At 39.4% G+C, this 288358-nt stretch overlaps 2 protein-coding genes, 1 long non-coding RNA gene and 1 pseudogene across 7 annotated transcripts; 2 read left to right on the top strand and 2 right to left on the bottom strand.

The window, feature by feature from the left end:
* Window positions 1-13924: 13924 nt before the first annotated feature.
* Window positions 13925-43595, top strand: LOC141409562 (uncharacterized). The gene is made up of 4 exons (XM_074030633.1): window positions 13925-17526; window positions 19135-20945; window positions 33664-33854; window positions 43514-43595. The coding sequence occupies exons 1-4, from the start codon at window positions 16578-16580 to the stop codon at window positions 43593-43595; spliced, it is 3033 nt and encodes a 1010-aa protein (XP_073886734.1). The 5' UTR covers window positions 13925-16577.
* Window positions 43596-60773: 17178 nt separating this feature from the next.
* On the bottom strand, window positions 60774-61917 carry LOC141409536 (nucleosome assembly protein 1-like 1; annotated as a pseudogene).
* A 4472-nt stretch (window positions 61918-66389) lies between these two features.
* On the top strand, window positions 66390-114924 carry ZFY (zinc finger protein Y-linked). Of its 5 annotated transcripts, none has more exons than XM_074030427.1 (8): window positions 66390-66871; window positions 85257-85345; window positions 92616-93188; window positions 107883-108032; window positions 108298-108441; window positions 109458-109610; window positions 110396-110536; window positions 111257-114924. In XM_074030427.1, the coding sequence occupies exons 2-8, from the start codon at window positions 85285-85287 to the stop codon at window positions 112438-112440; spliced, it is 2406 nt and encodes an 801-aa protein (XP_073886528.1). In that variant the 5' UTR covers window positions 66390-66871; window positions 85257-85284; the 3' UTR covers window positions 112441-114924. The 5 variants fall into 5 exon arrangements, with proteins under 5 accessions (XP_073886528.1, XP_073886527.1, XP_073886529.1 ...); XM_074030426.1 differs by having other exon boundaries at window positions 66390-66538; XM_074030425.1 differs by having other exon boundaries at window positions 66457-66727.
* On the bottom strand, window positions 98080-134917 carry LOC141409505 (uncharacterized). The gene is made up of 4 exons (XR_012430461.1): window positions 134449-134917; window positions 131913-132018; window positions 114250-114339; window positions 98080-98994 (listed from the first exon to the last, which is right to left on the bottom strand). It is a non-coding gene; the product is annotated as an uncharacterized lncRNA (long non-coding RNA).
* Between the last annotated feature and the right edge of the window lie 153441 nt (window positions 134918-288358).

Below are 288358 nucleotides of genomic sequence, written 5' to 3' on the forward strand. Positions count from 1 at the left end.
GCAGAACCCTCTTAGGCTCTCTCTAATTAGATGTCCTGGGTCCTCCCAATTCTTAGTCCTTTAATACCTGTTTTTTCTCTTTCTCTTATTCAGACTTTGGTCTTCCATTTAGTTTCTGAATTCATACAAAACTGCATCCAGGTCATCACCAATCATTGTATACGACAAATGTTCCTTCTAACAACTCCACAATATCACCTCTTACCACAAAATTTTCCTTCAGCTTAATCTCTCCCACTCTAGGTTCCCATGCCACCCCTAATCCCCCTTGAAGCAGCCCGGAGAAACATCACCCATTATCTCTCCATGCCACCCCCCAAAAATTTTCGCCATCCCAACACTTCAACACTATTTTATTTTTCTTATTAATATAAAAAGGCAGGAATGTTAGGCCTCTGAGCCCAAGCCAAGCCATTGCATCCCCTGTGACTTGCGTGTATACACCCAGATGGCCTGAAGTACCTGAAGAATCACAGAAGTGAAAATGCCCTGCCCCTGCCATAACTGATGAAATTCCATCACAAAAGAAGTGAAAATTTCCGGTCCTTGCCATAAGCGATGACATTACCTTGTGAAATTTCCTTTCCTGGCTCATCCTGGCTCAAAAAACTCCCCCACTGAGCACCTTGTGACCCCCACACCTGCCTGGCAGAGAACAACCCCCCTTTGACTATAATTTTCCTTTACCTACCCAAATCGTAAAAAACAGCCCCCCCCCCACCTCCCTTAGCTGACTCTTTTTCGGACTCAGCCCACCTGCACCCAGGTGATTAAAAGGCTTTACTGCTCACACAAAGCCTGTTTGGTGGCCTCTTCACACAAACGCACATGACATTGACAATTCTGAATTAGCCATTGCTTGCGCTAACATTGCAGATGGATGGAGCTCAGTTTCTATATCCCGACAAGCTCTGAGAAAATTTCCCAAGTTTTTTGTACACCTTCCTGGTGCTAGTGCATGTTTATAATCCTTGTTTGCATTCTCAAAATCTAGAGTTAAGGTTAGCACTTCTGCAGCTGCAGTATGAGGAATCTGATGCTTCATTGCCTCTTGTAATCTTGTAAGAAATTGTGAATAGGACTTCTGTGACCCTTGCATGATATGTAAAAAGGATTGTACTGGGACTTCTTCTTCAGGAATTGTGGCTCAGCACATTTGGTGGCCTATGCACACTGCTGATAAGCAGAGTGTGGGAGTGCCATTTGTCACTCCAGGTCTGAATAATGGCCATTACCTAACAGCATATCCTCTGTAAAGTCTCCGTGTCCAGCAACATTATTTTATCTAGCCTGTGTCTGCACACATGTCTTGCCAATTTAAATTCCATGTAAGATATGCGCTAGCAGACAGATAAGTTTGTGCCAAGTGTTTTACATCAAAGGGTAAAAGATGCATAGCACCAAACACAGATTCTAGCAATCCTAAAGTGAATGGACTCTGTTTGCCATTATTTACCACACTCACTTTTTAATTCCTTCAACAACTTAAACTCTAGTGGAGTGTGTTCATGAATAACCTGCTGTGGATCAGGCCTTATGGAAATAGGAAAAGCACAAGGTCCTAAGGGCTCTCCACCTATGGCAGCAGAGCATAAAATTCTTTGTATTGGGGTTTCTAATTCTGCTACTGAAGGAGGCCGTACAGATGTTTCTGCAATTGGAGGAGGTGGTATAGGCCAATTTTTATCCTCCCTGTCATGTTTTTTATTTTCAATCGATGCTGTGGGCGGGACAACAGATTCTTTCAGATTTTTAGACTCAGCATACTGTCCTGTAGCATAATAAAGAGATAATGATAGAATTACAGTATGAATTAAACTCCAAGTGGAAAAAACAGAAGAATCAACTTTAAGACTTTTTTGATGAGCCCATTTTAATTCTTTTCCTGGTCTGTCCCAATTTTCCATATCAAGAGTGCCTGCCTGTGGAAACCATGAATTACGCTTAGTAACCTCCTGCAGCATCTTAGTTAATGTCTGAGAACTAATCTGAGCATCAGTTTGTTTCAACAGAACTTTAAGCAACTGCACATAATGTTTTTCTTCAGTAGACAAATTCTGCCCTATGTTACCCTGATTCAGAAAACTTCCCATTCCCAGTATTTCTTTAAAGCTCCCGGTACCTCTTTAGGGCACTGACCTTATATCCACTGCTGGCAGACTTGTCCTGGGTCCCCCTTCACCTTGTCAATTTCAGTTCCTCTGCTCCAGCAGATCTTTTTCATTCACATCCTTGAAGTCCTGTGTCTGGATGCCACTTGTAACCTGCACAGACCTTGCAGGACTGAACAAAGGAGGATGAATGTGGGGATGAAAGACAAAGACAAAAGAGTATATTTGGAAGAAGGGGTTGGGGGAACCTTGCCTCTAGTGGAGATGGGCCCAGAGCTTTTTCAGCCCTCTGAATTTATTAAGTTAGCAAGAAAGTGGCGGGGCGGGGGGCGGGGGTTGGGTAGTGATTGTTGGGTAATTGTCAGTCAGCCATTTGGTTCACAGCAGGCTTGCAAGACGGCATCCTTGAAACAATAGGTGATAGATTTCCCAGCAGATAACTTCCAGGAGCCTGGTGCCAGGGAGTGTCTGCCCTCAGCAAACCTTTTGGTAGCAGGCGCAGTGTGAGTTTGCCCATATCCTGCATTCATGATAAACAGTTTGCTATTTGATCATATATCCTCCAGTGGAATGCTGATTTGGTGAGCATTCCTTTGCTGGCTCTCTACAGAAGCTACTTTAATGATTTTCTGCATAGGACCCATGCTGTATTACACAAGAAAATAAGACATTTCTATTTGAGGGTTTGGGAGTCAAAGTTGTCTCAATGCTTTAGAATATTGCCAAGAGGTGAGTATGAAGGAATAGACGGGCTTTGTCCCATGATGGGACTGGAAAACACACTGCTCAGGAGCTTTCATGAATTGCACTTTTCTTGAGTTTGCTGCCAAGATGAAAAGTGTTTCACTTGTGTCTGCTCAGAGACTTGGGTACATTTTCTAAAAGGGCATTCCACCTATTAGAAAATACCTCTTGGCTGCTCAGGAGGCTTATGCTGGGTAATTGGTGAGGAAAATGGGTACACAGAATAGTCAGTCTGCGCTAGGTCTGCAGATGGAGTGGGTGAGGGAAGACTCATTGTTTGGAGGTTGTCTGACATCACCTGATTTAGTAGCGTCCACAGCAGGATGGCTGAACAACTCAAGAAGATAATTCAGAATGAGAAAGAGAGTCTGAGTTACCTAAAACAACTCTGAATGAGCTTCTGCTGTCAGTCACATCCATTGTGGGGATTAGGGACCTTCTACTACAAAAGATAGAATAGAGTTTTAGTTCTTTTTAGGCAGGGCAGTCAGCCCTGTTCACACTTCGGCCTTCATGCAACAACAGAACACAGGGCAGTTACCAGAGTTGCCAGAGGGATACTGGAAGTGAGCTGTTGCAAAACTTAAAAAGAAAATAAACTTAGGTCCTTCACCTGCATGCATGGTCATTGGTGGTCAGATGCTTCCACATGAACATTTTTCAGTACTACTGGAATGTAGTTTCAGCCAGAGATGTTCACTTGTCTCTGTGCTTAGGTGCTGTTCACTGAGGATCCTGAGTTGGGAAAGAGAAAGGCAAGTGGGTTCCCCATAAGGAGAGTCCCTGTATGGACTCCCAAAATGTCATTGCTTATCAGCTACTGTCTATGGCTGGTATCACACAGGTAGTAAGAAGAATTTACCAGAATAGTTTTAAAGAAAGGCAGATTTATTAGGAAAGTACGGAGCTATGTTTCAAGGATGCAACAAGCAGGGCAGCAAAAAGGATCTTACTGTAAGGAAACAAAGGCTTGCTGAGAATTTCATGGAAGAGTGTTTATGTTGTGTACTGAAGAGGGCTTTGTGCAGTATTGATAACACCACAACCAAAGTTGCACTGAGCTAACTTGCATTTTCCTATCAGCTGAGGGTTTGGTCATAGCTGCAGAAAGCTGCAGAAAGACTTATTTGTCCAGGAGGGCTGTGTATCCTGAAACAATGAAGAAAGGTAGACTTATAGCTTATTTGCCTTCTTTTTTTTGCCTTTCTTCTGTCCCACTGGCTAGAATCATCCTTCCTTATTAGGGCTTGGCAATTTCTTCATACTATGCTCAATAATTTATAATAGTTCCTCACCTCCTCCATAGTATTTCAGGCCCTTATAAAAGAAGTCTGATTCAACCTAACCTTTTTTTTTTTCGTGTTTTTTTCCCCCCAATATAAGCCCCTCGTTGAACTTTTCTGTTTTCATTATTCCAGAATCATTCAGGTTACACTTGGCTCTCTACCTGTTCTTTCTTCCTTCCCACCCCTCTTCTCCCCGCACCCTCCCTCCCTCCCTCCCTTTTCTTTCTCCCTTCCTTCTCTTCCTTCCTTCTTTCTTTCTTTTTTCTTCCTTTCTTTCTTTTCTTCATTTTAATAGGGATGGAATCTTTGTCACCTAGGCTGTGATAACAGTTGTGCCATCACAGTTTGCTGCAGACTTGATTTTCCAAGCTCAAGCAATCTTCCCACCTTGGCCTCCCAAGTAGATTGGACCACAGGTAGGAACCAGCATGCTAGGCTAAAATTATTTTTTGTAGACACAGGGTCTCACTCTATTACCCAGGCTGGCCTCAGACAGACTCCAGGCAGTCCTCCCACCTCCACCTCCCAAAATGCTAGGATTACAGGCATGAACCACTGTGCTTGGCCTCTGTTCTTTTCTTACTGTCTGCCTCCTTATGAAGCCTTCCATGAATACTTTGCCCCAAGATCTGTCATCATTTGTCATCAGCTACATTAGTATAAGTATCTAATTTATACTAATAATTAAAAGGTTAAGTTTCATTGCCTTTTGAGAAAATAATCTGGCTTTGTGGTGGTTTTATACCTACTTGATTTTATTATTTCCTCTTTTATGATCTTAGTGTTTCCAGTGTGTTTAAAAATAAGTATAAATAGGCCAGGCGTGGTGGCTCACACCTGTAATCCAAGATTTTGGGAGGCTGAGGCAGGCGGATCAGGAGATCAGGAGGTCAGGAGTTCAAGACCAGCCTGGCCAACATGGTGAAACCCCATGTCTACTAAAAATAAAAAAAATAGCCAGGCATGATGGTGGGTGCCTGTAATCCCAGCTACTGGGGAGGCTGAAGCAGGGAATTGCTTGAACCCAGGAGGTGGAGGTTGCAGTCCATAGAGATCATGCCACTGCACTCCAACCTGGGTGACAGAGTGATATTTCATTTCAAAAAGAAAAACAAAAAGTAGATTATGCGCAGTGGCTGACACCTGTAATCCTACACTTTGGGAGGCTGAGTGGGGCGGATCACTTGAGCCTAGGAGTTTGAGATCAGCCTGGCCAACATGGAGAAATCCCATTTCTACAAAAAATTTAAAAATTAGCAAGACGTGATGGGGCATACCTGTAATTCCAGCCACTTGGGAGGCTGAGGTGGAAAGATTGCTTGGGCCTAGTAGGTTAAGGCTACAGTGAGCAGTCATCAGGCCACTGTACTGCAGCTTGGGCAACAGTGTGAGACCCTGCCTCAAAAAATAATAAGTCTCTTTGGGAGGCTGAGGAGAGTGGATCTCTTGAGGTCAGGTGTTCGAGACCAGCCTGTGCAACACGGCAAAACTCTGTACAAAAAGTACAAAAATTAGTTGGGTGTGGTGGCATGTGCCTGTAGTCCCAGGTACTTGCAAGGCTAGGGTGAGAGGATTACTTGAGCCCAGGAGGTGAAGGTTGCAGTGATCTGAGATTGTGCCACTGCACCATAGCCTGGGTGACAGAGCCAGACCTTTTCTCAAAAAAAAAAAAAAAAAAAAAAAAAAAAGAAGAAGAAGGAAGAAAAAGGAGAAAGGGGAAGAGGATGGAAGAAGGAAGAGGGAGGAAAAGCGAGAAGCAGCAGGAGAAGAAAGAAGAAGGAGGAGGAAGAGGAGGAGGAGCAAGAAGAAAAAGAAGAGGGGAAAGCAGCATAAATAATATCAAGCCTTCAAAGACCTTTCAATGGAATATATTACTCAGCATGAATGGACATTTTCTGCATTAGAACCCATTTTTAAAACAAAGGATCTTTAGGCCAGGCATGGTGGCTCATGTCTGTAATCTCAGCAATTTGAGAGGCCTGGGTAGAAGGATCACTTGAGTCTAGGAGTTTGAGACCAGCCGAAGCAACACAGCAAGAACTCATCTTAATTTTTTAAACATAGTAATAATAAGAAAATAAGGATTTTTTGTCTTCTCACTATTATGAGAGAATTCTTTTCAAATGAAATTTTAGACCTTGAACATTTTTAAATGTTACATAGGCCAGGCGTGATGGCTTGTGCCTATAATCCCAGTCCTTTGGGAGACTGAGGTGGGAGGATCACCAGGTCAGGAGTTCCCGACAAGCCAGGCCAACATGGTGAAACCCTGTGTCTACTGAAAATACAAAAATTAGCCAGGCCTGGTGGCACCTGCTTATAATCCCAGCTACTCAGGAGGCTGAAGCAGGAGAATTGCGCCACTGCACTCCAGCCTGAGTGACAAAGTGAGATTCTATCTTAAAAAAAATAATAATAAAATAAAATAAAAATGTTACATAAAGGAATATCTGAATTATTGATTTATAGTCTTAAAAAATTATATATATATAATGTGTGTGTGTGTGTGTGTGTGTGTGTATATATATATATATATATTTTGAGACAGAATCTGGCTCTGTTGCCCAGGCTGGAGTGCAGTGGCGTCATCTTGGCTCACTGCAAGCTCCGCCTCCCTGGTTCATGCCATTGTCCTGCCTCAGCCTCCCAAGTAGCTGGGACTACAGGTGTGCATCACCACACCTGGCTAATTTTTTGTATTTTTTTTTTTTTTTTTTTTTTTTTGAGACGGAGTCTCGCTGTGTCACCCAGGCTGGAGTGCAGTGGCGCGATCTCGGCTCACTGCAAGCTCCGCCTCCCGGGTTTACGCCATTCTCCTCCCTCAGCCTCCGAGTAGCTGGGACTACAGGCGCCCGCCACCACGCCCGGCTAGTTTTTTGTATTTTTAGTAGAGACGGGGTTTCACCATGTTAGCCAGGATGGTCTCGATCTCCTGACTTCGTGATCCACCCGCCTCGGCCTCCCAAAGTACTGGGATTACAGGCTTGAGCCACCGCGCCCGGCCTAATTTTTTGTATTTTTAGTAGAGATGGGGTTTCATCATATTAGCCAGGATGATCTGGATCGCCTGACCTCGTGATCCATCCGCCTTGGCCTCCCAAAGTGCTGGGATTACAGGTCAAGAGCCACCACACAGGTGCAAAAGTTATATTGTATTGCTATACGAACTATTACTTTGTAGTTGTTGTTAAAATTATGCTAAAATACAAATAACATAAACTTGGTCATCTTAATCTCTGTACAGTTCAGTAGTGTTGAATGCAATCACATTGTTGTACCATCACCACCATCCATCTTCAGAGCTTTTCGAAAAATCTCGTCAAAGTGAAAATTTACCCATTAAACGATAAGTCTACCTGCTTTTAACCCTGGCAGTCACTGGTTTCTGTGTCCTGTTTATGAATTTTACTACATTCAGCACCTGTTACAAGTAGAGTTATACTTTTGTCTTTTTGTTACTGGATTGTCATACTTAGCACAATGTGCTCAAGGTTCATGTTGCAACATGTAAAAAAATTCCCTTCCTTTCTTGGGAGGGTGAGGCAGGAGAATTGCTTGAACCTGGGAGGCAGAGGTTGCAGTGAGCTGAGATCACACCACTGCATTCCAGCCTGGGTGACCGAGTAAAATGATATATCAGAAAAACAAACAAAAAAATTTCCTTCTTTTTAAAAACTGAATAATATTAATATTCTATGTATATAACATATTTTGCTTATCCAGGTATCTGTCAGTGGACATGTGGGTTGCTTCTACCTTTCAACTTTTGTGAATAAAACTATTATAAATGTGGGTATACAGGTATCTCTTGAAGACCCTGCTTTCAATGCTTTTGATGTATACCCTGGAATAGAATTGCTGGATTGTATGGGAATTGTATTAGCTGCTTCAGTATTATCTGCCCACAAATTTGGTAGGTTGTGTTTCCATTTTCTTTTTGTCTCAAGATATTGTGTAATTTCTCATGATTTCTTCTATGATTTATTGATTGGTTAAGTGTATTGTTTAATTTTCACATATGTGTAGATTTTCTAATAGTTGTCCTATTGATTTTTTTGTGATCAGAAATAAAATTGTAAATTGTGCAATTTCCATCATTTTAAATTTATGAAAGTGATTTGTGGTCTGATTCATGGTGTGTACTGGAAAACGCTTAATTGACACTTGGAAAAATGCACATATAGATGTTGTTGGGTGGAGACTTATATAAGTCTTAGATCCATTTGGTGTGGAGTGTTTTACATGATCCTATTTCCTTATTGATCTTTTGTCTGAACGTTGTACCTGTTATTGAAAGTTAGTTATAGAAGTCTCTTATTATAGAGCCATTTATCCCTTTGATTCTGTCAATATTTGCTTTGTGTATTTGATACCTCGGATGTTCGGTGTGTGTACTTCTTATATCTTTGTGGCAAATTGATCTCTTTATCATAATATAGTATCTTTCTTTGTGTCTTATAAGAGTTTTTATGCTAACATCCATGTTAGCATGTGATATCAGAATAGTTGTCCTATTCTGTTTTGGTTACTGTTTGAATGAAATGCCTTTTTCTGTTCTTTCATTTTCAACCTTTGTGTGTTTTTGCATCTAAAGTGAGTCTCTTTTAGACAGTATGCAGTTTTTTTCTTGATTTTTAATCTCTTTAGTAAATTCTTTTCATTAGCAAGTTACACAATTAATTACTATTATGAAGAACATATGATTGATGTTTTATTATTTGTTTTGTGTAAACAGATGGAATATTAATATTCAAAATGCTTGGGTTCAGAATGGTATTGGATTTCAAAATTTTTTTTGGTATTAGAATATTTCTGTTACACTTAATGCTTGATCATCCTAATTCAAAATTTGAAATACTCCAGTGAGCATATTTGAGCATCACGTCAGCACTCAAAAAGTTGTAGATTGTACAGATTTTGAATTTTGGATTTTTTTATTAGGGATATGCAATGTGTACTGTACACATTTTTTGCTCCTCTTTTTTCTCCCCTCACTCTGGTTTAGCTCATTTTTTTGTAGTGACTTTCAATTTTTCTATCACTTCCTTTTATATATATTCTATAGATACTTTCTAGTTATCATGAACTTTACATACAACATCTTAAAAGTTAACAGCTTATTTTTTTCAAGTTTTACTTAATGTTTAGTACAAGTTTGCTTTTAGTGTTTAGTTTTTCTGCTTTTTACTTATTTTATTTTATTTTTTAATCTTTAAAAACGAGGTCTCACTTGATCAGGTCTTACTCAGTGCCCAGGCAGGAGTGCAGCTGTGCAATCGTGGCTTACTGTAACTTCTACTTTGCAGGCTGAAGAGATCCTCCCACCTTGGCCTGCCAAGTGCTGAGTTTATAAGATGTGTCACTGCGCCCAGCCCTAACAACTTATTTTAAACTAAAACCTTTAATTACACACAAAAAACTTTTTTATAGCTTGCTGCTCCCCCTTATTATTAAAGTCGCAAATTTTATATCCTTATCTATTATACACCAGTTAATATAGATTTATAATTTATACTCTGTCTTTTAAATACTATAGAAAATCAAAAGTGGGCTGGGTGCGGTGGCTCACGCCTGCAATCCCAGCACTTTGGGAGGCCGAGATGGGGGGAGCACTAGGTCAGGAGATCGAGACCATTCTGGCTAATGCAGTGAAACCCCGTCTCTACTAAAAATACAAAAAAATTAGCTGGGTATGGTAGCGTGGGTCTGTAGTCCCAGCAACTCAGGAGGCTGAGGCAGGAGAATGGCGTGAACCTGGGAGGTGGAGCCTGCAGTGACAGAGCACTCCAGCCTGGGCCACAAAGGGAGACTCCATCTCAAAAGAAAAAAAAAAGAAAAGTGGAGTTATGAATCAAAATTCCAATAGTACTGTTTCTGATGTTTATGCACTTACTTTTACCAAAGAACTTCTAATTTTCATATGGCTCCAGGTTATTATCTAGCATCCTTTTGTTTTAACTTGAAGACTCCCTTTTCAGATTTCTTCTAGGACAGCTCTAGTGGGAATGAACCTTCCTCAGTTTTTATCTCTGAAAGTTGTTATCTTTCATTTTTGAGAATAACTTTGCTACGTACTGAACTCTCAGGTTTTTTTTTTTTCTTTCAGCACTTAAAATAGTTTACCCTACTGCCTTCTGGCTTGCAAAGTTTCTCCTGAGAAATATCTGCTGATAATCCCTGTTTTGTTTCTGGTGTTCATAATCTTATTGAGAATTCTTTGTACATGATGAATCACTTTTCTTCTGACGCTTTGAAGATTTTCTGTGTCTGTGATTTTTCCCCTCCCTCTCCCTTCCCTTTCCTTCCCCTCCCCTCCTCTCCTTTCCTTTCTTCTTCTTCTTCTTTTTTTTTTTTTTTTTTTTTTTTTTTTTGACAGGGTGTCTCTCTGTTGCCCAGTCTGGACTGAAACTTTTGGCTCAACTAATCCTCCTGTCTCAGCCTATTGAGTAGCTGGGAATACAGTCATGTGCCATCACAGTCAATTCCTTGTTTATAACTTTAGATGTGATTATAATATGTCTCTGAATGGGTCTCTGGGTTTTTCATACTTCCATTTCTTTGATGCTTGTATTTGTATATCTTTGTCTTCATATTTGGGAAGTTTGTGGGTATTATTTATTCAAAGAAGTTCTGTAATCCTTATTTTGTATCTTCTCCTTTAGGGACTTTCATAATGTATATATTGGATTGCTTGATGCTATCCATAAATCTCATAGGCTTTGTTCACTTATCTTCATTCTTTTCTCTTTTGATTCGTCAGCCTGATAATTTCAAATGATCTTTCTTTAGGTTTGCTGAATCTTTTTCTTCAGGTTTGTTTAACCTTTCTAATAAATTTTTCAATGCAGTCATTATATTTTCAGCTTCAGAATATCTTTTTAGTTCTTTTTTTATAATTTGTCTCTTTTTGTTTTTTGGATTTCACTTCTGTTTCTGTTCATATTCTCCCTTAGGTCTTTGAGAATATTAAAGACAATGTCATACCAAGTAAGTCTGAGGTTTACTTTTTCTTCAGGGTTGATTTCTGGAGATTTATTTGCTTCATGTGAATGAGCCATGTTTCTCTGATTCTTTGTATCCTTTGAGATCTTTTGTTATAAATTGAGCATTTGAAAAAACAGCTGCCTCTCTATTTATGCAAACTAGCACTATGTAGGGAATGACTTTCAGTAATCAGCCCAGAATGAAGGCTTTGTGGTTGACCTGAGCTTGTGTGTTTGCCTTATTCCCCGATTTTCTCATAATTGTGGCTACTTTTAAATGTCTTTATTTCCCCCAGAGTCATACCCTTGCCACCTCTCTAAAGCTTGCTGTTCTATTATGTTCCTGTTCCTGTAATTGAGGCCCCAAGATGCAGGATTTACTGTAGCTCTCAGGCTCTCAGTCCCAGGATTGTTGAGAGTAGCTTCCAACTGATACCCAAACTATGCTGCAGTTTTTCTCCAGGGCTTTAAAAAATCAGGCAAAGCACAAACTATTAAGAGCACTTTGGCAGCCCTCAGACAAGCTAACACGTTGAAAATGAGTTTCATTCTCTCTCTCTCTCTTTTGGGTAGGGGAAACAGAGTCTCGGTCTGTCACCCAGGCTGGAGTGCAGTGGCCCTATCTCGGCTCACTGCAAGCTCCGCTTCCCAGGTTCAGACCATTCTCCTGCCTCAGCCTCCCAAGTAGCTGGGACTATAGGCGTCCGCCACCACGCCCGGCTAATATTTTTTTTGTATTTTTAGTAGAGAAGAGGTTTCACCGTGTTAGCCAGGATAGTCTAGATCTTCTGACCTCGTGATGCGCCCGTCTCGACCTCCCAAAGTGCTGGGATTACAGGTGTGAGCCACCACGCCTGGCTGAGTTTCACTCTTTTTCTTATGTCTTGAGGAGAGCAGCTGGGAAAAGGTGTCATCACTGCACCAGACTGCATGTTGTAGATGATAGGGCAAAAGCAAGCAAAAATGCCTTTCATGATTCCGGTGTTAGTATTTCCAGGCTCGAAGAACTGTGGTACCAGGAGAAATTTCCTGCCATTTCCTGTGTGCTTTTTCTTGAGTGAACACCTTGTTAGTTGCAGAAGATCCCTAATTACTTTCTAAATTTCCCACAGAGTACTTTGGTCAGTATATTGTTGTTTACTTTGTATTTCTTTTGGGAGAACAAGGACTTACAGACTTCAAGTCTCCAACTCTTCTGATTTTTCTCCTTCTCTTATATTTTTACAGTTGTAACTTTTACCCATGTTAAAGTGAGTGTTGTTTTTCCTAAATGATTGGCCTGGTTATTGGACAGAACAAACTTGAAGAACACAGCATAATTTGCTCTGCTATTAAGACTAATCTGCTTATGAAAAATATGATTTTCCAGTTGTTTACTTGTTTTCATTTAAAGCTATTCTAATCTTTTCAGCTCCTGATGAGCTTAAGAAAATATTTTTGCATTTTTAAAGGAGAAAAGAATATATAATGAGATTTTTAAAAAATTAGGCTGAAGTATTTTGTGTATTGTCAGGGTTTCTTAAAGGGACTTAAAGTGCTCTTTATTTGCTGGTTTCTAATATCATAGGAATATCATAATATTCCTAATGTGTAGGAATATTGTGATAGAGGAAGATGAGCATATATATAGCAGCAACATCTTGCTCGCTTGCTGTCTTATATATGCTGACCAGAACTTATCTGAAGAGATAATACAGACCTTTATGTATACAAGGGCATATAATGAGAACAAGTTTAAATGTAGAATTATGTAGGTAAAACCAGTTATGTCATGATTATGTGGCAATGCTGACTAAATGGATTTAAAATTTATGTCTTCATTTACTTTCATTTTGCAATTTAATTGGATGGGGTCAGAACAGAAGAGGAACGACCATTAAGCCAAAAGTAGATGGTGACTGAAGAATCAAAATTAAATAATATATTTTGATGAAGTCAGAATTTCTCTTAGCAGCTTCAGGTTATATATTTAAAGCAAAATTAGTTTTTTTGTGTGTGACAGAAATTCAACTTCTATTACTTAAATAGTAGAATCTAAAATAAATGTCAAACTCAGCATATTGGTGATTTTAATCTACATTTGAGCATACTTTGATAATTGCTAAACATTTCCAGATTTGTAAAAACACAGTTTTGAAATGAAACTGTTTATTACAACTGGCCTTTGCCTTATCACAAATACCACTGGACCTAGTTGAAATGAAGTTTTTCTTTTTATTTTTTCATGATTCAGTTTTTAGTATGTCCAGGCTCAAAGGACTGTGGCACCAGTAGAAACTGGAAGACAAAAACTGTCTTTCAGAACTGGCTCCTGTTTTGCCCATATATGCTACCTTTCCAAATTATCTTTAAAATTTATGGTGAAAATGAAATTAATAGGGTCCAATTAATTTTTTAAAATTTTGATTTGGAGTGTAAGCACTAATATGCATAAACAGACTTCCAGAACTCACTTGACTCTGTTCTTAGATTGCAAAATTGGAAGATCAAGACAATTCTAGTCACCTTCTCCTTGATGCCCTGCACTTATTTCTTGTTGGTTACTCCTAAAATTCAGCAGACTTTTCTTATTGAAAAATATGGTTACAAACACCAAATGCTTCTACATAAGTAATGAGGGTCTTTCCAGTTCTTTTATATCTTATCTTAACTTATTAACTGATAATCTTAGAAAACAGATTCTAATCCTAGCAATTTTTTCTGCTATGAAATAGCAAGAATTTGTCTTTTTTCTTAAAATAATCATGTGAAGTTAATGCTTGAAAAAAATCAGAGCTTGTAGATCCTGATACTTCTTTTTTTTTTCTTTTTTTTTTTTTTTTTTTTGAGACGGAGTCTCGCTCTGTCGCCCAGGCTGGAGTGCAGTGGCGCGATCTCGGCTCACTGCAAGCTCCGCCTCCCGGGTTCACGCCATTCTCCTGCCTCAGCCTCCCGAGTAGCTGGGACTACAGGCGCCCACAACCGTGCCCGGCTAATTTTTTTGTATTTTTAGTAGAGACGGGGTTTCACCGTGGTCTCGATCTCCTGACCTTGTGATCCGCCCGCCTCGGCCTTCCAAAGTGCTGGGATTACAGGCGTGAGCCACCGCGCCCGGCCGCTTCTTTTTTTTTTTTGAGACGGAGTCTGGCTTTGTCGCCCGGCCTGGAGTGCAGTGGCCGGATCTCAGCTCACTGCAAGCTCCGCCCCCCAGGTTTACGCCATTCTCCTGCCTCAGCCTCCCGAGTAGCTGGGACCACAGACGCCCGCCACCTCGCCCGGCTAGTTTATTGTATTTTTTTAGTAGAGACGGGGTTTCACCGTGTTCGCCAGGATGGTCTCGATCTCCTGACCTCGGGATCCGCCCGTCTCGGCCTCTCAAAGTGCTGGGATTACAGGCTTGAGCCACCGCGCCCGGCCAATCCTGATACTTCGTTTTAAACAATACCCCAAGATAAGCAAATTATAGTTTTATTTAATGATTCACTTTTATTAGGCAACAAATAGTGAATGATTGTGAGTCCACTTATAATTGACTTTTTGATTAGCTACTCAATAACTAGTGTTTAGAAAATTGGTAGTTTGTGATATTATAGACTGGGCGGCTCAAAAGGATCTTTTGAATTGTTGATTATAGTGTGAAAAGAAGCTTGAAGATGGCATTAACATTTAAGGTCTTGGAGGCACAGGGACCATAAATTTAAATTTCTTTTAAGAGCAAGTAGGTGTGGTTTCCCCCCCGGATAAATACATTAAGCCAAGCAGTTTTGCATATGATTTTACTGGTTTCATAGAGCCTTAGGAGTCATTCCATAAATGTCACATTAATTAGGATTCATATAATTTAAGCATTTCACAATGTACACCTATATCAGAACACGACATTTTACAATGCTTGTAAACTATCTTAATTTATTTATTTTTAATTTTTTTTTGAGACAGAGTCTCACTCTGTCTCCATGGCTGGAGTGCAGTGGCATGATCTTGGTTCACTGCAACCTACTACTGGGTTCAAGCAATTCTCCTGCCTCAGCCTCCTGAGTAGTTGGGATTACAGGCACACACCACCACACCCAGCTAACTTTTGTATTTTTAGTGGAGAGGAGGTTTCACCATGTTGGCCAGGTTGATCTCAAACCCTGGACCTCAGGTGATCTGCCCGCCTCGGCCTCCCCAAGTGCTGGAATTACAGGAGAGAGCCACCGCACCCAGCCTCTTGTATCTTAGTTTTTAAAAAATGAATGCCTGTAATGCAACCTGACCCTGAAAATATGACTACTAAAGCATTTATGGAACACTTACTTTATGCTTGCCACGAGGTATAGCTACTCATTCTATGAATTCTCTTTTGAAAACAGAGTGAGGTGACAGGTAATGATAAAAAAAAATGCAAATCACTTTTTCTTTAGTATATTTTCTTGTTTGAAAATATGCAAATGGTGAAAATAGTGCTTTGGAAGATATTTTGTCATTGGTAGTTCATTCTGGTATTGAAAGGACATAAAGATAGATGTGTACCCGCCCCCCACCCGCTACACCCTTGTTCTGCTCTCTAATCTTTGCACATACCAGAGATTTCGTAAGTTCTGTGAGTACCTGGTTTTCTGCACGTACCAGAGATTTTGTTTTGCACATACCAGAGATTTTGTAAGTTCTGAGGCAAGGTCACAAGACGTGTTTAAGTAAGATAAACTCTTGCTGCCATAAACCTGCTCTCCCACCTCAAAGTTTGAACCAAAATATCAGAAATGGCAGGAACCAATCATAGTTAGCCAAATCGCCTTGTTCAAACACTAGCCAATCATATATCTGATTTGTATAATAACTCTATGCCCACTTTTCTTAGACTATATAACATTGTTCGGAGCTGAGTGGGGGAGCTCTCCTGCCCGTCTCGTTTCACGAGCGAGGGAGAGTTCCAGGTTCGAACCTGTAATAAAGATCCTTGCTGCTTAGCTTTGACTCTGGACTCTGGTGGTCTTCTTCGGGGAATAAACGGTCTGGGCATAACAAATGGGGGCTCGTCCGGGATTTTCCCCAAGCCCACCAGACCCCCAAGTCAACGGATCTTAATCTGTAGGTAAGCCGGCTTTGTCACTGTCTCTGTCTTTGTCTCTGTCTCCCTGAAATTTCACGAAATCCGTAATCTGTAATCTGTATTGGTCTGTTCTGTAAGTGGCACGGTCTTGGCGGACGCGCTAGAAGACAGCCACTCGGGACTGGTGGGAGATGTTCCCCAGTGCCCATCTGGGGGCCTCCATCCTTGGTTGCCCCGTCTGACTCAGGTCGGAAGTCCGACACGCGCTCGCGAATGCTCATTGTTATTACTGTCTGTCCGTTATTGTTAAGTGTTAAGTGTAAGCCCAAAACGAAACATAAAACCTTTTCTTCCCCTTCCAGGACCGGACCTGTCGGATACTCCCCTCTGCTTCACACTCATTTTCGTCCCCCCTTCTCTTTGTAGGAGCAGTCCAAAGATGGGCAACAACCAGAGTACGCCGCTCTCACTCCTTGTTACCAATTTTAAGGATGTGAAGGCTCGGGGGCGTAACTTAAGCTTAGAACTAAAGAAGGGAAAGCTAGTTACTTTCTGCCGTTCGGAGTGGCCCTCTTTCGGCGTAGGGTGGCCCTCCGAAGGAACTTTCTGTCTCTCTATTATTACTAAGGTAAAAACTAAGATTTTCCTGCCAGGGCAGTCAGGACATCCTGATCAAATTCCTTATATTCTAGTGTGGCAGGATCTTGTGGAAAACCCACCACCCTGGATAACTCCATTCATCCCTGAGCCCTGCAAAGTCCTAGTAACGCGACCTACAAGACAAAAGACTCCCTCTGCTCCCTCGGCCCCTGTGCTGCCGGACAGCCAGGACCCCCTAACGTTAGAACCCACATTTCCCCCACCATATCCGCACCTTATCCCGCAGGACCCAGTCCCCCAGGGTGGTGCTTCCATAGAGGGAAACCGAGAAGCGGAAGCAGCCGAGAGCGAAAGTAACCTGGGGGGGCCGGCCGGCCGAACACGAGGCCGCGTACAGCGGGACCAAGCTTCCCGACTCCCTGACTCCACTGTAGCCCTGCCTCTCAGAGAAATAGGATCGCTCGATGATACCGGGCTCTCCCGTCTCATGTATTGGCCTTTTTCCACCAGTGATTTATACAATTGGAAGTCCCAAAATGCTCGGTTCTCAGATAATCCCAAAGATCTAACCTCGTTGTTAGACAGTGTCATGTTTACTCACCAGCCGACCTGGGATGACTGTCAACAGCTCCTCCGAATCCTGTTCACAACGGAGGAGCGGGAAAGAATCCAAGTTGAGGCCAGAAAACTGGTTCCAGGAGATGACGGCCAGCCAACTGCAAATCCTGACCTCATTAATGCGGCTTTCCCTTTGACCCGGCCCAGATGGGACTACAACACGGCAGAAGGTAGGGGACGACTGCTCATTTATCGCCAGACTCTAATGGCGGGTCTCCGGGCTGCAGCTCGCAAGCCCACCAATTTGGCTAAAGTATATTCTGTGTTACAAGGTAAGACAGAAAGCCCCGCTGTGTATTTAGAGAGATTAATGGAAGCCTTCAGACAGTTTACCCCTATGGACCCGGAAGCACCGGAAAATCAGGCAGTGGTAGTAATGTCCTTTGTAAACCAGGCAACACCAGATATTAAAAGAAAACTCCAGAAATTAGAAGGTTTAGAGGGAAAGCAGATTCAGGACCTCCTTCAGATGGCCCAGCGAGTTTATAATAATAGGGATACTCCAGAAGAAAAACAGTTCAAGGCAACCAAAGAAATGACCAAAGTCTTAGTAGCAGCTTTCCCCCAGGCAGGAAATGGCCAAAACAGAAAGCAGAAAAAGCAAGGCCCTAGGCAAGGATTAGAAAAAGATCAGTGTGCTTATTGCAAGGAACGTGGCCACTGGATTAAGGACTGCCCAAAGAAACGGAGACCAGCTAACCCTACCTCCGTACTCGTTACCCAGGACTCTGACTAGGGAGGACGGGGTTCGGACCCCCTCCCCGAACCCAGGGTAACTTTGCAAGTGGAGGGGTCCCCAGTTCGCTTCTTGGTCGATACTGGGGCGGAACGCTCAGTCCTAACCAAACCAATTGGAAAAATGTCTAAGAAAACATCCTGGGTGCACGGGGCCACAGGCATCAAAAAATGCCCCTGGACAACCCAGAGGACTGTAGACTTAGGAACGGGAAAAGTCTCCCATTCCTTCCTAGTCATCCCAGAGAGCCCCTGCCCTCTACTAGGGAGGGACTTGCTGACAAAGATGGGGGCCCAAATCCACTTTGAGCCAGAAGGGCCCAAGATAACTGATTCCCAAAACAGGCCAATATCTATCCTGACTGTCACCTTAGAAGATGAGTACCGACTCCATCAAGAGCAAAAGCCCACCGATCAGGGAATTGACTCTTGGCTCCAGCGTTTCCCTGAAGCGTGGGCAGAAACTGGGGGCTTGGGTCTAGCTAAACATCGACCTGCCATATTTGTGGAAGTTAAGCCAGGGACGCACCCGGTTCGGGTTCGGCAATATCCTATGCCCCTGGAGGTAAGAGAAGGAATTACGCCCCATATCCGCCGACTCCTAGACCAGGGAGTCCTACAGGCTTGCCACTCATCCTGGAATACTCCACTGTTACCTGTTCGTAAACCCAACAGTACGGACTACAGGCCAGTACAGGATTTAAGAGAAGTTAATAAAAGGGTCATGGACATACATCCTACTGTGCCCAATCCATACACCCTTCTGAGTGCCTTACATCCCAAAAAACAGTGGTATACCGTTCTTGATCTAAAAGACGCTTTCTTCAGCCTTCCTCTGGCTCCCAAAAGTCAAGAACTCTTTGCATTTCAATGGACGGATCCTGAGAGGGGCATCAACGGTCAGCTAACATGGACCAGACTGCCACAAGGGTTCAAGAACTCGCCAACCCTGTTCGATGAAGCCCTTCATGAAGATCTGGGTGAGTACCGGCGGCAACACCCTGAAATAACTCTTTTGCAATATGTTGATGATCTCTTAATAGTGGCCAGGTCCCCAGAAACTTGTGTTCAAGGGACTGAGGACCTCCTGAAGACTCTGGGGGAGCTAGGCTACCGAGCCTCAGCAACAAAGGCTCAGATCTGCAAGTCGGAGGTAACTTATCTGGGGTACCTATTAAAAGGGGGGCAACGCTGGCTAACCAAAGCCCGAAAGGAAACAGTCCTACGCATCCCTAGACCCCAGTCAACACGGCAAGTGAGAGAATTCCTGGGGTCAGCAGGGTTCTGTAGGTTATGGATACCCGGATTTGCTGAGTTAGCCAAGCCCCTATACCAGGCAACAAAGGAACGGCAGCCCTTCAATTGGACGGAAGAGGCTGAGCTGGCCTTTCAGCAAATCAAAACTGCCTTGTTATCAGCCCCCGCGCTGGGGCTCCCTGATGTCTCCAAGCCCTTCCACTTATACGTGGATGAAAGTAAGGGTGTTGCAAAAGCCGTGTTAACACAGTACCTAGGCCCCTGGCAGAAGCCAGTTGCCTATTTGTCAAAAAAATTAGATTCAGTGGCTGCTGGCTGGCCACCCTGCCTCTGGATAATCGCGGCGACCGCCCTAATGGTCCGAGACACTGATAAACTTATCATGGGGCAAGAGTTGCGCGTTATAACCCCGCATGCCATTGAAGGCGTCCTCCGGCAGCCGCCGGACCGATGGATGAGTAACGCCCGGCTCACCCACTATCAAGGACTGCTGTTAAACCCCCTCAGAATAACTTTTCTGCCCCCAACCTCTTTAAACCCTGCTTCACTGCTGCCAAATCCAGACTTGGACGCCCCGTCCCATGAGTGCACTGAGATACTGGCTCAGGTGCATGGGGTGCGGGAGGACCTGCAAGATCGTCCGCTCCCCGACACAGAACTCACCTGGTTCACTGATGGCAGCAGCTATGTCCACCAAGGCCAGCGGTATGCAGGAGCGGCTGTAACGTCAGAGACTGAGGTAATCTGGGCGGAACCCTTGCCTCCAGGGACATCGGCCCAAAGAGCCGAACTGATAGCCCTTACACAGGCCCTCACCCTAGGGGCAGAGAAAAAACTAACAGTATACACGGATAGCCGCTATGCTTTCGCTACTGCGCACATACATGGGGCCATCTACAGAGAAAGGGGACTATTAACAGCCGAAGGCAAAGAAATAAAAAACAAGCAAGAGATCCTAGCTCTATTAACTGCTTTGTGGAAACCAAAGAAATTGGCTATCGTACATTGCCCTGGGCATCAGAAACCAACTACGCCAATTGCTCGAGGCAACTTCTTAGCCGACCAAACTGCAAGGAGCATAGCAAAAGCTCCCAGTCAGCTCCTCGTGCTCCAGCTCCCCGATCCTGGCCCGCGAAATTTGCCATGTTTTCCCGACTATACCGAACAGGATCGCAAATGGATGAACACGCTTCCCCTAAAACAGGTTAAAAATGGGTGGTGGACTGATATAAATGACCAAACCATCCTACCAGAAAAATTAGGACGGCAGGTGTTGGAACACATCCACCGGACAACCCACCTGGGTGCCCGGCGAATGATGGACTTAATCAGGCACGCCAAGTTTAGAATCAGGCGCATAGCTGAACTGGCCAGCGATGTCACAACAAATTGCAAAGCCTGCCAACTAAACAACGCTTGCCCCCAAACCCAGACCACCGCAGGAATTAGGTGTAGAGGAACTAGGCCTGGTATCTATTGGGAAATAGACTTTACTGAGATAAAGCCTGGAAAATATGGGTATCAGTACTTACTTGTCTTTGTAGATACTTTTTCAGGATGGACAGAAGCGTTCCCAACTAAGAGAGAAACTGCTCAGGTTGTAGCAAAGAAAATTTTGGAAGAAATCCTCCCCAGGTATGGCTTTCCCATCCAAATAGGGTCAGACAATGGACCAGCCTTCGTTGCTAAGGTAAGTCAGGATTTGGCTTCCATTCTGGGGGCAAATTGGAAATTACATTGTGCTTATAGGCCCCAAAGCTCAGGACAGGTAGAAAGGATGAATCGGACTCTGAAGGAGACCTTAACTAAATTGACCATGGAGACTGGCGCTAATTGGGTAGTACTTCTCCCCTACGCTCTGTTCCGGGCCCGAAATACCCCTTACAGACTAGGCCTCACACCATATGAAATCATGTATGGCAGACCCCCACCCCTCGTCCCCAGTCTAAAAGATGACTTACTCAAACCTGAAACTGAAAATGTCTCTGAGCTCCTGTTCTCCTTACAAGCCTTACAGAAAATTCACCAGGAAATTTGGCCCAGACTACGAGAACTGTACGAGGCAGGACCTCCGCCGACGCCTCATCCGTTCCAGCCGGGAGACTGGGTCCTAGTCAAGCGCCACCGGCAAGAAACTCTTCAACCCAGGTGGAAAGGACCACTGCAAGTACTCCTGACTACTCCCACCACTCTCAAAGTAGAAGGCATCGCTTCGTGGATCCACTACACACACGTCAAACCAGTGGACCCAACATCCGACCTTCTCGAGCCGTCTGGAGCACCGGTTACATGGACTGTAGACAAAGCTAAGAACAATCCCTTAAAGCTAACCCTGCGCCGTCATCCCCATAGCCGTAACCATGTCTAGCTTACCTATGCTTTTATGCCTTATGCATCTGACTCTCCTCACTGCTGCGCCGTCTAATCCCTATGTCTGGAGGTTCTGGCTCTATGAGAACAAAACTCACCCCGGGGAAACCCCCCAAGCAGGTAAACTGCTAGCTAGCGCAGACTGCCCCCCCTCAGGGTGTAATACTATAGTTTACCTCAATTTCACTAGGTTCCAGATTGCCCAACCAGCAATACCCATGATCTGTTTTGAATATGATCAAACTGAATATAATTGTAAAAATTATTGGTGGCACCAGAGTGCAGGTTGCCCATATAGCTACTGTAAGACGCACTCTGTCCGATACTGGAGAGAACAACAAGGGTGGTATTTTTACAAAACTGAGTCTCCCGTCACTTACACTTGGATAATTAGAGACCCATGGGACTCTCGGTGGACAACTCCACAACATGGGGGAGTATATTACTCATCAACTAGTACCTGGCCCAGTAGCCATTTATATCTGTGGAGAAGTCTAGTCCAGATTCAACCCTTAATCCACACACAAATCCACAGGCAAGAAACCAAGCTATCACAAGACTTGCAGCCCTTCTCCTGGCTAACTCTATTACGGGAAGGGCTAGCATTCGCCAACCTCACTGGTTTAGGCGACCTGTCCTCTTGCTTTATGTGTGCAACCCTAGGAAGACCACCATTAACGGCTGTTCCTCTATCCTCCCCTCCCACAAACTATACAGGTTTTAACTCATCGATAGTCACGATACCCGATGTGGCCCTGTACCGTGACCCATACCAAGAGAAATACCCCTATTGTTATTCGGCATTTAGCAACAGCCTCTGTAACCAATCGGCTACATACCCTAATAGTCCCATATATGCTCCCCCTAGTGTGTTCTTCTGGTGTAATATGACTCTGTTAAAAACTCTGTCCAAAAGCATCTCTGACAGACAGTTGTGTATCCCTGTTACCCTAGTTCCCCGACTGACACTGCTAACCCCGGCAGAGTTCATAGGCTGGGCAGGGACTGCCCCAACTAAAACTGCGCGACATAGACGAGCAGTTTTTCTACCACTAATTGCCGGAATATCCTTAACCACCTCTGTCGTCGCAGCGGGGTTAGCAGGAGGGGCCCTACAACACTCCATGATAGAAAACGACAAGCTGTTACAACAATTCTCTGTTGCTATGGAAGACTCCGCCTATTCCCTAGCCTCCCTTCAGCGGCAGCTTACCTCCCTAGCACAGGTCACCCTTCAAAACCGCAGAGCCTTAGACTTACTCACGGCTGAGAAAGGAGGTACCTGTATGTTCCTCAAAGAAGAATGCTGTTTCTATATAAATGAGTCAGGGTTAGTTGAGGAAAGAGTCCAACGCCTACACGAACTAAGCTTAGAAATGAAAAAGCAACAATTCACTACAGCCGCTAACAATTGGTGGAGCTCTTCAATGTTTTCCCTTCTGGCACCCCTTTTAGGCCCCCTAATGTCTTTACTACTTCTATTCACTATAGGCCCCTGTGTGGTAAATAAAATTTTACAATTTGTCAGAGAAAGGTTTGATACCATCCAACTAATGGTCCTCCGTAGCCATCACCAGCCTCTCCTGCACCCAGAAAGTGAGGCTATATTATAAGACTCTGGAAATCCAAGATTGGACATCCAGTTGCTTATGAGAAGGGGGAAATGAAAGGACATAAAGATAGATGTGTACCCGCCCCCCACCCGCTACACCCTTGTTCTGCTCTCTAATCTTTGCACATACCAGAGATTTCGTAAGTTCTGTGAGTACCTGGTTTCCTGCACGTACCAGAGATTTTGTTTTGCACATACCAGAGATTTTGTAAGTTCTGAGGCAAGGTCACAAGACGTGTTTAAGTAAGATAAACTCTTGCTGCCATAAACCTGCTCTCCCGCCTCAAAGTTTGAACCAAAATATCAGAAATGGCAGGAACCAATCATAGTTAGCCAAATCGCCTTGTTCAAACACTAGCCAATCATATATCTGATTTGTATAATAACTCTATGCCCACTTTTCTTAGACTATATAACATTGTTCGGAGCTGAGTGGGGGAGCTCTCCTGCCCGTCTCGTTTCACGAGCGAGGGAGAGTTCCAGGTTCGAACCTGTAATAAAGATCCTTGCTGCTTAGCTTTGACTCTGGACTCTGGTGGTCTTCTTCGGGGAATAAACGGTCTGGGCATAACAGTATAGGTACAACCAACCTTTGGGCTCTTACCAGTGACATGTAGAAGTGAGCCAAAGGGCCCAAACCCAAACTGTTACTGCATTTTAAGTAAGAAGGGAAAAAGAGGCCACGGATGGTGGCTCAAGCCTGTAATACCAGCAGTTTGAGAGGCTGAGGTAAGAGAATTGCTTGAGGCCGGGAGTTCAAGACCGCCATAGCCAACATATCTAGACCGCATTTCAATTTGAAAAAAAAAAAGCAGCTTTGTTTTTTGTTTTGAAATTGGTCTCACTTGGTCACCCAGGCTGGAGTGCAATGTTGCCATCTCAGCTCTCTGCATCCTTGACCTGCTGGGCATGTAGTTGGGATTATGGGCATGTGCCACCATGCTAATTTCTGTATTTTTTGTAGAGAAAGGTTTTTCCCATGTTGCCCTGGGTGGTCTTGAAATCCTGAGCTTGTGGATTTCAGGATCATGGTGGACAGGAAGCAGGACTAGATTGCAGATCCAGATAGAGCAGCATGCAGAGGCTTGCATTGTAAATTTTAGCTCCAGATTGACTCCAAGAACAAACCAGCAATCCTGAGAGGAACCACAGATGCTGTGAAGGAAGCAGATGGCCCCTGCAGGACCCAGGAGACACCCCAAATACTGTGAGTGTCCCAACAGTGGAAGTGGGAAAGAGATACCCTCCTCTCCTGAACACATGCCCCTACTGGAGAACCTGAAAGTGTTTGTGGGAGAGCAGTTTCTGACTTTACCTAGAGCTAAGTCAAGTTAGAGAGCCAACCCAAGCAAAATACAGGGATAGAGGCAGCAGAAAGTCCATAGGAGCTCGCTGGGTCCCCAAGCAACAAGTAGAAGAAAGAAATTCAGAGCTTGAAGACGTGGACTTCAAATTAACCCAGTCCAACAAAGACAAAGAAAAAATAAGAAAATATGAGCAAAGCCTCCAAGAAGTCTGGGATTATATTAAACGGCCTAAGAACAATCAGTGTTCTTGAGGAAGAGGATAATTCTAAAAGCTTGGAAAACACATTTCAGGGAATAATTGAGGAAAACTTCCCCAGCCTTGCTAGAGACCTACACATGCAAATACAAGAAGCACAAAGAACACTTGGAAAATTCATCACAAAATAGTCTTCACCTAAGCACACTGTCATCGGGTTATCCAAAGTTAAAAGCAACTAAAGAATCTTAAAAGCTGTGAGATAGAAGCACCAGCTAACCTACAAAGGGAAAAACTGTCAAATTAACAGCAGAATTCTCCACAGAAACCTGTTAGTTAGAAGGGCTTGTAGGGTTTCTTCTTCCAATCTTCAGCCTCTTCAAACAAAACAATTATCTGCCAAGAACTTTGTATCCAGTGAAACTAAGCAATGTATATGAAGGAAAGATACAATCTTTTTCAGACAACAAATGCCAAGAGAATTAGCCATTACCAAGCCACCACTACAGGAACTGATAAAAGGAGCTCTAAATCTTGAAACAAATCCTGGAAACACATTAAAACAGAACCTCTTTAAAGCACAAGTCACGCAGGCCCTATAAAACAAAAACACAAGTTTAAAAGCAAAAACAAAAAAACCCCAAAGTGCAAAGGAAACACACAGCATGATGAATGCAGCAGCACTTCACATTTCAATAATAACATTGAATGTAAATGGCCTAAATGCACCACTTAAAAGATATAGAACCGCAGAATGGATAGAACTCATCAGTCATCTGCTGCCTTCAGGAGACTCACTTAACACATATAAGGACTCACATAAACTTAAAGGGGTGGAAAAAGTAATTTCATGCAAATAGACACCAAAAGTGACCGAGGGTAGCTATTCTTACATTAGACAAAACAAACTTTAAAGCAACAGTGGGGCCGGGCGCGGTGGCTCAAGCCTGTAATCCCAGCACTTTGGGAGGCCGAGACGGGTGGATCACGAGGTCAGGAGATTGAGACCATCCTGGCTAACACGGTGAAACCCCATCTCTACTAAAAAATACAAAAAACTAGCCGGGCGAGGTGGCGGGCGCCTGTAGTCCCAGCTACTCAGGAGGCTGAGGCAGGAGAATGGCGTAAACCCGGGAGGTGGAGCTTGCAGTGAGCTGAGATCCGGCCACTGCACCCCAGCCTGGGCGACAGAGCAAGACTCCGTCTCCAAAAAATAAAAAATAAAAAAAAAAGTAAAGCAACAGTGGTTAAAAGAGACAAAGAAGGACCGGGCATGGTGGCTCATGCCTATAATCCCAGCACTTTGGGAGGCCAAGGCAGGTAGATCACGAGGTCAGGAGTTTGAGACCACCCTGGCCAACACAGGGAAACCCCGTCTCACTAAAAATACAAAAAAAATTTAGCTGGGCGTGGTGGTGGGCACCTGTAATTCCAGCTATTCAAGAGGCTGAGGCAGGAGAATCGCTTGAACCTGGGAGGTGGAGGCTGCAGTGAGCTGCAATCACACCACTGTACTCCAGCCTAGGCAACAGTGCAAGACTCCATCTCAAAAAAAATAAAATAAAATAAAACAAACAAAGAGGGACATTATGTAATGGTAAAAAGCCTTGTCCAACAAGAAAATGTCACAGTCCTAAACATATATGCACCTAACACTGGAGCTCCCAGATTTATAAAACAATTACTAGTAAATCTAAGAAATGAGATAGACAGCAACACAATAGTAGTGGCTAACTTCAGTACTCCACTGACAGCACTAGACAGGTCATCAAGACAGAAAATCAACAAAGAAACAATGGATTTAACTATGCTTTGGAATAAATGGACCTAATATATTTCATCCAACAGCTACAGAATACACATTCTATTCAAAAGCACATGGAACTTTCTCCAAGATTAGACCATACAATAGACCATAAAATGAGCCTTAATAAATTTAAGAAAATTGGCTGGGCGTGGTGGCTCAAGCCTGTAATCCCAGCACTTTAGGAGGCCGAAATGGGCAAATCACGAGGTCAGGAGATTGAGACCATCCTGGCTAACACAGTGAAACCCCGTCTCTACTAAAAAATACAAAAAACTAGCTGGGCGAGGTGGCGGGCGCCTGTAGTCCCAGCTACTCGGGAGGCTGAGGGAGAAGAATGGCGTAAACCCGGCAGGCAGAACTGGCAGTGAGTTGAGATCCGGCCACTGCACTCCAACCTGGGTGACAGAGTGAGACTCTGTCTCAAAAAATAAATAAATAAATAAATAAATAAATAAATTTAAGAAAATTGAAGGCCGGGCGCGGTGGCTCACGCCTGTAATCCCAGCACTTTGGGAGGCCGAGGCGGGCGGATCACAAGGTCAGGAGATCGAGACCACGGTGAAACCCCGTCTCTACTAAAAATACAAAAAATTAGCCGGGCGCGGCTGTGGGCGCCTGTAGTCCCAGCTACTCGGGAGGCTGAGGCAGGAGAATGGCGTGAACCCGGGAGGCGGAGCTTGCAGTGAGCCGAGATCGCGCCACTGCACTCCAGCCTGGGCGACAGAGCGAGACTCCGTCTCAAAAAAAAAAAAAAAAAAAAAAAAAAAAAAAAAAAAAAAAAAAAAAAAAAAAGAAAATTGAAATTATATCAAGCACTCTTTCAGACTACGGTGGAATAAATATTGGAAATCAGCTCCAAAAGGAAACTTCAAAACCATGCAAAAACATGGAAACCAAATAACCTGCTCCTGAATGAGCATGGGGTCAAAAACAAAATGAAGGTGGAAATTAAAAAATTCTTCAAACTGAATGACAGTAATGACACAATCTATCAAAACCTCTGGGATAAAACCAAGGTAGTGTTAAGAGGAAAGTTCGTAGTTCTAAATGCTGACATCAAAAAGTCTGAAAGAGCACAAATTGACATTCTAAGGTCACATCCCAAGGAACTAGAGAAACAAGAACAAACCAAACCCAAACTCACCAGAATAAAGGAAATAACCAAGATAAGAGCAGAAATAAATGAAACTGAAACAAAGAAAAAATGATACAAAAGATGAATAAAACAGGCCAGGCGTGGTGGCTCACGCCTGTAATCCCAGCACTTTGGGAGGCCGAGACGGGCGGATCACGAGGTCAGGAGATCGAGACCATCCTGGCTAACACAGTGAAACCCCGTCTCTACTAAAAATACAAAAATTTAGCCGGGCGAGGTGGCAGGCGCCTGTAGTCCCAGCTACTCGGGAGGCTGAGGCAGGAGAATGGCGTGAACCCAGGAGGTGGAACTTGCAGTGAGCCGAGATCACGCCACTGCGCTCCAGCCTGGGTGACAGAGCAAAGACTTCGTCTCAAAAAAAAAAAAAAAAAAAAAAAAAGATGAATAAAACAAAAAGCAGGATCTTTGAAAAGGGAAGTAGAATTGATAGACCATAAGCAAGATTAACCAAGAAAAGAATAGAGACAATCCAAATAACCTCACTGAGAAATAAAACAGGAGCTGTTACAACTGACACCACTGAAATACAAAAGATCATTCAAGGCTACTATGAACACCTTTACACACAAACTAGAAAACCTAAAAGAGATGCATAAATTTCTACAAAAATATAACCCTCCTTGCTTAAAGCAGGATGAATTTGATACCCTGAACAGACCAATAACAACCAGCAAGATTGAAACAATAATTAAAAAATTACCAACCAAAAAAAGTCCAAGACCAGACAAATTCATCCAGAATTCTACCAGACATTCAAAGAAGAATCAGTACCATTCCTTTTGACACTACGATACAAGATAGAGAAAGAAGAAACCCTCTGTAATTCATTATTTGAAGCCAGCATCATCCTAATAGCAAAATCAGAAAAGGATACAACCAAAAAAGAAAACTACAGACTGATACCCTTGGTGAACATAGATGCCAAAATCCTTAACAAAATACTAGCTAACTGAATACAACAACATATAAAAAAGATAATCCACCATGATCAAGTGGGCTTCATACCAGTGACGCAGGGATGGTTTAATGTACGCAAGTAAGTGTGATACTGAGGTGAGAAATTAAAAATAAAATTAAAAAGAAAGAGAAATAAGTTTTACTGCATTAGGCTGATTTGTCCCAGAGGCAGCAACAGGCACAGCCCAGACCCAGGAAAAGTCTTGATAAAATGTTTGTAATGGCAAAATTCACAATTGCAAAATCGTGGTACCAATCCAAATATGCCCATTAATCAACGAGTGTATAAAGAAACTGTGATATAGGCTGGGTGCAGTGACTCATGTCTGTAATCCTAGCACTTTGGGAGGGCGAGGCAGGCAGATTGCCTGAGCTCAGTAGTTTGAGATGAGCCTGCACACCATGGTCAAACCCCATCTCTACTTAAAAAAAAAAAAAAAAATTGCTGGGCATGATGGTGGGCACCTGTGGTCCCAGCTATTTGGGAGGCTGAGGCAGGAGAATTGCTTGAACCTGGGAGGTGGAAGTTACAGTAAGCAGAGATCGAGCCACTGCACTCCAGGCTGGGTGACAGAGTGAGACTCCATCTCCAAAAAAAAAAAAAAAAAAAAAAAAGGGAAACTGTGGTATATATGTTTACACATAAAAAGGAATTAATTAACAGCATTTACAGTGACCCTGATGAGATTGGAGACTATTATTCTAAGTGAAGTAACTCAGGAATGGAAAACCAAATATTGTATGTTCTCACTGGTATGTGGAAGCTAAGTTATGAGGACACAAAGGCGTAAGAATGATAAAATGGACTTTGGATGCTTGCGGGGAAGAGTGGGAGGGGAGTGAAGGATAAACCCTACAAATAGGGTGGAGTCTGTACTGCTCAGGTGATGGGTGCACCAAAATCTCACAAATCACCACTAAAGAACTTGCTCATGTAACCAAATACTACCTATACCCCAATAACTTATGGAAAAATAAAACATTGAAACACAATCATCATAGCTCCTTATAGCTCCTTTGTGCCAGTGTGAATCAGTGCAATCAATTATTACATTGATTCTAACTTGTCCTAGAAAGCCAGAGCAACATGAAGATGTCCATTGGGTCCCTTATGGCTTATGGAAGGGGACATTTGTGAGCTATTTTACAGATTCACAGATGAATTGCCAGGTACTTCCTAGATGACCAAAATAGTGTACAGGAAACTAGGCCAGCATTACCTGAGTTTGTGGAGTCAGTGCTTGTTCTAAGCACTATGACAAATATTCATAGATGAACAAAGTTACTAGAAACAATAATGATACCAATTTGTGATAGGGATCTGATCCAGAAACTTATGTTTTCTGGTAACTAACTAAGCAAACTCTTTTCCTTTTTTCTCCTCCCCTCTCCTCTTCCTTATTTTTTGTCTTTCTTTTTTCTTTTCTTTTCTTTTTTTTTTTTTGAGACAGTGTCTCACTCTGTTGCCCAGGCTAGGGTTCAGTGGCGCGATCTTGGCTCACTGCCAGCTCCACCTTCCGGGTTCATGCCATTTTCCTGTGTCAGCCTCCTGAGTAGCTGGGACTACAGGCACCCGCCACCATGCCTGGCTAATTTTTTGTATTTTTAGTAGAGACGGGGTTTCACCGTGTTAACCAGGATGGTCTCAATCTCCTGACCTCATGATCCGCCTGCCTTAGCCTCCCAAAATGCTAGGATTACAGGCATGAGCCACCACGCCCAGTCTCCTCCTTATTTTTCTTGACGTGGTCTCACTCCATTGCCCAGGCTGAAATGTAGTGATGCCATCATGGCTCACTGCAGCCTCAACCTCCTGGGCTCAAGCAATCTTCCCACCTCAGCCTCCTGACTAACTGGGCCTGCAGGCAGGTATGCTACCATGCCTAGGTGATTTTTTTTTTTCTTCGAGATGGAATTTCGCTTTTCTTGCCCAGGCTGGAGTGCAATGGCGCGATCTCGGCTGACTGCAACCTCCACTTCCCAGGGTCAAGCAGTTCTCCTGCCTCAGCCTCCCAAGTAGCTGGAATTATAGGCATGCACCACCATGCAAGGCTAATTTTGTATTTTTAGTAGAGATGGGGTTTCACCATGTTGGCCAGGCTGGTCTTGAACTCCTGACTTCAGGTGATCTGCCCACCTCAGCCTCCTAAAGTGCTGGGATTATAGGCATGAGCTATAGTTTTTTCTAGTTTTTAGGAGGCAGTCACCTTGGCAAACTTTTTGGCTATTGCATGCAACTCAGTGGGACCAGAGAGTGTAAGAAGCCACTAATAGATTCTGTTTATTATGAGTGGTGTTGAAATGAGTATGTAGGAATTGGGGAAGGCTAGGAAAGGCTTCTGCAGTGGTTACCTGTTTAGGGGCTTGTAGAGCCAGTTTAGGTTCAGCTGTTTCGGGTGATTGTAAAGGAGAGAGAATTGTAATTTTAGAATTTACAAATGTTGGAGATGGACATTCCTGTTAAGATTTTTACTTTATTTTCTCATTTTTTAAAGAGATAAAGTCTTACTCTATCACCCAGGCTGGAGTGCAGTGGTGTGGTCATGGCTCACTGCAGCCTGCAACTCCTGGGCTCAAGAGATTCTCTTGTCTTAGGTTCACAAATAGCTAGGACTATAGGTACATGCCACCATGCCTAGCTAATGTTTTTATTTATTTTTTTTTTTGAGACGGAGTCTCGCTCTGTCGCCCTGGCTGGAGTGCAGTGGCCGGATCTGAGCTCGCTGCAAGCTCCGCCTCCTGGGTTTACGGCATTCTCCTGCCTTAGCCTCCCGAGTAGCAAGGACTACAGGCGCCCACGGCCTCGCCTGGCTAGTGTGTTTTTCTTTGATTTTTTGGTAGAGACAGGGTTTCACCGTGTTAGCCAGGATAGTTCGAGCTCCTGACCTCCTGATCCGCCCGTCTGGGCCTCCCAAAATGCTGGGATTACAGGCTTGAGCCACCACGCCCAGCAATGTTTTTATTCTTTTGTGGAGATGACGTGTCACTGTCTTAGGCATACTGGTCTTGATCTCTTGGCCTCAGACAATTCTTCCAACTCTGCCTCCCAAAGCACTGGGATTACATGCATGAACCACCCATGGCCTAAATTTTTATTCTAATTTGTTTTCTTTCTTTTTTTTTTTTACTCTAGAAGGTTAGAGATACATTGTCTTGTAGAGAAGGTATATTTGATTTAGTGGACTTTTTAAGGCTTCTGAGTGCTAATTAAATTACACCTCCATACCTCTTACTCATTCCCGTTCTGAGAGGTGCAATCCTTTTTATTTTTAAGGTGTTGTCTTCAAAAAATAGTTTGAAAAGGCCAAATGAGCCCCATAGGGACTACTGCAACTGCAAACTGTTGTTAGTCAAACAGAACCTTTTAGATAAAAACACATAATTTAGATAAAAACCCGTAACACCTAAACCTATAACAACCGAGATTCCCGCTGGAGAGGGAGGAATTTTCAGTTTGCTTAAAACAAACGCTTTTATCCTTTCCTTGTCTGAACTTAAAATGGAAACAAGCAAAAAGACTGACAAGGATGTCAACAAATCCTAAACAAAAGAGAGATCTCAATCAGTATGAAAGTTGTTTGGCATGCAAGAGAGCTTATCACTCCTGGTACCAAAGGACACTAAAATCCCAAAGTGCAACAAGGTTTTAGTAGGTACCTCATGGATGACGAAGACTCCTGGAACCATAAAGGATAAAGTCACTTTGCATCCATGCTCCTGACACCAACAGTGAACCCTAAGAAAAAAGGCAGAATCAACCAATCAAACACAAATCAGCATTTACTCTGAAATGGATGTTGCAACCTGGGTAGCAGTTAGAGACTGTACCACCGAGAGGGTGTGGGGGCTTACCTTTTAAAGGAACTTATTTAGATTATGTAAATTGTCTCATTATTTTATTGGTGGATTTAACAATTAAGTCTGTAATCATTAGTAGAGTAGTGCAGTTGTGTTAATCCAAAGAAAAGCACATACAGAATGTTTGTCAGTATTATGACCAGTTTCTTTATATTGTATATGGTTGAAAACATGGTTGTTGTGAAAGAAGTGTGTTTCAGCGCTCCTTTCTGTTTTTCAGTATTCAGGAGCAGTTCAATATGGCATTGGTAGACTAAGATGGAGTCACTGATGCCAAGTTGGAAACGTTTGTAAGCTCACAATAGCATGCCAAGACTGGGCATGAAAGTCGAATGTATCTTTTGTAATAAGGCAGCAAACATGGGTATTTTTCTGGCTTCTCTTTTAGTCATTCTAGGGAATTATTGCACTTGAGGAGAGAATTATGGGAAACTAATATGTAGCCAGTCTGTCAGAAGAACAGATTTCTTGGGACTAAGAACTCATATGTGAAGTAGGCATAACTCTATTTAAATCTGTGGAGTCTTCTGAAACTCCAGTTATTTAGTGCTGGGAATAATTGAGAGTTCACAATGGGTAGCTCCAGGAGTTTAAAAAAAAAAAGAGAGAGAGAGAGAGACAGATATGAATTGAATGGTTGGACAATAGTTGGTGTTCAGAAAATTGAATAATTGGTTATTAATGCATTCAGATTAATTTCTCTTAATTTTATTCCAATCATTTGTGTCTTTCAAAGTATTTGTTTCATTTAATTTTTCTAATTTGTTGTTTCTTTAGGGTTGATAGTAGTGTCCCTTTTGATATTTCTGATTTTAATGTTACCGGCGATTCTTTGTTTTTAGAGCTACCAAGATGGTGGCTGGCTGCTCCCAAGATGGCGGCAAGCCTGTTGTTCTCTGACCTGGGGTTCTTGGCCTCATGGATTCCAAGGAATGGAACCTTGGGGCAGGTGGTGAATGTTATAGCTTTGTTAGAAGCCATGGGTCACAGAAGAGAACTCTGGAACCCAGCAACGAGTGTTCAGCTCGATTAGGATGAACCTGGGCACTTAGTCGCTCAGGAACAGTGAAAAGCCTCTAGCCCGATTGGGAGTGGCAATGGGTGCCTCGCTGGATCAGAAGCACAGTGGACACCCTGCCGGATCTGGAGGGATGGAAATCAGCGGGTCTGTGATGACAGCGAGCAGCTGTGGTGGACAGCGAGTGAAAGCTCAGCTGGTGCTGGACAAACACACACCAGAAGAGTGTGCAGTTGCAAGAGTTAATACAGTGAAAACAGAGCTCTCATACAATTGGAGGCGACCCAAAGGGGGTTGCCCTGTCTGGCTCCAATGCCTGTGTGTATATCCCAATCAATGTCCCTCCCACTGTACTCTCAGGTGATAGATGATTTGACTGTTTCTTTACTTCCTGCTTTTAGCCTAATTGGTATTTTAGTGAGCTCTCTTTACAATCTGATTGGTTGGGTGTGAGCTGAGTTACAAGCACCGTGTTTATAGGTGGGTGCAGTCACCTTCCCCAGATAGGCTTAGGAATTCTTAGTTGGCCTAGGAAATCCAGCTAGTCCTGTTTCTCACTAGTAATATGAAACGTTTCATGTAAAATTTGTCAATTTTGTTCTTTTTAAACAGCCAGCATTTTGTTTTATTGATTGTCTCTATTTTCCTATTCTCAGTTTCACTGAATCCACACTAATCTTTATTATTTTCTATCTTATACTTGTTTGTGATTTGGTTTTACTTTTCTTTTTGCAGTGTCACTAGATAGAAGGTTAGGTTATTGATATGAAGTCTTCTCATTTAATGTAGGCATTTACGGCCTTACTTTTTCTCTAAGTCATATTTTAGTTGCATTTTGTACATTTTGGTATGTCAATTTTTTTCATTTATTTTTAAAGTATTTTCTGACTTCCCTTTTGATTTTTTTCTCATAATGTCAAGCAAAAATTGTAGGATATTATTGAACTATGCTTCTGCAGTAGGTCCCAAAAGACCAGACTAAAAATTAAACTGGGGTCACACATGCTAATGTTCCACATCCCCAAATGTGAATTAAATTGTCTGATCTTAACAACAAATAAAAAGAGAAATGACAGGCAGTTTCCCAAACAAGCCAGTTTTAAATTTTCAGTGTCTAGCTCGAAAACAGTGGTGTAAAATCGAGCTGGCTTACAGACATACAGCACCAAGATGATCATCAGCAACATCCCAGAACTCAAATGTGAGGAGGACAAGACAGATGCAAGGACCACAGAAAAGTGAAAGACAAGGGAGACATATCCATGAAGATAGGCAGAAACAAAGAGGAGCAGTGATACTACCATCACTATCCCTGGAAAAATGTACTCTATAACTTGGCCAAAATTGACTGTCATTTCTCTTTTTATTTGTTGTAAGGTCAGACAATTTAATTCACATTTGGGGATGTGGAACATTAGCATGTGTGACCCCAGTTTAATTTTTAGTCTGGTCTTTTGGGACCTACTGCAGAAGCATAGTTCAATAACATCCTACAATTTTTGCTTGACATTATGAGAAAAAAATCATAAGGGAAATCAGAAAATACTTTAAAAATAAATCAGAGTGGTTTGTCAGGAGCACTATGATGCAGGAAGTGCATTTCATAGGTACCCTGGCCAAAAATGCCTAGGTAGCATTCCCACTCTGCTGGGATATCCCTTTTGGAACCTCCCTCATTCAAACTGGGCAGTACTGGAATTATTTAATACACCCAAAGCAAACCAGGGTTTAAGACACAAACTGGAGTTAAAAAGAGGCAGCAACTTAGCAGTAAAGAATTTAAACAAATATATCCAATAAAAAGCAAAACAAGCCAGACAGGTAAGGCTGCAATACATAACCTATCCTTCAATGCAAAGACAAGCATAAGAGGCAGCAGCAAAGAGGAAACTATGACCTTTCAAAACAGACAAAACAAGAAAAAAGTGACTGACTCTAAGAAGATGTCAATATGTGAGCTCTCTAACCAATAATTCAATGTAGAAATTTAAGGAAACTCAGTGATCTTCAACACAATTCAGAAAAGCCATCAAAAACGTATCAGAGAAATTTAACAGACATTCAAATATGTAACTTAAAAAGCATACAAGTCTTGAAACAAATACTTTTGATAAACTGAAAAATTTGTTAGAAGTTTTTAACAGCAGGATGGATTCAGGAGAATAAGGAATTAGCTTGTAAACAGGCTATTTGAAAACACAAAGGAAAATTAAAAAAATAAAAATAAAAAGGAATAGAAAATTACCTCAAAGAAAAAACAAACTTCAGAATTATTGGCGTTCATGAAAGAGTTGAGCAACAGCAAGGGTTAGGGTACTTATTGAAATAAATAGTAACAAAAAAGTTTCCAAAATTTAACAAGATGCATTCATGTACAGGAAGTTCAGAAAACAACAAACAGATTCAATTCAAAGAAGTCTACCCCAAGGAATATAACAATAAAACTCTAAAAGATCAAAGACAAAGAGGGGACCCTAAAAGCAGCAAGAGAAAAGCAAATAACATATTAAGGAGCTCAGTATCTTCTGGGAACAGACTTCTCAACAGAGACCATACAGGCCAGGAGAGAGCAGACAATATTTTCAAAGTGCTAAAAACAGGGGAAAATACATACATACTCACATACACACACACACACACACACACACACACGTACCATCCAAGAATACTGTGTTCAAAAAGCTAGTCTTTAAATATGAAGGAGAGAGAAATTCTTTTTCAGAGTGACAAATAAGACAATTCAATACCATCAGAACTACTTTACAAGACATGCTAAAAATAACTCTTCTTCTTTGGCCAGGGTACCTGTGAAATAATAAAGCACCATGCAAAAAGAAAGAATTTGACTGTATAAAAGCCACTGGTTAAATTTAGTTCACAGACAAACCGAGAAATGTAATTGTAATATGCAATTCACTTCTAATTGTAGTAGGAAGTCCAAATATTGATAGCTACGACAACATGTTGAGATTGGTAATATAAAAATACATAAATTGAGACCAAAAAAACTCAAAATGTAGAGGTGATTGCATTAAAGTGCAGAATTTTTCTTTATGCCTTTGTTTCTGTGTAATCTAAAATTAGTCGTCTTCACTTAAAATGACTTACAAGCTTTTTTTTTTTGTAAGCCTTCTGGTAACCACAATGCAAACACCTATAAGAGACAATCTGAAAAGCAATGAATTAAGCTGTAGTACCAGAGATAATCACTTAACCACAAAGAAAGTGAGAAAGGGAAAACAGTTTAAAAAGAACGTGAAAACTTGCCACAAAATGGCACTAGTAAGTGCTTTTTTAAAAAATATATTTTTTGGAGACAAGATCTTCTTCTGCCACCCAGCAGAGGGCAGTGGCAAAATCATGATGCACTGCAGCTTCACCAAACGCAGTGTAATTCCTTCCTAACAGTGGATGTAATTGGAATCAATTGACCAGTTAAAAGGCATGGAGTGGCTGAATGGATTCAGAAATTAGATCCAATTCTATGCTACCTACAAGAAACCCACTTTACCTATAGAGACACGGAGACTGAAAACAAACAAGTGGAAGAAAATATTCCATGCAAATGGAAAGCAAAAGTAAGTAGAAGTAGTTATGATTATGTCAGATTAAATAAATTACTAATCAAACATAAAAAGAAACAAAAAAGGTCACTATATAATGATTCAGCAAGAGGATATAAGTTATACATACATCTGCACCCAACACCAGAGCTTCTAAGTATATAAAGCGAATAATGGATCTGAAGGGAGAGACAGAATGCAGATAATAATAGTAGGTGACTATGAATCCATTCTCAGTAATGATGGATTCATACAGAAAATCAACAAAGAAATATCAAGGTTAAACAATGTACTAGATATAATAGGCTTAAATGACATTTACAGAACATTTTATCCAATGGCTGCACAGAATTTTTTCAGCACATGAAATATTCTGCAAAAGAGATTATATCTTAGGCCACTTAACAAGTCTGAAAAAGCTGAAAAAAATAAAAACAATATCAGGTATCTTGTCTGACCACAGTAAAATATTCCTAGAAATCAGTAACAAGAAGAATCTTGGGAAACACACAAATACATGGAAGCTAAACACTATGTTCCTGAATGACCTGTTTGTCAATTTAGAAATTAAGGAAATGTTTATTTCTTTTTTCTTTTATTGAAGTCAAAAGACAGTGAAGAAATTTAATTTTTTTGAAGCAAAGGAATATGGAACTGCAACACACCAAATTCTGTGTATAGCAAAAACAGTACCAAACTGTACTACATGGGAAGTTTATAGCAATGAACAACGATATCGAAAAAGTAAAAAGACATCAAAATAACAACCTAATGGTTCACGTCAAGGAATTAGGAAAGCAAGAATAAACCAAACCCAAATAGAAGAGAAGAAATTAATAAAGATCACAGCATATATAAATAAAATTGAGGAAAACACAAAATATTAATGAAATAATTATCTTTAAAGATAAATTGACAAAACCTTATGAGACTAAGAAGAGAGGAGACTGAATAAAATCAGAAATAAAAAAGATGTAGCAACTGAGACCAAAGAATACATACTCTGGATATGTACAAGTTCCAAGGTGAACCATGATGAGATGGAAAACCTCAACACACCAGTAATGAGTAATGTTATTAAAGCCATAAGGAAAAGTCATCCATGAAAGAAAAGCATAAGACCTGATGGCTTCACTGCTAAATTCTACGAAACATCTAAGGAAGAAAAAATATCAGTTCTACTCAAACTCTTCAAAAATAAATGGAAGATGAGGGAATACTTCCAAACTTATTCTATAGGGTCAGCATAACCCTGATACCAAAACCAGACAGGGACACAACAAAAAGAGAAAAACTACATGCCAGTAGCGCTGATAACCTTAGATGCAAAAAATCCTCATTAAATTACTAACAAACCAAATTTCACATTAAAAATATTATTTAGTATGAACAAATGTCCTATATCCCAGGGATGAAATAATGGTTCAACATACACAAATCTGTAAATGTGACACATTAACAGAAGCAAGAACAAAAACCACGATTATTTCAACAGATGCGGAATAAAAGCTCTTAAATAAAATTTAACAACACTTTATGACAAAAAAATTAAACTGGCTGTAGAAGTAATAATATACCTGAAGATAATACAGGCCATGTTTACAACTAAACAGTAATTTTATGGACAAATTTACAGCTAAAATAATATTTTATAAAAAAAAATTGGAGGTCTTATTTGTAAAATCTGTAACAAGAGAAGATGCTCCCTTTTACCACTTTACTATAATACTAGAAGTCCTGGCCAGAGGAGTGAAAGACTTGAAAAAGAAATAAAGGGGCTGGGTGTGGTGGCTCACGCCTGTTATCCCAGCACTTTGGGAGGCCGAGACGGGCGGATCACGAGGTCAGGAGATCGAGACCATCCTGGCTAACACGGTGAAACCCCATCTCTACTAAAAATACAAAAAATGAGCCGGGTGTGGTGGCAGGAGCCTGTAGTCCCAGCTACTGGGGAGGCTGAGGCAGGAAAATGGCGTGAACCTGGGAGGCGGAGCTTGCAGTGATCGCACCACTGCACTCCAGCCTGGGCCACAGAGAGAGACTCTGAGAAAGACAGACGGAGAAAGAAAGAAAGACAGGGAGAGGGAGGGAAGGAAGGAAGGAAAGGAAGAAGGAAAGAAAAGAACATTGAAATTGGAAAGAAAGTCAAGTTAGCCTTGTTTACAAATGATACGATTTTATACTTAGATAAATCTAAAGACCCGCCTAAAAGAACAGACCAGGCAGGGTGCGGTAGCTCATACCTGTAATCCTAGCACTGTGGGAGGCTGAGGCAGGTGGATCACCTGAGGTCAGGAGTTTCAGACCAGCCTGGCCAACATGGCGAAACCTCATCTCTACTAAAAATACAAAAATAAATAAATAAATAAATAAAATAGCCTGTGGTTGTAGTGCACAACTGTAGTCCCAGCTACTTGGGAGGCTGAGGCAGCAGAATCACTAGAACCTGGGAGATGGAGGATGCAGTGAGCTGAGATTGAGCCACCACACTCCAGCCTGGGCAACAGAGCAAGATTCTGTCACAAACAAACCAACCGACCTGATAAATTCAGTGAAGCTGCAGGATACAAAATAAACGTAACTTAAATCAGTAGTGTTTACACCAACACTGAACAATCTGATAAAGAAATCAAGAAAGTAATTTTATGTATAAGGGCTATAAAGAATAGAAAATAGCTGTGAATTAATTTAGCCAAAAAAGTGAAAGATCTATATTAAGAAAATATAAAACACTGATGAAAATATTTGAAGACAAAAAAAAGGAGTTTTATGCTTATACAATGAAAGAATTAATGTTATTAAAATGGCAATATTACCTAAAGCAATTGCAGATTCAATGGCATTCCCATAATACTACCAATTATATATTTCATGGAAATAGAAAAAAATACTAAAATTTATATAGAACCACAAAAGATCCTGAAACACCAAAGCAATCTGAGCCAAAAAAGAAAAAAACTCAAGCTGAAGGCATCACACTACCTGACTTCAAAATTTACTACAAAGTTATAGTAACTATATCATTGTGGTGTTGGCATAAAAGCAGATACACTGACCAAGGGAACAAAATAGAGGACCCAGAAATAAACCTGTGCATTTATAGACAATTCGTCTCTGACAAGTGCACCAATAACATACAATGTAAAAAAGACAGTCTTTACAAAAAACGATGTTGACAAAACTAGATAACTATATGCATAAGAATTAAAATAGACCCCTATTATCTCACTGCACATAAAAAATGAACTCAAAGTGTACCCAAAGACCTACATCCAAGATCTGAAACAACCAGAAGAAAAACACACTGGGGGAAAAACTCCAGAACATGTTCTTGGGAAAAGTTTTTTGTGTAAGACCTCAAAAGCACAGGTAATTGGAGCAAAAATAAACAAATGACATTACATCAAGCTAAAAACGCATCTGCACAGCAAAGAAGACAACAAAGTCTTTACTTTGTTTCTTTAAACAATTTACAGAATGAGACAAAATATTTGCAAATGATTCATCTGACATGGAATTAATAGCCACAAAATCTAAAGGTCTTATACAGTTCAATAGCATAAAAGGAAATAATTTGATTTTTAAATGGGCAACAGATCTGAATAGACATTTCCCAAAAGAAGACATGCAAATGGCCAACAGGTTTATAAAAAATACTCAGTATCACTACTCATCAGAGGAATGCAAATCCAAAACTGCAATGAGGGCCAAGTGTGGTGGCTCATGCCTGTAATCGCAGCACATTGGGAGGCCTAGGCAGGTGGATCACTTGATCTCAGGAGTTTGAGACCAGCCTGACTAACATGGTGAAACACGTTCCTACTAAAAATACAAATATTAGCAGGGTGCGGTGGTGCATGACTGTAGTTCCTGCTACTGGGGAGGCTGAGACAAGAGAATCACTTGAACCAGGAAGGCAGAGACCGCACTGAGCCAAGATATTGCCACTGCATTCCAGCCTGGGTGACAGAGTGAGATACCATCTCAAAAAATAAAAACAAAAAATAAAAAATAACTGCAAGGAGATATCATCTTTCTCCTGTTAACATAATTTTTATCAAAAAGATAGGTCATAGGCTGGGTGCAGTGATGCATGCCTGTAATGCCCACATTTTGGGAAGCCACAGCAGATCCCTTGAAGTGGAGAATGTGAAACCATCCTGGCCAACATGGTGAAACCCCCTCTCTACTAAAAATACAAAAGAGCAACCCCCTCGGGTCCCCTTCCACGCTGTGGAAGAATTGTTCTTTCGCTCTTTACAATAAATCTTGCTAAGATTCACTCTTTGGGTCCGTAAAAATAACTAACTAACTAAATAAATAATAATAAATAAATAAAAATAAAAACATTAGCCAGGCATAGTAGTGAGCCTCTGTAATCCCAGCCTTTCAGATGGCTGAGGCATGAGAATCACTTGAACCTGGGAGGTGGAGGTTACAGTGAACCAAGATTGTGCCAGCCTACACAACAGTGCAAGACTGTCCAAAAAAAAAAAAAACAAAAAAAAAAACAAAAAACAAACAAACAAAAAACAGGTAATAATGCATTCTGGCAAGGATATGGAGAAAGCAGAATCCTCATACACTGGTGCTGGTAATGTAAATTAGCACAGCTCTTAATGAGAAGTGTGAGATTTCTTTAAAAAAAAAACCTGAAAAATGGAAACACCATGAAATAAAATAATTTCACTACTAGTGATAGATTTCCTTCCAAATGAAAGGAAATCAATGTATCAAAGAGATATTTGTACTCCTGTATTTATTACAGTATTATTTACATTAGCTAAAATACTGAGTCAGTGTAATTGTCCATCAGTGGATAAAGAAAATGTGGTAAATATACCATATACTGTGAAATATTCTGTCATTTAAAAAAACTTGCAATTTACAACAACAATGGATAATCCTAGAGAACATTATGTTAAGTTATATAACAAAGGCACAGAAAGACAAATAGGACATGTTCTCACTCATGTGGGAACTAAAAAAATAGCTCCCATGAAAAGAGAATAGATTTATGGTTTCCAGATGCCAGAAAGTATAGAGGGGAGGGAAGATAAAGACTCATTGGCTAGTTGGTACAAATGTATAGTTTGATAGAAGAAATGAAAACTAGAGACATCAGTAGTGTGACTGTAGGTTACACAATCTATTTTACATTTCTTTTTTCTTTTTTTTTTTTTTTTTGAGATGGAGTCTTGCTCTGTTACCCAGGCTGGAGTGCAGTGAACAGATCTCAGCTCACTGCAAGCTCCTCCTCTCGGGTTCATGCCATTCTCCTGCCTCAGCCTCCCGACTAGCTGGGACTACAGGCACCTGCCACTTCGCCTGGCTAGTTTTTTGTATTTTTTAGTAGAGACGGGGTTTCACCGTGTTAGCCAGGATGATCTCGATCTCCCGACCTCGTGATCCACCCGTCTCGGCCTCCCAAAGTGCTGGGATTACAGGCTTGAGCCACTGTGCCCAGCCTATTGTACATTTCAAAATAACTAGGAGATAATAATTTACATGTTCTACCATAAAGAACAGTCAAATATTTAAGGTGATGGATGTACCAAGTAAACTGATTTGATCTGTACAAATTATTTGAATGTACTAAATTATTACATGTACTCCTCCAAAATGTATATCCATTAAGCATCAGTAAAAATTAAATTTTAAATGGGCAGGATAATGAAGTTCTCTCTGTTTTAATACTTATATAACAGAAGTAGCCTAAAGAAACCAACATTAACTAATCAATTATTTTTCTGTTTTTTCTATTCCTGTGTTGTGAGACAAGTAGGTTTGGAAATGACTAATATGCTCATTTTTCTTTCATTCTGCTTTCTTCAGAACTTGTCTCTTTATAAAGCCAATCTCTTTTGTTCAGCTCCTTGGAACACTTATTGTAATTTACGGAAGAAAATGTTGTTCAATTCTAGCATATCAACAAAGGCAATTGGGAGCTTTATACTAAATATGTTGTAATTTTGTCTTTTTTTTCTTTTCTTTTCTTTCCTTTTTTTTTTTTTTTAACTTTGAGACAAAGTCTCACTTTATCATCCAGGCTGGAGTGTAGTGGTACAATCTTGGCTTACTGCAACTTCCTCCTCTGAGGCTCAAGCAGTTCTCTCACTTGACCCTCCCAAGTATTTGGGACTACAGGTATATGCCACCGTGCCTGACTGGTTTTTATATTTTTAGTAGAGATGGGTTTCATTATGTTACCTAGGCTGGTCTCAAATTCCTGGACTCAAGTGATCCACACGACTCAGCCTCCCAAAGTGCAGGATTACAGGCCTGTGCCGCTGTGCACAACCTAATTTTGTCTTTTGACAGATCTGGTGACCAATATAGGAACCTGAAGGGAATTGTTGATGACCCTGAGGCCCGTAGAGGAACACAGAGAAAGCACCACTAACCCCTTTGGAAGCGGGTATTCTGTCTTCATCATTGAGCCTTGAGCATTGTGCATAAGTCTCTGTTATGTCTGAGTTCTTCTCTTTTTGCATTTCAGCGCCCCGAACTTCAGCTTTTAGGATTACAATTCTAGTTAATACTGTGAGCAAGCATTTGGCTTTGGTTAAAACCTACGGTTAATTTATGCTGCAGCACAGCACATGACTTTGACATGGCTGACAAGTCAGTGGCATATTTCCCCTCTAATTTTGTAGACATCTTGTGCATGGTTGCAGAGACTGAACAGTCTGTCAGGATCCAAGATGAAATGGAAAAATATGATCCCTAATTTCTAAAGATCTGAACACTCTGCCTTCCAATACACCTACTTTTTCTGGGTGTACAATTTCTGGCTCCAGAAGTTAGGAATATTTACTGAAGAGGCAAAGTCTTCCTATAGGTAATTCAGAATTATTATGGTCATTATGTGAAATATTCCACATGTACAAGATAATCGATAATCCAGATGTTCAAGTTGCCTCACAAGTGCAACTGAACTTGAAGCCTCCCAAATTAGGCAGAGAGAATGGAATTTTTATTGGGTTTCAAAAACCCCAGTGAGACAACAGGATTCTAAAACAGCTTTTTAAAAAATTTATTATGAATGGTTAATGAAAGCTAAACATACAAAATATTATGCATAGCAAGGACATTAGAAATAGCGTGTCTCTTACTGCTCCCCTTTATTTTACTTTGTCTGAATATTCAGTCTACTCCAGAATATTCAACCAACTATGTCTTGTCTTGTTGACCTAAAGAGAGAAACTATGGCAAAATTAGAATAAGTAGAGAATTTATTTGGGGAAAACTTGAGTTCCCCAACCTGGAAGACATAAATTCAAATTGTCCTGAGTGTGTGCTCTGAATAAAGGGAAGAAGAAAGGAAAGTTTATAAGTTGAACATAAGCCATTGATTCGCTATATATTCTTTATATTACAAATTCCAGGAACCCGATGGCAATGGGAGAGGGATTACATTGTACAGCTTATGATAGCAATTTAAATAATTTATCAGCTAATCTGCAAACTATAGGGAAGAAAAGAAACAACAAAATGCCTTTAAAATGTTGTCTCAGGCACGTATGAGGTCATAATCGAAATCTCATACTTTCTTTGGGACTGATAAATTTTATATATCAGCCATTCTTTTAGAATGTTCTGAGCTACTTTTCTTTCTGTGCGAATTGCCTTCTCTGATAAAAACAGTTAAACAGCTTTCTATTTTTTTTTTTTTTGCGATGGAGTTTTGCTCTTGTTGCCCGGGCTGGAATGCAATGATGCGATCTTGGCTCACGGCAACCTCTGCCTCCTAGGTTTAAGTGATTCTCCTGCCTCAGCCTCCCTAGTAGCTGGGATTACAAGCATGTGACACCATGCCTGGCTAATTTTGTATTTTTAGTAGAGATGGGGTTTCTTCATGTTGGTCAGGCTGGTCTTGAGCTCCTGACCTCAGGTGATCTGCCTGCCTTAGCCTCCCAAAGTGCTGGAATTACAGGCACTGCGTCTGGCCTAAACAGGTTTCTTACCTGAAAATTGAGGTGATAACCTCAAAGAGACTAGAGAGATTTACATTCTCTGAAGGAAAGTGGAGCTCAGGGCCCTAGTTAATTATTTTTTTTTTTTTTTGAGACAGGGTCTCTGTCTCCCAGGCTGAAGTGTAGTGGCGCTATCTCGGCTCACTGCAACCTGTGCCCCCCAGGTTCATGCCATTCTCCTGCCTCAGCCTCCTGAGTAGCTGGGACTACAGGCACCTGCCACCACACCTGGATAATTTTTTGTGTTTTTAGTAGAGATGGGGTTTCACCATATTAGCCAGGATGTTCTCAATCTCCTGACCTCATGATCTGCCTGCCTCGGCCTCCCAAAGTGCTGGAATTACAGGTGTGAGCCACCATGCCCAGCCCCTAGTTAATATTTTTAAACCTAGAAAGGTCCTTTACACATTTTCTGAAGATTTCTGGGCCTTAACTGGAGCTTGGAACTCTGGAATACCGGACCTCTACTGAAACACATGTGGATGGGAAATGGGGTAACCCAAAAATGTGAAAAAGAGGCAGAGTGATGTTCTCCTCAGAATATCACTGATCTAACAAGCCCCATGTGGTCTACTTATGGGCTAGATAAAGCCAGAAATATCACAATTGACCTTTTGAAACCCAGTCAACTAGACAAGGCCTGTTGGAACAGCTGCCACTGACAGACCAAGATGACTTGCACACCCCTAATAGGTCTTCACAGGGGAGGCACTTAGAGTGGATGGAGGGAAGAAACAGTAGCTGGGCTGAAGTGGGAGGAAGCTTGGAACCCTGAATTGGGCAACTGCACACCTCGACTCACTCCTGGCCACCAACAACGACAGGGGAATATGTGAACTGGACAGGCAAGGGGCAACCTGCTCTTACCATGCGCCTGCAGAACCACAGCAGGAAGAGACCCCTCAACGAACAGGGACACTTGAGTTGGCAGGGAGAGCTGCTTAGAGAACTGGTCAGGGCAGAAATCCAGCTGGCATGGATCTCAGTGTTTGGTGCAGGAGCATCTGTAGCAGAGCATGGCCAGGTACATTCATTCCCTTAGGCTTGACTTGCTCCCATAAGAGACTTTAGCTTTAGGGGAACTGTGGGACTTAAACTCTGCAGGAAAGTCTTGCCCATCAGATGGGCTGGTCCAACTTGAGCACCCCTTGGTTTGCTGGCATCTCTCAGGGCCCCAGCCTGGCTGGGCCTGCTTACAGGGCAGCCTTGGGATGCCCTGGGAGACCACACTAATGGGCCAGGCCTGACCAGCAGAGAGCTCCAGCACAGCAGCCCCTATGATTACACCCCAGCCCACGCAGTCACTCTTTATAGCATAGCCTCCTAAGAACCATGGCGACTTCCCACATCATTTTGTTTGTGGGTGTTTGTGCAGGCAGGTTTTGCTTTTCTTGCTCTGCCAGTGCGTAGGAGTGCAGTCACTCACCCCCTGCCCAGCCAACCACTGTTGCACACAGAGCCAGCCAGCTCTGCCCGCACAGGTACCCTGCCCTTTTGCTAACACTGTCCAGAGAGCAGCAGATTCTTTCTCACCCTGAGTGACTACCCCTGTTTGTGAGAAGTAGAAAGCAGACAAGGCACACAGGTGTGTGCTCACCAGTGTACTGGTCTTGAGCGAACACCACCTCCAATGTGACCCAGCTGCCAGCAGGGATCTCCACCCACCTCCCAGCTGCGTTGCCTCTGCTATAGCAGTGAATGCCCACAGGGAGGAAGGTACCCCAGCACCGGGTAGTACTCTGCCACAGCTGCTGCTAGCACTGCTATTGGCATGTGCAAATGAAAACAAATCCTGCTCTCACCGTGCTTTGAAAAACTTTGACTGACACCACCCATGGGACTGTAGTGACCAGTAGTCTGGGAACATCTCAGCACCTGCAATGTAAGGATTCCTCACCTTGAGGACACAGATAACTAGGTTGGGGTACAAGTCCCCCAGAGTTAGAACATGCAGTCCAGGTACTGGGAGCCTAACCTTAATCCCCTAAAATCTTCCACAAATGAGTCTGTTGGTTCCATCCACCTTCAACCAAAATTAAACCCTCAAGGTCACCAAGTAGTATAAAAAAAAAAAAATCCAAAGGTAGCAACCTCAAACATTAAAGCTAGATAAGCCCACAAAGATGAGAAAGAAAAATGCAAGAACCCTGACAACTAAAAAAGCCATAGTGCCTTCTTTCTTCCAGATGTTCACACTACCTCTCCAACAAAGGTTGTGTACCTGCCTGGAATGGCTGAAATGACAGAAATAGAATTTATTTTTGCTTTCTTTTTTTTGAGAGAGAGTCTTGCTCTGTTGCCCAGGCTGGAGTACAGTGGTGCGATCTTGGCTCACTGCAACCTCTGCCTTTTGGGTTCAAGTGATTGCCCTGCCTCAGCCTCCAGAATAGTTGGACTACAGGCATGTGCCACCACGCCCAGCTAATTTTTGTATTTTTAGTAGAAATGAGGTTTCTCCATGTTGGCCTGACTAGTCTTGAATTGACCTCAGTGATCTGCCCATCCCACCTTCCCCAAGTGTTGGAATTACAGGCATTAGCCACTACACAGGGCCTAGAAATACAATTTAGAATGTGTACAGGAACAAAGATAATTAAACTATAGTAGTGCATTGAAACCCAATCCAAGGAATCTAAAAATTGTGATAAAACAATGCAGGAGCTGATAGACAAAATAGATAGCATAGAAAGGAACATCACCAACCTGCTAAAGCTGAAAAACCCACTCCCACTTCAGCCTGCCAAGAAGCTCGGACTACAGGTAGTGCCATCATGCTCAACTTATTTTTATATTTTATTTTTTGTTTTTTTTGAAATGGAGTCTTGCTCTGTCACCCAGGCTGGAGTGCAGTGGCGCAATCTCGGCTCACTGCAAGCTCCACCTCCTGGGTTCACGCCATTCTCCTGCCTTAACCTCCCGAGAAGCTAGGACTACAGGTGCCCGCCACCGTGCCTGGCTAATTTTTGCTTTGTCTTTTTAATAAGGGTTTCACCTTGTTAGCCAGGATGGTCTCATCTCCTGACTTCATGATCCACCCTCCTCAGCCTCCCAAAGTGCTGGGATTACAGGCATGCCACTGCACCCCATCTCTGTATATTTTTTAATGAAGTGTCTGTTCAAAGCATTTGCCCATTTTTAAATTTGAATGTGTGCTTTTTTGTTGTTGAGAATTTTTGTTTGTTTGTTTGTTTTTTGCCTTTTGCCTTTTGTCTGCTTGCTAGGGAAGAATTTTAAAAACTGGTGGTGTATTTTGGATAAAAGTCCTTCACCAGAAGGGCATTTTGCAAATAATTTTTCTCCTAGTCTATGACTTGGCTTTTTCTTTTAACATTATCTTTTGCAGAGCAGAATTTTTAATTTTAATGTAGTCTGGCCTATCAGTTCTCTTTTTCATGGATCATGCTTTTAATGTCATAAATAAAAGTCATTTCCAAACTTAAGATTGTCTAGATTTTTTCCTATGGTTATTTTCTGGGTGTTTTATAGCTTTATGTTTTACGATTACATATGTGATTAGTTTGAGATCATTTTTGTGAAGGATGTAATGTCTGTATCTAGATTCTTTTTTTTCCATTTGGATATCCGATTGTTCAAGCACCGTTTGCTCAAAAGACCATCTTTTCTTTTTACTATTACCTTTGCCTTTGTGTCAAAGATAAGTTGATATATTTTTCTTTTCTTTTTCCTTCCTTTCATTCTTTTTTTTTTTTTTGTAGAGACAGGGTCTCACAATGATGCCCAGGCTAGTCTCAAACTCCTGGCCTAAGGTATCTTGTGTTGGTCTCCAAAACTGCTGAGATTATAGGCATGAGCCACTAGTGGCTCTGTTTTCTTTTATTGATTTATTAATTAGTCTATATTTTAATCTGTACTACAGTGTCTTGACTACTGTAGCTTTATAGTATCATTTAAGGTCTGGTAGTACCCTTCTTCACACTTCATTAGTTAACATACATTTCAGTTCTGGAATTCTTATTATTTTTTATTTTACTGATATTTTCTTTTTTCATTTTGCTTAGTTTTATTTTTGTTTTTCAGACTGAGTCTTGCTCTGTCCCCAGGCTGGAGTGCAGTGGCATGATATTAGCTCACTGCAACCTCCACCTCCGGAGTTCAAGGGATTCCCCTGCCTCAGTCTCCCAAGTAGCTTACAGGCACGCACTACCATGCCTGGCTCATTTTTTGTATTTTAGTAGAGACAGGGATTAACCATGTTGGCCAAGATAGTTTACTGATTTCAACTTAATGAGACACTATACTTCTTGTGGTTTTTATTCATGATTTCCCATAATTCTTTGAGACCAATATAGTGAGTTGATTTAAAATCTCTGTCCAGTAAGCCTAATGTGTGCTTCCTTAGAGACAGTTTTTGTTCATTTTTCTTTTTTATTCTTTTTTTTTCTGCTTTGTAGCCCATGAAAATTTTTAATTTTCCTTTTAGTCTGTGAATAAACCACATATTTTTGCTTCTTAGCTTGGCTTTACATTTTTGTTGAAAACTAGACATTTTGACATTGTAATCTGATATCTCTGTAATCCAGATTCTTTTGTCTCATTACAGTTGACTTTGTTGTTTGTTGTGGGTTATAACTGTTTAGTAACTTTTTAATACTCTTTTTTATAAGATTGCATTTCTATTGTTTTATGTGATTCCTGAATCTTTTAAAAAAAACGTTGTGTTTATATGGTGGCTTGACATAATTTTTTCTAATACCTGGAATCCACAACAATCAAATGACAGAAAAGAAAAAAAGTCTCCCAGTTTTATAAACTGACTATTTTGGGCGGTGTTTCAAAACTCAGAAAGTCATTTATAGCTCTGCTTTAGCCTTGCCTTCCTGCTTCAGCTCAGTCTGAATATCAACCAGAGGTGAACTTATGATTTCCTCATGTATTGTCTGAGTGTTTATTCTGCACTTCGCATGGATATGGGTTCTTTTTTATTTCTAGGACCTCTCCAAAGCTTTTTTTCCCAAAGGTAACTCTCCCAGATTGGTGTCTTCATGCTTTTCATCAATTTATTATTTGCTGTAACTTTACTTTTTTGTTCCTGGTAGCATTGCCTATTCATTTGACTTTCCATGTCATTGTAGGAATGAATGCCCCTGCTTTTCTATCTTTCCACGCTGAGAAATCCAAGTTATGTGAAGCAAAAGGAAATGCCTTGTAAGTTGTGCAGAGAATCCTCAGACAAATTAAAATGGGTAAAATACACAGAATTTCCTGGAAACAAGGTCTTCTCTGTGTTTCTGGAACCAAGTATTTGTATGGGAACTTGGGATGCAATTTTCATGACATCTATGCTAAGAAGGGAGTTGATCAAAGGAAAGTTAAAATGTCACAATTCTCTTTACTATGTTTAAGTTCCTTTTCCTCCATTTGACATTCACAGTATTGATGTCAACTATTTTTCAGAATTCTGACAATATATTGACACTTTTTTTTGCCTTTTCTTTTGTTTCTGCTTCTTTTGTTTTGTGTTTGGTGTTTCTGTAGAGAGACAGGGTTTTGAAAAATCTCTGCAGAGCCATTTTTGCTGATTTCACTTACAAGGTAAAACTTCCTATAGGACCTATTAATTGAAGTATTGTGGGATAAAAAATACTGTTATAATTAAGAGTCATAGTCTTCAAAAGAGATTACTAGTGGAAGATTCATGGGAGACAAGGCTGCATTATATCATATGATTTTTGCATTATATAGGCTGGTACTACTGAAATATGGTAGCACAGTAGCTTCATGTCAGTTGAATCTACTCATAAAGGTGAGTGGAAGGATTGACTAAGCCCTGGATTTGGAAACTGCAGTGAAATATGATTCCATGACTGCACTCTAGAGTGGGTAATAGAGTAAGGCCTTGTTTCTAAAAAAGTTAAATTAGCAAATAAATAAAATTGAGATGGGAACACAAATAACCTAACAAAATTAAAAACATAATAAAGCTTTAGTAATAAAAAAGTATTATTTTTATGCAGTAATATATTTATATATTAGGGCATAGAACTATTTTCATGCAAATATAAAAACATAATACATAATAAGGTTGGCAATACTAACAGAGAAAAGAAGCGGTATTCAACAAACAATGGTAAGACAGTGACTTTTGTATACAAAGAAGTGGTAAATCTAAATAAATTTTTACTTTATAGAAACAATTCAGGATATATTACATAACTAAGTGACCAAAAACAATCAAATTTGGTATTTCAAGAAGTCAAAATTTAGGGTCCTGGGAAAATTTTGGATTTTAAACAAGATACAAAAGAAAACACTAAGTATAATTGGAAAGTAATTAATTCAATTGCATGAAATTTGAAGACACAGCTGGATGCAATGTCTCACCCCTGTAATCCCAGCACTTTGGGAGGCTGAGGCAGGTGGATCACCTGAGGTCAGGAGTTTGAGATCAGCCTGGCCAACATAGTGAAACCCTGTCTCTGCTAAAAATACAAAAATTAGCCAGGCATGGTGGCAGGCACCTGTAATCTCAGCGACTTGGGAGGCTGAGGCAGGAGAATTGCTTGACCCTGGGAGCCAGAGGTTACAGTGGGCCGAGATGGCGCCATTGCACTCCAGCCTGGGCAATAGAGCAAGACTCCGTCTCAAAAAAATAAAAAGAAAAAGAAAGAAATTTGAAGACACACAAGTACCTACCAGTAACTTTCAAAATTTGACCCCCTATCCATGGTAAGATAAATTTTGAATATATTATAATTCATTAGTTATCTTCATAAATATGAAATCAAACCATAACTTATTCATGACATACTCTGACATGTTTTATTATAGTTAAACATTTGTAATTACAACACACTAGATTAATAGTTCTGAACTTTGCTCTACAATGAAATTAAAAAATATATAACTAGACTGAAGCTTCACTCAGAAAAATGAACTTAAAATTTCTGGAAGTTAGATCTGCACAGTGAATTTTTATTTGAACTTAATTTTATTTATTATTATTATTAATTTTTGAGACAGGGTCTTGTCCTGTGACCCAAACTGGAATGTAGTGGTGTGATCATGGCTCACTGTAGCCTTGACCTTCCAGGCCCAAGGGATCCTCCCACCTCAGCATCCTGAGTAGCTGAGGCTACAGGAGAAAAATACCACATGTGGCTAATTGTTTAAATTTTTGTAGAGATGGGGTCTCACTATGTTGCTCAGGCTGGTCTTGAATTCCAGGACTCAAACAGTCCTTCCACCTTGGGCTCTCAAAGTGCTGGGATTACAGGAGTTAGCTATCATGCCCAACTTACAGTGTATTTTTAGTTATCTAGTGATTGTGATTTCATGTTAGACCTGGGAAGGTCCTGAGAAAAACTGGAGGACTTTGCCAAATGGGAGAAAGGTACTTTTAAAATTTTATGACAAGAAAAGATTAATATTCAGGCCGGGCATGGTGGCAGCACTTTGGGAGGCCGAGGTGGGTGGATCACGAGGTCAGGAGATCGAGACCATCCTGGCTAACACGGTGAAACCGCGTCTCTACTAAAAATAAAAAAAAATTAGACGTGGCAGTGTGGGCCTGTTGTCCTAGCTACTTGGGAGGCTCAGGCAGGAGAATGGCGTGAACCTGGGAGGCGGAGCTTGCAGTGAGCCGAGATCAACGCCACTGCACTCCAGCCTGGGCGACTGAGTGAGACTCTGTCTCAAAAAAAAAAAAAGATTAATATTCATAATGTGTAAAATATGTCTACAAAAAAAAAGTAAGGAAGAGCAACTAAAAAAAAAAAAAAGCAACAGGTTTCTCCAACGAAATTTTCAGAGAAGAAAAATTGTATAGCTAATATACCATAAAGAAAAATTATAAAATTAAAACAGTGTTACCTTTTCACAGTTCCTGGGTTGACAGACATAAATAGTATCAAGAGTTGGCTAAGGAGTAGGGAATGGAGTCTTGGTTGAGGGAATGAGTCTTGGTATACTGAGCATAATATGGTAAAATAATATAAAAACCATTTATAAATGGTTTTTACTAATGTAAACCCATTAGTTTTATGGCTTAATGAAACAGGACAAATTTTTTTTATAAAACTGGTATATACATATTTATGTATATATATTTTTAATAAACATAGACATAGACACTGCCAGCTTTGAAAGTTGAGAACGTTTAATTTGTCTTATCTCAATTCCTTTCTCAGAAAACAAACCATCTGGCCTCCCAGTTTTCAGACGCATAGTTTGTGAAGATTTTTCTCCCACTCTGTGTGTTGTCTGTTTTCTCTGTTGATTGTTTCTTTTACATTGCAGAAAAGCTTTTTAGTGTAATTAGGTTCCATCTGTTTATTTATTTTTTAAAAAATTATTTGTATTGCATTTGCTTTTAGGCTCTTGATCATGAACTCTTTGGCTAAGCCAATGTCTAGAAGGGTTTTTCCAATGTTATCTTCTAGAATTTTTATGGTTTTATGTTTTAGATTTAAGACTTTGATTCATCTTGAGATGATTTTTGTAGAAGGTGAGAGATGAGGATCCGGTTTCATTCTTCCACATGTAGCTTACCAGTTATCCCAGCACTATTAGTTTAATACGGCATCTTTTTCCCTCCTGTGTTTTTGTTTTCTTTGTGGTAGATCGATTGGCTGAAAATATTTGGCTTTATTTCTGGGTTCTCTATTTGTTCCATTGGTCTTTGTGCCTGTATTTATACCAATACCGAGACAGCCAGGGGGTAGGGAGTCCCTGCAGAAACTCCAAACAGCCTCCCCAGTGAAGTGGAGGCTCGGGGAGCTCACCACGTTCACAGCCAGGAGGAACCTGGCTCCTCCTCTTCTAGCAGGGAAATCTGGCCTTCTGAAAGATCCCTGTTTCCCTTTATTTTCCCCTTTCACCCAAGAAAACCCGGCGTTACTCACCCTTTAAACCATCTGTGAACCTAAATTTTGATGGCTGTGGAACGGACAGGAACCCAGTATTTAGCTGAACCAATGAAAAGTCCTGCAACAATACCATAGCTGTTTTGCCTTGTAGTATAGTTTGAAGTTGGGTACTGTGGCACCTCCAGATTTGTTCCTTTTGCTTAGTGTTGCTTTAGCTATGAGGGCTCTTTTTTGTTTCCATATGAATTTTAGGATTGTTTTTTCTAGTTCTGTGAGGAAAGATAGTGGTATTTTGATGGGAATTGCGTCAAATTTGTACATTGCTTTGATACTATACTCATTTTCACAATATTGATTCTACCCATCCATGAGCATGGGATGTGTTTCCATTTGTTTGTGTTATCATCTGTGATTTCTTTCAGCAGCGTTTTGTAGTTTTCCTTGTAGAGATCTTTCACCTACTTGGTTAGGTATATTTCTAAGTATTTTAACTTATTTTTTGGCAGCTGTCATAAAAGTGATTGAGTTCTTGATTTGAATCTCAGCTTGGTCATTTTTGGTGTGTGCATTGTGTGCATTGATTTTGTATCATGAAACTTTACTGAATCCATTTATTGGATCTAGGAGCTTTTTGGATGAGTCTTTAGGGTTTTCTAGGTATACAATCATATCATCACTGAACAGTGACAGTTTGACTTTCTATATACTGATTTGGATGCCCTTTGTTTCTTTCTGTTGTTTGATTGGCTAGTACCTATTCACTATACTACAATGGTTTGAAATGCTGTAGACAGCAACTACTAAACACCAAATTACAGTATTTTTACTTGTTAAATGCTAGAGAGAACTGCAATAGACATTCTGCATTGTAAATATTCTATTAACTAATCTTTGTGCTGCCAAGTTTCAGAGTTTTGACTTACGGGTCTGAAAAAGGCAGCTACTTCTCTTAAATCTTGAATGGTGAAACCAATCAAAGCCTCATCTTCAGACCCAGGAGAAGGTGACAATCAAAATGAACTGTTTTTGTGAAACACAGGGCCAGAAATTAAAACTATTCAATCCATATAGGCTCAGGGACTATTGTGGAAGATGGATGATTCTGGTTATTTATCTGAAAATTAGTTGAGAGATTTTCTATAAATTAAACATTAATATCAAAAGCACACTGATGTAAGGCCAGGACCTGGTTCTCTGTGTCAGAATAACAGGGTTTTCTTGGAGGATTAATCTTCTCTTTAATAAAAAATTGTAAATGGTTCTGGTACATTGTGTCTTTGTTCTATTGGTTTCAAAGAACATCTTTATTTGTGCTTTCATTTAGTTATTTACCCAGTCATTCAGGGTTCAGTTTCCACATAGTTATGTGGTTTTGAGTGAGTTTCTTAATTCTGAGTTCTAATTTGATTGCACTGTGATCTGACAGACTATTTGATATGATTTCCACTCTTTTGCATTTGCTGAGGAGTGTTTTACTTACAATTATGTGGTCAGTTTTAGAATAAGTATGATGTGGTGCTGAGGAGAATGTAATTCTATTGACTTGGGGTGGAGAGTTCTGTAGATGTCTGTTAGGTCTGCTTGGTCCAGAGTGAGTTCAAGTCCTTGTTAATTTTAACAAGGATATCCTTGTTAATTTTCTGTCTCATTGATATGTCTAATATTGACAGTGGGGTGTTAAAGTCTCCCACTATTATTGTGTGGGAGACTTAAGTCTCTTTGTAGGTCTTAAGAACTTGCTTTTGAATCTGGGTGTTCCTATATCGGGTGCATAAATATTTAGAATACTTAGCTCTTCTTGTAGCATTGATCCCTTTACCGTGATGTAATGACCTCCTTTGTCTTTTTTGATGTTTGTTGGCTTAAAGTCTGTTTTATCAGAGACTAGGATTGGAACGCCTGCTTTTTTTTTTTTTTTTTTTGGCTTTCCATTTGTTTAGTAAATATTCCTCCATCCCTTTAGTTTAGTGCTATGTGTGTCTTTGCACGTGAGATTGGTCTCCTGAATACAGCACACTGGTGGGTCTTGAATCTTTATCCAGTTTGCCAGTCTGTGTCTTTTAATTGGGGCATTTAGCCCATTTACATTCAAGGTTAATATTGTTATGTGTGAATTTGATGCTGTCATTATGATGCCAGCTGGCTATTTTGCCTGTTTGCCTGTTAGTTGATGCAGTTTCTTCATAGTGTCAATGGTCTTTACAGTTTGGTATGACTTTGTAGTGGCTGGTACCATTGTTCCTTTCCATGTTTAGTGTTTCCTTCAGGAGCTCTTTTAAGGCAGGCCAGGTGGTGACAAAATCTCTCAGCATTTGCTTGTCTGTAAAGGATTTTATTTCTCCTTCACTTATGAAGTTTAGTTTAGCTGGATATGAAATTCTGAGTTGAAAATTCTTTTCTTCAGGAATATTCAATATTGACCCCTACTGTCTTTTGGCTTGTAGGGTTTTTGCCAAGAGATCTGCCGTTAGCCTGATAGGCTTCTCTTTGTGGGTAACCCGACCTTTCTCTCTAACTGCCCTTAACATTTTTTCCTTCATTTCAACCTTGGTAAATCCGACAATTATGTGTCTTGGGATTGCTCTTCTCAAGGAATATCTTTGTGATGTTCTCTCTATTTCCTGAAGTTGAATGTTGGCCTGCCTTGCTAGGTGGGGGAAGTTCTCCTGGATCATATTATGAAGAGTGTTTCCCAGCTTGGTTCCATTCGCCATGTCACTTTCAGGTACAACAATCAAATGTAGGTTTGGTCTTTTCACATAGTCCCATATTTCTCGGAGGCTTTGTGCATTCCTTTTCACTCTTTTTTCTCTAATCTTGTCCTCTCACTTTATTTCATTAAGTTGATCTACAATTTCTGATATCCATTCTTCTGCTAGATCAGTTCAGCTATTGATATTTGTGTATGCTTCATGAAGTTCTCGTGCTGTGTTTTTCAGCTCCATCAGGTCATTTGTGTTCTCTAAACTGGTTATTCTAAAGCTAACAGAAGACAAGAAATAACTAAGATCAGAGCAGAACTGAAGGAGATAGAGACATGAAAAACCCTTCAAAAAAATCAGTGAATCCAGGAGCTTTTTTTTTTTTTTTAAAAGATCAACAAATTAGATAGACCACTGGCCAGCCTAATAAAATAAAGGGAGAAGAATCAAATAGATGCAATAAAAAATGATAAAGGGGATACCACCATCAATCCCACAGAAATACAAACTACCATCAGAGAATACCGTAAACACCTCTACGCAAATAAACTAGAAAATCTAGAAGAAATAGATAAATTCCTAGACACATATGCCCCCCAAGATTATGTCAGGAAGAAGTCGAATCTCTGACTGGACCAAAAATAAGTTCTGAAATTGAAGCAGTATTTAATAGTCTACCAACTAAAGAAACTCCAGGTCCAGACAAATTCACAGACGAATTCTACCAGAGGTACAAAGAGCTGGTACCGTTCCTTTTTTTTTTTTTTTTTTTTTTTGAGACAGTCTCACTCTGTCACCAGGCTAGAGCACAGTGGTGTGATCTTAGCTCACTGTAACCTCCACCTAAGCGATTCTCCTGCCTCAGCCTCTGGAGTAGCTGGGAATTGCAACCTCTACCTAAGCAATTCTCCTGCCTCAGCCTCTGGAGTAGCTGGGAATACAGGTGCATGCCATCATGCCCAGCTAATTTTTTTTTTTTTTTTTTAGTAGAGGTGGGGTTTCACCATGTTGACCAGGATGGTCTCAATCTCCTGACCTGGTGATCCACTCGCCTCTGCCTCCCAAAGTGCTGCGATTACAAGTATGAGCCACTGGGTCCGGCCAGTACCATTCTTTTACAAACTGTTTCCGACAATAGAAAAAGAGGGAATTCTCTCTGACTCATTTTATGAGGCCAGCATTATCCTGATACCAAAACCTGGCAGAGACACAACAAAAAAAGAAAATTGCAGGCCAATATCGCTGATGAACATTGATGCGAAAATCCTCAGTAAAATATTGGCAAACCAAATCCAGCAGCACATTAGAAAGCTTATCCACCAGAATCAAGTCAGCTTCATCCCTGAAATGCAAGGCTGGTTCAACATGTCCAAATCAATAAATGTAATTCATCACATAAACAGAACCAATGGCAAAATCCACATGATTATCTCAATAGATGTAGAAAAGGCCTTTGACAAAATTCAATAGCCCTTCATGCTAAAAACACTCAATAAACTAGGGACTGATGGAATGTATCTCAAAATAATTAGAGTTATTTATGACAAACCCATAGCCAGTATCATAATGAATGGGGAAAAACTGGAAGCATTCCCTTTGAAAACCAGCACAAGACAAAGATGCCCTCTCTCACCACTCCTATTCAGTATAGTATTGGAACTCCTGGTCAGGGCAATCAGGCAAGAGAGAGAAATAAAGTGTATTCAGTTAGGAAAAGAGGAAGTCAAATTGTCTCTGTTTGCAGATGACATAATCTCAGCCCAAAACTCCTTAAGCTGATAAGCAACTTCAGCAAAGTCTCAGGATACAAAGTCAAAGGACAAAAATCACAAGTATTCCCATACATCAATAACAGACAAAAAGAGAGCCAAATCACAAGTGAACTCCCAATCACAATTGCTACAAAGAGAATAAAATACCTAGGAATCCAACTTACAAGGGATGTGAAGGACCTTTTTAAGGAGAACTACAAACCACTGCTCAAAGAAATAAGAGAGGACACAAACAAATGGAAAAACATTCCATACTCATGAATAGAAAGAATCAATACTATTCCCATCAAGCTACCATTGACTTTCTTCACAGAATTGGAAAAAAGCTAATTTAAATTGCATATGGAACCAAAAAAGAGCTTGCATAACCAAGACAATCCTAAGCAAAAAAACAAAGCTGGAGGCATCACACTACCTGACTTCAAATTATACTACAAGGCTGCAGTAACCAAAACAGCATGGTACTGGTACCAAAACAGATATATAGACCAATGGAACAGAACAGAGGCCTCAGAAATAACACCACACATCTACAACCATCTGATTTTTGACAAACCGGAAAAAAACAAGCAATGGGGAAAGGAGTCTCTATTTAATAAATGATGCTGGGAAAACTGGCTAGCCATATGCATAAAGCATATGGCTAGGATCCCTTCCTTACACCTCATACAAAAATTAACTCAAGATGGATTAAATACTTAAATGTAAGACCTAGAACCATAAAAGCCCTAGAGGAAAACATAGGCAATACCATTCAGGATGTAGGCATGGGCAAATACTTCATGACTAAAACACCAAAATCAATGGCAACGAAAGCCAGAATTGACAAATGGGATCTAACTAAACTAAAAAGCTTCTGTGCAGCAAAAGAAACTATTATCAGAATGAACAGGCAACCTACAGAATGGGAGAAAACTTTTGCAATCTATCCATCTAACAAAGGGCTAGTATCCGGAAACTACAAAGAAAAACAAATCTACAAGAAAAAAACAACCCCATCAAAAAGAGGGCAAAGGATATGAATGGACACTTCTCAAAAGAATACATTTATGCAGCCAACAAACATGTGAAAAAAGGCTCATCAACACTGTTGATTAGAGAAATGCAAATCAAAACCACAATAAGATACCATCTCACAGCAGTTACTATGGTGATCATTGTATGTGTATCTGTATATACAGGCACATTAAGGGTTTATATATTTCAAAGTGACACTTTTTATAGTTATTTTTCTGAATCATGATTAAAATAAATCCTATTCATAATTGTTTAAAATGCCTTTTAAGCCTTTTCTAATTTATTGATTTTCCCCTCCACTTTTATCTCATACTTTTTATTTGATAAAAAAGTCATTTGTCCAGTAGAGTTTCTTGCCCTCTGGATTGTGTTCATCTATTCCTGTAAAACACTCTCTACCATCATGGCTTTATATGTTTCTCTAAGCCCCTAAATTTATTGCAAATAAGTGGTTAAATCTAGAGGATTGATTGTGTACAAGACTGCTTTGGGGGAGTTAGGAAGCAGATTACTTTATAGGTCTTATTGTGCATATCCTTCATAGGGCATATTATCTAATTGTCTTCTAGTAGTCATTGGTAATCATTGCTTTAGATTTATTTATGTATTAGGGATTACAAAATGGTGGTATTTTCCTATTGTCTATCCTTAATTAATTAGTTGGAGTACACTTGTTTTCTGTATTTGACATTTTTATTTTAGGCTGTAAAACAAAAACAAGCCAGCAAGCAAACAACAACAAGAAAACACCACTACAAACCCTTGAAATAGACTTGTCAGATGTAAATATTTCTTTTCTAGGGAAGCAGAAGGTAGGCCATCCTACTTTACTGCTGCTTGCTCTCCACGAGGTTTTGATTCTGCTTTGGATAGGTTTTTTTTTTTGAGACAGGATCTTACTCTGTCAGACAAAGCAGAGTGCAGTGGCATAATCATGGTTTACTGCAGCCTTGACCTCCTAGGCTCAGGTGATTGTCCTCAGCCTCCCAAGTAGCTGAGACTTCAGGTGTCCACCACCACATCTGGCTAATTTTTGTAGTTTTTGGTAAAGATGGGATTTCACCAGGGTAATCTTTGGTCAGGGTGGTCTCTAACTCCTGGCCTCAAGTGATATGCCTGTTTCACCCTCTTAAAGTGCTGGATTACAGATGTGACCCACCATACCCAGCCTGGATAATTTTTCTCATTCTCCGTTTGTTTCCTCTTTATCATGCATTTCTTCACTTTCTTCATCATAATCATCATCTTCTTCAACAGCTGCTGCAGTAAATATAACACTGATTTTGGGATTATAAACCATTTTCACAGTGTACAGCAAATACAGCTTCAGAAGCATCATCCAGAACTGCATTCTCAGAACTTCAAGCAGGGCAGAAAAAAATTAAAGAAAGAGTTCTCAGAAGCTGTTTTATTCCCATCAGAAACTGTCCCACATTCCTTGTGTTTCTGTTTCTTAAAGGTTTTTATTCCTTTTTTCCCAGTCCATCTGGCCGCCTGTAGAACCCATAATTTCTGGCCTATCAAAAGAAAAATGATCAGAGTCATCTGGTTTTGACCTCATACTATTTGTCTTTGTCAACACTTCATTTGTGAAATATTCAGGGTTCAAAGTGAAATTCTAAGACAAAACTCATAGGTTGGCTAGCATCTGAGAACTTCACTTTAATATCTTTGAAGTGCTTCAAAATAGGTTCGTGATGTTCCCAAACCATATCATTAAGCAAGTCCAAAATTTAGGAATTCCTTTGGGGTCTTTGTTTTCTTCATTCACTTTTTTCATCTTCAACCTTGGCCTTTCTTTCAGCTTTGAATTTCAGCTGAAATTCTGTTTTCTTTATCTGCTTTCAATTCACATATTTCTTCCATAGGTTCATGAATTGCATTAATAATATCAAATCACATATCAAATAGAGGTTGAGAGGGAGTAGCATACTTCCTTTCAGGATCATAAACTTCCTCATAGAATTTGGCCTCTGTGCACATTGAAGTTGCAGGTTTTTGAGAGTATTGACTCATCTTTTAACTACTCTAGGCAAGCTTTCAGTGTATCCTGTTGATCTTTCTACCAGACCATAAAGTCTTTCTCTAAAGCCTGTAAGAATCTGAGGATTTTCCATCATCTGAACAAATCTGCTTTGATTTTTGTCTCTTCACCAGTTTCTTTTCTTTCTTTCTTTCTTTTTTTTTTTTTTTTGGGACGGAGTCTTGCTCTGTCACCCAGGCTGGAGTGCAGTGGCCGGATCTCAGCTCACTGCAAGCTCCGCCTCCCGGGTTTACGCCATTCTCCTGCCTCAGCCTCCCGAGTAGCTGGGACTACAGGCGCCCGACACCTCGCCCGGCTATTTTTTTGTATTTTTTTAGTAGAGACGGGGTTTCACCGTGTTAGCCGGGATCGTCTCTCGATCTCCTGACCTCGTGATCCGCCCATCTCGGCCTCCCAAAGTGCTGGGATTACAGGCTTGAGCCACCGCGCCCGGCCAACCAGTTTCTTTTCTTTTCTTTTTTCTTGAAAAGGCGTCTCACTCTGTTGCCCAGGCTGGAATGCAATGGCACAATCTCAGCTCACTGCAACCTCTGCCTCCTGGGTTATAGCAATTCTCTGCCTCAGCCCCCCGACTAGCTGGGACTACAGACATGCACCATCACACCTAATTTTTATATTTTTAGTAGAGACAGGGTTTCACCATGTTGGCCAGGCTAGTCTTGAATTTGTGATCCACCCTCTTTGTCCCAAAGAGCTGGGATTACAGGCATGAAGCACCACAGCCAGCCCCAAATCTTGTCCAAGATGAGACTCTTCTTTGTTGTCAATGTCTGCCATGTAAGAACTCTGACATGAAATCCCTCATTTCTGTTTTAGTTATTTTGGTGGATGAAAATGGCATATTTGTGCATTCTCTGGAAATGTTATAACAAAGACACTCCGTGTAACTATTATTACATTTTAACTCACAAATTCTTTCTCAAGAGTCTGGTCTGAGGGTCCCCATACTGTTTCAAGGGGAATTTCAAAACTATTTCCAGGCTGAGTGCGGTGGCTCAGGCCTGTAATCCCAGCACTTCGGTAGGCAGAGGTGGGCAGATCACAAGGAGATTGAGGCCATCTTGGCTAACACAGTGAAACCTTGTCTCTGCTAAAACTACAAAAAAAATTGGCTGGGCGTGGTGGCGGGCACCTGTAGTTCCAGCTACTCGGGAGGCTGAGGCAGCAGAATGGAGTGAACCTGGGAAGTGGAGCTGGCAGTGAGCCGAGATCGCGCCACTGCACTCCAGCTTGGGCGACAAAGTGAGACTCCTCAAAACAACAACAACAAAAAACTATTTCCATATAACTATAAATACTGCCTTTTGCATTCTTATTTTTCCGCAGGTGTACAGTGGAATTTTCTGGAGGCTACATGACGTGATAAGAAAACAGACTGAAAAAGGGAATACATCTATAAAGAGAAAATTGCTATCACTGTTTTTGGTTGGGAAAATTTGTATGAGCTAAACATGTTATTCTTTTCATAATCAAACATTCTTCTCATAAGTGTTGGTTCTGTACCATTCCTCAAAGGTGGTAATTTTTTGAAATATGTTATTGTAGATTCATGATTTTGGATACATTGAATGGTTAAGTGCATTTCTATAACGTGTTATTATGATACTCATTATTAGTCAGTACAAGCCTCTTCAAACTGGATCACAACATTTTTTGACACACCCTAGTAATGATGTATTTTGCATGTGAGAAATAAGATGCATTTGAGCCACCAGAGGGTATTCTGGGCTGAAATGGGTCCTTCCCCAAATTATAACTCCAAGTACCTCCAACTGTGCCTGCATTTGCAGAGAGGTAATTAAGGTAAAATGAAGTAATATGGGTGATCTCTAATTCAATACTAGTGTCCTTACAAGAGAGTCAGACATAGACACAGGGTGAAGATCAGGTGAAGACAATGATATGGCTGCCATCACTAAAAGTCAACTAGAAAGGCCTTGGAATAAATCAAACCTATCAATACTTTGACCTTGGACTTGGGGCTTCTGACATTGTGAGAAAATGAATTTCTGTTGATTAAACCACTCAGTGTGGGATTTCCTCATGGCCGCCATAGCAGCCGAATACACTTAGTTCTATAAAACTTTTTGAGATTTTTTAAGATACGATGTCTTTAAATTTTGGTTCCATAAAGCTTTTTGAGACATTTTAGATAACATGCTTTTAAATTTTGGTATATGAATGAATGCTGTACTATTGAAGTGTCTCTGCTTTCTCAAAAACTACTATAATCTTTCTTTTGTAAATTCCTTCTTAGTAATGGAAAGAAAAATTCAGTTTTTTTTTTTCTTCATCTTCTTTTGGAAAAAGACATAAAGACATTGTACTGTCTCTTGCTTATGCAATTGTAGCTACTTTATTGAAACCATGATCTTTGTGAGCTGGTTACTTTCAAAGCTGAGACACATTAGCAACTCTGAACAACAGGTACATTTTATCAGTAATAAAAGCTTATTTGCTTTGCAGCCAGTTATTTTGTATTCACAATATACTTTTGAAATATTATCTCATCATTGTCCTTGTATAAATTTTCCCTCTGTTGTGTCTGAGAAAATAAAAAGATGTAATATAGTCGACTTCATCTGTGGAGTCATTTATAATCTTTCTTGGACTGTAATAAAGACTCTTCTTATATGACAACTACAATTAGACCATCCTTTCCTTGTCTCTTAAGAAAAGTTAACATTATGAATGAAAAGTAGTGTCAAAAGCTGTTTAAACTTTCATTATCTAAACTACCTCTGATCTTTTAGATTAGGAAACATCTTTTTTTCCTTTATATTCCTTAGCTGTTCTTTCTGAAGTGCTTTATATATTGGTAATTTTTGATAATAATGGGATTTTTGATTAGCATAGAAGTATTAACAATGTTTACCTTTTTTGTGTTCTGACCATGCTGCTTACAGTTGAGTGGATGATATGAGATCCCATTCTTGACATATCATAGCATTAAATGAAGGCCTTTGGGAAATATTTGATTTACAGCTGTAATCCCAGTGCTTTGGGAGACCATGGCTGTTACACTGAACTGGAGAGTTCAAAGCCGAGTGAACTATGAAGGGGCTACTGCACTCCAGCCTGGGTGGCAAGAGCCAGGTACTCTCTCTAAAAACTTTAACTTTATCAGTATTTTGAAGTTATGTTAATTATGTATGAAATTAGGCTAGTTCTTCACTGAAAGACATTGTAAAAATACTTCTTTCCACAAAATACATTGTCTTAACTTGATGAAATTTTCTCAAACAAGATTTACATTTATTTATTTATTTAAATATAGGATCTTGCTCTGTCATAAAGGCTGGAGTGTGGTGTCACAATCATAGCCCAACTGGGCTTAAGCCTCCCCACAGCTGGGACTACAGGCGTGTACCAACACACTCAGCTCTTTTCAGTTTTTTTTGTACAGATGTATCTCCCTGTTTTCCAGGCTTGTCTCCAACTCTCAGTTGAGCACAAGCTGATTTTATCTCAGCCTTCCAAAGTGTTTTGGAATTACAGGGGTGAGCTGCCTCTCATTTATCATGTTTGAAACAAAATGTAACCACTTGAGAAAAAAAGGTCAAACCAATGGTTTGAAAAGAGAATTGCTATCCAGCCACTAATCTCATTATACCAACTATGTACCATTGGTTTTTCTTTTGTAAAGCATTTTATGACTTTTAGGTGTCTCAGGTAAGGACAAGATGATTTCTGTGAGTTTTAAAAATCGGTATGCTAGAAAACTGAAATACTTAGCCTCTACATTTAGAGGTTACTGGCTCTGGCCTGCAGGCTGCAGTGCAGTGGCTTGATCACAGCTGTCGGCCTGTATCTTCTGGCCTCAAGCGATACTCCAGCCTTGGCCTCCCAAAGCGCTCGGAGGTGAGCCACGGCGATAGGCATATTTAACTTTTTAGTAGCAGCTTTCAAACACAGTCCGAGTCCCAAGTTTAATAGGAAGTTAGCGCGCATAAAACCGTAATGAAAACACATACACGTTTTTGTAGTTTATCAGTACAAGCTGTTTAATCAAATGCATTTTAAAGGTTTTTTAAACTTTAAGAGGATAATTTTGTAAGAAAACAATCCCCAAACCAATTGTTAGTTTACACTTATTAACGAATGTGCATAATTCATTGTTTATGAGAAAATTACACAAAACTGACCTTTCAAGGATGCCAAAAGATGAAACATTGCAATAGAGAACGTATACTAAACATTACAGACCTTGGTCAAAATACCTACGTTAACATAAAAAACTCAAATGGCTTAGTAATTGATTTAGGATAACCCTCCCCTCCTCTTGCCTGCACACTGGTAAGTCCATTTACTTTTTTCTTTTAATTTTTAAATCGAACGTAGGAGCCAGTGGGGGATGCTGTCTGTATCTGTATCTCTGCATCTGCTTTTCTCCTCAACCCTAGGAATAAAGAAAACACATTTACTGCGTGCGGGGGGTCTAAGGACAAGCAAACAATGAGAGCTGTTGCCTTGGCTAGGACTGGCGCGGAGAGGCAATAGGTCTCGGGGAGGCCTGGGGCAGGGTGTGGGAGATTAGGAATCCGAGGTCCACCGGAGATGGCAGGGGGTGGCCTGGCCGGTGCGGGGCCGCTTGCCTGTACGCCACCGACTGAGGCGGTGGCGCGCGAGTAGTGGTGACGGCGGGCGGGAGCGCGGAAGAAAAGAACGTTGTGACGGAAACTCCGGCTGCCGGAGACCCCACCGCAGTGAGGTCACTGGACTCCCCAGTCTCGGGGCGTGACCGGCGGCGACCCGGGGCGCCGGGAGGCCCACCGGGCGGAGGGGGCCCAACTACCATCCCGCATATTCCTGGGTCTCTCTCCCGGGCGGTGACGTGACGTGCTGACGGCGGGCCTGTGCCGGGGAGCTGGGCCGCTTTTTGTCAGCTCCGAGCTCGGCCCCTCCTCCCTCCCTCCGCCCGCCCTACCAGCCGGAGCCCGGCCCAGTGCTCCAGAGAAAGGCCGGCCTGCAGCACCCGCCGCTGTCGCCGGCGGCCCGCAAGTCCGTCGGGTGAGTCCCGCGTGCCCCCGCGGCCGCGGGGCCTAGTGCGCGCGCAGTAACTTGCTCGTGGCCTGGTCGGCGTCCCGTAGGGCGCCCTCCCGCGCTAGGCCGGCCGGCGTGGCGCTCGGCGCCGAACAGGCCCCGAGGAGGCCGCAGTTAGGCCTGGGAATAATTCGGCCGCCCTGAGAGGATGCGGAGGTGCGCTCCGTAAGCGGGCAGGGGTGGGAAAAGGTCGCCTGTTTGTTCGGAAGGCGGTTGGTGGACCCGGGGTCGAACCACTGCAGACCCAGGGCGCGGCACGGGGGCGAGGCCTGGCGAGGAGGCGAAGGCTGCAGGCGTGAGGTGAAGGCCGGAGGCCTGCTGGGCCTATTTTCGCTATGTAAATGTCCGCGAAGGGGAGGAGGGACCGGGGGCAAGATGGCGGATAGTAGGCGCCTGCTGCTGGGGAGTATTGAAAGTGTTGTCGGGAGGCGGAGCCGCCATTTTGAAGGCGGTATCTGGAAAAGAATTCCGTTATGATCCTTGAGCCGGGGATGGGGAAAAGGGCGGCCGCGGCGGCGGCTGCGGCCGCCCAGATTCCGGCGCGACGGCGTGTCTGCGCGACGGGGCGTGCTCGTTCCCTTGGCGGCCTTTGCCTTTGTCGCCATGCGCGCGCTTACATTCCAGACTCCTGCAGCAGCGCCACCTCTCGGCCTTCCCCTCACAGCCGGTCCCTGGCTGGAGGCTGTGTCGGCTACGCTTTAGCTGACATGCTGCAGACGTCTGTTCGGGTGCCGGAGTCGCAGCGCTCCCTGCTCTGTGTCTTTCCCAGAGTCTATAGCACCCTACTGGGCAGGTGGCACTTAGGGCACCTGGGCTCACGAGAGCACATAAATTCCAGAAAATTTTATTTTCTCCTAATTAAAGTCATTATGTGGCTGTTCGGGGACCTTCCATGCGCTTATTTTGCAACCATCATTGCCTCCTCGAGGATCTGAAAAATATCAATGGGATTTATTATAAAAAAAGTTATTAGACATCATTCGATAGACAGTACAGTACAAATTATATAGCACGAGGGCAGAGGAATAAAATTTTAAGGCGACTTCTCTCATTTATGTGGAAAAACTTTTGATGAGCTGTATTTAAACGAGCTTTTTAGTCTGGATACTTTTTTTTGAGTAAGAGATGGAAAATAGGCAGAAGAGGTATTTTTCTCTTTGAAGGACAATACATTACTTGTAGGTTCATATACCCATGATGACATTGAGATTTTATTTGAAATTTCTTATACAGTTTCATCTTCAAAAGACTTGTTAGCATTTTGTGCAACTTTGCTGGCAAATTGGAGCACAGTAGCGTGAGCGTTGGACAGTGCTAGGTACTAAGAAAGATTTAAAAGGCGCTTAATGCAGAACGTGACTGCAAAAAGTTTGCTGTGGGCATTTCACAGGAAGGCGAGGTTTCAGGTTGCAAAATTGGGAAAGGATTCCTGAAGTAGATAATGGGGTTTAGCTAGGGTTACTGAGGGATGAGTAGGATTTTCTTAGGTAGGGTGGGAGTAGGAGAGGTCATTACAAGAATGAAATGTCTGTAGAAAATGGCAAATATTTACGGTTTGGCTGGAGTGTGTAATATAGATAGGAAAGGGATACAAATTTAGGCTGTAAAAGATAGATTCTGAAATGCGTTCGTGGCACACCTGAGATTATGCTGAGCTCTGGCTGCAGCTGTTAGAACAGTTTCAAGGCTGAGAAGCATTGAGGGCTAGTAGTAAATTGGTGTTTCCGTTACCGGATAGATGATCAAGAATGTAGCTATTTTTTGGCCGGATGTGGTGACTCATGCCTGTAATCCCAGCACTTTGGGAGGCCGAGGCGACGAGGTCAGGAGATCGAAACCATCCTAGCTAAGACGGTGAAACCCCCTCTCTACTAAAAATACAAAAAATTAGCAGGGCGTGGTGGCGGGGCGCCTGTAGTCCCAGCTACTTGGGAGGCTGAGGCAGGAGAATGGCGTGAACGCGGGAGGCGGAGCTTGTAGTGAGCCTGGATCGCGCCACTGCACTCCAGCCTGGGCGACAGAGCGAGACTCTGTCTCAAAAAAAAAAAAACAAAAACAAAAAACAAAACAAAAAAAAAACCAGTTGTCAGAAATGCAGTAGCCTTCAGATGGCTGTATGCAAACATTGCCCTTCTTGGTGAAGGTAATCCTCTGATGAAAATAGTCTTCAGGTGAGCAAGCTTTAAAATTGGCAGTTCACTTTATATGTGAGGGTCCTAGATGCAGTAGTTTCAGAGAACATGTACAGCACTTGTTTCCTAGACTTTTACAATTTATAAAAGGCAGGTTTTCAGTTTTCCCAGACTTTAGCATATCAGAGCTCTGATGATTCAAAGAAGTCTGAAGGAAACTAGAGATTGATGGTTTACAAAAGTGTGGCAGTGTATTGCAGGAGGTAGTCAAAGGAAAAAAAAAATTTTTTTTTTGTTTTGTTTTGAGAGAGAGACTGGCTCTGTCGCCCAGACTGGAGTGCAGTGGCGCGATCTCGGCTCACTGCAAGCTCTGCCTCCAGATTCACACCATTCTCCTGCCTCAGCCTCCCCAGGAGGTGGAACCACAGGAGCCCGCCACCACACCCGGCTAATTTTTTTGTATATTTAGTAGAAACGGGGTTTCACCATGTTAGCCAGGATGGTCTCGATCTGCTGACGTCGCGATCCACCCATCTCGGCCTCCCGAAGTAGTGGGATTACAGGCGTGAGCCACCGCGCCCGGCCATCAAAGCAAATTTTTAATGCAATCTAGTTGTTGACTTGCTAAGGGCCAACATAAACTGTAGAGGTAGTTGATTTATATCTTGACAACTGAAGAGCTGTAAAGAAGATAGAATTGTATCTTGTACAGTACAGCAGTTGTAGATGTTCCAGTACATCAGCAATGGATGTGCAAAAAGAAGACAGGCAAGTGCATAGTTTTAAAGGATTTATAAGGAAATTGTTAAGTAAAAAGTACTTTTTTGCCTGATGGGATAGACCTTGACGATCTGTTAGTCTTTTTTTTTTTTTTTTTTTTTTTTTGAGACAGTCTCGTTCTGTCACCCGGCCTAGAGTGCATTGTTGCTATCTCAGCTCACTGCAACCTCTGCCTCCTGGGTTCAAGCGATTCTCCTGCCTTAGCCTTCGAAGTAGCTGGAACTACAGGTGTGTGCCACCATACCCAGCTAATTTTTAATTTTTGTAGTTTTAGTAGAAATGGAGTTTCACCATGTTGGCCAGGCTGGTCTCAACCTCCAAACCTCAGATGATCCACCTGCCTTGGCTTCCTAAAGTGGTAGGATTACAGGCGTGAACCACTGTGCCGGACTTCTGCTAGCCAATTATCTTGGATAAATGAGTTGTTAGTTTTTAATTTATGTGTATTTTTTAAATAGATGCCCCCCTTTTTTTTTTAAAGCATACAGTGCTTATATATATATATATATATATAAAAAAATAACTCTGACTCTGTTTACATTTGTATTGTCACTAATTGCTACCTTTGAATTGTTGCATTTATGCGTTCTGGCAATTGCAAACTTTTTTTAGATTCTTAAGTTCTTCAATGCCAGCATATTATTTTGTTACTGAATTGAGAAAGATAGATGACCATATGATGCAAATGTTTGATCTCATTCATTTCATACTTTTGCTTTAGTTCTTCCTTCACTTTACTTTCTTTTGTTGGGAGAAGTGTTGCTTTCAAAGTTCATTTTCTCTGTTTACCCTTTCCTTACTCTCTGCCTGCCCCTTTCTATAAATATTCATAGATATGCTTATTTTACAAAAAGCGTATCTGTCTTCTCTTTAGTTTCACTAGTACTTTTATTTCTATTCTTCCCACTTCTAAATCTGGTATTTCTCAACATGTGAAACTGTTCCACAGCAGGTAATTGGTGTGTCACCTGAAAGTGTACTGCATTTCAGAAACTCTCTGTCCTTTCTTTGTCTGCTCTGGTCATTTTCCTAACCTAAATGTGGAATTTAACTTGAGATTAATTACTCGTTTTCTCCAAACTTCTTCCCTGGCATCCCTGTCTCTTATTCTCACTCATCAAATTTCTCATCTAGCATTTACAGTTACTTACTGAACACCTCCATCCTGACCTTTTATTAACAGTCCATATTCAATATTGCTGAAACCAAATTTATCTGGCACAGAGTAGGTGCCCAGTAATGTGCATTGAACCTCTTTTGCCCTAGAGTCCCTAAAATAATTCCTGCTTTTTGCTATCTTCCTTTTCCAGACACTACCGTTTTACCAGGCTTTCTTTCATCCTTGTCACTTAGAGCAGTGTAGATATCTTTAATTAACATTTAATCTATTGTATTCTAAATGTAGGTTTATACTTTTGTTTTCATCCCTAACTTTTGAAGCCCTTAATTATAGTAGATAGTTTCTTACCTTGATTTGTTCCGCTAACAGAATGATCTGGCAGATAAACATTATTTCAAAAAAATCATTTGAAATAATTTAATGCAGAGATTTATATGGAGTTGAATGGCCCTCCAATTGAAGTTAAGGAGCCAAATAGTGTTCTTGAATTGTGTAAGTATTGAGTGTTCATTTTTTGAAGGCAGCAGATGAAAACAGGATTCTCAGGAACATGTTTCCACCATTGCTTTAACCATCTACCTTGGCTGACAGCCCATTCTTTTTCTTACTAAATTGTTTTAAACATAGTATTTTAATAAATATGGCGCTCTTATTTAGCTGTAAAATGTAATAAAGGAGAGTAACTAGATTTTAACCAAATTTTGCTTAATTGAAAGAGGAATTTTAATCTAGGAAAGGCACAAAGGAATCTAGGAGAGACACAAAGGAATCTACGTCAATGACTTTAAAAAATTAACAGTTAATATATTAAACATGTAAATTATAAAATCTTTTGTCCTTAGTAGGCAAGTATAAATCTGTTGTAACAGATTGTAACAAATGTTACAGTCTTTCACACTTGTTTCATTTTTTTTTTTAAATTTAAAGAAATGGAATTGTGCAGGTCATTTTAAAGAGTTGCCTTCAGTGCTTCTCAATCCTGCTTCTTTTTCCCCAGACTGGTTTCCTTGTATGTGTTATAACTTCAGGAAGTTATCATAGAGTATGTGTCATTTTGTGTATTTTTTATCACTCAACAGTGAGTTTTTGAGTTTCTTTCATGTTATCTGTGGATCTAATGTTTTAGTTAGCAAAAGTTGGTCTAGGAACCCATGGGGATCTTTGGCACCTTTTCAGATGTCTGTGAGAGAAAAACAATTTTTAAAAAAATACCAAGAAGTAATTTACCTTTTTTACTCTTATTAGCCCATGAATGTAGTGTACAGTAGAGTTTTCAAGAGTTTCACATGTTTCAGAAAGTTGAATGCAGAAGCAGATAGAGGAATCCATCTGTTTTATTTTAAGCCAGGTATTAAAAAGATTAACATAAAAATTTATAATTTGGAAAGTACTTTTAATAGTGTTATTTATCTTAATATTAATGGTTTATTAGTTTTAAGTGAACAAACATAAATAAACTTTTCCTAAAATTAGTAGGCACTACCTTTTAAAATGGTATATGTTGATAATAAAACCTGCTTAAACAAAAGCTCTTTTAGGACTCTCAAATTTTTTAATTGTGAAGGAGTCCTAAGGTGAAAAAGTTTGGGAAATCATTAATCTGAATTTATATTCTATTATAGTTTATACATATGCTGTGGCCTGTTTATTCATTACTGGGAACCAATTAGGTTTTCAGTCTTTTCCAATTTTGAAACAATGTAGCTTTGAACATCTTTGTACATGATTAACTTCTCTTGGGTTTAAGTGGAAGTGGTAATCTGAAGTGCATGTGCATTTGTCAGCTGTACTGGAATTGCCAAATTCTTTCCACATTGGTTGTATCTAGTTGATACTAAGTTTTCTGTCAGAGTGTTTCTCCATATCATTACCTTTTTTTTTTTGAGAGGGAGTCTTATGCTGTTGCCCAGGCTGGCGTGCAGTGGTGCAATCGTGGCTCACTGCAACCTTTGCCTCCTGGATTCAAGCAATTCTTGTATGTCAGCCTCCAGAATAGCTGGGACTACAGGCATGTGCCACCACACTTGGCTTATTTATTTATTTAGTAGAAGCAGGGTTTTGTCATGCAGGCCAGTCTGGTCTTGAATTCTTGACTTCCGGTCATCTGTCCGTCTTGGCCTCACAAAGTGCTGGGATTACAGGCGTGAGCCACCATACCTGGCACCAAAGGTTTGACAGTTTAATTTCTTTCAGGGTTTTGGAGATGAAATAATATCCAGTTGTTTTAATTTTGCATTTGTCATATTTCTAATGAGGTTGAGCTTCCCCACTTGCCCACCCTCCCCCAATATAAACTCTGTGTGTGTGTGTGCGCGCGTGCGCGCGTGTGTGTGCGCGTATCTCTGTTTCCTATGCTGGAGTGTGGTGGAGTGGTCACAACTCATTGTAGCCTTGACCTCTTGTGTTCAAGCAAACCCTTTGCCTCAGCCTCCTGAATAGCTGGGCCCAGGTGCACCCCACCACACTGGTTAACTTTTTGTTTTTTATTTTTCATAGACACAGAGTCTTGCCATGTTGTCCAGCGTGGTCTTGAACTCCTGGGCTGAAGCAGTCTTCCTGCCTTGGCCTCCCAAACTGTTGGAACTACATGTGTGAGCCACCATGCCTAGCCTGGGGCTTCTTTTAACGTTCTTTTGGGTATATTTTGTTGAGTAGGATGCAGTTTTGAGGTAATCTTTTTAGTGTTTTCATATATAGGTTGTAATTTTTGTGTCTGCAATAATTTTCCTACTAAATAGGGCATAAAAATGCTGTCTTCTATTTGTTTTTTAAAACTGATTTAAAATTTTGTGTTTTACAAAAATATATAGGGCATGAATCCTTCTGGACATCTTTTGTATTTTTTACTGGATTGCAATTTATCTTTTTTTGTATGGATTTATTTCATTTAGCTTTTCTCTCCATTGATATGTAATGCAGTTTGTGTGGTATATCAGATTCCTTTAAGTATTTAGGCATTTTTAGTTTCCCTATTTTGTTTTCAGTGTTTTATTTGCTTCTCTGTTTGCTGTGTTTTAAAACTGACTTTATGATCAAATGTTAATATGTATATTTTATTTAGAATTGTTTTAGCTTTTTTTTCTTTTTTAAAAATTGAGACGGAGTCTTGCTCTGTCACTAGGCTGTAGTGTAGTAGCACTATCTAAACTCACTTCAGTCTCCACTTCCCAGGCTCAAGTGATCCTCCCACCTCAGCCTCCTGATTGTTTTAGTTGTTTTTCTTCTACTCATTTTAGGGTTTTTCAGTTTTCATAGGCCGGGCACAGTGGCTCACGCCTGTAATCCCAGCAGTTTGGGAGGCTGAGGCTGGCAGGTCCCCAGAGGTCTGGATTTTGAGACCAGCCTAACCAACATGGTAAAACACAGTCTCTACTAAAAATACAAAAATTAGCCAGATGTGGTGGCACGTGCCTATAATCTCAGCTATGGGAGAGGCTGAGGCACAAGAATGGTTTGAACCTGGTATGCAGAGAGGTTTCAGTGAGCCGAAATCGTGTCACTGCACTCCAGTCTTGGTGACAGGGAGACTCCATCTCAAAAAAAAAAAAAAATTCATGGTAAAACTTTAAGTTTGTATATATATCACATTTGTAGAATACATACATACACAAAGAAACACACATGGTGAATTTAGTACATAATCATAAGTACTTCTTGTGTGCCACCACTGTTCTTTTCTTTCTTTTTCTTTTTCTTTTTTTTTTGAGATAGAATCTCACTCTGTCACCCAGGCTGGAGTGCAGTGGCCCGATTTCAGGTCATTGCAGCCTCCTGGGTTCAAACGATTCTTCTGCCCCGGTCTCTGAAGTAGCTGGGATTACAGGCACCTGCCATCATGCCCAGCTAATTTCTGTATTTTTAGTAGAGACGGGATTTTACCGCGTTGGCCAGGCTGGTCTTGAATTCCTGACCTCAGGTGATCCGCCTGCGTTGGTCTCCGAAAGTGCTGGGATTACAGGCGTGAGCCACCGCGCCCGGCCACTAGCACTGTTTTTGAGGTTTCTAAATAGCCCATTTAATCTATTTATCACTCCCTGAGGTCAAATATTTTATACCTTTTTTTTTTTTTTTTTTTTAAATTTGAGACAGGGTCTTCTCTGTTAGCAGGCTGGAGTGCACTGATGGATGATTAGGGCTTACCCTTGGACTTCTGGGCTCAAGTGATCCTCTTAACTTCAGCCTCCCAAGTAGTTGGAGCTACAGGTGCAAACCACCATGCATACCCAGTTAGTTTTTTATTTTTTATAGAAATGGGGACTCACTGTGTTGCCCAGGCAGGCTTTGAATTCCTAGGTTCCAGTGATCCTCCCATCTCTGCCTTCCAAAGTGCTAGGATTACAAGTGTGAGTGAGCCACCTTCCCCAGCTTTGTACCGTATTTCTGATAAGAAAGTCTATAGGCCATGACATTTTATATATTATATGATTAAGTGCTGGAGTAGGTTTTGAATTTGGCCATCTAAGTCCACTGTCCATATATACACAAAATGTGTGTGTGTGTGTAAATTTATGGGGTACAACTACATACGTAGATTGCATGGTGTATACATGGATGCATTTGTTACATACATGGAGATGGTAGAGTAGCCATCTCCTAAGTAACATACATTATACCCATTAAGTTATTTCTCATTATCCAACTCCCTTCCACACCTTTACCCTTCTGAGTCTCTAGTGTCAAGTCCATGTGTAGACATTAGTTAGATCCCATTTATGAGATAATATGGCATTTGTCTTTCTGTACCTGTTGTATTTCACTTAAGATAATAGCCTTCAGTTCCACCCATGTTGCCACAAAAGACATGATTTCTTTTTCTTTTTATAGCTGAGTAGTATTCTGTTGTGTGTATATACCACTATATACATATGTTTTTTTGAGACAGAGTCCCACTGTGTTGCACAGGCTGGAGTCCTGTGGCATGATCATAGCTCACTGCAGCCTCGAATTCCTGGGTTCAAGTGATCCTCCCACTTCAGCCTCATGTGTAGCTTAGAGTACAAGTGCACACCACCATGTCCAGATAATTTTCATATATTTTTGTAGAGATGGGGTTTCACTATGTTGCTCAGGCTGGTCTTGAATTCCTGAACTTAAGTGATCCTCCCACCTCAGCCTCCTTTGTAGCAGGGAGTATAGGACACTCATCATGACTGGCTAATTTTTTTTTTTTTTTCTTTTTTGAGACGGGGTCTCACTCTCACCCAGGCTGGAGTACAGTGTCACAATCTCAGCTCATTGCATCCTCTACCTTTTAGGTTCAAGCAATTCTCATGCCTCAGCCTCCCAAGTAGCTGGGACTACAGGTGCCCCTCAACATGCCCAGCTAATTTTTGTATTTTTGGTAGAGACCAGTTTTCACCATGTTGGCAAGGCTGGTCTTGAACTCTTGGCCTCAAATGACCAGGCCGTGTTAGCCTCCCAAAGTGCTGGAATTACAGGCATGAGCCACTGTGCCTGGCCGAAGGAAACAGCCGGAAGCAGGTTTGATTGGCCCTTGGTTCAGTCAGAGGTTAATTGTCTTATGTTGAGTATAAATATGTTGTAATATATTTATTACATATTTTCTAATTTTGGAGACAGCTTCTTACCATATATTGGTGTGGTTCAGTTCAAGGAAAAAGATAAAGCAGACTTTTGTCAAATAGTAAAATGCAGGCATCAGAGCTTGCAAAGTAGATGTCTTTGACTTGAAAGATTATTCCAGAGATGATAATTTAGTACGCTTCATCATTAGCACTGTTGTTATCAAGATGACTCTATTAGTTAGAAAGATAAGGACTTTGAACAGCAGTGAATAGACAAGTGAGTGAGAGTAGCACTGAATTCAAAGAAACTTTATCAATACCCTGAGCCAATTTCCTTTGGATGTTACTGTTCTTTCTGTGTATGCATAAGAGTGGTGTATGATTTTTAAAAACTGTGAATAAATCTAAACGAACTCCAGTGTATCAATTTACTTGGCAATGTTTTTCATTAGTGGTATATAAAGGCTCATCCTACAATTTTGAGCATGTAGACATAGTAAGATTCAGCAGTAATAATGATTTTTTTGCATTTTTTGTATATTTATGTTATCTGTGAATAGTGATGTTAGATTTCTTTTCCAGTGGTCTAGATTCTTTTTTTTTTGAAACAGAGTCTCCTCTGTCGCCCAGGCTGGGGTGCAGTGGCCGGATCTCAGCTCACTGCAAGCTCCGCCTCCCGGGTTCCGGCCATTCTCCTGCCTCAGCCTCCCGAGTAGCTGGGACTGTAGGCGCCTGCCACCTCGCCCGGCTAGTTTTTTGTATTTTTTAGTAGAGACGGGGTTTCACCGGGTTAGCCAGGATGGTCTCGATCACCTGATCTCGTGATCCACCCGTCTCGGCCTCCCAAAGTGCTGGGATTACAGGCTTGAGCCACCACGCCCGGCCTAGATTCTTTAAAAGAAGTGCTTCCAGTGTTTTATCCTTAAATACTGATGTTGGAATGTTTTCTTGGGAAGATATTCTTTAAGCTTCCTTCCATTCACAATTTGAGAGGTTTTTTTTTTTTTTAATAAAAAGGAGAAGTTGAATTTTTAAGATGTTTGGTTACATCTGTTGATTTTCCTCTTTAGTTTTTTAATGTGCTTAATTGCATTAATAGCGTTTCTAACTTTAAACATTTTGAATCACCTGGATGTTTAATATTTACATAGCCTTATTGTAGTCCTATCTTCGTATCTGCACAGTCTCATAGATGCTAATAGAATAGAAACAAAATTACGTTCCTGTAATTTTTTTTTTCACAGTTTGATAAAGTTGTGTTAAACTCAGGTAATGAGAGTTTCTCTCTTTCTGGACACAGGTTGCCTATTAAAAAGGGATTCGTTGTTTCTTTGAAGTTAGATAGAATTTCTTTGTATATTTACTTGTACTTGGAGTCTTTTTATGAATTTTTTTTTTTTTTTTTTTTTGGTGAGACAGAGTCTCACTCTGTCGCCCAGGCTGCAGTCTATGGTGCAATCTTGGCTTGCTGCAACCTCCGCCTCTCAGATTCAAGTGATTCTCCTGCCTCAGCCTCCTGAGTAGCCAGGATTACAGGCATGCGCCACAATGCCCAGCTAATTTTGTATTTTTAGTAGACACGGGGTTTTTCCATGTTTGTCACGCTGGTCTCGACCTCCTTAACCTCAGGTGATCTGTCAACCTTGGCCTCCTGAAATGATGGATTACAGGTGTGAGCCACTGTGCCCGGCCATTAATATTTTTTTGACATTGGATTTATTGAAAGTTTCTTTCATGGTGATAAGTCTTTGGCTTTTCTTGAGTATAGGCTTGTTGCTTACACAGAATTTGTAATGTCCTATAAATATGTTTATAAATAGGATATAAATATTTATAGTTTTATCTTATGACTTACAAAATGTGTATAATTCTGTCAGTTTGCTTCTTTTTTTCTGATAAGCTTTTTACATTTTGCCGTTTTTCCTTGCCAGATAGGAATTCGATTATATTTTTTAATGAATTTTTTTGTTGATGCTTTCTGTCCGTATCTTTCGTTCCCTTTTGCTTGAATTTACTATGCCTTTTTTTTCTTTCAGTTTAGTGTGTATGCATATGTAGGAAGCTTAGCACATTTATATTTGATTTCACTTTTTACAGTATATGCAATTAAAGTTGCTCCCCTGTCCTCCCCTCTTTTGACTCAGCATTTCACTCAACAGCCCAGGCTGGAGTGGAGTAGTACGATGTCTGCTTACTGCAACCTGTGCTTCCCAGGTCCAAGGAGTTCTCGTGCCTGAGCCTCCCAAGTAGCTGCATGCCGTCACACCTGGCTAATTTTTTGTGTGTGTGTTTTTAATAGATACAAGATTTAACCATATTGGCCAGGACCATGTTGGGTAGGCTGGTCTCGAACACCTGACCTCAAGTGATCCTCCCATGTTAGTTTCCGAAAGTGCTGGGATTAGAGGCGTGAGCCACAGGACCTGGCCTCTATAGATATTTTTCTCATTACCCCTGAATTATTTAAGTTTTTCCCTGCATTTTCAAATGTATGTATTTATTTATTGGGCTGTATTGTAAGGTGCCTGTGTTTAGGACTATTACATATTATGTCACTATTTTCTTTTTTTTTTTTTTTTTTTTTTTTTTGAGACGGAGTCTCGCTTTGTCGCCCAGGCTGGTGTGCAGTGGCCGGATCTCAGCTCACTGCAAGCTCCGCCTCCCGGGTTTACGCCATTCTCCTGCCTCAGCCTCCCGAGTAGCTGGGACTACAGGCGCCCACCACCTTGCCGGGCTAGTTTTTTGTATTTTTAGTAGAGACGGGGTTTCACCATATTAGCCAGGATGGTCTCGATCTCCTGACCTCGTGATCCGCCCGTCTCGGCCTCCCAAAGTGCTGGGATTACAGGCTTGAGCCACCGCGCCCGGCCTTATGTCACTATTTTCGTTTTAACATTAAGACATGATGTATTTCAACGCTGATGATGATTCTGGTCTTAAATTTTGTTTAATTTCTGGCTTTTTTTGTTTTTTGTTAATGTGCCTTTTTAAAACAATATTTTTCTCCCTCTTATAAAAATCATATAATTTTTTAAAAACTAAAGAGTTTGCAGTGGTTTTAATTTTAATTTCCTATTAACAAGGGTATGCAAGGAGGATTTTTTTTTTAAGAGATGGGATCTCACTACATTGCCCAGGCTGGTCTTGAACTCTTGGGCTCAAGCAGTCCAACCACCTTGGCCTCCCAAAGTGCTGGTATTATAGACATGAGCCACCCTGGCTGACCACAAGGAGTATTTTAAACATAACCCATTGAGTGAGTTTAATCTCTTATTTAGGACATCTTTTTAAATCTCTTTCCATTGTATTTTATGTTGTCTGTTTGCCAGTATTTCATATGAGTTCCCATCTCCTTTCTGGCTTTTTATTGTACTGAATGATTTCATCTCACCATCTTTTTAAACAACAGCTTATAAATAAATAGTTTCTACTTATGTCTTTTCAGTTACTTTGTTTTAATGTTAAACCCAATTACTTGATTTCAGGCAGTAGAAAGATAGTGTGTTTATTTTGTATTTAAACTTCTATTTGAAGATAGGGTTTGGTGGCCAGGAAAAAAAGGGAAGTTTAAAATTTGCTTTATCATAAAAAGATTGGTTGAGTGGAGTGGCAGATAAGAAAAAAAAAAAAGATGAATTTTTAAGATAAATAGGGTGTGTTAAATTAAAAATATTTGGGCTGGGCACGGTGGCTCATGCCTGTAATCCCAACACTTTGGGAGGCTGAGATAGGTGGATCACCTGAAACCTGAGTTCGAAACCAGCATGGCCAAACATGGTGAAACGCCGTCTCTACTGAAAAAAAAATAAACAAAAAAACAAAAAAATTAGCTGGTCTTGGTGGCAGGCTTATGTAATCCCAGCTACTCGGGAGGCGGAGGCAAGAGAAGTGTTTGGAACCTGGGAAGCCAAGATTGCGCTGCACCAGTGCACTCCAGCCTGGGCAAAAAGAGTGAAACTCTGTCTCAAAAAAAAAAAAAAAAAAAATTGAGGAAAGCTAAATAGAAGTTAAAATCGTTACAATGATATCAAAGAAATGTGTATAACACACCATATTTATGTTTTCTGAGTATGTAGATACAGAAGAAAGTTGGACTATGGAAAATCAGGATAAATGTTTTATAATATGGTGCAAAATAGCTTGAGATTTTATTTTTATAGATGAAATAAAAATTATGAATTTGTTTCATCTTTCAAAAATTAGATTTAATTGTAATCCTGTGTACTAATTATTTGAACAGAATGAATTAAACAGTGGATTCAGTTTTGGATGACAGAACTGTGTGGCAGTACAGTAACGGTATTTTCATTGTTGTGCACTGCGTGATAATAAAGATAATATATTCAAGGGCTTTTTCAGTTTTCTAAGAGCTGTTGCAAATCTTGATATTCACATAATTCTCCTTTGGAAAAAAATTACTTCCGTGCTTACAGTTGTGTTTTTCTTTCTACAGTTATGATTTCTTTCTATAGTTATAAAAGAGAGATCTATATTTAAGCCAATGGCCGTGACTGTAATTGAACTTTTTTTTTCACTTTCACCAATTTTTTTATACATATAATTGTAGGATTTTACATTTTTCATCTTACAACATAATTGTATTTATTTTGTATTGTTGTCATGTTACTATATTTGTCATTCAGACTGATTAACAAAGACAATGTGTGTTCAGTAGGAAGCAGTTACAGTTTATAAAGGGAGGAGTGTTTGCATTTTTTAGTTGAGTAATCTCCAGTTTTTCTTATTCACCTATTTTGTTAAACTATTATTTTTAAACATACAATGTACACATTTAAAGGATGAGATTTTAAAATATATAAAAACAAAAGTTTTGATTTTTGTCTTTTTACATCCATTTCCTAAATGTGTGCAAATACTACTTTAGAGAATACTGATATGCTAAATATGTTCATTCTTAGAACTTTTGTTTTCCTCTCCAACCATAAAACTCTTGAGACTTAAGATAATGAACATTCAGATAGCTTAAAGTAGACTAAATGAAGATATTATGAAACAACTGAAACTAGAGAATGGGGAATTAAAAGATTAAAAAATAAGTAGTTGAAATTTATATAAGGAATAAAATGGAATGAAGTCCCAGATTATGATACAGAGTAATGAGACAAACAATAGACGTGGTGGTTTGACACCTTAGGTGAAAGATCTTCTTTTGCTACAATGTGTCCTTGAGCAGGCTTCTTAGCATTTTAAGCTTCAATTTCCTTAACTGGAAAATAGGCTTGGTCATAGCTACTACTTACGGTGAATTAAATGAGACAGTTTATACAAACGTTTATACAAACGGCTTAACAGATTTTTGCATCTAACAAATTATGACACCTTTTAAAAATGGATGAAGTTAGAATAAATTAAAGCAAACATGGATACAATTAAAAAGGCTAACATTCAACTTTTATTTCTGACTTTATCAAAGAAGGTTGTAGCAGGCTAACATCCAGTGCTTTGAAGTAAATGTAATGAAATAATCTAAGATCTTTCTCATAAATTCTTATATTAAATCTAAGAGGACCTAAATTAAAGAGTAGATATGGAGTAGAAGAGTTAATATTTTAAATATACTATTTCTTTTCAAATTGATTAGTATAGACTGATGCAGTTCCAATCAAAATCTGATGGGGTTGCTTAAAAAATTTAAACATATGACAGATAAAAGTATAACAATAGATCACATAACAATATAAACACACATAACATTACATCAGTGAGATAAAACTTGATAGAAAGATGTATGAAATGTGCAAGCATTTTTCTTTCCAGAAAAAACACATTGGATATAAATTTTTTTTTTTTCAGTAAGGGGGTCAGAAGTTATTCCTTTTTTTATTTGAGACAGGGTCTTAGTCATAGGCTGAAGTACAGCAACCAAGTCATAGCTTACTGAAAGCTCAAACTGCTAGGCTCAAGCAGTCCAGCTAATTTAAGTAGAGAAAGAGTTTCACTGTGTTGCCCAAGTTGGTCTTGAACTCCTGGCCTTGAACTCCTGGCCTCAAGCAATCCTCTTGCCTTTGCTATTTCAAGTGTGAGCCACCATACGCAGCCACATTTTTTTTTTTTCCTTTTTTTGAGACAATCTATTTCTGTTGCCCAGGCTAGAGTACAGTGACAAGAATATGGCTCATTGCAGCCTCAACCTCCTGGGCTCAAGTAGTTCTCCCACCTCAGCCCTCCAGGTAACTGACCACAGGTACCCACTATCATGATTGGCTAATTTTTATATCTTTTGTAAAGATATAAAAGATTTAAAAGATATAAAGATTTCACCATATTGTCCAGGCTGGTTTTAAATTCCTGGGTTCAAGCATCCACCTGCCTCAGCCTCCCAGAATGCTCGGATTACTGGGGTGAGCCACGGCACCCAAGCTGGCCAAAAAATTTAAGTCTGTGGTGCTTATTAGGTTTTGGGAAATAGTCACTCTCTCACATTACTTGTGAAAGCTAATAAATTTTTAAGAGCCTTTGTCAAGATTATTTTAGCAATATTGCTAGCTGTGATGGCTTACACTTACAATCCCAGCACTTTGGAGGCAGAGGCAGGCAGTTACCTTGAGTCCAGGAGTGGAAGACCAGCCTGGTCAATCTACTGAGACCCCCATGTCTACAAAAAAAGAAAAAGAAAAAAAAATTAGCCAGGCATGTTGGTAAGTGCCTGTAGTCTCAGCTTCTCTGGAGACTGAGATGGGAGGATCGGTTTTACATGGGAGGTCGAGGCAGCAGTGAGTCACGATCACATCACTGCACTCCATCCTGGGCGACAGAGCAAGACCCTGTTTCAAAACAAAAAAACAAAACAAAAAACCCCATATGTTTGTGTGTGTGTGCGTATATATATACACACACATATACATATGCTTATACATACACACATGCATACACATATGTTTCTAGAATGCTTTTCTACTTTACACTGGTTTATTTCTCCTTTTTTGGTTTACTAGCTGTTAGTAGTTTTCTCATCTTCATACTACTGTAGCTAGGTACTGAAGGCATGCACCACCACATCTGGCTAATTTTGGAGTTTTTTATAGAGATAGTGTCTTGCTCTGTCACCCAGGCTGGAGTGCAGTGGTGTGATTATAGCTCACTGTAGCCATGACCTCTCAGGCTCAAATGATCTTCCCCTGCCTCAGCCTCCCAAGTAGCTGGGACCACAGGTGAACCACCACATCCAGCTAATTTTTAAATTTTTTTGTAGAGAAGGGATCCAACTATTTGCCCAGACTTGTCTAGAACTCCTGGGCTCCAGTAATCCCCCTCCCGTGATCTCTCAAAATACTGGGATTACAAGATTAAGCTACCACACCTGGCCTAAATTATTTTTTAGAGTGGATCCTCTGGATCATTCTGTTTATTTGTTTTCCAGTTCAGCTGATCTCTAAGCTTGGTTCTTACTGCAAAGGCATTAGAAATTACTGTTAAATCATGGGAGCTTATCTTTCACCTTTACTTATCAAAATTGTGGTGATATTATTACCATTAAGAGCATGGTTTTGTTCTGGTTGTAGGAAGAAACTGGCAGTTCTAACCCAAGAAAGCTTACTAATGTAAAGGTGTGGTCATATTTACAGTGAAGTGCAAAAAAGCCTCTTTTGTCTCTGTCAGTTTTCGCCATGATAAAATAGGACAATAATCAGTCAAATGTGTTGCTGAAGAATGATTGCTCACTATAGTAAAGATTGGATTGGTGGGCAGCCATTATCATGGGCTCAAGTATATAGTAGGAATAAGTATATGACATAAAATTATAGCTAACCCCCTTTCATTTAGGATTTTGAGTTAGTAGCTGTTGTGCTGAGTAAAGTCCTAGAATGTAGCAGTTAGTGGTTTCTCACTTGTTTGAGCTCTTTTCTTTATTGCCTGTTTCAGAATGATTAAACCAGGATTTAGCTATTTGTGGCACAGATATCTGTTTACATACATGAGACGCTAGTACCACATCCCTAAGGGGTCGCTGATATTGACATTTCCCTGCATTTATAAATATTTGTAAATATTAGCAGTTACTGACTCTGCTAATGACAATTGAACAGGTATAGCTCCACTTTTTCAAGACTTCACCTCCTAGAAAATTCTAGGATGTTGAGTGCCAGGGTAAACACATAAAGATTGTTTAAAGAATGATATGCTGTCCAACTAGGTTGCAAAGTTGAGTAATAACAGTAAATAAGTCATGTGGTAGCTTGGGTTAATAATGTGGAGCTCACTGAATATTGGAGAACTGCTTGTTCGTAAGGGAGTGATCAAAGTAGTGCTTCAAGAAGATTCATCTGGTGTGTAAGAAATGTTCTGTATCTTAATATAAATAATGCAAATACCAGTTAACACTTAAGTAATTAATATAAATAATGCAAATTCCAGTTAACACTTACGAAAGTTTGTCATGCTAAATACTTAAGCATTGTGAATTTTATGTAAGATGATAATTGAACTTTTAAAAAAATACAAAAAGGCCAAGCATGGTGGCCTGTAGTCCCACCCGGTCAGGCTGAGCGGGGAAGAATTACTTGAGCCCTGGAATACTAGGCTAGTGTGAGGAACAAGACTGAGTATCTTTTTCTTTTTCTTTTTTTTTTTTTTTTTTTTTTGGAATCAGAGTCTCACTCTGTCGCCCAGGCTGTAGTGCAGTGGCATGATCTCGGCTCCCTGCAAACTCTGCCTCCCGGGTTCACGCCATTCTCCCACCTCAGCCTTCTGAGTAGCTGGGACTACAGGCGCCCACCACCACACCCAGCTAATTTTTTTGTGTGTTTTTAGTAGAGATGGGGTTTCACCGTGTTAGCCAGGCTGGTCTTGATCTCCTGACCTTGTGATCCTCCCGCCTTGGCCTCCCAGAGTGCTGGGATTACAGGCATGAGCCACCGTGCCTGGCCAAGACCCAGTATCTTTAAAAAACAAAAAAACAGAAACACTGTCAATCTGTTTGATTTAATCTACCTGCCCTTTCCTGTCTTGTTGCAGCCCATGTATCACTGGAAATCAGTTTGTTCCCTTTAATTTTACATTGATAGGTTATTGAAAAATAATTTTAGCATTTCAGAAATGTGAATATCATGACATTTTAATATGTGATATAAAAATTAATGTTTGGTATACTTTATTCCCTGGTTTAGGAGCTGTGACTAATGAGAATTAAAGGCCATGGATGAAGATGAATTTGAATTGCAGCCACAAGAGCCAAACTCATTTTTTGATGGAATAGGTATTACTATTTCTTGGGTTGTTTCACTTCCCATCTGCTGGATTTGGAATTACTTATCAAAATTGCAGAATCTGATGTTAATTCATATTTAAGTACTTAGGTCCATACTTATGTCCTGTCAGAATCTTATAGCCAACTCATAATCTTGTTAATTAAGCCATCAATACCAAAATCTTACTGTTACCCTTCAGTTGTTCCAGTTTTTCCAGTTATGCAATTAAATCCTTCTAGTTCTCCCTTTGAAATGTTTTCTGTTTGTGTTAGTTTTCTATTTTTCCATTGGTACATTTCAAAAAATTTACTAATCTAAAACAGGACAAATTTATCTCAAGAGTTCTATAGGTCAGAAATGTGGCTCAACTGAGTTCTGTGTATAGAATTTTACAAGGTTAAAATTAAGATGTTGGCCAGGTGTGGTGGCTCACATCTGTAATTTCATTGCTTTGGAAGGTGGAATTGTGATGATTGCTTGAGATCAGGAATTGAAGAACATCCTGGGTGCTGGGCAACACAATGGAAACCCTGTCTCTGCAAAAAAAAAATTTTTTTTTTAAATTAGCTGAGCATGGTGGTGCATAGCTCTAGTTCTAGATGCTCTGGAGGCTGAGGTAGGAGGATTGCTAAACCAGAAATTAAGGCTGTGGTGAGCTATAATGGCACAGCTGTACCCCAGCCTGGGTAACAGAGCAAGAAAAAAAAAATCAAGCTATCAACAGGGCTGGAGGCTCTTGACTTCGAAGAATATCCATACTTTTAGGTAAATTTAGTTTCTTTTTGTTGTACCATGGAGATACTGTTTGTTGTTCCCTACAGTTCATCATCCAGGAACATTTTTTGCTTCCAGAACCTGCCCACATTTCTTCTCATGCTTTGCATGGTGGTTTCCTCAAGCAGCAGTGAGTGGAGTCCATCTCATGCTTTTAATCTTTCTGATCTTCCCTTCTATCACATACATCTTCTTGAATCTAGCCAGAAAACTATTCATTTTTAGAGCTCACATGACTAGATTTGATGCACCAGGGTAATCCGGGATAATTGCCCAATTTTAAATTCATAATCTTAATTACACCTGAAAAATTTCTTTCGCCATGTCATGTAACATATTTACAAGATTTACAGGGATTAGGGTATGGACATCTTTGTGGGACCGTTCTTCCTGCCACCATCTGCACCCTGGTTCTCATGTGTCTCTGGCAAATGTAAAATAACATCCACCCTCTCTCAAGTTTCCCAGTTAAAAAAAAAATAAAAATCTTATATGAAATTAATCAGCTCAGAAGTGCTAAGTATCATTTAAATCAGATGCTAATAATTCTCTGGGTATCAGTCATTAAGTGCAAGTCCTGGGACACAATTCCTCTTTATCTACTTCCCAGTGTACAGTGGTAGGACAGTTTGGGATATTCTGGTTCAAACAGGGTGACATGAAAGGTAAGAAAGAAATTTTGTGTGAAGAAATTCTGAAATGCAACCAGACAAACTCCCATTAATTTTCAAGACCTGGGAATAATCCTTTTTGGCCTGTGGCTCCACCCTTTGAGTCTTCCTTGCTATTTTCTTCAAAGACAGCAGGTATTTGCAGCTGAATAGTTTTATTTCCTGCTTCCTGCCTCTGGAATTCTGGTAGTCCAACAGTTCATTGTATTAATTCTGTGTCCCTTTCAGTTTAAGCTAGCAGTGCTTCTTTTGAAAAAACAATTTGTGTGTGTCTTGGGGATTTATTGTAGTAGACAAGAGGCTCATATAATTTTTTCTGAGATTATCTTATGTCTGTTTTTGACTTCTGCTAAAATGGTTGAAGTCCAATATCGTTAGATTTCTTAGAAGTGCTGAGTATTTGTAGGTCACACTTTTACTTGCTTGAAAAAGACTTAATTCTCTGGTTTTTGATCTTTCCCTTTCCCTTTCCCTTTCCTTTCCCTCCACTTCCTTTCCTTTTTCTTTTTACCTTGCCTTACCTTACCTTACCTCACTCCTTGCCTTTTCTTTTCCTTCCCTCTTTCTTTTTCTTTTACCTTGGCCTTTCCCTTTCTTTCCTTTTTCCTTACATTTTACTTTCCTTGTGTAATGATCAGGTGCCTGAAGGAACCTTTTGTTCTTTCTGTTTCATGGAATAGTTGAGAATCCCATACTGTTTTTTTCTCTCTCTTAAATCAGCAGTCCTCACTCTTTTGGGCACCAGGGACTGGTTTTGTGGAAGACAGTTTTTCCAGGGACCTGGGAATAGGGGGGTTTGGGGATAGTTACTAGATGAATCAAGCACATTACATTTATTCTGCACTTCATCTGTATTATTATTACATGTAATATATAATGAAACAATTATACTGTTCACCATAATTTAGAATCAGTGGGAGCCCTGAGCTTGTTTTCCTGCAACCATACCATCCCATCTGAGGGTGATGGGAGACAGTTACAGATCATCAGGCATTAGATTCTTACAAGGAACATGCAACCTAGATCCCTCACATGTGCACTTTACAGTACGGTTCGCATTCCTATGAGAATGTAATGTTGCTACTGACCTGACAGGAGGCGAGAGTTCAGGCAGTGATGCCTGTGATGGGAAGTGGCTGTAAATAAAGATGAGGCTTTGCTCTGACAAGGAGTCTCTTTAATTTAACCTCCCCTTTCACCCCCCAGATGGACAGAAAACTTCTCATTTGTCGTGTTTTACTATCTCTTTGCTTAATCTTCCAACTATTCATTTTTCACACTGAATTTTACTCTGAGCAGTAAGAAGAAATGAGACCACATCTCCAACACTTTCCTAAAATCTTCTGAATTGAAGAGTTCATTTTTACAAGTTGTGCTTTCCATATAACCCAGGGAGACAATTTTGCTAAGTGGTCTATCAAGTTGTGCTTTCCACATAACCCAGGGAGACAATTTTGCTAAGTAGTCTGTCTTTTTATGTAACAGAGCTCTTCCTTCCTTCTGTTGGAAACTCACTTTTAAGCCCTTACAAGCAGTGTTACAAAACTCTAGATTTCTACTAGCAGTCATACATGACTTAGGTATTCTCTGAGTCCATGTAGGATTTCTCTGCCTTGATCTTTTCTCCCTCTGGATTCTCACTGGCAGAGTTTGTTACTTTTTGTTGTTGTTGGTTTTGAGATAGGGTCTCACTGTGTCACCAGGGCTGAAGGGCAGTGACATGATGATGGCTCCTCACTGCAGCCTCAACCTCCTGGGCTCAAGTGATCCACCCACCTCAGCCTCCTGAGTAGCTGGAACTACAGGCAGGCACCACAATGCCTGGGGAATTTTTTTTTTTTTTTTTTTTTTTTTTTGGAGACAGAGTCTTGCTGTGTCCCGCAGGCTGGAGTGCAGTGGCACGATCTTGTCTCACTGCAAGCTCCGCCTCCCGGGTTCACAACATTCTCCTGCCTCAGCCTCCCGAGTAGCTGGGATTACAGGCGCCCGCCACCACACCTGGCTAATTTTTTTGTGTGTTTTTAGTAGAGATGGGGTTTCACCGTGTTAGCCAGGCTGGTCTCGGTCTCCTGACCTCGTGATCTACCTACCTCGGCCTCCCAAAGTGCTGGGATTACAGGCTTGAGCCACCGCTCCTGGCCAGGAATTTTTTTAGTAGAAATGAGGTTTTGCTGTGCTGCTTAGGCTGATGTTGAATTCCTGAGCTCAGGCCATCCTCCCACCTCAGCCTCCCAAAGTGTTGTGATTACAGACATGAGCCACTGTGCCCAGCCTGTTATTTTTAACATTCATATTTTTAGTATTGGTTTTTTAAAGGAAATTTAGTTTTTTTTTTCTACTCAACAGAATCTAAGCTTTTCATTCTTTAAATTTTTTTTTTTTCATTTCCCTAAGAGCTAGAATTTCTCTTCATTCTTGTAAGAAATTTTACAGTCTGCACCTATCCAACAGCAAAGCCACTTTACATTTTTAGGTATCACCTATCCATAACTACAAAGTCACTTTATGTTTTTAGGTGTTTGTATAAGCAGTTCTCCACTTCTTGGCACCAAAATCTGAAATTATTTTTGTTAATGCAAAGAAAATTACCACAAACTCAAGCAGTTCAAAACAAATTTTATTGTCTCAGTTTCCGTAGGTCAGAATTCTGTCATGGCGTGGCTAGTTTCATAAGGTGTTGCCAGAGTTTTATTCCTTTCTGGTGAATCCAGTTTCATTGTTCTTTAGATGCATCCAATTTCAGTTTATTCAGGTCCTTGGTTGAAGGCAGTTCATGCAGCTATAGGACTGGAGTCCCCATTGCTGTACTGGTTGTGAGCTAAGAGGCTAATCTTTGCTTCTTATGACAAACTCCATGTTGTTTCTCATGCTTTCCATGTGGCCACTGTAGGCGTGGCTAATTCGATCCCTCTCATATGTAAAATCTCTCCAATTTATCATTCTGCTTCAGCTCCCCAACTCCAGACATAAAAAGCTCTCTGCTTTATCTAAGCAGATTGGTCTCAACAAATTATTTTTAAAGTTCATGACCTTAATTTTACCTGCACTGCCCATGTGGTATAAGTCATAACATAATATATTGTAAGTTCCAGTGATCAGAGAATAAACATCTTGGGGATTTGGTTGGTGGGGGATACAGTGGGATGTAGATTGTCTGGGATGCTGAGAGAAGTCTTCTTATGACACTGCTTTTTAGGCCCTATTACCTCATTCTTCATTGATAGTATTAAGACTGTTTTCTCACTCTTGGTTTCTTTCCTTCATCTACCACAGTAGTAGAATATTCAACCCTAAAAAACGTGGATTATTCCTTTCCATTGCCCAGGAAATAAACTATAAATCCCAGGTCCTCTGGAATTGATCCTGTCCTAACTTTTGTAACCTTTTCACATATTCACAAAAGGAGCCTCTATATCAGGCAGATGCATCCTTACCTCATTTCCAGAACTGCAAAAAAAATTACACTTAAACAAGAGGGGGAAAAAAGTATTCTCAATTTCAGATTGCTCAGGGTTCTAAATACGTAATACTATAATTAGACTAGATTTTATTTTTCTGTTTCATACTCTTGTAAATTAAAATTTTAATGATTTTATTAACTGAATTTTAAATGAATATTGCCATATATTAGCAATAGTAATTAACTTTACCGAGAAACATAAGGAGTTTTAAATATACCTTCTAAATTTTGTGTGTGTGCATGTATTTGTTAAGCAATTTAGGATATTCTTTTGACTCACTGTTAGGTGCTTTCAGGTTGTTAATGGTAAATGCAAACCTATAATTCTTTCCTTCTCTGGAACATAGTGAAGTATAATTATTTTGGGAGGTCACAGCAAGAGGATTGCTTGTGGCCAGGTTTTTAACACCAGTCTGCACCACCCTTTCAAATTTTTTCTTTGAAAGAGAGAGACTAAGTTCTTTGCGAAAAAACTCAGTACTTTTTTTAGTGTACTCTTGCCACAATCATGCCTAAGTCATGGGCTAAATGGTGGATTGAAGGGCTGTTGCATTTTCGCCTTGATAACACTTGAAATGGTGTTTTCTTTAAATTTGAGGAAGTCATGTAATCTACCCAAGCTTCCATTTTCATATGCATAACAATAATGAAACATCTCCCTGATTACATTTTTTCAGGACCCGTACCATGCATTCCCATTTATCATGATAGTCCTGTGAGGTGTGCATGACAGTTACTACTGACCTCATTTTACTCTTGAGGAAACTGAACTCAGAGGCTAGATGACTTGGTCCAAGGTTACAAAACTAATAAGTATCTAAACTTTGCCCTCTGATTTAGACCATTATCACCAGTGCTGTTGCCACTAAGTGCTGTCAAATTTATGTCTGTGCAATGGGGATTACACTGTTCTATTGCTATTATGAACATAGAAGACAAATGAGTAGAAATCATTTTGTAGAAGATGTATAGAAATAAAAGCAAACATTCTTTCAACGTGTAATTTAAGTGGGTATTAACTACTTGAAAGACTCCTGCAACATCTGTTGTTGCTTTGCCCTCGTTGATCACTTTTGTTGAAGAAGCTGTGTGTTTGAGGACTTTGCCACAGGTACACAATCATTGAGTTGTGTACCTGCTTGGACTCAGCTTCCTCTGAGTTACAATCAGAAATACTAATCAGATAAATAGCTTTTTTTTCCTTTTTCTTTTTTTTTAAGGATAATCCAGTGAGGTAGTGGGAGTGGAGAAGGAAAAAAAGAAATCTTAACTGCTTGTGATATGTGAATAGCTTTTCATATGTCATCCATGTTTGCTTTTCTCTATGCACTAGTAGCCATAATGCCTGATTTGTTTCATATTAGGTTATATTTGTGTTAAAGATATATGAATTCTCTTCATATTTGTGGTGTTCATTTAGAATAATATTTACCGAGCATCATGTGCTGTGCAAGTTGTGTGATCTTGGTTCAGTCATTTGATCTCAGTGGGCTTTAACTGGCTCTCCCTTCTGCCTTCATTGCTTAACTGCACCCAGCACTAGAAAAATGCTTTTATATATATATTCCCAAGGAACTACCTTGGGATTTGGGGTTAGTGGGAACAGGAGGAGGAGAGATGGAGGTGGAATATCCTGGCAAAATTAGGGCAGGCCCTACGCTAACCACCCCCACCCTTCACCACCTAGCCCAGCTGCATTTTTATTCATTTTATCTATCCATAGAAACCTCTCAACCTAATGTCTTTCCTCTCTTTAGTCCTCTTAATTTCTACCCTGATTCTTTTGTCTTAGATTCAAAGAATGACTTTCTAATTAGCGCAGTTATAGTGGATATTGATGGGATATTGCACCAGGACAAAGTGGGAAGATTATAAAGGCCGAAAGAGAAAGAAGGAAGGGTAAAAAAGAAATATGTAGGTATAATGAATAAAAGAAAAGTAATGTGTTGAGAAAGGAGACGGTGAAAAAAGGAAGAGAAATGAATGAAACATGTAGCGAATAAATGGTATATTTGTTTTCTGAATTTGTTGCCTAACATATAAAAATCTCTTAAGATTTTATTTCAGTGAGATGGGAAATTTTTTATGTTGATGTTTTAAAAGTATTTCATGAATGGTTTTCTTCTGTAATTGCCCCAAAGGTTTTTTATTTTTCTTTTATTTCTTGTTAGTTGATTAGGGTTGAGTAAAGTAAGTTTTCATGTTAAAAATTTCTGTTTGTTAAATGAATCAAAAATAGATTCATTCTCTATTGTCTCAATGTTTGAGGAACACCAAGGACATAGTCTGTTTTCCCAGTAGAAATAAAATAAAAACTGTATTTAGTCATGTATACTTACCTGAGATTTGTCATTTTAATTTTTATTTTTTAAGGAGCTGATGCTACACACATGGATGGTGATCAGATTGTTGTGGAAGTACAAGAAGCAGTTTTTGTTTCTAATATTGTGGATTCAGACATAACTGTGCATAACTTTGTTCCTGATGACCCAGACTCAGTTGTAATCCAAGATGTTATTGAAGATGTTGTCATAGAGGAGGATGTTCAGTGCTCAGATATCTTAGAAGAGGCAGATGTATCTGAAAATGTCATCATTCCTGAGCAAGTGCTGGACTCAGATGTAACTGAAGAAGTTTCTTTACCACACTGCACAGTCCCAGATGATGTTTTAGCTTCTGACATTACTTCAGCCTCAATGTCTATGCCAGAACATGTTTTAACGAGTGAATCCATGCATGTGTGTGACATTGGACATGTTGAACATGTGGTCCATGATAGTGTAGTGGAAGCAGAAATCATTACTGATCCTCTGACCAGTGACGTAGTTTCAGAAGAAGTGTTGGTAGCAGACTGTGCCCCTGAAGCAATCATAGATGCCAGCGGGATCTCAGTGGACCAGCAAGATAATGACAAAGCCAACTGTGAGGACTACCTAATGATTTCGTGTAAGTCATGTGGTACAGTGATTTTAAGCAATGTTTTTGAAACGTATTTTATAACATAAATAATGGTGAAATTTTATTGACTTTAACTTCTGTAAAATTAAAGTACAAATCATAAATCTACATGCATTGTTGCTTAGTTTGCATCCTAGAAGATAAATCATAATTAAGTGACATGGTACAGAATAGAGTTATTTCTATATTAGCGTAGAATAGAAAGATGAGAAAAATAAGGAATGAAAATAACAGAATTGAGCCTTATGAAATCATACAAAGTATGATTGGTCTGTTACCTTCAGATTTATCCCTGAGACTTGTAGTCAGTTTTTTTAAGTCTTTTTATTATGTAGTCGTTTCACTTTCTCCCTTTTTTCTACCGTAGTGTCCCTTTTCTCTTTAAAGTCATGATTTTGTTGTTGGTGTTTAATTCATTAGTGGCTTTGGAGTTAAATCTGGTGAATGCCCTGAAATACAGTGGTTGCACCAAGGCCATCAACAACTAATTTATTTAGGTTTCAAATTGATTTCAAATTTTACATCATACTAGTTTTATGTTCTGCTCACTGATCCTCATGGGATGCTGGCTTTCTTGATTGTGTTTATAACTTTGTCAACCAGAACATGGTTGGACATACTTTTGCTTATGCAGCAGCTGCTATAGTCGTTCTGTTGCTAGAATCTCTGACTATGTTTCTCTAATATTTTTAACTTCAATATCTAGGTATATTTTCTACATTAATATGGTTACGACTTATAGAATCATTGTGTCATTTATCTGCTGATTTAAATAGTTATCCTAATTGATCAGTTCATTACTATGGTCTTTGAAAAGAAGTTTTATAGTGTAGATTTAGTTTAGAGCATTCCCATTAATATTAAATACCACCTACACTCTTTGTCCTGTGTCTTTGAGCGTAGCACAGCAAAAGATTTGTGCAGGCATTTGCATGGGCACAGGGAGAGTAGGCATTTACCTCTTATATGATCAAGTATACCATTATGGCCTAGTTTTCTAATAATGATAATTTTCTACCTCCCTCTGAACCTGCTTCATGATTTTAAAGAGCCTCATTCAACTGATTTAATAAACATTTATTCTGTGTGTAAAAACTTATTCTATGAAGTGTTTAAATATTTAAGATTAATAATTTACAGTTTTGACCTTCATAACCTTTATAACCTGGTGTGCCAGGAAAAGGGGGAGTAAGGGGTGTTTAGCTCTTTGAAAATGTCATAATAAATATTTTTATATGCCAAATTTATCTAGCTATTTCAATTTTTTTTTTTTTTTTTGTTTTGCTAGCTCTTACTTCCTCCAGAAAAAATATCTCCTAATGCAGCATTTTAAATTAAAACTCTAGGCCGGGCGCGGTGGCTCAAGCCTGTAATCCCAGCACTTTGGGAGGCCGAGACGGGCGGATCACGAGGTCAGGAGATCGAGACCATCCTGGCTAACACGGTGAAACCCCGTCTCTACTAAAAAAATACAAAAAATTAGCCGGGCGAGGTGGCGGGTGCCTGTAGTCCCAGCTACTTGGGAGGCTGAGGCAGGAGAATGGCGTGAACCCGGGAGGCGGAGCTTGCAGTGAGCCGAGATCGCACCACTGCACTCCAGCCTGGGGCACAGAGCAAGACTCCATCTCAAAAAAAAAAAATAAATAAATAAATAAATAAATAAATAAATAAATAAAAACTCTATAGGGCTTAGGGTTGACAGGTTTTTCATAAAGTGTATAGAGGAAGTGTGGTCTGATTTTATATTAATATAGTGAATACTGAGATGCTGTCATTGACAGTAAGCTTTAATGTTTTCCATAATATGAGAGATGGTAATATCTTTTAAATTCTTTAATATATTTAATACATAGATTGAAGGTTGTAAAACAGTCTTTAAGTACACTTTACATTTAAAAGTATGTTATTAGATTTAAGAGCTTATTAATTTTTATGTCTTTAGTGGCAGGTTTTTTCTCCTCTGAAAATCTCATTTAAAATGATCAGAGTCCTCTATGTTAGCACAGTAGTATATCTGCACAAAAGTGCTCACTGTTACACCCTAAATGCTATGGAGATCAACATAACCTCTTTATATAGTCTTTACTGTATAGATGTTACCATTGACTTTTAAGTTGATTACATCATCCTCAAATACAGGTCCCCCTCAAACCTGTGCATATGTGGTATAAAATATTTGTGGAGTGAACACTTACATGAACTTTATAGCTGAACGTTTGTGCATATCATGTCTCATCCAAAGGGCATCTAGTTTAGTTGTTTTGGCAATCCACGTAGTGTTTCTAATAAATTATGACTTTGGTCATAGTGAACATTCAGTAAAAATGTTCAGTGAATAAATGAATAAATGAAACCCAATCCTCATATCTAAATCTGAAAGCCTATGGATCAATACAGTTTGATGATTTGTTTAATGATTCTAGTGGCTACTAGAGCAGAGTAGGACTGGTAAAATAGTTGTTTATTGTACTTATTTTATATTTTTTGTATATTTATACACATTACATATATTAATTTTGCTTATCCTTCTGTAACTCATTAGATATATATACCTAAAAATACATATATTTTGGATATATATTACATATATAATTAGTAAGTGTATATACATATATTTTAAGCTATCTATTAATTTTGTTTTGTTTTGTAAAACCATTTGGCAAAATGATACCAAATGCAAGAATTTTAAAAGTGTGTATCTACAAGGGATGATTTCTGAAAAGTGAATAAAGATATTTTAGGGAGATAGGTTGTTTTAAGTTTTGATACATTGCTGAAACAGGTGTGTTTTCATAAGACTAAAACTAATGATTTTTATGTAGAAACTCTAAAATACATTAAGAAAATCTTAAAGCACATGTGCAGTGTTTCAAAAGGAGATAAGCTAATCAAAGGAGATAGAAATCAAACTGTTGGAATTTAGGAAAGAAGCTGAACGGAGAAATAACGTTACCCGTAAAAGAGACTATAAAAGCGGCAATAAAATAAATGTGGATTAGTGTTAATATGACTGGAGACCTTCTGACTGGGCTTTAGAAAATTGCCAAAATGAAATGGTGAAAAAACAGACATAAAAATGATTATGGACAAGATTAGCAGACATGAGAAACAGAAGGCAAAACTTACATACAGAAAAGAAGAAAACAATTAATATGACAGAAAGTTATGGAAGAAAGCTTTCCTGAAATTAGGAATGATTTGAGTACAGCAATGAAAATGGCAGAGTAAAGAACACTGAAAAACTTCTCTTTTCTGAAAATAATGAGAACAATGGTTTAAAAAAATTATCAGAGTAACATTTTTCAGCTCTCTGAAAACTAAATGATTGTAGCAATAGAGTGAGTACTGGATATTGGCAAGACTGTGCCCTTTTAATTTGCTGTGTTTACATCCACTTCTCCCAAGCTGTATGTTGGCCTTAAAAACTGGCATCTGACATATAAAAAAAAGGAGCAGTCAGGGAAGATATAGCAGCTCATGCCTATAATCCTAGTGCTTTGAGAGGATTGGCCAGGAGGATCATTTGGGGCCAGGAGTTTGAGACCATCCTAGTCAACATAGTGAGACCCTCTCTCTACAGAAAAACTAAAAAATTACCTGAGCATGGTGGAGGATCCTTTTAACTCAGGAGATCAAGATTGCAGTGAGTTATGATTAAGCCACTGCACTTCAACCTAGGTTACAGAGCAACACCCTGAGTCAAAAAAAAATTTTTTTTCTTTTAAACAGCAGTTTGGCAGCTACTGGAGGAGGAAGAAAGGCCCATTTTCAGAGAACTGATATTATTTGACTTGGTGGTGGTGACCTGCAAGACCCACCCATTTTTTTTTTTTTTTGAGACAGAGTCTTGCCCTTTTACCCAGGCTGGACCCCAGTGCTGTGATCTCAGCTCATCTTAGCCTCCAACTCCTGGGTTCAAGCTATTCTTGTGCCTCAGCCTCCTGAGTAGCTGGGACTACATGTGCTGTGCCACCACACCCCGGCTAATTTTTTTTTTTTTTTTTTTTGGTAGAAATGGGGTTTCTCCATGTTGATTTGTCTGGTCTCTAACTTCCAGCCTGAAGTGATCCACCCACCTTGGCCTCCCAAAGTGCTGGAATTACAGATGTAAGCCACTGCACCCAATACTACACTTAGACTATTTTAATTGACTTAGACTCTGAACTTCTGTAGTATGAGCCTTCTCCTTTGGGTTGTTGCTTGAAAATTTTAGAGACAACTGTTGAACATCACTGGTTTTTGAGGCAGTTGATACAGTTAGGGCAAGCAGTAGATATACTAAAACTTAAAAGGAATGAAAAGTCCAGTAGTGGAATGAAAAGTCCAGAGGGCTTTGAAAAGCTGGGACGTATTCCTGATTATCTTGAATGTGATAATGCCAGGTCTGTGGCCCTGGTAAGGAAAAGCTTGGCAAGGCCTTAGACTCACACTTTGGGTAATCTTCAAGGGCTGCCCAAATAAAACCCAGTATAGAACTATAAACAGCCTGCATGAATGTTTCAACATGCGTGTAAGAGCCAAAAACTGCTGGTTCTACACATCTGTCAAGTCATAAGCTGAATATGTATTTTATATAGCTAGATATAATTAGACTTTTAAATTGCTACATGTGAAAAAATACACTTTAAAGGATTAGTTTAGAAAAATCACAGTACTGTTGTTTGCTAAGCAATAGTAACCAGTCATAACAACACACATTAGGGAAACAAAGAATCTGATTTTCACAGTTGCCAAATAGTATTATTTTAAATGTTCAGTTTTCAACAGCAACAAAAAATGAGACAGGCACAAAACCAAAAAAAGCACAGCCTATGCGCAAGAAAAAGTACAGCCCACAGAAATTCATTCCAAGGAAGTCCAGACACAGTACTTACTAGAGTAGCTTATGAATCAGTTTTATTACATTGTTCAAAGGGCTAATTAGGAAGTCATGTGTAAAGAAATAAAGGAAAGTAGGATAATGATGTCTCATTAAATGGAGAATATCAATAATCAGAATTTAAAAAGTAAATAGAGTCTCTGGGGTTGAAATGAAGATTTCACCAGAGGAACTCAAAAGTAGGTTTAAACAGGCAGAAGAAAGAATCAGAACACTTACAGGAACTTCAATTAAGATCATCTAGTCTGAGGAGAAATAAAAAATAATGAAGAAAAATGAATATGGCCATATATAATCTATGGGATGCCATGAAGTAAGCATACCAACATATACTGTACCACAAGTGGGAGGGAAGAAAGAAATTGGCTTAAAGAATAGTTTAATAATAGCTGAAAACTTCACAAACTTGATGAAAAACTGTAATCTTCACTTGTAAGAAGTTGCGTGAATTACAAGGGATCCATTTCTAGACACAAGACATTTATGTTGTCAAAAGACATTTTTTTAAAGCAGTAAGGTAGAACTCACTTCTCACATACAAGTCCTCCTTCCCTCGCTCCCTCCCTCCTTCCCTCCTTCCTTTCCTTCCATTTCATCCATCCTTTTTTTTTTCTTCTTTTTTGAGATGGAGTCTTTCTCTGTTGCCTGGGCTGTAATGCAGTGGTACGACTTCGGCTCACTGCAACCTCCGCCTCCCTAGTTCAAGCAGTTCTCCTGCCTCAGCCGCCTGAGTAGCTGGGACTACTGGCGTGTGCCACAATGCCTGGCTAATTTTTTATATTTTTAGTAGAGAGGGGGTTTCACTGTGTTAGCCAGGATGGTCTTGATCTCCTGACCTCGAGATCTGCTGCCTTGGCCTCCCAAAATGCTGGGATTACAGACATGAGCCACCGCGCCCAGCTCAAGTTATCCTCTCTGAAAAAGAATAATAGCGATTTTCTCATTACAAAACATGGAGGATAGAAGGCAGTGGCATGATATCAGTCAAGAACTTGAAATTCAACAAAACTATACTTTAAAAATGAAGGTGAAATTAAAATATTTACAGATAATCAGAACAGCAGCAGTAATCCAGATTGTGTAATATTGCCATAAGAAGAGATGTATAGATCAGTGGAACAGAATGCAGAGTACAAAATAAAACCACATGTCTGTAGGGCCCATTGATTTTTCTTTCCTTTTTTTTTTTTTTTTTTTTTTTAAGATGGAGTCTGGCTCTGTCACCCAGCTGATTTTTCACATAGGTGCCAAGACAGTTCAGTATAACAACAAATAGTTTTTTCGGCAGATGGTAGTGGAGTAGCTAGATGTTTGCATGCAGAAGATTGAAATTGTGTCCCTACTTCAAAGTGTATACAAAAATGACTCAAAACAGATCATTGATAGCTCTGTAAGATCATAGAGAGCTATATGATTATCTCTATGATCATAGACAGCTATCTATGATCGTAGAGAGCTGTCGCCTGTCTAAATAAGACAGCTAAAACTATAAAAGGAATCCCTGAATGAGATACCACCCTATATCTGCTATGGATGGGTATTAAAGGAAAGGAAAACAAGTATTTGGAATAAGCATAAATTGCTGATGTTTTGCAGCCACTGTGACAAAGTTTGGCAGTTCCTGGAAAAGTTAAATTTACGTAGGACTACCATATGACCTAGCAGCTCCTTTCCGGATATACCGAAGAGAACTGAAAACATATGCCCAGAAAACAGGTTACATATTATACAAATGTTCATAGCATCATTAGTCATAGTAGCCAAAGAGCAGCAATAACTTTAATATCTATCAGTTGATGAATTGATAAAATATGGTGTATCTAATGAAATATTATTTGATCATAAAAAGTAATGAAGCACTGATGAATGCCATAGCATGGATGAACTTCAAAAACATTGTGTTAAAATGCAAGAAGTGTGTGCAGTATCTAGAATAGGTATATATGTAAAGTCAAAAAGTATATTGTTGCCTAGTGTTCATGGATAGTGTTGTGTGGAATAGGGAGTAGTAGCTAAATGGTACAGCGATTTCTTGTGAGGGTGATAGAAATTATCTGCAATTAGTGATGATGCTTGCACAGCTCTGTGAATTTTCACAGCTCTCTGAAAACCCACTGGATTGTATGCTTTACCTACTATGCCACAGTAACTCATATGTGAATTTCCTCTTAGTGCCAAAAAAGAAAAATTGTAATCTTTTAAGGCAGTTCATTTTCTTCTAAGAAATTGAGAGACTAATAAAACTTTTTTTTTGAGGCAGAGTCTTGCTCTGTCACCCAGGCTGGAGTACAGTGTCACAATCTCAGCTCACGGCAACCTCTGCCTCCTGGGTTCGAGCAATTATCCCGTCTGAGCCTCGCAAGTAGCTGGGATTACAGGCACCTGCCACCATGCCTGGCTAATTTTTGTATTTTCAGTAGAAATGGGGTTTCACCTGGTTGCTCAGGCTGGTCTTGAACTCCTGACCTCAGGTGATCTGCCTGCCTCAGCCTCCTAAAATGCTGGGATGACAAGCGTGAGCCACTGTACCCAGCGAAAACTAATAATAATCATCATTATATTAGTGAACTTAAGGATCAAGAATTATATAGTCATCCACCTCAAAATACTCAATGCTATACACAGTGCAACAAAGCTTAAAGTTTCTGAGGAAAGTATAGCATAAGAATTTTATACACAGCTTATTCAAGTCAAAATCACAGTTAGACATTTTAAAACATCCAGGATTTCAGAAATTTTAGCACCCATGTGTGATAGAGTTGCTACTTGATACCATAAACCAAAAGATGAATTAGTAGAAAAAGACTCAAGAGTGGAGAACTGATAAAATAATGAGTAGTGATTTTTGAATTAATGTAAAATTGGAGTTAACGTGCAAATTAAGGTTATGTAATATGGTAAATGTCTACAAAATATTAACTAAAATATTTGCCATGTCACGATGTGCAAATATATTCATGTTTTCACCTTTTACAGCAGGTGACAGTAGATAATATCTTTACAGTATGGTTCCTACCTATTATTTTTATCATATTTTTCTTTTTTTTTGAGAGGGAGTCTCGCTCTGTTGCCCAGGCTGGAGTGCAGTGGTGCCATCTCAGCTGCTGCAAACTCTGCCTCCTGGGTTCACGCCATTCTCCTGCCTCAGCCTCCCGAGTAGCTGGGACTACAGGCGCCCGCCACCACACCTAGCTGTTTTGTATTTTTAATAGCAACGGGGTTTCACCGTGTTAGCCAGGATGGTCTTGATCTCCTGACCTCGTGATCCACCCGCCTCAGCCTCCCAAAGTGCTGGGATTACAGGCTTGAGGCACCTCTCCCAGCCCATATTTTTCTTAGAAGAGTATTTTAAAATCTTCTGTTTTGAATTAATAGACATTTAATTGATCTTCTTTCATATATATAACAAACTGAATGTTAGATATTTACTAAGGCTAGACAGTATTGTCAAGTCTTGGAATACATTAGTGCACAAAATAGAGATTCCTTTCCCTCATCGTGATGGACTTCTAGTATGACTGTATATACGTAAAATTATTTAAATGTGTATTATAATGTGTCTTGGGAAAGTAAAAGAGCTTAATCAAAAGGATTGTGAGTTTCAGAGATGGTCAGGGATGCCTTGCTGGAAGGATGACATTTTGTCATAGACCTCAGTTTGAGTTGTATCATAGACTTCAAAAAGGAAATGCATGTATTGATCTTAGTTCAGTAGAGAGGACAGTGACAGTTTGCATCAAATGCGGCAACTTAGGCAAGTCAGATGAGGACTCAGAGTTGGTCATGTATTTCTTTGGTGAACAGATTCAGTGAAATCATGGACAAAAGCTTGATGGAAGTATAAGTTTAGAGAAAGAATGTGCAATGAGAATCACTGGAGATACGAAACAGTTGCTTGCAGGAGAAGTGAGATCAAGAGAAGATGGAATTTTTGTTTGTTTTAGTGTTGTTTCAAAGAAAAAGCTTATTTCCTGGTGGGAATATTCCTTTAGAGGGTGATAGATAAATTGGTGGTATAGGGGATAACTGAAAAAAAAAAAAAGCAAAAAAACAGAAAAGAGAAGGTATAATTTAGTGCTTATGTGGGGGCATTGGTTTTAAGTGGAAAGGAATACTGCTTGTCTGTGGCAATGTGAAGGAAATACAAAGTTGAGTTGTTGGCAGTAGGACAGATGGTGCAGGCAGTGGATCATCCTTTCTGCTTTGGGTTCTCGGTAAGGTGGGAAATAAGATAACAGGCAGGTAGTATTGGAATTTTAAGAAAAATACGGCAAATAGCATCTACTCAAGGTTCATATTTATATATTTAAAGATGACACTATCTACATCATGCTGTTTTTTTTTTCTGTCTAGACTTAGCTGCATAGATGTAGATGCTGACATAAAATTATATCAGCTAGGTTTGCGGTTTTGCCAGTCAAGTATTATCAAATCAGACAGGGGCATAGGAGTTGAAAAAATATGCAAGAGAACAGTTAGAATGACCAGCCATGGAATTAAGCTGTTTTACTTGTTCAAATTGCTATAAAATTTTTGTTTAAAAGTAACATTTCAATTTTAATTTTAAACTTATATTTGTCCTTCTTTCTGTTCTTTTAGTTGTATATATGCATTGAGAAATATCTGAATAATATTTTTGTAAATTCTATTGGTATTTCAGATGGTGTTGTTTTTGAGAACTCTAATTTTTTTTAAAATACTTTCTTAAATATTAAAGTGGATCATCTCAAGAAAAAGCTGTCTTTTAGAGCAAAGTTGAAGAAGTATAAGGGAATAAATAATAAAATAGTATTTCTTAAATTTGGGGCCCATGAGATATTGGGGGCAATAATACTGTAAAGATCAAAGCAGTTTAGGCAGATTTGGGTTGCTAGACTGTGCAATTTGTATTTTACTTGGTAGGAAAAGGAGTACTAGAGTCTAGGGCAGGAGGGTAAAGTGACTGGATCTTTCTTTTAAGAAGACAGATTGATACCATTGTCAAGGTGTCTGGTTGGAAACCTTAGGAGAGAGAAATCAGGTAAACTGTTTTGTTTCTGAGGTTAGTTGTAAATGAAGTTTTAACAACCTGGTTTTGAAAGATGAGACAATTTAAATGAATGGAGAGGCACAAGCCATGTGCTTGCATTTTAAGACTGCAAAGCAAAAAACTAGCACCATTTTTATGATATTAATTTAGACAAAATGCAGTCCAGTGGAAATCCAGTAACCAATTTTTTTCCTCAGCAGAACTATAATTCATTTTCTGAGGAAGCAAAGAAAAGTGAGATAACGTGACCAGCTAAAAATTAAGCTATGAGTTATAAAGACAGACATCCTTCTCATTTCCTCACCTCTCCCTTTTGTAGCTCATTGGCTTGTGTTATTACATCAGGTTTTACTAGGATACTTGGAACCTTTAACTCCCTAGCTTCTTTCATGCCCTTCTACTTACCTCTCCAGCTTTTTCTACTTGGGTTACTGTGTGAATTCTTTCTTGCCACTGCCTTAAATTGTAATCTCACTGGGACTGTGTCTTTAGCTCATGATTTTCTTTACACTGCAGATGCTCACTGCATGATCTCAAGTGTTTTTTAGTTAACATTTTGCTGATGGCTTCCAAATTGGTGTTGATCTTCAACTTTCAGAGTTGAATATTCTGTAGGTGGCTTCACATGTCATTCATTCCGTCTTCTCGGTTTATTCTTAAATATGACTCAACTCCAGCCTTTATCCCCATTTGTACTACCTTTGTCCTCATTCAAGGCCTCATTATCTGTCACCTAAATGTACTGAAGCTGTAGTTCTCTGCGTCATTTCTTGATCTCTTCAAATATGCTTTTTTATAAGGTCAGCAGGATGCTTTAGCAAAAATACTGATCTGACTTAGTGACTGCTCTTTTTAAAAGCAGAAATTATCAGATCTCTGATAAGAATCCCCAGGAGTAGGATACCTTGGAGTCTATTTGTGTATACAAGTTCATTCCATACCTGCAGATTCTGATTTTAATCAGATCGAGAAACTTGCAGTCTACCAGAATTAAGTTTGAGCCCCTCTGCCTGGTGCATAAAGTCCTCCAGTAAACCTGGTTTTGGTTTACCAGTTGGTCACATTTCCCACTATGGCCTGATCTGCAGCAGTATTGAAGAACGTACTCTCTTACTGTCCTGTCCCCCTACCTGCTGTATTCTTTGCATAGAATAAGTGCTGTTCTCTTTCAGTCTACATGAGATACCTTCACTTTTTTGGGGGGCAGCTGTTATTGCACTTTGCAACATTTGCCAAAACATTTCTGACTCCCCAGCCTGTTTTATACGAATACTATCTTGTGGACACCTTGAAAATTTATAAAATATTATTTCATTGTATGGGAAAACAAATCAGTTTTAATAAAAATAATGTACACCAGTGTTAACATTAAAGATTGCACTAGAGAGTTCAAAATTAGTATAATTTTATGTTTAAAGAAATTTTAGGTCAAGTGCAGTGGCCCAAGCCTGTAATCCCAGCAATTTGGGAGGCCAAGGCAACTGGATCACTTGAGGTCAGGAAGTTCAAGACCAGCCTGGCCAATATGGCAAAACCACATCTGTACTAAAAATACAAAAATTGACAACACGTGTTGGCACATGCCTGTAATCCCAGCTACTTAGGAGGCTAAGGCAAGAAAGTCACTTGAACTTGGGAGTTGCTGTGAGCTGAGATAGCACCAATGCACTCCAGCCTGGGTAATTGAGTGAGACTCCTATCTCAAGAAAAAAAAGAAAATTTAATTTTTTCTTCTAAGTAATCAAGGAATCAGCTAGTGTCTTTCTAAGTGACATTTTGTTTTGAAGACAAATGTATATTAAAACGTGATTTGAAAACATGTTACTGTGTCCAAATTAGACAAAACTTTTTTCCCCATTGTTTTGGGTTCTTACATCTTGTGTTTAAATAGTTAAGTTTTAGTAGCTTTTAGTAGCCCAGTGTTTCAAGTTCTGATATCCTGGGTTAAGTAGTTAGATTTTATAATATCCATGTTTGTAACAAGGAGATGCTATTTGAAAGTAGTCTGTAATTCCTAGTAAGAAACCAAATTATATTGTCATTGTATTTTTGTTTCTTTAACATTGGCTTTAGAGAATTTTGATTAGACAAATATAGTTTTGGATCTTTTGAAGAACAAGATGGGGAATTTGAAAAGTATGCAAAGATTTCAAAATCTAAATTCTGTGTTATAAGCCACTGTTAAAAGTTAAGACTAAGAATTTAAAACCTAAAGTAGTCAAAACTATCACCATTGCCTTTTCTAGTAATACTCATTGTAGTTGAATTGTGAGTGCATTTATCTGCTCTGCACTAATGGAAACCATCTTTTGTTATATTGTTTTTTATTTTTAGAAAAAATTATTATTGCCTCTAACAGCTTAAACTTACAGCATTTTTCAAACACCAGAGGTTGATGATTGTTTCTTGTGAATTACATGGATCAAGATTTGAATTCTGGTTTTGCCAGTTACTAGATGTGTGACCTTAGATAAATCATTCAAGTTTGCTTTACTGTAAAATGTCGACAGTATTATAGCACTTCCTCATGGAGTTATTATGAGTATTAAGTAATGCTTTCAGTAATCACTTAATAAAAAGTAACTACATTATTATGATCACATTTTAAAATAATCATCTGTTCATCTGTCTGCTTTTTCACTTAATTATAAATTTCTTGGGTCCATTACCTTTTTTTTTTTTTTTTTCCAGAGATAGTCTTTCTCTGTTGCCCAGGCTTGCGTGCAGTGGTGAGATCTTAGCTCACTGCAGCCTCTGGCCTGGGTTCAAATGATTCTTGTGCCTCAGCCTCAGCCTCAGCCTCCTGGGTTCAAATGATTATTGTGCCTCAGCCTCAGCCTCCTGGGTCCAAATGATTCTTGTGCCTCAGCTTCCCGAGAAGCTGGGAGTACAGGCATGTGCCTTTATGCCCAGCTTTTGTATTTTCAGTAGAAAACATGTTTTGCCATGTTGACCAGGCTGGCTTGAAGCAGTCCACTCACGTCCACCTCCCAAAGCCCTGGGATTGCAGGTGCGAATCACCATGCCTGGCCTTGGGTCAATTTCTTTTAAAGTTTACACCTCTAATACTTGCCCAGAGTCTGATTTATAGTTGTGAATCATTGTTTAATTGAATTAAACATAAATATCTAGCCAAAAGGATAATGAAATATAGTCAGCAGAGGAATACAAAAAGAAAACTAAAATGGGAAAGGGGAAATGAAAAAGCTTCTTGGGGTCCTGCTCCTCTGTGGTTGGTCTCTTGCTGTGTCATACAGGCCAGGTGGGCCCAGAACAGAGAGAACATTACTCAGTGTTTCTGTAATGGACTGAATATTGAAAAATCTGACTTTTGTGATAAATTAAATTGTTCTGTTGGGCTATTGTTCGTGCCACACTTTCTGTTGTGCTAAAGATAGTAGTCAGTGCCCACAGTGGTGTGTAATGTAAGGTTACATTATATGGGGGTCATATTTTTGGTATTTACTGCAATCCAGAGTGTATTTTTTTAGATACTATGTTTTACTTTTGTTAAAATTTTGAAGTCCCAAGCATAACAGCACACTTGATTCCCTTACTGTATAACACTTAAAAGTTTGTTGTAGATACCCTGAGCCCACTGTTGGAAATCATATATTCACTTTATTGGTAAGTAAGGATTCTTTTTTTTTTTTTTAATACATAAACATGAAACAGTCTGCCTTAAGTCATTTAAGAAGATACTTAAGCCCTACATCTTACTTATTTGCCAGCAGTAGACCCAGACTCATTACTTCTATGAACTCATGTATATGTTTTTTGTGTGTGTGTGTGTGTATTTTTAAATGCATATGTGTGTAGTATTAGGTTTAAACAGATTAATATTAGAATTTACAACTATTTTTATGTTTATTTATTTTTTGAGAGTTTCACTCTGTCATCCAGACTGGAGTACAGTGGTGCAATCTTGACTCACTGCAACCTCTGCCTTCCAAGTTCAAGCGATTCTCCTGCCTCAGCTTCCTGAGTAGCTGGGATTACAGGCGCCTGCCACCATGCCCAACTCATTTTTTTTTGTATTTTTAGTAGAGACAGGGGTTTCACTATGTTGACCAGGCTGGTCTCAAACTCCAGACCTCAGGTGATCTGCCTGCCTCTGACTCCCAAAGTGCTGGGATTACAGACATGTGCCACCACGGCCAGCCAGAATTTATGTTTCTGGCAACCATATTTTGATTTTTAAAAAGTTTATGATTCTCATAGAAACAGATAAGACAATTGTATTCAGAAGTACTGAATGTTAGGTAATGCTCATAAAATATATTAGGACTAGTGTGTACTGAATTTACTAGTAGGGCATTATTTCTCAGATCTTCAGGAACATTGGTAAACTGGGTTCTGTGGCTCAAGCTTGTAATCCCAGCATTTTGTGAGGCTGAGGTGGGAGAATTGCTTGAGCCTAAGAATTGGAAATAAGCCAGAGAAAAATAGTGAGACCTTGTCTGTACAAAAAAATAAAAAAATTAGCTGAGCATGGTGGCATACGCCTGTTGTTGCAGCTACTGAAGTAGGCTGAGGCGGAAGGATTGCTTGAATTCTGGAGTCAAAGGTGCAGTGAACTGTAATTGTGCCACTGTACTCTAGCCTGAGTGACAGAACAAGAAAAGACCCCATCTCAAAAAATAAAGCAGAATACTTGTAATATTGTATGCTTTTACTTTATGACAAGCAAAGATGATGTATGTCCTTTTATTAGTTTTCTTAAGTTTTAAAGCATCTGCTGTTATTGTTGATGATATGTTTTCTGCCTTTTCAGTGGATGATGCTGGCAAAATAGAACATGATGGTTCCACTGGAGTGACCATCGATGCAGAATCAGAAATGGATCCTTGTAAAGTGGATGGCACTTGTCCTGAAGTCATCAAGGTATACATTTTTAAAGCTGACCCTGGAGAAGATGACTTAGGTAAGAGGAAGCCGTCAGCATTTTATACATCATCATCCAAATGTTTCAACCAAATGGTGTCAAAAAAATAAACAGGTTCCTTTTTTTCATTGATATTTAGCATTTAGTTTAGATTATTTAGGTTGGAAAATTTGAACTCTTTTCCAAAGACAACTTTCAAGACATATTTTTGATTTAGTAATATAAAAATATATGAAAACATGTAAGCAAAATATGTGAAAATGAACTCTCTAATAATTTTTGGAGCTTTCATCTTCTCTGATAGGTGGAACTGTAGACATTGTGGAGAGTGAGCCTGAAAATGATCATGGAGTTGAACTACTTGATCAGAACAGCAGTATTCGTGTTCCCAGGGAAAAGATGGTTTATATGACTGTCAATGACTCTCAACAAGAAGATGAAGATTTAAGTATGTGGTTTTTTTAAAAAAAAATTTTACTTTAAGTTCTGGGATACATGTGCTGAATGTGCAGGTTTGTTACATAGGTATGCATGTGCCATGGTGGTTTGCTGCACCTATCAACCCATCATCTAGGTTTTTAAGCCCACCATCCATTAGGTATTTGTCTTAATGCTCTCCCTTCCCTTGCACCCCACCCCACAACAGGCCCCAGTGTGTGATGTTCCCCTCCCTGTGTCCATGTGTCCTCATTGTTCAACTCCCACTTATGAGTGAAAACATGTGGTGTTTGGTTTTCTACTCCTGTGTTAATTTGCTGAGGATGGTGGTTTCCAGCTTCATCCATGTCCCTGCAAAGGACATGATCTCATTATTTTTTATGACTGCATAGTATTCCGTGATGTATATGTGCCAGTATGTGGCTTTTTTTGTGGGAGAGGGTTTTATCTTTCTATAAGCTGTGTTTTTTGTTTTTTGTTTTTTTGAGACAGAGTCTTACTTTGTCGCCAGGCTGGAATGCAGTGGTGAAATCTCAGCTCACTGCAACTTCCACCTCCCATGTTCCCGCCTCAGCCTCTCAAGTAGCTGAGACTACAGGCATGCACCACCACACTCAGCTAATTTTTGTATTTTTAGTAGAGATGAGGGTTTCACCATGTTGGCCAGGATGGTCTGGATCTCTTGACCTCATGATCCGCCCACCTTGGTCTCCCAAAGTGCTGGGATTATAGGCGTGAGCCACTGTGCCCTGCCCAAGTTGGGTTTTGTTTTTGTTTTTTTTTTAATGCAACCAATATTTGAAAAAAATAAGCAACACTGTTGTAGAGATTACTATATTGCCATATTCCAAGGAAACATATCAGTGACTATGTATGTTTTCATTGTTGCTTTATAAACTTAATTATGGTGAAAGCCAAGAAACGAATGATTAATTCAACCAGTTTATTTTTTCCTACTAATGTATTTTTTCTGTGTGATCTCTGTAAACCTAGTCACAAAAATTTTTTTATTTATTTTGTGCTTAGATGTTGCTGAAATTGCTGATGAAGTTTATATGGAAGTGATCGTAGGAGAGGAGGATGCTGCTGTTGCAGCAGCAGCAGCTGCTGTGCATGAGCAGCAAATTGATGAGGATGAAATGAAAACCTTCGTGCCAATTGCATGGGCAGCAGCTTATGGTAACTTACATAGTAGCTAGAAGGATTGAGTGGTTTTTGAACATTAATTCGCCGTTGAAAGTGATTTCTGTGGTCTTAGGGTTTCATGACTTAAGCAAAAGTAGAGGAAGATTACATAGTCTCCCTGTTGCCTTTAATTTTAACATGAACTTTCATGCCTTTATTACGTAAGTGTGGGAGCTTTTAGTCTAACATTTTAAATCTTGGTTTATAGGTAACTCATAACTTTACAATTTTGGGAGGTAATAAGGGAGTCCAGTAGAGCAACATGCTGCTAGATATGGAAGCTAGGCACTGCCCATGGTCTTGCCATAAATATGCCCATAAAACACATTATCTGCAGTTGGGGGCCAGGGGTAGTGGCTCACGCCTGTAATCCCAGCACTTTGGTAGTCTGAGGTAGGTGGATGACCTGAGGTCAGGAGTTCAAGATCAACCTGGCCAATATGGTGAAACCTCCTCTCTACTAAAAATACAAAAAAATGAGATGGGTATGATGGTGTGTTCCTGTAATCCCAGCTATTCAAGATGCTGAGGCAGGATAATTGCTTAAACCTGAGAGGAGGAGGTTGGAGTGAGCCAAGATTATACCTCTGCACTCTAGCCTGGGTGACAGAGCAAGACTCTGTCTCAAAGATACATTAAAAAAAAAAAAAGAATAAAAATAAAAAATAAGGACTTTCTGTCATTCGTGAATGTCAGGACTTCTTGTTGTTAATAAAGAATTCCTGATTCTTTAGAATTTATAATGTTGTGTAATTTTGTGTTTTAATGCACGTCGTTAGGTAATAATTCTGATGGAATTGAAAACCGGAATGGCACTGCAAGTGCTCTCTTGCACGTAGATGAGTCTACTGGCCTTGGCAGACTGGCTAAACAAAAACCAAAGAAAAAGAGAAGACCTGATTCCAGGCAGTACCAAACAGGTGAGTTCCACAGGAGTATTATGATGGAGTTTTAGCTGCTAGGCCCCGTGTATTTTTGTGTATTGAATTTGAAAGAAAACATTTCAAAATTCAGTGATATTCATGAATGATTTTCTTGGATAAAAAGAAACAGTTGTGCCTCAAACATTCAGGAAAAAGAATTAAAATCCTCTGGTGATTTAGTGAAAAGGAAAATAAATTTCTAAAATGTTACCTAACTTTAAGTGAACAAAATTACATGGATCTACGTATACCACCATAAAGCAGGTATTATTTACAGAGAAGTGGAAGAAGTACTTAGGTTATTTACAGGACAGATTACTATCCTGTGTTGTTTTGAATACTTCTTTGCATATTAAAATTTATTTATAGGTGCAGTTAAGCTTTACTGTTAGCATATATTTGGCTTGGAGTCAGTCACCAAAGAAGAAATGCTGGCCTTGATTTCTATGGGTTATTTGCTATACATTTCTAAATTCATGTTATTTTATCACTGCTTGATTGATTTATTTTTTTAAGCTGGAGGGGGTGAGATTGATTCATACTGAACCAAACCACTTCTCTTGATTAGGACATTACTATAACTCTTAACATTGAAAAGCAGTAAAAGGAATGTTAATAAAAGTATTTGCCCGGTAATGTTCAGAACACAAGCTTTAAATTCATGAGGAAACCAGAAGTTTGATTAAGCACTCATACTGCTTTCTTTTCCCTTCTTAGCAATAATTATTGGCCCTGATGGTCATCCTTTGACTGTCTATCCTTGCATGATTTGTGGGAAGAAGTTTAAGTCGAGAGGTTTTTTGAAAAGACACATGAAAAACCATCCCGAACACCTTGCCAAGAAGAAGTACCACTGTACTGACTGTGATTACACTACCAACAAGAAGATAAGTTTACATAACCACCTGGAGAGCCACAAGCTGACCAGCAAGGCAGAGAAGGCCATTCAATGTGATGAGTGTGGGAAGCATTTTTCTCATGCGGGGGCTTTGTTTACTCACAAAATGGTGCACAAGGAAAAAGGGGCCAACAAAATACACAAGTGTAAATTCTGTGAATATGAGACAGCTGAACAGGGGTTATTGAATCGCCACCTCTTGGCAGTCCACAGCAAGAACTTTCCTCATATTTGTGTGGAGTGTGGTAAAGGTTTCCGACACCCATCGGAACTCAAAAAGCACATGCGAATCCATACAGGGGAGAAGCCATACCAATGCCAGTACTGCGAATATAGGTCTGCAGACTCTTCCAACTTGAAAACACATATAAAAACAAAGCATAGTAAAGAGATGCCATTCAAGTGTGATATTTGTCTTCTGACTTTCTCAGATACCAAAGAAGTGCAGCAGCATACTCTTGTCCACCAAGAAAACAAAACACACCAGTGTTTGCATTGTGACCACAAGAGTTCAAACTCAAGTGATTTGAAACGACACGTAATTTCAGTTCATACAAAAGACTATCCTCATAAGTGTGAGATGTGCGAGAAAGGCTTTCACAGGCCTTCAGAACTCAAGAAGCATGTGGCTGTCCACAAAGGTAAAAAAATGCACCAATGTAGACATTGTGACTTTAAGATTGCAGACCCATTTGTTCTAAGTCGCCATATTCTCTCAGTTCACACAAAGGATCTTCCATTTAGGTGTAAGAGATGTAGAAAGGGATTTAGGCAACAAAATGAGCTTAAAAAGCATATGAAGACACACAGTGGCAGGAAAGTATATCAGTGTGAGTACTGTGAGTATAGCACTACGGATGCCTCAGGCTTTAAACGGCACGTCATTTCCATTCATACAAAAGACTATCCTCATCGGTGTGAGTACTGCAAGAAAGGCTTCCGAAGACCTTCAGAGAAGAACCAGCACATAATGCGACATCATAAAGAAGTTGGCCTGCCCTAACATTGTGTCTACAAGCTTGTAAAGATGTTGGCCTTGAAGCAGAAAATTCGTTTTTTAAAGCCAGTCTTGTTCACATCCATTACTATACATTGAATTATGCTGTGTAAAAATAGAATTATCGCTTCTAGTCCACTTTTCTTTACATTTTATTCAATAGGGTGTCCTGAATCCTATTCAGTTTCTTTAATAGATGAGAAAAATAGCAACAAGCAAGTTGCTTATAATTTGTGATTCTATACTGAATTTTCAGTCTTAAAAGCTTTACTATTTATTTACATATTTATTCATGTTGATGGTACTCTTCTAAGACAAAATCAGATTGATAACTACAAAAGTAACATTTTTGACCCATTTCTTCCTACACAAACGTTTCACATTGGAGACATCTGCTAACATAAATGGGAGATTTTACTGTCAAGTCCAGTTAGCAAAACATAATAATTTTTTTGTCTTGCTTAATATTACATGATGATGAAATTTTACATTTGAGCTTCTAGCATTGATTAATATAGGATATTGACTACATTTATGTTTAAATTTCATTTTGTTCAGCAGACAAAATGTACTTCCTTTAATTTTCATTAATAGTGTTTACATCTTTTGTCAGCACAGCAAACTTTTAAAAAGTATTATTGAAAAGTTTTACTTATTTTTGTCTTTTGTTTTCTCTTTGTACTGCTTTGTCTTGCATTGTATTCCAACACCCGAGACTTACTGCATACTGACTTTTAGTCTTTTAGAGGTAAATTGTGGACTCAGGATTTTTTGAAACTTGGTGTGTAACTCTAAATCTTGTATATGCATCTTTGTTGCTTATTACATATTTACACACACAAGCACAAATTTTAAACTTATGAAAATTTACAGTAACCTGGAAGATCCAGGGATGCATGAGAGCATTTCATAACTTACTATTCAGAGTTACTAAATTTGAGGTGAAGAATTGAAAAGAAGGACATTAGGAAGAGTGAAAATCTTCTAATACTCTTTGATAGATAAAAATGGAAGGTAAGATGTTTCTAGATAGAATGTTTTCTTACAATTTCAGCTTCATATCATAAATTTTTCCTGGAAAGCTATTTCAGACATAGGTTTCTTAGTTTTTGAGAATCCTGTGAAGGAACTCTTGTCTCACTGCAAAGTAAAGAGGACTAAGGGAAAGTGGTGGTACCATGTAACAGAATGAGAGCTAATTCCAAATTAGCAACTTTATCCTGCTTTTTATTTTACACTGAGTAAAGTTTTAAAAAGACAACAGTTAAGTTGATTTTGATTAGAAGATAAACATACGTAATGAAAATCCGTGGCCTTATTTGGAACATATATCACTTTCCAAATTTTATTGTTTGAGAGTTAATAAGTTATTAAGCAGTTAATAACATGTATGGATATAATATAAAATGAATTCATATAATTAAAAAGAATTTGGTTAATAAGAATTTTGGAGAATGGAAAATGCATTTTTAGGTTCCTTAATTTGGCTGTTGGTACCTATGTATTTGGAATATTTTCGGGGATTAGAATTTTTTTTAAACCACATTACAGCTACCTTCTGGCTTTAGTATGGTGGTGCTTCATTCAACTTACGCTGTCAGGTTTTTATTTTCTCCTTCTGGACCACCAATTCAAAAGTTACAGGATTAGGAAATATAAATATTTGGTGATTGACAGCCTCTGACATGTTAGATTAATTTGATCTAGTTCTGAAGTGGTTTAGTAATACATGAATTTAAACCTAGTACCAACCAAAACCATATAATGGATTTTGAAAATCTGTTAGGACTTCTTAGCCCTCATACATGTTTCTACCTGATTGTTACTGTCCTTCATTATCTTGTTCTTGATAACTTCAGTTTGTATTTGAGAATCCTTTAAATCTCCTTCCAATTTGTTTTCTCCCTGAAGTAATATAAAAGGAAGTATTTAAGTGAAAGTTTAAGAGTTTTAAAGCACTCCTTAAAATTAATAGTTAGCTATTTATATTTTAAAAATAAACAGAAAGGTAAAGAACAACACTTTACATACTTCATGTTTTTCATATAGTCTGGAGTTATACACAGTTGTTTTGTTTTTAACCACAGTATTGAAACCTTTAAAAGGTAATTAAGCATTTGGTCAAGTAAATATGATAGAACGTTTGTATAAAGACAGAAACGAAATTGTGCTTAATGTTATATACTGTTATTATTTGCAGGCTGGTTTTAATTCTTAATTTGATTAGCAAAGCTAAAAAAGTGGATGTTGAAGTTGAAAGTTTTAAAGAGGTACAAAATCTTACAATGACATAAATTATTGTTTGGTTGAAAAATAGTGTATTAAATATCGTATGTCCCTTCCACTGTACAAATTGTAAAATACTTAAAATACTATGGAGAATTCATGTAGGAAGTGTGATACTGTTGTAAATGTGTACTTGAGAATAATATGCAAAAATAAAAATAATATTTTGCTGTTAATAAATGTTTACTTGTATATGATACCAATACTAAGTTAACTCTTTTTCTTTAAAACATGCAGTTTTAAGTCTTAATAAACATAAAACATAGTGGACTATTTTTATTTCCCCACTTAGTTCATTCTGTACATAAGTGGAACACAAAATGCTTTTTATGTAAATATTGGTAACCTTATGAATTTACAAGTAGTATTTCAGAGTACTTGTGCTAATTGAAGAGTCCTTTGCTCAATGTGTTTTTGAAAATCAATTTTTTGTTTTATCTTAATGAAAGATTGTTTGGTTAGCATCTCCACTTGCTGAAATAAATTTTCCTTGCATAGAGCTTTTTTTTTCTTTTTTTTCTTTTGGTTTTTTGTTTTTGTTTTAACAACAAAGCCTCACTCATTTGCCCAGGCTCAAGTGCAGTGGTTTGTGATCTCAACTCACTGCAACCTTGAACTCTCGGGCTCAAGCAGTCCTCCCACCTCAGCCTACATAGTAGCTGGGACTATAGGCATCTACTGTCGTGCCTGGCTAATTTTTTATTTTTTATAGAGATGGGGTTGGGTCTCATTATGTTGCCCACGGTGGTCTCAAACCCCTGGGCTCAAGGAGTCCTCCTGCCTCAGCCTCCCAAAATGGTGCAGTTATAGGCATAGGCCAGTGCACTAGGCCTTAAGTGATTTTTGAGGGCAGTAAGTCCATAGCAGAAGAACCTGCCCTAGTTACACATTTGTGTGTTACTCCTTTGTATTCAGTTTGGAGATCTTTAGTGTACACATATACTGTGGGATGGGTATTACAACAAAAATTAGAAGCTTGGTAGAAGTTAACGAGGAGTCAAACATTACAGCAAAGAAGACCGAGACTCGTAAATTTTTTGTGGAGGTAAAATTCACATGATAAAAGTCACTATCTTAAAATGTGTAAGTGGCATTTAACACATTCATATGTTTCCATCACCTCTCTTCAGTTGCAAAACACCTTTGATAAAGATTCTGCAGTTCTTCAACTCTAGGAACATGTGTTTGTTTAGTGGTTCAAACAGTAAATAATTAAAGCCACTAAAATGTTTAAAAAATATATATGGTGAATGTCACTGGCCAGAGTCGTAAGCCAGGTAAGATCATGAATAACTTAGTTGTCTTAGAAAACCTAAAAATATACCCAATCAGGCCTGTGATTTCACCTAAGATAATTTACTGACTGGTTTTCTGGCAATGTCAATGTCAATTTTATTATTTTTTATTTTTATTATTTTTTAACTCCTCAGGAATTCTAGGATTTTTGTAAAGAAAAGCATTATGACCAATATCTTAAAGGTACGATATTTTGAAGCTGGGCCAGGTCAGCATCAGCATTACTTGAATCTTTTTAGATACATAAAATCTTGGGCTCACCCTAGACCTACTACATAAAAAAATTGTACATAGGCACCAGCAGTCAGATTGGCTTTACTGTGAAAAGAAAAAAAAAAAAATTCCCATTTTAATCATTTTATTTATTTATTTTGAGACAGTCTTGCTCTGTCGCCCAGGCTGGAGTGCAGTGGCCAGATCTCAGCTCACTGCAAGCACCACCTCCCAGGTTTATACCATTCTCCTGCCTCAGTCTCCCAAGTAGCTGGGACTACAGGCGCCCGCCACCGCGCCCGGCTAGTTTTTTGTAGTTTTTAGTAGAGAGGGGGTTTCACCATGTTAGCCAGGATGGTCTCGATCTCCTGACCTCGGGATCCGCCTGTCTTGGCCTCCCAAAGTGCTGGGATTACAGGCTTGAGCCACCGCGCCCGGCCCATTTTAATCATTTTAAGTGTATACAATTAATAGTACTAAGAATATTTACATGGTTGTGAATGTTTCTTAAGTTTCATATTTGAAACTCAATGTTCATTAAACAACTCTCTCCACTGCCGCCCAGGCCCTGGTAACCATTATTCTAGTTTGTTTCCATGAATTTGACTACTTTATTAGAATCATACAGTTTGTGTGTGTGTGTGTGTGTGTGTGTGTGTGTGTGTGACTGGCTTATATCACTTAGCAGCCTTTCCTCAATTTTAGAGAAAAAGTTTTCAGCCTTTCACCATCAAATAAGGTGTTAGCTGTGGGCTTTTAAAAATAATTGCTGGCTGTGCATGGTGGCTCACACCTGTAATCCCAGCACTTTGGGAGTTTGGGTAGATCACCTGAGGTCAGGAGTTTGAAACCAGCCTGGCCAACATGGTGACACGCCGTCTGTACTAAAAATACAAAAATAACTGGGCGTGGTGGCAGATGGCTGTAACTCCAGCTACTCGGGAGGCTGAGGCAGGAGAATTGCTTGAACCCAGGTATCAGAGGTGGCAGTGAGCCGAGATCGTGCCACTTCCCTCCAGCCTGAGCAAAAGAGCGAGACTCCATCTCAAAAATAAATAAAATTGCCCTGGGTAGTCATGGTGGTTTATACCTATAATCCCGGCACTTTAAGAGGCTGAGGCAGGTAGATGACTTAAGGTCAGGAGTTTGAGACCAGCCTGGCCAACATCATGAAACTAGGTCTCTACTAAAAATACAGAAATGAGCTGGGCATCTGGCACATTTCTGTAATCCTAGCTACTCAAGAAGCTGAAGAATGAGAATCACTTGAACATGGGAGGAGGTTGTTGCAGTAAGGTGAGATTGCACCACTGCACTCCAGCCTGGGTGACAGAGCAAGACTCCATCTCAAAATAAATAAATAAAAATAATTGCCCTCATTATGTTGAGGGTTCCCCCTTCTTGCCTAAGTGTATTTTATAACGAAAAGGTGTGGAATCTTGTCACATGCTTTTTAATGTAAATTGAAATGATCATGTAGCTTTTGTCCTTTGTTTTTGTTAATGTGATGTATTAAAAGGCATTGTTGAACCATTCTTAAAATCCAGTAAAATCTTACTGGTCATGGTATATAATCAGTTTTTTGTTTTTTTTTTGTTGTTGTTGTTTTGAGAGCGATTTTTTTCTGTGTTGCCCAGGCTGGAGTGCAATGGCGTGATCTTAGCTCACTGCAACCTCCGCCTCTTGGGTTGGAGAGATTCTCCTGCCTCACTCAGCCTGCCAAGTAGCTGGGCTTACAGACATCTGCTACCACTCCCAGCTAATTTTTGTATTTTTAATAGAGATAAGATTTCACCATGTTGTCCAGGCTGGTCTTGAACTCTTGACTTCAGGTGATCCATCTGCTTTGACCTTCCAAAGTGCTAGGATTATAGGATTATAAGCCATGGCACCTGGCCTATGTAATTTTTTTTTTTTTTTTTTGGAGACAGAGTCTTGCTGTCACCCAGGCTGGAGTGCAATGATGTGATCTTGGCTCACTGCAACCTCCGCCTCCCAAGGTCAAGTGATTCTCCTTACTCAGCCTCTCAAGTAGCTGGATTACAGGCACATGCCACTGCATCTTGGCCACCACACTTGGCTAATTTTTGTATTTTTAGTAGAGGCAGGGTTTCACCATGGTGGGCAGGCTGGTCTCGAACTCCTGACCTCAAATGATCCACCCACCTTGGCCTCCCAAAATGCTGGGATTACAAGCATGTAATCCCAGCCTATAATCCTTATAATGTGCTGTTAAATTCAACCTGTTTGTATTTTACTGATAATTTTTGCATAGATTTTCATTAGTGATATTGATCTGTGATTTTCTTTTTGTCTTTATGTGTTTTTTTTAAATTAATGTTTTTTGGATGCAGGGTCTTGCTGTGTTGCCCAGGCTGTAGTGCAGTTGTACGATCGCAGCTGACTGTAACCTTGAACCGCTGGGTTCAAACTGTCGTGCCATCTGAATAGCTAGGACTGCTAGTGCACACTACCATGCCTAACTAACTTTTTACAATTTTTTTGTAGAGACATGGTTTCCCTAAGTTGCCCAGACTTGTCACGAACTTCTGGACTCAAGCAATTCCTGTCTTAATCTCCCAAGATGCTGGGAATATAGGCATAAGCCACCATACCTAGCCTTGTGTATGTCTTTATCTGGTTTTGACAGCAATGTAATACTGGCATCTTTATATGAATTTCAGAGTGCTTCCTTCTTTAGGATTATTAATTTTTTTATTTTAAAAAATTTTCATTTTTATCTTAGATTCAGATGTACTAGTACAGGTTTGCTATAAGGGTGTATGTGTAGTGTTGAGGTTTGGGCTTCTTTTGATCCCATCAGCCACATAGTTAAGATAATACCCAATAGGAAGTTTCTCAACGCTTGCCCCACTCCTTTACTCCCTTCTTTTGGAGACTTTAGTATGTGTTGTTTCCATCTTTATGTTCATATTAACCCAAGATTTAGTTCCCACTTACATGTGACAATTGGTTTTCTGTTTCTGCATTAGTTTCCTTATGATAATGGCCTCCAGCTGCAACCATGTTGCTACAAAGGACATTATTTCATTCTTTATTGTGCCTGCATAAAATTATTTTTAAACTTTGATAGACTTCTCCAGTGAAGCCATCTTACTGTGGGCTGTTCTTTGCTCAGATTTTTATTTCTGATTCAATCTTACTAGTTACTGGTTTGTTCAGATTTTCTACTTCTTCCTTATATACTCATGGTAGGTTGTGTGTTTCTAGCAATGTATTATTATTATTATTATTATTTTATTTTATTTTATTTTTTTAAAGACAGAATCTCACTCGGTCATCCAGGCTAGAGTACAGTGGCACTATCTCTGCTTACTGCAACCTCTGGCTCCCAGACTCAAGTGATTCTTCTGCCTCAGCCTCCCGAGTAACTGGGATTACAGGTGTGCGTCACCACACCTGGGTAATTTTTTATATTTTTAGTAGAGATGTGGTTTTACCATGTTGGCCAGGCTGGTCTCAAACCTACCTGAGGTGATCCACCCACTTTGGCCTCCCAGATCGCTGGGATTACAGGTGTGAGCAACTACACCCAGCCTATTCCTTCTGATTTATCCAACTCCTTGGTGTACATTTTATTCATTGTATTCTCTTTACTCCTTTTCATTTCTGTGGCATCACTTGTAATTACTGTTCTTTCATTTCTAAATTCAGTTGAGTCTTTTTCTTAATGTAGGCAAAATTTGCCAACGTTATTCATCTTTTCAAAATATGAATTCAGTTTTGTTGATTTTTCTACTATTAAGCTTCTTTTTTCTTGAGATGGAGTCTCGCTCTGTCACTTGGGTTGGAGTGCAGTGGCGTGATCTCGGCTCACTGCAAGCTCTACGTTTCAGGCTTACATCATTCTCCTGCCTAAGCCTCAGAGTAGGGGGACTACAGGTGCCCACCACCACACCCAGCTATTTTTTTTGTTGTTGTATTTTTAGTAGAGACAGGGTTTCACCATATTAGCCAGGATGGTCTCGATCTCCTGACCTCATGATCTACCCACCTCGGCCTCCCAAAGTGCTGGGATTACAGGCGTGAGCCATTGTGCCTGGCCACATATTTTTAAATAACATATAATAGTTACACATATTTTCGAGTACATGTGATATTGTTGGGTAGTTGGTTTGAGGTCTTTCTTCTTTTTTGATACATGTATTTACAGCTGTAAATTTACCTGTCTGTGACTACTTTGATTGTATCTCATGTTGTGTGTACCATACGTCGTGCTTTCATTTTAGTGTGTGTCAAGGTAATTTTCCTTGTAGCTTCTTTTGATTCATTGGTTGTGTGGTTTTGTTTTTGACACTGCCTTTTGGTCTGTTGCCTAGGCTGGCCTTCAACTCCAGGGCTCAAGAGCTCTTACTTTCAACTCAGCCTCCCAAGTAGCTGGAACTACAAGTGAGTGCTATTGTGCCGGGTTTTCCATTGGTTAACAGTTTGTTGCTTAGTTTCCATACATTTGTAATTTTCCAGTTTTCCCATTTCTCTTGATTTTTAGTGCATCATATTGTGCTCAGAAAATGCACTTTGTATAATCTGTGTGTGTGTGTGTGTGTGTGTGATTTTTTTTTTCGAGACAGAGTCTGGCTCTGTCGCCCAGGCTGGAGTGCAGTGGCTGGATCTCTGCTCACTGCAAGCTCCGCCTCCCGGGTTTACAGCCATTCTCCTGCTTCAGCCTCCGGAGTAGCTGGGACTACAGGCGGCCGCCACCATGCCTGGCTAGTTTTTTGTATTTTTTTGGTAGAGACGGGGTTTCACCGTGTTAGCCAGATGGTTTTGATCTCCTGACCTCATGATTCGCCCGCCTCAGTATATTCTGCTGTGGTTGTGTGGAATGTTCTCTATGTGTCTGGTATGTCCAATTCATGTACAGCATTTTACTAGTCCTGTTTCTCCATTGGTTTTCTATTTGATTTCTCTACCCATTATTTAAAGTGGGCGAATGATGCCTCCTATATTATTGTCCTTGTTTCTTGTTTTTATTTCTGTCAATATTTTTATCACATAGTTAAGAGCTCTGATATTTAGTGTAGATATATTTATAATTGTTATTATCTTTTCTTTTAATTTTTATTTTAAGTTCACGTGCAGGTTTATTACATAGGTAGACTTGTTTCACAGCGGTTTGTTGTACAGATTATTTCATCACCCAGACATTAAGTCTAGTACCTATTACTTGTTTTTCCTGATGCTTTCCCTATTTCCACTCTCCATCCTCTGGTAGGCCCCAGTGTGTATTGTTCTCCTCTATGTGCCCGTGCGCTCTCATCATTTAGCTCCCACTTATAAGTGAGGACATACAGTATTCGGTTTTCTGTTGCTGTGTTAGTTAAGAATGATGGCCTCCAACTCCATCCATGGTCCTGCAAAGGACATGATCCTGTTGTTGTTTTTTGTTTGTTTGTTTTTGTTTTTCTTTTGAGATGGAGTCTCGCTCTGTTGCCCAGGCTGGAGTGCAGTGACACAGCCTCAGCTCACCATAACCTCCACCTCCTGGATTCCCGTAATTCTCCTGCCTCAGCCTCCCGAGTAGCTGGGACTACAGGCGCCCACCACCACACCCGCCTAATTTTTTGTATTTTTAGTAGAGACGGGGTTTTACCATGTTGTACAGGCTGGTCTTGAACTCCTGACTTTGTGATCCACCCGCCTTGGCCTCCCAAAGTGCTGGGATTACAGGCATGAGCCACTGCACCCAGCCTGATCCCGTTCTTTTTTTATGGCTGTATAGTATTCCATGGTGTGTATGTGCCACATTTTCTTTATTCAGTCTACTATTGGTGGACATTTAGGTTGATTGCACGTGTTTGCTATTGTGAAAAGTGCTGCAGTGAACATACACATGCTTGTGTCTTTATGACAGAAGGATTTACATTTCTTTGGGTACATACCCAGTAATGAGATTGCTGGGTCGAATGGTAGTTGTGCTTTTCCTTTTATAAGAAATCACCACACTGTTTTTCACAATGGCTGACTTAATTTACACTCACACCAACAGTGTATGGGTGTGTCATTTTCTCCACAACCTTGCCAACATCTATTGACTTCTTAATCATAGCCATTCTGACTGGTGTGACTGGTATCTCACTGTGGTTTTGATTTGCATTTCTCTAATGATTAGTGATGTTGAATTTTTTCCCACATGTTTGTTGACTGAATACATGTTTTCTTTAGAAAAATATCTGTTCATGTCCTTTGCTTGCTTTATTTATTTATTTATCTTTTTGAGACAGAGTCTTGCCCTGTCAGCCAGGCTTGAGTGCAGTGGCGGGATCTCGCATGCAGGCACCCGCCAACAGGCCCGGCTAATTTTTTTGTATTTTTAGTAGAGACAGGGTTTCACTGTGTTAGTCAGGATGGTCTCGATCTCCTGACCTCGTGATCCACCCGCCTCGGCCTCCCAAAGTGCTGGGATTACAGGCGTGAGCCACTGTGCCCGGCTCTTTGCTTACTTTTTAATGGGGTTGTTTTCTTGTTTAAAGTTTCTTATAGAGCTGGATATTACACCTTTGTCAGATATATAGTTTGCAAAAATTTTCTCCCATTTTGTAGGTTGTCTGCTTACTTGATAGTTTATTTTGCTGTGAAGAAACTGTTTAATTAGTTCCCATTTGTCAATTTTTGCTTTTGCTGCATTTGCTTTTGTTGTCTTTTTCACGAAACCTTTGCCCATTCCTACATCCAGAATGGTATTGCCTAGGCTGTCTTCTAGGGTTTTTAACGTTTTGGGTTTTATATGTAAACCTTTAATTCATCTTGACTTGAGTTTTGTGTATGGTGTAAAGGAAGGGTTTCCATCTTCTACATATGGCTAATCAGTTATCCCAGCACCATATATTGCATAGAGAGTACTTTTTCCATGCCTTGTTTTTGTCAGCTTAGTTGGAGATCAGATAGTTGTAGGTGTGTGGCCTTATTTCTGGGATATCTATTCTGTTCCATTGATCTATGTATCTGTTTTTGTAGAATTACCATGCTGTTTTAGTTACTGTAGTCCTGTAGTATGGTTTGAAGTCAGGTAATGTGATGCCTCCAGCTTTGTTCTTTTTGCTTAGGATTGCCTTGGCTATTCAGGCTCTCTTGTGGTTTCATATGAATTTAATTTTTTTTTTCAAGTCTGTAAAGAATGTCATCGGTAGTTTGATAGGAATAGCATTGAATCTATAAATTGCTTTGGACATTATGGCCATTTTAACAATATTCATCTTTATCCATGAGCATGGATTATTCTTCCACTTATGTCATCTCTGATTTCGTTGAGCACTGGTTTGTAATTATCCTTGTAGAGATCTTTCACTTCCATGGTTAGCTGTATTCCTAGGTATTTCATTCTTTCATGGCAGTTGTGAATGGAATCATGTTCCTGATTTGGATGTTGTTGGTGTACAGAAATGCTAGCAGTTTCTGTACATTGACCCTGTATCCTAAGATTTTGCTAAAGCTGTTTATCAGCTTTTGGGCCAAGAGTATGAGGTTTTCTAGATTTAGGATTATGCTGTCCGCAAACAGGGATAGTTTGACTTCCTCTCTTCCTATTTGGATGCCCTTTATTTCTTTCTCTTGGCCGTCTGCCCTGGCCAGAACTTCCAATACTATGTTGAATAAGAGTGATGAGAGAGGGCCTCCTTGTCTTGTGCCAGTTTTCAAGGGAAATTCTTTTAACTTTTGTCCATTCGGTATGATGTTGGCTGTGGGCTGGTCATAGATGGCTCTTGTTATTTTGGGTTGTGTTTCTTTAATACCTAGTTCATTAGGAGCTTTTAACATGAAGTGGTATTGAATTTTATAGAAGCCTTTTCTGCATCTATTGAGATGATCTTGTAGTTTTTGTCTCTATTTCTGTTTATAGGATAATCCACATTTTTAAAATTTGTATCTGTTCAACCAACGTTGCTTCCCAGAGGATAAACCCTACTTGATTATAGTTTACTAATTAGCTTTTTTATCTACTGCTGGATTCAGTTTGCCAGTATTTTGCTACGGATTTTTGCATTGACATTCATCAAGAATGATATCAGCCTGAAATTTTTTTTGTTAGTTGTGTCTCTGCCAGGTTTTGGTATCAGGATGATGATGGTCTCATAGAATGAGCTAGGGAGGATTCCCTCTTCCTCAATTTTTTTGGAATAGTTTCAGCAGGAATGGTACCAGCTCTTCTTTCTTACATCCACTAGAATTCAGCTGTGAATCCATCTTGTCCTGGGCTCTTTTTGGTTGGTGGGCTATTTATTACTGATTCAATTTTAAACATTTTAAATATCTTCTTGTTGAATTGACCCTTTTATTATTATATAACATTTTTTGCCTCTTTGAATGGTTTTTTTGCATGAAGTCTGTTTTATCTGTTATTGTAGTCATTCCTGCTCTTTTTGGTTACTATTGCCTGATTATCTTTTTTCATCATTTCACCTTCAGCCTACGTATGTCATTAGATCTAAGATAGACAACATATAGTTAGATTCTGTTTTGTTTTGTTCTTTTATAGCCAATTTATAGTCTCCAATGTTACGGTGTTATTTTATTTCTTCTGAGAAATTATTTTGAGACAGAGTCTCTCAATCTCTCTCTCTCTCTTTTTTTTTTTTTTTTTTTTTTTTTGGTGGGATGGAGTCTTGTTCTATCACCCAAGCTAGAGTGCAGTGGCGTGATCTTGGCTCACTGCAATCTCCTACTCCTGGGTTCAAGTGATTCTTGTGCCTCAGCCTCCTGAGGGGCTGGGATTACAGTTGTGTGCCACCACACGCAGCTAATTTTTACATTTTTAGTAGAGATTGGGTTTTGCTACAATGGCCAGGCTAGTCTCCTGGCCTCAAATGATCCATCTGCCTTGACCTCTTCAGGTGCTAGGATTACAGGCCTGAGCACCTGCACCCAAACACTCCAATGTTATTTTTAGATTTCAATCTATTTACATTTAAATTAGATTATAATAGGGGAAGGATTTACTATTGCCATTTTGTTAATTATTTTCTGTTTAGCTTTTTTGTTCCTGCTTAAGTCTTAGTGCCTTCCTTTGTGTTTAGTTTTTTTTTTTGGTAGGGATTCCCTGCTCATTTCTTTTGTGCATATTGTGGATATATTATGTTTGCAATATTATCATGGCAATTAAATATCTTAAAGTTTATAACATTCTATTTTAAATTGATATAACTTAACTTCAGTCACATATATGTGCCTCTTTAGCTGTAACCTCCCTACTTGGTTATGTTTATTCATTAACATAAATTTATAGTTACTTTTTCTTTTTTTAATTTAACTTCCATACAAGAATTAAAAGTGAATCAATGCACTAAAATTATAACAAACCAGATGACTGTATTTTTCTACATATTTACCTTTACTAGAATCCTTATATTTTCATATTGCTCTTTAGCATCCTTTTTTTTCAAATTTGGACTTTCTTTAGCAATTATTGAAGAGCAGTTCTTACAGTAATTAACTCTTGCAGCTTTTATATGGGAAACTTTTATTTTTTACTCATTTTTGAAGAATAGTTTGCGAGATACAGTTAATTTGGTTGGCAGTTTTAAAATTTCAGCACTTTAAATGTGTCATCCCACTCCCTTCTGGCCTGCAATGTTTCTGTTGAGAAATTACTCATAGTCCAGTAACTCTTCCTGTCCCTTCTTGATTTTACTTGGCATGGCTTGCTATAGTTTCTCAGCTGGTCTTGAGAGCTCTTACAAAGGTATTGTAGTCTGCAGTTTCTTCTTAACTTGGTGTCTCTGGTGGAATGAGGGCCTGGAAAGTTCTAGTATACCATCTTATGGACGTCATTCTTTGCTGTTAGGCAGGCATAATTCATTTGCCAACATTTTTCCTACCAATAAGCCCAGCGATCTGATTTAACAAGTCCTTTGTTAAGGACGTTATTCTTATGCACTCACAAGTTTGTGAATCTTTACTAAAAAGAGCACTTTAAGGAAGTTACAAAATAATTATGCAACATATTGTGTTTTATGTGAAAAATCATAGAACTAAACCAAACCAGAAACTCACAGGTTGGATGCAGTGGCTCATACTGATAATCCCAGCACTTTGGGAGGCCAAGGAGGGCGGATTACCTGAGGTCAGGAGTTTCAGACCAGCCTGGCCAACATAATGAAACCCTGTCTCTACCAAAAATACATAAAAAGTAGCCAGGTATAGTGATGTGCACCTGTAGTCCCAGCTACTCCGGAGGCTGAGACAGGAGAGTCTCTTGAACCCAGGAGGTGGAGGTTGCAGTGAGCAGAGATTGAGCCACTGTACTCCAGCCTGGGACACAAAGTGAGACTGTATCTCAAAAAAAAAAAAAAAAAAAAAAAAAAAAAAAGCAGTGCAAGTAAAGCAGGGCCTAAATAGTTCACATTCATACTTTTATGTAAGCTTTTTACAGGGCGGGTGTTCATTCAATAAGTATACTTTTTAATGCACCTGTAAATAATGTGCATTTCATAAATCTTGTGTGGTCTCCCATGAGTTAAATTCTTCAAAGGTAAATAAAATTCAGAAGCAGAGTCAACAAGTAAAACTTGAAAGGCTGGCAAAGGTGTGGTGTGAGTAACTGAATGAGTATTTTGTTTTTTAGAATTAACTGCCCCAGGGGTAGTTGATGTAAGTCATGTTAGAAATACAATTTTTCCACACTTAGTAGCTACTAGATAGTCAAACTTAAGTTGGTCTCATGGATTTTGTTTTATTACACATATATGGTTTTGCTCATAAAATTTTGTTTAATATAGTATTCCTGTTATGTTTTGATATCTGCTCTTATTTCTAAATAAATTTCTACCCTATTTTAACATATGTGTTTGAATATTGGTAAATGATAGATGACATGACATGTATATATATATGTTTCTGTGTATGTATGTGTCCATATATATATGTTTGGGGATTCAGGTATTCATGCATGGATATACACAAGAAATACATACAGACAAAGCTGCTTAAACTAAATCCCCAACATACTACCAGCTGGAAGTGTTGCAGCTCTTTGAGCAGGTTGGCATTTCTGCTACCAATGAAGTATTATCTATGTTGCCTGGAGGTATGACATCTATACTTATTCAGATTTTAAAACCATTTTTGCATCTTATGAGGTTAAAATACTTTGTAAATTATTGAAGTTTTAGGTCACATCAATAACAACTTTTTAGTTTTGTTTTGTTTTGAGATAGGACCTTGGTCTGTTATGGAGGCTGGAGTGCAGTGGAGTGATCACGGCTCACTGCAGCTTTGACCTCCCAGGCTTGAGAGATCCTCTCACCTCAGCATCCTGAGTAGCTGGTTATGTTGGCTAATTTATTATTATTTTTAAGAAGTTTTTTTTGTAGAAATGGGGGTCTCACTATGTTTCTCAGGCTGATCTCAAGTGATCCTCATAACTCGGCCTTTCAAAGTGCTGGGATTACAGACGTGAGCCGCCATGAAATGTGTTTTTCCTTGTTTGTGTTTATTTTTCCCTGTCAACTGAAAGTCAGCTTATGGTATGGTAAATACATAGGTTTCTATTCTGTTCCCTTGGTCAGTGTATCTGTTTATATGCTGTGTCATGCTGCTTTGATTAATAGAGCGTTGTAACATATTTTGGGTTCTTTTCTTGGTTTCTCATTAAACTTTGTTTTAATGGTTCTTAAAATGCTGTGACAGATTTTTATTCAAGTTGTTTTAATTAAATAGTATTGGTTTTTAAACCCAGTAACTGAAAACTGCCATATACAAAAAAGAAAAAAAAAATCAACAACAAACAACACTCCCCCTACCAGTGGCCCATAAGACACTCTACTTTCCTTCTAAAGTTTTATGATGCATTATTTTCATTAATGATTCTTTTATTATTAAACTTAAATGGCCAATTGAAACAAACAGTTCTGAGACTATTCTTCCACCACTGATTAAAACTGGGGTAGCAAATATTAAGGATAACATTCATTTAGCCTTCTGAGATTTTGGGGAAGAATTGGTGACCTTGCTAGCTCCAGCAGCCCTCTTGTCCACTGCTTTGATGATACACATAGCAACTGTCTGTCTCATATCATGAACAGCAAAATGACCCAGAGGATAGCTAGAGAAAGTCCACATTCACAGGGGCTTGTCAGCAACCTTATCAAGAATGGCAGCATTGCCACACTTCAATATATATAAGTTCATGTCATCAGTGAATAGAGACAGTTTCACTTCTTTCCTTCTAGTTTAGATGAGATGTATTTGCTTTTTACTTGACTGCTCTGGCTATCACATCCAGTACTGTAGTGAATAAGAGGTGTGAGAGTAGACATCCTTGTCTCATTCCTGATCTTAGGGGAAAAGCTTCTGAGTATAATGTGGCTGCAAGTTGGTAATATATATGGCTTTTATTGTGTTGAGTTACACACCTAATTTGTGGAGATCTTTATTATAAAAAGATGTGGAATATTGTCGAAGCCTGTCTGCATCTATTGAGCTGATCATATGGTTTTGTCCTTCATTCTGTTAATGTTATATATAACATATATTCGTGTGTATATATTAAACCATTCTTGCATCCCAGGGATAAATCTCGATTGATCATGGCAAATGATTCTTTTAATGTGCTGTCTTTTAGTCTGCTAGCATTTGGTTGACAGTTTGCATCCATGTTTATCAGGAGTATTGGCCTGTATTTTCTTTCCTTGTGATATTCTTATCTGGCTTGGATATTAGGGTAATTCTAGACTTAAAAAATAAGTTTGGAAGTATTCTGTCTTCTTTAACTTTTTGGAAGGGGTTGACAAGGGATTGGCATTAGTTTTTCTTAAATTATGTGGTAGAATTCACCAAGAAGCCATCAAATCTTGTGATTTGCTATGATGAAAGACTTTTTTGTTTTTGAGACAGGGTCTTGCTCTGTCACCCACACTGGAGTGAAGTGGTGAGATCACTCCTCACCACAACCTTGATGATGGGAGAGTTTTATTACTGATTCAGTTTGCTTACTCATAATTTGGTTTGTTCATTTTTTATTTCTTCATGATCATCTTTGATAGGTTTTATATTTCTATAAATTTGTTCATTTCTTCTATGTTACCTCATTGTTTGGTATAAAATTTGTTGGTTTGTAATAGTTTGATAATCTTTGTACCTTTGTGATATCAGCTGTAATATCTCCTCTCTTGTTTCTGATTTGATTTGAGTCTTTAATTTTTTTCTTAGTGTAAAGATTTATCAATTTTTCTTATTTTTCAGTAAGTTAAATCTCAGTTTTGTTAATCTTTTAAAATGTTTTTGTAGTCCTACTTTATTTCTCTTCTGATCTTTCTGCTCTTCTTTCTGCTAACTTTTGGCTTATATTGTTCTTACTTTTCTAATTTATTGAGGTATAACAGTAGGTTCTTATTTGAGATCTTCCTTCTTTTATGATGTAGGTTATCCTTCCTTACACATGATCTAACAATTCCAGTTCTGGGTATTTATCCAAGGAAATTGAAATCAGCATGTAGAAGAATTATCTGCACTTCCATGTTCACTGCAATCATTATTCACAATAGCTAAGATATAAAATCAACTTAAATGTCCATTAACAAATAAAGGAGTACAGAAAATGTGGTATATCTACACAAGGAAATACTATTAAGCCTTTAACAAAAGGAACTTCTGGCATTTATGACAGCATAAATAAACCTACTAGCTATTATATTAAAAGAAAGAAGTTAGGTACAAAAAGACATACTGCATATATTCACTTATATGTGCAAATATTAAAAATTGAACCTATCAAAGCAGAGAATATAATTGGCTTGCGGTAGGAGCATATAAGCAATGGGCAGACATTGGTCAAGGGCACAAAGTATTTATTTAGATAAGAGAAATAAGTGTAAGTAATAAATTTTATAGTATGATAACTGTTGTTAATAATGATGTATACTTTAAAATTGCTAAAAGTAGATTTTAAATGTTCTCATAAAAAGAGTAAGTATGGGCCGGGCGCGGTGGCTCAAGCCTGTAATCCCAGCACTTTGGGAGGCCGAGATGGGCGGATCACGAGGTCAGGAGATCGAGACCATCCTGGCTAACACAGTGAAACCCCGTCTCTACTAAAAATACAAAAACTTAGCCGAGCGAGGTGGCAGGTGCCTGTAGTCCCAGCTACTCGGGAGGCTGAGGCAGGAGAATGGCATGAACCCGGGAGGCGGAGCTTGCAGTGAGCTGAGATCCGGCCACTGCACTCCAGCCTGGGTGACAGAGCGAGACTCTGTCTCAAAAAAAAAAAAAAAAAAAAAAAGAGTAAGTATGTGAGGTGATGGATATGTTAATAAGCTTAATTTTTCTACAACATGCACATATATGAAAGCATCATTTTATACTCCATTAATATGTATATTTATTTTTAACTTGTCAAGTAAGAAAAGTTTTATAGATCTACTGCACAATAGTGTGAATACAGTTAACACTAGTGAACTGTACACTTAGAAATTAGTAAAATGTTAAATTTTTGTTTCCCACAATTAAAAATACTACAAAGAATTTAATTTTTCGTTAACCATTCAGTAAGTGAAAACTTTCCTCTATTGGACTAGAAAGTTGGAAGTATTTCTATGAAGTACTTTTAGGTCCAGTAATCTTTAAATCCTGGCACACAGGATTCTGCCGAGGTAGTTTAAACAGGGTTCAGTACAATGAAACAGTAAGGTGGTCGCAGATAGTTATAGTATGATAGGAGAAAATAATCCTACATGTGCACACTAGCCATATCGGTTGCTTTTTTTTTCTTGGTTTATTATTTTTTCTTACTCTTTTTTTTTTTTTAACTAGCAGCAGGCTTTTGATCACTTTGGCATATTAGATTTGTGGATAGTATTCATTTTAAAATGTATAATGTGGGAAAAATGTATAAACATTAATACTTTTCAGTATGTTGTTTTATAAATATGAAAATTGAGGCTGCCAGTTAAAGTCATATAGTTAGTGGTTGATATTGTGGTAAAGCCACATTCTTTATTTCCCCCAACTTTAGACCTCCTATTTTTATCTGACACTTAGAAGCAAATTACTTTGTGTGACAATATTACACATGTACACTGTGAAAGTTGTCAGATTAAAAATGTATAATCCCAGCACTTTGGGAGGCCCAGACGGGCGGATCACAAGGTCAGGAGATTCAGACCATCCTGGCTAACACAGTGAAACCCCGTCTCTACTAAAAAAAATACAAAAAACTAGCCGGGCGAGGTGGTGGGCGCCTGTAGTCCCAGCTACTCGGGAGGCTGAGGCAGGAGAATGGCATGAACCCAGGAGGTGGAGCTTGCAGTGAGCTGAGATCCGGCCACTGCACTCCAGCCTGGGTGACGAGCGAGACACCCTCTCAAAAAAAGAAAAGAAAATAAAAATAAAAATGGAGTCCCTAATGTTAAAAAAGAAAATCCTAACAAATGGAGCCAGGAAAGGCCAGGAATACAGCGTTCTCATACTGGTATGCCTGACAGCAAAGAAGACTCTACAAAACTCTACAACCTTGCAGACAGGCATCACAAACTTTTAGCCCATTTAAGTGGTCTTATTTAAACTAATTTCAAGCCTGTTTAAACTACTATGCAGAATCCTGGGTATGAGGATTTAAAGGTTACTGGACCAAGTGATTGTTAGTATCACTATTAGTCTGTTCTCACGCTGCTATAAAGAAATATCTGAAACTGGGTAATTTATAAAGAAAAGAGGTTTGATTGACTTACAGTTCTGCAGGCTCTACAGGAAGCATGGGCGTATGTGCTTCTGGGGAGGCTGCAGGGAGCTTTCATTCATGGCAGGAGGCAAAGCAGATACAAGTGTCTCACATAGCTGGAGCAGGATCCAGAGAGAGGGGAAAGTGGCATACACTTTTAAACAACCATATCTCAGGAGAGCTCACTATCACAATGACAGCACCCAAGGGGGATTGTGAGCAACTGCCCCCATGATCCAATCACCCCCAACCAGGCCCCTGCTTCAATACTGAAGATTTCAATTCAGTGTGAGATTTGGGTAGGAACACAGATTGCAACCATACCACAAACTTATAAAAAATATTTCCACAAGACATCTGCCCAGCAACTGCCTATTCAACCTCAGACTGGCATTATGTTTGTTACTTTTCTTTTTGACTTACCCACACATCTGTTTTATTGATCTTTGTAGCCAGGGATAGTTATTTCAAAACAACTATGGAATCCTCCCCATTTAGTACTTTAAAATTCCTTTGTCTTCCTTTACTGCTCTGAACGTGCACCTAGTTTACTACAGCTTGTGCATACTTTGTAATGTTCCTTTTCCAAATAAACACCTAAGAGTCTCTCTATTTGTTTTTAAGGTTTACAATACAATACGTTGCATTTTAGAACATTGGTAAATAGTACGCAGAAATTTTGCAAAAAGGAAAAGTTGAATTTGAACTCCTGGCCTCAAGTGATCCATCTGCCTTGGCTTCCAAAAGTTCTGGGATTACAGCATGTGCCACTGTGCCAGAGGTGCCCATCTAAATCACTGCTATTTAACAGTGTACTGGAAATTTAAGGCAGGTCAATTAGGCAAGGGAAAAAAAAACCACACATCCAAATTGTAAAAGATTAATGAAATTATCTTAATTTGCTGATGACATGAACCTTTATGTTGAAAACAAAGATTATACAAATACACAAACTATTACATTCAATACATACAAAAAAGTCATATTTTCATATATTGTCACTGAATAATATGAAAAGGAAATTGAGAAAATAATCCCATTTAAAATAGAATCCAAAAGAATAAAATACTTCAGAATACCTTTTTTTTTTTTTAAACGGAGTTTTGCTCTTGTTGCCCAAGCTGGAGTGCATGGTGCAATCTTGGCTCACTGCAACCTCCGCCTCCTAGATTCAAGAGATTCTCCTGCCTCAGGAGAATCTGGGAGTAGCTGGGATTATAGGCTTGCGCCACCATGCCCAGCTAATTTTGTTTTTTTAGTAGAGACTGAGTTTCTGCATATTGGTCATGCCAGTCTCAAGCTCCCGACCTCAGGTCATCTGCCTGCCTCGGCCTCCCAAAGTGCTGGGATTACAGGTGTGAGCCACCACACCCTGCAAAATAAAAACTAAGTAAACTGGACAAAATTAGAAACCTCTGAGTACCTAAAAACACTACCAACAGAGTGAAAAGGCAACACACAAATAGGGAAAATATCTGTCAATCATACGTCTGATAAACTAATATCCAGAATATATAAATAACTCCTACAACTCAACAAGAAAAACCAGTTAAAAATAGGTTAAGGATTTGAGTGGACATTTCTCACCAAAGAAGATATACAAATCATCAATAAAAACATGAAAAGATTCTCAACATCATTGTCCATTAGGAAAATGCAAATTAAAACTACAAGCAGATACCATTTCATACAAATTAATACTTACTTTCAAGAGAAAGTAAGTGTTGGGAAAAATGTGGAGAAAACGGACATTATGAATTGCTAGTGAAAATACAAAATAGTGCAACTGATGTGGAAAATGATTCTGTAATTCCAACATTACATATATACCCCAAATAATTGAAAGCCTGGCTCACAGATATTTGGACATAAATATTTATGGCAATAGTATGCACAACTGCAAAAGGTGGAAACAATTCACATTTCAATTAAGAGATGAATAGAGAAACAAAATATGAAATATACTTATAATGGAATATTATTCAGCCTTAAAATAGAATAAAATTCTGACATGGTACAACTGCACTTACAGGAAAAACACTGTGTTAAGTAAAATAAGCCAGACATAAAAGAACAAATACAGTATGATTCCATCTATATGAAGTCCTTGGAATAGTCAAATTCAGGGTGACAGTAAGTAGGTGATGGTTGCCAGGACTGTGGGGAGGGGAGAATAGGGAGAAGTTGTTTTAATAGGTATAGAGTTTCTGTTTTACAAGATAAAGTTCTAGAGACAGGTTACATCAACAATGTGAAGGCATTTAAGTACTGAATTGTACACTTAAAAATGATTATGGTGGAAAATTTTGTTATGAGCACTTTATCACAATAATAATTTTAAAAGGCCCAATTTTCTTTCTAAGTAGACTAACGACGAGAAATACCATCCAATGGAATTATTTAGAAGAACTCTGCTGCTGTAAGAGTTTCTTGTTACTTTGTTTCTGTTTCCTAGTACTGGCTGTTAGCTTTGAGACTGACTTTTGCACTCCCTCTAACAGTCAGAATTAGTCATAATGACTGTCTAGTATCAGCTAGATACTCACCTTTCGCCTCTCTTAGGGTTTCCAAGATGAATGTGTCCATAGATTTAGATTCACCCACTCTGCTTCCATCTTGGTTCTGCTGGACTTCTCTATTGTGAAGGTAAATAGCTTGTTGTTTCTTGCTGATGAACCAGGAAATGTAAGAAAAACAAGTAAAGAGAAAAACAAGTCCTTCTTCTCTGACCGGGCTGACTCACTCAAAAGTCCAGCTGGAGCTATGATAACATTACCTGCAAGGCCAGGCAGCGGCCCTGAAGAAATGGGTTCCAAAAGCAGGGACAAGAAAAACAAGTTCTTATCAGTCTCCTCCTGAAATTCTGTGCCCATGCCATCATTCTTTGTGCTGCTCCTGTAACAATTTTTGTAACTATTTCTGCAAGTTTGCAAGGATTTTGTAAGGTCCTGTTTTTCCCATCTGTGCAGGATGCTAGAGGTCACAAGACATGCCTGAGTTCCAACACCTGTCACAGTTTGATTAACTGCATTTGTTCTGCTTCTGTAAGCTTGCTTTCCCTGCCTCACAAGTTTGGCGCCACTGGCTAGCCAACCCCCTTTGGTTGCATGAATAAAATTCAAGCCCTGTCTTTGTTCACTGCTCAGCCTCTGGATATTAATCTGCTGAGCTAGTGGCCACCTAAATAAAATCCTCCTGTTCCCCTCATTGGTCTCTCTGGTCTCCAGATTCCAGCCACAGTTTGGTGAGCCAGCCAGGATTGAAGATGGCAGGTTTGCTGTATCCTTTGCCTGTGGGTCTAGGGCCCCAGCAAAGGAGACAGGGGTAGGGGAGACCCATGACTCCAGGCATGCTATCCGGCGAACTTCAACCCAGAAGGGAGATCAGCTCTCCCACAACCTGCTGCTGCTCTCTGACAGCACAACGGAATTTAAGGACAATTCCAGTGACAACGTGCTACAGGACCATGATAAGGTTTGGGCCTGAGGCAAGACCTGTCCCATAAGGACAGAAGACGAGCCTCATCACTTCCTGGGGTGTACCTATTAATCTGACCTAGGACACAAGAGAGGTTCACAAAGTCGGGAGAAACCTACACCCCAAATGACCCAGGACGCAAGAGTGGCTCACTAAATTGGTTAAAAAAGGAAACCAGGAGTGGGGAGGTATGTGAATGCATGTGAACAGACGGTTCCAAAAGGAATCAATGTGTGGAGTGATGTGTATGGAGCCACAGGTCTCTCATCATAGACTGTATGCTAGGGAGGTGCCCCACAGTTTAGTGATTGTGGTGGTCTGGGCTTGGGACTGAAACCTTCCATTAAAGCTAAGCAGTGTCTGAAATACTCCTGCGAGGGAGACGGTCTCATCCGTCCGAAGTGAAAGTAAAAGAGTGAGTGAATTGTGCCATAACTGGGAGGAAATGGGAGGGAAGTTGTTGAAACCTACCCCATTAGAATGCATGTTAAAGAACTTTAAGAAACATTATATGGGGGATTATGGGATCAAGTTGACCCCCAGAGATTGAAGAACTGTCTGTGAAATAGAGTGGTCTTCTTTCAATGTTGGATGGCCAGCTGAAGGAACCATAGATAGGGAAAAAATTGGCTGTGTATTGGCCGGGCGCGGTGGCTCAAGCCTGTAATCCCAGCACTTTGGGAGGCCGAGGCGGGCGGATCACAAGGTCAGGAGATCGAGACCACAGTGAAACCCCGTCTCTACTAAAAATACAAAAAATTAGCCGGGCGCGGTGGCGGGCGCCTGTAGTCCCAGCTACTCAGGAGGCTGAGGCAGGAGAATGGCGGGAACCCGGGAGGTGGAGCTTGCAGTGAGCCGAGATCGCGCCACTGCACTCCAGCCTGGGTGACAGCGTGAGACTCCGTCTCAAAAAAAAAAAAAAAAAAAAAAATTGGCTGTGTATTAAGGTGGTGACTGAAGTCAGAGGACAGCCTGGACAATCAGGTCAATTTCCTTATGTTGACTCATGGCTGAATATAATTCAAACCCAACCTGCGTGGCTGCAGCCCTGCCTGGCAGCTTATTGCAGAACACAGGTAGCTCGAGCTGAGCCAAAAGTGAAAGAGAATTCAGCTTCACTGTCAGCTACAGAGAGAAAGGAAAAAACACAAGAAAAACCAGTTTTGCAGGAACCACCAGAGGAAATAGAAACCCCTCTTCCCTATGCACCAATCTACCCACCTTTACTAAGGCTGGCCCCATAGCAGCCAGACTTAGATGGTGACATGCCCCAGGCTAACCCCAAAGGGAGAAATCTGAGCCCTCAACCCAGGAGGTCAAGGAGGAAAGTCAGGATGATCAAGCAAGCTGCCTCCAATCTGGCTGCAACAGAGCTTTGCAGATGCCTCTTTGAGAAACCAGGGGACCCATCTATTATGATGAACAGGGCCAGGTCCAAGAGGGGGCAACCAACTTTCATTTACTAGCCTTTTTCAACTACTGATCTCCTAAACTGGAAACACCATACTCCCTCCTACATGGAGAATCCCCAGGCCCTCACAGATCTGATACAGTCTATTTTTCAGACACACAATCCAACTTGGCCAGATTGCAAACAGCTTGTCCTGACGCTGTTCAACACCAAGGAATGCTGAAGGGTGACCCAGGTAACCCTCCACTGACTAGAAAACAATGCACTTGAAGGCGTCCTTAATGTCCTAGAATATGCACAGGGCCAGTTCCCAGAAGCAGACCCGCACTGGGACCCAAATGACGCAGCCCAACTACAGCAACTGCAGAGGTACCAAGAGGCACTCCTGCAAGATTTGAGAGAAGGAGGGAAAAAGACATTCAATATGGGAAAGATTTCAGAGGTGCTTCAGAGTGCAAATGAAAGCTGTAGCCAGTTTTATGAGAGACTCTGTAAGGCCTTCTGGCTTTACACTCCGTTTGATCCTAAGGCTGCTGAGAACCAGTCCATGGTAAATGCGGTGTTTGTAGGGCAAGCCCAGGGAGACATCAGGTGAAAACTGCAAAAAGCTAGAGGGTTTCACTGGCATGAATATCACTCAGCTTTTAGAAGTGGCCACCAAGGTGTACACTAACTGTGGTGAGGAGACAAAAAGAGCAGCTGATCAGAGACTCAGGAAAAAGGCCAATTTGCTGGTGGCAGCACTTATGGAAAGGGGGCGAATGTCACAAGAGGATGTGGATGTAGGTGTGGACAAGGAAAAGGTTAAATCAAGCCAAGACCTGAGAATCAGGAAGGACTGAATAGGGACCAGTGTGCAGGGTGCAAGAAGAAAGGACACTGGAAGAATGAATGTCCAGAGGGCGATGAGGGAGAGGACGAAAGTCAAGGAGCTAGAAGGCTGCCAGCAAAGGGCTATCACACTGAGAAGGAGCCAGATGCCGACCTTACCAGACTGGCAGGGACTGAAGGGTATGAAGACTAGGCCAAACAAGGCTACATCTCCTTAGGCCCCCAGGACCCCATGGTCATGGTGGAAGTAAGGGGCTTTATGGTAGACACTGAGGCTGAACACTCGGCAATGATATGACCCATAACTTTAAGTCTGCCACCATCCTGAAGAAATGGTGTTAAATCTTGATGTCCTGCAGGCAGAAGAATGGAGGCTGTATGCAGAAGGGTTGTCAAAACTGGGGCTAGATGAGCTGTATGGGTTGCCTAGTAAAATTCCTAGAGTGTGGGCTGAAGGTAACGCCCCTAGCCTGGCTGTGAGCCAGATACCAAAGATAGTAGAACTAAAACCAGGGGAAATACTAGTTCAGTTTAGTTATTACCCACTTCCCTGATAAGCCATACATGGCATCCAAGGGCATTTGAAGTGGCATTTAGAACACAGGATCTTAGCCTGATGCTGGTCACTGCAGAATACTCTTGCTTTTACCAGTGCAGAAACTGGGGACTAATGAATATAAACTGGTGCAGGACCTTCTTGTTGCAAACCAGGCCCTTGAGGATTCAGGAAATGGAAGTTACACATAGCCTACCAGCTGCAAAACTCAGGAAAAGTGGAGCACATGAACTGAACACTCAAGCAGCTATTAAAGAAATATTGCCAAGAAGCTCATCTCTGATGGGATCAGGTCCTGCCCATGGTCCTCCTCTGAATCAGGTGCACTTGCACCAAACAAATTGGGTATTTGTCCTATGAGATCTTGTTCGGCCAGCCCCTTGCAATCATAGGTCAAATTAAGGGTGATCTCTGTGAGCTAAGGGAATTGTCCTTAAGAAGACAAATGCAGGCCTAAGGGAAAGCCATGTAAGAGGTCCATGGCTGGCTACGGGAAAGAACGGCCATAGGACTAACAAGATCAGGGACAAGAAAAACAAGTTACTTTCAGTCTCTGCCTGAAATTCTTTCCCGATGCCATCATTCTTTGTTCTGCTTGTATAACTATTTTTGTAACTCTTTCTGCAAGTTTGCAAGGATTTTGCAAGTTCCTGTTTTTCCCTCCTGTGCAGCATAGCAAAGGTCACAAGACATGCCTGAGTTACAAGATCTGTAACCGTTTGATTAACTGTGTTTGTTCTGCTTCTGTAAGTTTGCTTTCCCCTCCTGGCAAGTTTTGTACCATTGGCGAGCCAACCTGCTTTGGTTGCATGAATAAAAGTCAAGCCCTGTCTTTGCTCATTGTTCAACTTCTGGATATTAATCTGCTGAGCTGGTGGCCACCTAAGTAAAATCCTCCTGTTCCCCTCATTGGTCTCTCCAGTGTCCTGATTCCTGCAACACTGACAATCAAGGTAACATAATGCTGTTGACTGAAGGTATGTCCTCATTATGAACCTTTATTGTCAGGGTATCCAACTATAAACCTTTATTTTTAGGGTATTCAACTGTTAAAACACTTAAAAAATCCCAGGCAAACCAGGAAGAGCTGGCTTTACCAGCTAGCTTGCACCATCTTATCCAAGTATCTATTGCAATATGCTAGAAATTAACAAAATTTTTCTTGAAGAATTTCTACATCTACTTGGTCTGATATAAGATATCCCATTGATCCCTATTTCCCTTGGAATCATGGCTCTTTTCTAATTTGCCACTCATTGGGGTGGGCAAGTAGTGGCCATTGGTCACTTAGTTTGGCTGCTCAGAATCTAATATTACTTATATTTCAGGAATTCCTCAAGTTATATGGCAGAGTGTGTCACCTTTCATTGTAGAACCTCAACATACTAGCTTCCCTTGCAATCAGAGTGGTGGTACCTACCCAGGCTCTGCCAATCAGTGCTTGTACTGGAGGCTGAATTGAAAATAAGGAATACAGAGTCTGGAATTTTGACAAAGTTGTGCTGGTGAGGATGCAGACAGCCAGCAGGCCTATCAGAGTTAGAGCAAACAGTGTGCCCAAAAGTTCTAGGAGCAGCATCAGAACTCGGTGTCAGTATTTGTAACATTGTGTGTCTGTAATGGGAATAGGGACCACTAAATTAACTCTCCATGTTCTGGACAGTGTTCCTGGTTGCTTCACTTCCAATCTTCATTCCTTCATCCTTCCCAAAGCTTATATTTTGTTACAGCCCCTCTGCTAAATCAAATAGAGTTGTTTTTTGTTATTTAGAAATGTTTTTAATATATGTCCTTGGCTAAGATATTGTCTCTACATGCAACAATGAGACATGCAGAAACTGGGTAATTTAAGAATTTAAAGATGGACTATTTACAAAAATGAGCAGATTTGTGAGAAACTAATGAGATATAATGCAACACCCAATGTTAGCAACACTGGGGAGTACTCATCAGTTCAGACTAGGGTGAAAGTGTTGGGAGGATTTTTTGCTTCATTTCTCAGCATTTCCACATGGTCCACCAAAAATCCACCTTGACAGCTGGAGACTAATGATAGGAAATGTCATTCTCCCCTAAGAAGCATTCCAACATCCTAAAGCCTTCCCCTTTCTGTCACAGGAAACCTTGTCCTATTTTCCAGTGTTACCTACCTGGAGACCCTTTCCCCTCAACACTTAAGGAGTTTTGCTAGCATTTCATTGAATGAGTTATCTCTCTGGAGGGGAGAATGGGAAGATCATTAGCAGTCTTGATAAAAGATCAGTCGTTTAGCTGAGGGTTTCTCTCCTATAAAGCAACCCACTACAAGCTCGGTGAATAGTTAGGTCTCAGCATGATCTGTGTGAACTGAGATGTTGTGTATGAACTCAAGAGATTGCTCAGGCTGCTGCTTTTTTCTATGAATAGTAAACAGTCATTGTCTTTGACCAGGACTCTAGTCTCTTTGGTAAGGATATGAATATAATCACCCTATCTGTTGTCAGGAAGGCAAAATCTCAGGTCTTCCACAGTTCCTGACTTCTCAGGATAAGCATAGCCGAGGAAGAAAACTGTACTGACAAGAGCTAAACTCCCTTCACAAGAGAGGAGCCAAGGCAATAAATACCACCTGCCTTTTATCACCCTTCTAAACTGCCCATTGGCTGAATCCACCTGGAAACCAAAGTGAATGGGAGCACCTTACACAGTCCAAAGTTCAGTTTCTCAGGCACACAGCAAGGTAGAGATAGGAGGAGAACTGACGAGGAGAAACAGAGTAAAGGCACTGAACACAATGAATAGTTTTATGGTTGGTACATTGCTTCTTTTGAACTGCGGCTCATGTTTCCTTTCATGAATATGGTCCGTTAGATATTAATGTTTTTGTGTTTGTTGAGATTTTCTTTGCGTACTTTACCTGGTCCATTATTTGCCAGTGTTCTATAAATGTATTGACTAATGGTACATTGGTTTGTTTATATGTCTCAAAACAAGAGCCATAACAGTGGGTAATGAGAGCAGGTTGGGGGTACTGAGTAAAAGCATGATGGGACCAAAATACTACACAATAACAATATACAGAAGAATTGGCATTGCTATTGCCACAGGATTCTTAGGGTGTTGCTTTACCAGCCAGAAACCTCTGTGGCTGATGAGGCCTCTGCTTGGGTTTTTCTTGGGCCTGCTGGGCTTGTTCTGCCCACTTGGTGAAGCAACCAGCCTGGATTCCATACCTGCCAAGGGCAAGCCAGATATGGAGTAATGAGAGGTGTGTGAGTCAGGTCTGGCCACTGTGCACTGCCAGGCATGCCAGCTGCAGTGAGGCAGGCAACTCCAGGTGCCAGCACAGGTGCTAGCTCTGTGTGATGCTGCAGCTGAACCAGGCGTATTGGAAGTGGCTTTTTCCACTGTGGGCACCGGGTAATGCAGTGGTGCCCAGAAACTTGGAGATGCTAGGAACCATAGAGCCTCAAAGATGGTGTCATAGCCTTGGCTTGGGGAGCTCCTAGGTGTGGGCTCCCTGAAGGTCAACAACTCTTTTCTCCTTCTTGTCACTCACAAGGTATCAAGCAGAGGGTATGTTTTAGCCCTTTTTGTGTTACAGCTCTTTCAGTCCACCATTCTGTGGTCCTGAGTTCTGGTTCTGCATCCAGGAAGAATGACATACACGGAAAACTGGAGCACGAGCAAGGCAAAGACGGGGTTCATTGAGCAACAGAACAGCTTTCAGGAAACCCAGAGTGGATAGCTCCTTTCCGCAGGCTGGTTGTCCCAGTGAGTGTCCAGCTCTCAGCAGAATGGAGACCTGCAATGGGTAGCTCCTTTCTGCAAGCAGGTTGTCCTGACAAGTCAAGGAGACCCGAATTGGGTCAGTGCTTCCCACAGCTGGTAGTCCCACAGTCTGTGTAAGTCTGGCTGTCTGAGGTTTTTATGGACTTCAGAAGGCAAGAAGTCCATACGCAGCCATGTGCAGGCCTGGAAAAAGCACCATAAGTTTTCACTGAGGGCCAAAGACTTCACCTGGAACTGACAGCCTTCAGGATGGCTTGAAGCAGTGCCTCACCAGCAACCCAACTCTTTATTCCCAGGAGCCCATCTGCCTAATGTTGCCGTCAACTTGCCATCCACAGTGCCCAGACTGTTCATGCCAAGGAGTGCCAGCAGGCCTGTGCCAAATGACCCTCAATACCTCCTCAGCTCCACTCCTGTGCTCATGGGCACCCAAAGTCTGGAAGGGGATTTGGTGGCAGGGGGCTGGTGTGTCAACACCACCCTGAGCATGGACACCCTCCCGGCTGGGTTGTGATAGCACCTGGGCTTGGCCATAATGTTGCTCCACACTCGGAGCAAACAAGAGTTGGGAAAGGCCAGGCAGCAGGACCAAGCACTTTCAAGCTTGCAGGGGCAAAGGGGGTTCCTGGGCCCCCAAAAGCATAGGGATACCTGAGTCTGCAGCCGCTGTTGGGCAGCTGCAGCTAAGCACGGGACTCCCACCCCACCAACTTGGAAGGGGACAGGGCTCCTGCCTGTTCCCAGCTCTTCACAGCTCCATGGAACATGTAGCCCTGGCCATGCCTCCCCTGCTGTAGCTGGCATCGCCACAGTGGCTGCTCCAAACAGGTTGCCATCATCATTGTGAGTTAGAACGCTCTTGGCTGCAAGTATTACAGTTCATAACTTGGCTGGGCATGGTGCCCCACGTCTATAATCTGCTTTGGGAGGCCAATGCAAGAGGATTGCTTGAGGCCAGGAGCTTGAAACCAGCCTGGGTAACATATAATAGTAATACTTTGAGCCTATACACATATGGAAAATAAAAGCACACTCACACACTCAAAATGCAAGACATGACTCAACAGACTGAACAATAAGAAAACTTTTAATAGGAACTCCAGATGTAGTTATCTTCAAGGTTAGTTGCATATTTGGTATTTGTTAAATCAATATATTGGGAAAAAGACATTTATAGCAGTTCCATATGTCTCATCCAAATTTGGCAATTGAGAGAAAAAAAGATAAATAACATTTTCCTATGGCTTTCTCTTAAAGAAGAAGAAACTTTTTCTTAAAGTCCTTCTGTAAGGCTGCTCATCACGTATCAATGGCTAGTGTTGGACCACAAAGCTTTTCCTGGAAATACTGTTAACATAACTAACCATTAGCAACCCCAACAAGTGAATAACATTATGCATAACTAGGTTGACTCCCACAACAAGAGATGGAGTTAGCTTTTCCTTCAAAAAAGCAAAGCAGAACAAAACCTACACACATGATATGCAGTGAAAGATACTTCAACAGATTTGAAGTATATTTGGTACAAAGGATAAGTATGTATTGGGTAGGCAACCACTATCCTTCATTACAGAAGTTACTAGATTAAAACAGTGCTATAGTATTACAATTAAAAAGGTTTGATTGCTTCTTTGTCTTTAAATTACATATAGGTGTTAAAGTATTAAGGGTAATCACTACAGGAATAGAAAGAATGCAAAGTGTCCAAACAAGTAGAAGGGAAATATGGTGCCAAAAAAACAAAAAACAAAATAAATGAACCTTCAAAACAAATTAAATAGCTGTCAGTAAAGCTGTCATAAAGGAAGTGAAGAAAGAGCAGGATGAAAAGAAAATGTAAAATAAAATATATAACAGATACTTTAATTATTTTAGCCAAATATTTTAATAATTGCAATGAATATAAGTACACTCTATCTATTAAAGGCCAAAAATTATAAAATTAGATAAAATTCTAGCTATACAATATTGGCAAGAAAAATACATAAATTAATGATACAAAAAAAAAACAGAAAGTAAAAGGATAGAAAATATACAGTAAAAATACATCATTTTGTTCAAATTTCTCAAATTTCTCTTTTTGCACTTGACTGCCAGGCCAAGAGATGTGTTGAACAGGCAGTTTATTCGGCAAGAACCTCGGTTGAATTATCTGACCACTGATCCAGTGCTTTTGCAGAATGCTACCCAACTGCGAAAACCGTATCCATTTTTCCCTGTTTTTTTTTTTTTTTTTTGAGGAGTCTTGCTCTGTCACCCAGGCTAGAGTGCAGTGGCGCAACTCAGCTCACTGCAAGCTCCTCCTCCTGGGTTCAGGCCATTCTCCTGAGTCAGCCTCCCCAACAGCTGGGACTACAGGGGCCCACCACTAGGCCTGGCTCATTTTTTTGTATTTTCAATAGAGACAGGGTTTCACTGTGTTAGCTAGGATGGTCTCGATCTCCTGACTTCGTAATCCGCCTGCCTTGGCCTCCCAAAGTGCTGGGATTACAGGCGTGAGCCACTGTGCTGGGCCAAAGCCATCTATTTTTAAGCACCTTGCCTTTGGTCATTTGCTCATTCATTCCTCCATTCATTCCTTTGTTCATTTATTCAATACCTATCAGTTTGTTGACATTTTCTGGGTCTGGTAGTTTAGAGAACACTTGCTTTTCCTCAGCTAAAAGTTTTTTTTTTTTCTTCTTCATTTTTCTCTTTTAGTCAGAACATTTTTTCCTTGATAGCATTGATGATAAAAATCTGCATGTCAGAGTTTCTCAAAAAGACTTTTAATCCAAAAACTATCTGAGAAAAGTCTCAATTTAGAAGTTTATATTGCCAAGGTTAAGGACATGCCTTCCAAGGTCCTGATGACATGTGCCTAAGGTAGTTGGGATACAATTTGCTTTTATCCATTTAGGAAGAAACAAGACATTAATCGATATGTGTAATATAAATAGTGGTTTGGTCCAGAAAAGTAGGACCACTAGAAATGTGGGTTCCAGATCTTAGGTGAATTGAAACATTTTCTTATTGTCAAGCATTTAAATAAATATCTGAAATCAATAGAAAGAAATGTCTGGGTGATAATAAGGGATTGTGGATACCAAGGTTTTGTCTTGCTAATAGCCTCTAGGTATCAGAGAGGCTTTAGAGAGAATAGATTGTAAAGGTTTCCTGTCAGACTTAAAGGATCTGTTCTATCAGTACCATGGTCTGTGTTGATGTTAATGGTAATGAGGCATGTCTGACTCCCCCTTCCCATTACGGCCCAAACTAGTTTTTCAGGTTATCTTTGGAATGTTTTTGGCTGAGAGGAGGTGTATATTCAGATGGTTTGAGGCTTTAAATTTTATTTTGGCTAATAAGCTCATTGCTGGATAGTCCTGTTCCATGTGTAGGTAGTGGTGCATGTGTGTGCAGGGGACGGAGGCTATTGCTGGAGGGTCAAAGAGAAGTTGTCTCAGTGAGGAATTTTAAGAGCACCAAAAAGCCATTTGGGATGAAAATGTTACAAATTGGTTAAATGAAACCCTGTCAAGTCATTGATTTACATACCTGCTGTCACTTTTTAATCATTTGTAGCTTTAGTTATTGTACATTAGACTTTTAACTACTACTAACCTTACCCCATAGAGAAAACCTAAGAAACACAGTTTTTAACTATGTGAACCCTGAATATCTGGAGATAGGGCTTCAGTTAACTTAGAAAACTTACTTTGCCAAGATTGTTCTGTTCCATTTGTCTATGTATCTGTTTTGGTACTAGTACCATGATGTTTTGGTTACTGCAGCCTTCTAGTATAGTTTGAAGTCAGGTAGTGTGATACCTCCAGCTTTGTTCTTTTTGCTTAGGATTTTCTTGGCTATGCGAGCTCTTTTTTGGTTCCATATAAAATTTAAAGTGGTTTTTTCTAATTCTGTGAAGAAAGTCAATGGTGGTTTGATGAGTATAGCATTGAATCTATAAACTACTTTGGGCAGTAGGACCATTTTCTGCATCTATTGAGATAATCATGTGTTTTCTGTCATTGGTTCTGTTTATGTGATGGATGATGTTTATTGATTTGCATATGTTGAACCAGCCTTGCATCCCAGGGATGAAGCCGACTTGATTGTAGTGCATAAGTTTTTGATGTGCTGCTGAATTTGGTTTGCCAGTATTTTATTGAGAATTTTTGCATCAATGTTCATCATTCCATGGTCATAAATATTGGCCTGAAATTTTCCTTTTCTGTTGTGTTTCTGCCAGATTTTGGTGTCAGGATGATGTTGACCTCATAAAATATTTTTCCATTGTTTGTGTCCTCTCTTATTTTCTTGAGCAGTGGTTTGTAGTTTTCCTTGAAGAGATTCTTCACATCCCTTGTAAGTTGAATTCCCAGGTATTTTATTCTCTTTGTAGCAATTGTGAATGGGAGTTCACTCATGATTTGGCTCTCTTTTTGTGTACACATGCACCACTACCTACACATGCTAGACAAGAGCTGCGAAAAATCTTCCAAGGACCCCGTTTTTTCCTCTCTATCTGCCTAAAATAATTTCTTAATAACTCCTACCACAATTTTAGACAGGAACATTTTTGTTTTCTTCACAGGCATTTCCCTAAATTAAGGGTAATGTAAATTTCAACTCAGGCTTCCTCAGCAGTTGTCATTAATTTCTTCACTTAGGCTTGGTATAGATATACAGATTTTCTCATTAATTTGCCTTATTGGAAGGCAGTTTTTTTTCCACAGACCGTCATTTTATAGAAAATGTTGCTCCTAACTATGACGAGCATTGGTTCCAGGTGTTAGGTTCAGTCCTTTCCCATTGCAAAAAAGCAAGGCCAACTCTCTCATTTATTTATTTTTTCTGGTTTTAAAACAAACTTCTTCCAGTTGTGCATGCAAATAAATTACTTTGAGCATTTCAAAAGACCTTCATTTAGGCCATTGCCGCTTATGACCATTCCAGGTTACATGGGCTTATTTTTCCAGATATTTTTGAGGACACTCCATTTTTGTTGTACATGAAACCAGCTGCTTTTATAAAAGAAGACTGCCCAACAAAAGAATATTTCCCATAATTTAGGAACTTTTTGAAAGTGACAGAAATGTGTCTGTGGTTGAATTGTGCTGCCTATGCATGTCGCTCAGCCAAGGTGTTACCGAAGACAAATTAATTTGTCTTAAACATCTTGGAATTTCTGATCCCCTTGTAGTGGCAGAGTGCTCAAGTTGCCAGGTGGCCAACACTAATATGCACCTTCTGGTTATGCTGAAACTCTCTGAAGGTCCTTTTCTTGCAAGGTCTGTGAGACTGCTGCATATCATGGACAGCTGTCCAAACAGCTCTGTAATGCCTCTAGTCACTTACAGCACCCAGTTGGATTTGGAGGGAGCAAGTGTCTCTTAACTTTGGAATGAGAGAACTCATCTTCATGTACCTTTTGATTTGAAACTACCGGTAATTGGTTACAGAAGAAAATGCAAGTTCAAATTACAAACAGTAGGTAGCAACTGCAATTTTAAATGCACACAATGTAATTTTGGGCCAAAAGAAGTGAAACCATTGGTGCTACACTGCCAAAAGCCTGACACAGATTTCTTCCTGAAGACAATGGCAGAGAGGGTAGAAGTTCTCTGTAGAGTTGTTTTCCTGCTGTGACCTGTGCTTCTGTTCTTGAGGCAGAGAAGGCTGTTTTTGTTTTTGTTTTTTTCTCCTGAAACCTGAAACTCCTATCCATCGCTGGAGATGGCTAAATGACTTCTGCAAAGGGGGAGTTTGAAAGAACAGCTCAAACAGTCTGATCTCAACCAAGGGGTACAGAGATTCAAATTCTGGAGGACTAACCCCTTACTTTCCTAGAAGAATGTTAAGGTCTTCTGCCTGCCTAGATGTTGGGCTCATAGTGCTGACTCCTGGAAGAGTGTTAGATGGTCAGAGGAGTGGACTCTGAACCCTGCTTACTGTACTCTAAATATCAAACTAAAGGAAAAAGCTGAGGGATGAAACATGGTTTTAAAATGTTTATTTGATGCATGATGCGGAAAAGTGCCTGGAAAACACAGAACCAAGTAAACTTAGATAGGCACACCAATGTTTTGTTAACGTGGATATGTGATAAGCACATTTGTAAAGGCAAAAAGTAGTGAGCAAGTGGCCTATAACAAAGTTGTTTGTTAGGAATTGCCAAATGGATTACAGAAATAGCATTGATTAGCAATTGGCTACATATCGTTAAGTTGTAGGTTGTTGGTTGTAGTGTCCAATATGTGGCATTGGTTGATGGTTTTATAGCTAACTTTTGGCATAATAATTGTAGCATCTATACAGCAAGCAACTTCAAGAGATGACTACTTACCTTAAGTGGGGAAGTGGGATGTGGGTGCTACCTATGGGAGACTTGCATTCCTTAGTTAAAAGTTTATTTTCTGAGTTTGTTGCATAGCTTCTCAGTCTAAGGTGGTCTTCCAGAGTTTGGGACTCCAATGTTAAACACCACCAGATACCCCTGCCACGGATCTTACCTGATGCTTGTTTCCTCTCCTTGAGGCCTTACCATGTTGTTTTTGCCTGTGGGTTTCTCCCTACTGGTGTCCATTGACTCTGTGATTGAGGTGTACAAGTACTGAGTGCTCTAAGTGTTTATGTATGTTTATGTAGATGTTTCATTGAGAGCCTACAAAGGCTGCACTAGCTGTACAGTGTCACATGATGAAACTGATGCCAAGGGAGGCTAACTTAGTTGCCTCATTTCCCATAGTCAATGAGGGACAACATGTCTTTGACTCCAGTGTTGAGCACTGGTTCCCTGCCTGTTCTTGATTCCCTGTTGGCTTCGTTTTCCAAGTTGCTTACACTCTACCTGACTCTTTCAGAGACACCAATGTGTCTTACATTTGGTCTCTTTACATAATCCCATATTTCTCAGAGGTTTTGTTAATTTTTTTCTTTCTTTTTTTTCTCTTTTATTCTCTGTCTTATTTCAGAACAACACATTTCAAGCACTGAGGTTCTTTTCTCAGCTTGGCCAGTTCTGCTGTTAATACATGCAATTGAATGATGAAATTCTTATAGAGTGTTTTTCAGCCCTATCAGGTTGCTTAAGGTTTTCCTATGGTAAGTACTTTGTCAGCTCTTGTGGTTCAGATCCCTTGCTGGTTCCCTACTTCAGCTCAGCTTCTGTGTTTTCCCTCCTTCCACTCTTAGTGCCTCCCCTCTGAAGACCTGTTAGGAGTGTGCCAGCCATCCTGGTCCCAGACCAAACTAAGTGTTGGGCTTCTTATTCTCACAGCCCAATAATAAAATACAGATGAACTGGGAAAGGAGGGAGTTTATTTCTGTAATTGGGTACAGAGAGGAGGCCTGGAAAATACTGCCAGACCCACTCAAAATTAAGTTTTCCAGAGCTTATGTACCTTCTCAGCTCTATGTGTATGTGTAAGTGTGCATTCATCTAAAGGCATAAGTGATTAACTTCCTCTAACCTGTAACTAAAGTCCAAACTTTGAAGACCTTTCTCCAGAGCTTCAGTAAATTTATTGAATCTAGATGGATCCAGGTGCTGGGGTGATTACTCTTATCTTGTCTCTTGCTCAATCGTGGAGGTTTGGGGAGTTCTTTCAGACCTCCAATAAAACTTGTTTATGGAGGCCTGGGGAGTTTCTTCACGCGAACAATAAAACGTGCTTAATTCTAAACAGGTCCCATTAAGAATTCCTTTGTTACCTTGTCATGCTTCAAGACCTAGGAAAAGCCTTGGCAAAACTCTTGGTGGGCTTTTGTTACATTCTAGCCTTTGTATAAGAGCACTTGCTCTTAATATTTAGCTTAACCATTCAGTGCTGAAACAGTTGTTACAGGGGCCTGTCTGTTCAAATGTTAGTGAGACCTGCTCTGCTACAGTCCTGTTCTCTCAGTGGCAGCTGTTTCACTTGACTGCATCTGTTTGTCCATGTTGCTTGAATCCTGTAGTAACTTTTGAAATCTAGAATTGTGAGTCTTCTTTCTTCTCCCTCCTGTAGTGTTACATGTAATTTCACATCAGTTATGAAATCAGATTACCAATTAATTGAAAGTAACTCTTGAAGTCTAGAATTGTGAGTCCATTAACAATGTTTGGTAATTTTCATACATTTTAAAAATTTTGTTTGATGTATTTCTAAATATTTTATTCTGTTTAATGGCATTATAAGTTGGATTGTTTCAGTATCACTTTAGGATCTTTCACTGCACGTATATAGAAATACAATTGCTTTTTATTTTTGAATTTGTATCCTACAATGTTGATGAACTCATTAATTTGCTCTAGTGATTGAGTACTTAGGATTTTCCATACGCAATATAATGTTATTTGTAAAGAGAAGTAGTTTTGCTGTTTTCTTCTTCTTTTTTTTTTTTTGAGATGGAGTCTCGCTCTGTCGCCCAGGCTGGAGTGCAGTGGCCAGATCTCAGCTCACTGCAAGCTCCGCCTCCCAGGTTCACGCCATTCTCCGGCCTCAGCCTCCGGAGTAGCTGGGACTACAGGCGCTGGCCACCTCGCCCGGCTAGTTTTTTGTATTTCTTAGTAGAGACGGGGTTTCACCGTGTTAGCCAGGATGGTCTCGATCTCCTGACCTCGTGATCCGCCCGTCTCGGCCTCCCAAAGTGCTGGGATTACAGGCTTGAGCCACCGCACCCGGCCAGTTTTGCTGTTTTCTTTGCTGTCTGAAAGCCTTTTACTTCTCTTCTTGCCTTTTCCCTCTGCCTAGAACCTGTAGTATACAATGTTGAATAGAAGCAGTGTAAACAGTATTCTTGTCTTGTTCCGTATCTTTTGCAAAAGCATGCAGCCTTTCACTGTTAAGTGTGATGATGTTACCTGTGAGTTTTTGCAGATGTCCTTTATCGAGTTGAAGAAGTTTACTTCCATTCATATTTTTATCACAAATATTATTGGACTTTATCAGATCCTTTTTCTCTCCTATCCTTGAGATAATCATGTGATTTTTGTGTTTTGTTCTATTGATATGATGTGTAACATTAATATTTTTTGAATGTTGAGCCAAACTTGCTTTCCCAAGATAAATCCCTGTTTGTCATGGTACTTAATATGTATGTTGCTGCATTCAGTTTGCTGATAATTTGTTGAATTTTTTTGTTTTTCATTTCATAGTTAACACAGTGTACTGTAGTTTTCTTATGATTTTTTTTTTCCTTTTTTTTTCTTTTTGGGAGACGGAATCTCGCTCTGTCACCAGAATGGAGTGCAGTGGCTCAATCTCGGCTCAGTGCAACCTCTACCTCCTAGGTTCAAGTGGTTTTCCTGCCTGAGCCTCCCGAATATCTGGGACTACAGGCATGTGCCACCTTGCCTGGCAAATTTTTTGTATTTTTCAAATATACAAATATTTCAAAAATATATTTCAAAAATACAATTTTGTTTTGTATTTTTCACCGTGTTAGCCAGGATGATCTTGATCTCATGACCTCATGATCTGCCCACCTTGGCCTCCCAAAGTGCTGGGATTACAGGCGTGAGGCACTGTGCCCGGACCCTCTTATATTTTTATATAGTTTTGACATCAAGGTAAATAAAAGGAATTGGAAAATGTTTTTTTTTTTTTTTTTTTTGCAGAGTTTATGAATAATTTGTTATTATTATTATTATCATCATTATTATTTACAGAGTTTTGTTCTGTTGCCCATGCTGGAGTGCAGTGGCATGATCTCAGCTCCCTGCAACCTCTGCCTCCCAGATTCAAGTAATTCTGCCTTAGCCTCTTGAATAGCTGGAATTAGAAGTGCCTGCGACCACGCCTGGAAAATTTTTAATAGAGATGGGGTTTTACCATGTTGGCAGGTGAGTCTCAAACCGCTGGCCTCAAGTGATCTGCTGCCTAGGCCTCTCAAGAGTGCCGGAATTACAGGCATGAGCCACTGCACTCAGCCGAATTCATATTAGTTCTTCGTTGAAGATTCAGTAACATTCATGGATAAAACATTCTGACCTTAGGATATTTCTTGTGGGCATTGAATCACTATCTTCACTTATTATAGGTCTAGTGACATTCCTGTTTATTCTTGAATTAGTTTCAGTAGTTTGTTTCTAAGAATTCATCCACTTAATCTAAATAATCTACATTTTTGACACACTCACAGTGTTCATTTTATTCATTTATGTAAGGTTAGTAGTAATTATTTTTCTTTTATTTCAGATTCTAGCAATTTTAGTGTTCTCTCTTTTTTAGTCAAACTAGCTAATGGTTTATCAATTTTGTTCCTCTTTTGAAAGAACCAGCTTTTGGTTTCATTAGGTTTCTTTATTGCTTTTCATTATCTATTTCCTCAATTTCCACTCTAATTTTTATTACTTCCTTTCTTCTGCATGCTTTAGTTTAGTTTGTTCCTTCTGCCCCGCATATCTTATAGTAGCAAATTCAATTGAATTGCTTTTTTTCTTCTTTTTTAACAAAAGCAGTTACAAGTATAAATTTATATCTTTTATCGCTGCTTTTGCTGCATCACATAAATCTGTGGTATGTTTTGTTGTTTGTTTTAATTTATTTCAAAGTACTTTCTGATTTCTCTTTTGACTTCTTTTTGACCAACAAACGTCTGGATTGTGTTTTAAATTTCTATATATTTGTGAGTTTCCCCCAAGTTTTCCTGTTACTGATTTCATTTCGTTGTATTTGGAGAACTCATGTTGTGTTATTTCCATTTAACCTTACTTATGATTGCTTTGTGGCTTAGCTGTCATCTATCCCAGAGAATATTGAAGGTATACAAGTGAAGGATATATATTTAGTTGTTTTTTAGGATGGCATATGTGTCAATATAGTACAATTGACTTACAGTGTTGTACCAGTCTTCTGTTTTCTTGTGGGTCCTACCCGTTACTGAAAGAGTGGTTTTGAAGTCTCCAGTTTTTATTGTTGAATTGCATAGTTCTGTCTTAAATTTTGCATTTTTACCTTATTTTGGTACTATGTTAAGTGCATATGTGTTTATAATTATTGTATTTTATGTTGGGCTTCTCTAATTTCTTAACAGTCTCCCGTGTTATATATAATGACTTTTTTGTTTTAGACTTTTTTTTTTTGGTCCGATATTAGTTACAGCCAGTCCATCTTTATTGTGGTTGCTATTTGCATGACACATATTTTTTTCATTATTTTACTTGAAGTATATATGTTTTTGAATTTAAATTATGTCTCCTCTCTTATGTCTTTTGTTCATCTATTTTTGCTACTTTATTTTGTATTGAAATAATATTTTCTAATAAAGCATTTTAATTGTATTATTTTTCTTTCTTTTTTTGATTGCTTTGAAAGGCAGCATTTATTTATGTGGCTATGTCCTGAGAAGTATGAAACAATATAATTTTATTATGTTGTATCACAATTCATGCCATTTGTCCTATATTTATGATAGGAAAAGATGATATGAAGCATGGTGTATACTTAATGTTTCATTTGTTTTACAAGCTAAGAAGTGACAAAGGAAATTAACCCCCAAAATTACTGAACATCAGAGGTCTACTCTGCTGCATATTGTCACATGGTAACTACTTGCCTAGAATCATACAGATTTTAAAAATCTTTTATGTATTTATGTATGTATGTATTTATGTATTTATGTATGTATGTATTTATTTATTATAGGGTACATATGCACACTGTGCAGGTTTGATACATGGGTATACATGTGCCATGTTGGTTTGCTGTACCCATTAACTCATCATTTACATTAGGTATTTCTCTTAATGCTATACCTTCCCCAGCCCCCCACCTGCTGACAGGCCCCAGTGTGTGATGTTCTCCACCGTGTGTCCAAGTGTTCTCATTGTTCAATTCCCACCTATGAGTGAGAACATGCAGTGTTTGGTTTTCTGTCCTTGTGACAGTTTGCTGAGAATAATGGTTTCCAGCTTCATCCAGGTCCCTGCAAAGGACATGAATTCATCCTTTTTAATGACTACATAGTATTCCATTGTGTATGTGCCACATTTTCTTAATCCAGTCTATCATTGATGGGCATTTGAGTTGGTTCCAAGTCTTTGCTATTGTGAATAGTGCCACAATAAACATACATGTGCACATGTCTTTATAGCAGCGTGATTTATAATCATTTGGGTACATACCCAGTAATGGGATTGCTGGGTTAAATGGTAATTCTAGTTCTACATCCTTGAGGAATCACCACACTGTCTTCCACAATGGATGAACCAATTTACACTCCCACCAACAGTGTGAAAGTGTTCTTATTTATCCGCACCCTCTGCAGCATCTGTTGTTTCTTGACGTTTTAACGACTGACATTCTAACTGGTGTGAGATAGTATCTCATTGTGGTATTGATTTGCATTTCTTTGATGACCAGTGATGATAAGCATTTTCTCATGTGCCTGATGGCTGCATAGATATATTCTTCTGAGAAGTGTCTGTTCATATTCTTTACCCACTTTTTGATGGGGTTGTTGGTTTTTTTAATGTAAATTTGTTTGAGTTCTTTGTAGCTTCTAGATATTAGCCCTTTGTCAGATGGGTAGATTGTAGAAATGTTCTCCCATTCTGTAGGTTGCCTATTCACTCTGATGGTAGTTTCTTTTGCTGTGCAGAAGCTCTTTAGTGTAATTCAATCCCATTTGTCAATTTTGGTTTTTGTTGCCATTGCTTTTGGTGTTTTAGTCATGAAGTCCTTGCTCATGAATATATCCTGAAGGGTATTGCCTAGCTTTTCTTCTAGGATTTTTATGATTTTAGGTCGAACATTTAAGTCTTTAATCTATCTTGAATTAATTTTTGTATAAGCTGTAAGGAAGGGATCCAGTTTCAGCTTTCCACATATGGCTAGCCAGTTTTCCCAGCACCATTTAGTAAATAGGGAATCCTTTCCCCATTTCTTGTCTTTGTTAGGTTTGTCAAAGATCAGATGGTTGTAGATGTGTGGTATTATTTCTAAGGGCTCTGTTCTGTTTCATTGGTCTATATCTCTGTTTTGGAAGTCAGATAGTGTGATGCCTCCAGCTTTATTCTTTTGGCTTAGGATTGTCTTGGCAATGCAGGCTCTTTTTTGGTTCCATATGAACTTTAAAGTACTTTTTTCCAATTCTGTGAAGAAAGTCATTGGTAGCTTGATGGGGATGGCGTTGAATCTATAAATTACCTTGGGCAGTATGGCCATTTTCACGATATTGATTCTTCCTATCCATGAGCATGGAATGTTCTTACATTTGTTTGTGTCCTCTTTTATTTCATTGAGCAGCGCTTTGTAGTGCTCCTTGAAGAGGTCCTTCATATCCCTTGTAAGTTGGATTCCTAGGTATTTTATTCTCCTTGAAGCAATTGTGAATGGGAGTTCACTCATGATTTGGCTCTCTGTCTGTTATTGGTGTATAGGAATACTTGTGATTTTTGCACATTGATTTTGTATCCTGAAACTTTGCTGAAGTTGCTTATCAGCTTAAGGAGATTTTGGGCTGAGATGATGGGGTTTTCTAAATATACAATCATGTCATCTGCAAACAGGGACAATTTGACTTCCTCTTTTCCTAATTGAATACCCTTATTTCTTTCTCCTGCCTGATTGCTCTGGCCAGAACTTCTAACACTATGTTGAATAAGAGTGGTGAGAGAGAACATCCCTGTCTTGTGCCAGTTTTCAAAGGGAATGTTTCCAGTTTTTGCCCATTCAGTATGATATTGGCTATGAGTTTGCCATAAACAGCTTTTATTATTTTGAGATACATCCCATCAATACCTAGTTTATTGAGAGTTTTTAGTATGAAGGGCTGTTGAATTTTGTCAAAGGCCTTTTCTGCATCTATTGAGATAATCATGTGGTTTTTGTTGTTGGTTCGGTTTATATGATTGATTACATTTATTGATTTGCATGCGTTGAACCAACTTTGCATCCCAGGGTTGAAGACAACTTTATCGTGGTGGATAAATAAGCTTTTTGATGTGCCACTGGATTCGGTTTGCCAGTATTTTACTGAGGATTTTTGCATCAATGTTCATCAGGGATATTGGTCTAAATTTCTCTTTTTTGTGTGTGTGTCTCTGCCAGGCTTTGGTATCAGGATGATGCTGGCCTCATAAAATGACTTAGGGAGGATTCCCTCTTTTTCTATTGATTGGAATATTTTCAGAAGGAATGGTACCATTTCCTCTTTGTACCTCTGGTAGAATTCAGCTGTGAATCTGTCTGGTCCTGGACTTTTTCTGGTTGGTAGGCTATTAATTATTGCCTCAATTTCAGAGCCTGTTATTGGTCTATTCAGGGATTCAACTTCTTCCTGGTTTACTCTTGGGAGGGTGTACGTGTCCAGGAATTTATCCATTTCTTCTAGATTTTCTAGCTTATTTTCATAGCTGTGTTTATAGTATTCTCTGATAGTAGTTTGTATTTCTGTGGGATCAGTGGTGATATGCCCTTCATCATTTTTTATTGTGTCTATTTGATTCTTCTTTTTTCTTCTTATCATTCATGCTAGTGGTCTATCAATTTTGCTGATCTTTTCAAAAAACCAGCTACTGTATTCATTGATTTTTTGAATGTTTTTATTAATGTCTCTATCTCCTTCAGTTCTGCTCTCGTTTTAGTTATTTCCTGCCTTCTTCTAGCTTTTGAATGTGTTTGCTCTTGCTTCTCTAGTTCTTTTAGTTGTGATGTTAGGGTGTCAATTTTATATCTTTCCTGCTTTCTCTTATGGGCATTTAGTGCTATAAATTTCCCTCCACACACTGCTTTAAATGTGTCCCAGTGATACAGGTATGTTGTGTCTTTGTTCTCATTGGTTTCAAAGAACATCTTTATTTCTGCCTTTATTTAGTTATTTACCCAGTAGTCATTCAGGAGCAGGTTGTGCAGTTTCCATATAGTTGAGTGGTTTTGAGTGAGTTTCTTAATCCTGAGTTCTAGTTTGATTGCACTGTGGTCTGAGAGACAGTTTGTTATAATTTCTGTTCTTTGACATTTGCTGAGGAGTGCTTTACTTCCAACTATGTGGTCAGTTTTAGAATAAGTGTGATATGGTGCTGAGAAGAATGTATATTCTGTTGATTTGGGGTGGAGAGTTCTGCAGATGTGTATTAGATCCTCTTGGTGCAGAGCTGAGTTCAATCCTGGATATCTTTTTAACTTTCTGTCTCATTGATCTGTCTAATGTTGACTGTGTGGTGTTAAAGTCTCCCATTATTATTGTGTAGGAGTCTTAGTCTCTTTGTAGGTCTCTGAGGACTTGCTTTATAAATCTGGGTGCTCCTGTATTGGGTGCATATATATTTAGGATAGTTAGCTCGTCTTGTTGAATTGATCCCTTTCCCATTATGTAATGGCCTTCTTTGTCTCTTTTGATCTTTTTTGGTTTAAAGTCTGTTTTATCAGAGACTAGGATTGCAACCCCTGCCTTTTTTGTTTTCCATTTCTTGGTAGATCTTCCTCCATCCCTTTATTTTGAGCCTATGTGTGTCCCTGCACATGAGATGGGTCTCCTGAATACAGCACGTCGATGGGTCTTGACTCTTTATCCAATTTGTCAGTCTTGTCTTCTGATTGGAGCATTTAGTCCATTTACATTTAAGGTTCATATTGTTATGTGTGAATTTTATCCTGTCATTATGATGTTATCTGGCTATTTTGGTCATTAGTTGATGCAGTTTCCTCCTAGCATTGATGGTGTTTACAATTTGGCATGTTTTTGCAGTGACTGGGACCAGTTGTTCCATTCCATGTTTCGTGCTTCCTTCAGGATCTCTTGTAAGGCAGGCCTGGTGGTCACAAAATCCCTCAGCATTTGCTTGTCTGTAAAGAATTTTATTTCTGCTTCACTTATGAAGCTTAGTTTGGCTGGATATGAAATTCTGGGTTGAAAATTCTTTTCTTTAAGAATATTGGGCCGGGCACGGTGGCTCAAGCCTGTAATCCCAGTACTTTGGGAGGCTGAGATGGGCAGATCACGAGGTCAGGAGATTGAGACCATCCTGGCTAACACGGTGAAACCCCATCTCTACTTAAAAATACATTAAACTAGCCGGGCGAGGTGGCGGGCACCTGTAGTCCCAGCTACTCGGGAGGCTGAGGCAGGAGAATGGCGTAAACTCGGGAGGCGGAGCTTGCAGTGAGCTGAGATCTGGCCACTGCACTCCAGCCTGGGTGACAGAGCGAGACTCCATCCCCAAAAAAAAAAAAAAAAAAAAAAAAAGAATATTGAATACTGGCCCTGACTCTTCTGGCTTGTAGAGTTTCTGCTGAGAGATCCACTGTTAGTCTGATGGGCTTCTCTTTGTGGGTAACCCAACCTTTCTCTCTGGCTGCCCTTAACAATTTTTCCTTCATTTCAACTTTGATGAATCTGACAATTATGTGTCATGGAGTTGCTCTTCTCAAGGAGTATCTTTGTAGCATTCTCTGTATTTCCTGAATTTGAATGTTAGCCTGCCTTGCTAGGTTGGCGAAGTTCTCCTACATAATATCCTGAAGAGTGTTTTCCAACTTGGTTCCATTCTCCCTATCACTTTCAGGTACACCAACCAGATGTAGATTTGGTCTTTTCACATAGTCCCAGATTTCTTGGAGGCTTTGTTTGTTTCCTTTTACTCTTTTTTCTCTAAACTTCTCTTTTTGCTTCATTTCAGTCATTTGATCTTCAATCACTGAGACCCTTTCTTCTAAGTGATCCAATTAGCTGCTGAAGCTTGTACATTTGTCACGCAGTTCTCATGCCATGGTTTTCAGCTCATCAGGTCATTTAAGGACTTCTCTACACTGGTTATACTGGTTAGCCATTTGTCTAATCTTTTTTCAAGGTTTTTAGCTTCTTTGTGATGGGATCGAACTTCCTCCTTTAGCTTAGAGAAGTTTGATCGTCTGAAGCCTTCTTCTCTCAACTTGTCAAAGTCATTCTCTCTCCAGCTTTGTTCCATTGCTGGTGAGGAGCAGCATTCCTTTGAAGGGGCAGAGGCGCTCTGATTTTTAGAATTTTCAGCTTTTCTGCTCTGTTTTTTCCCCATCTTTGTGGATTTACCTACCTTTGGTCTTTGACGATGGTGACGTGCAGATGGGATTTTGGTGTGGATGTCCTTTCTGTTTGTTAGTTTTCCTTCTAACAGTCAGGACCCTCAGCTGAAAGTCTGTTGGAGTTTGCTGGAGGTCCACTCCAGACCCTGTTTGCCTGGGTATCAGCAGCAGAGGCTGCAGAAGCTAGAATATCGCTGAACAGCAAATGTTGCTGCCTGATCGTTCCTCTGGGAGCTTCATCTTAGAGGGGTACCCGGCCATGTGGGGTGTCAGTCTGCCCCTACTGGGGGGTGCCTCCCACTTAAGCTACTTGGAAGTCAGGGACCCACTTGGGGAGGCAGTCTCTCCATTCTCAGATCTCATATGCCATGCTGGGAGAACCACCATTCTCTTCAAAGCTGTCAGACACGGACATTTAGGTCTGCAGAAGTTTCTGCTGCCTTTTGTTTGGCTATGCCCTGCCCCCAGAGGTGGAGTCTACAGAATCAAGCAGGCCTCCTTGAGCTGTGGTGGGCTCCACCCCGTTCAAGCTTCCAGACCACTTTGTTTACCTACTGCAGCCCCAGCAATGACTACGCCCCTGCCCCAGCCTCTCTGCTGCCTTGCAGTTTATCTCAGACTGCTGTGCTAGCAATGAGAGAGGCTCCGTGGGTATGGGACCCTCCGAGCCAGGTGCGGGGTATAATCTCCTAGTGTGCCGCTTGCTGAGACTATTGGAAAAGTGCAGTACTAGGGTGGAAGTGACCCGATTTTCCAGGTGCCATCTGTCACAGCTTCCCTTGGCTAGCAAAGGAAATTCCTTGACTCCTTGTGCTTCCTGGGTGAGGCAATGCCTCGCCCTGCTTCAGCTCACTCTCAGAGGGCTGCACCCACTGTCCTGCACCCACTGTCCGACAAGCTCCAGTGAGATGAACCTAGTACCTCAGTTTGAACTGCAGAAATCACCTGTCTTCTGCATCGCTTATGATGGGCCCTGTAGACTGGAGCTGTTCCTATTCAGCCATCTCGGAACCCGGTCACCAATGGATCTTGCCTCTTTATCCAGTCTGCTATTCTGTGTCTATTAATTGGGGCATTTAGCCCATTTACATTGAAGGTTAAATTTGTGTGTGTGAATTTGATCCTGCTTCATAATGTTAGGTGGTTATTTTGCAGACTTGTTGATGTAGTTGCTTAGTAGTGTCATTGATCTGTGTACTTCATTGTGTTTCTGTAGTGGCTGGTAACAGTTTTCTTTTCCATATTTAGTACTTCCTTCAGGAGCTTTTGCAAAGCAAGCCTAGTGGTGATGAATTCTCTCAGCATTTGATTGTCTGAAAAAGATTTTATTTCTTCTTTGCTTATGAAGCTTAGTTTGGCCACTGAAATTCTAGGCTGTAAATTCTTCCTGTTAAGAATATTGAATATTGGCTCCCAATCTCTTCTGGTTTGTAAGGTGTCTGCTGAGAGGTCCACTGTTAGAATGATGGGCTTCCCTTTATAGGTGACCCACCCTTTCTCTCCGGCTGCACTTAATATTTTTTCCCTCATTTTGAGCTTGGAGCATCTGATGCTGAGGTATCTTGCGGCTGATCTTCTCATGGAATAGCTTACTGGGGTTCTCTGGATTTACTTAATTTGAATGTTGGCCTGTCATGCTAGATTAGGAAAGTTCTCATGGATGATATCCTGAAGTGTGTTTTCCAGCTTGGTTTTGTTCTCCCTGTCTCTTTCAGGTACCCCATCAATTGTAGGTTCAATCTTTTTACATAATCCCAAAGTTCTCATAGGTTTTGTTCATTCTTTTTAATTCTTTTTTTTCCCCCTAATCTTTTCTGTCTGCCTCATTTCAGCAAGATAGTCTTCAGGCTCTGATATCCTTTCTTCTGCCTGGTCTATTTGATTATTGATACTTGTGTTTTCATTGTGAAGTTCTCATGTTGTGTCTTTCAGCTCTATCAGGTCATTTATATTCCTCTCTAAACTGACGCCTCCCGTAATGTTTTATCAGGATTCTTATCTTCTTTGCGAAGAGTTAGAATATACTCCTTTAGCTCACAAAAGTTGTTCTTACCCATCTTCTGAAGCCTACTTCTGTCACTATATCCATCTCAGCTTCAGCCTAGTTCTGTGACCTTGCTGGAGAAGTGTTGTGATCATTTGGAGAAGAGGTTGTCTGGCTTTTTGAGTTTTCAGCATTTTCGCGGTGATTATTTTTCATCTACATGGGTATATCTATCTTTAATCTCTGAGGATGGGGTTTTTGTGGGGCCTTTTTGTTGTTATTGTTGTTGTTGCTTTCTATTTGTTTTTCTTTTAGCAGTCAGGCCCCTCTTATATAGGGCTCCTGTGGCTTGCTGGGGGTCCACTTCTAACCCTATTTTTCTGGGACCCTCCTGGAGGTACCACCCATGGAGGCTGCAGAACAGCAAGGGCAGCAACCTGCTCCTTCCTCTGTTGTTAGCTGGAACGCTCCTATATGAAGTATCTGGAGCTCCTGTTAAAAGGTCTCTCACCTAGTCAGAAGGAGCAGGATTAGGGACCCACTTGAGCAGTCTGGCTGCCTCTTGTCAGAGCAGGTGTACTGCACTGGGGAGGATTCCTATTGACTCCCCAGTCAATAGGAGAATCAGGGTGTCCCTGATTCTCCAGAGCCAGCAGCCAGAAAAGACTAAGACAGCTAGTCCACAATACCATAGCAGCCCCTTCTAATAGGGGCTAGTCTCAGGGATATCAGAGTTCTGTCCATAAATCCCTGGCTGGGGATGCTGAAATTCCCACAGGGAGGACTTGCTGGGTGAGGAGGCGTGGATCCAGGTCTCACTTAAAGAAGCAGTCTGGTCACTAACCACCCCAGCCACTGTACTGCTCTGTAGGGAATTGCTCCCAAGCCAGAAAACCCAGTTTCACCAGCATGCAGCAGAGGAAAATGGCTGACTGCAGCCACAGTGACAGTGGCTGCCCCTTTCCTGCCAGAACTTAGTCTTCTTAGGCAACCTCCAGCCTGCTGTGCTGGCCAGTGTGGATGTCAAGCCAGTGATTTTAGCTTGTGGGGTTTTGTAAACATGAGGCAGCTTGACTCCCTGGCTTTCAGTCCCCTTCCCATGGGAGTGAACAAATTTCCTGCCTCATTGTAGTTCCTGGAACCAGGATATGCAAAAATTTCCTGTGTCTCAGTGCCTGTTCAAGTGGCTACCCACCTGAGCAACTCTCATGAGTCTGCACAGCTCTGTGCTTCAGACCAAAGGCCTGGTGACATGAGCTTATTAGGGGACCTTCTAGTCCACAGCTTCCAATGACCCATGGGAAAAGCATGGTTTCTAGGAAGAGGTAGCACAGTCCCTTACCACCTCCCTTGGCTCAGGGGAGGAAGCACCCTTTGCCATGTGCAACTCCTAGGTGGGCCCTCACTCCACCTTGCTTTTCCTCACTCTCAGTGGGTTGCGCCAACTGCCTCATCAGTCACAGTGAGAGAACCTTGGTACCTCAATTGAAGATGCAGAATTTACCCATGGTTTTCTTGCTTTTTGGTGAGAGCCACAGAGCAGAGTTGTTTCTTTCTTTTTATTATTGTTATTATTATACTTTAAGTTCTGGGGAACATGTGCGGAGTGTGCAGTTTTGTTACATAGGTGTGCATATGCCATGGTGGTTTGCTGCACCCATCAACCCATCACCTACATTAGGTATTTCTTCTAATGCTATCCCTCACCTAGTCCCCCACCCCCCAACAGGCCCCAGTGTGAGATGTTCCACTCCTTAGATTACAAAAAAATGTTCCCATTCTGTAGGCTGCCTGTTCACTCTGATGACAGTTTCTTTTGCTGTGTAGAAGCTCTTTAGTTTAATTTGATCCCATTTGTCAATTTTGGCTTTTGTTGCCATTGCTTTTGGTGTTTTAGTCATGAAGACTTTGCCCATGCCTAGGTCCTCAATGGTATTGCCCAGGTTTTCTTCTAGGATTTTTATGGTTTTTGTATTTACATTTAAGTCTTTACTCCATCCTGAGTCAATTTTTGTATAAGGTGTAAGGAAGGGGTCCAGTTTCAGGTTTCTGCATATGGCTAGCCAGTTTTCCCAAAACCATTTATTAAATAGGGAATCTTTTCCCCATTGCTTCTTTGTGTCAGATTCATCAAAGATCAAATGCTTGTAGATGTGTGGTATTATTTCTGAGGCCTATGATCTGTTCTATTTGTCTATATATTTCTTTTGGTACCAGTACCATGCTGTTTTCATTACTGTAAACTTTGTAGTGTAGTTTGAAGTCAGGCAGTGTGATGCCTTCAGCTTTGTTCTTTTTGCTTATGGTTGACTTGCTTATGAAGGTTCCTTTTTGGTTTCATATAAAGTTTAAAGTAGTTTTTTCCAATTCTGTGAAGAAAGGCAGTGGTAGCTTGATGGGGATAGCATTGATTTAATAAATTACTTTGGGCAGTATGTCCATTTTTACCATATTGATTCTTCCTTTTCATGAGAATGTAATGTTCTTCCATTTATGTGTGTCCTCTCTTCTTTCCTTGAGCAGCGGTTAGTAGTTCTCCTTGAAGAGGTTCTTCGCATCTCTTGTAAATTGTATTCCGATGTATTCTTTTCTCTTAGTAGCGATTGTGAATGGGAGTTCAGTCATGATTTTGCTCTCTGTGTAATTGGTGTATAAGAATGCTTGTAATTTTGGCAAATTGATTTGGTATCCTGAGAGTTTGCTGAAGTTTCTTATCAGCTAATGGAGATTTTGGGCTGAAACCATGGGGTTTTCTAAGTATACAATCATGTCATCTGCAAACTGAGACAATTTGACTTCATCTCTTCCTATTTGTATACTCTTTATATCTTTCTCTTGCCTGATTTCTCTGGCCAGAACTTTCAATATTATTTTGAATAGGAGTGGTGAGACAGGGCAACCTTGTCTTGTGCTGGGTTTCAAAGGGAATGCTTCAAATTTTTGCTCATTCAGTATGATATTGGCTGTGGATTTGTCATAAATAGCTCTTATTATTTTTAAATACATTCCATCGATGACTAGTTTATTGAGAGTTTTTAGCATGAAGGGCTGTTGAATTTCGTTGAAGGCCTTTTCTGTGTCTATTGAGATAATCATGTGGTTTTTGTCACTGGTTCTGTTTATCTGATGGATTACGTTTATTGATTTGCATATGCTGAACCAACCTTGCATCCCAGGGATGAAGATGACTTGATCGTGGCGCATACAGTTTTGATGTTCTGCTGTAGTCAGTTAGCTAATATTTTATTGAATATATTCACTTCAATGTTCATCAGGGATATTGGCCTAAAATTTCCATTTTTGTTGTGTCTCTGCTAGGTTTTGTTATCAGGATGATGCTGGCCTCATGAAATGAGTTAGGGGAGTTCCTCTTTTTCTGCTGTTTGGAATAGTTTCAGAAGGAATGGTACCAGCTCCTCTTTTTACCTCTGGTAGAACTTGGCTGTGAATTCATCTACTCCTGGACTTTTTTGGTTGGTAGGCCTTAATTACTGCCTGAATTTCAGAACTTGTTATTGGTCTATTCAGAGATTCAAATTCTTCCTGGTTTAGACTTGGGAGGGTGTATGTGCCCAGAAATTTTTTCATTTCTTCTAGGTTTTCCAGTTTATTTGAGTAAAGGTGTTTATAGTATTCTCTGATGGTAGTTTGTATTTCTGGGGATCAGTGGTGATATTCCCTATATCATTTTTTATTGCATCTATTTAATTTTTCTCTCTTCTGTATTGGTCTGGCTAGTGGTCTATGTATTTTGTTGATTTTTTCCAAAAAACCAGCTCCTGGATTCATTGATTTTTTTAAAGGGTTTTCCCTGTCTCTATCTCCTTCAGTTCAGCTCTGATCTTAGTTATTTCTTGTCTTTTGCTAGCTTTTGAATTTGTTTGCTCTTGCTCCTCTAGTTCTTTTAATTGTCATGTTAGTGTGTCAATTTGCTTTCTCTTGTGGGCATTTAGTGTTGTAAATTTCCCTCTACACACTGCTTTAAATGTGTCCCAGAGATTCTGTTACATTGTGTCTTTTTCTCATTTGTTTCAAATAACATCTTTATTTCTGCCTTCATTACATTATTTACCCAGTAGTCATTCAGTAGCAGGTTGTTCAGTTTCCTTGTAGTTGTGCAGTTTTGCATTGAGTTTCTTAATCCTGAGTTCTAATTTGATGGCACTGTAGTCTGCGAGACTAATAATTTCAGTCCTTTTGCATTTGCTGAGGAGTGTTCTACTTCAAATTATGTGGTCAATTTTAGAATAAGTGCAGTGAGGTGCTGAAAAGAATTTATATTCTGTTGATTTGGGGTGGAGAGTTCTGTAGATGTCTATCAGTCTGCTTGGTCCAGAGCTGAGTTCAAGTCCTGAAATCCTTATTAATTTTCTATCTAATTGATCTAATATTGACAGTGTGTTGTTAAAGTCTCCCACTATTATTGTTTGGGAGTCTAAGACTCTTTGTAGGTCTCTAAGAACTTACTTTATAAATCTGAGTGTGTCTGTATTGGGTGCATATATATTTAGGATAGTTAGCTCTTCTGTTGCATTGATCGCTTTACCATGATGTAATGCCCTTCTTTGTCTCTTCTGATTTTTGTGGTTTAAATCTGTTTTATCACAGATTAGTATTGCAACTCCTGCTTTTTTTTCCTTTTCATTTCCTTGGTGAATATTCCTCCATCCCTTTATTTTGAGACTATGTGTATTTTTGCATGTGCGATGGATCTCTTGAATACAGCACACCAGTGGGTCTTGTCTCTTTATCCAATTTGCCAGTCTGTGTCTTTTAACTGGGGGCATTTAGCCTATTTACATTTAACGTAAATATTGTTATGTGTGAATTTGATCCTGTCATTATGATGTTAGCTGGTTATTTTGCCCATTAGTTGATGCAGTTTCTTCCTAGCATCGATAATCTTTACAATTTGGTATGTTTTTGCAGTGGCTGGTACTGGTTGTTCCATTCCATGTTTAGTGCTCCCTTTAGGAGCTCTTGAAAGGCAGGTCTAGTGGTGACAAAATTCCTCAGCATTTGCTTGTCTGTAAATGATTTTATTTCTCCTTTGCTTATGAAGCTTAGTTTTGCTGGATATGAAATTCTGCATTAAAATTGTTTTCTTTAAGAATATTGAATATTGGTCCCCCTGTCTTCTGGCTTGTACAGTTTCTGCAGAGAAATCCACTGTTAGTCTGATGGGCTCCCCTTTGTGGGTAACCCGACCTTTATCTCTGGTTGCCTTTAACTTTTTTTCTCCATTTCAACCTTGGTGAACCTGACGATTATGCATCTTGGGGTTGCTCTTCTTGATGAATATCTTTGTGGTGTTCTCTGCATTTCCTGAATTTGAATGTTGGCGTGTCTTGTTATATTGGGAAAGTTCTTGGTGATATCCAGAAGAGTGTTTTCCAACTTGGTTCCATTCTCCCCATCACTCTCAGGTACAGCAATCAAATGTAGGTTTGGTCTTTTCCCATAGTTCCATATTTCTTGGAGGCTTTGTTGCTTCCTTTTCATTCTTTTTTCTGTAATCTTGTATTCTCGCTTTATTTCATTAAGTTCATCTTCAATCAGTGATATCTTTTATTCTACCTGATCAATTTGGCTATTGATACTTGTGTATGTTTCATGAAATTCTCATGCTGTGTTTTTCAGCTCCATCAGGTCATTTATGTTTTTCTCTAAAGTGATTATGCTAGTTAACAATTCGTCTAACCTTTTTCAAGGTTCTTAGCTTCCTTGCATTGGGTTAGAATGTGCTCCTTTAGCTCAGAGTGTGTTATTACCCACCTTCTGAAACCTACTTCTGTCAATTCATCAAACTCATTCTCCATCCAGTTTTGTTCCCTTCCTGGTGAGGAGTTGTGATCCTTTGGAGGAGAAGAGACATTCTTGTCTTGTGAATTTTCAGCCTTTTTGCACTGGTTTCTCCCCTTCTTTGTGGATTTATCTACCTTTGGTCTTGATGTTGGTGATCTTAGGATGGGGTCTTTTAGTGGACATGCTATCATTTCTGTTTGTTAGTTTTCATTCTAACAGTCAGGCCCCTCTACTTCAGGTCTGTGGGAGTTTCCTGGAGGTCTACTCCCTACACTGTTTGCCTAGGTATCACCAGCAGAGGCTGTACAATAGCAAAGATTGCTGCCTATTCTTTCCTCTGGAAACTTTGCTTCAGAGGCACACCTGCTAGATGCCAGCCAGAGCTCTCCCGTTTGAGACATCTGTCATCCCCTACTGGGAGGTGTCTCCCAGTCAGAATACATGAGGGTCTGGGACCCATTTGAGGAGGCATTCTGACTCTTAGCAGAGCTTGAATGCTTTGCTGGGAGATTTGCTGCTCTTTTTAGAGTCATCAGCCAGGGACATTTAATTCTGCTGAAGCTGCACCCACAGCCACCCCTTCGTGTAGGTGCTCTGTCCCAGGGAAATGGGGGTTTTATCTATATGCCCTTGACTGGGGCTGCTGCCTTTTTTTCAGAGATGCCCTGCCCTGAGAGGAGAAATTTGGCAGTCTGGCCACAGCAGCCTTGCTGACCTGCAGTGGGCTCTGCCTGGTTCGAAATTTCTGGCTGCTTTGTTTACACTGTGAGATGTAAACACCTACTCAAGCCTCAGCAATGACAGATGCCCCTTCTCCCACCAAGCTCCAGTGTCCCAGATTGATCTCAGACTGCTGCTATGCTGGCAGCAAGAATGACAAGCCAGTGGATCTTAGTTTGCTGGGCTCTGTGGGAGTGAGACCTGCTGAGCCAGACCACTTGGCTCCTGGCTTCAGCCTCCCTTTCCAGGGGGGTGAACTGTTCTGTCTCACTGGTGTTCCAGGCACCACTGGAGTAAGGAAAAAACAAACAAACAAAGAAACAAAGAAACAAACAAAACTCCTGCAGCTAGTTCTGTGTCTGCCCAAAGGGGACTGTAGGAGAAGCGCAGTATCTGGGCTGGAGTGTGCATGCTTCCTCAGACTCAGACCCTCATGGCTTCCCTTGGGGAGGGGGGAAAATTCCCCTGACCCCTTGCACTCCCTGAGTGATGTGAAGTCTCACCCTGCTTCAGCTCAAGCTCCGTGGGCTGCACCCACTGTCCAAGCAGTCACAATGAGATGAACTGGGTAATCACCAGTTCATCTCAGTTGGAAATGCAGAAATCACCCGCCTTCGGGCAGAGCTGTTTCTCTTCAGTCATCTTGGCTGCTACCCCAATATGGCCTTTTCTAAAGAATCTTATTTTCCACGTTTTCTCTCTACCTGGCCACCATGGTTCTTTCCCATTCTAGTTTAAATTATTTCTATCAGTGGTTAGTCTATATCTCTCTTTTTCCCCTCCAAATTATTTTTTTAAAACTGCCCCTATTTAAGATAATTGTTCCTCCTTAAAATATTCATTTTGTCAATTAAATTCAGTAGTGAATGAAGAACCCAGTATTATAATGTTGTATTTTATTTGTATTTGTAAAGTTTTGTATTTACACCTCCTTTTAGCATTTTGGCAATAATGAAAATAAAAAGCTGGTCATTAACTTTCATAACTTTATCAATTGAAATTTGTCAGGAAGGTAAGAATGATGTAAACTATTTAAAACAAACTGCAGTATGTATTATTATCCTTAAGGAAGTAATACTTCATTTCTAGTGTTTTTCTCATGGATGGTGTTTCCTAGGTAACATTGGAACTTTTCTATTTTTGCCTAGATTTCTTTCCTTATCTCAGATGGGAAGCACACAGAGTTGGCTAATAACCCAAGGAGAGTTCAGGGTCCTTGATTCATCAGACTCATCAGCTCTTAGGTATGTGGCATTGAGTTCACTTTCCTAACTATGTGTGATACTGATTCTCTTAGAATAGTTTTAAGGTAGGAGACCAACCCTCATGTCGTATTATGCCAAATTTCTGCTTCCAAAGAAAGAAAATGTTAAAACTAAAAGGCAGAAATGAAGTCCACAGCCAGACAGCTCAGCACCACGCCCTGGGCCTCATAAAGATCGACCCCTGACCTATCAGTTATGTTATCTATAGATTACAGACATTGTATGGAAAAAGCACTGTGAAAATCCTTGTCCTGTTTTGTTCTGATCCAATTACTGGTATATGCAGCCCCCAGTCACATACCCCCTGCTTGCTCAATCAGTCATGACAATCTCACGTGCACCTCCTTAGAGTTGTGAGCCCTTAAAAGGGACAGAAATTGCTCACTCAGGGAGCTCGGCTCTTGAGACAGGAGTCTTGCCCATGCTTCTGGCTGAATAAACTTCTTCCTTCTTTAGCTCAGTGTCTGAGGGTTTTTGTCTGCAGCTTGTCCTGCTACATTTCATTCTTTGCTGGAGATAACATCTTGCAAAGATGTCATGTCTCTGTTTTCTTTAGACACTTCCTCTCTGGTGTGCAGACTCACATTCAGGAAACCAGATTGTAGATGACAATGTTGAAATTCAGAACAAAAGGGCTAGGGGAAGTATTTTCAGGGATGTTTCATCAAGCTCTGGAAACCTGATGAGTTACCTTTCTTTTAAGGGCAGATCTGTTTTAAAAAATGAGCTATGTGACTGAGAAATGACCCTATAATGCCTAGCCTCCTGAGTCCCCCGACGTGTTTTTTTTGGTTTGTTTTTAGTTTTTTTTTTAAATAATCAAAGCCTTCTGGTCTCAAATTAAAAATGCTTCTTTCTCCCCTTATTTGTCCCTTCCAAGTTTTTCCTGGTTGTTAATTGACTCCATTTGATTCTTCTGTAGTATCAATTTCTACAGTTGGCCTGTTTAATTTGTCAAATAGCATTTTGTTTTCTAAGGCTCTGGCTTAAGAAAATGAATTACAGGAACAACAGTCTTTTCTTTAAGGGACTCACAGACTAATAGAGGGAAGTAGTAATGTAAAATAATAATTACCTAATAAAGTTTTATAAACTTTTAAATAAAGTTTATAATTGAAATATGATGTTATAAAAATAAGAATATGGTGGGTCTTACCCATTATGCCTAAGACACCATATAGTATAGGAGAGAAAAACTATTTAATCCTCTCTAAGCCTTCAATCTAAATAAAATGTCTTCACAAATCTAGTAACCACACTGTTTCAGTCAAGAAGCCTTTCTCTATTTAGAAACTGATATTCATTGCATGAATTTTGGCCTAGATGGTATGTGATACTTTCTGTTGTTTTTCACATAGTCTCCCGGACTTTGTGTTGTTTTGATTGCTATATATCCTTAAATAACTTTGTGTGAATCACTAAAGATGCTTATGTCAAATGAAATTAAAACCTCTAGATTTCCATTAATTTATTTCTTTGTCCAGATCTCTAAGCATGTCAGCCAACTAACGACTCTAGCAATCAAAATCTCAGCCACTTAACAGATGTGTCTTGTTCATGTCAGTTAAGTACAGTTATGGGAATGGCTTTCTAGACTCTGATTCACACAGTCATTCAGAGTCCCAGGTTTCTTCTGTGGTGTGGCTTTTCTGTCTTACGAGATTTTGCCATCCTCCACTGGGGCCTTTGCTTTCAGCCTGCAGGCAAGGGAAGAGAGAAGTCATGAAGCATTCTGCCAGAAGCTTATGGGACGAGAACGGAAGGGGTATATATGGCATCTGCCCACATTCCATTGTGTAGAACCCACTCACATGATCCCACCTAGCTGCAAGGGAGACTGAGAAGTGTGTTATCTCTGTGGGCCAAAGATGAAAAGGAAGCAGGGGTTTGAAAGACACCTAGCACTGTTGCGGCTCCATTGCTTTGAGTAACAAATGCTGACTCACAGAAGGCAGCCTTTAAGTATTGGCTCCACTGATGGGAGTCTCGTTGCTGTAAAGAAATACCTAAGACTAGATAATTTATAAAGGAAAGAAGTTTAATGGACTCACAGTTCCACCTGTCTGGGAAGGCCTCCATTTCATTGTGACAATTGAAAGATGCATGTGGCATGTTTCTCACTGTGGTTTTATGAGCTGAGTAATATCCCTTCTGGGATATCAGTAACCCTGACCTTCAAACTCAAGCAAGTTGGCTCTGAAGAGGCTCCTGAAGCTCCCACAGGCTGGCTGGCCTATTGCTCTGCTGTAAAAAGCTATGCCCTGCAGAACATGATGGCACCTGCCTTTGCAGGCAGGTATTCAGGAAGATGTAGGTGCCAATGAGGGAATTGTGTCATGGGAGGTTCATGGTAATGTAGAAAATTCTCAGTGAGATGCACGTGTTTGAGGGTTAAGGGACAGTGGTACACCTTGTCACCACTGAAGCAATAAGACAGATCTTGGTAGTATGCCTTTCATGTTTCAGATGGAAGACTCTGAGACTGGTGGTCTCCTGTAAATGCAGTTTTGCACTACTCAGACATAGGAGGATATCTGTATGTGATGCTCGTAGTCATTTTTTTCTCCAAAAAAAATTTGCAAGAATTTGTGGTCATTTGTCTCGTGGATTTACTGCCATTCATAAAGCCTGTAAAAATCCCTTAAGAAAAGTTTGGAGAGATCTTTGCTCTTTAGATACATTTATGAAGTTGTTTGCTCTTTATATTTGTAATCTTTCTGTGAATGCTAATGGGTAGTTTTGCATTGGAGACAACAAAAAAACTATAATCATCTTTGTATAACTGTATGATTTTTGTTTTTGTTTTCTAGATTTAGAAGAAAATATTTTAATGTAGAAATCATAGATAGTATTTAAAAAGAACTGATGCTGTTTTTGCAGTGCTTATACTGAGGTTCAGGTGTGATTATTTTTTATTACAAATTCCAGAATTGAGATGTAAGAAATGTTTGCTTAATAGGTATATTTTAAATATACATCTATTGAAAAAAAAATATATATGATGTATCCATACAGTGAAGTATTGTACAATCAGAAGAAGAAATACAAATGTGGTGTGGTAGTGTATGCCTGTAGTTCCAGCTACTTGGGAGGCTGAGGTGGAAGGATCACTTGTGCACAGGGGATTGAGGCTGCAGTATGTGAAAACTGTGCCACTGCACTCCAGCTTGGGCAACAAAGCAACAACAACAACAACAACAAAAGCCATGTGAGGTGGCTCACACCTGTAATCCCAGCACTTTGGAAGGCTGAGGCAGACAGATCACGAGGTCAGGAATTCGAGACCAGCCTGACCAACATGGTGAAACCCCATCTCTCTGTGTGTGTGTGTACATGTGTATATATGTGTATACACATACACATGTGTATATGTATACACACACACAGAGGTATATTTTAAATATACATCTATACATATACATATATGTATATATACATGTATATCTATACCTACATGTATATATACACACACACGTGTATATATATTCACACATACGTATATATATACATCTGCACACAGAGAGAGAGACAGAGAGAAGACAGAGTCTCATTCTGTCACCCAGACTGGAATGCAGTGGCAACATCACAGCTCAAAGCAGCCTCAACCTACTGATGATTCTCCCACCTCAGCCACCTGAGTAGATAGGACCACAAACACACACCAACATGACCATATAATTTTTTGTATTTTTTGTAAGGACAGGGTTTTGTTATGTTGCCTAGGCTGGTCTCAAACTACTGGACTCAAGTTATCCCTTGCCACTTAATTTTGTTGTTTTTATATTTGCCACATGTACTTCATAAATGCTTTCCATTGTTAATCGTATGTCAGCAATAATATTGGGGTTTATTGTTAATGTATAAATAGTATCAGTATGCTTCTATGCTGTATTTTTCTACTACTAAAACGTTAGTTTTCTGAAAAGTGTAAAATGTTTCTTCATTTTATTGAGTTATTTTGAGTTATTGTGTTCATTCATAGATAAAGTTTAATCAGAAAATGAGTACATAAAGAGGAGTAAGTCCAAAGAGGTAAATGAAGAGATATCCTTGTCTAATAAGTGGAATAGAGTTGGGGAGTAGCAGTGGGTAAGATGGACCCTCAAGTCTAGAAGTAGCCTTAACAGCTGTGGCCATGTTTTGTCAACCTGCCCCTGCTATGAAGTCTACCTGCAGAGGTCAAAGCGCAACTGAACCTAGATGCCAGGGATTTGTTGGAAGGTTGAAATAGTTGTTCTGGCAGCTAGCTGGGTCTTTCGAAGTTCATGGAATGACAGTGAGAGGTAAATTATCCAAACATGGGTGAGAGAATTAGGGAAGATGGAGGAGTATATAAATAATCACATATGGTATCAGATGTAACTAATTGCCAATCAATTGGGGCTCTTCGTATGACTTCTATAGACCTTACAGGGATTGTTGTTTTCTAGCTTTTTGGACTGCCCGCTGCCCTGCTTTTTGTGGTAAAATATACACCACAAAGTTTGCCAATTTAACTATTGGCTTATAAGTTTGTTTCCCCCTTTTTAAAAAAGGTCCCTCTCCCTTCTGGGCAGGGCGGTTATAACTTCCCATTGGTTCCTAGGCCGTCAGGCAGTAGCAGGGAGTGACCCCAGCCAATTGCCCTCAATCTTCAAGGAGCTACTGGTAAACAGCCACTGAAAGACTGAAAAGGAAAAAGGGAAAAAAACCCAAAAAAGACCCTGGTGCCTTAAGGAAATCAGCAGTGGCAGTCAGCCTTCTCCACATGGAAACCCTTTAGTTTCACTGTGTAAAAAGTAAAGCAGAGGTTCCTCATGGAAAAAATCACCTCATGGGTGAAAAATTAAGATCCACCCAGTGTTACAAGTAAATCCAGGCTCTCAGCAACGCAAAGGAAAAAAAAAAAAAAAAGAAACTGGCCCACAGCCTAGTTTAAAGGATCCGCACATCCTACGCGACAACTCTGTGCACAACCAACAAAAAACAAACAGCAGGAGCTGGTGAAGTATTTCCTTGGTGGTTGGGACTAAGGAAAAAAAAAAAAAGCTGCAGGACAGTAAAGCATTCCTTGGTTAGGATGTACCAAGAAGACAAAAACTGCAGGGGCGGTAAAGTATTCCTTAGTCAGGATGTCTTGGAGGTTAAAAAGAAGTGAGAAATTCCCATAGAGCAAGGATTGAACCTCAGAAAGAGTTGAGAAATCCCATGGCAGGTGTTGAACCTCATGTAGTAAGAAAACCTCCTGCAGTAAGAAAAATATTCAGAACCCCCCCCTTTCCTTTCTTCTAGGGAAGAAAGAATAGCTCTACTCCTGCTGGTCCCTCCCCTAGGGGAAGAGGAAGGAGAGGGAAAAACAGCAGCATAGGTGGCTGGCAGAGACAGAAGAAAGACCAACAGAAAAGAAAAAAAAAAAAACTAGGAGAGGAAGTCAGAGAAAAAGGCAAAAACAGCAAGTACAGAGCCAGTCAGGCAAACACACCAAGGGTCTACATGAAAAAGACGGCAGGGACCAGCACTGGAAGGGGAGCAGACGATGTGAAGGCATAATTCTTGAAATTTGCGGCAGGCATCTTCCAAGCCTTAGGGTCGATGACTGCCTGGGGCCCAGACAGCAGTCGTGCATACCCCACCCACCCAGCCACAGAAACTAAGTGTAAAAACAAAGGAAGAAAAGTAAAAAGGGAAATGGGGGAAAAAAAGAAAAAACAAACCAGGAGAAACAGACGGCCATGCATGTGCAGGTGTGCGGCCCGTGCTGTGGCCCTGCCTGGCTCACAGCAGGAGCGGGAGAACTCTGGAAAACAAAGGGAAACAGGATGATAGACAGGAAAACAGAGTGCAAATGAGAGACAGAAAGAGAGGGAAAGAGTAAGTAAGAGAGAAACTGGAAGAGATAAATCAAAGGAAGACACAGAGGGTGAAAGGAGAAAAAGAAACTGTAAAAGGAAGGCAGAAACTTAAAACAAGTTAAAGATTGTCTGTAAAAGTCATAAGAAAATCTATAAAAGAGAATTTATGCAAAAAATGTTGTATAATTTAAAAGTAATTAGGCCTCCTGAATGTAAAATTATTTTTAAAAAACCAGTTTATGTACAAGGTATGTAAAAAAAATAAAATATACTTTTAATAACAGGATTATAAGGAGGCATAAGAATATGGATTTTTACTTACATTAAAGGCTAAATTTTTTTTTTTTTTTTAAAGGTTTAAGCAAGTTTTAAAATGTTAATTGTAAAGGAAATTCTGTGTGTAAACATATTGGCTAAACTTAAAGGGGTATCATCCAGTATTTCTGTGAACTGCACATTAAAATAAAAGCACAATACATTTTTCTTAAACCACTAATCTGCTCTTTAACAAAAATTGTAAGAAGTTAAAGAGTCTATAAAGGTCTTACCTTATAGTCAGACATTAAAATTGAATAAATAATGTCTACAAAATTTTATTAAAATTAAGTTTAATGTTAATAGCACATATATATAAAGGTAAGATTTAACTTATCTGGTATAAAGTCATACAAAAAAATTGTCACATATAAAACGGTGTTTAGTTTTCTTAAGGCCTAAAGGCAGCCAGGTAAGTCACAAGGCCCCTCATCCCCAAGGCCACAGCAAGTAGGGCCAGTAGAGGCCATAAGAAAGCCAAACATGGCTGGGCCTGGTGGCTCACACCTGTAATCCCAGCACTTTGGGAGGCTGAGGCGGGCGGATCACGAAGTCAGGAGATGGAGACCATCCATCCTGGCTAACACGGTGAAACCCTGTCTCTACTAAAAATACAAAAAATTAGCTGGAGGAGGTGGCGGGTTCCTGTAGTCCCAGCTACTAGGGAGGCTGAGGCGGGAGAATGGCCTGAACCCGGGAGGTGGAGTTTGCAGTGAGTGGAGATGGTGCCACTGCACACCAGCCTGGGCTGCAGAGCCAGACTCCGTCTCAAAAAAAAAAAAAAAAAAAAAAAAAAAAGAGGGGGCAGCGTTGCAGTGTCCTCTGGGGGGCACTAAGCAGGAATAGAGCAAGGGGCATCACCATGAGGCCTCAAGCCCCAGGATATGCAGCAGAAATTACATACTTAATTTATCTGCCACTTTTCCCTTCCCTTGGAACTCAAAGTCTTTTAGCACAGCTACCACCCCTAGAATTTCCAGTACACCAGCACCACCCTAAAAACCACATCCTCATCAAAAGATAGAAAGAAAAAGAAACTCAAGCTATCCTGGGAAGAACCCTATTTTATGCTGTAAACCACTAAGACTGCCATCCTCACAACTGAAAAGAAAATGGACCCACCATACTGAAATTAAAAAAAAAAAAATCTTCCCCTCAAAATCATGGGTTACTGTACTAAAATCAAGCCCTACTAAGTTAAAATTTAAAAAAAGCTTAATTTTCATATACCTTCTATATTGTTTCCTTTCCTTTCCTTATTCTGTTACTAGCTCCTTGGTTATTAAGGTAACTAAGTCTAACTGACTTCAGACCATTGCCTTTAACGCTTGCTCTGTCATACCTTGTAGAAATGTAAAAGATCAACAACAGCTAGCCTTTTCACACAAATATTTATGTCCCAGGCCTCTAATTGACACAGTTACCCTTATCACTCATTGCTGTAATGACCTGCAGCCAAGACACCAATTTTCTGCTCCTACAGCCTGGCAACCTTATAGTGAATGGGACTATGTCCCATAAACTATCCAGTAACAAAGTTGGACTTCCACAAAAAAGGTCTGTGCAGATCTAAAACCCCTCATCTATTTCACTAAAAGGACTACCCCTCTAACTGTCAGCCTTATCAATGTAACCATGTCCTCTCTATCACCACCTCCATCTTGACTAACTCTAGACCTCCCCTTAGTGGCTTCTGTGGTATGGGAATTAACATAAATAGAAAAGACCCCCTAGATATTTTTAAAATGTGCATTTTTCCCCCATCTCCCCCTTCTTCAGTAGCCTCAGTTCTAAATCCCACACCGGTTGCTCCCATATCGAATAAAACTAGGGTGTCTATTGTAAAAATAAAAAATCTAAAACAGACCTTAGCCATCAAGACAAAATATCAAGATGCAAATGTCTGGCTGAAATGGATTAAATATTCAGTTCGCACTTTAAATAAAAGCAATTATTATACTCGTACACATGGTAGGCCAGAGGCCCAGATTATCCCGTTTCCACTCGGATGATCTTCTCATTGACCAAATATGGACTGTATGGTGACTGTTTTTCAAAATCCCACTGCTCGAAATAATCCATCATACCGAGCTCTCTCTGCTGTTTCCTGAAATTCAACACCCTGTGGATCAGCCGCCGAGGGCAATCCAGCTTCCACCTCTGAATGTCAAGTTTACTTTGTGCCTCACATGGCAGGAGGAAAATTTGGTGTTCCTTGAAAGCATAAAAGAATACAATAAGCTCAAGCCCTTCCAAGAGCTTGCCCATCAGTCCATGCTTGGCCATCCCCCAGCAAATGTATAGTGGTACTATAATAAACACTCTGCCAAATAATTGAAACAGTACTTACAGGGGAGGAGACCACCCCTCATATTGTCTTATGCCCAATTTCTGCCTCCAAAGGAAGAAGAAGTAAAAACTAAAAGGAAGAAATGATATCCACAGGCAGACAGCCTGGCGCTGCACCCTGGGCCTGGTAGGTAATGATTGATCCCTGATCTAATTGGTTATGTTATCTATGGATTACAGACATTGTATAGAAATGCACTGTGAAAATCCCTATCTTGTTTTGTTCCAGTCTAATTACTGGTGCATGCAGCCCCCAGTCACGTACCCCCTTGCTTGCTCAATCAATCACGATCCTCTCATATGCACCCCTTTAGAGTTGTGAGCCCTTAAAAAGGGCAGGAATTGCTCACTCAGGGAGCTCGGCTCTTGAGACAGAAGTCTTGCCAATGCCCCTGGTGAATAAACCCCTTCCTTTTTTAACTGGGTGTCTGAGGAGTTTTGTCTGATGCTTGTCCTGCTACATTTCTTGGTTCCCTGACCGGGAAGTGAGGTGAATGGTGGATGGTCAAAGCAGCTCCTTAGGCGGCTTAAGCCTGCCCTGTGGAATATCCCTGCTGGGGATTCCGACCAGCCTGAGCGACAGGGATCCTGAGAGCACTCCCGGATGGGCATTTGCCCTGGTGGGACACCTTGCCAGAGCAGTGTGTGGCAGGCCGTCGTGGAGGATCAGCGCAGTGGGTGAACACCAGGAAGGAATGGACACTTGGAGTCTGGACATCTAAAACTTGGTAAGACTAGTTTTTGAAACTTGCCCACTCCATTTGAGTGGGAGCGTGGCCTGATCACCCATGGCGTGCCTTTATCAGCACTTTGGTTTTGGTTTTGACTTGAATTGCTTGACAGGATTGGTCTCGGGAACTTGCCTGCTCCATCTGAGTGGAAATGTGGCCTGATGACCCACGGCATGCCTTTATTGGCACTTTGGTTTTGGTTTCAGTTTTGGCTTGGTTTGAATTGCTTGACAGGACTGGTCTTGGGAACTTGCCCACTCCATTTGAGTGGAAGCGTTGCCTGATCACCCACGGTGTGCCTGTACTGGCACTTTCGTTTTGGTTTTTGACTTGGATTGCTTGATACTTTGGTTTCAGTTTTGACCTGGCTTAGATTTCTTGATACTCTGATTTTGGTTTTTGATTTTGGCTTGGCGTAAACTACAAAAGTGTGTGTGTGCCCTTTTTACCCGTTCGTTTTGTGGTGTGCGCGTGGTGTGAGTGTGGTGTTTTGTCTCGAGAAAACATGGGTCAGGCACAAAGTAAGCCCACCCTACTAGGAACTATGTTAAAAAATTTTAAGAAGGGATTTAAGGGAGACTATGGAGTCACCATGACACCAGGAAAACTTAGAACTTTGTGTGAGATAGCCTGGCCAGCATTAGAGGTGGGTTCGCTATCAGAAGGAAGCCTGGACAACAGGTCCCTTGTCTCGAAGGTATGGCACAGGGTAATCTGTGGGTACTCAGATCAGTTCCTATATACAGATTCTTGATTACAGCTAGTTTTCAACCCCCCACAGTGGTTAAGAGGACAGGCAGCAGCAGTACTACTAGCAAAGGGGCAGTTATTTAAGGAAGGTCCTTGCTCCACCCGCCAAGGGAAGTAGTCACCAAAAGTCCTGTCTGACCCAACACCGGAAGAATCATGGCAGGAATTGGTACCAGCAATACCCCCTCCTTATCGGGAGGAAGGGATCCCCACCCCTGAGCCCACAGCACCTACACCTCCACCAGATGACCATGCCCCTAGACCACCCAGAATAGACAAGAGAGGAAGTGAAGCCGCGGGAGAAACTCCTCCCTTGGCAGCTCGCTTAGGGCCCACAATTGGAATCCAAATGCACTGAGAGAGCAGCGATATACTGGGATAGATGAGGATGGACACATGGTGGAAAGGTGTGCCTTTGTGTATCAACCTTTCACCTCTGCTGACCTCCTCAATTGGAAAAATAATACTCCATCTTACACTGAAAAGCCTCAAGCTTTAATTGACTTGCTCCAAACTGTTATACAGACTCATAATCCTACTTGGGCTGATCGCCACCAGCTGCTCATGTACCTCTTTAATACACGTGAAAAGCGAAGGGTGCCCCAGGCGGCAACTAAGAGGCTAGAGGAGCATGTGCCAGCCGATTGCCAAAACCCCTAAGAATATTTAAGAATTCAACTGCCAGGAACAGACCCCCAATGGGACCCGAATGAGGGACCAGACATGGAGAGGCTAAGGCAGTACCATGAGGCATTAATAGAAGGTGTAAAGAAAGGGGCTTATAAGGCTACAAATGTAAATAAGGTCTCTGAAGACATCCAAGGAAAAGAGGAGAGTCCAGCGCAATTCTATGAAAGACTGTGTGAGGCTTACTATGTGTATACTCCTTTTGATCCAGATAGCCCTGACAATCAGCGCATGATTAACATGGCCTTAGTTAGTCAAAGCGTGGAAGATGTCAGGAGAAAATTGCAGAAACAGGCTGGGTTTGCGGGTATGAATACCTCACAGTTACTGGAAATAGCCAATCAAGTGTTTGTGAATAGAGATGCAACAAGCCACAAATAAAGCTGTAACGAAGGCGAACGTCAGGCCAGGTGAAACGCCGACTTACTGGCCACAGCCATTAAGGGAATTCCCCTGAGAGGAGAGGGAAAGCGGGGTTCAGGGAAGAATACCCAGTCTAATCACCCATGCTTGCAATGTAACCAATGCGCCTATTGTAAGGAAATACGACACTGGAAAAGTAAATGTCCCCAATTGAAGGAAAAACAAGGTGGTTCAGAACAAAAGACCTTAAATAAAGACCAGGGAGATTTGTTCAATCTGGCTGAAGGGCTACTGGACTGAAGCAGACTGGGCTCGAGTGCCCCCAAGGAGCCCATGGTCAGGATTACAATTGGGGGCAAGGACATTAAGTTTTTGGTCAACACTGGGGCTGAACATTCAGTAGTGACCACCCTGGTCATCCCCTTATCCAAGAAAACCATTGATACAATTGGAGCAACGTGAGTTTCCACTAAGCAGGCTTTCTGTCTACCACGGACCTGCTCGGTGGGGGGACATAAGATAATTCACCCGTTCTTGTACATGGCTGGCTCTCTCTTGCCCTTGCTAGGAAGAGACTTGCTTAACAAGCTGACAGCCACCATCTCCTTTACAAAATAGGGCTCTTTACAGCCAGAGTTACTGGGAACAGGAGTTATCATGGCCCTTACAGTCCCCCAGGAAGAAGAATGGAGACTTTTTCTAACTGAGCCAGGCCAAAAGATAAAACCAGCTCTAGCTAAGTGATGGACCCAAGTATGGGCAGAGGATAATCCTCTGGGACTGGCGGTCAACCAAGCCCCAGTACTCATAGAAGTTAAGCCTCGGGCTCAACCAGTTAGACAAAAGCAGTATCAGGTTCTCAGGGAAGCTCTTGAAGGAATCCAGGTTCATCTTAGGTGCTTGAAAGCCTGTGGAATTATAGTTCCTTGCCAGTCTCCATGGAACGCGCCCCTCCTGCCTGTCCCTAAGCCAGGGACCAAGGCCTACCAGCCAGTACAGGACTTGTGCTTGGTCAACCAAGCTACAGTGACTCTGCACCCAACAGTTCCTAACCCTTACACGTTGTTAGGGCTGCTGCTGGCTGAGGACAGCTGGTTTACCTTTCTGGACTTAAAAGATGCCTTCTTTAGCATCAGAATAGCTCCTGAGAGCCAGAAGATGTTTGCCTTTCAGTGGGAAGATCCAGAGTCAGGTGTCATTGCTCAGTACACTTGGACCCGGCTTCCCCAAGGGTTCAAGAATTCCCCTACTATCTTCAGGAAGGCCTTGGCTCGAGATCTGCAAAAGTTTCCTGCTGAAGACCTAGGCTGCATCTTGCTCCTGTATGTAGACGACCTTCTGCTGGGACACTCCACGGCAGTCGGGTGTGTGAAAGGGATGGATGCCCTGCTTCGGCACCTGGAGGACTGTGAGTATAAGGTGTCCAAGAAGAAAGCTCAGATCTGCAGAGAGTAGGTACACTACCTGGGATTCACTATTCAGAAAGGGGCGCGCAGCCTGGGGTTGGAGAGAAAGCAGGTCATCTGCAGCCTACCGGAACCTAAAACCAGAAGGCGAGTAACGGAATTCCTAGGAGCTGTGGGGTTTTGCAGATTATAGATTCCAAACTTTGAAGTACTAGCCAAACCTTTGTACAGGGTTACAAAGGGGAATGACCGGGAGCCTTTTGAACGGGGACCTCTACAACAGCAAGCCTTTTGTAAGTTAAAGGAAAAACTTATGTTGGTCCCAGCCCTAGGACTACCAGATTTGATGAAGCCCTTTACACTCTATGTGTCAGAAAGAAAAAAAATGGCAGTTGGAGTTTTAACCCAGACTGTGGGACCTTGGCCAAGGCCAGTGGCCTATCTCTGAAAACAACCAGATGGGGTTTCCAAAGGCTGGCCACCATGTCGAAGGGCCCTGGCAGCAACAGCCCTATTAGCACAAGAAGCAGATAAACTAACCTTTGGGCAAAACCTTAATACGAAGGCCCCCCATGCTGTGGTAACTTTGATGAATACCAAAGGACATCATTGGCTAACAAATGCTAGATTAACCAAATACCAAAGCTTGCTATGTGAAAATCCCTGCATAACTATTGAAATCTGCAACACCCTAAATCCCGACACCCTGCTCCCTGTATCAGAGAGCCCAGTCAAGCATAACTGCATAGAGGTGTTGGGCTCTGTCTATTCTAGCAGACCTGACCTTCGGGACCAGTCATGGGCATCAGTAGACTGGGAGTTATACGTGGATGGGAGCAGCTTCATTAACCCACAAGGAGAAAGATGTGCAGGATATGCGGTGGTAACTTTGGATGCAGTCATTGAAGCCAAACCATTGCCACAGGGCACTTGAGCCCAGAAGGCTGAGCTCATTGCTTTAACTCGGTTTCTAGAACTCAGTGAAGGTAAGACGGTAAACATCTACACTGACTCTTGATATGCCTTTTTAACCCTCCAAGTGCATGGAGCATTATATAAGGAAAAGGGTCTGTTAAACTCTGGAGGAAAGGACATAAAATATCAACAAGAAGTTCTACAATTATTAGAGGCAGTGTGGAAACCTCAGAGGGTAGCAGTCACGCACTGCAGAGGACACCAGCGAGCCTCCATCTCAGTGGCCTTAGGAAACTCTCGAGCTGATTCAGAAGCTCGAAAAGCAGCATCTAACTCTTACCGGGCATCAGTAGCAGCCCCCCTTACTCCCTCAAACACCTGACCTGGTACCTACCTATTCTAAGGGAGACAAAGACTTCTTCCACACAGAAGGGGGGCAAGTAATAAAAGGAGGATGGATCAGATTGCCAGATGGGAGGGTAGCTGTGCTGCAGTTGCTGGGAGCCACAGTCGTATTGGCCATGCATGAAACCACTCATCTAGGGCAAGAGTCACTTGAAAAATTGTTAGGCCGGTACTTCTACATCTCATACTTGCCAGCCCTTGCCAAAGCAGTAACACAATGGTGCGTTAATTGCCGACAGTACAATGTGAGGCAAGGCCCCACTGTTCCACCCGGCATACAAGCTTATGGAGTGGCTCCTTTTGAGGATCTTCAGGTGGATTTCACAGAAATGCTGAAATGTGGAGGTAACAAGTATTTGCTCGTTCTTGAGTGTACTTACTTTGGGTGGGTAGAGGCCTATCCAACATGAACCGAAAAGGCCTACGAGGTAACCCGTGTGCTTCTCCGAGATCTTATTCCTAGGTTTAGACTGCCTTTACGAATCGGCTCAGATAACGGGCCAGTGTTTGTGGCTGAGTTGGTACAGAAGACAGCAAAAGCATTAGGAATCACTTGGAAGCTACATACTGCCTACTGACCTCAAAGTTCCGGAAAGGTAGAGCGAATGAATCAAACTGTCAAAAATAGTTTAGGGGAAGTATGTCAGGAAACAGGATTGAAGTGGATACAGGTCCTTCCTATGGTATTGTTTAAAATTAGATGCACTCCTTCTAAGAAATAGGATACTCCCTTTATGAAATACTGTATCATAGGCCTCCTCCTATACTACGGGGGCTTCCAGGCACTTCCCAAGAGTTAGGTGACATTGAATTACAGCGACAGCTACAGGCTTTAGGAAAAATTACACAAACAATCTCAACTTGGGTAAATGAGAGGTGTCCCATCAGCTTATTCTCCCCAGTTCACCCCTTCTATCCAGGTGATCATGTGTAGATCAAGGACTGGAACGTAGCCCCTTTGCAGCCACGGTGGAAAGGACCTCAGACTGTCATCCTGACCACCCCCACGGGTGTAAAGGTAGAAGGAATCCCAGCCTGGATCCACCACAGCCATGTGAAACCTGCAGCCGAGGAAACCTGGGAGGCAAAACGGAGTCCAGACAACCCCTGCAAAGTGACTCTGAGGAGGACGACAAGCCCCGCTCCAGTCACACCCAGAAGCTGACTGGTCTACGCATGGCCGAAGCGTGAGGAGGATCATCGTGGGACTCATTTTCCTTATAATTTGGACTTGTAAACACTTCCACTGATTTTCCCTGCATGGAGGACTGCTCTCAGTGTATACATCAGGTTACCGAAGTAGGGCAAAAAGTTAAAACAATCTTTCTGTTCTATAGTTACTATGAATGCCTAGGAACATTAAAAGGAACATGTTTATATAATGACGCTCGATACAAGGTATGTAGCCCAGGAAACGACCAGCCAGATGTGTGTTATGACCCTTCTGAGCCTCCCAGGTCCACAGTTTTTGAAGTAAGATTAAGGACTGAAGACTGGTGGGGACTCATAAATGATACAAGTAAAGTATTAGCCAGAACAGAAAAAAAAGGGGTGCCCAAACGCATAATCTTGAAATTTGATGACTGTGCCGTCATTAATAGCAGTAAGTTAGGAAGGGGATGTGGCTCCTTTAGTTGGGAAAAAGGCTATATGACCGAAAATAAGTACGTTTGCCATGAATTAGGACTGTGTGGAAATGAATGTGGATACTGGTCTTGTGCCATTTGGGTCACTTGGATAAAAAATGAAAAGGATCCAGTCCACCTTCAGAAAGGAAAAAATGGCCCTTCCTGCACTAAGGGACAATGTAACCCCTTAAAGCTAATAATAACCAATCCCCTTGATCCTCGCTGGAAAAAAAGGGAGCGTGTGACATCAGGAATTGATGGGGCCGGACTGGATCCTCGAGTAAATATCTTGGTTCGAGGAGAAGTTCACAAACACTCTCCTGAACCAGTGTTTCGAATTTTCTATGATGAACTAAATGTACCAGTACCAGAAATTCTAGGAAAAACAAGAAATTTGTTTTTGCAATTAGCTGAGTATATAGCCCAGTCTCTCAATGTCACTTCATGTTATGTATGTGGAGGAACTGTAATGGGAGATCAATGGCCATGGGAAGCCCAAGAATTAGTGCCTACAGACCCAGTTCCTGATGAATTCCTGGCTCAAAAGAATCACCCTGATAATTTCTGGGTCCTGAAAGCCTCAATTATTGGACATTATTACATAGTTAGAGAAGGAAAAGAATTCACTCACCCTGTAAGATGACTTAGTTGTCTGGGACAGAAACTGTATAATGGCACCACAGAAACTGTCACTTGGTGGAGTTCAAATCACACAGAGAGGAATCCATTTAGTAAATTCCCAAAGTTGCAAACTGTGTGGACCCACCCGGAGTCCCACCGGGACTGGACAGCCCCCACTGGATTATACTGGATATGTGGGCATAGAGCTTATGCTAAATTACCTGACCAGTGAGCAGGTAGTTGTGTTATTGGCACTATTAAACCGTCTTTCTTCCTACTGCCCATAAAAACAGGTGAACTCCTGGGCTTCCTTGTCTATGCTTCCCGTGCGAAGAGAAGCATAGCTATAGGAAATTGGAAAGATGATGAATGGCCTGAGAGAATCATACAATATTATGGGCTTGCTACTTGGGTGCAAGATGGCTTATGGGGATACCGGACCCCCATTTACATGATCAACCGAATCATATGGTTACAAGCTGTCTTAGAAATCATCACTAATAAAACCAGCAGAGCCTTGACTATTCTGGCTTGGCAAGAAACTCAGATGAGAAATACTACCTATCACAATAGATTGGCTCTCGACTACTGGTAGCAGCTGAAGGAGGGGTCTGTGGAAAATTTAACCTTACTACTTGCTGTCTACACATTGATGATCAAGGGCAAGTAGTTGAAGACATAGTTACAGATACAACAAAACTGGCACATGTGTCCCTGCAAGTGTGGCAAGGATTTGATCCTGGGGCCATGTTTGGAAAATGGTTCCCAGTGCTAGGAGGATTTAAAACTCTTGTAATAGGAGTTATAATAATAATAGGAACCTGCTTACTGCTCCCTTGCTTGATACCTGTACTTCAAATGATAAAAAGCTTCATCACTACTTTGGTTCACCAAAATGCTTCAGCACAAATGTACTATATAAATCACTATTGATCTGTCTTGCAAGAAGACATGGATAGTGAAAATGAAATTGAGAACTCCCACTAATAAAATGAGTGAGAGTCTCAAAGGGCGGAATAAGGGAGGAGACCACCCCTCATATTATCTTATGCCCAATTTCTGCCTCCAAAGGAAGAAGAAGTAAAAACTAAAAGGCACAAATGAAATCCACACGCAGACAGCCCAGCACTGCACCCTGGGCCTGGTAGTTAAAGATCGACCCCTGATCTAACTGGTTCTGTTATCTATAGATTACAGACATTGTATAGGAATACACTGTGAAAATCCCTGTCTTGTTTTATTCTGGTCCAATTACCGGTGCACACAGCCCCCAGTCACATACCTCCTGCTTGCTCAATCAGTCACGACCCTCTCATGTGCACCCCCTTAGAGATGTGAGCCCTTAAAAGGGACAGGAATTGGTTATTCGGGGAGCTCGGCTCTTGAGACAGAAGTCTTGCCGATGCCCCCGGCCGAATAAACCCCTTCCTTCTTTAACTCAGTGTCTGAGGAGTTTTGTCTGATGCTTGTCCTGCTACGCTTATGCTCTAAATGAATTGGCTATCCCCTTCACCCTGGCATTTCATCAATCTGAACAGGTAAAAACAAAACACTGCAGGCCAAAAAAAAACAAAAAACAAAAAAAACTCTTAAGTCCTTTAATCCTCAGGTTTATATAAATGTTATTAAGGTCCTATAAGAAGTGCCAAATACATTTAAAACACAAAATCAAATAGCTGCAAAATTTAAATTCATGTTGTTCTTGTAGGTAACTATAAATTTTTTAAAAAAAATTATTGCAGTTCTCACCTTGTTCACTCTTATTATTGGTGTACTTATTCTTGTAAACTATTATTCCCTGACTTCAAAGTTTTATACTAAAACTTGTCTCTGCCACTATTACATAGTTAACTCTTAACTCTCCTCCACACTATGAAAATAATTACTTCTCTTAAAAGAACAAAAAAACAATTAAGTCAAAACATATTAAGCAAGTTTAAAGAGAAATCATAAAATAAAAAGGCGAAATATTGTAAAAAGTGAAGTAGAGGTTCCTCTTCAAAGAGTTTCCTCCCCATCTAATTAGGAATAAATAGTAACTTCTGTTAAAAAGAAAAATTTATTCAAAGACATGTGCTCCTTAATATTTGTCCTGGCATGCTTATACTGGTCCAAGCAAGCATTAAGTCATAGCATGATCGTCTTCCTTATTTAAAAGTGTTTTTACCTTTCTCAGCATTCCACAAGTTACTTCATCCTTCCTTTGTTCTCGTCTACCTTGGCGTCTTTTAAAAAGAGTTACTAAGTTACTAGTCAATTGGAACAAATACAAAATTTGAGGTCCCGTTCCAGCCAATGGAAACCGGACACAGCAGTGAGGTGGACGTCTCAGGTTATAAATGACCCTGTCTCTTTTGTTTGGTGTACTCTCATTTCAAAACTACTGGCGAGTATACCCCTTCTGCAGGAAGTAAAAACGGCCTTAGTGAATAAGTTATGTTCAAGTGCTATTTCTTTACGGCACTGAGGCAACAAGCATTTCAAACAACTGGCATGGCCAGAAACCTGCAGTTGCTTCCATGTTTAGGTGCTGCCAACCAAGGGTCCTGTCTCAGAAAGGAAAACAGAGAGGGAGAGATTTCCCTGTATGGAGCAGAAAGAAAAAGGAGAAAGGAAAAGAATAAACCCCAAACTTTGCACTTACCTTTTCCTCCTGGTTGGCTCACCAAAATATTAGTGAAGGCTGTCCAGGTTCTTGGCATCTAGAAGAAAGAATTAGACAAGAGGCACACACACACACACACACACACACACACACACACACACACACACACACACACACACACACACACACACACACACAAAAGCAAGGAAGGAATGAATGGATTTATTGAAAACAGAAGTGCACTCCGCAGTGTGGGAGTGAGCCTGAGCACAGAGGATCAAGGATCTGTTACAGAGTTCTTGTGAGTTTATAGTACCCTTTACTTGGTGTATACCCTATGTAAATGGAGAGGATGAAGTAAAGTTACAAAGTCATTTATTCGGCATGCACCCTATGGAGAGGATATTTCCTGTCATAGCTGAAGTGTGAATCGACCTTATGTTCCCTGCCTCCAGATCCTATTTCCCTGCCTCAATTTCATTTTTTGATTACTGGACTTGCTTCCCTCTTTGGCTATTGTGAATAATGTTGCTGTGACATGAGTGAACAAGTATTTGAGTACTGTCTTAAATTCTTTTGTATATGCTGCATATTATCAAATTGTTGTCCATAGTGGCTGCACCATTTTGCTTCCCACTACTATGTTTCAATACTTAAATTTCTTGACACCCTTGCCAACACCATTATCTAATAAGTGTAAAGTGATATTTCATTTTAGTTTTGATTTGCTTTTTCCTACCAACAAATTACTGACTCTTTTGTATGTATTTTGGGCCACATTTCTGTGTCTTTTGGGTGACATGTGATGATTTGTTTTTACCATTTGAAAAATCAGACTATTTTGTTTTTGTTTTTGAGTTTTAGGAGTTCTTTATACATAAGATAAAGGATACCAGACCCTTAACAGATACATAGTTTGTAATTTTCTCCTGTTCTATAAGTTGCCTTTTCTCTGTTTACTTTGTTGCACAGAAGTTTTTTAGTTTGAAATTGTCCATGTGTGGTTTTTCTGCTTTATTTCTTTTGCTTTTATGTTATATCCAATAAACTAATGTAAAATTTAATGTTATAAAGTTTATCTTATGTTTTCTTTGAGGATTGTGAAAAGTAAAGTAGAGGTTCCTCTTCAAAGACTTTACTCCCCATCTAATTGGGAAGTAACTTCTCTTAAAAGCAAAATTTATTCAAAGACCTGTGCTAACATTCTTAAATATCTGCTAGTTGTAACAAAGAAATCAATGTACTTTATGTTCTTAGCTTCTACAATTTAGCCTAAATATTTGCCCTGACATGCTTATACTGGTCCAAGCAAGCACTAGGTCATAGCCTGTCATGCCTGTTTCTCTTCCTTGTTTGAAGGTGTTTTTTTTACCTTTTTCAGCATTCCAGAAGTTACTTCCTCGTTCTTTTGTTCTCCTCTGCTTTTCCCTCTTTTAAAAAGTTCTAAGTTGCTAGCCAGTCAGGACAAATACAGAATGTCAGGTCCCGTTCCAGCCAGGGGAAACCAAACACAGAGTAGGGTGGATTCATCAAGTTATAAATGACCCTGTCTCCTTTGTTTGGTGTCCTCTCATGGCCAAACTGCTGGTGAATGTACCCTTTCTGCAGGAAGGAAACATGCTCTTCCTGAGAAAATTAAATTTATGTTCAAGTGCTGTTTTTTTTTTAGAGCACCAGGGAGCAAGCATTTCAAACAGTTTTATGATTTTGGCTGTTAAATATGGATTTTCAGTCCATTTTAAGTTTAGAATCCAAGTTCATTCTTTTGCATGTGACTATTCAGTCTTCCCAGAGCCATTTGTTGAAAAGACTGTTTTCTTAACACGTTGTATTAGTCTTGGTACACTTGTTGAAGATCATCTGACTACTGATGTGAGGATTTATTCCTGGGTTCTCTGTTCTCTTACATTGGTCTGTATATCTGTCTTTATGCCATTACCATACTGTTTAGATTACTGTAACTGTAATAAGTTTTGAAACTAAGAAGTGTGAAACTTTCAGTTTTTTTACTTTTTCTCCAGATAGTTTTGGCTACACAGGATCCTTTTGAGGTACCACATTAATTTGAGGATATTTTTCTGTTTCTGCAAAAAAAAAAAAAAAAAAAAAAAAAAAAAAAAAAAAAAGCCATTGTGATTTTGATAGAGATTGCGTTCAGTAATATGGGCATTTTTATAACATTTTTATAACATTAAGCCTTAAAATCCATGAACATCAATCTTTAAAAATTTGTGTCTTTATTTTAGAAGTGGTTCATGGTTTTCCAAATACAAGTGTTTTGCCTCCTCTAAGTATCATATTGATGTTATAAATGGGATTCTATTGTTAATTTCCTTTTTATATTGTTCATTGTTAGTATTTAGAAATGCAACTGATTTTCATGTGCTGATTTTGTATCCTACAACTTTAAGCTGTTTTTGGTGAAGAATTTAGACTTCTTGAGATAAGATTATATCTTCTTTAAACAGATAATCTTACTTTTATCTTTCAATATTGAGGTTTTCCCTTTCTTTTCTTACCTAGTTGTTCTAGCTAGGATTCTAGGATTTCCAGTCCTATTTTACATAGATGTGACAAAAACGGCTACTGTCTTTTTCCTCTTCTTTCAGTAGAGGCATTCAGTCTTTTACCAGTCAACAGGATGTAAGCTGTGGATTTTTTATATACAGGTTTTGTTACATTGACATAGTTTTCTTGCCTTCCTAGTTTGTTGAGTGTTACCATCAGAAGATGATGTTTAATTTGGTCTTTTTGTTTGTTTGTTTGCATCCACATGAAGATCACGTATTCTTTCCTCTACATTTTATTAATGTTGTATACTTCACTGTTTCCTTTTTATACATTGAGGTATTCTTTCATTTCACGAATAAATTCCACTTGAACATGGTGTCCAATCTTTCGACTTTCCTGGGCCACATAGGAAGAAGAATTGTCTTGGGCCACACATAAAATATACTAACACTAATAATAGATGATGAGCTTAAAAATGCAAAGAAAATTTATAATACTTTAAGAAGTTTATGAATTTGTGTTGGGCTGCATTCAGAGCCATCTTGTGCCACATGTGGGCCATGGGCTGTGAACTGGACAAGCTTGGTGTAAAATCTTCTTAATGTATTGTTGCATGCAGGTTGCTAGTATTTTTAAAGGAATTTTCCTTAGTATTCATAAGGGATATTGATTCATAGTTAGGTTGTTGTTGTTGTCATTGTAGCATCTGATTTTGGTAGTGTTTGGGATCGCTTTTTAAAAAAAAACTGTTTTTTAGAATTAAATCATTTGGTTCTGGAACTTTTTGTAGTGGAAAATTTTTGATTACTGATTCAGCCTTCTTACTGGCTTTCAGTTTGTTCAGACTAGCTTCATAATTCAATCTTAACAGATTATATCTTTCTAGAAAGTTATCCACCTTTTCTAGTTATCTTGTACTTGGTGTATAATCACTCACATAGTCTCTTAAGAAATGTGATTTCTGTGGCATCAGTTGTAATGTGTCTTTTTCACTTCTGGATTTTTCAGTCCTCTCTTGTTTTCTCAGTGTAATCAATGGTTTGTCAATTTTGTTGATCTTTTTAAAATGTGAACTTAAAAAACTGTTTTGTATTGTTTTTCTGTTCTCCATTTTATTTATTTCTGCTGTAAACCTTATTATTTCTTTCCTCTATTAGCTTTGGCTTTGGTTTGTTGTTGCTGTTTTTCTAGTTTTTGAGATACAAACTTTAACTTGAGATCTTTATTCTTTTTTAATGTAGGCCTTTACTCTTTGTACTGTTTTTGTGGCAACTCATAGTTTTCATTCACTGTGTTTTTGTTTTAACTCAAGATAGTTTCACATTTTCCTTTGTTTCCCAAACCTATTATTTGTTCATGAGTATGTTAAATTTCTTATTTGAGACTTTTGCAGTTTTCCTCTCATCGTGATATTATGTGATAGAGAGGTAGACTGTTTTCCACAGTTCTTGGTTCATTACTCCCATAGCACTTGCTGTAATGTTGGTGTGCTTCAGGTCTCAGAAGCAGGTCTCAGGAAACAGAATTTCTCGGACCTTCTTCTGTCCTTCCATTTACTTCTTTTTCTCCACAAGACAGGCCACAGAAACGAAAAACATACTTTAATCTTTCCTTGCCTGTCTTAGAGCTGACCATAAAGAAACTCTCTGACCTGTTTCTCATTGCAGGCTCTACGGCCCTGGTTTCAGAACTAGTCCTTCACCATACGGTGGAAGAAGGAATACTGCACAGAGATGCTAAGGAAAATCTGAACAGATAGGCCTTGCTGGGTTTCCCTTCTCAGACTGAAAGCATGAAAATAGACTAATACAGGGCCCAAAAGGATGGTTTGGAGCACACTAGATAGCTGAACACATGGAGGCTTTTGGGCATGGCAGACCCTGAGGGGGCATGAAATCCCTAACTCTTTTTTCCCCTATAACTCTCTCTACACATGTCTTCATCTGTATCCTTTGTGATGTATTTTTTATTTTTTTTAAACCAGTAAACAGAAGTGTTCCCCTGAGTTCTATGAGCTTTTCTAGCAAGTTAACTGAACCCAAGGAGGGGTAGTGGATGTCCAATTTGTAATCAGTCAGTCAAAGCACAGGTAGGACCACTTGGAACTTGGGATTGGCATTGGAAGTGGGGGCAGTTTTGTGAAACTAAGCTCTCAACCTGCGTCATCTTGATACCATCTCCACATAGTTAGAATCAGAATGGAATTGGAGGACATCCAACTTGTATTCAGTGCAGAATTGATTGCTGTTTGCTGATGGAGAGAAATTCCTACATGTTTAGTCACAGAACTCTTCTGTGTTGCTTGGAGGATGAAAGCATATGGAAAACAGTCTGAGTTTGGCTTTTTCTATTCTATTGATTTCTGGTATCATTCCATTCTAGTTGAAAAGGGTACTTGACTTTTAATCTTTTAAGATTTGTTAAAGCTTATTTTGTGACCTAATGTGATCTAACTTATTCTTTTATGTATTATAGCTTGATATTTTCTGCTGTGAGTTGTTCATTGGGAAAAACAGCCACTTCTCCTGTTTTTATCGACTAGTTTCAGAGTCAGGAAGCTTCAGCAGTGAGCTTGGTCAGAGAGTTTATGGGCCTCTTAAGATTTTCTGGGATGTGCTTTTCTGGAATTTTTGCATTTAGTTTCCCAGTTAGAGAATTTACTAGTTTCTTTTTTCAAGAGTTTTTAATGTCTTTATCCCCTTGATGTTTGTGGTACTGCAGCTTCTGTGGTAGTGCAATAAACTGGAAAGCTTTTTATTTTATTTTTGATTCTTCATGACACTCAGGCATCCAAATACATGGTTGTTAGTTATCCATTTCAGTTGGGTGAAAGAGAAGCAAATTCCTGGAGCTACCCTTCTTACCTTGTCCCTCAAGCAAGCTTGAACATTCTGTGTTCCTTCTGTTGCGTCTTTTCCTCATCACTGGTTTATTTGTGCCAAAGTTGAGGATGGCAACTTGGGATATATGGATTCAAGATGCCCTTAATATACGCTCCATTTAGCAGCAGTTATAATTGAGTTTCTGAAGGAGAAAAGAAGGAGCAGTTCTTAAGTGAATACCAAGGATGTACACTAAAATAACATAAGCTATTGATTGGTTATCCATTGTTTTTTGTATCGCAAATTTGAGGAACTTGATGATAATGGGTAAATGTCACTGTGTGCCGCTTTTAGTAACATTTAATGTAGTCCTCAGCTAGTCTGGAAACTACAGAGAAGGAAAGATGTAGCAAAATACCATTAAACAATTAATCCAGGCCATGGGTACACGTATGTGGATGGTGGGGGCCTCCTACTTTATGTCTTTTTGTACCTGATAAATTTTATATACCTTACATTCTTCAGATAGCTCAGAGCTACTTTTTTATGTGATTGGTAATTCAGTGTCTCTGTAATTGAATGAGATAGTGGGCTTTCTATTTTGCAGCCTTGCTATATTCACTCCATTGAGAAGTATTTGTTTTAATTCTTTTAAAAATATTTGCTAGAATTCACCAGTGAAGCCATCTGATTTTGGTCTCTTTTTGTTGTTGGGAGGTTTTAGATTACTATTCGATCTCTACACTAGGTATTAGTCTGTTGAGTTTTTTCTTTCTTCATAATTAAGTCGTTGTTGTATGCATGTTTCTATAAATTTTCCCACTTTCTCCAAGTTATCCAATTTCTTGGCATACTTTTTCAAAGTACACTCTGATAATCTTTTTTATTTCTATAAAATCTGTAGTACTATTCCCTTTTAATTGCAAGGCTTCTCAACGATGAGATGGGAGGAGACCTCAAATCCACCTCCCTGAGGAGTTTGGGGCTGGAGACTTTAAGAGGTTTGGAGTGGGAATGGGCTGCCTCTCTGTGCATCCCTGTGATTTTATTTTCATCATATCTTCTTTTTGAAAGTAAACTTAGAAAAAGGTTGATTAATTTTTTTTTTAACTAGCTACCCTGCCCTCTTTAAGTTTCCATGTGCTTGGAATAATATTATGCAAATACAGTGGGAATGGGAAATATCTTTTCCTAGCTCTTCTTTGTCAGTCTGTGTATGTTCTTATAAGTGAAGCATATTTCTTGTAAACAGCATAGGATTAGGTCTTTAAAAAAATTAATTCTGTGTTTTTTAATTGGAGAAGTCATTTACATTTAAGGTAACAATAAGTAAGGTCTACTAGCTGCATGTTTATTTTAAATATATGTATTATTTTGGTAGTTTCTTTCTTTTTTTTCTCTTGGTATGTCTTCCTAGTCATGTTAATTTCTCTAGAAGTATATTGATTCTTTCCTTTTTTATTATTAGCATATTTATTATAGGATTTCACTTTGTGGTTATCATGTTATTTACACAAAATATCTTATAGTTATAATACATTATTTTAGGCTGATAACAATTAATTCTGATTGTAAATGTAAAAAAAACCCCTAAACTCTATACTTTAATCTTATGGCCTCTAACGTGAATTCTTGATGTCCCACTTCCTTTTTTATTATTGCTTGTCTCTTAAAAAATAATATAGTTGGATGAGTGTAGTTTTTGTGACTTGTAATCACTGTAGTTAGGGAGGCTGAGGTGAGAGGATCACTTAAGACCAGGAGTTTGAAAGTAGCCTGGGCAACATAATGAAATCTGTCTCTTTTTACTAAAAAAAAAAAAAGTAATTATTATTTTAATAGCCTTATTTCATCTTTATACTAAAGACATAGCAGTTTATATACCATGATTATAGTAGAGTACTCTGGGTTTTTCTATGTACTTCAGATGTTTTCTTTTTACATATTAAAAGTGTCTCAGTTTGAAGCACTGCTTTTAGCTTTCTTTTTTTTTTTTTAACAGGGTCTTGCTCAGTCGCGCAGACTGGAGTGCAGTGGCGCCATCTCGGCTCACTGCAAGCTCCGCCTCCCGGGTTCACACCATTCTCCTACCCCAGCCTCCTGAGTAGCTGGGACTACAGGCGCTGCCACCACGCCGGCTAATTTTTTGTATTTTTAGTAAAGACGGGGTTTCACCGTGTTAGCCAGGATGGTCTCGATCTCCTGAACTCGTGATCCGCCCGCCTCCGCCTCCCAAAGTGCTAGGATTACAGGCATGCGCCACCGTGCCAGGCCGCTTTTAGCATTTTTTGTAAGATAGGCCTGATGGTGCTAAATTCTATTAGCTTTTCATCAGCTGTAACAGCCTTTATCTCCCCTTTGTTTCTGAAGGATATATCTTTGCTGTTTATAATTTTGTTTTGTTTTGAGACAGGATCTTACTGTGTCACCCAGGCTGAAGTGCAGTGGTAAGAACATGGATTACTGTAGCCTCAACCTCTTGAGCTCAAGTAATTGTCCCATCTCAGCCTCCCAAGTAGCTGGGACTACAGGAACATGCCACCAAACCCAAATTATTTGTTAATGTTTTTATAGTGACAAGGTCTTGCTATGTTGCCTAGGCTGGTGTTGTTATGCCCAGACTGTTTGTTCCCCAAAGAAGACCACCAGAGTCCAGAGTCAAAGCCAAGCGGCAAGGATCTTTACTACAAGTTCGAACCTGGTCCCTCCTTTACACAGTATACAAGAGGGCCCCGAACAATGCGAGCATTTGCTTTTTATAGCCCGAAAGTTGCAGGGGAACAAAGAAATTCTTTTGGCTCCTGCGCTTTCAGTAACCTTGAACGGCTGTCCCCTTATCGGAGACTTTCCAGGTGGTGTTTGTACTGGGCTCAGGGAGTTGGAGAGATATATGGTGGTGGGATGGGAGGATGGGATGTGTTTGTGCTAGGCTCAGGGAGTTTTGAGCCCGGGGCTGAGGAATGTGCCCAGCTCCTTTCAGTGTCAAACTCCTGAGCACAAGCAATGCTCTTGCTTCTGCCTCCCAGTGTTGGCATTACATCCATGAGCCATGCTACTAGCTCAGTAATCTTGATAGACAGGTTTTTTTTTTTTTTTTTTCCTTCAGCACATTGAAATATTTTCCTACTCCCTCCTGGCTTGTTAGGTTTTTGCTGAGATGTTTGCTGCCAAGCAAATTGCAACTGTGTTAGGTGTTATGTGCTTCTTTTCTTTTGTTGCTTTCAGAATCTTCCTGCTGGGCTAATTGTTTTCCCTTAATTTTCTGTAGATGCTGGGTCTTGCTATGTTGCCCAGGCTGTTCTCAAACTCCTGACCTCAAGGGATTCTCCTATCTTTGCTTTGCAAAATGTTGGGATTACATGTGTGAGCCACTGTGTCTGGCCTCTTTGACCTTCCTATATTCAAGTATTTCTTCCCTTCTCTAGGCTTGACAACTTTTCTTTAAATAAGCTTTTTCCCTTTTGGCATTCTGAAGATCCTCTTGAACCTCAACAACACAAATATTTGCTGTTTTGATGCTGTTCACTAGTTCTTGTACAGTTTGTTTCTTTTAATTCTGATTTTTTTCTTTCCAGCTGTATTTTCAAATACAATTATTTCTTCTGCTTAATCAGTTATACTATTTATTCCCTCTAATGGATTTTTAATTTGCTTCATAGTATTTTTCAGGTCCTGAATTTCTGTTGGTTTTTAAAAATATTTAAATTTATCTATTTAATTTAAGTTTCTCTAATAAATTACTGAATTGTTTTTGTTGGTGTCTTCTTGAAATTCATTGACCTTCCTTAAGATAGCTATTTTGAATTCTCCTTATGAGAGAACCCATATGTTCATACTTTTTCGATCTGTCTATGGTGCTTTATATTTTATATTGTTTGTTTGATGAGGTCATAGTTTCCTGACTGTCCTTTATGCTTGTGGATGTGTGATGATGTCTGCATATTGGTTGTTTTTAGGTATTCATTACAGTCTTCACCATCTGGATTGGTTTGTCCCTCTTCTTTCAAATACTATAAGGAAGCTTGTAGTCACTGTTGCTGCTTTAGCTTTAGATGGCACCCTAAGCCCAATTTGTCACAAGTCCATGGTTGATATGTTGCTGCTTTTTTTTTTCTTTTTAACAGTAAAGGACCCTCAAAGCCCAGGTTTGCTCTGTGTCTGCATACCATTTTCACGATATTGAATCTCCTTATCCATGAGCATAGAATATTCTTCCATTTGTTTGTGTCCTCTCTTATTTCCTTGAGCAGCGGTTTGTAGATCTCCTTGAAGAGGTCCTTCAGATCCCTTGTAAGCTGTATTCCTAGGTATTTTATTCTCTTTGTAGCAATTGTGAATGGAAGTTCACTCATGATTTGTCTCTCTGCTTGTCCATTATTGGTGTATAGAAATACTTGTAATTTTTGCACATTGATTTTGTATTCTGAGATTTTGCTGAAGTTGCTTATCAGCTTATGGAGTTTTGGGGCTGAGATGATGGGATTTTCTAATATAGAATCATGTCGTCAGCAAACAGAGACAATCTGACTTCCTCTCGTCCTATTTGAATACCCTTTATTTCTTTTCTTGCCTGATTGCCCAGGCCAGAACTTCCAACACTATGTTGAATAGGGGTCATGAGAGAAGGCATCCTTGTTTTGTGCCACTTTTCAAAGGGAATGCTTCCAGTTTTTGCCCATTCCATATGATATTTATTATGGGTTTGTCATAAATAGCTCTAATTATTTTGAGATGTGGTCCATTGATACCTACTTTATTGAGAGTTTTTAACATGAAGGGGTGTTGAATTTTGTCAAAGGCCTTTTCTGCATCTATCGAAATAATCATCTGGTTTTTGTCATTGGTTCTGTTTATGTGATGGATTACGTTTTTTGATATGTGTATGTTGAACCAGCCTTACATCCCAGGGATGAAGCCAACTTGTTCATGTTGGATAAGCAGTATGATATTGGCTATGGGTTTGTCATAAATACGTCTTATTATTTTGTGATATTGTCCATTAATACATAGTTTATTGAGAGTTTTTAGCATGGAACAGTGTTGAATTTTATTGAAGGACTTCTGCATCTATTGAGATAATCATGTGGTTTTTGTCATTGGTTCTATTTATGTGATGGATTACATTTTTTGATTTGTGTATGTTGAACCAGGCTTGCATTCCAGGGATAAAGCTGACTTGATCATGTTGCATAAGCTTTTTGGTGTGCTGCTGGATTCGGTTCGTCAGTATTTTTCAGAGGATTTTTGCATCAGTGTTCATCAGGGATAATGGCCGTAATTTTTTGTTGTTGTTGTATCTCTGCCAGATTCCTTGTATCAGGATGACGCTGGCCTCATAAAATGAGTTAAGGAGGATTCCCTCGTTTTCTATTGTTTGGGATAGTTTCAGAAGGAATGGTACTGAGAACTGACAACATGCTAGCAGCCCTTGCTTGCTCTCCGCACCTCTTTGGGCTTGGTGTCCACACTGGCCATGCTTGAGGAGCCCTTCAGCCTGCTGCTGCACTGTGGGAGCCCTGCTGAGGCTAGAGCCAGCTCCCTCTGTTTGCGAGGAGGTGTGGAGGGAGAGGCTGTGCACCACGCTCTCACTGGCCGGCGCAAGTTCTGGCTGGGCGCAGGCTCCATGGGCTCCACAGCCCCACCGGCCCAGGGCAGTGAGGGGCTTAGTACTGGGGCCAGCAGCTGCGGAGGGTGCACTGGGTCTCCCAGCACTGCTGGCTCAAGCTGTCCTGGAGTTCTCACCGGGCCTCAGCTGCCTCCCCCTGGGGCAGGGCTTAGGACCTGCAGCCCGGCATGCTGGAGGCTCTCCCACTGGTGGGCTCCCATGCAGAGGGAGCCTCCCTGACGGACACCGCCCTCTGCCCCAGGGCGCCAGTCTCATCCACCGCCCAAGGGCTGAGGAGCATGGGCATGCAGCACTGGACTGGCAGGCACTCCTCCCGTGGCTCCAGTGAAGGATCCACTAGGTGAAGCCAGCTGGGCTCCTGAGTTGGGTGGGGACTTGGAGAATTTTTATGTCTAGCCAAAGGTTTGTAAATGCACCAATTAGCCCTTTGTGTCTAGCTCACGGTTTTAAATGCACCAATCAGGGCTCTGTGTCTAGCTAACCTAGTGGGGGCTTGGATAACTTTTGTGCCTAGCTAAAGGATTGTAAATGCACCAATCAGTACTCTGTGTCTAGCTCAAAGTTTGTAAACACACCAGTCAGTGCTCTGTGTCTACCTAATCTAGTGGGGACTTGGGGAACTTTTGTGTCTAGCTAAAGGATTGTAAATGCACCAGTCAGCACCCTGTCAAAACGGACCAATCAGTTCTCTGTAAAATGGGCCAATCAGCTCTCTGTAAAATAGACCAAACAGCCGGATGTGAATGGGGCCAGATAAAGGAATAAAAACAGGCTGTGGGAGCCAGGAGCAGCAACCCACTTGGGTCCCCTTCCGTAGTGTGGAAGCTTTGTTCTTTCACTCTTTGCAGTGAATCTTGCTGCTGCTCACTCTTTGGGTCCACACTGCCTTTATGAACTGCAACACTCACTGCAAAGGTCTACAGCTTCACTCCTGAAGTCAGTGAGACCATGAACCCACGGGAAGGAATGAACAACTGCAGACGCACCTCCTCTAAAAGCTGTAACACTCACTGCAAAGGTCTGCAGCTTCACTCTTTAAGTCAGCTTGACCACAATCCCTGGCAGAAGGAGGAAACTCCGTACACATCTGAACATCTTAAGGAACAAATTCTGGACACACAGTCTTTAAGAACTGTTAACACTCACTGTGAGGGTGTGCAGCTTCATTCTTGAAGTCAACGAGACCAAGAGCCCACCAATTTGGCACACAGTACCAGTTCCCCTTTGTATTCTGGTAGAATTCGGCTGTGAATCCATCTGGTCCTGGGCTTTTTTTTTTTTTTTTTTTTTTTTTTGTTAGGCTATTACTGCCTCAATTTCCGAACTTGTTATTAGTCTATTTAGCGATTTGAGCTCTTTCTGATTTAGTCTTGGGAGGGTGTATGTGTCCAGAAATTTATCCATTTCTTCTAGATTTTTCTAGTTTATTTGCATAGACATGTTTATAGTATTCTCTGATGGTAGTTTGTATTTCTGTGAGACCAGTGGTGATATCTCCTTTATCATTTTCTATTGTGTCTATTTGATTCTTCTCTCTTTTTTTCTATATTAGCCTGGTTAGCAATCTATCTATTTTGTTTATCTTTTCAAAAAAACAATTCTTGGATTCATTGACTTTTTTGAATGGTTTTTCATGTCCCTCTCTCCTTCAGTTCTGCTCTGATCTTATTTTGTTGTCTTTTAGCTTTTGAATTTGCTTGCTGTTGCTTCTCTGATTCTGTTAATGATGATTTCAGATCTTTCCCTCTTTCTATTGTGGGCATTTAGTGCTATGAATTTCCCTCGTAAGACTACTTTAGCTATGTCTTAGAGATTCTAGTACATTGTCTTTTTGTTCTTACTGGTTTCAAAGAACTTCCTCATTTCTGTCTTATTTTTGTTATTTACCTCGGTAGTCAGTCAGGAGCCGGTTGATGAGTTTCCTTGTAGTTGTGCAGTTTTGAGTGAGTTTCTTAATCCTGAGTTCTAATTTGATTGCACTGTGATTTGGGAGACTGTTATACTTTCAGTTCTTTTGCATTTGCTGAGGAGTGTTTTATTTCCGATTATGCAGTCAATTTTAGAGTAAATGCGATGTGGTGCTGAAAAGAATGTATGTTCTGTTGATTTGGGGTGGGCAGTCCTGTAGATGTCTATAAGGTCCTCTTGGTCCAGAGTTGACTTCAAGTCCTGAATGTCCTGCTGATTTTCTCTCACTATTATTGTGTAGGAGTCTTAAGTTTCTTTGTAGGTCTCTAAGAATTTGTTTTATGAATCTGGGTACTCCTGCATTGGGTGCATTTATATTTAGGATACTTAGCTCTTCTTGTTTCATTGATCCCTTTACCATTATGTAATGCTCTTCTTTTGTCTTTTTTGATTTTTGTTCGTTTAAAGTCCATTTTAACAGTCTAGGATTGCAACCTCTGCTCTTTTTTGCTTTCCACTCGCTTGTTAAATATTCCTCCATACCTTTATTTTGAGCTGATGTGTGTCTTTGCATATAAGATGGGTCTCCTGACTACAGCACTCTGATGGGTCTTGACTCTTCCTCCAGTTTGCCAGTCTGTATCTTTTAATTGGAGTATTTAGTCCACTTACACTCCTCAGCAAATGTGAAAGAACTGAAAGTATAACAGTCTCCCAAACCACAGTGCAATCAAATTAGAACTCAGGACTAAGAAACTCACTCAAAACTGCGCAACTACATGTAAGTTAATTAAGGTTAATATTGTGTGAATATGATCCTGTCATCATGATGCTAGCTGGTTATTTTGCACATTAGTTGATGCGATTTCTTCATAGTGCCATTGCTGTTTGTATTTTGGTCTGTTTTGTAGTAACTGATACCATAGTTTCCTTTCCACATTTAGTGTTTAGTGTTTCCTTCAGCAGCTCTTGTAAGGCAGGCCTGGTGGTAACAAAATCCTTCAGCTTGTCTGGAAAGGATTTTATTTCTCCTTTGCTTATGAAGCTTAGTTTTGCTGGATATGAAATGCTGGGATGAAAATTCTTTTCTTTAAGAATGTTGAATATTGGACTCCACTCTATTCTGGTTTGTAGGGTTTCTGCACAGAGATCTACTGTTAGTCTGATGGGTTTCCCTTTGTGGATAACCTGACCTTTCTCTCTATCTGCCCTTAACATTTTTTCTTCATTTCAACCTTGGTAAATCTGACAATTAGGTGTCTTGGAGTTGCTCTTCTTGAGGAGTATTTCAGTGTGTGATGTATTTCCTGAATTTGAATGTTGGTCTGTCTTGCTAGGTTGGGGAAGTTCTCCTGGATGATATCCTGAAGTGTGTTCTCCAACTTAGCTCCATTCTCCCCACCACTTTGTTACACTAATCAATCATAGATTTGGTCTTTTCATATAGTCCCATATTTCTTGGAGGCTTTGTTCATTCCTTTTCATGCTTTTTTCTCCCATCTTGTCTTCACATTTATTTCATTAACTTGATCTTCAATCTCTGATATCCTTTCTTTTGCTTGAGCAATTCAGCTATTGATAGTTATGTATACTTCAAGAAGTTTTTGTGCTGTGTTTTTCAGCTCCATCAGGTCATTTATATTCTTCTCTAAACTGGTTATTCTAGTTAGCAGTTTCTGTAACCTTTTATCAAGGTTCTTAGCCTCCTTGCTTTGAGTTAGAACATGCTCCTTTAGCTCAGAGGAGTTCGTTAATACCCACCTTCTGAACCCTACTTCTGTGTAATTTGTCAAACTCATTCTGCACCCAGTTTTGTGCCCTTGGTGTAGAGGAGTTGTGATCATTTGGAGGATAATAGGCATTCTAGTTTTTGTAATTTTCAACATTTTGCACTTTTTCTTTTAAATCTTCGTGAATTTGTCTACCTTTGATCTTTGAGGCTGATGACCTTTGGGGGAGTTCTTTTTGTTGATGTTCATGTTATTGCTTTCTATTTGTTAGTTTTTATTTTAATAGTCACACCCCTCTTCTGCAGGTCTGCTGCAGTTTGCTGGAAGTCCACTCCAGACCCCGTTTGGCTGGGTATCACCACAGAGGCCGCAGAACAGCACATATTGCTGCCTGCTCATTCCTCAGGAAGCTTTGTCTCTGAGAGACACCAGTCTGAAGCCAGCCAGAGCTCTCCTGTATAGGGTGTCTGTTGACCCCTTCTGGGAGGTCTCTCCTGTTTTGTTGGCATGGGTATCATGGATCCGCTTGAGGAGGCAGGTCTGTTCCCTTAGCAGAGCTTGAGTGCTATACTGGGAGAATCCTCCTTGTCAGGATCTGCTGCTCTCTTCAGAGCCAGCAGGCAGGAACATTTAAGTCTGCTACATCTGTGCCCATGGCTGTCCCTTCCCCCAGTGCTCTGTCCCAGGGAGATGGGAGTTTTATCTGAAAGATCCTGACTCAGGCAGCCTGGCCACAGCTGCTTTGCCATGCTGTGGTGAGTTCTGCCCAGTCCAAACTTTCCAACGTCCTTAACACTGTCAGGGGAAAACAGCTTACATGAGCCTCAGTAATGACAGATGCCCCTCCACATATCAAGCTCAATTGTACTAGGTTGACTTCAGAATGCTGCACTGGCAGTGAGAGTTTCAAGCCGGTTTTTCTTAACTTGCTGGTCTCCATGGGAGTGAGACCTACTTAGTGAGACCACTTGGCTTCCTGAGTGCAGCCCCCTTTCCATGGAAGTGAACAGTTCTCTCGTTGTGGTTCCAGGTGCCACTGGGGTATGAATAAAAAACAAACAACAAACAAACAAAAAACAACTCCTGCAGCTAGCTTGGTTTTTGCCAAAACAGCTGCCCAGTTTTGTGCTTGAAACCCAGGGCCCTGGTGGTGTAAGCACAGGTGGGAATCACTGAGTTTGAAGATTGCAAAAACTGTGGGAAATGCATAGTATCTGGGTTGGATAGCATGGTCCCTCATAGCTTGCCTTGGCTGGGAAAGGGAGGCTCCCAGCTCCTTGCACTTGCTGGGTGAGGTGACACCCTGCCCTACTTCTGCTTGCCCTCCATGGGCTGCACCCAGTGCCTAACCAGTGGTACCTCAGTTAGAAATGCAGAAATAATTCACCTTATGTGTTGGTCTCACTGGGAGCTGCAGACCACAGCTGTTCCTCAGCCATCTTGTCAGATCCTGCAGGAGTCAAGTTTTTGTTTTTATTTTTCCCTTTCAACAGCTTGCATATGTTAAGTTATTACCTTTCGGCTTCCAAAATTCTTGATGAGAATTGTGATGATAATCTATTGAGGATTCCTTGTAGTAGATAAATTTCTTCTCAGTGCTTTCCAGTGTCTTTCTTTGTCTTCTGCTTTATACATTTTGAATACAAGACATCTATGCATTGGTGTTTTTGAGTTAATCTTATTTAGAAATTTTTTAGTGATTTGTCTTTTAATATTAATTTCCTTTATCAACTTTGGGAATGCTCCAGCAATTATTTCTTCAAATAAGGGTGCTGTTTCTTCTTTTTCCTTTTGAGACTCCCACAATGCATATCTTGGCTACTTGATATTCCACAGGTGTCTTAGACTTTGTTCACTTTCCTTCATTCTTTTTTTTTTTCTTGTTACTCAAACCAGATACAGTCAGTCCTCCATAACTGAGAGTTCCACGTTAATGGATTTCACCAAACATGTGGCTAACAATATTTAGAAGGAAAAAATAAAAAATAAGAATACAACAAAAACAAGAATAGAAATAAAAATACAGCATGATGACTATTTACACAGCATTTATATTGTATTAGGCATTATAAGCAATCTAGAGATTATTTTTAAAGTGTACAGAAGGATGTGCATAGGTTATATGCCAATGCTGCACTATTTTACATTATAGACTTTTGCAGCCACAGAGTTTGGTATACACAAAAGGTCCTGTACACAGTCTCCCATGAATACAGAGGGATGACAATAATTTCAATTTTTCTGCTTTTAAGTTCATCGAATATTTCTTTTGTATGCTGAAATCTGCCATTGAGCACATTTAGTGAGTTTTTCATTTCAGTAGTTGTCCTTTTCAGGTCCACAATTTCTTCGGTTTTCTGTTTAAGTTTTATGTCCCTTTATTACTCTTTCTGTTTTGTTCACACTTTCTTTTCTTCATTTTGTACAAATTTTATTTTAGTTCTTTGAGCATCTTTACAACAATTATTTTGTCTTGCAAGTCTGCAATTGACGGCATCTTACAATTTGTTTTTGTTAATTTATTTTTTTCTTTGGATGACCCATACTCTTCTATTTCTTTGTAGATGTGAATTTTGCAGAAAGCTGCACACTTGAATTTAACAGTACAGTAACTGTGTAATTTTTTCCTTCTTCCATGCGATTTGCTGATGTTTGTTTGTCCTCTGAGGTCTTTTTAAACCTTTGTCTTTTCCTAGGCACGTATAGTGTTTCTCTAAATCCCAAATCTATGGTTCCCCTTTTATTGTCTTAAATTTGAATGTTTAGCTGCCAAACTGGAATAAGCAGAAAAATGAAGGTTGAGAAGAGAACAAAAAGAAAAATTTATGGTCCTTTTCACCCTTGGTAGTTGCTTTATTTAGGTGGAGGAGCAAAGAGTTTGAAATAGTACAATGAGGGTTTCAATAATGGTTGTGCTTCATGTATCACAAGCAGCAATAGGCTTTCAGAACATCGACTCCAGTTTGGGAGCAACAGAGTTCTTTTCATTCATGCTTGTTCCACAGGCTCCTTGCAGGCTGCTCCGAAATCAGTTGCACAGTTATCTACCAAAAGGCTGAGAAATTGACAACTGTTACCATACTATCATTTTTTGAGCTTTTCTCTGAAGTTGCAGACTTTTGAATAGACTCTAGAAGAGCAATGTAATTTTATCAGACAGGGTCTACAAATACAATTATTGTCTAGGTGGGGAGAAAGATTCCAGACATTTATTACTGTGCCATCTTTCCAAACTGCTTTGCTGCCCAAGTGGTTCTTGTCAGCCTGAAATCTGAGCTACATACTGTGCCATTCCAAATCTAAACTCTCAATCAGACAAGGCTGGATCTGTGAGACAATCAGAGCCAGACAGGGAGAACTATCTAGTCTAATATCTTTCTGGTGTTTCTTTGTCCACAATTTCAAGGATTGATTTTTGCATGTCTGCCAAAAAAAGAAAGTCATTGGGGTTCTCATTGTGTTTTATTATATCAGTGAATTAATTTTGGAAATATTACCAACTTTTTAAACATTATATCTTTTAGTCTGTAAATATTGGTTATCTTCCCTTTTATTTAAGGTTTCATTTTTCTCATTTTTATTTACTTAATGGTTTACCTTATTTTCAATTACACACAGTAATGTATTTTAATTTTCAGCATTCTTAAGTATCTTGTTCTTTTTGATACTATTATAGATGGAATTGTCTTATCTTTTTTTTAAAAAAAATTTATTTATTTATTCATTTGGATACAAAGTCTCACTTTGTTTTCCAGGCTGAAGTGCTGTGGCATGATTGTAGCTCACTGCAACATTGAACTCCTGGGCTCAAGCAATCATGCCACCTCAGTGTCCGAAAGTATTGAGAGAGGCAAGAGCCACCATGCCAGCCAGAATTGTTTTCTTAATTTGCTCTTCGTAGCGTTCATTCTACTACATACAATGAGCTGATTTTTGTTTTCCTGTACTTTTGTGTCTTGCAACCTTTGTAGAACTTGTTTCCTAGCTCAAAGAGTTGTTTTGTGGATTTTTAATATGTTGCTGGATTCAGTTTGTTAATATACTTAGCTTTATTTTTGTGATTGGTTAAATGGTTAATGTTGAATTCATTAATAATTAATACTGGTTGATGCAAGCATTAGAAATGTGTTTTATTTAAATATATGTTGATATTGAGATATTTAAAGTATGGAAACCAAAGGTTTTCAGGAGGATTATTTCTCAGGGAATAAGAACAGAACACTGGTATTTTCCTATGGTTCTGGATGAGTTACATTTGTTTGTAATCACATCATTAACTTGATTCCTGAAGTAAGTTTTAGGTTTGTAATTTTTTAAAGTAAATGCCAGCGTATGTTTGTTTATTTGTTTGGTTTTTTTTTTTTTGAGATGGAGTCTCGCTGTGTCGCCCAGGCTGGAGTGCAGTGGCTGGATCTCAGCTCACTGCAAACTCCCCCTCTTGGGTTTATGCCATTCTCCTGCCTCAGCCTCCCGAGTAGCTCTTATGCTGTACTTTCAGATTTGTTTTTAATTATGATTGCATTGATATGTTTATTTATTACAATTGGGAAAAGCTGTAAATTAGTTTTCTAAACAAATAGTTGGAGTGGTACAAGCATTTAGATTAGATATTATATAATTTTATAAACAGATTTAATATTACTGATACTGAAAACATATATAAATTATCTTATATTTCAATTTTTTTGTTGTTGTTTAACTTTTCAGGATAACAGTGCCATTCACCTTTGCTGACTGTGTTGGAGATAAAGTTCCTTTAGAGTGGGAGACTGTATATAATAAACAAATTGCAATTTATTACCCAGACCACATAAATAGTAAGTAGTTGTCACATTTCATTATTATATTTCAGCTTTCATGTTAAATTTCAAAGATGTGTATAAGTTACCATTGCCAAGTCACTTATTTCAATCTAAAGCAAAGTGGAGCATTTCCAAAGTAAAATTAGGAAATAATTTTGAATTAGTTTCTAGTTGTTGACACTTAAATTATCTGAACGACAGCCTCTTTGTTACCCAGATTAAAAAAATTCTGAATGCCCTGCTTACTCTACTTGTCTTGCATGTATATTTGTAGCAACAGGACTTATCACAAAAAAGTCCTCAAGACTGTGGCATTTGATAAGCTGTCCTCATGAGAAGTTTTGCCTGACCACAACTGCTTCCACCGGTGAGCTAATAGCAGTTCCTGCAATAGGCTTTGTGACCTATTATGTTTATTGAAAAGCAGCTTGTCCTTTTGTTGTTAGGTGTTCCCTTATTGCAACCTCTTAGAGGGACCTATCATTTATCATAGTGTGAACATTGTAGATTAGAGTCTCCTGTTCATTTTCAAATAAAATCATATCTCTTGAGAGTCTCTCTTATTTTGGGTTGATAGATAATAAACACTTTCTTTAAATATATTATTAAGAAATTGGTAGGGCGTGGTGGTTCACACCTGTAATCCCAGCGCTTTGGGAAGTGGAATGGGGGTGGACCACTTGAGGTTAGGAGTTTAAGAGCAGCCTAGCCAACATGGCAAAACCCCATCTATACTAAAAATATAAAAACAATTAGGCAGGTGTTGTGGCAGGCACCTGTAGTCTCAGCTACTCATGAGGCCGATATGGAAGAATCGCTTGATCTAGGAGGCAGAGGTTGCAGTGAGCCAAGATTGTGCCAGTGTACTCCAGCCTGGGTGACAGAGGAAGACTCTGCCTCAAAAAGAAAAAATAAATAAATAAATAATTATTAAGAAGTTGTTAGTCAATAAATTAATACTAAACAGGTTTTAAAATATAATAGAACACAGTTGAGTGCTGTTGAATGTAAAGGAATATGTAGAAAAACTTCTATTTTGTTTTGCTAAAGACTAAATATAATATGTTTTATAGAGTGCTATGGTTTAGGTGTTTGACTTTCCAAATCACATGTTGAAATTTAATCCCCCATATTAATGGTGGGGGTATAATTGGAGGTGTCTGGGAGGATGCTGGCAGATCCTTCATGGGTGACTCAGTGTTGTCCTTGGAGTAATGAATGATTTCTTGGTGTATTATTTCCCTCAAGAGATGGTTGTTGAGAAGAACCAGGCACCTCCCCTCTTATTCTTGCTTTCTAGCTCCATGTGACCTCTGGCTCCATTTTTCCACCATGAGTAGAAGCAGTCTGAGGCTCTCTCTAGGTGCAGATGCTGGTGCTATGTCTTAGGAGTTGAAAGCTTAATAAGTGTCTTACCTTTATGTTACCCAGCCTCAAGTATTCCTTTGTAGAAATGCAAAACAGACTGCAACAGATGGCCTTAATGTCTAACAAAAGGAACTAATTTCTCAGGTTGTCTGGCAGCAGAAATACATTTTGTAATGAAAAGATTACTTATTGCAAAATGTAATTTAGAAGTTCTTGGAACAAGCCGAGGTGCACTGGCTCATGCCTGTAATCCCAGTACTTTGGGAGGCTGAGGCAGACACATTGCTTGAGTCCAGGGGTTCCAGACCAGCCTGGGCAACATGGTGAAACACCGTGTCTACAAAAAAACCAAAAATTATCAGTGGGTGGTGATGCGTTTGTGTAGTCCCAGCTACTCAGGAGGCTGACACAGCAGTATTGCTTGAGCTCTGGAGGTGTAGGAGCGCAGATTGTGCCACTGCACTTCAGCTTGGGTGACAGAGCAAGTCTCTGCCTCTAAAAAGAGAAGAAGTTGTTTGAAGAATAAATTTCTAACTGATTGATTTAAGTTCATTTCTTTGTGTAAGTTTTATTTACACTTTAACACATTAAGCCTTTAAGATGTATGTGAAAACAGGCTTAAGTGAGAGGATTGCTTGAAGCTAGGAGGTGAAGATCAGTCTGGGCAATGTAGAATGACGTTGTCCCTCCCACCCCCGCAAAGAAAAAAAAGAAAAGAAAGAAAGAAGAAAAGATAATAAGAGCTAAAACAATAGATCTTTGACCATGCCAGCCTCTTCCTAGACCTGTTGGAGCAGTGGGTCTCATCCTGGGTAATTTTTTCCCCTAGGGACACTTGGCATTGTGTGGAGGCATTTTTGATGGCTGTGCCTGGGAAAGGTGCTGCTGGCATTCAGTAAGTGGAGACACCCTACAATGCACAGGAAAGCTCTTGCCCCCAGCAGAGAATAAGGTGACATGAAATGTCAATGGGGTCATGGTGGAGAAACACTGTTCTGGATTTGTCTCTACCTCTCAATCCTGGCTGGCTGTCTCTTTGTCAGCTTTATTCTATTGGGTCCCAGATGGGAATCCATTTTTCACCCTGTTTCGTTTTCATTCTGGCTTTCCTCAGTATTTCTGTCATTGTCATTTTACTACCAGCACATGAAATATGGCTTCCTCTTGGCTTACTTTCTGTCCTTTGATTGGTGAAGGCGGGGCAACTATAGGGCTTGAAGGTGCATGATGCCCCACATGTGAGTGATTTTGAAGCCCTTTTCTAGGTCACTCCCATGGCTCCTCATGTCCCTACAGTGCAATTGACTCAGGTTGGTGTCTTCAGGGCTGATCTGTGCATTGTCAGTTGCCAGCATCCTTTGGGGTTTTGAGTCCTCCTCTAACATCTCAGGGTAAAGGGGTTTTTGTGTCTGGCATCCATTCTTGGGTGTGATTGCAGCTGTTATCCAGAGACTAGCCAATGGTGATTGGAGACAGGGGATATTTATTATTATGGCCCTGCTCCCCTCCCAGACACGTAAAGATTTCTAGGTGGACTACTCACTCCCTACTAGACAAGGTCAGTTCTTGGCAGAAGAGAAATTAAGAGACCCCAACTGAGTGCAGCACTCCCACTGGCCCTCTTTTAACTTGGCACTGTGCAGTCGTGTGTTTCAGCGAAATGTGGCCATTAGAGCTGGGCTTCCCAACTAATAGTACAAAGGGCAGCCCCGAGAGCCATTGGCTTTACAGAGCCACTGTACTGTGGGCCTGGGTACAAGTCCTGTGGCTTCATTAGCAGTCTTTACCCTTTGTAGAGCCAGGTTGTACAAATCCTTATGGGATGGCATAGGCACCTATCATATACAGCCTTTCTGAAAACCCTGCCTGCCTGCTGCTGAGACCTAGGACCTGGCTGCTTTATGTCTCATAAATGCTCATCCTTTGATGCCCCTTTCTTTGTTACTGACATTCTATATCTGCTTGCTTGGTGAATCACAGCATGCATTTATAGATCCACTGTCTGTGCTGGTCACTGTTTCTAGGTCCTGCGGACATGAAAAAGTGAGATCTAATGTCTCCACACAAAGATTTGACACTCTAGATGTCCATGAACCCTAAAGTTGGCTAATTGCCAACTAATTAGTCTCTCCTGGTCACCATGAATATAGCTGGGATGACCCAGGGCCATATTGGGAGTCAGAGGAAGACACTAGCTTGGGGGTCATTGTCCTCCTTCTGAGCCCTTCAAGGAACCTATATTTTGAACACACAGCTTAAAAACTCTTGATAGGCAAAAAACCTCAGAAGATAAATATTAAAATTCTTTTGTTTTCTTTTTATTTTTTGAGACAGGATCTCACTCTGTTGCCCAGGCTGGAGTGCAGTGGCACAGTCTCAGCTCGCTGCAGCCTCTGCTTCCGGGTTCAAGCAATCCTCCTGACTCACCCTCCCAAGTAGCTGAGATTACAGGTGCACATGACAACACCTGGCTAATTTTTGTATTTTTAGTAGAGACAGGATTTCACCATGTTGGCCAAGCTGGTGCTGAACTCTGGACCTCAAACAATCTGCCTGGTTTGGGCTCTCAGAGTACTGGGATTACAGGCATGAGTCACTGCACGTAGCCTAAATACTAAAATGTGAACCATGCAGGTTGATGGAGGGATAAGAGACCAGAGAGCAATGTGTTAATATGTGTCAAGGCTCCCAACATCCCCTGCGTGTTGGAACAACATGAATAATGCCAGCAGGCCACAGTGGGTATCACAGCTGTATATACACATCAGAAACATCATGGTAATTAGAAAACATTATGGCTCCATCTGGCCTCAGGCCCACTGAATGTAAACTCCAGAGCTAAAGCAGGACTCTCATTTGCTGTTTTGTTTGTTCTGTATGTCGCCATGTCAGTTTTTAAGGCTGAAGTGCACCCTGGTGTGGTGATATGAATGGGATAAGTAGAGGGTTTTCTCAAAAGAGTAGAAAGGGAGGGAACTGCCAGAAAAGAACTTGCTTGAAACTTGCTAGCAAAAGTTCTTAAAATTTTAAAATATTTTGCATATTTAGTTAGAATTTGGGTAGAGGAAATTTTACCAGCAATTTTCTCCTATAAAGTCTCTTTTATTTTGTTTTGGCTTCCAGCACCCTGCATACATTTTCAAATATGTCATCATCATAAAGGAGTCATTGTAGCCTGGAAAGTATAGAGCTGCTAGTCATTTTTTACTTTGCTTAGAGTGGCACTTTTATTGTTATCTCCAGTAGGTGACTGGTTGCAGTGAAGAAAGGTAGCTGCATCTTTCTATTGTCTTGTTTGTTTCCCTACAGTGTGCTTTATTTAAGGATCTGTAGTTCTCTGTCTATGGAGCAGATAGCCCTTCCTCCTCCTTCAGTTGACATATTGACTACCTTCTGTATTTAGACGAATTGAAAGGTCCTGAGAGTATAAAGTTGACCGAGGCAGAGCCCCTGCCCTCTATGGTCCATAGTTTAGATGGGAAACAGAAAAGATATAAAAATACTCATGTGCCCAGTGTTAGCAGGAAAAGGGGCAGCCCATGTAAACTGGGGATAGACATGTGTGGCTAGACGATTAGAGAAGGCCTCAGAAAAGAGGTGTTTTTGCAATGTGTCTGGAAAGATGGCAGGCTTTCCTGTAACAGAAGAGGACTGAGTTAGCATGGCAAAGGCACAGGGGAGTTCACAGAAGTTCACTGTGTAGGGGATATTTTTGAGAAAAAGGATGGAAAATAGAGCTGATGAGTGAGTTTCAGGACTCCTATGTCAGGCTAAGGAGATTGAACTTTGTGCTTTCAAAGAGATTTCTGCTGAAAGTATTGCTGCCCAGTTAGGAAGGTCACTTTAAAGAAGGCACTGAGGATGGGTTTTGGTGGGATGTGACCAGAAGGCCCCGAGAGTCTGTTTGAAGTGAAGGGACAGAGACGGGGGTGTCACCAGTCATTACCATATTCAGGAGCAGGAACCTGCAGTTCTTCATGACCTACTGAATGTTTCAGGAGGGAGAAGAGTGAGATTTTGTGAAGATGAGTCCCAGGTTGCACTCCCAGGCTGGCTCTGGGGTTAGATCCAGATCATGCCACTCCCCGCGACGGGAAGACAGGAGAAGCAGCAGGTGTGTGCTGTGTTGTGTTTGGTTTTGTTTTGCTTTTGGTGGGGAAAGGTGGTATGGAGAATGAGAGCTGGTTTCAATAAATGGCTAGGAATGACTTTGGCTCCATTCAGGTGGAGGTGCATCCAGGAGGCAGATGGGAATGAAAGGTTGGAGCCAGGGAGAGAGGCTGGAGCTGGAGGTAGGCATAGGCCCTTGGAGATCTGGACAGAGAAGAAGCAGGAGTGGACATGAGGGAGGCTATGGTGGGAAGAGACAAGGATGCATGGTTTATTATGGAATTTGAAAGAGGAAGTAGGGCAACCAGGCCAGGGAGATAGCAGAGTTTCTGTCATACCACGTGGAACGAGTCAATGCAAAGAAGGTTGTAAAGAGCAATTAGAGTGACAGCTGTGAGCTCACATGGCTCATCTCCTCCAACACTTAAAGTGAAATCCTTGTTGGTGAAAAAATTGGTTTATATTATCTTCAGCTTTACAATGCACTATTCCATACTTGTAGAGTTTTCTTCTCAACTCAACTACAGATATATAAACAGAAAATGTTCGACAGTTTCGAAAGTGTATAGACTTGTCTGTAATGTGCTTCCTGGTGATTAATTAGTTTTCACATTGACGAGTGACGTCACTGTATGACTGTTGGCCAACCTAAGGATTTTACTTTAAAGTCACTTAATGTTTTCACTTTTTAAATTTTAAAGCTTACTGATATTGAGGATCCAAGAGAATGGTGGAGGGAGAGCAAGAGCACAGTTTGAAAGAATAACAGTAGCCCAGGAGGCTTTCAATGCCAAGAAAGAAATCTCCCAGATTAAGCAGCTGCAGTTCCAAGTGGCCCAGAAGGAATACCAGCAGCTGCATAAAATATGTGAGGATGACAGTCAGTCATATGTCAGCTGTGAGTTGACCTGTCTCCTTTGGTTCACATGAATGACTTTGAAAGCTATCTCTCTGCTAGGTTATCTGAAAACCTTTCTCAGGCAAGATGGCTTCCAAATGTTCTAATCTCATACTGGATAATCAATATTTGGCACTGGAATCAGGTCAGCATCCTGTAGCCCCTCCTCTGGCAAAGATTTTTTCAAATCTGTGCCCAGGCCTCAGATATGGTGGTAACTAGGAGAGTAAATGTCCCTGCCCTTAGGAAGCTCATGCTCAAGTAGGGAAAACAGAAAAATGAACAAACAAATGCAATTTCTGGTAATGTGTGGAACAACCTTATGCCTCATGTTTGTCAGTGTTGAAGAGGGCTGTTCTGGGAGAAGCCAAAGCATTTTGCTGTGAACATAGTCACATGTGAGCCAATTCCTTCCCAGGAGAGAGTTGCCCTCAACAGTTCCCCGACAGGTATCCATGGACAAAACTGGCCTAGGCACCCATGAACTTGGAGAACATGGATGAAATTGGTACCACTAGATTGTATTTTATAAAACCCTAAGTCAATTTCAGACATGTGAGTCTTTCCTGTGATATTTTGTCAGGTTTCTGGTTTCAGTAAAAAAGATTTAAACATTAAGGACATAGTCATAGCTTTATGCTATGTTGCTAATCACATTGGAATTAAGATCAAAAGGCAATATTCTTTGGTTTTTGTTTGTTTGGATTTAAACTGCAGTTATTGGTGAAGGCAAATAAAACACACATGCTGTGGAGAATAATGGGATATTCTCCCTTAATACAAATTTAAGAAGTCTCTATAATCATGAGCCTTAAGAGAGTGGAGAGGACTGGAGCATACTGGCATGTTTTATTTTTTATCTTCTGTTAAAGGTAAATGACAATTTTTTTAAGCTGTTATTCAGAATGATCATCTCTACAAATTTTTAGAGATTTTAGTTTCTCATTTCTATAGCTTTCTTTTCCTGCAATAGCTATCTAACTTTGTTATCAGAGTTATGCTGGCCTTAAATAATAAATTATCAAGTATTCTCTTTTCATTTCTGAAGACTTTGTGTAAGATTACCATTAATGTTTTCTGGGTGTTTTGTTTTTTGTTTTTGAGATGGAGTCTCACTTTTTCACCATGCCAGAGTGCAGTGGCTAGATCTCAGATCACTGCAACCTCCAACTGCCTGGTTCAAGCAATTCTCCTACGTCAGCCTCTCAAGTAGCTGGGACTACAGGCACATGCTACAACGCCCAACTAATTTTTGTGTTTTTAGTAGAGACAGCATTTCAAAATGTTGACCAGAATGGTCTCCATCTCCTGACCTTATGAGTCACCCTCTTTGGCCTCCTAAAGTGCTGGGATTACAGGCGTGAGCTACCACACCCAATCCATTAATGTTTTCTTAAATATTTGCTACAATTTACAGCAAAAGCCATATGGGCCTGAAATTTATAGTGTGTTTAAATACAGATATATTACCTTTACTAGATGTGGAACTACTCAGATTTTTTTCTTTCTTTTTCAGTCAGTTTTGGTATTTATGTTCTTCAAGGAAGTTATCTGTTTCATCTAATCCAAAAATCTATAGACTTTTCCATAAAGAATCAGATAGTTAACATTGTAAGCTTTTTGGACCATGTTGTCTTATTTGCAACTATTTAACTTAATTACAGTACAAAGGCACCTAGAGACTATAATCAATGTGGGTGACTGTGTTCCAATAAAATTATAAAAACAGGCAACAACAGGATATCAATCTTGGGAAATTTGCTGTTCATTGATCTAAGATGTCAATTTTATAATGTTCCAAGAATCCTCTATCTTTCTAATATACGTAGACTCTGTAGTGGTGTCCTTTCTTTTCTTTCTGATAATGAATAATTGTGTTTTCTATATTTTCTTAGTCAATGCAAAGGTTTATCAATTTTACTTATCCTTCCAATGGTCATCTTGTTTATTATACCTAATATTATTATTTTCTATTTTGTATTTTATTGATTTATATTTCTTACTGTTTTTCTTCCATTTAGTTTAGTGTTCATTTGTAAAGGGGCTGTATATCTAAAGCAGTGCCCAAATGCTGAAGAAGCTGAGAAACCATAGAAGGAGGCAAATAAATATAATTTGTGAGTTTTGGATAATTTATTAAGAGAACTTGCAGACAGAAGTGTGGTCTTGGGAGGCCTTAGATCTCTACACCACAACACCCCAGACCTTAGATTTGTATTCTGGGATAAAACATACATGCTGTTAAAGGAATGTGTAGTTGGATATGAAAGTCACAGGTTATAATTTCTGCAACAAGGGTTATTTTGAAGGGAAGTTACAGTGAATAGGTGTCCCTATAAAAACAGCAATATATCAGCTAGACATTCCAGAGGTATGCCTGGCTCTGGTTTAGTCAAGAAGTTACATGGAAGAATAGTATTTAAAATAAAGTCACTCTTGTTCTCCACAGGCATTCTCCATTTTCTAGCTTACTAAGATGGAAAGTTAAATCATTGATTTCAGTCATTTCTTCTTTCTCATAGAACTTTTAAAGGAATGCACTTTTCTTTTAAGCACATCTTTAACTACATCTTATGAATTTCAGCATGGTTTGTTTCCATATTTCTTAACTTCAGAAGATTTTCTAATTTCCTTTGTAATTTATTTTTTAACCCACAGGTTATTTAGATGTAAGTTGTTGGGACTTTATAGGATGTCTTTTTGTTGATTTTTAGTTTGATTCCATTATGGACAGAGAATATAATATTTAGGAAATTGCTGTTTGGAAATCTTTTGAGATTACTTTTGTGGCCCAGTTTAGGGTGTCTCTTAGTAAACTCATAGGAATGGAAGCCCATAGATGTTTTGCTTTGAGCTAATACATAATAAACTACCTTGCAACTGTTCGTAAGAGCATGCAATTAGTGATTCTAGCTTTTCGGGAAAGTTTTCTTTATTTGATTAAAGCTAGGCTGTTTCTTTAAGCTATTTCTTCATAGCTTTTCAGGACAGTTTTCTTTATTTAATTAAAGCTAGGCTAAGCCTTACAAAATGATCATTATATAGGTAAAAAAGCACAGAATATTAGTAATTTCATATTATTCCACCTAATATATGTTTCCTTCCAGTAGTCCTTAATTATATGGTAGGTTTGGTAAGGTCTTTGATGAAATGCTTAAGCCAGTCTTTCCAAGAATGGGATTGAAGAATAATATATCAGAAAAACTTGGTCAGGCGTGGTGGCTCACGCCTGTAATCCCAGCACTTTGGGAGGCCGAGACGGGCGGATCATGAGATTAGGAGATCAAGACCATCCTGGCTAACATGGTGAAATCCCATCTCTACTAAAAATAGAAAAAAACTAGCTGGGCGTGGTGGCGGGCGCCTGTAGTCCCAGCTTCTCTGGAGGCTGAGGTAGGAGAATGGCATGAACCCGGGAGGCGGAGCTTGAAGTGAGGGGCCACTGCACTCCAGCCTGGGCGACAGAGCCAGACTCTGTCTCAAAAAAAAAAAAATATATATATATATATATATATATGTATATATACATACACATATATATATGTATATATACATACACATATATATATCTCTCAGAAAAACTCGAAAAGAAATTTCAAGTTGCTTGTCAAGTTTTAGTCATTCACAACAAAAACTTAGTCAAGATAAGTTTGTGTACTATACTGGCAATTACTCTAGCAATTAGTGCTTCAGCTGCAGTGCAGTCTAAGCCCTTTAGTACATAAAATAGGTTTCTACACCTGCTCTGAGTGGAAGCGAAGAAAGAATGCAACGTATAACCTGACACAGTTAGGATTCACTTAGAAATGGGACAATGCTGAGCTGATTGGTTAAGCAAATTTCGTACTTGTGGTCACATGGGGCTGAGACATCTAACAGGTTCAGTTTTTATATTTTCTCTAATGTGTCACTCCCTTGATATTTAAAGAGTGCATTACATTAAATTACATAACTTTCTACACCCCACGGAATTTGATTAATGGCTTAGTAAAAATATGTAAAATGTTCTCTTTGAGTTGGCATATGTTTCTTTAGTGAGGAAGCTGACAACTGACTCTGTAGTAATATTCTGACATGCTCATCATTTTACAAATCCTGACCTGCTAGAAGTGTTTGTGTAAATACAATTTCTGCTTCCACTTGTATAAGTTGCCTCGAAAGCCAGATAAGGTCTGCCTAATCTTCAGTACCATTTGTGAACACGCTGAGGATGCTAGCAGATCTTGATGGCATGATTATACATAGATTCCAGGACCTAATTCAAGTGGTTTATGAAGTTGCCACTGTCTTGACAGTGATTCTGTTAGCTTGAATTGTCAATATCTAACAGGTGTCCTGTATAGTCATACCAGAGAGACTGGGCTCATGTCAGGAGCTGCTGGTGATAGTATTCTACAAAAGGCCAATTCACAGACATAGAAAATAGAATAGAGATTACTTTAGGCTAGCAGGAGGCAAGGAATAAGGAGTTATCGTTTAATGGGCATAGGGTTTCACTTTTCAAGATGAAGTGAGTTCTGGAGATGAATGGTGGTGATTGTTCCACAACAATGTGTCCGAAAAGATTAAAATATTAGACAATGATTTGAAGCTGTTGTAACAAAATTCTGTCTGTGCAATTTTATAAGGAAATGAGTGAAATGACATTAAATACATAGAAGAGGTATAGTAAATATTGTTGGTCATCTAGGCAACAACTTTCTCGGTATTTTAATAGAGGTAAATGAATACAGTGAGTAGGATAGACTTGTAGCCTCAAGAGAATCCTGACATGAACTCATGAGGGCCCTCTTTTTGAGCCTACAAGTTAGTTAATCTTTTGAAACATAATGGTAATGTTATCTTCTATTTATGTTATCTTCTATTTACAGGAAAGATAATAAGTGTAACTATTGTCATTTTCGTCTATATCTGCATCTGTTTACATACAGGTGAAAGAGACCTAGTCTTATTTCCATATATTCTAGTCATAAGTAAAAGACTTTTTAGGCTTAGGTCTGGAAAACTTTAAGTCCTAATAGTATAAGGTTGAGTTTTTTTTTAAAGTTTAGTATTTTTTATTTGTTCAAACATCACATTCCTGATAAGGCCAACTTACAAACTAAAACATTCTTTGTAAATTGTTAAGCAGCTTTTTAAAATGAAACAAATTGAATGTACAAATTTAGTAAGCATTCGAGCACTGTTTATAATCCCCTTAATTATTTACATTCCCTTATGCATGTCAAATGTAAATAACAACTATAATCAGTTATTTCTAATTAAAAATGCAAAACAAGTAAATTCTCTAAAATGTCAGAGATTCTTTAACATGTTATCTCTTGAGCATTTCATATGCTACATATAAGAAACATAAATTATCATCATGACTTAAAATATATTTCACATAAACTATCACAGTATTAATATTTTCTGTATATGATATCACTATCTCTATATTACTTCTACAACTTGATGGATTTGCAAAGTCATTTATCCAACTAAAGAGTGAAAATTACTATCTTTAGCAGTGCCAGGATCTCCAGATAAAGATGCAAAACCAAGATCCTGCTACAGATCCAGGTTAAACCGTCTGATTTGGTGGACTGGAATGTGGGATCTGATCTATGATCCTTTTCCAAGGCAGTAACACCATATCAACAGGGAGACTCAAAGACAGGCTTTTAGCTGCCATGCAGCTTTGCAGTCCTTAAAATATATTCCTTCAGTAATTTTCCTTGTGGAAATTTCACCTTTATGCAAATTTTATTTTCAACTTTTTATTGTCTGATTTAGATAGATGGAATTCTGCACCCACCACAAGGAATCCAGCTAATTGCCTTCAATTAGAGTTAATTGAATCATGTACCCCTTTCATTGTGATAGTATCCTTTTATATTATATTATATTATATTATATTATATTTTATTTATTTTTTTCCTTTTTTAAAATTATACTTTCAGTTCTGGGTTACATGTGCAGAACGTGCAGTTTTGTTACATAGGTATATATGTGCCATGGTGTTTTGCTGCACCCATCAACCTGTCACATACATTAGGTATTTCTCTTAATGTTATCCCTCCCCTAGAGCCTTACCCCTCACAGGCCCTGGTGTGTGATGTTCCCCTCCCTGTGTCCATGTGTTCTCATTGTTCAACTCCCACTTATGAGTGAGAACATGTGGTGGTTGGTTTTCTGTTCTTAGTTTGCTGAGAATGATGGTTTCCAGCTTCATCCATGTCCCTGCAAAGGACATGAACTCATCCTTTTTTATGACTGCTTAGTATTTCATGGTGTATATGTGCCACATTTTCTTACCCTAGTCTATCAATGATGGACATTTGGGTTGGTTCCAAGTCTTTGCTATTGTGAATAGTGCCTCAGTAAACATACATGTGCTTGTGTCTTTATTGAAGAATGATTTATACTCCTTTGGGTATATGCCAATAATGGGATTGCTGGGTCAAATGTTATTTCTAGTTCTAGATACTTGAGGAATTGCCACACTGTCTTCCACAATGGTTGGACTAATTTATACTCCCACCGACAGTGTAAAAGTGTTCCTATTTCTCCACATCTTCTCCAGCATCTGTTGTTTCCTAACTTTTTAATGACTGCCATTCTAACAGGCATGAGATGGTATCTCATTGTGGTTTTGATTTGCATTTCTCTGATTACAAGTGACGATGAGCATTTTTTCTTATGTCTGTTGGCTGCATAGATGTCTTCTTGTCAGAACTGTCTGTTCATATTCTTTGCCCATTTGGTGGTGGGGTTGTTTGCTTTTTTCTTGTAAATTTGTGTAAGTTCTTTGTATATTCTGTGTATTAGCCCTTTGTCAAATAGATAGATTGCAAAAATTTTCTCTCATTCTGTAGGTTGCCTGTTCACTCTGGTGATACTTTCTTTTGCTGTGCAGAAGCTCTTTAGTTTAATTAGATCTCATTTGTCAGTTTTGGCTTTTGTTGCTGTTGCTTTTGGTCTTTACCCATGTCTATATCCTGAATGGTATTGCCCAGGTTTTCTTCTAGGATTTTTGTAGTCCTAGGTCTTACGTTAAAGTCTTTGATCCATCTTGAGTTGATTTTTGTATGAGGTGTAAGCAAGGGGGGTCCAGTTTTGGTTTTCTGCATATGGCTACCCAGTTTTCCAACACTGTATATTAAATAGGGAATCTTTTCCCCATTGCTTGTGTGTGTCAGGTTTCTCAAAGATCAGATGGTTGTAGATGTGTGGTGTTATTTCTGAGGCCTCTGTTCTGTTCCATTGGTCTATATATATGTTTTGGTACCAGTACCATGCCGTTTTGGTTACTGTAACCTTGTAGTAAAGTTTGAAGTCAGTTAGCATGATGCCTCCAGCTTTGTTCCTTTTGCTTAGGATTGTCTTTGCTATGCAGGCTGTTTTTTCTTCCATATGAAGTTTAAAGTAGTTTTTTCCAATTCTGTGAAGAAAGTAGTTGGTACCTTGATGGGTATAGTATTGAATCTATAAATTACTTTGGGCAGTAAGACCATTTTCATGATATTGATTCTTCCTATCCAAGTGCATGGAATGTTTTTCCGTTTGTTTGTGTCCTCTTTTATTTTGTTGAGCAGTGGTTTGTAGTTCTCCTTGAAAAGGTCCCTCCTTTTCAAATAAAAAAAAATACTTTTTTTTACAGTCATGTGCCACCACACCCAGCTAATTTTTGTATTTTTAGTAGAGATGGGGTTTCATCATGTTGGCCAGGATGGTCTCGATCTCCTGATGTTGTGGTCCAACCACCTCAGCCTCCCAAAGTGCTGAGATTACAGGCATAAGCTACCATGCCCAGCCAGTTGTATGGTTTTGATTGAAGTTCTTACTGTTGAGTTCCAGTTTGCTGTGCTGTGGTCCAAGAGACTGTTTGTTATTATTTCAGCTATTTTGTCTTTACTGTGGAGTGGTTTTTGTCTGATTATGTGATCAATTTTAAAGTGCCATGTGGTGATGAAAGAATGTATATTCTGTTGTTTTTGGATGTAGAGTTCTGTAGATATCAGGTCCACTTGATCCAGAGCTGAGTTCAGATCCTGAATATCTGTTACTTTCCTGCCTTGATGAGCTGTCCAATATTTTCAGTAAGGTGTTAAATTCTCCCACTATTATTGTGTGGGAAACTATGTCTCTTTGAAGGTGTCTAGAAACTTGCTTTATGATTCTGGGTGCTCCTTTGTTGGGTGCATATATATTTAGGATAGTTTAGTCTACTTGTTGAATTGAACCCTTTACCATTGTGCAATGCCCTTGTTAGTCTTTTATGATCTTTGCTGGTTTAAAGTCTGCTTTGTCATAAACTAGTGTTGCAACCTCTGCTTTGTTGTCTTTTCCATTAACTTGGTAAATTTTTCTCCATCCCTTTATTTTGAGCCTGGGAGTGTCATTGCATGTGAGATGAGTCTCTTGAAGACAGCATACTGATGGGTCTTGGCTCATTAACCAGTTTACCACTCGTGCCTTTTACTTTGGGCTTGTAGTCCATTTACATTTAAGATTAATGTTATGTGTGGATTTGATCTTGTCATCATGATGGTAGCTGGTTATTTTGCAGACTTGTTTATGTTGTTGCTTTATAGTATCACTGATGTGTGTGACAGTGTTATGTATAGTAGTGACACTGTAAAGAAAATTAAAAGAATTTTTTTTACTTTGGTTTTTAACTTGTATTCATTTATTTTGAATTGATAAGCAAAGCCCAGCCATAGTGACTTACGCTTGTAATCCCAGAATTTTGGGATCTCAATCTCCAGGGCCTAAGGGAGGTGAGAGAATTGTTTGTGCCCAGGAGTTTGAAGCTTCAGTGAACTGTAATAAATTCACTGCAAACTATCCTGGGTGACAGAGCAAAACCCTGTACTCCTGGCCAAAAAATAAATATAGAAATAAATGCCACTTTAACCATAGCTGCAGATCTCTGTTTATGGTACATCTTAAGCAGTTCACCTTTATCTTTTAATGTGACTTTTCTCTGCCTCTTGGGAGCACTTTTAAAATTATTAGTGGATTTCATATAACTTCCATGGTATTTTTCATGATTTACAGCATTGCATTAAATATGATGAAAAATATTGGACCTGAGAAACAGAAGGTAGTTCTTTTTTACTGACATAATGCAGTTTACTGGGGAGAATAATTTTTTCTATCAAGATAATGGTTAGTGTCCCATGGCTTTTTAGACTTATACTCACAACAGCTGATCTCAATGCAATATCAACAGCAGGTGGCTATGAAATTATTACAGTAGTGCAGTATGTACTATAGTTAATCAATCTTCCTTCCTTTCCCCTTCCCCTTACCTTTCCCATGCCCTTTACTTATATCTTTCTTTCTTCCCTTTCTTTCTTCTTTCTTTATGTTCAGAGTGTCATACTGTTGCCCTGGCTGGAGTGCAGTGTTGCAATCATGACCCACTGCAGCCTTGACCTCCTAGGGCTCAGGCAATTCTCCTACCTCAGTTTCCCCAGTTGCTGGGATTATAAGCATGCACCATCATGCTCAGCTAATTTTTGTATTTTTTGTAGAAATGGGTTTTGCCATGTTGCCCAGGCTGGTGTTGAACTCCTGGGCTCAAGCAGTCCTCCCATCTTGGCCTTCTGTAGTGCTGGGATTATAGGTGTGAGCTACTGCACCTAGTTTACTAAAGTTTAATCTTATGCTATATGATTCATACTACATCTTTACATTTGTTTATGTTTTCCTTGACTGCAAGTGACTCTGTGTACAGCTGTCACATGTGCATGTTTTCATAAATTTTAATGTTTTGTCACAGATTTATCTTCATTTTATGGTTGTCCATTTCAAGATAAGAGTAGTATCTACATACATTCATGCATTCATGAAATCCTTAATTTTCTGTTAATTTTTTTCAATATTTTTATGCTGTGGAGCTTGTGAGTTTGTTTTTACATTCTTTCAACTTTATACCTCCAAAATATCTAATATATTTATTGCCAAAATGTTTCCACGTATAAGTGGATCCATGTAGTTGAAGCCTGTTTTGTTTCAGGGACAACTATATTTGGATCAGTAGTAAGAATACTGGAGATGGTAATTAAGAATCAAGATAAAATAAAAGGAAGTACACAGAGGAAAAGTAGAACTATTATTGAAAGGTTAATACTTATTATTGTTTCTGATATATTATTGCAGTACAGATCACACCTGTGTGTTTATTCAATAAGTATTTTTGATATGTAACCTAGGTGCTAGGGATAAACAAAGAAGGCATGGTTTTACTCTGGGAGAGTCTATAATGTTGGGAATTCACTTAAGCTGATTTCTTCATTGTTAATCTACAGCAGAGGACATGAAAAATTCTAACTTACTTGCACAACATGGTCACAGAGAAAAGCAATTTGTCATCATAAAGAAGGAAAGCTATAGAATTTTACTTTATTTTATTTTCACAAAAGTTTTCTTATGTCTCCCACCTCTTTATGAAGATTTGGGTTTTGTTGTTGTTGCTTAACGTAATGCTATGATCTTATCTGGAATCACTCTAATTTTTGTTTTAATCAGAATTGATCATAAAATGCCAAGTACTCACATGAACTGTAAATTGGAAGAGGCATAGGCTATAATGAGTAAACTTGGCACTATCAAGAAAGCTATTTGTATGGGAGAGAAGGAGAGATGAGTCCTGATTCAAGTGAAGCTTGCGTACTACTGCTGGGCAGTCCTCTTATTTATCCATCTGTACAACTCTGCCCAACTTCCTTTTACTTAAAAAGGAAGTATATGTATATGTATATGCTTATCCCTCCCATCTTGGCCCCCTATAGTGCTGTCTCATCTATATCTATCTATGCACGTTTTATTATTTTTAATTTATAATGGACAAATAACAGTTGTACGTATTTATAGGATACAAAGATATTTCAATGCATATATACATAGTACAATAATGAAATTGATGAAATAGGGATAATTAGCATGTTCATTAACCATTTGTTATTAACTTTAGTAATTCATCATTTCCTTGTGTTGACATTCTAACATTACCACTATCATAAAATTTACGATACACTGCTTGTTGCTATCATCACCCTACTGTGATAGATATCACCTAATCTGATTTTTCACATCTAATGCTAACTTTGTACCTATTGAACAATGCTGTCTTTCTAACTCCTCTACCTTGCTCATTCTCTGGTAACAACTATTCTACTCTGCTTCTTCAAAATTCACTTAGGTCCTGCATATGAGTGACAACATGTGTTGTTTAACTTTCTGTGTGTGGCTTATTTCACTTATCATAATGTCTTCCAGGTTTTTTCATGTTGCAGTAAATGAAAGGATTTCATTCTGTTTTATGGCTTACTTGTATTTCATTGAATGTATATGCCATATTTTCTTTATCTATTAATCGTTAGATAGGCAATTAGCTTTATTCCCTGTGTTGGATTTTGTGAATATTGCTGAAGTAAACATAGATGTGCAGATATGCTTCGGATACACTTCCTTTTTTTTAAAGCTATATACCTAGCAATTACATTACTGTGTCAGATAGTTGTTGCAGTTTTAATTTTTAATGGAAACTCCATACTGTTTTTCATAGTGGTTATATTACTTTACCTTCCCACTAACAGTGTGTTAGAATTGTCTTTTCTCTGTATTCTCATCTCATTAGTTATTTTCTGTCTTTTTAATAATATTATTTTTATTATATCAGTATTAATATTAGTTATTCTCATTAACATTAATATTAATTATTAATTTTTATATTATTAATTCTTACTGGAGAAAGATGGTATCTCACTGTGGTTTTGACTTGCATTTTTCTGATTATTAGTGATGTTAAGCATTTTTCATATATTTATTGGTCATTTGTCTTTTGAGAAATATCTATTAGGTATTTTTCCCATTTTTTAATTAGATAATTTTTTCCTATTACATGTGTATTTTAATATTTATAATATATAATGTGTATCTAATTTATATGAACTTAAAGTGTGTTTTAAAAATAGGGAAGACATTTGCATTGTTTAACAATCAAAATAATTTTGAAGGAGTTCTGCTATCACCAGTTCCCCTTCTATGGCAACTTTGTTAGTTCATTATTTATTAGTTTATAATTTTATTTATTAGTTTATTGTGTATGCATCTAATATTTATGCACACACATAAAAATATGAATATAAGCAACTGCCTTCATACTAAAGTTACTTGGTAAGCACACTTGTCTATACTAGCTTACTAATATATTATCCTACATGTGTACACAAAGAACTTTTTTGTTTTGTTATAGTTGCATAATATTTCAGAGTTTGGGTGTTTCTTTTTTCTTTTTTGTTTGAGACAGAGTCTTGCCCTGTCGCCCCTTCTGGAGTGCAGTCACGCGATCTCAGCTCACTGCAAGCTCCGCCTCTCGGATTCATGCCCTTCTCCTGCCTCAGCCTCCCGAGTGGCTGGGACTACAGGCGTCCACCACCACGCCCAGCTAATTTTTTGTATATTTGGTAGAGACGGTATTTCACCGTGTTAGCCAGGATGGTCTCGATCTCCTGACCTCAGGTGATCCACCTACCTCGGCCTCCCAAAGTGCTGGGATTACAGGCGTGAACCACCGCGCCCAGCTTCTTTTTTAATTTTTATTTTTTGGTCCTTGTAGCTTCTGTTATTTTTACAAAAAAACCTGAGCTTTTGAAGATGGGTGCATGATGTTCGTTTTGCTTAGTTTTCTCTGTATTCTCATCAGCATTAGTTATTGTTTGCTTTTTTAAATAGTATTAATTCTTACTGGAGTAAGATGGTATCTCACTGTGGTTTTGCCTTGCATTTTGCTTAACGTTTGAATATATTCAGTTGTTTCTGTTTTTCTTCATTTACTTAGTGTCCTATAAGTGAACACCTAGCACTTTATAAACATTTGTCTAAATGCCATACAATGTAAGACCTACAGTATAAATGAGGTGAAGTTCAGACTCATAGGCAAAATGAGAGAAATATACAAATAACCATGTCTATTGTAGTGCTTTGTGATGTGTCAGCTGTGTACAAATTGTCTAGAATCTGAGTGATTATTAAAATGCAGATTATTGGGCCCCACCCTAGAACTAATGAAACAGAAACTATTTTTATGGGGCACAGAAATCTGTATTTATTCTTTTTTTTTTTTTTTTTTTTTTTGAGACGGAGTCTCACTCTGTCACCCAGGCTGGAGTGCAGTGGCTGGATCTCTGCTCACTGCAAGCTCCGCCTCCCGGGTTTACGCCATTCTCCTGCCTCAGCCTCCCCAGTAGCTGGGACTACAGGAGCCCGCCACCACGCCCGGCTAGTTTTTTGTATTTTTCAGTAGAGACGGGGTTTCACCATCTTAGCCAGGATGGTCTCGATCTCCTGACCTCGTGATCCGCCCGTCTCGGCCTCCCAAAGTGCTGGGATTACAGGCTTGAGTCACCGCGCCCGGCCAGAAATCTGTATTTATAAATGACCTCTCAAGATTATAAAAAGGCAGTGATGAATTACTAGATTTACTGAATATTGGTAAGAAGAGTGAGTACCACTTATTGAGGACTCTGTGTATGCAGAATTGAACAAGTTGCTTTACATATATTAACCATATAGTACTGTCCAAAACCCCAAGTATCTAAAAGGTGTGAATTAAGTGGTATTTCATCACAGGCTTCACTGCAGGAGGTCAACCAGTCTCCATGCTATGCCTTCTCTCATACTATAATATACAGCACTGGGGTTTGCCACCAAATTACCTTCTTGGGTTCTCTTCTATGGCAAAACAATATATTAATAATATTAATATATCATACATTATAACACATTAATATATGATATATTAAGGTAATATATATCAATTAATAAATAATATATTATTGATGTATTATATCAATTGTGTCATTCATATATTAATTATATACTTGATTATATATTTATATATAATTATATAGTAATTATATGTATTATTTATATTAATAATTATGTTAATATATTATAATTAATACATCATAATATATGCTAAATATATGGTGTATGATTAATAGATTATAATATATTAATATATAATGATTACTGTATCACAACATATTAACACTAATATTAATATATTGTTAATTATAACATATTAATTATATGTGCAATTAGATTTATTATATGTCATGATATATTAATATATAATTAATAAAGAATGTATAATATATTAATAATGTATCATACTATATTAATTACTATATAATATTTTACATAATTACTATAGTATAATATATTAATGTATTAATATTTAATATAGTATGATATATTAATCAATATATTAAAATAGTATGATATAGTAATTGTATAATATAGTAATATAGTATGATATATACTATAGTGTATATTACATACTATATTAATTATATACTATATTATATAGTATATAATAGTATATATAATATACTATATTAATTATTAATATATCATGATATATTAATAAATTTCTAGAAGAAGCTTGATATCCTCACATCTTTTTTGAGGGCTCCATGGTCTCTAAAGTCCTCTTCCACTATATTCATGTAAGTTATTCTTTTTTATGCTGCTTAACAGTATTGATCTCTTTCAGGAAGCCTTTATCTAGAGCCAGCTGCATAATTTATTCTGCATCAGGTATTATGGTTCTTGAGTTGGAAGGTGAATATATTTAAAAATAAAAAAATTATAGAAAAATATGATTTTTATTTATTTCGTACACTTAAATATTCTATTTGCAAGAATACAAACTTTCTTTAATTTTTGGCAAATTAGCATTCCTATGAGATTACTTTGTCTGTGTATAATTGTGATTAAAAATAGCAAATTAAAAAAAAAAAAACAATGGCCAGATACAGTGGCTATGCCTGTAATCTGGCATTTTGGGAGGCTGAAGCAGGAGAATCATTTGAGACCAGGAGTTCAAGAGCAGTATGGGCAACATAGCCCTCATTTCTACAAAAACTTTTGAAAATTAGGTGGGCATGGTTTGTGTGTCTGGAGTCAGGTTCTCAGCAGGCTGAGGCAGAAAGATTGCTTGAGCCGAAGTGTTTGACACTGACCTAGGCAAAATAGTGAGATATTTTCTGTACAGAAAATAATTCGCTAGGCAGGGTGTTGTGCGTTCTTAACTTCAGCTAATCAGGAGGCTGAGGCGAGAGAAGCCTGTGAGGCGAGGAGTTTGAGACAAGCATGGCAACTGAGTAAGACTCAATTTCTACAAAAAATAGAAAATTAGGTGGGTGTGATGGCATGTGGCTGTAGTCCCACCTACTTGTGATGCTGTGGCAAGAGTTTGCTTGAGTTTAGGATACTAATTCTGGCAGTGAGCCATGATTGCATCACTGCATTCCATCCTATGTGACAAGAGCAAGACCCTGTCTCTAAGAAAATAATAAAATAAAAATAACAGGAAGACATCAGCAAAATGGCAGAGTTGGTAGCTCCAAGCATTTGTATCTACACAAAAAGAAGTAGTAGTCTAAATCAACTTTGTAGGAGTTCTGAAAAACAGTCAAAGGTTTGTAGTAACCAAGGAAATGTACAATCAAGAAAGATGGCTGGGCATGATGGCTTATTACCTTTATTCTTTATTCAGTTTCTCAAAAAATTGGCAAATCAGTTTCAGAGTTTAATTTAAATGTTTATTAACAGACACAATTTTTTTAGAGCATAGATTGACAAACATTTTTGGTAGAGGGCCAGAAAGTAAGTATTTTAGGTTTTGCAGGATATACTGTTTCCGCTATTCAGCTCTGCAGAAAAGCAGCTATAGATAACAGGTAAACGAGTAGTTGTGGCTGTATTCCTTTAATAGTTAACTTATAAAACTGGGCCACAGACAAGACACGGTCCCTGGGCCACAGTTGGCTGATCTCTGACCTAGAATGGTAATTTCTGAAGACTTTATAGTTGTATTACTCTTTTTTTTTTTTTTTTTTTTTTTTTGAGACGGAGTCTCGCTCTGTAGCCCAGGCTGGAGTGCAGTGGCCGGATCTCAGCTCACTGCAAGCTCTGCCTCCCGGGTTCACGCCATTCTCCTGCCTCAGCCTCCCGAGTAGCTGGGACTACAGGCGCCCGCCACCTCGCCCGGCTAGTTTTTTGTATTTCTTAGTAGAGACGGGGTTTCACCGTGTTATCCAGGATGGTCTTGATCTCCTGACTTCGTGATCCACCCGTCTCGGCCTCCCAAAGTGCTGGGATTACAGGCTTGAGCCACTGCGCCCGGCCAGTTGTATTACTCTTGACAATATTGTTCTTCTTTTTCTTTTTAAATTTTTTTTTATAGAGATAGGGTCTCACTATGTTGCCCAGGCTGATCTGGAGCTTCTGTGCTGATGCAATCCTCCTGCCTTGGCCACCCAAATTATTGTGATTACAGACATGGGCCACCATGTCTAGCCTGAACAATTTCTTGGTCTTCTAAAAGAATATCAGGAAATGGACCTGAATTAAAATAAATTTTATTTGAGATTTTGGAGAATTTTAAAATGCCCTTTGATAATTTGTGAAGCCTTGAGTTAGTCATAAAATCATATTTGGGAATTACTACTTGAAACAGAATTGTGAATATTTTTAAATGCTTCTCTTGTAATCTTACTAAATGAAACATTATTAATTGGAAAGGCATTGGACTTTTGCATTTACTTAAGCCTTATTAAGTAAAGACAAAATATCAGTGGAATGCAGAAGACAAAAATATCAAAAGAAAGAAAAAGGGGAAAATATTAGAAAAACAGAAATAATTAGCTACTATTTTGGAATTTTAGCAAATATTGCATAGTATAGTTAATAATGACAGTCCATGTTTTAGATTTTCCACAACAGCCTATGTGCACATACATATTTTTGACCACACATATTCTTTGGCTTAAAGGATATGGTCAATCTCTTCATCACACAGAGAAGAATCTGTCACAAAAAAAAAAAGATTTTTTTTTTCCTAATGATTTTGTAGTGAGTATAAGGGACATGGGAGTCATTGAATTTCTTTAGTAATTTATTGCTTTTTATAATAAGATTAGAAATAGAATTTAGATATTCTTAAACCAGTTTTAGAGGCACCAGATCAGTTCTTTAATTACTTAGGTAGAAGGTCCTAAAAATAGCAATTAGGTTGCAGGCAAGTTACACAGTTGTTATCCTTGTTTATGAGACTGGCACTGGGCTGGCTGCTTCCCAGCTATCATCTCACAGATGGAGATATTTTTTATTTATTTATTTTCTTCTGAGAAAAAGTTTTGTTCTTGGGGCCCAGGCTGGAGTGCAATGCCCCAATCTTGGTTCACTGCAACCTCTGCCTCCCATGTTCAAATAATTCTACTGTCTCAGCCTCCTGAGTAGCTGGGATTATAGGCGCTTGCCACTATGCCTGGCTAATTTTTGTATTTTTATTAGAGATGGGGTTTCATCATGTTGGTCAGGCTGGTCTCTAACTCCTGACCTCAGGTGATCCACTTGCGTCAGCCTCCCAAATTGCTGGGATGACAGGCCTGAGCCACAGTGCCCGGTGCCCCAGATGAAAGTATTGTTGCATCCGTGTTTGATGAGGAAACAGATGTTAGTTTACGAAGGTCATGTAACCAGGAGAGGCAGGTATGGGTTTAAATATTTCTGACTTCAGAACCATGTAAAATGTATCAAAATGTGTATCAATAAATATATCAGGTATTCAAATATATTTTTTCAAGTGTTTATTTTTGTTCGTTTCTTCATTTTTCTTTTTTGTTGCACAGAGTGTCTTACTCTGTTGCCCTGGCTGGAGTACAGTGGCACAATCGTGGCTCACTGCAGCCTCAAGCTCCCAGTTCAAGCAATCCTCCTACCCCAACCTCCTAATTATCTGGGTCTACAGGCTTGCACCTCCAGACCTTGCTAATTTTTAAATTTTTTGGTGTTTGCAGGGCCTTCCTATGTTGCCCAGCCTGGTCTTCAAGTCCTGGTTTCAAATAATCTGCCTGCCTCAGTCTCCCAAATTATTGGGATTACAGGTGCGAGCCACTGTGCCTGGACTGTTTTCAAATATGCCTTGATGTGAAGTTATTAGAAATAAAAAGACTTACTGGTTATAACGTGGTCTAGTAAAGTGAGATCTATAGTTGGAGCAGGTTTATTGAAAATGCAGTTGTATGACACTTCCAGAAAGGGAAAGATAGTCAAGTTTAGCTATAGTTACCTTACACATGAATCTTTTTGTTTTCTCTGAAGTTTTATTCAGTTCAGTATAATTGGTAAGAAAAATATTTAAGTACAATTATTGATTGAGTTCATAACACCATATTTTAAATTGTACTACCCTTAAAGTAATATTCCTTTATACCAAGCATTTTTACTACTTTGTTTACCTTTTGTTCTTTTATATGCCATGAGATACTGGAAGGATTCCTTTATTCCATACAACACACGACCTTGTTAAGGTCTTGAACTTCTTACTAAATATCACTAATTTCTATTTACAAAGTGATTTCCTTCTAAGAAAATTTTTTTAGAAACTTCATTTCTTCTCATTGTATAAAATTATAAAACCGATTAGTATACTTTCACTGTTTAAAAAAAAAGTCCAGCAGTTTTGGTAAAGCAAAAAAAAGCCATTCCCAACTCCTGTGGTCAAACATTCCTGCAGAATGCTATTTGCTGGAGCACTTTCTTCAGATTTTTTAACAATTGAAATTGTGGAAAGATTAAAACAATATTATAAATTGTTCCTGAATGTTTAAATGGATTTTCTCTGTTGAGAATATGTTTTCAATGTTATTTCCTTTTCTTTTTTTTCTGCTTCTGAAAGTTTGATTTTCATGGTAAAACAAAGTTGGTACACCAACTTAGACTTAGTTGGCAGTATGAAGAAGCAAGAAAGAGGCAAGAAAGCCCATTTTAAAAATCATTCCTTCTGCTTACCTGCTTTTTCCAATAGAGAGAAATTTAACATAATTTAGTATGCGCCTAACAAAAATTTCATTGGAAAAGTGTGGGATGTAATATAAAATAATGATTCTCATTTATATTCAGTATTGTTTAGATCAGGATTCAGTCTACCTCTCAGCCTCCTCCCTTTCAATAATTGACCATCAGTCTCACACCAGCTTAATTCCACCATCTTTTTAAATGTGTGCTTTTTCTAACTAAATAAGCTAGTGGGAAAAGCCACATTATCTTTGTTTAAAAGACATTTTAAATATTGAGTCAACCCAGAATAGCACCATTCTATTTCATTTTGTTTAGAAAGAATGTAAATGCAGCAATTTATATTGGCCTGTGTTTTAAATAATAATGCCTTTTGAAAATCAAGACTTGCATGTCTACTTAGGAAGTTTTTTCTTTTTTTTTTGAGATGGAGTCTGGCTCTGTCACCCAGGCTGGAGTGCAGTGGCACAATCTCGGCTCACTGCAACCTCTGTCTCCTGGGTTCACGCCATTCTCCTTCCTCAGCCTTCTGAGTAGCTGGGGACTACAGGCGCCCGCCACCATTTTTGGCTAATTTTTTCTGTGTGTTTTTTTTTTTTTGGTAGAAACGCGGTTTCACCATGTTAGCCAGGATGGTCTTGATCTCCTGACTTCGTAACCTGCCTGCCTCAGCCTCTCAAATATTTAGAAATTATTTATTTATTTATCTTGGAAATACTTAAACGTAGGATATGGGCAAAACCGAGAGATGATGTGTCACGTATGTCTTCAAATGCTTATAACATTTTGTTTTTAATATTACCTAACCATCTTAGCTTTTTACCCCTAATTCTACAGATGTTATTTTTGTCTCTGTGTCTTAGGTAAGCATCTTAAAACAAAATTATTGGAAAATATGTCTTTAAGACTATGAATAAGTTTTTAAATGAAATTTTTTGGTCACAAATGAAATATTAACCTTGGGGGAGGATTACATAACAGAATACCAGGTTGGATAAGGAGGGTACTTTTCTGGGAAGCTAAATATTTGGGCCTTATCAGTGTACTGTATTGTTCATGAATGTCTGGAAATCTATCTTTGTTGGCTTGTTAGAAAATGTAAAAATAGCAAGTAAAGCAGTCTACAGGACCCTGCTACAAGGCAAGCTTTAATTGACACAAGCCTTCTGTTTTGTAGATTTCCTATCCAATTCTTCCTTCCTTATTAGGGTATACTAGTGTTGGACTTTAAATTTCACATGAAACGCTGCAAAGTTTATGTAGCTTATACTGACTGTTTACATGATCACGTTCTTTATCATGCATTTCTTCATTTTAGCTTGTTGGTATTTAGCTGCTGTCTATTGTAAATGTTCTGCTGTCCATTTTTGCATACTTTTACTGAAAGTGCTCTTGTGCTGTAGTTTGCTATGTGTTAGTACCATTTCCCAACATAGCAAGTGATTTATTTGTTTCTAGAGATAGTATTGGTACAGAATGAGTAACATTTTAAATGTTATGGTGTGTTTGTGAGAAGGGTAAATATTTAGGAAAATTATTGATGAGCGAATACTGCATTTGCTGTATACTGTTTAAAGTATTACTTTTAAGAGTGAGGTTATGCAGAAAAGCTGAAGTAGGTCAGTTGAATAGGAAGCTCTGTAAAGTTGACCCGTCTACCAAAATAGTAAGTGGAAAAAATGATTCACATCAACCGTTTAAGAACTACGGAATGTCATCAGATGCATGTAACAACCATGTATATGCTTTGTGAAGCAAGAGGCTGTTGGTCTTTGATAAGAGAACACAGTGCATAAACCAATACCATCTCCCATTTTGCACTGCTCTCTTGGCTTTTGAGATAGTGATTTATGTTTCTGGAGTGGTTGGCTGGTGCCAAATTGGGCAGTTGGGACTATATTTTTCAAAAGTGCTATGTTGTATGTTCTAGTCAGTCTGGCTGATTGCTAACAAACCTATGGAGGAGTTTGCCTTGGTTTTGGTTCTTTGGAGGTACATCACATTTTCTTGGTAGCATGTGTTGGAAAATTTTAAGGAACAAAGCATTCTCCATCCATTAGGAAACATACATTTAAGAAAAAACTCTGGCCAGGCATGGTGGCTCATGCCTGTAATCCCAGCACCTTGGGAGGCTGAGGTGGGTGAATCATGAGGTCAGCAGTTTGAGACCAGCCTGACCAACATGGTGAAACCCTGTCTGTACTAAACACACACACACACACACACACACACACACACACAATTAGTCAAGCATGGTGGTGGGCACCTGTAATCCCAGCTACTTGGGAGGCTGAGGCAGGAGAACTGCTTGAAACTGGAAGGCAGAGGTTGCAGTGAGCCGAGATTGCGCCACTGCACTCTAGTCTGGGCAACAAGAGTAAAACTCTGTCTCAAAACAAACAAACAAACAAACAAAAAACAACCAAAACAAACAGACAAAAAACAAAAACCAAAAAAACCTGATAGGTCTTTGGGTGATCAGAGACAGTAAAAGACAAGTCACTGATCACATCAAAGAAATACACATTTTGCAAAAGTTTGGAAAAGTTATAAATGTACAGCAGCATCCATCAGCAATCCCTGAGCAGTAGGGAAATGTGATTTTCAAAGTTACCACATTTTAATTCTTAAAAGTCCAATGCTAAGAAACAAGCACAGATACATAAAAATAAAGCATGAGAAGAAATAAGAAAGTATGTTGATAAGGTTTGTCCCCACCAAATCTCATGTTGAATGTACTCCCCAGTGTTGGGAAAGAGGCCTGATGGCAGGTGACTAAATCATGGGTGTGGATTTTCCCCTTGCTGTTCTCATGATAGTGAGTGACTTCTCATGAGACCTGGTAGTTTGAAAATGTATCACATGTCTTCCTACACTCTCTCTCTCCTGCTGTGGCCATGTGAAGATTGTGCTTGCTTCTCTTTTGCCTTCTGCCATGATTGTAGGTTTCCTGAGGCCTTCCCAGAAGCAGAAGCCTGTGTGGCCTGTAGAACTGTGAACTGATTAAACCTCTTTTCTTTATAAATTACTCAGTCGTAGGTGTGACTTTACCGCAGTATGAGAATGGTGTAATACAATTGTCCATTCCTGGAAGAAAAAGAAGCTGACGGGAACTAACTTGAGAAAGCCTAGACACCGGATTTACTAGTCAAAGATGTTAAAATAACTGTCTTAGATATGCTTGCCTAACAAGGGAACAGTGGACAAAACAAAACAAAACAAAACAAAAACAAAAATGGAAAAGCAAAAACTGAAGAGAATCCAGAAAACAATGCATGATCAAAAGGAAACTATCAGTGAAGAGAAATCATGAAAGAAAATCTCACAATTACTTAGAAGCTGAAATCTTCCATGACTGAAAGTGAACAGTTCAGTGGAAGAATTAAACAAGAATTAAACAAGAGAGTTGAGCAGGAAGAAGGATGTAAACTTTAAGGTGAGCCAATCAAGTTTATCCAGTCGGAGGGGCAGAAAGAAAAAGAAAAGAAGAAAAATGAACAAATCTTGGAGGAACAGTGATGTGACAAAATCATGCGTATCAGAATGTGTGTCATGCATGGTATTCCCAAAGGGAAAAGAGAGAGAGAAATGGCCAGAAAAAATAATTACTGAAAACTTCTCTAGAGTGAAGAAAGTTATGATTATACCCAGGAGGCTTACCAAACTGTTTGCAGGGTAAACACAAAGTTATCCAACCTGAGGTATATAATAGTTAATCAAAATCCAAAGCCAAAGAGTCTTGAAAAAAGCAGGAGAGAAGCTTAAAAACAGAAATCTTCAATAAGATTAAAGGCTGTTTTCTCCTCTGAAAACATGGAGGACAGAAGGGAGAATTATGCCATATTTAAAGTCCCAAGCCAAAAAAGCTGTCACCAGATAATACTTTATCTGGCAAAAACTACCTGCCTAGAATGAAGAGAAAGTAAGACAGTTTGAGATACAAGCTGGGGGAGTTTGCTACTAGTAGATGAGCCCAACAATAAATGCTAAAGGAAATTCTTTATGATGAAATGAAAGGACACTGGACAATAACTTTGAATAAGAAGATATAAAGAATATTGGTAAAGATAATTAGATGACTAAACATAAGAGCCAATATAATTGTACATTGGCTCACTATCTCTTTTTTTGTAAGATTTTTGAAGTAAATACATAAAACAAAAAAAGTATAGAATATATAATTTATATATATTTATTTTTTACATATTTTATGTGTATATATACATACATATATGTTAGTTGGCACACAATGTATAAAGCATAATCTGTGACACAAAAATATATAAAGGAGGGGAATGGGGATATATAGGAGCAGTTTGTGTAGTATTAAAAGTACTATTTGAACTATGCTGTTGCAAATTTAATATGTTAAATGTAATCCCCAAGAAAACCACAAAGAAAAAAACTAGCAAATATACACAAAGTAAAAGAGGGAATCAAAGTGGTACACCACAAAAAGTCAACCAAATTATCTTAAAAGGTGATTATGGAAGGACTGAGGTGCAGAAAACATATTGTATATACAGAAAATTAATAGCTAAGAGGCAGGACAGTTGATCTTTGAACAACATGGATTTGAACTATGTGAATTTATTTGTATGTACATTTTCTCTGCCTCTGTCATCCCTGAGATAGGAAGACTAATCCCTTTTCTTCCTCCTATTTCTCAACCTTTTCAACATGAAGATCCGTATGAAGAATGAAGACCCTTATGATATCCATTCCCACTTAATGGATAGTAAATATATTTCCCCTTCTTTATAACTTTTTAACACTTTGTTTTCTCTAGCTTAATTTCATATAACAATATAGTGTGCAATACATATACTTTACAAAATATGTATTCATCAGTTATTTATGTTGTTAGCAAGGCTTCCAGTCATCAGTAAGCTATTAGTAGTTAAATATATAAGGAATCAAAAGTTATTCATAAATTTTTGTCTGTGCAGGGGTCAACGCCTCCAATCCCAACATTGTTCAAGTGTCAACTGTAATTATTTATTGGTAATTACTTTATTATAAATGGATTAATCTCAAATTATAAAGGAAAGATTGACAAAATGAATAAAAAACTGTCCCATATGCTCAATATGAGAGACTCACTTTACAGAAAGCCATATAACAGTTGGAATTATAAGGAGAAGAAATGATATTCTATGCAGATAGTAACCAAAAGAAAAGTAAATGTATTATTCAGTTGAAATAGACTTTATGTCAGAGAAGAGTTACAAGAAACACAATGATACTTTATTTATAAAAAATTTATTTCAATGTTTTTAAAAGAAAGACATAGACAAATTAAATTTAACATAGTTTATTTGAATAAAGGATTTTTTTTTTCATGAATTAACTAGCACTCACCACCGGGAGAGATTCAGAGAGTTCCACCCAGCAAAGAGGGCAGGCAATATTTATATACAGAAAAGGGGAATGAGATACAAAAACAGCTTGATTGACTACAGCTTACTTTTTTGCCTTATTTGGCAAGATCTGGCATGGTCTGATGAAACATTCCCATGTAGACAAGATCTAAGCAGTTGGCAGGTTGTGATTGGCTGAAGTTTGTCTTCTGTGATTGACTGAAACTCAGCTACCTTTTAAAAGAATATACCACAAAATGGGGTTGCAGTTTCTTTAGGCACTAAATTAGGTTGTAGTTTATTATGTAGGGAATCAAAATACAGAGGTGACTTTATGCCAAATTTAATTTAACACCTATAAGAAGGCATAAATATTAGATGTTTATACAGACCTAACAAAACAGCAGCCCCCAAACATTTGAAGCGTGAATTCACAGATTTGTTTTTATTTTATTTATATGTTTTGAGATGCGGTCTTGCTCTGTCACCTGGGCTGGAATGCAGTGGTACAATCATTGCTCTCTGAAGTCTCAACCTCCTAGCCTCAAGTGATACTCCTACCTCAGTCTCTTGAGGAGCTAGGACTACAGGTGCACACCACCACACTCGGCTATTTTTTTAAAAAATGTTTTGGTTGCAATAAGGTTTCACTATGTTGTCCAGGCTAGTCTCAGTCTCCTGGGCTCAAGGGATCCTCTTATCTTGACCTAATGCAGTGTGATAATAAGCATGAGCCACCTTGCCTGGCCAAAGTGGCAGATTTGAAGAGAAAAATAGAAAGTTCTGCCATAATAGATTCAGACCCCACTTAAGTAATGAATAGAACAATCAGAGAGAACATCAACATGGAAATAGAGGACTTTACCAAAATTATTTGAACCAATTAGAAGTAACAGACCTATTCAGAACACTCCGCCTAGCAGCAGCATAATATACATTTTTTCAAGTGCACACAGAACATTCTCAGATTATTGCTGCCTCAATATCTTAGGCCACACAATAAGTTCCATAACCTTAAAAATGTGAAAGCAAACAAAGTATCTTTTTAAATCTTAGTGGAATGATGGAATGACTCTAGAAATCAAAACAGAAGAGAAACTGGAAAATTCACAAATATTTGGAAATTAAACAAATCCCTTTAAACAAATAATGAGTTAAAGAAGAAATTACAAGGGAAATTAAAAAAAATTAGGTTAATGAAAACACATACATGATATATGAAAATGTGAGATGCAAAAAAGCAATGCTTTGTGAGAAACTGATAATAGTAAATCCTTATGTTTACGTAAAGATCTCAAATAAATAACCTATTTGTACTTCTGATGACACTACAAAAAAAAAAAAAAGCCAACTCATCCCAAAGCTTGCAGAAGAGAGTTAATAAATATTGCCCTGTAGATAAATGCAATAGCAAATAGAAAAACAATAGAGAATACAAGGAAATTAGAAGTTGCTTCTTGGGAAGATTAACAAAATTGACAAAATTTTAGTGAGATTGACAAAGGAGAAAAGAGTATTCAAATTGTCAAAATCTGACATGTATGTAGAAAAATTACTACCCATTTTGCATAAGTAAAGAGGATTCTAAGAAAATAATGTGAAGAATTGTATGTCAGCAAATCAGGTAGTTCAGATGCAATGGATAAATTTCTAGAAATGCTCAATTTCTGAAGGCTGAATTATGAAGAAATAGAGAATCTGAACAAACATAATTTGCAAAGATATTGAATTAGAAATCAAACATCTAACAACAAAGAAAAGGCAGATAGCTTGTCAATTAAAATATCATGTATTAATGGAAATATTATGGTACTGTAAGGTCAAGAGAGCAGATAATTGCCATTGGAAAGGCAGTTTGTTACTCACAGTTCCAAGAGTCACAGGGTATGCCATGCCACTGGCAGCACATAGGAAAGCACCAGATTGGTCATAAGGCAGAGAGAAGGGATTAATTGGAATAGAGAGGTTTTATTGAGGTTTCTAAGGACAGGAATGATGAAGTAGAATAAGTAGGCATAAAATTGACTAGTTTGAATAATTCTGCTGGGCTCTAATGCAAGAGGGCTGTCTCCAGTTTTCCCTGCCTTGCTGTTGGGCAATTAGGGTAGGTGGATAATGTTTTAACGTGTGACAGTCCAATAATGGAGGTTGTTGGGAGTGTGGACGGTTGACTGTTTTGTTTGTATTTCAAAACCTGTCCCTGTGTGGAGAATTTCTTCTCAGAGTGGAGATGATGAGAAAGCTATGCAACTCAGGCAGTTTCTAAAGTTATCCAGGACAAGCTATACCAATGATATTTATGAAGGGCAGATGTTAAAACATCAAGTTTACAGAAATTAGAAATGTAGTTTTTATAGCTTTCACTGGTGACTTATACCAAACCTTTAAAGGAGAATGAACATCAACACTTCTCAAAGTCTTTGAAAATAATGAAGAAGAAGAAATACTTTCCAAAACCATTATATTGTTGTTGTAGGAATGAAGGAGGACTAGAGAGACCTCGGGGAGAAACAGGAGGATTTTTATCGAGTGCACTCAGATCCAGCAGATTAACATCCAAAAAGTGCGCCCAGAATAAAGACAGCACTTCTACACACTCTTCTAAAAGAGCGTGGGCCCACTTGTAACAAGCTTACAGTGGCACAAAGCATAGTGGCATGAAAGCAAGGATACAGATGCAGAACAAAGCCAGTTAATCAAATAGTAACAGGTTCATAACTCAGAATTACATGTCACTCTTGCTGTGCAGTCCAGATGGCTGTTAACCCAGGCTTACTCTAGTGCCTTGAACAGGCTTATCTCATAACCTTTGCTATGGCGCCTAGATGACGGCAGCCCAGGCCCGCTCAGGCAAGTCTTACAGCCTTCACTGTGCTGCTTAGGTAAAACAGAATACTTGAAGTTACTAGTTACAGAAAACAGGAATCTATAAACTCATAAGTTTACACATATTATAGGGTAAAGGAAAATTTATTTTTCTTATCCTTATGTTGAGTGAGTGCTGGCAGTCTCCAAAGCACATTCCTTTGAGCTCTGGCTCCTTAGATAATGTTATTGAGACTTCATCTGGGTTCAGGCTTTGCCAGTTACTGCCTTTGGGATTAGTCAGCCCAACATAGAAAGCTTTTCTCTTTTTAATATTATTTTTCTTTCTTTAATTTCCTGCCTCAATATGATTACCCTGAAAAGAAAACCATAAAAATACACTGCATGAAAACTACACATCCAGATCTCATTACACACTCAATTCTTTTATGAATATAGATGCAAAAATTCTAAAGAAAATAATAGGAAATAAATTCATAAGCATAGTAATGGGAATTTACCCCATGACCATGTGAGGTTTATTCTAGGGATATAAGGAATGTTCAGCATCTGAAAATCTAATCGCTGTTCTATACTATGTCACTAGAATGAAGGGGAACAAAAGGAAAACATAAGATAATATTAGTGAAGGAAAGGCACTGGCCAAAATTCAATGCCTTTCTATGATGAAAATACACACAAAAAACTATGTATACAAAGAACCATTCCATGATAGATAGAGTTTATATTTGCAAAATAAAAACTAATACTCCTTGAATGATTTCAAGCTTTTTCTCTAAGAGCTGTAACAAGTATTCCAGCCTTCGCAACTTCAATAAGGTTCTGGAAATTCTAGCCAGGCAGTTAGGCAAGAAAAATAAATAAAATTCAACACTGGAAAGAAAGTAAAATAATCTCTGTTGTAGATGGCATAATGTTATGTAGAAAATCTGAAAGACTCCCCTCAAATTAATTTTAGAATGTAAATTAATTCAGCAAAATTGAAAAGACACATGCCTTTGGGTTCCCAAAGCAGGCAATAGGACTACTTTAAATATTTTTAATTTTTAAAAGCCAAGTTAAAGGAGCGAGCCTTCTTGATGAAATACAAATGACTCAGGCAACTTTTGCTTTAATTTTTAAGCTAAGAGCACTCATTCAAGAAATGTGCACAAACTATAGCTGTTTCCATAGAAACTCAGTCTTGATGATGTGAAAAGAAAATATCTTGGGCCCTCAAAATCCCTAAGCCAAAGGGAAAAAGCAGCTAGGCACTGCTTAGGGCCAACCTGCCTCCCATTCTATTCAAAGTCATCCCTCTGGTCGCTGTGATAGATGCATATCTGATTACCTCCTTTGGAAAGGCTCATCAGAAACTCAAAAGAATGCAACCATCTGTCTTTCACCTACCTGTAACCTGGAAACCTTCTCCCTGCTTCCTGGAAACCCCCTCCCTGCTTCAAGTCTTCCTACCTTTGTTTCAAGTTGTCCCACCTTTCCAACTGAATCAATGTTCATCTTACATATATTGATTGATGTCTCATGTCTCCCTAAAATGTATAAAACCAAGCTGTGCCCTGACCACCTTGGGCACATGTTGTCAGGACCTCCTTGTCAGGCCTCTGAGTCAAAGCTCAACTATTGTAACCCCTGTGATGTGCACATACATGTTCAGATGGCCTGCAGGAGCAAAGAAGTCTGGGGCAGCCAAGAAAAGCACAAAAGAAGTAAACACCCAGTTCCTGCCTTAACTGATTAACCAGCATTACAACATTTCACCGTTGTGACTTGTCCCTACCCTACCTTAACTGATCAGTAGACCTTGTGACATTCTTCTTCTGGACAGTAAGTCTTATGATCTCCCCACCATGTACCTTGAACCCCTCCTCTGCTGACAATAGATAACCACCTTTTACTGTAATTTTCCATTACCTACTCAACTCCTATAAGGCAACCCTTTCCCCATCTCCCTTCACTGACTCCTTTTTCGGACTCAGTCCACCTGCACTCCGGTGATTACAAAGCTTTATTGCTCACACAAAACCTGTTTGGTGGTCTCTTCACATGGACATGCTTGACACTCCTGAGGCTGTATCATGGTCATGCACCCTCAACCTTGGCAAAATACACTTTCTAAGTTAACTGAGACCTGTCTCAGATTTCTGGTATTCACACTTCGGTAACCTCAGGGGGATTGTGAGTGGAGATGGCCCTGACTGTTGACAGATCTTCTGTCAGTGTTTGGTACCAGCAAGAGCTAACTTCATGGCTGAAACCAATAGGGAAATTTGCTGAAGTCTGAGAGCACCCTCTTCAGAGAATCCCTGATCTCCCAAAAGTTGGTCAAGATTTAAAGTTTATTTTGCTGTATAATTCCTCTTTTCTTGGAGTTTTACTTGCTTCCAACAGGGAGGGAATTTTCCTGCTTCCATGATGATAAAACAGGTAACTCCTTTATGGAATTTGAGCTCCCTTCCAAGAAAGAAGAAGAGTTGTTTTGTTTTTTTTTTCCTGCTTCTAGGATGGTAGAAAGTACTCTACAGCCTGAGACCCATCGCTATGTAAGAAACTGGTTTGGGTTCTGTCTTGCATATTCTTTTTAAACAGCTAAAGTTAGCATTAACAACCAGCTGGTGTTAATTTCAGCTTACACTTAGAGTGCTCAGAAATCATATAACTCGTATCATCATTGTTAGTTTAGCAGCATTTTGTCCTAACTGAAATATGGTAATGAGATTTTAGAATTTTTTTTTAAAGAGCTTAATGGTTATAAGTCAGCTTAATTAAAAGGGTAACACCCAACATTTGTGTTTGTGTATGTGTACATATGTGCATGTTTGTATTTAAAAGTCCTTCATGTTGTTTCTTTCATTAGGTTTTCACGCTTAAAACCTTGCCTTTTTTAGCAAAAGTTTTTTTCTTCTCAGTTGACTGAGTTCTGCTTTCACCTGATTTTATTTTATTTTTTGATTGAAATACTTATTGCAACACAGGCTACTCGAATTATTTAGGAAGAATGTAGTTTAGACACTCAAAAATGTTTTGGTTAAAAAAAATTTAAGTGTACTGTGAAAGCATCTCCTTCTAGCACCACCAGACTTTTTCTTTCTGTACCTTAAGATTTAAATTTTCTATTTTATTTTCACCTCAGTTTTTTCCTTTAATATGTGAATTTAAGGCTATTTAGTTGACAACTGCCTAATGCTATAAAACAGGTTATCAAGAATCTAAAGTCTAAGATAGAAAAAAAAGGGGTAGAGGGTTTTTATGAACCTATAAAATGTACTTCCATCAACATGCCTGATATATCTATGTATTTGTGTTGTGTACACAGTGTTTTAGTACTAAAAATCTATAAGAAAGCTGTAATTAATTGGCTTAAAGAAAAGTAAAAGCACTTAAGTCCAATACTTTATTAGGAAAAAAAAAAAGACTAACCAAGTGATTTTCCAGGTTTATGTAACTTAACTAAAATCTTAATAAATAAGCTAGTGTGAAAATTATTGGTAATGTTACAAATGTCGTAAGAAATGTCAGCATACTTTTTTTGTTTTGCATTTATTAATCAAGTAATTTCAAACTTAACCTTGCCAAATACTATAAGATGTCAAAATTTGGCATAAAAGTTACAAAACTATAAACCCAACCTAAAATAGAGGTCTTTGCTTGTATTTTTTTTTAAACAAATAACACATTGATATGTGTTTAATGAAAATAGCTACATCTTGAATTTAGTAAGATTGCCGTAACTTCTAATCCTGTGGCTTTAGGTAGTCTAGTCAACAGGCGATAAAGAGGTTTGTTTTGGGAGTAAAGAGGTTTGTTTTGGGAAAGGATTGTTACCATCTTTGTTTCAAAGCTAAACTATAAATGAGTTTCTCCAAATGTTAGTTCAGCCTATGCCCATGAATGAACAAGGACTGTTCAGAGCTTAAGAGCAAGATGGAGTCAATTAAGTCAAATCTTTTTGCACTGTCTCAGTTATAATTTTGCAATGGCAGTTTCATAACTTTCACAGTTTTCATAAATAATCAGGGTAAATAATTAAAATAATTAGGTAAATGTAATAGGATAAATTATTGTAGACAAACTGGTCATAATTTAGAAAATAAAGTTAAATGAAATTAAATAATAGATATTTAACTATTTGGGTATTGTCCAATAAATATATACTGTAAGAAAACATTCTTGCTTAAAAAAACTGCATTTTTAAAAAAAAACTGTGAACAGGTTTTGTCTAATTCAAAGCTTATTTAAAGGTTATATATAAAACAGGGTAAAAGGAACCAGGAAATAAAAACATATGTAAAGAAGGTTATAAAAATAAAGAGGTACTTTTTTGTGGTATGAAAGCTTAAAGAGAAATAATTTTATATGACAAAGAATTTTGTATGGTAAATTTTAGACCTAAAATAAAATGACTCATGAAGAAGAGATGTTTAGCACAAACCAGAAAATACAAACATGTTATGAATGATTGCTGTAACAATAAATAAACAACAACAAAAAACTCCCCAAAACTTTAATATGATGAAGTTATCATATTATTATTAAGTTTTGGTTTGCTTAAGGAAAAAAAAAACTGAGATTAAGGTTATTACATCCATATATCTTCCTGTATGTGCTTTTAAAGTCCTTGTGACATTAAGTTACAGGGCTTTGAACCTGGGTCTAAAAAGATGTCAATCAAAATAAATTTCATTCCTGAGACACAGGGCCAAAAATTAAAGTCATTGAACATTCAACTCCTTAAGGCACAGGGACTGTCTTAGATAAGGTGGGCATGTGAGATTGCAAAGACTGATTTTAAGAGAAAAAATAAGTTCAGTTCCTCTATGAACTAAAATTCATGTCAGAGATAACTGATTTGAGACCAGCGTATTGGCCGCTGTGTAAGATTAATATGGTTTTCTTGAAGCACTAACCAAGTCCTTAATAAAGGTTATAAAAGGCTTATGGAAACTATATTTTATGATCAATTTTATAGATTGTTTAAAAAATTTTGAAAAACAAATTTAATCGGTTTCATGCTGTTTTTATTAGGGCTTCTTGTTTGGCAAATTAAGTCTTCTCTCTCAAAGAGTGAATGTTTTCACTTTTTTGAAATCCTTGTGTTATCACTTTGGTTTAATGAATGCGTTTACAGTGACCTATAATCCTGTTTTGTGATATGAAAGGTTTTAAAGCTTCAATATTTGACAAACTTTCCAAAATCAAGTTATAATTTGTCTTTTTCTGACCTAATTAATCCTTTAAGATATTAGGTACCCAAAGTCCATAATTTGACCTATTTGGTAAAAAAATTATATAGGAAGCATTGTGTAATATGAAATGGTGTTTGGTTTTCTTTGGAATGAATATGTATAAATATGTCATTAGTATGTTATTCCCAAAATTTCAGAAAACTCTTGTAATTCTGATATAACTTAGTGTACATTATCAGTAATAATCATAATTGTTATGTTAAAATTATTGTGTGTCACAAAAGTAACAAATTTCCTTGTTAATTGTTTCTTTGACTATGGCTGCTCTAAAACTTTTTGTCATTCGTGGACAAATGTTGTTTTGTTTTGGTCCTGTTTAGAAGGTGGCTTTATAATCAGCTATAAAACTCTAACAGGTGCTCTTGAATACAGGTTTCTGGTAACTTTGGAGACTGTGACATCAGAACAGAGGAAAACTTTTGAGACTCATGGAGAGCTAAAGTGTTCATGCCTATCAGATAGAACAGGAATTAACTGCATGGACTGAATTAATCTTTCTGACATTTTGCCTAGAATATTTGCTTATTTTCTGTTTTGGTTTTCAGTCTTAAAAGTTTTCTTTTGAACTATTTATTGACAGCTGTTAACAATTTAGTGTACTCCTATAAACAAAATTTAGAGCATATTTGTTTGTTTCTACCTGATTTCTCCAGAATTTGGAAACTATTTGTGAGTATTCTTAACTTATCGCAATACAGTTATTTGCATAAGTGCTGTAAGAATCTGTTTTCATTTTTAACAGGACACAATTGGAGAAACTGGTTGTTTTACCAAGGCTTTGACTGGAATGGTGTGCTTTTCTTTAAGCAATAAAACTTGACCTATAGAGCCAATAAAGCCCTTGGAAAACTGGCCTCATATTCTGTGTACACAGTCCCTGCACAGCTTTTCTTACTGGTGGTAAGTAGAGAATGTCACTTTCTGACAGGCACAGAAGCCCCAAGTTTATCTTGGAACCTCACAAGGAGAGGAAATTTACCCAACTCATAGATATTTGATGGCATAAATCCATGGCTGAGCCTGGCTTTTAAAAAGTCTTATCTGAGATTCCTCCTGTGAAACAAATTCCATCGCAGCCAATTTAAAAGCATATGTAAAAAATTATTCTTGCTGCACTGCATACACATAATTAGGCCAAGTATAGTAAAGCAAAAGCAGTCATATCATAATTTGCCTTTAGCAAAAATGGGAAATTGGAGAGGGAAAAAATCATGTTTCAAAACTATAATACACCTGTTGTTAAATTCTAGTCTTGCCTAATGTTTGTCAATTTTTATTATTTTCTACAGTTTGGACTACATTCTAATTTTTTATTGGCTACAAGTTTTCAGAATAATGTTTTCAATTTTTTCCTTCATTTTTCCTAATTTTGAGTCACTGAAGACTAAGCTATGCTTTTGTAAAGCCCTGTAGACTGCAACTAGACAACTTAAACTTCAGAGGAAAATAACGGTAACCTATTTGTATATATAAGCCACTTTCATACCTGCTTACCAATGCATGGACTTCAGAGTAATGTGTCCTATATTGATTTTCCAGGACAGTTCTTTTTTTGTTGTTGCTTTTTCTCCCTTCCTCACCCTATTTTCTCTTTTAGGACATGCGACTTTAGAACCTGCTAAAAATGAGCTTTCCTAGTAATTCAGGACTTACCTGTACAGGAATAAACCATCTTAGGCATGGGAACTGGTCAGGGCAAATCTGCCTCTCATTCTATTCTAAGTCACCCCTCTGCTCACTGAAATAAATGCATATTTGATTACCTCTTTTGGAAAGGCTCATCAAAAACTCAAAAGAATGCAACCGTTTGTCTCTCACCTATCTGTGACCTGGAATCATTCTTTCTGTTTTCAGTTCTCCAGCTTTTGCTTCGAGGTTTTCCACCTTTCTGTACCAAACCAATGTTCATTTTACACATGTTGATTGATGTCTCATCTTTCTCTGAAATGTATAAAATGAAGCTGTGCCCCAACCACCCTGGGCACATGTTGTCAGGACTTCCTGAGACTGTGTCACAGGTGCATCCTCAACCTTGACAAAATAAACTTTCTAAATTAACTCAGACCTCTCAGATTTTCAGGATTCACAGTAGAAACAAAACATTCTGGTTGGGTGTGGTGGCTCATGCCTGTAATCCCAGCACTTTCGGAGGCCAAGGTGGGTGGATCACAGGGTCAGGAGTTTGAGACCAGCCCAACCAACATAGTGAAACCCTGTCTTCACTAAAAGTTAGCTGGGCATGGTGTCATGTGCCTGTAATTCTAGCTACTCAGGAGGCTGAGACAGGAGAATTGCTTGAACCCGGGAGGCGAAGGTTGCAGTGAGCCTAGGTTATGCCACTGTACTCCAGCCTGGGCGACAGAGTGAAAGTCCATCTCAAACAAAACAAAACAAAACTCTGTCCATCCAGTTTCTCTGTGTCTTAGTTTTTGTTGCTAGGATCAGTACTACTGATCATCAGTTGTCAGGAACCAGTGCAGTGTTATAATTGTAGTTGAATTTGATCAGCCATATGCATTTTTCATATTTCTCAGGTGATGTGCTATGTGGGTTTCAGGTTGTGGGATGAAGCTGTGACAAGGAAGGAAAAGCATCTGAGCCTTTGCAGCCCTGTCTTCCCTATGAGGGTCAATATGAAGAAGTAGTATGCAGTATGCATATGACAAGATTTGTAGACTGTATCTCCTTATATACAACAAAAAGACTGCATGCTGCTTTTTATTTGATGTAGTTGCTCTCTGAAGATCTTTCTGTATCAAGAGGAGAAGGTGTTGGGTCAGGGAAGCTGAGGACAGAGTAGAATGTTGTTATATTAGTAGACCATCTCACACCACATATTCTAGATTCAGACTTCTCGAAGTTCCAACGTAAGTTTAGCAGAATAGATGCCGATTTGTGAAGATTTATTTCTATTGGCTGAAGTGGCTTCATTATCCATGTGACTTAGATATCAGCTGATATTTTATTTAATTTTGCTTTTTTTTTTTTTTTTCAAGACAGAGTCTCACTCTGTTGCCCAGGCTGGAGGGCAGCGGTGCGATCTCAGCTCACAGCAACCTCCACCTCCAGGTTCAAGTGATTCTCCTGCCTCAGTCTCTCAAGTAGCTGGAATTACAGGTGCCTGCCACTACGCCCAGCTAATTTTTGCTATTTTTAGTAGAGATGGAGTTTCCCTATTTTGGCCAGGCTTGTCTTTAACTGCTGACCTTGTGAGTCACCCATCTCAGCCTCCCAAAGTGCTGGACCCTTTGCTTTTAAATAGATACTTACTAAAAGGAAACTAAGAGAAAATATAACATATAGCAAACCTGTAGCCATAATTGAAATCTGAATCACAAGGTTCCAGCCTACATCTCATCCTGGAATGTGGCATTGGGGTTTCTCAACACTCATTACCATTGGATGAGATTGTGGGCTGCCTAGAATTCTATTTACTATTCTAGGAAGCAGCAGGATTTTAGGAACATGAGAAATTACATAGTTGACTTCGTATTTTAGGTACAAATTCAAATAATTTGGGATTACACTTGATGTGGCAAATTTGCCTCAACTCCTTGTAATTATTTTCTTTTAACATGTATTATTTTCTTAAAGTGCACATCATACTTAAGATTTCCATGTGAATTGTGAAGGATGCACTTTGTATTTGTGCAGCATATACAGGTTGTTTTTCATGGCTTAATGATGCCTGGCATGTAACAGCAAAGGTATGCAGGAAAAAATAGTAAGAGAAAGATGATTTGTACTTTCATTCTGTCAGCATTAGGCCTGCTTTGAAAATATAATTTGGAAATGGGAGGATAAATATAAAACTTTCATGATTGATGGACAATTTGGTTTTATTTCTTTACTATCCAAGGCATGAGGCCATGTATTTTAAAATTTCAAATGATAGTTGTGAGAACTTTCAAAATGTAGTTGTGAGAATTATGTACAGGCCATAATGCATATCAGAAATAAGAATCAATTAAAAATGTAGTGTACTTGTAGGAAAAGAAAAGTTGACAATTTTAAGTTCCTCTTCGTTTTCTTCAATAATAGACAATACTTTTTGTAAATTTTAATGATGACCTTGTTTTGCCTCTTTGTGTTCAATTTTATTAAAAGTGAATTTCAAAGAATAGACATTCTGCAAATTGCTTTTCCTTTAATACCCAGAATTGGCTTGAAAGCACTGGCAGGTGTCAATTTTCCAACCTGCAAATGAGCTATTTGGAATGGATGTAAAAGAGGGTGCATTATAACTTAGTACATTTTCCAACACATTTTCAGAAAATTTGTTTTTAGAAAACAACTTGTCTAATAAAACTACTGTTGTGAAACCAACTTCTTTACTACTAGGGAACTGAACAAGAGCAAAATGTGTACATTGAGCCATAATGTATATAACCACATTTCATTTTATTGTGCTCTGCTGTATGAGCACTTTGCAGATAATTTGTTTTTTACAAGTGGAAGGTTTGTGGTATCCCTGCAACCAACAAGTTTATTGTTGATATTTTTCCAATAGCTTGTGTTTGCTGTATGTCTCTGTGTCCTATTTTTGTAATTTTTGCAATATTTCAAACTTTTCTGTTTTATTATATTTGTTACGGTGACCATAAATCAGTGATCTTTCATGTGATTATTATAATTGCTTGGAGGCAGCATGAACCGCAATTTTTTAGGATAGTAAATTTAATTGATGAATATTGTGTGTTCTGACTGCTTCTCTGACCAGCTGTTCCCACATCTTTCTCTCCATCTCCTCAGGGCTCCCTATTTATTGAGACCCAACAGTATTTAAAGTAGACCAATTAGTAACTGTACACTGGACTGTAAATGTTCAAGTGAAAGAAAGAGTCTCATTTCCCTCACTTTAAATCAAAAGCTAGAAATGGTTAAGTTTAATGAGGAAGTCATGTTGAAAAGCCAAGACAGGCTGAAAGATAGACCTCTTGTGCAAAACAGTGAACCAAGTTGTGAATGCAAAGGAAATGTTCTTGAAGGAATTAAAAGAGCTACTCCAATAAATACAAATTGATAAGAAAGCAAAACATGCTTGAGTAGAGCACAGCATCATGGCAAACTGAGACAGGAGTAGTGAGCAGAGTGGTGGCAGACAGCATCCCGATGGCAGCAGGGAAAATAATTCCCTACAAGGGATGGGGAGCAACACGAGATGCAGTCACTGGCCTCCAAATGGGTGCACATTCAAAATAATTGCTTCTACCTGGATGTGAAGCAGACATGCTGGGGGTCAGTTCCTGAAGATCACTGAAGTGGGCATGTGAGGCAATAGGGGCCACTTCACTGTGTCAGTGGCCGTGGAGTTCCACAACTACCTGGATGGTTCATTGAGCACTATGTGCAGCTGGGTCCCAGCCAACTGCCTGAGCTGGCCCTGGTACGGGACAAGCAGTGGGCACTCAATAGTGACTGCTAGGTGCACAAGAATGACATGTACTACATGGATCTCAAGGAGAATGAGGCAGCTGGCTATCTGTGCAACTGCAGATATTCAAACCTGGGGCCTTTTGTTTCCTGTGCAAGGGCTCATGGGATTCCTTGAACATCTGGCCAAGCTCTGGCACCTCTCTGACTATGCAAAACAAGTGCTTTTCCTTGTGCCCTCCAATAAGTGTGGCATGTTTATGTGCATGGGTGAGAGAAAGCCCACTCACTTATCACAACTCCATTACTATTCCCTAGAAGGTGGAGGCCAAGTTCTGACACAGTTTGTGCAAGTACTCAGAGCAAATGAAGATTCAAGAGAAGCAGGGAGAGAAGGAGGCTGCCCGTGAGCAACTCCACCAGCACCACCACAAATAGCAAGAGACTATTCCTGCCACCCTGCTACTGCAGACGGGGGAAGAAGGGGAATTTCATTGAACTAAATGGAATGCCTTTACACAAACACTTGCACACATACACACACAGCCATACCCAGAGAGAATATATGTAAAGAAAGAGAGAAAATAGTTAAAAAAAATTTTTTAAGTAACTATTAACTCCAAGGCAGCACCACACACAGAACCTCCAACAACTGACAGTTTCTCTTCCTGAGTTGCCACCCATCGCTGGATTTTGTTCACATTATCCACTGTATAAAATAGAAAGCAGCTGCTAAAAACAAACAGAAAAACAAAATATAAAAGATAATTTTATATCTAAGTTTCCCACTTGATTTAAAAATATAAAGAATTTATTTCCCTAATTATCCAAGAAATACACATTTAAACTATTATTCTTAAAAGGATTTGCCAAATGGTCAAGATTATACTATTGACAGATTATATAAAATTTCTTTTTTCATTTTGAGCTTACATTTGACTTTATCACAAAAACAAGATATTTTAGAACATGCAAAATAATATTTTTAGTTTTATTAATAATTTTCAAGCCTTATGTGAATGTTATGATAATATGTTGACACCCTCTTTACCTGTTGTTAGAAATGTATGTATATATATACATGAGGGTTAGATATGCTGTGTGTCTGACCTTTGTCTAAATGTCATGCAGAAGTTTGTAGAGAGTAAGATGTAGGTTTAACTCATGCATGGTAAACAGTAAGTGCTCTTTTTTATATACTATGCATTACATGTGAACCTTAAACATATATCAGTAGTCAAGGAAACTTCTGTGAACATAAATAAATTATTTTCAAGGGCGTTTACTGATTGTGGTAGGAGAAAAAGCTAAAACGTCCTTACTGCAGGTATGGAGAAAGTTTAAGTTATCTGGATAGAAGTTCAAACTAGCCACAGCATTTTATTAAGCCAAAGCCTAATTTTGACCAAGGTCCTAACTGTCTTCAATTCAGTGAAGCCTCAGATCAGTGAAGAAGCTATAGAAGAAAAGTTTGAAGCCAGCTGTGAGATTGGTTCATGAGGTTTAGAAATAAAAGCTTTCTCCAAAACATAAAAGTACAGGATGAAACAGCAAATGCTGATGCAAAAGCTGCAGCAAGTCCTCTGGATCTATTCTATCCTAGATAGCTGATGAAGGTAGTTACAGTAAACAATAGATTTTCATTGTAGGCAAAAAAGCCCCATTAGAGTCATGATGCCATCTAAAGCTTTTATACCTACAGAGGAGAAGGCAGGGCCTGGCTGCAGTGTTTCAAGGGACAGACTGACTCTTGTTAGGGACTAATGCAGCTGGTGACTTTTAGGTTGAAACAAACCCTCATTTACCATTTTAGAATTATTGAGTCAGTCCTTTGGAGTTATGCTAAATCTACTCTGTCTGTGCTTTGTAAGTGGAAAAACAAGGCCTGGAGTACAGCATATCTGTTTACAGCATGATTTATGGAATATTTTAAGCCCACTATTGAGACCTACCACTCAGAAAAAAAAAGATTTATTTCAAAATATTACTGTTTACTGACAATGCACCTGTTCCTCAAGGGCTTTGATGAAGATATTCTAAAAGATGAATGTTGCTTTGAGGCCGCTAATGTAACATGCGTTCTGCAGACCATGGATAAAGGAGTAATTTCAACTTTCAAGTCTTATTGTTTAAGAAATACATTTCATAGTCTGTAGCTACAATAGACAGTGATTCCTGTTATGGGTCTGGGCAAAGTAATTTGAAAACCTTGTAGAAAGAATTCACTATTGTAGATGCCAAAAAGGAAATTTGTGACTCATGGAAAGATTTCCATGAAAAGATGACTAATTGATGTGGCAAACTTCATTGTTACTTTATTTTAAGAAATGGCCACAGCCACCCCAACCATCAGTAACTGCCACTCTGGTCTGTTGGCCATGGTCAACATTGAGGCAAGACCTACCCCAGCAGAAAGAGTGCAGCTTACTAAAGGTACAGATGATTGTTAGCATTTTTTAGCAATAAAGTATTTTTAATTAGTTGCTTACATCTTTTTTTAAGATATAATCCTATTGTACACTTAACAGACTGTAGCATGAACACAACTTTTATATGCACTGGGAAACAAAAAAATTCATGTGTCTTGTTTTATTGAACTATTTGCTGTATTACGGTCACCTGGAACTGAAACCCTAGTATGTCCAAGTTATATCTATATACCCTTTTCTTTTATGACTTTGTGTTTTCTGACTGGAGTAGTATCTGGAGGAAGACTGTTATCTAATCATGAGATCAGGCTGAGTCCTTGTGCTCCTGTCTAGTTAAGATGGATGGAACGTCGTTTGGCAAAAAGCTGGGCAGCAAGTTTTAATATATGTGCCAAGTGCAGATTATTCACAGTATTTGCATGGACTACAGCGTTGGGAAAGATTCTGAAGTTTGGACTCAGCAGGCAGGAAGTCAGCATTGATTACTGACATGTGCCTTGGGGACCAGAAGACCTGTCTTGCACTTGCCATTCCTGTGTGAGGAGCATCATCTTGGAGGCTAATACAAATCTTTAAAGACACTGGTCAATTAGAAATCTCCAGATCAGGTTGGACCTTAATTTATCCTGAAACTTTTGGGCACCATTATTTCCATTAGCATGGAGGAAGCTTCAGTTAACATCCCATAGCAAGGCAGTAAATTCCGCTCAAGTGGACGTGTTCTAGTTCAGTCATTGTCATTGGGATGTGCTCACAGGCTTATGGTAGAAGCCCCAGGAAGCTCTCCACAAAGCCTGTGAAGTGGAGGATTTGTTCTATCACTGCAGCTTCTACCTTACATTCTGTGGGCTCAGGCAGTCTTACTAGTTCCTATTTAGCATGTCCAATTTAATTAACATTTCTCAAAGGGCAGATTTACGTGCCTTCAGTTGTTGTTGTTCTTCCTTTAGGTTCCTCAGGTTGAATACATGCCCTCCCTCAGTTTTACAGTACTAGTGAGGGGAAACATCTCTAAGTCAGAAAGTTGTACCCACTTTCATAACACATTTAGGTAAAGGAGTCACAATTACCTAACAGAAAGCCTGTTTAAACACTCAAATTTCATAATCTCACCAATCTTTACATTTTTAATGTCCTGGTCCCAGGTACTTTCCTTCTCTACCCCTGGACTAGTGAAAAAGGATTTTACCCTTTCTGGTGAAAAAGGATTTGGGTTCATAGCAGGGAGTTGAGCCAAGGGACTCAGGCCTTTTTGGTCAATCTTTTTCTCTACTTGGCTCAACACTGACACGTACGCAATGTCAGTTTTCTTATTGTAACATTTGACTCTTGATTTTTCCTAAATTTCTGCAGTCAGGGCAAATGTAGAAAACTGATGTGGTTCCCTTTAATGCTGGGGGACCAGCAGGAGTTCTATTTAGTCCAACTAACCTTTGATAGTGTTGCAGAAACATTTGTTTTAATCTAATTATTTTTAATTTTATTTATTCATCTGTTAACTCTTTTTCTGTTTAGGGAAAAAAGTGCAGCTCACTGCCAGCACTAATTTAATTTTACAAAAACGTGCTCTTTGAGGCTGAAGCAAACCTGACTGAATTTCTCTGTGAAAGTAAAATATAAAAACTGTTCTTGGAGTTATTTCTAAACATAACTTGTCTCTAATCCTAATGTAACAGAAATGGGTAAAATGGTCATTATTTAATAATTTTTTTCATGTGGTAATTTCAAAGCATAGAGCAACACAAGGAAACATTACATTAATAAATAATAGAATACAATAATAATAAAAGACAACATATTTTCAGTTTTATAGTACTGAAAAACAGTATTGATTTTGGAAAGCTTGTCAGATATCAAAGTTTAAAAAAAAATTAAGCAATAAAATCCCAGTTCACTATAAATCATTTAGCCAAAATGAAACTCAGAGATTTCAAAAAGGCAATAAACATTTATTAATTGACAGAAGGAAGACTTGGTGTTCCAAACAGCAAGATCAATAAAGACATCATGAGGCCAAATAAATCTGTCTCCACTTTCTCCTTTTTTCCTGTAGTATATTTAAATGGCATGCAAACATCTTTTATTGTTTCTCGGTATTATATAAAAGTTTTTCTCAAAAGGGAAAACCAAACTCCACTTTAGAATCAGTGCATTATTAATACTAAAGCTAATTTTTAATGCACACTTTTAGTTAATTTGCCCATAAGGTAAAATTTCTGTACACCCTTTATTACCCTATGAAGGAGCAGGTCAGTGTTCTAAAACACCCTGTTATTCAGACACACATGCCCAGATTCTGATTTGCATCAATTTTTGGAAAAACTAAATAATAGTGCTGCAGGATTCTTCTTATTGAGAAGTTTGCAAGCCAGGGACCCACAAACAGTGATGCCTCACCAAGGCCTTGCTTGGCCATGCTGGTGTGCCCTGGCTTGCTTATATTATAGCTCATACCTGAGTTCAGTGGTTCCCAAGTTGTTCTATATCACCTAAGAAGAACGACAGTAGGGAGAACCTTGGAGGGTGAGGAGGGCAGAGAAAACTTTTACTGAGTGATGAAAACAGATTTCAGAAGAGAGGGGACATGGGGGTTGTGATGGTTCCCCTGTGTGGCTGGGTCTGGGGACCTTTATGGACTCAGAATGGCAAGTGCAGTCTTAATTGGTTTATGAGTATGCAAAAGAGTTTAAATCGAAGACACCATTCAAAGATGGGCCTGACAGTCTTGCCCATCTAATCTTTTTGGCATACTCATAAACCAATTTGGAAAGGGTAGGTATTTGTAAAATAGGTGAAGAGTGGGGAGAAATCAGAGGAAAGCATGCCAGATAGGAAGACAAATTCTTAATCCAGTCTGAGGATTTAACTTGCAGTTTGCCTTTCAGGCTTTAAACTGTCTTTGGCTTGGAGGTAGGGTTTTGCTGGGGACTTGCTTCTATCAGTCTAGGCATTTTTCTGATTTAGGTTCAAGTGAATGCCATTATGGGCACAAAGCCCAATCTTAGCTGCTTCCTGCTGACAGGGGGCACTGTTTTGGGAAAATGGTGCCCTCAGAGGCATATCTCATCATCCTCACCAAAAGGGACATTGTCCGAGGCTCCAGTTGTATGTCCGAGGCTCCAGTTCTAATAACCTCAAGATAGATTATTAGAAGTCACATATGAAAACAGGACAAAATTGGCTAAAGATATCTTGGAAATCTGGAGGCTACCAACATGCCAAGATAATTGGCGTCTACAGGTATGCCTGTTAAGATTTGGGTGCATGGGGATTGGCTTTGGTTAGCTCTCTTAGTCCTACTTTCCCAAACACAGAAACCTCTGGGTTATGGGTGCCCTATTTACTCATATCACATGGCAGGATTTGTAGGATAATTGCTCAAAATTAGAATACTAATTCAGACGTTTATATTACCTATCTGTTTTGTTTCTTCTGAGCTGCAACTGCACATCATGGGAATGTTCATAGGAATAAGCAGGGTTAGTCTAAATGTAGGCAAAAGGGGGTCACTTCCAAGATGGCTGAACAGGAACAGCTCTGGTCTGCAACTCCCAGTAAGATTGACACAGAAGACAGATGACTTCTGCATTTCCAACTCATGTACCTTGTTCATCTCATTGGGACTGGATGGACAATGGGTATACCCCATGGAGGGTGAGCCAAAGCAGGACAGGGTGTTACCTCACCAGGGAATTGCAAAGGGTCAGATGATTTCCCTTTTCTAGCCAAAGGAAGCCATGAGTGACTATACCTGGAGGAACAGTTCACTCCTGCCACTTTTCCCATGGTCTTCACAACCAGCAGACCAGGAGATTCCCTCCTGTGCCTGGCTCAGTGCCTCCCATGCCCATGGAGTTTGCTGCTGCTAGCGCAGCAGTCTGAGATTCACCTGGGATATTGGAACTTGGTGGGGGGTGGTGGAGATGTCTGCCATTGCTGAGGCTTAAGTACGTGGTTCTGTGCTCACAGTGTAAACAAAGCAGCAGGGAAGCTCAAACTGGGCAGACCTAAAATCATAAAAACCCTGCAAGAAAACCTGGACCATTCAGGACAGAGGCATGGGCAAAGGCTTCATGACTAAAACACCAAAAGCAATGGCAACAACCAAAATAGACAAATGGTATCTAATTAAAGAGCTTCTGCACAGAATAAGAAGCTATCATTAGAGTGAACAGGAAACCTACAGTATGGGAGAAAAGTTTTGCAATCTATCCATCTGACAAAGGGCTAATATCCAAAATCTACAAATAACTTAAACAAATTTATGAGAAACAACAAACAACTCCATCTAAAAGTGGGCAAAGATGTAAACAGACACTTCTCAAAAGAAGACATTTATGCAGCCAACAAACATGAAAAAATGCTCATCATCACTGGTCATCAGAGAAATGCAAATCAAAACAACGAGACACCATCTCATGCCGGTTACAATGGCAATCATTAAAAAGTCAGGAAACAACAGATGTTGGAGAGGATGTGGAGAAATAGGAACACTTTTACACTGTTGGTGGAAGTGTAAATTAGTTCAACCATTGTGGAAGACAGTGTGGTGATTCCTCAAATATCTAGAACTAGAAATATCATTTGACCCAGCAAATCCATTACTGGGTATATACACAAAGGATTATAAATCATGATAGTATAAAGACACATGCACATATGTGTTTACTGCAGCACTATTTACAATAGCAAAGACTTGGAACCAACCAAAATATCCATCAATAATAGACTGTATAAAGAAAGTGTGGCACATATACACCATGGAATACTATGCAGCCATAAAAAAGGATGAGTTCACATCCTTTGTAGGAACATGGATGAAGCTGGAAATTGTCATTCTCAGCAAAATATCACAAGGGCAGAAAACCAAACACCACATGTGCTCACTCATAGGTGGGAATTGAACAATGAGAACACATGGACACAGGGAGGGAAATATTGTACACTGGGGCCTGTTGGGGGGTGGAGGTCTGGAGAAGGGATAGCATAAAGAGATATACCTAATGTAAATGACGAGTCGATGGGTGCAGCAAACCAACATGGCACATGTATACCTGTGTAACAAACCTGCACAACATGTACCTGACAACTTAAACCATAATAATAACAATCAATTTTTTTTTAGTTTTTATCTGACTAAATTAATTCAAAACAACTTTCTTCTAGTCCTGAGATTGTTTCTTCTGCTTGGTGTAGTCTGCTGTTGAAACTTGGAAATGTATCTTATAATTCCTTCTCTGAATTTTTTATTTTCTAAAGTTCTCTCTGTTTTATTTGTTTTGTTTCATTTTGGTTTTTAAGAACCAATATCCTTGGTAATTTCTTGTTTATATCCTGAATTGGTTTTTGATTTACTTGCTTTTATTTTCAGATTTTGTTTATCTCATTGATCTTCTTTAAAATCAGTATTTTGAAACTGTCATCTGTAATTTTGAGGGTTTCCTTTTGACTAAGATCCACTGTTGAAGAATTGCTGCCTGGGTGAAAGCCATGCCTCTCAGACTGTAGTTCCAGTCCTGTGAAGACTGGAAAGCCAAATTCCTGTGCCCCCAGCTGGATTCCACGTGAACTTCTGACTGTGGGTGACTTCCCCTTCTAAAGATGCAGTACTCCAATGCTCCATGGAGATTTTCCAAAGCCAGAGGTTGCAACTGCCACTAGATTTCAGCAGTATGTGCTAGGATCAAGATTGATGCCCTCCTGGCTACTGGTTGTGAAATAAATAACTATGAAAAAAAAAAGAGAGAAAAAGAGTCAGCCCCCATGTCTGGAAAAATGCCTGGGCACTTTTGAGTGCTGTTTCTTCTCACAGCCTCCTGGCCACTTCCCCAGTTAAATTCTGGGAGTTGGGTGCATCAAGATGCATTCTTGTGCCCTGGATGGCCACAAGAACCTTGCTTTAAGGTTCCTTAGTGAATGTGGATTGTAGAGAGACCCTCAGTCTTGCACTGTGTGTTGGGGATTCACTCTCAGGTTTCAGCGAGATATGCCAACACAATGCCTGCCCACCTTCTCTTCCCCAGTATCTGAAATTTTCTTTTCTGTTGAACTTCTGTGTTCCTACTAGGATAAAAGTTCATAGTGTGAATCTCTACACAAAATCTTGCTTCTTCCATTTGGGTAGGCATACTGGAAAAGCCTCTAGCCTGCCACCTTGGACGAAAGGAAAAATAATGAAAGAAACTAGTCATGAAGCACTAAATCAAGATATGCTGTGAATTTGGGTCGCTAGTTTATTTACAGTTCTTGTGTTGCTGATTTGTGTTTTTTTCTTTCTCCCTCTCTTTTTAAAAATGCAGTCTTTGTCAGGATGCAAATCTATACGTATACCATAAACAACTTTTGAATCTCTTTTCATTTTTCTTGGTTTTGGGGAATATATTTAGAGAATTGCTTTGTAAAATGATCTGTGCCATGAGTAAGCTCTTTAGTCCTCTTTCTGTATTTCTTTCTATGGAAGCTGATCTTTTCAGACTTGTTTCTTAAAGTTTCCTGTGGTAAGATTAAAACACTTATTCATTTCAACTATGTTTTAAAATTTACTTGGATAGAATATTGCAGATTAATGTTTTGTAATTTTCTTTATTATTTTGATATTTGTTTTTCCTGTTTCATTTGAACTTAGTATCTTAGTGTTTTCTTTCTCTTTCTGTTGATTAGTCTAACTTTGTTCTTTTGGCTTAGGATTGTCTTGGCAAAGTAGGCTCTTTTTTGGTTCCATATGAACTTTAAAGTAGTTTTTTCCAATTCTATGAAGGAAGTCATTGGTAACTTGATGGGGATGGCATTGAATCTGTAAATTACCTTGGGCAGTAAGGCCATTTTCACGGTATTGATTCTTCCTATCAATGAGTGTGGAATATTCTTCCATTTGTTTGTGTCCTCTTTTATTTCACTGAGCAGTGGTTTGTGGTTCTCTGTGAAGAGGTTCTTCACATCCCTTGTAAATTGGATTCCTAGGTAGTTTATTATCTATGTAGTAATTGTGAATGGGAGTTCACTCATGATTTGGCTGTTTGTCTGTTATTGGTGTATAGGAATGCTTGTGATTTTTGCACATTGATTTTGTATCCTGAGACTTTGCTGAAGTTGCTTATCAGTTTAAGGAGATTTTGGGCTCAGACGATATACAGTCATGTCATCTGCAAAGAGGGACAATTTGATTTCCTCATTTCCTAATTGAATACCCTTTATTTCTTTCTCCTGCCTGATTTCCCTGGCCAGAACTTCCAAAACTAGGTTGAATAGGAGTGGTTAGAGAGGGCATCCCTGTTTTGTGCCAGTTTTCAAAGGGAATGCTTCCAGTTTTTGCCCATTCAGTATGATATTAGCTGTGGATTTGTCATAAATAGCTCTTATTATTTTGAGATACGTCCCATCAATATGTAGTTTACTGAGAGTTTTTAGCATGTAGGGCTATTGAATTTTGTCGAAGGCCTTTTCTGCATCTATTCTGAGATAATCATCTGGTTTTTGTCTTTGGTTCTGTTTATATGATGGATTACGTTTATTGATTTGTGTATGTTGAACCAGCCTTGCATCCCAGGGGTGAAGCCAAATTGATCATAGTGGATAAGCTTTTTGATGTGCTGCTGGATTTGGTTTGCTGGTATTTCACTGAAGATTTTTGCAACGATGTTCATCAGGGATATTGGTCTAAATTTCTCTTTTTTTGTTGTGTCTCTGCCAGGCTTTGGTATCAGGATGATGTTGGCCTCATAAAATGAGTTAGGGAGGATTCCCTCTTTTTCTATTGATTGGAATAGTTTCAGAAGCAATGTTACCAGCTCCTCCTTGTGCCTCTGGTAAAATTCGGCTGTGAATCCGTCTGGTCCTGGACTTTTTTTGGTTGGTAGGCTATTAATTATGGCCTCAATTGCAGAGCCTATTACTGGTCTATTCAGGGATTCAACTTCTTCCTAGTTTAGTCTTGGGAGGGTGTATGTGTCCAGGAATTTATCCGTTTCTTCTAGATTTTCTAGTTTATTTGTGTAGAAGTGTTTATAGTATTCTCTGATGGTAGTTTGTGTATTTGTGGAATCGATGGTGATATTCCCTTTGTGATTTTTTATTGTGTCTGTTTGATTCTTCTCTCTTTTCTTCTTTGTTAGTCTTGCTAGTGGTCCATCAATTTTGTTGATCTTTTCAAAAAACCAGCTTCTGGATTCATTGATTCTTTGAAGGATTTTTTTGTGTCTCTATCTCCTTCAGTTCTGCTCTAATCTTAGTTATTTCTTGCCTTCTTCTAGTTTTTGAATGTGTTTGCTCTTGCTTCTCTAGTTTTTCTTAAAGCCACATTTAATTGTGATGTTAGGGTGTCAATTTTAGATCTTTCCTGCTTTCTCTTATGGGCATTTAGTGCTATAAATTTCCCTCTACACACTGCTTTAAATGTGTCCCAGAGATTCTGGGATGTTGTGTCTTTGTTCTCATTGGTTTCAAAGAACATCTTTATTTCTGCCTTCATTTAGTATTTACCCAGTAGTCATTCAGGAGCAGGTTGTTCAGTTTCCATGTAGTTGAGTGGTTTTGAGTGAGTTTCTTAATCCTGAGTTCTAGTTTGATTGCACTGTGGTCTGAGAGACAGTTTATTATAATTTCTGTTCTTTCACATTTGCTGAGGAGTGCTTTACTTCCAACTATGTGGTCAATTTTGGAATAAGTGCAATGTGGTGCTGAGAAAAATATACATTCTGTTGATTTGGGGTGGAGAGTTCTGTAGATATCTATTAGGTCCTCTTGGTGCAGAGCTGAGTTCAATTCCTGGGTATCCTTGTTAACTTTCTGTCTTATTGATCTGTCTAATGTTGACAGTGGGGTGTTAATGTCCCATTATTATTGTGTGGGAGTCTAAGTCTCTTTGTAAGTCTCTAAGGACTTGCTTTATGAATCTGGGTGCTCCTGTAATGGGAGCATATATATTTAGGGTAGTTAGCTCTTCTTGTTGAATTGATCCTTTTCCCATTATGTCAGGGGCTTCTTTGTCTCTTTTGATCTTTATTGGTTTAAATTCTGTTTTATCAGAGATGAGGATTGCAATCCCTGCTTTTTTTTTTTTTTTTTTTTTTTGGTTTCCATTTGCTTGGTAGGTCTTCCTCCATCCCTTTATTTTAGCCTATGTGTGTCTCCGCAAGTGAGATGGGTCTCCTGAATACAGCACACTGGTGGATCTTGACTCTTTATCCAATTTGTCAGTCTGTGTCTTTTAATTGGAGCATTTAACCCATTTACATTTAAGGTTAATATTGTTATGTGTGAATTTTATCCTGTTATTATGATGTTAGCTGGTTAGTTTGCTCGTTAGTTGACACAGTTTCTTCCTAGCATTGATGGTCTTTGCAATTCAGCATGTTTTCGCAGTGGCTGGTACCAGTTGTTCCTTTCTATGTTTAGTGCTTCCTTCAGGAGCTCTTGTAAGGCAGGCCTGGTGGTGACAGAATCTCTCAGCATTTGCTTGTCTGTAAAGGATTTTATTTCTCCTTCACTTATGAAGCTTAGTTTGGCTGGATATGAAATTCTGGGTTGAAAATTCTTTTCTTTAAGAATGTTGAATGTTGGTCCCCGCTCTCTGCTGGCTTGTAGAGTTTCTGTCGAGAGATCTGCTATTAGCCTGACAGGCTTCCCTTTGTGGGTAAACTGACCTTTCTCTTTGGCTGCCCTTAACATTTTTTCCTTTATTTCAACCTTGGTGAATCAGAGAATTATGTGTCTTGGAGTTGCTCTTCTTGAGGAGTATCCTTGTGGTGTTTTCTGTATTTCCTGAATTTGAATGTCGGCCTGCCTTGCTAGGTTGGGGAAGTTCTGCTGGGTAATATCCTGGGGAGTGTTTTCCAGCTTGGTTCCATTCTCCCTGTCACTTCCAGGTACACCAATCAGACATAGATTTGGTCTTTTCACATAGTCTCGTATTTCTTGGAGGCTTTATTCATTTCTTTTTACTCTTTTTTCTCTAAACTTCTCACTTCCTTTCATTCATTTGATCTTCAATCACTGATACCCTTTCTTCCACTTGATCAAATTGGCTACTGAAGCTTGTGCATGAATCATGTAGTTCTTGTGCCATATTTTTTAGCTCCATCAGGTCATTTAAGGTATTCTCTATGCAATTTCTTCTAGATAGCCATTCATCTAATCTTTGTTTCAAGGTTTTTAGCTTCTTTGTGATGGGTTTGAACATCCTCCTTTAGCTCAGAGAAGTTTGTTATTACTGATCATCTAAAGCCTTCTCTCAACTTGTCAAAGTCATTCTCCATCCAGCTTTGTTCCATTCTTGGTGAGGAACTGCATTCCTTTGGAGAAGAGATGCTCTGATATTTACAATTTTCAGCTTTTCTGCTCTGATTTCTCCCCATCTTTGTGGTTTTATCTGCCTTTGGTCTTTGATGATAGTCACATACGGATCGGGTTTTGGTGTGGATGTCCTTTCTGTTAGTTTTCCTTCTAATAGTCAGGACCCTCAGCTGCAGGTTTGTTGGAGTTTCCTGGAGGTCCATTCCAGATGCTGTTTGCCTGGGTATCAGCAGTGGAGGCTGCAGTACAGCAAATATTGCAGAACGGCATATGTTGCTGCCTGGTCCTTCTTCTGGAAGCTTCATCTCTGAGGGACACCTGGCCATATGAGGTGTCAGTCAGCCCCTACTGGGAGGTGCCTCACAGTTAGGCTACTCAGGGGTCAGGGACCCACTTGAGGAGGCAGTCTGACCATTTTCAGATCTCAGACTCCATGCTGGGAGAACCACTACTCTTCAAAGCTGTCAGACAGGGACATTTAAGTCTGCAGAAGTTTCTGCTACCTTTTGTTCAGCTATGCCCTTCCCCCAGAGATAGAGAGTCTGCAGAGGCAGCCAGGCCTCATTGAGCTGAGGTGGGCTCCACCCAGTTCAAGCGTCCTGGCCGCTTTGTTTACCTACTTATGCCTCAGCAGTGGCAGACGCCCCTTCCCCAGCCTCGCTGCCACCTTGCAGTTCTATCTCAGACTGCTGTGCTAACAGTGAGCAAGACTCTGTGGGCATGGGACCCTCTGAGCCAGGCACATGATATAATCTCCTGGTGTGCCATCAGCTAAGACTATTGGAAAAGGCAGTATTAGGGCGGGTGTGTCCCAATTTTCCAGGTACCGTCAGTCGTGGCTTCCCTTGGCTAGGAAAGGGAATTCTCCAATCCCTTGTACTTCGCAGGTGAGGTGATGCCCCACTGTGCTTTGGCTCATGCTCTGTGGGCTGCACCCACTGTCCGACAAGCACCAGTGAGATGAAACCAGTATCTCAGTTGGAAATGCAGAAATCACCCCTGTTATGCATCACTCATGCTGGGAGCTGTAGACTGGAGGTGTTCCTATTTGGCCATCTTGGAACCTCCCCTCGATGAATGTTTTTTCTAATGTTTTGTTGCATTTGGAAGATCTGTCCAGTACTGAAAGTGGGTTGTTGAAGTCTCCACCTGTTATTTTTTTGAGGTCTATCTCTCTTTCTAGCTCTAATAATATTTCCTTTATCTGTGTGCTGCAGTGTTAGGTGCATATATATTTGAAATTGTTATGTCCTCTTGCTGAATTGACCGCTTTCTCATTAAATAGTAACTTTGTTTCTTATAGTTTTTGTGTTGAAATCTGTTTTGTCTGATATAACAACTCTTGCTCTTTTTTGGTTTCCATTGGCATGGAATATCCTTTTTCCATTCTTTTATTTTGAATCTATGTGTGTTTTTACTGGTGAAGGAGGTTATTGTAGGCAACTGATCAGTGGGTCTTGTTTCTTTATCCATTTGCTCTGTCTATATATTTTGATTGGAGTCTCATACATCTTTTTCTCAAGGACTGGTCCCTGGATTCTTATTTAGTTCATTTGGTGAGGTCATGTTTTGTAGATGGTGTTGGTGCTATTAGATGTTCTTAAGTGTCTAGGCATTGAAGGATTAGGTATTTATTATAATCTTCACTCTCTGGGCTTATTTGTGGCCATCATTCTTGGGAAGTCTTTTCAGATATTTGATATGACTTGAGTGTTGTAATCTAAGCTGTATCTGCTTTAGAGGGCACCAGTAACACTGTGGTTCTTCCAGACTTATGTAGGTGCTGCCTGAATGGTCCTGGGAAAGATCCTGAAAATTATTTGGATTACCAGACAGAAACTCTTACTTCCTTTTCTTTCTTTCTCACAAATATATTATTGTCTTTCTGTGCTTTTAAAGCTGGGGTTGGAGTAACCCAAACATCCTTGTGGCTACTATCACTATGACTGTGCTGGGTAAAATGTGAAGTCAGAACAGCACTGTGTTTCTCCAAAGGCCTGCTATAACCACTCTCTGGCTACTGCCTATGTTTGCTCAAGGCCCTGAGGCTCTACACTCAGCAGGTGGCAAAGCCCATCAAACCTGTGTTCTTCCCTTTAGCATGGTGAAGTCCATTAAGCTCCAAGTGAGTCTAGAAGTGTCAACTGGGCATCACAGACTAGGTATTTAGGCTGGGCTGGTATTCAAACCACATGATTGTCCTTCCCTCTTCCCTCTTCTTTCCAAAGCCAGAGGGGCCTTGCCTTGTGGCCACTGCCACTCCAGACCATGAGGAATACCACTGGACTACAACCAATGTTCTCTTAACTCATGGTCTCTTAAGTCAGCTTGTGGTGAGTGCTGCCTGGCCTGGGGTTCACCCTTCAGGATAATGGGCTCCCTTCTGGCCCAGGGAAGGTCCAGAAATGCTATCCAAGAGTTAAGTCCTGGAACTGAGAGCACCCAAACCCCACTTGGTGCTCTATCCTCCAGTGCCATGCTGGTACATAAGGTGAAAGACAAAGTCTCCTTTACTTTGTCCTCTGCTTTTCTCAAGCAGAAAGAGATTTCTTCCATAGCCACCACAGGTGATTATGTGCTGCATCTCACCAGAAGCCAGCAAGTCTCAGAGCTTCACCCAAGTTTCTTGATGTAGTACTTGGGTATCACTGCTGGTTTTTCAGGATCCAGAGGCTCTTCAGTGAGCAGGTAGTGAATGCTGCTGGGACTGAGTCCTTTTCTTCACAGCAGTGGATTCTCTTCTGGCCAAGGGTGTGTCCGGAAATGCCATCTGGGAGCTAGGGCCTGGAACAGGAGCCTTACCATGATGTGACCAGTGCCCTATCCTGGTATGGCTGGTATGCTATCCTAGATGAAAGACAAAGTCCTCCCCACTTTTTCCTCTGTCCTCAAACAGATGGAAGTGGTCTCTTTTGGAACCACAAGCAGTGCACCTGGTATTATGGGAGGGATGATGCCAGCACTCTTGGCTGGTCTAGCTCATGCCTCAGTATGTCATGTGCACCCCAAGTCCACTATCTTTGGGCCTAATTCAGCACTAGGACTCATCTAAGTATTTCTGTTCTTATAATTTAGACTGCCTTTCAAGTTTATCTGGAGACACAGTAATGCTGTAGTCTGCAGTAGTGAGGTTTGCAGAAACTCAAGTTTCTACCACTGGGATTGGTAATTTCCATCTGGCTAGAGCTCATTTAAATTCTCCCTTTGTGGGTGGGCATAAACTAAGTTTGGTTTGGTTTTCCTTTTTGCTCTAACAGGACAGCACTGACTTCGTTGCTCTCCAATAGCAGTGTTTTCCAACTGCCATTTACCAGAGATGCTCTTTGCACCACACAGACTCTTCCTTGGGGGCTGTACTGGAGAAGTGGCGTTGATACTTCAGGACTGCTTTTTCTGTCTCTTCATTGCCTCCTTCAGCAATATGAATTTAAAACCAGGTACTGTGAGTGCTCACTTGATTTTTGATTCTTAGGAAGATATTTTTTCTTTGTAGATAGGTGTTAACTTGGTTTGTTCTCAAGGGGGATTATTGGTGGACCTTTTCATTTTGCCATCTTGCTCTACCTTCCTCTGATATCTATCTTTTCAGTGGAGCATTTAGTTCATTTACATCCAGATTAATATTGATATGTAAGACTTTGTCTTACTTGTAATTTTCACAATGCTTTATAAATTCTTTGTTTCTTACTTTTTCTTGATCTTTGCCTTTGCAGTTTTATGAAATTCTGTGGTGTTGCCATTTGATTCCCCTCTTTTCCTCATTTGTGTGATTGTTTTATAAGATGTGTGAGTTTTATATTAGTATGTGTTTTTGTCATGGTGAATACAATTTTTCATTTCTATGTTTAAAAAATTTTTTGCCATTTTTTATAGGGTCAATATAGTGGTGGCATATTCCTTCAATGCCTGCTTATCTGAGAAATACTTTATTTCTTCTTTATTTATGAAGCTTATTTGGCAAGATGTAAAATTTGGACTGACTTTTTTTTTCCTTTAAAAGAAAATGCTATATTTATTTTTATGGCCTGTAAGATTTCTGCCAAAAGATCTGTTAGTTGGGTAAAGTGTTCTTTATAGGTGATTATAAACATTTTTCTCTTGCTAATTTGAAAATTATTTCTTTCACTTTGACTTTAGACATTCTGAACATAATATAACATGGTGAAACCATTTCAATATGTTTTCCTTGGGATTTCTACACTTACTGTATCTGGATTTCTAACTCTCTTTTTAGAGTTAGGAAGTTTTCCTTCTTTATTTTCTTAAAAGGTTTGCTAAGCTTTTAAAAAAAAATCTCTATTTGTTTTGGAAATCCTGGTAATTTGTAAGTTTGGTAATTTTTGATAGTCCCAGATGTCTCAAAGGGTTTTTTATTTTATCTTTATTATTTTCTAACTGTATTATTTCAAAAGATCTGTCTCCAATTTCTGAGATTATTTGTTCTGCTTGGTTTAATCTTTTGTTATAGTGTTTGAATATTTTATATTTCTTTTAATGAACTTCTATTTCCAAATTTTGTAAAAAAGATAGTCATTTCCTTGGCAAATTTTGCATTTATATCTCAATCAATTTTCTGATTTCTCTTTTTGTTTTTTGGATTTATCTTACCTCTCATTGAGCTTCCTTAAAATCAATATTTTGAAATCTTTATCTGGCATTTTGATAAATTATTTCTGATTGAGATCTGATGCTGGACAATTGCTGTGGACCTTTGGTGGTGTCGTACTACTCTGATTTTTAATGTTTCCTGTGTCTTTCTGTTGATACCTGCACATCTGATTTAGCAGTTGCTTGTTTCTGTTTTTTGAAATGGCTTTTGTAGGGAAGAATTTATTTCTAAAGACATACATATGTTATTGGTTGAGTAGGATACTTTGGCATTGATTTTGGGTGTCTGTGGTAGTCTAACACTTGCATGACTTTTTGGGTAATCCACAAGGTCAGTGGTATCTGTAGTTTCCTTGGTGGCTTATGGTACAGTTATTAATTTGGGGTGTGGTGAAGTTTTGCTTGAGACTTAGAGGGCGGCTGTGTCAGTCTTTGGGTCCTACTGGTGACAGCAGTGGTCTGGTGTGCCTGTTTATAGGCCCCCAAGCAGCTTACACTGTCTCCAGTCATGCAGGTCTTAGAGGGCTGAGTCTTTGTTGACTTGCTTAGGAGTTAGCAATAGTAGTAGAGTAGTAAAGTAGGTTGTGTTGGCCATTTCTCATGCCTCTGCTCTGTTGGTATGGTTTTGATAATGGCGGTAGCAGTGATGGAGTGACCTAAATGGTCCATGTTGGTATTGTTGGTAGCTGTGATCAGTTGGGCTGACTAGTCCCCTATTCTATGGCTGCCTGTAAAGAGTGATGGGTATTGTTCTAATGATCCTTAGGAGAGGTCTCCTGTTTCTCCTTTGGCTGGGTGATGGCTATACCTACATCACCTCAAACTTGGCCCAAGGGTGGGGCACAGCCCATCATTAAACTTTCACAATGTCACCAACTGTGGCACTGTAACCAGAGAGGGTGAAGCTCCTATAAGGTGAATAGCATGGGCAAGGAGCTGCAGGGAATGCAGTCTTATTGCATGTCAGTCTTATAGCAACTCACTATAGGACAGGGAGTGCTGTTCTAGATAAGCCTAGGGGAATGTGGTTTCCCAGTTTCTCCTTGACCATGCAGCAGTGGAAATCATTTAAGCCTATAGTCAGGCTGAAGGCAGAGCATAGACCAGCATTAATCTCTCAAAATGGTGCTTTGGGCCTGGGACCAGAGTAGGTGGGAGACCTCCAAGACAAGCAGTGTGGGCAAGAAACTGTGGGGATGGTGACATGCTTCATCTTAGTCTTAACAGCACCCACGTCATGGTAGGTACCCAGGGGTACATGGGAGTGTTCAGATTTCCCTCTCCCTCTTGGCAGCAGTGTAGCAGCAGAAGCTATGTCTGTAGATTCCAGTATCTGGGCTCTCAAAATAGTACCCAGCTGAAGCTGCTCTAAGCTCAGATGACTGTCAGATCTATGTTGGTTTCCTTTCTGGAGTAAGATTTCTGTGCAATCTTTAGGCACCTTCTTATTTCAGGCCCAAGTCCCTAGTGGTTCAGGGGTTTTTCCTGTAGCCAAAATGACAAAAGCCTGTTTCAGAGTGTGGAGCCTAGAAGTTTGTCTCTTATTCTTCCCATCCAGGAGCCTTAGGTAGTCTCCAGTTAGTCAAGCTGCCTTGAATCCTCTCATTACTTCTGGGGCTTCCCAATACCTCTCTTGTGAATCCTGGTATTCTCTTCTAGACAATCTATTCAAAATGTAAGTATTTACATCTACTTACTATCCTTTTTTTCCTCAATGAAGGAAGCACACTACCTGCATCTAATCAGCCCACCTAATTGCCTCTAGTTTGCTTTTAAGAACAACAGAGAGTAGGCCGGATGTAGTGGCTCACGCCTGTAATCCTAGCACTTTGGAAGGCCAAGATGGGCAGATCACAAGATCAGGAGATCAAGACCATCCTGGCTAACATGGTGAAACTCTGTCTCTACTAAAATAAAAAAAAAATTAGCTGGGCATGGTAGTGGGCACCTGTAGTTCCAGCTACGTGGGAGGCTGAGGCAGGAGAATGACATGAACCTAAAAGACAGAGCTTGCAGTGAGCACAGATGTGCCACTGCACCCCAACCTGGGTGACAGAGTGAGACTCTGTCTTTAAAAAAAAAAAAAAAAGAAGAAAACAATAGAGACTGTTTGTTGATTCCTATAATGTTTGAACATGTTACCAGCTGGAGTCCCAGAAAATATTTTCACATATCTTTGAACTTTAAGAGCCCATTTTGTTGGTGCTCTGGTTTAATGTCATACATGCAAAAGCCAGTTACATGCTAGCACTAAATCCCAAATGGCAAATAAATGCAAGTGCAGGTGAAAAACAAAGTATGCACTTAACAAGAATAATAAGAAGTTGCCTCCTCTAAACGAAGGAGAAAGGAAAGATCCCTTTCACTGAGATCTCAATTTGAAGGGAAAAATACCCTTTTATCTAGACTCCATAGCTGGGGTCTGCAGAAGAATCCTCTCAAATAAGACATCTCCAAACCAATACCGTCAAGCAGGAGAAAGCTGCCTCCCTAAATAAATCACAAATAAGATGGAACTGAAGTAAAATCATGAGCTTAGCCCAAAAGAGACTGACTAAAGGAAAAAGAGAAAACCTGCAGAAGCAGATGACACAAAGAGCCCGAATGTGACTACCTCATGCCACAGTTTCAAAGTAATTTGAACTTTGAAAAATCAGGCCAGTTTTCAAAGTGATTTTTTTTCTGAGGTTTATAAGCTTTGACTCTTCTTCTGAAATAAAATATTTCAAAGTCTGATAAAATATAGAGATAAATATGTGAATTTAAAATGCTTTATTAGGGTGGAAAGAATTGGCATTGACAAGATACATGCAGACTAGGTGGTCATAAATATGCCTGAAGTACAAGACCAAGGTTACAGTTGCTTGTTTCCATTTTTTGAAATGGCTTTTGTAGGGAAGAATTTATTTCTAAAGACATACATATGTTATTGGTTGAGTAGGATACGTTGGCATTGATTTTGGGTGTCTGTGGTAGTGTTACAGGCTATAGGTTTTATTAAAAAGAGAAATGTTACATATTGCTCAAGAAAGTTATTTGCCACCAGTAAGGCTTTGGGGAGCTGTCAAACTCCTGCTAGTCATTAGATTAGACTGGTTATAGATGAAACAGTATGTAGTTTTAGCAGTTTGGCTTGCAGGGAATAGCATTCTTAGAAAAAGTTTTGTGGCATAAGTACTTTTTTGTTTTGACTTCTTGACTCTGCTTTAGTTGTATGTGAAAAGAAGAACCCAATTTGTATGATCCACTTTCATACTTTGAAACATTTAGTCACTTTAAAAAGAAATACCAAACCTATTAGCAGTCGCTCCACATTTATCAAAATCCCCAGACATAGACAACCACTAAAATACTGTTGCTGTTTACATTTGCACTGATTGTAACTGTCATACAAATTGAATCAACAAATATGTGGTCTTTTGAGCTATCTTTTTACTTAGTGTAATTACTTCTTTTTTTTTTTTTTTTTTTTTTTTTTGAGACGGAGTCTCGCTCTGTCGCCCAGGCTGGAGTGCAGTGGCCGGATCTCAGTTCACTGCAAGCTCCGCCCCCCGGGTTCGGGCCATTCTCCAGCCTCAGCCTCCCGAGTAGCTGGGAGTACAGGCGCCCGCCACCTCGCCCGGCTAGTTTTTTTTTTTTTTGTATTTTTTAGTAGAGGCGGGGTTTCACCGTGTTAGCCAGGATGGTCTCGATCTGACCTCGTGATCCGCCCGTCTCGGCCTCCCAAAGTGCTGGGATTACAGGCTTGAGCCACCGCGCCCAGCCCTTAGTGTAATTATTTCAAGGGTTATCCATGTTTTAACATTTGTCAATGCTTTATTTCTTTTATTGGATGAATAATATTCCACACACACACACACACACACACACACACACACACACACACACACACACAGCAGTTTATCCATTCTTCTTTTGATAGACCTTTGTGTTGTTTCCTTCTTTTGGCTTTTATAGATAATGCTGCCATGAACATTTATATACAAGTTGTTGTGCAAATGTATGTTCTCACTTCTTTTGGGCATACACCTACAAATAAACTTACTAGGTGTTGTATAAGAACTTTATGTTTATCATTTGAGGATATGCCAGACTATATTCCACAGTGGCTACACCGTTTTACATTCTCACTAGCAATGTATGACGGTGCAGTTTTTCTACATCCTCACCAACACTTGTTTTCTTTCATTGACAGATGTTATATAGTTTCCCATTGTACACCAGTTTCATTTTCTATTGTTTCAATTACCCACAGTAAACTGCAATCTGAAAATAGGAAAGTCCAGAAGTAAACATATGAATTTTAAATTGCAGGACATTTTGTGTAGTATGATGAAATTCTGCAGTGTCTCACCAAATGATGCAAGTCATATCTTTTTCTCATGAGTCTCCACTGTATACTCTACATATCCAGTAGTCTGCTGCTGCCATCTCTGTCACTAGATTAAAAAAAAAAAAACATAGTATTTATATGAGTGTCCAGACATTCACTTGAAGATCTTGAGGGACTATGTATTTAGGGTGTACACCATAATGTTCTGCATATTTAGACATTGTGGAATTACTAAATCAAGCTGTTTAACATATATATTATCTCACATGCTTTTTTATAGTGAGAAAAATCTAAATCTTAAAATCTAAATCTACTTAAAATCTACTGCTTAGCAAATTTCAAGTGTACAATATCTTGTTATACGTGTTATAACATAACTATAGTGACCATAATGTATAATAGATTTCTTGAATTTATTCTTCCTGTCTAACTGAAAGTTTGGGTTGTTTGACCAAACTCTCCCCAAGTTCCTCATCACTTCACCCAGCCTCTGGCAATTATCATTATACCCCTGTTTCTTTTCTTTTTTCTTTTTTTTTTTTTGAGACAGAGTCTTGCTCTGTCGCCCAGGTTGGGGTGCAGTGGCCGGATCTCAGCTCACTGCAAGCTCCGCCTCCCGGGTTTAGACCATTCTCCTGCCTCAGCCTCCCGAGTAGCTGGGACTACAGGCGCCCACCACCTCGCCCGGCTAGTTTTTTGTATTTTTTAGTAGAGACGGGGTTTCACCGTGTTAGCCAGGATGGTCTCGATCTCCTGACCTCGTGATCCGCCCGTCTCGGCCTCCCAAAGTGCTGGGATTACAGGCTTGAGCCACCGCGCCCGGCCTATACCCCTGTTTCTATTTGACTGACCATTTGATATTCCACATATAAATGTTGTAACACAGTATTGGCCTTTGTATGCCTGACTTATTCCATCTAACATAATGTGAATTCATCCAAGTTCATATATATTGTAGCAAATAACAGAGTTTCCTTCTTTTTAAAGCCTGTATGGTACTCCCTTGTGTTTGTATACCACATTTTCTTTACACACTCATCTGTTTATGAGCACAGGTTGATTCCATATCTTAGCTATTGTGAATAATGCTGAAATGAGTATGGGATTGAAGCTATCTCTTTGATTTACTGATTTACTTTTCTTTGGATATATACCCAATATTGGAAATGTTGAATCATATGGTAGTCCAAATTTTTATGTTTTGAGGAGCCCCCATTCTATTTTCCCTAATGTGTATACTAACTTACATTCCAACTACCAGTGTCCGAAGATCCCCTTTTATCCACATCCTTGCAAAACTTATCTTTTTTTTTTTTTTTATAAAGTCCACTCTAACAAGTGTTAGGTAATATCTTATTGACATTTAAGTTTGCATTTGTATGTCTTCCTTGGAGAAATGTCCATGCAGATCCTTTGTCCATTTTTTAATAGTTTTTTTCTTTATTAGTTATTGAGTCATTTGAGTTCTTCATATATTTTTTGGTAATAATACTTTATCTAATGTGATTGGCAAATATTTTCTCACAATCTGTGGGTAACCTCATCTCACTGTTAACTGTTACTATGCTGAGTATGCTTTTGGGAACATTACTAAAAAAATCACTGCCCATGTAAATGTCATGGAGCTTTTCTTCTTTTATACTAGCAGTTAGTATATGAGGACTTAACATTTAAGTCTTCAATCCATTTTGAGTTTATAACAGATATTGGCCTGTAGTTTGTTTTTCTCCTCTTAACATCAGGATTTGATATCAGGATAACACTTTCAGAGTTTGGAAGGGTTCCCTTCTCTTCTATTTTTTGGAAAGAGTTCAAGAAAGATTGGTATTAGTTCTTTGAATGTTTGGGACAGTTCAGCAGTTAGGCCATCTGTTATTGGGCTTTTCTTTGTTGGGACACTTACATTACTAATTCAGTTTTTTCAGGTTTCTGATTTCTTTGTGATTTCACCTTGTTAGGTTGTATGTTTCTAGGAATTTGTTTCTTCTAGGTTGCTCAATTTTTTGGCATGCAAAAGTTTACAATAGTCTCTTATGACATTTTGTATTTCTGAGGTACCAATTGTAATGTTTCCTTTTTAATTTCTGATTTTGTTGGCTTTCTCTCTTTTTTTCTATTAAAGCGTTTTATTGATGAAAACTAGAATAGCATCCATGAAATTCAGAGAAAGTCTTGAGGGAAACTTTAAGATTACAAAATATTTCTTTAACAAAATGTGTTATTTGTCTTTGTAATAAAATATGTTGCTTGCAAAAAGCATATAATTAGGCTTTGCTTTACATAATCCAAAAAATTTCATTTTTTCCCCAGAGGACCTTTTTGTCCTTTTTAAAAAAGAAAAATTTCAGTAGTTCTGTGGGAACAGGTAGTGTTTGGGTACATGGGTAAGTTATTTCACGGTGACTTCTGAGATTATGGTGCACTCATTAACCAAGTGGTGTACAGTGCCAAATATGAAGTCTTTTATCCCTGACCCTTTTTCCAAGTTCGTTATATCATTCTGATGCATTTGCATCCTGATAGCGTAGCTCCCACTTGCCATAAACTTTTGAGAAAATGCTCAGCATAATTAATTATCAGGGAAATGAAAATTAGAAACAATGAGATAGCCCCTTACTCCTACAAGAATGGCCATAATTTAAAAATAAAAAATAATAGACGTTGGGATGAATGTGGTGAAAAGCGAACACTTTTACGCTGTTGGTGGGAATGTAAACTAGTGCAATAATTATGAAAAACAGCATGAAAATTCCTTAAAGAAGTAAAAGTAGAACTACAACTTGATCCAGCAATCCCATTACTGAATATCCAGAGGAAAAGAAGTCATTATATGAAAAAGATACTTGCACACACATGTTTATAACAGCACAATTTGCAATTTCAAAAATATGAAACCAGCCTAAATGCCCATCAGACAATGAATAGATAAAGTGTGGTATATGTATACCGATACTACTCAGCCATAAAATGGAATAAAATAATGGCATTTGCAGCAACTTAGATGGAATTGGATGCCATTACTCTAAGTGAAGTAACTCAGGAATGGAAAACCAAATATTTTATATTCTCACTTGTAAGTGAGAGCTAAGCTGTGAGAATGCAGAAGGTTTTCTCTTTTTCGGTTTATCTAAGGGTTTGTGAATTTGTCTGACTTTTCAAAAACCTTAGTTTTTTTTCCTATATTTTTCTATTTTATTTGTGTCTGCACTTTATTATTTCCTTTCTTCTAACTGAGGGATTTATTGTTCTTTTTCAAGTTCAAAGGCATCAATTATAATTCTGATCTTACTGATATTCTCTCTTTTTTAGTTTTCCTAAGGATTTGTGAATTTTCTCTAGCTTTTCAAAAACCTTTTTTTAAATTTTTTTCTGTCTTTTCTCTCTATTTTATTCATATCTGCTCTTATCTTTATTATTTCCTTTATTCCTCTTTTGAACTGTTTGTTTCTTCTTTTTCTGGTTCCTTGAGGTATAGTGTTAAGTTTTAATTTGGGATCTGTTTTCTTCTTGATGTAACATTTTTTGGCTATCAACTTCCATTTTAGAACCGCTTCTGCTACATCCTTAAATTTTGATATTGATATGGTGTAAATGTTTGTCTTCTTTAAATCTCATGTTGAAATGTGATTCCCATGTTGAAGCTAGCTCCTGGTGTGAGGTAATCATGGAATCAGCCTTCTCATGAATAGTTTAGAAAATCTCCTTGGTGACTGAGTTCTCATTCAGTTCATGTGAGATCTGGTTGTTTAAAAGTCCAGGACTTTTCTTACTCCCCTCAGCTCTCTTGCTGCCTCTCTCACCATGTGACATACCTACTCATGCTTGCTTCATCATGAGTAAAAACTCTCTGAGGCCTCACCAGAGTCCAAACAGATGCTGGCACAATGCTTCCTGTACAGCCTGTGGAAATGTGAGCCAATTAAGCCCCTTTTCTTTATAAATTATTCAGCATCAGGTATTTCTTTTTAGGAATACAAAAATGACCTAATATAGTTATGTTTTTATTTTTGTCTCAAGAATTTTTTTAAAAAAATCCTTTACTTTTATTCTATTTTGTAGTTTAGGAACATGCTTAATTTCTACATATTTGTGAAATTTCTGAAATAGCTTCTAAGATTGTTCTTCCTTTGTGGTTAAAAAATACTTGATAATACAATTTCACTGTTATTCAATTTGTTGGGACTTGTTTTGTGGCTATCACTGTTTGTGCTGGAGAACATTTTTGTGTGCTTGAGGACAATATATATTCTGCTGTTGGATGGAAAGCTCTGTGTATATTAGTTAGGTCTAAAGTGTATTTCAAGTCCACTATTTTCTTATTGATTTTGTTTCTTATTGATTTTGTTTGTTGGTTTTGGTGATCTGCTCCCTGTTGAAAGTGGAATATTTATGGTTCCCTAATATTATTGTACTGTATTCTCTCTCTCCCTTCCTATCTGTGAATATTTGTTTATATTTTTAGATGTTGGGTATATATATGTGTGTGTGTGTGTGTACATATTTATTTATATTTATATTACCTTTTTCATGAATCCCCCTACTGTGTATCTATCCAAAGGAAAAAAAAAATTATTGTAGCCTCACCAGTGCACCGAGATATAGCAGGTTCTTATTGTCTGAGTTAGTACCCAGAATTTTTTGTTTTATGTTTAAGATGACTAAGGAGCATGGACACAAGGATGAGATTGGAGCAAAAGTTTAATAAAAGAAAGAAGAAAGCTGTCCTCCAGCAGACAGGAGGCCTCAATGGATTGTCCACCATCAGGCTGAGGTTCAGGGTTTTACGGACTGTGAAGGGCAAGGAATGTGCTTAGTTTGCAGGCTGTCTTGGAGAATGCATGCCTCAGCTTGGGATCAATCAGGGGCTGAAGTGATGATTCATAGAGGCTGGTCTTACAATCCAAAAAGGAAAGGAAAGTGCCCACAGGATGCCACTGGAAGCCACTGTGTTGATTTGCACAAAAGGAGAAGAAACTCATTTTTTCTGGGAGCCTGCTGATTATACAAAGGACAAAGGCATTTCTATGTCAGGCCTTGTTCTCTTAACGAAATGAGCTGGTGTTCTGTGCAAGTTTTTATCCAAATGGCCCAGAGGTTTTTCTATCTGTGCAGCCGTGGGCATGTTTTCAGGCACAACACCTTGTGCTAGTTGCCTTATGGGTGCCTGCAGCTTGAATAATTTCCCAGGCTGCTTTTTGTGTTATGTAGGGATGAGGCACTGATGTGAGGCTCTCCAGGGACTGTTCCCTTGCTTTCTACCTAAGGCAAGCTAACTAACTCCTCTCAAAATCATCACATCAAGAATGATTTATTTTACTTTAATGACCTTTATCATTACATTATTATTATAGGGTGACCTTCATTATTATATTATGATCTTCTTTTCTTGTTTTACAGTTTTTGGCATAAAGTTTCCTTTATTCTAAAGTTTTCTTTAATTTAGGTATAGCTAGCTCTGGTTAGCCCAGTTGGGGTGTCCTGTTTAGAGGGGGGATTGAGAGGTGACCTTATTGCTTTGGGTAATAAGATTATTTTCATGATGATGATTCTTCAATCCATGAACATGGGATATGTTTCCATTTTTTGATGTCACCTATGATTTGTTGCAGCAGAGCTTTATATTTCTCCATTTAGAGCTCTTTCATCTCCTTAGTTAAATATAGTCCTAATGTGTCCAGAGTTGGTTCCTGCTAGTGGGTTCGTGGTCTCAGTGACTTCAGGAGTGAAGCCAAAGACCTTCACAGTGATTGTTACAGCTCTTAAAGATGGCACAAAGCCAGAGTGAGCAGTAGCAAGGTTTACCATAGCATGGAAGGGGACACAAGCGGGTTGCTGCTGCTGGCTGGGATGGCCAGCTTTTGTTTTCTTATTGGCCCTTCCCATGTTCTGTTTCCATCCTGTCAGAGTGCCCTTTTTTCAGTCCCCCCTATGGTTGACTACTTCTAGAATCCTGCTGATTGGTGCATTTTACAGAACACTATTTGGTCCGTTTTACAGAGCACTGAATGGTGCGTTTTACAGAGTGCTAGTTAGTGCATTTTACAGTCCTCTTGTAAGACAGGAAAGTTCCTGATTGGCTCATTTTACAACCTTGTAAGATAGAAAAGTTCCCCAAGTCCCCATTTGACCAAGGAAGTCCAACTGGCCTCACCTCTCAATGCCCCCAGTAAACAGGACACCCCAACTGCTGTTGGGAACTGGGCGATGACTGCTCTAGCTACTCCCTGCCAGATAGGGTGAAGAAGGGGCCCTGCAGTTGTAGTGTCCTCCAGAGGGGAACCCTCTAGGCCAGTCAAAAGGCCAGTGGGTCAGTCTAGGGGCCCTCAGTAGAAGTTGTGAGTTGAGCTCATTTGAAGTTCCATTTGTAAGACTATCTGTAGCTCGATGGCCTCAATCCTGGAGGAAACAAATTTGGCAACGAGGTTAAAAATACAAGCCCAAAGGCAAGAAATACTAGATGGTTGTCACAGGACCTAGAAAGGGGAGAAGCCATGTTGCCCAGCTCCAGAGGTTGGTATAAGAATTTGGAAGGTGTTGTCTGATTTCAGAAGCCTTTTCCTGTAAATGCTGGGCAGCACCTCATACTATCCCTGACTGGTTAGTGTAAAAACAACACTCTTCCCGTGAGAAGGTGCCAAGTCCTCCTTTTTCAGCAGTGAGGAGGTCTAGACCTCAGCGGCTTTGGAGAGTCACTGCTGCCAAAGAATCTATTTGGGATTGGAGAGTAAGGATAGATTTTGCCATTTCTTGTAAACTGTCTGAGAAATCTTTTGAGAGTATGTGGTAGTGGGATAGTAAAGTAGATAAACTGGCTATTCTGGTTCCTGTAGCAGTGCCCATTCCTAACCCTACAAGTAGAGGTATTAGTGGTATGGCCCTTTGGTGATGGACTTGAGCTTTGAGGGGAACTGATAGGGTCTGATTTCCTGGGGCGATGTCAATGTTGGGACTTAGGAAGACTAAGGTGCAGGTGCCTGTCCATTTGGTGGGCAGACAGATATAGGTTTAAGTTCCACATAAGAAAAATATATCTTGACTGGGTAGACCGAACTGGTTGTGTATGTTAAAAAGGTGTGTTTTCATTTTCTCATACTCCTAGAGTACTTGCCAAGGTAGCTCCAGTGAGTGGCTAGAAAGGGGTATTGGGAGCAAACTGAGTGGCTCCCTGTGTTCTGTTTTCCCATTGGAGAAAAAACTGTTTTGTATCTACTAGGAACCATTTAAGGGAGTGATTGAAAGAGGGGATGAGAAGGCATTCACTACTGTTGGGGGCACTGCTGCAGAGGGTCCAGGGGTGAATGGTCATGCAGGGAGTGTGTTTGCCAATACAAAACCCAGAGTATTTGTTAAGCAGGGAGGAGGTGATGATTTTGGGGGGCCCTGAGAAGCAGACAAGACATCTGAATGGAACTGTTTGGGTGACTTGCAAGTTACTGTGATCAGTTAGCTGGCGCTTGAAGTTGTGGGGTGTAAATACACTGATGGGAGAGTAGGTGCCCCAGGGACAGACCTGGTAACAGGTTGTGTGGATGCATAAAGGGTCTTGGAAAGTTAAGATAGTATTCGTGGTTACAGAGCCGTGTATGAACTTTTCATTGCTTGTGTAATAGGTGAGGTTGAAAATGTTAGAGTATAAAAACTGGATTGTGCGTCCTGTTAGGGTATTTTTGATCCTATCAGAGATGGGGAAATCAGCTAATGATTGTATATTTAGAAATTGGAAAGAGTCTTTTCCTTCATAGCTAGGGTGGTAAGTTAAGTTAGTAAAGACCCAGTTTCTTTGTGGGAACAGGAGTGGCCACGTAAGCAGTAGCTGATAGAGACATACAAAGCCAACAGTTGTTTGCCAGGGAAGGATTAGACTGGATTAACAGAGGTTAAGTTGAGTCTTGTAGAGATAATTAGGAGCTAGTGGAAGGGGAGGGGAGACTGTCTGGGGTTGCCAAGGAAGCAGGAGGGATAGATAGGAAAGAATGTGTAGGAAGGTAAAGAGGGTGCCCTGGAAGATGAGATCATTTTATCATCTGATTGGAAGTGGGAGTAAATTGCTATCAGAAGGAAGGATGATAGGGAAAAGGTTGATGTGATTAGGATTTTCGTTCCGGCAGGAACTACTGTATATAGTCCTACTGCAAAGAGTATGATTAAAAACAGTAAAAGGATTCCATTTAAGGGGCATGGAGGGGTGTTAAAGATTATGTAGTTTTTCACTTCTTTTTTAAGTAGGAAGTGGTTTTTTCTCAGGATCAGCTGTAGAAGCCTTTTTAGTCTGAGATGTTTCCTTCCAAAACAGAAGATGCAAGTCCTCCAAAGGCTCACAGGTGTATCAATGCTGGTCTGGCTGATCCTGGGACTCCTGAGTTGAAGGTCCTGCAGGTCCCTCAGGGGGTGTCCAAAGTTTAAGTTGGGTGTGGTGAATCCACGATTCCACTCCTGCCATCTTAACTGCAGTGGAGGTAGGGAGGATTACCAAGTATGGTCCTTCCCACAAGGAATCCACAGATGGAGAGGTAGAGTGGAGGGACTTGACCAACTGTAGATTTCCTGGTTGGAACAACTCTGTTCTTTTGTCTCTGTGACACCCTTCAGGTAGGTTTTTAAGGTTTTGTTGATGTTTTGCCAAGGAAATTATATCCTTGACCAAGTTGGCCATTTCCTGATCAAATAGGAGGTCATTTGTGAGAAAAGGTCGTCCACACAGCATTTTATATGGACTGAACCCCATTTTGTGAGGAGAATTTCAGATTCTCAATAAGGCCATGGGCAAGAGAGTAGGCCATGGGAGGTAAGTTCCCTGTGTTTGTTTCCTTAAGTGCCTCTTTAGTGTTTTATTTGCCTTCTCGACCTCTACTGAAGATTGTGGCCTCCAGGCACAGTGAAGATGATATTGTATCCCTAGTGCCCTAGAAATTTCCTGAGTTATTGTGGCTTTAAAAGCCGAACCATTGTCGCTTTTTAAGCTTTGGGGAAGGCCAAATCTAGGAATTATTTCATGAATTAGGACTTTAACCACTTCCTGAGCCTTCTCTGTCTTGAAGGGGAAGCTTCTATCCAATTTGTAAAGGTATCAACACAGACCAACAAGTATTGAAATCCCCTTGACTTAAGCATATGGGTGAAGTTTAACTGCCAGTGCTCTCTGGGATAGTGCCCTATTCTTTGTTTCCCCGGAGGGGCCTTACAATGGACCAAGGGATTATTTCCTTGGCACACCTCACAGGCTTTGACTACTTGTCAGATGGTCCAGAGGAGATTTGGGCCTGTAAATTGGGATTTGGCCATTTGACGAATGTTTTCAATACTCATATGAAAACTTTGGTGGAGGATCTTAAGTATTTTCCACTGGCTGGCTTCGGGTATGAATATCTTTCCTTCTTCTGTCACCCTGAGGGGAGAAAACTATTCCCCCGTCAAAGTCCCCATTCTGTTTCAGTCAGGGAATACTGGGGCTTAATCTCTTGGAGAGGGTTGTTCCATATCAAGGGTCCTTCCATAAGTATTTCTAATGGGAGATGCCACCTGGCAGCAATTTTGGCCTCAGCGTCTGCCTAACAGTTTCCTTCTGACTTTTCTCCTTCACCTTTCTGATGGCTTGACAGTATGACTGCCACCTCCTTGGCTTTTTTCACTGCATGCAATAACTCCATGATTTCCTTGTGGTATTAATGGGGGTTTCCCCAGAGATTAGGAACTCCTTGTCTTTCTATATTGCAGCATAAGCACGTAGGATTAGATTGGCATATTTGCTATCTGTATATACGTTTATTCTTTTTTCTTTCCCAGTTCTAAGGATCAGGTAAGCACCTCTAGTTCTCCTAACTGGGTGCTGCACCCTGGGGAAAGAGGCTTACTTTCACCTACTGTTACATCAGTAACTATGGCTAACTCACCCTTCATATCCCATTCTCCACAAATGAACTTCCATCAGTATATGGGTTAAGGTCAGGATTAACTAAGGGAACTTCTAAGAGATCCTCTCAGGCAGCATAGGTCTGGGCTAAAATTTGTTGGCAGTTATGCTCGATTGGTTCCCCATCCTCTGGGAGAAAAGTAGCAGGGTTGAGGGCCACACAAGTGCATATTTGAAGCACTGGTCCCTCAAGGAGTAGCGCCTGGTATCTAAATAGGCAACGGTTGTCTGATAGCCATAAACTCCTTTTGGCACCTCGTATGCCATTTACATCATAGGTAGTTGAGATGGTGAGATCCTTTCCTTGGTTTATTTTGACAGCCTCTGATACTAAAATAGCCACCATCACAACTACCTACCAAAATGGCCACCATCACAACTACCCATAAACAGTGAGGCCAGCCTTTTGCTACTACATCAATTTTCCTTACTTAGGTATGCCACTGGTTGTGGGTTTGTCCCACAAGTTTGAGTAAGGAATCCAAGAACTATCCTCACTCTTTCTCTGATGTATAAAGAGAAGTTTTGTCCTGTGGGAAGGCTTAAGGCTGGAAGCTTGTACTAGGGCCTGCTTTAAGGTTTTGAAGGCTGTTTCTACCTCTGGTTCCCATTCTAGTATGTGAGTATTTGCCCTTTGGGTCTCTTTGAGTATAGAGTGGCCTGGCCATAATGCTGTACCTGGGGATCCATAGTCAGCAAAAGCCAGTGATCCCAAGGAACCCCACAACTGTTTCAATGTCTTAGGGCAAGGATAAGCCAGCATAAGCTGTATTCATTCTTTGCTGAGGGCCCTGGTTCCTCTGGCTAAGATTAGGCCTACATATTTGACTTGTTGCAGGCAGAGCTGGGCCTTTGATTTAGATGCTTTGTACCCTTGATTATCTAGAAAGTTCAAGAGATCTAGAGTAGCTTGCTGGCATGAGGCTTCTGAACTGGCAGCCAGAGGCAGATCATCCAAGGTGCTTGCCCCGGGCACCCTCAGTCCTATTGTTGGATCATCTGGTTGGGGGCTTCTGGCACAGGAACCTTTGTCCTCTGGGGCAGTGTGCCTTCCAGTGATTACCTTGGCATAGTGGACATGAGCAAGGGGGCAGCTTGTTTCTTGTTGGACAAATTTTTTAAAGGTGTCCTTGCAAACCACACTAACAAGCCCTACTGGGTGATCGGCCTGTTCTGTTTTCTGTCCTCTCTGAACCACCAAGGTTTGTTTGTCTGAGGGCCATGACTAAGACTGTGGCCTCTGATCTTGCTTTTCCTTTTAGAATGTTCCTCTTGGTCCCGATTATAGAACACTGAGGTTGTGAGGTTTAATAATGCCTCCAGATTTTGTTCAGGGCCCAGAGCTTGCTTTTGGAGCTTTCTCTTGATATCTGTGGCTGATTGGGTAATACACTTATCTTTTAGGATCAATTGACCCTCTGGTGAGTTGGGTGACAGAGGAATATACTTTCATAAGGCCTCCTGTAGCTGCCTGAGGAAGTTGGAAGGATTTTCTTCCTTTCCCTGAGTTGTGGTGAACATCATTGAATAATTCATGGACTTTTTCCTAATTCTCCTTAGTCCTTCTAGAACACAGGTCAGGAGATATTTGTGTCCCCATGAATGAGTCTAGGTTCCAGTGGGAATCCATGCTGGGGATGGCTTGGTGACCAGTAGAGAATCTGTCCCTTTCTTCAGCTGTCATTCTATCACTTACTTGACTAAGATACCAGGTATCTCCACACTCTCAGGTTGCAGCTAAAGCCACATTCTTTTCATTAAAGGCCAGGGTTTTATCTAACAATAGCTCTCCAAGTAAGGTCAAAGGTTTGCACTACACCCTGTTGGACACCTATGTATCTAGCAGGATCATCTGAAAACTTCCCCAGGTCTGTCTTGATCTGCTTTAAATCAGAGAGGGAGAAGGGGACATGTACCCGGGTTGGATGAAATCCAACCCCCACAGCTTGAAGGGGAGATAACCAATAGCTTGAGGGGTTTTGTGGTCCCTTGGAGATTTCTTTGCTTGTTTACTTCTGGGTGGGGGAGATTAAAGGAGGTTTATCATTTATAGGAAGGGGAGCTGTAGGGAGGCTAGGATATAGAGGTAAGCTGAGAGATCCTTCTGTGGAATGTAAATTGCAAGCTTTGTATAGTTGTGGATTATCCTTCAATAAAAAGAAAGCTTGGACAGAATGTATTTCACTCCATTTGCCTTCCCTTTTATAGAAAAAGCCAAGCTTCAGGGTAGTCTTGCAATTTATACTTCACTCAGGTGGCCATTTTTCCCCATCATAGAGAGAGTATTGGGTCTAGGCCATAGTGCAGAAAAAAATAAGCCATTTCTTTTTCAGAGTTTGCAGATCAAATTGGTCCCAATGGCTTAGGATAAATTTCAAGGGTGAGGTTATTGATGCCTGAGTGTTTCCCATCTGAAACAAAAAAAAAAAACACCTGCAGTTTTGGTCTTTTTTTTTTCTTCCCCTGCCGAAGAACCCACAGTGGTACCTGGACACTGCTGTTCGGAAAAGATGCACTCACCAAAGCAACAGCAGAAACACTGCCTTTCCTCTTAGACCACAAAGAGGACTGAGGAAGGTTGGATTTAATGGCCCTTATTGGTGCATTATCAAAAACCACACCCTTGCCTTTCCTCTTAGACCATAAAGAGGACCAAGGAAGGTCAAATTTAGTGGTCTTTACTGACACATTCTTGAAAAGCTGTAAGAGTCTTAAGCATTTTCTCCTGTTGGTAGTGGGACCTTACCCTTGTCCTTTAGAGATGATATGCCTTAAAATGCAGTGGAGGGCCAAAATGAGGGAGGGAAGGGATCTACAGGGTTGGAAGAGTGATGCCTTTTGTCCTCATTTCTCATCATATGAATAGGAAGGATATCCCCCTAATTTTGCGGTCTATAATTTCTGAGGCTCCACATATCTTAGCTTTTGGAATAGCCTTTGTTAGACCTGCTAGTCTGAGGAGGGATCCTAAAATTCCAGATAGTACCCCCCACGACAGGGCTTCGAGCAAAAATTATGTCTTTCTGATTGGTGAGCCAGAGTGCCTAAATAAAGGAACAGAGTCCACAAATTTACATTAGAAATCATCCTTATAGGAGAAACTAGAAGAGCACCAGGAACAGGGAGTGGTTTTTGGAAGCAGGACTAGTGTCAGAGAAGACAGGTGGGAGGAAGTTTGTCTGACAAGTGTTAGGACCCAGGAGGCAAGGGTCAGGATACATAGGGTAGGTGGGCAAGTCTCACTTGGGTGATGTAACTTTGAGAGTCTTGCTCATGTCTGCAGGGTCAACCAACTTTTTTTCAGGATCCTGGAGCTTAATGACTTTCCTCTCTGTTGACCCTTGGCTCAGCCCAGAAGTGCAGGAAAAGCGGAACCTGGTTCCAGGGAAAACAACACTCCCAACTCCAAAGAGTTGGGGTGTTGTTAGAGAGCCCTTTCCCAGAAAGCCTGACACCCATATCTTTAATCCAGTGGCCACATTAATCACTGTTAACTGGCCAACAGGTGCTCAGTGTTTAACCCCCAAAATTCTAAGGAAAAATGGAACAGAATAGCAAGCAAAAGGGGTCCAGTGATACTCACCATGTGGCAATGTCCTAGATGAGCCCCCAAGACATGTCTGGAGTTTGTTTCTGCTGGTGGGTTCGTGGTAATGCTGACTTCAAGAATGAAGCCACTGACCTTTGTGGTGAGTGTTACAGCTCTTAAAGATGGCACAGACCCAAAGAGTGAGCAGTAGCAACGTTTATTGTGAAGAGTGAAAGGAGAAAGCTTTCACAGTGTGGAAGGGGACTCAAGCAGGTTGCTGCTGCTGGCTGGGGTGGTCCGCTTTTATTTTCTTATTGGCCTCTCCCATGTTCTGTTTCCATCCTATCAGAGTGCCCTTTTAAAAATCCTCCCTGTGATTGGCCACTTTTAGAATCCTGTTGATTGGTGCATTTTACAGAGCACTGATTGGTGCGTTTTACAGGATGCTGATTGGCAGGTTTTACAATCCTCTTGTAAGACAGGAAAGTTCCTGGCCAGGCACAGTGGCTCATGCCTGTAATCCCAACACTTTGGGAGGCTGAGGTGGGTGGATCACAAGGTCAGGAGATTGAGACCATCCTGGCTAACATGGTGAAACCCCATCTCTACTAAAAATGCAAAAAAATTAGCTGGGCATGGTGGCAGGCACCTGTAGTCCCAGCTCCTCAGGAGGCTGAGGCAGGAGAATGGCGTGAGCCTGGGAGGCAGAGTTTGCAGTGAGTTGAGATCATGCCTGGGCACTCCAGCCTGAGCAATAGAGTAAGAGTCTGTTTAAAAAAAAGACAAGAACGTTCCTGATTGGTGCATTTTATAATCCTCTTGTAAGACAGAAAAGTTCCCCAAGTCCCTTTGTGACCCAAGAAGTCCAGCTGGCCTCACCTGTCACTCAATGTGTGTGGTTTGTTTGTTTGTTTGTTTTTTGTTTTTGTTTTTTGGCAGCTATTGTAAAATGGATAGAGATCTTAATTTGATTCTTGGCTTGGTCATAGGTGTATAGCACAACTACTGATTTGTGGACATTGATTTTGAAACTCAAGACTTTATTAAATTCATTTATGAAATCTAGGAGTCCTTTGGGGGGAGTTTTTAGGGTTTTCTAGGCATAAGAGCATATCATGGGGAATCAGTTAGTTTTATTTCCTCTTTTTCCATGGGGAATCAGTTAGTTTTATTTCCTCTTTTTCCAATTTTGATGCTTATTTTGTTTAATTTTTTATCTTGCCTGATTGATCTGGCTATGATTTCTTCTTTTTTGGTTTCTCTTTACATGGATACCTTTTTCTACTTTCAGCCTATGTGTATTCTTAAAGGTAAAGTCTCCTTTTGGCAACATAGTATTGCATCTTGCTTTTTTTTTTTTTTTTTTTTTTTTTTTTTTGAGACGGAGTCTCGCTTTGTCGCCCAGGGTGGAGTGCAGTGGCTGGATCTCAGCTCACTGCAAGCTCCGCCTCCCGGGTTTACGCCATTCTCCTGCCTCAGCCTCCCGAGTAGCTGGGACTACAGGCGCCCACCACCTCGCCCGGCTAGTTTTTTGTATTTTTAGTAGAGACGGGGTTTCACCATGTTAGCCAGGATGGTCTCGATCTCCTGACCTCGTGATCTGCCCGTCTCGGCCTCCCAAAGTGCTGGGATTACAGGCTTGAGCCACCGCGCCCGGCCTGCATCTTGCTTTTTTAATCAATTTAGCCACTCTGTTTTTTTTGTTTTTAATGGATAAATTATTCCTTTTACATTCAAGGTAATTATTGATAGGTAAGGACTTAATACTGCCATCTTGTTATTTGTTTTCAGTTGTTTTGTAGATCCTTTGTTCCTTTTTTCCTTTCTTGCTGTTTTACTTTGTGATTAGTTTATTTCCTTAGCAGTATGCTTTAATTGTCTACCTGTTACTTTTGGTTTAATCATTGTTGGTTTTTGTTTTATGGAGACAATGAAACATGTGATACATTTTATTAAAAATATATTATGGTTTTAACAAGCTATTAAAGTTGATAATGATGTAATTTTGAGCATATAAGGTCCCATACTTTTATGTCAATCCTTCCCTACACATGCAATTTTTGATGTCATATTTGTATCATTTTATATTGTGTGTCTTTTAAGCTAATGTGGTCATTATATTTTTATTCGGTTTGACTTTTTAACTTCAGAGTAAAGATATAAATGAATTATTTACCACATACTGCCAGCATTAAAATAGTCTCAGTTTGACTGTGTACTTACTAATAGCAATAAGTTTTATCTTCCATATGTTTTTATGTTACTAATACAACTCTTTTCTTTCAGCTTCAAAGACTCACTTTAGCATTTTTTTTAATAACACAGGTGTGAGTAAATTTCTCAGCTCTTTTTGTTTCTTGGAAAGTCTTTAAAAAATTAAAATATAGACATTTTACATATTTATTATTTATAAATGTGTAATTTTCAAATCAGGGTATTTAGAATACCCATCACCTCAAACATTTGCCATTTTTTTCTGTTAGGAACTTTCCAAATCATCTGTTTTAGAAATATACAGTATAC

The sequence above is a fragment of the Macaca fascicularis genome, chromosome Y (assembly GCF_037993035.2).
Source record: "Macaca fascicularis isolate 582-1 chromosome Y, T2T-MFA8v1.1".
In the NCBI taxonomy this organism is placed as follows: Eukaryota; Metazoa; Chordata; class Mammalia; order Primates; family Cercopithecidae; genus Macaca; species Macaca fascicularis.

Excerpts from the sequence above, each read along its gene's own strand:
- LOC141409562 (XM_074030633.1), top strand. The coding sequence starts at position 16,578 with ATGGGCAACAACCAGAGTACGCCGCTCTCACTCCTTGTTACCAATTTT. Across the intron at positions 17,527-19,134 it reads GGACTACAACACGGCAGAAG|TGGCCAGGTCCCCAGAAACT; the intron begins GTAGGGGACGAC and ends ATCTCTTAATAG. Across the intron at positions 20,946-33,663 it reads CTAAGAGAGAAACTGCTCAG|TCGCTCAGGAACAGTGAAAA; the intron begins GTTGTAGCAAAG and ends CTGGGCACTTAG.
- ZFY (XM_074030427.1), top strand. The coding sequence starts at position 85,285 with ATGGATGAAGATGAATTTGAATTGCAGCCACAAGAGCCAAACTCATTT. Across the intron at positions 93,189-107,882 it reads GGACTACCTAATGATTTCGT|TGGATGATGCTGGCAAAATA; the intron begins GTAAGTCATGTG and ends CTGCCTTTTCAG. Across the intron at positions 109,611-110,395 it reads TGCATGGGCAGCAGCTTATG|GTAATAATTCTGATGGAATT; the intron begins GTAACTTACATA and ends GCACGTCGTTAG.